Genomic DNA, 288,358 nt, shown 5'->3' with positions numbered 1-288,358 from the left:
TCTAGTGTAAGCACGGTGCTCGGTCAGTGCACTGTAAAATGTAAATGCTACCCCATTCAGTGCACAGTCTAGTGTAAGCCCGGTTCTCGGTCAGTGCACTGTGAGGTGTAAATGCTGCCCCAGTCAGTGCACAGTCTAGTATAAAAGCTGCTTCTGATCAGTACACAGTCTAGTGTAAATACTGCCCCCAACCACTGCACAGTTTAGTCTAAAGCTGCCCACAGCCAGTCCATGCACTGATCTGTGAAAATTATGACATCCATCGCTGATAAATACAATCACCATAATGATGCATCTGCTATTGCTGCCCCACTTCAGCTAGGGATCCAGACATACCAAGGTATGGCCCCAGCTCCTTACACATCCATAGTAGAGTAAATTACCAGCCAAGGCCGGGCCGAGCATATAAAATGCACATATATTACTAGCTCCAATTGAGATCACATGAGCACTTATAAAGATTTTATCAGTGCCTTACAGGACCATTGTAAGACCATTGTTGACCTTCTGTAGGGGCTGATATCACTTCTATAAGGGCTGATAGAACTGATAGGGCTGGCTGCCCTGGAACAGAAAATGATGTACAACCCCAGTAATCCTTTCATAAAAAATCTGAGACTGTACACCCGCTATGTGAATGACATGTTCATTATTTGGGAAGGGAAAGAAACCGATTTCACCAAGTTCCTTAAATATCTCAATGAACAAAACCACATGAATATGTTTTTCACGAGCAAATTTGCCACTAACATTATCGATTTTCTTGATGTGGAAGTCCGCATCATTGATGGCTCCATCACCACCACTGGCTACAGGAAGCAAACGGCAACTAATTCTTACTTGCATTTTAACAGCTACCATCCAGCCCACACTAAAAATTCTCTACCTTTATAGTCAGCTATTGCGACTAAGGAAAATTAACAGTACTGAGGCACAGTTCAAATCCCAAGCAGATGAACTCATCACCCGCTTTACTCAGAGAGGGTACCCCAAAAAATTGCTGCTGTCTGCACTCGAAAAAGTAAGCAGTATCCCTCGCACGGATTTAGTGCACAAAACCTACAAAAAGAAGAAACAGAAAAAACAAAAAGAAAAGCAATTTGTGTTTTCCTTTCAGTTTAACCCTTTATCTGACATCATAAAAAGAACTTTGCATAAAAACTGGCACATCCTGGAACGTGATCCTATCCTTCAAGATGTTGCAAAGAAAAAACCACTGGTCACCTTCAGGTGCAGTACTAGCCTGAAAAATCTCCTGGTGTCATCCACTTTCTCCTCTAAAGCTTCCAATGAGAATTGGTTAGCAAAAAATGACATGAAGGGTAACTACAGATGTGGCTCCTGTATCCACTGTCCTCAGTTCCGAAAAGGAGCCTTTCTCAGACTTGGAGGCACAGAAATTATAATAAAAGAATTCATCAGCTGCCGTTCAGAATGGGTAGTCTATGCCCTTCTGTGCCCCTGTAACTTCTACTACATCGGCTCCACCAAGCGCTGCCTGTTTTCACGCTTTCGGGAACACAAGAGATCTCTGATCCCCGGCATTGGATCTGCAAGGCTCATTGACCACATGCGATCCCAGCATGGAAGTAACCCTGAGCATCTCACCTTCTGTGGCATCAGACGGATCACCACGACCAGAGATATGAAGGAACTGAACCTGAGACAGCGGGAGGCTGTCTGGATAATGTGCACGGACGCACTCGGCATTCTAGGTTTGAATGACCGAAATGAACTAACTGTCTTTCTATAATCCCTCCATGTTTTTTCTGTTGCGATTTTTTCTTTGATTTTTGATACATCCTTGTCAGGATAGTTTTCCATTTGACACATTGTAATTTTGCTATGATTTTCGCATTCATTTTTGTTCTTTCTCATGCTATTATAAACTAGGTGTTTTTCTGTAACTTGCATGTTATCCTCACCGGCGCTCACCCCGAGCGCCCTCCCCCCTGGGTTATGTCACACATCCCAATATGGTAAATACCTACCTGGATGTGAAGACAGGTGAGGCCGGAGGAAGCGGATTCACCCGCGAAACCAGCTGTTTGCCGTTCACCTGCACAGCTTCGGCTGCTGCGCTCCCTGCTCCCGTTCCCACCAGGCCGGCTGTATTTTATGATGATGACACAATAAAGGCTATGTTTTACAGCTGAGTGCCAATGTGCATTTTTTCTTACCATGAAGTTCATGCAGATGTCTTTCTTTCATTAACATCGTGCACCCCTGCCCACCCGGTAATCGCCCTCCCGACTCCGTGACTAATAGATAGTTTTTTCTGCTATTTTCGCTGCTGAGTAGTGCCGTCCCCACTATCCTCTACTGCCTCAGTACTCTTTAAGAATATTTTGCAGACTCTGATGCACAAGGTAGAATTTGTTGTTCTCCTATAGAGAGGTAATTTGTGTTCGCAAAAGGAACATGTAACAGTCTCTTAAACAGAGTTTACATACAAAAGCATTCCATTATTTCTTTAACATCAGAATCTGTGATTCCACAACAGTTTCCCCTTTAACCCCTTAATGACCCGGGGTTTTTCAGTTTTAGCATTTAGTTTTTTTCCTCCTTACCTTTAAAAAATCATAACGCTTTAAATGTTGCACCTAAAAATCCATATGTGGCTTATTTTTTGTGCCACCAATTCTACTTTGTAATTACATCAGTCATTTTACCCAAAAATCTTTGGCGAAACGGAAAAAAGATCATTGTGAGACAAAATTGGGGGGGAAAAAACTCCATTTTGTAATTTTTGGGGGCTTCTGTTTCTACACAGTAAATTTTTCGGTAAAAATTACACCTTCTCTTCATTCTGTAGGTCCATACGATTAAAATGATACCCTATTTATGTAGGTTTGATTTTGTCGTATTTCTGGAAAAAAATCATAACTACATGCAGGAAAATGTATACGTTTAAAATTGTCATCTTCTGACCCCCTATAACTTTTTTATTTTTCTGCATATGGGGCGGTATGAGGGCTAATTGATCTGAAGTTTTTAGCGGTACCATTTTTGTATTGATCAGACTTTTTGATAGCTTTTTATTCATTTTTTCTCGCCAAAGTTTTGCTCTATATGATCAACCCTGTCCCCTAATGCTTGAACCGAGGACTGGATGGGGTTAACCATTTTGTGGAATTCTTGCAGGAATAAGGAGCGTAATAACAGCAACATGTCCCTCAAAGTGGTGTCAGTTAGGGCTTTATCAGTAACAGGAGCAGTGACCAGGGGGTCTCCATATTCAGGGAGAGAAGCGCCCCATGCACTCATCTCATGTTGTAATGAGGGTAGGGAAACAGCCGACATCGCTGTCTCCAGAGAGCAAGAGGGAGAAATGCTTTTAGTCAGAGAGGGCGGAAGAGACGGGGACCTCCGTTCCCCCCCGACCTCCCCCGTCCCCGAACACGCACCTCTCAGTTGCGGGTAGTCTCCCTTCAGTGTCGGCGAGCAGGCAGCCAGAACGGAGGTGAGTAAGGCAGGGTCCGAAGTGGACCTCCTCGGTGGGATCGGAGGGTATGCAGGGCTGTGCTCCAGAGGCTGTGGTAAGCGCACTGTGAGAGAGGCAGCAGGGCAGCCAGTACCATCTTGGCTCGGGGATGAGCGGGGAACAAACTGAAATTTTTCCACAGTGCCTGTCCTCAGCGGCTTTCTTCTCCTTGCCGGCATCTCAGCGGAAGTTTAGGGACCACAGAGTCAATTTGCTGGCGAAAATAAGCGGTGTATTAGTCGCTATGGCGGGTTATTCACAGAGCTCCCTTAAGACTGAACCATGCGCCTCGGCAGCCAGGCCACTCCCCCCTTTATTCATTTTTTCATGATATAAAAAGTGACCAAAAATACACTATTTTGGACTTTGGAATTTTTGGGCGCGTACGCCATTGACCGTGCGGTTTAATTAATGACATATTTTTATAATTCGGACATTTCTGCATGCGGTGATACCACATATGTTTATTTATATTTACACAGTTTTTTTTTATGGGAAAAGGGGGGTGATTCAAACATTTATTAGGGAAGGAGTTAAACGATCTTTATTCACTTATTTTTTTTGCACTTTTTTTTGCAGTGTTATAGCTCCCATAGGGGGCTATAACAATGCACACACTTATCTTTTACATCGTTCAATGGTTTCTCATTGGAAACCATTGATCAATGATTCTGCCGCTTCACTGCTCATGCCTGGATCTCAGGCACTGAGCAGTCATTCGGCGATCGGACAGCAAGGAGGCCGGTAGGGACCCTCCGGCTGTCCTGTAAGCTGTTCTGGATGCCGCAATTTCGCCGCAGCAATCCCGAACAGCTCCCTGAGCTAACCGCAAAGTTTTAGTTTCACTTTAGACGTGGCGATCAACTTTGAATGGCGCGTCTAAAGGTATAATAGCGGCACCGCGATCAGTGCAGCGCACTATTAGCCACGGGTCCTGGCCCGCTATGACGCGGGGCCACCCCATGGCCCTGCATTATAGAACGGGAGTGGACTCATGACGTACTGGTACGTCATGGGTCTTTAACAGGTTAAGCGGGTCCACTTCTAGAATGGAGAATTCTAGATACTTCACCTCCCAGTTCCATACCGTGACTATGCTCAATGTGTAATATTTAACAATGTTCATTTTGCGGTTCTTCCCTTATTAAAACTGTCACTTTATTGCATTGGACAAACTATCAAATCCTGCCTGCAACAGTTCTCAAACTCCTCGATAGAAGAACAATAAGTCCCAACGATGTCCACTACCTCCCTGTGTAACAGTGTGATCTAACTTGAAGATGGCAGTATTCAGGTTTGGGGTGCAAATGGAATGGAACGTTGGATTCTTCTTTAAAACAGACTAGTATTCTGTGGCTAAATCTTTGAATGATCTGCAGAGGTGATGTTGCTTCAGCATTATTTCATGCCTCTCTTTGTGTCTCTCGCCTGAGCCCCACAGTTTAGGACACTCTGCATTCTATAGTGGACACAAAACATTTCTCTTTCCTGACCATGTAGCTTTCCCTTCCCAGGCCCTTGCTTATCAAATCGGTCTTTTTCTATGCAACTCCTAACTCACTTAAAGTGTACCTGTCGCCAACAAAAACTTTTGATATAATGTAGATAATACCATTATATGTATATTTATAATATACATTGATTAAAAAATTTGTATATTTTTTGGGTGAAAAAATGCTGTCCCTGCAGCATTATGTGTGTCTGTGTGTGTCTATGGGGAGTCCAAATACAGGAAGTGAGGGCAGGAGAAGCAGGGCTCTGTGCAGGCTCCTGGGTTGTCAATCATCCTGCTGTGTGAGCCAGGGTGTGTCATAGAGCCTCAGTGTGCAGAGCCCTTCTTGTCCTAAGTGCACAGACCCCTGCTTGTCCACCCATGCTTCCTGTATTTGGACCCCTCATAGAGACACACAAACAATAGCTGTAGGGACAAAAATATACACATTTTTTAACCAATGTATATTACAAATATACATATAATGGTATTATCTACATTATATAAAAAGTTTTTTTTGACGACAGGTACACTTTAAAGGGAATATGTAATCAAAAATCATGTATAAATGAAGTTTTTATGTTAAATATATATATATATATATATATATAGTTTTTTTTCTACTGTTTAATTTTATTATCTATATTTTTAAATGATAATGAAATCTTGCAGTTCTCATTTTGTCCACTAGGGTTAAAACTAAGCTGAGACTTCCTGTCATGTACAAATCATTTCTCAGTACTGTCTTTCTCCTCAGAACAGACAAGAAGTACAGTGAAGGTGACACTAGTAAAGATATAACACTGGATTCACCACCATTCACAGCAAAGTACCATTCCTTGTAGAATGACCTCTTAAAAGTTCACAGAGCATGCTCATTCGCGTCTTCAATTTATCTGGATGGGACAGCTGCAGTCTATTGTTGTCTATGTCTATGGTTCCTACTGTAATTCATATCACTACATGCTGTTAAAAACAGCTTAGGCATGATGGCAGCCCTCAAAATAATGTACACAAAAAAAGGAACTAAAAAATGAGAATAAGAAAATTGAAACTGAATACAAAAAAGAATACGTCAGTATCTGGCCATAATCCGGAAAATAAATATAAATGATACAGTCCCTTTAAGAAAAAGAAGTGTTGATATCAGGCATTTTGAGTCCTTGCTTGACACCAGTTGTGGCAATCACTGCATGTGATGTCTCCCCCTGATGGGGTTACATACCTAACCTTGTCTTCATCCAGAATTTTGGGGGGGAATAAAAATGTAATTCTCTCTTGAGCTGCTGCAGGTCTATGAAATTCCTAAACCAATCAGACTCCCACAATCTTCTGCCCTTAAAATGAAACACTAGTATATCAGCTTGACTCCTTGTAACTCCTGTCTGCTAGTAAAATTTACATCTTGTGCTGTAATAATTTTTCTTATGTTTGCAAGGGAATAGTTAATAAGCTTACCAGAGAAAAAAGAGGTTATGTGAAATTCTGGTGGTTAAATAGAATGTCTTCACGTGAATCATCGCCAATAAATTAGCTTCTCTGTAGCTATCTCCCTTTCTCATACAGATAATGATCAGAACCATCTTTATTAGAAATAACCCACCATTGTCTCCTCCATTAACAGGAGGGGAATGTTCACACATAGTCTAGTTTAAAGTGTGGTTACATACTTTTATTCTGTGCTATTACAAAGTCACTATTATATCAGCTGTCACTTTTATGTGCAGCAGAGACAATTGAGTATCCTAACATCTCTGCCCGCACTCATCAGTTTAGCACAATGTTTTGTCTGTATAAGCAATTGAATGCATTAGTGTCATTAAAAAAGTAACATCTTTGAGATATGTCCAAAGTTCAGATCGCAGAAGTTTAGTCCTAAGAACCTCTGCAAAAGCGAGTTATAAGCTAGTGAAGTGCATGATATTGCTCTCCACACCTCTCCTGGCTGCCCAATCTAACTCTTTTACCCTAAATTAAAAAATTAACACAAAAAACAATCACCTTTTGAATGCTAAAATATGGGCCAGGCTTGTGTTGCTCAGCATTGCTCCAATGAAAGTAGTGGACAGGAGAGCATATAAAATAAAGGGATGAGTTTGGTGAATGTGTACAGTGTGCTGAGTGACCGCATGAAGTGACTGAAGAGCCTGGAGAGCCTGAGTAGTGCTGCATAGGAAGGTGGCACTGTGGCTGCTGAAAGACAAGCAGGTGAGTGTGTAAGAGGTAGAGAGATAGACTTCTTAGGTCAGTATAGGTTGTGGGTGCACTAGCCCTAAGATGAGAGGCCAGTGGATAGTGGGAGCATGGAATGGGGCTGCTTATGCATCCAAATCTAAGCAGAGCACTTCTGTTAAAGATTTGGTAAACTTTCCTGAAAAGGAATTATCCCGGTGTTGTGTCAGCCACCTGCTGGCTTGAATCTCTTGTGTGCAAAGAAAATAATGTGACAGGCATGCTGCAAACTCACAGCCGGGGTCAGGCATCTGCAAAAAGGGGGTGGCAACCAAGAAGACACTTGGATACACAGATTAGCATCTGTACTAAGTGACTAGTGCAACCCACGCAAGTGGCATATAGGTCACAAGGCAGCATATCTGAAACCTAGAGTGAATCAGTAGGACATGCAATAGTGAACAGTCATTTTGATGCAAACCAACTTTGGTAGGTTTAGGGAAAAAGTCAGGTCTCCAGCTTCCATAAAAACTGTAAATGTATTTAATTCCATATGGTTTATTAATAAACCGAAATGTGTCGGCATTTAATTTGGCTTTTATAGGTATTCACCTAACTGGGACCCGGCCCAGCAACCAACCGTGCTTCCACTGAACCGGATCCTGTGCCTCCACGTGAATTATGGAAGGGTGAGCTGACTCTGCAATTCTACCTTTGTTCATGCAACTTTGGTGGGACCTAAGAAGTATATCAAGTTATGGAAATACATAAAGTTGGGCCACTGATTTCAACTGAAAATATGCCTGCTTTATCAAAGAGTCTTACAAACTCTCCAGAATAACTCTTAAAAAACAAAGGATAGCGAAACTGAGCCATAGATAGGCAGTAAGGAATGGGGGCGGGGGGGGGGGGGTCAGAAACTAGGCCCTTATGCCTTCCCTTACCTCTCTAGTCAGGCAGAAGACAACACTTACTCCTTTCTGCTATGACATAGTGGTGGTGAAAGTTCCCTACACTATGTGCTGGGCTATTTATTTACACAGTACAGCACTAAGTTCATATTTGGTGGCAGGAAGGGGGTTATTGATTGTATTGTACTTGGCTTACAAGGTTCTGTGTGAGCAAAAAGGAAAGAAATAGCAGCAATCTGGCAAGGAAAGGCTTACAATAAGCAGTACATTTCAGCTGCTTATGATATGATAATGAATGATGAAAAGCCTGAAGACTAAAAAAGATGGAGAGATTACACTCAGAAGGCAGCACTTTGTACATATTGTAAACCTTACAACGGTATTTACACAAGAGACATCTGCCCAGAACTTTATGACTGGCCAAGGAAGCGTTAATTTACCTTTCGTTCAGAGATTGGGTCCACTGGAGGTGACAGATAGAGTCCCAGATTGTAGTTACACAATCCAAGCTCTCTTCCTTTCTCCTCTACATAGCACTTGCTAAGCCCTGCACCCACTTGCTATGTTCTGTCATAGTTTCTATGTTACTAGGGATGGACTGAGACTAACAACAGGCAGTGAAAAGCAGATTGAAGGGAAGTAAGACACCAAGTGGCCAAGACCTTTTCTAGGACAAGACGTTGTTTTTGATAAATGCAATTATTTTAAAATACTGTATGTTAGGAACCACATTGTCTATTACATGGAGGGAAATTGTTTGAAATGACAGCGACCATATAAAGGTACTTTTGTATGCAGCATAGCAAATTCCCAGATAAACGGGATGTGCAATTATTTTGTGACTGGTAAAAAAGAGAAAATACAGTGACAAAATGAAGAATATGTAAAAATGTAAACACCACCCCCATAATAATGACTGGTTCTGTCTGCACCCGTAGGGTTAATGCTGCATAGCTCTGTTGTTTATGTTGGTTACTGGGACAATGCCCTGAGCTGCTTGGGTGTGGTTGGAGTTTCTTCTCAGCCTATCTGATTTCTTCTTTCAATCAGGATTCTCCTTTCACCTACACTCTCATATATAAGGAAGTCACTTTCTCTTGTGCTTTGCTTGTGGAAGTTACCTGTTGACTGAAACTAGCACTCCTATATCTCTATTGTCTATTTTGATACTCTGATCTTTTGGTTCTTTGGTTCTGCATTGTTACTTCTCTATCTCTTGTTACCGACTTTTGGCTAGACTGACTACTACAAGATTGGAGCTTCACTCACCCTGCCTGTTACAGCTGAGGTGAAGTGGATCCGCTATACCTGTGTGGATGATGACATGGGCCCTACCAGGGAGCTGAGTCTAAGGTGCCGCTGGTTTTCACCAGATTCCGCCGCAAAGCGGGATGCACTTTCTGCGGCAGGCGGCACCCAGGTCACTACCCCTGATAAGACTCGTCCACACAGGCTGCCGAGGTGTAACGTAGCACAGGAAAGATGAGACAACTGGTATTCAGGACAGGCAGGAGGTCAGGGCTGGCGGTGTTAAGGACCGCTGCTGCATATTGCCGGCCAGCATAAGCAAATTCACACCAGACAGAATGTTGGTATAAAAACTCTTTCCTCAGCAGGAAACTCAGGAGTGTTCCCAGAGAGTTCTCAAAGATTTTCTGTTTATTACATGGAAGTACATGGTTTTTACATCTGACAAAAAAATGGAGGTCTATTTATGGCATCAAAATAATCATGTTACATTTTGATTGGTTAGTTGAGCTTTATCTCTGTATATATTAGCATATTTAGCATTTATTTATTTCTTGACCAAAGTTCATTTATGCGGCCCTCTCGCTCTCATACTGGAAAATCCCAGATCCTTGTCCTTCTATACAATCTGTATCTATTTTGTCTTCTAACGTCTCATCTTGGGCCTCCTGGCATCATTCCAAGGTCTCCATCTTAGTCACGAGCAGATAGCAAACTGGTTTATGGGTTAAGGGTAGTATAACAATTATCTTTCTCCAGCATCAGCAATGGCATATTAGTATTAGTATATCTATCAGGCATCAGAAACATAAGGGTCATCCTTATCAATTCCCCCCCCCCCCCCAAACATATTTGTTAAACGTAGATGACATCTTTCCCTATGATATACTCCGCCTAACAGTCTCAGGTTCAGGGGAAAAAAAGAAAAAATGAGTATGGGATGCTTCACTGGTTTGAGACGAGCGGTTCCTTGAACAGAGTCCATGAACATTAAGTGGTTAAGTTTTGCTTTAACAGAATATAAGAAAAAAATAAGAGGATAATTTGACCTCGTAACAGCTAACAATACCATATGTTTATAGCCAACGTCTGACTGGGAAGGGCATTGTAGTTAGGACCTTAAAGGGGTACTCCGCCCCTGGCATCTTATCCCCTATCCAAAGGATAGGGGATAAGATGTTAGATCGTCGTGGTCCCGCTGCTGGGGACCCCGGGGGTCGCTGCTGCGGCACCCCGCCATCATTACTGCACAGAGCGAGTTCGCACTGTGCGTAATGACGGGTGATACAGGGGCCGAAGCAGCGTGACATCATGGCTCTGCCCCTCATGACATCACGTCCCGTCCCCTTAATGCAAGTCTATGGCAGGGGGCGTGACGACCGCCACGCCCCCTTCCCATAGACTTGTATTGACGGGGCGGGCCGTGACATCACGAGGGGCGGAGCCGTGACGTAACGATGCTCCGGCCCCTGTATTGCCCGTCATTACGTGCAGAGCGATCTCGCTCTGCGCAGTAATGATAGCGGGGTGCTGCAGCAGCGATCCCCGGGGTCCCCAGCAGCGGGACCCCGGCGATCTGACATCTTATCCCCTATCCTTTGGAGTACCCCTTTAAGAGATAACTCAAACAAAGCTGATATGGTGCTTGAGAACATTCTGTTGTTTTAAAAAAAATTATAATAATCAAACATTTATCATTTTGAATGCATCTTCTTAAACATGGCTCCTAAGATCAAAATGGAGACTCATGTCTCTCCACTTCATTCTGATCCAATCAAAATACACAACATATTTAAAACAGATGTAATGTACTATATTTCACTTTAGTTACAATTCAGTTATTATTATTATTTAGAATTACATTTGACCTTGATATGGTAATAACTGCTATGTGATACTGATAAGAGCTGAAAAAGAAAATATTTATTTGAAGCTGCAAACATATAGCAGGCAAATTCTCCCTGTGCTATGCCCCCTCCTCCTTTGCTTTTTAGATTATAGAGGGCTGTTTAAGTACACAGCTCTGCCGCTATTGGAGATTTTTCCTTTATCCGGAATTATTTAGAAAGAATATATATATTAAAATATACCTCTATTTTTGCCTCACACTCTCATATCCATTGTATCCACGGTAAAGTACAGTTCAGTACAGTCAGACAAGGACATACTTATAATGGCCCACCTTAGGCAGTTAGATGAAGTCTACTCATATTCTCTGAAACAGGTAAGATGATTATGGAGTGTGTTGGTAGGGTACCTTTATTGTTTACCTAGGTAATAACAGATGCAGATAATGAAGTCTGCACAAACCCTCTTTTTGCATTGTTGAATCCTGAGGCCATCCAATATACGGACATTTTCTACACACATCCCTTCTGTTTAGCATATAAGGCCACGTATGATTAACATGGGGTACAAGAATGCTGGCACACACAGTTTCTTACCAACTTTTAGATGTCGTCTTTGTCTTGTACCATCTCTCTGCTTCTTCTTTCATTGGCCTCTCTCAGCATGCATTGCCGGTTCCCGCAAGAGACCTAACCAGAAAAAATTCACACTCCCCATCCACCTGTACACTTTGTACCATAGTTGTGGGGGAATAGGAACACTGCTGCCTTGGCAGCCTCCTTTACCATTCAGTCCCCTTGGCTTCTGGGGCTGTTCCCTTCATGTTGGTCTTATCTTTATGATGGCCATTTCTCTGGCTGCTCTCAGACTTGAACATTTGAATTACAAACCACAGATTGGTTAGCCCAAGGATTCAAAAAAACCTTTACTCTGATAGGCCCATACTTGTGGGAAGTAATAAAAGTGTACCCATACTAATTGTGTCATACCTTCAAATATATCAACCTATAGATCCCTATAAATAGGAATCCAAAAAATCCCTAATTTCCCATATATATATTATCTTTATGGTGAACCCACAAGCTTTATTAAGGTAATTGTGCATAAACATATAATGAAGACTCACGTAGATTAAAAATTAAGCATGGCAGTAGCTTAGCATTTAAACTAATATCTATATACTGTGCATCAGGCCAGTGTACTCCAGCCTATAGGCTGGAGTACACTGGCCTGATGCACAGTATATAGATATTAGTTTAAATGCTAAGCTACCGCCATGCTTAATTTTTAATCTACGTGAGTCTTCATTATATGTTTATGCACAATTACCTTAATAAAGCTTGTGGGTTCACCATAAAGATAATATATATATGGGAAATTAGGGATTTTTTGGATTTCTATTTATAGGGATCTATAGGTTGATAAATTAATTTAACCCTCCATATATTGGTCCGATAAGTGAAAAATACCTTCAAATATCTTACACATATCAGTGAATACCTTCAACTCTACTTTCTGATCCAACAGCTCACATTGAGTGGTTTAGAACTTCATTCTGCATGTGGTCACCATATATCCTGTCTTATGTATTACATCTTTACATTACTTGGAACAAGCTTACATTTATAACTCAGCATCAACCATGGATTCTTTGATATTTTATCATGGCTCTTGAATTCTTAACCTCATAAGTTCAAAACAATTTTAATAATAATCTGAGAGTAGCAAAGCTACCAAAAAGGGAAGAAGGAGAAAGAGAAAAAAAAATAATTATATGGTTATTCACTCAAAAATTGGTATTATTCAAATAAATGCAACGTAGAATGTATAGGTATATCAAATTGTATACGCAGGTCCTATAAACATACTCAGTTTAAAACAGTAAATATATGTGGTGACCTGGGGTGTTGCAATGGTGATGCAGGGTCTGGTGGTATTCACCCTTGGTTTGTCGTGACACCAGGGTGAGGTTTGCTTAGTATAGAAGGCCCTGCCGCCAACTGGCCCAAAAAAGGCAGGAAATAAACGGAATGTCCACAGCTTGATTTATGAGATAACTGAAACTTTTACTGAACTTCGTATGCAAACAATCTTTATAAACATACAGTATCTCCTGAGGTAACCGGGATGCAGGTTCCTCACAGGCTTTTCTGGGACTAATAGTCTTTAGCTTTAAGGAGGCCACTGTGCTACTTATTGTATGAGTTGAGTTGAATAGTAGTCACAATAATTTAGGAAAGAGAGCTTTAAAACTCACGGTTTTAGTGGCTGCTTGTTCTCTAGGCTTTGGCCTAGTTGAGATGACTTGAGGTATGCTAATTGTGCTTGGCTTAATGTCCAGGTCCTAAGAGAGTGCAGGAACTAGAGCGAATTTGGAGACTACATCCCCTTATATACCAGGGGGGCTGGACTAATCCCATTGGCTGCAAAGCCTGTAAGTCCTGAACCCAGAGAACTCTGGGTACATCACATGACATCATCACATGACCCAGGAAGGTCCTAAACATCTATCTAACCATTATTACATACCACGTGACCAAGGTAGGTCCTATACATTTGTACACTATACAGAAATATATTTATATGAGGCGACCAAGAGACAAACCCTGCAGGAAAGCCCTGCAGAATGGAGGGACTCTAGCTGAGGGGACTTTAGACAGGGACAGGACAAGGTTCTGTACCGGGACACCACATATATTTTCTTCAAGTCTGATTTTTGTATTTCAGAAGAGGAGGCTGTCATTCTCCCTTTATGGCCCCACCTTTCAAGGATGCCCCCCTCCTTTCTCCTCCCAATCCGCTATGTCACCATTCACTGCCCCTTTGAGCCTGGCCCTCTGCTTTCCCTCAAGCTAGGTCAGTCTTCAAGAACCTTTGAACATCCAGTGTCTGACTGGATTACTGTGTTACTTTACATCAAGACACATGTAAAATGAAATAATACCGACATACAATACACAGGGCCCATATAACACACAGGGCCCACATCCTCAAAAAAATGCAAAAGAATAAAAAATATATAGAGCTCTTTCAGGGGGAAAAAATTATCTGATTTTAAATATTTAGGTAATATTTATCAATTAAATAGTGATCACTCTTTTTTTTTTTTTTCTTGGCCAAAAACCTATTTTCCTTGGCCAAACCTCTTCTCTTGTTACTCCTGCAATATAATGAGACAATTAATCGCACTTCCTGATACATTTCATTTTTTGGCATCCATCCTGTGCAACTGTGAAAACAAGGAAATTAATGAAATATCAAAAAGTTCAATTAATACCACGTGGATTTTCTTTTGTTCTTTTCTACACCAAGTTAAAAAGGATCCATTACAACATAAAACATCTTCACAGAGAAAACATTCACTGGTCATATTCATATACATATACATTCCTGATTCATTAACACACATCACACGTTTACAACATACTTTATATCGCAAGAACCATTCTATGAACGTCATCACATGACTACATACACACAGCTTTCCCAGAGATCAAGCATACTATCGGCATTCCACAGCACCAAACATTCCTGAACAAAGGATTAACACTTTTTACAGTTTCAACAAACTTTTTGGACTCTTCTACATTTTTGTACCATAATATCACTTATATGAACACTTTCAGCTCTGCTAATCCAACTCTTTGGGTCTGCGTCTTCTGCAGCATCATCCTCCTAAACAGCATCGGTCACCTTTATTTCCCTTTGCTTTTCAGCTTATAACTGTATATAAATACTGTATATAACACTGCTGTATATGAATACCTCTATCCATTAACCATCAGTATATTTCAAACTTTCAACTGCCTTAATATCCACATGTACGGTGTCCATTTTAGGACAGCATCAGCCGTCAAGCTGTACCTCTCTCATCCTTCAGCCAAAACGGCGTCCCGCCTCCTCCCTCGCTCATCCTTCAGACAAAACGGCGTCCCGTCTCCTCCCTCCTCCGTCAGGCGTCAGGCAAAACCTTTGTCATCCTTTGACGAAAATGAAAGTGCTGAGTCAGGGAGCTTCGGCAGACCTGCTAGCACAGTGTGTGATTGGCTGCTGCCAGCAAAGATGCTGTGATTGGTTGATGGGAGCGTAGGTGTGTGCAGTCCCGCTCCACTGTTTACACACATTTCTTTACAAACTCTAATCCTCTCATGTACCCAGCTTTCCCCTATTCCTGCAAAACAAACCTGAGCTAATCCTCTCATGTACCCAGCTTTCCTGAGCGTAGGTGTGTGCAGTCCCGCTCCACTGTTTACACACATTTCTTTACAAACCCTAATCCTCTCATGTACCCAGCTTTCCCCTATTCCTGCAAAACAAACCTGCGCTAATCCTCTCATGTACCCAGCTTTCCCCTATTCCTGCAAAACAAACCTGCGTTCACTGTGATTGGTTGATGGGAGCGTAGGTGTGTGCAGTCCCGCTCCACTGTTTAGACACATTTCTTTACAAAGCCTAATCCTCTCATGTACCCAGCTTTCCCCTATCCCTGCAAAACAAACCTGCGCTCTTGGCTTTTCCCCTATTCCTGCAAAACCTACAGTTATGTACTCAGATTTTAACAATTCCTGATAAACCTACAGCTGACTACATAACTGTAGGTTTTGCAGGAATAGGGGAAAAGCTGAGAGCGCAGGTTTGTTTTGCAGGAATAGGGGAAAGCTGGGTACATGAGAGGATTTGGGTTTGTAAAGAAATGTTTCTAAACAGTGGAGCGGGACTGCACACACCTATGCTCCCATCAACCAATCACAGTGAGCGCAGGTTTGTTTTGCAGGAATAGGGGAAAGCTGGGTACATGAGAGGATTTGGGTTTGTAAAGAAATGTGTCTAAACAGTGGAGCAGGACTGCACACACCTACGCACCCATCAACCAATCACAGTATGTTTGCGCTCCCATCAACCAATCACAGTATCTTTGCAGCCAGCCAATCACACACTGTCTGTGCTAGCAGGTCTGCCGAAGCTGTGATGACTCAGCACTCTCATTTTCGTCTGAGGCATGAGAGAGTTCAGGTTGACAAAGGTTTTGCCTGAAGGAGGAGGCGGGACACAGTTTCGGAGGAGGGAGGAGGCGGGACGCAGTTTTTGCTGAAGGATGAGAGAGGTACGGCTTAAAGTGAACCAATCATCAGATTTTACCCTATATAGCGCTTGGCAAAGCGTTATATAGGGTAAAATCTTTATTTTCACCATTCCCGGGGGACGCTCCTGCCCCCAGGGATGGTGAAGATATGAAGTTATAAACTAGTCACTGCCGCTGCCGTAAGTAGTCACCTGGGCGGGGAGCTCCTCTCACCTAGTCCCGTTCTTCGGCCGGGAGCTACGCCCCCTCCGCTTGATTGATGGGCTGCGTCATCGCTCTGCTCCATCTGTTAAGTGAGTGGAACAACGACGCGGCCCATCAATCAAGCGGAGGGGGCATCTCTCCTGGCCGAAGAACGGGACTAGGTGAGTGGAGCTCCCGGCCCAGGTGACTTCTTACGGCGGCGACAGTGACTAGTTTATAACTTCATATCTTCACCATCCCTGGGGACAGGAGCGTCCCTGGGGGCAGGAGGACAACAATTTTACCCTATATAACGCTTTGCCAAGCATTATATAGGGTAAAATCTGATGATTGGTTCCCTTTAAAACTGACAGCGATTTGTCTGAGGGAGGAGGCGGGACACCATTTTGGCTGAAGGATGAGGTAGGTACGGCTGAAAACTGACAGCGATTTGTTTGGGGGAGGAGGCGGGACGCCGTTTTGGCTGAACGATGAGCGAGGTGTGGCTGACAGCTGATGCTGTCCTAAAATGGACACCGTACACATGCTTTTCCTTCACTCATCGCATGCTTTCCCATCACTAATCACATGATTTTCCATCAAAACGTTGAGTCTCTCTAATCCTATCAAGCTTCTTACAACAATCCGCTCTGAACTCACCTTTCTCACCTGGAGCACCACTTGTACACACCATCAACTCCTGGACCAAAACCACCAACTACTTCAACACAAAGCACACAGCCATTTGCCCACTCAAACTACCATCCAAAATCACCAAGGAACATTCTTTAGGAGACACTGAGACAATCAATCCTACTCAACAACTTAATTTACAACACAGACACAGTTTTGAAACTTCTTTGCACACTCTGTGCACACTTCTTTCCTTTGCACAACTCAGTCACCCATTTCTTTAGAGATAAAACATTAGGGCTCAATTAACACATAACACATTTAAATACAGTTCTACTTTTTCATCTACTTCTGGCTGTAGACTGTTCACATCTATCAAAGTTTAACCATTTCAAAGTTTTTTAAGGAATTTTTGGGAGTAGTGAGGACAGTATAATTACCCTATTAACAAAAACTCTCAGAGCATATAACGGCCATTCAAAGATTGGGACTCAGTACAAACCAAATGGGTGCGTATAGGTACAACCAAAATGTGTCTCCTGATACTAATCTTCTGGTACAAAAGAGACTGGACTGATACATGATATCAGTAGTACACTAAAAAGTTATCAAGGATACAGTAAAAAGATACTGGACTGGTATCTACCAGCAGTACAATACACACAAGATATCACTTGATACAAAAGATACTGGACTGGTACAATTACTCAGATTACTCTTATACCCCACAAGTTACCAGCAGTACGATTTCAAACAAAAGTTATTCACTGATATAGATACTGAACTCGTACATACAACTGATATCAGACAATTTTTATACACCACGTGACGATACGATACAATTCCCTTGACCTGAGTAGATCAAGGAAACTCAAAAATCTAAATCCAAGCAAAACATTTTCCCGAATTGAAAATGTCTGTTAGATTCCCTAAAGCGCAAAAAAATTTAAAAGATATCTTATTATGTAGTGCATTTTCGATGTTAACATTTTACTGGTTCTCTCACAACTTCTCCCGATTTGGTAAATTGTGGACTTAGATTTAAACAGCAGCAATCAGTCACCTGCGACTAGAACTCCTCTATGAAATTGAGACCACACTGGGGGAAGATTACCCGCCACTAGGGCTAGTCAGAGAGGGTCGACAAAAACCATTTCCTAGACTCCCAGGCCTGTCCAAAAGACACACAGATAAGCTATAGTTTAATAAAGAAATCAGCAAACTTACCATGTTTTTGTGGAGATTTGACTCCAAGTTTGGACAATTCTGGGTTGTCCTGGACGGCTGAGAAGGTGTCGGTCAACCAGACTTGGCTCTTCCCTCGAGTGTGGTCCAGGGAATAGAAAATCCCACTTTTGACACCAACTGCCAAGGATGGCTTGAGGTGAGGCATTAAAATGTGAGTGACTGCTGTTACATATTGCTGAAGGTCGGCACAAGGGATTCACACCAGACAGAATGTTGGTATTAAAACTCTTTCCTCAGCAGGAAACTCAGGAGTGTTCCCAGAGAGTTCTCAAAGAGTTTCTGTTTATTACACGGAAGTACATTGTTTTTACATCTGACAAAAAAGGGAGGTTTAGTTATGACGTCAAAATCATCATGCTTCATTTTGATTGATTAGTTGAGCTTTATTTCTGTATATATTAGCATATTTAGAATTTCTTTATTTCTTGGCCAAAGTTCATTTATGCGACCCTCTCACTCTCATACTGGAAAATCTCAGATCCTTGTCCTTCTATACAATCTGTATCCATTTTGCCTTCTAACGTCTCATCTTGGGCCTCCTGGCATCATTCCAAGGTTTCCATCTTAGTCATGAGCAGATAGCAAGCTGGTTTATGGGTTAAGGCTAGTTTATCAAATATCTTTCTCCAGCATCAGCAATGGCATATTAGTATTAATATATTGATCAGTCATCAGAAACATAAAGGCCATCCCTATCAGTGGCACTGTAGCAAGGTCAGGTCACGTAGCAAGAGGTCAGAAGGAATGCGGTACAGGAGCAAGGTTGAGAAATGTAAGAAAGGTCAGATACATGGCAAGGCAAGACACAAATGAATGCTTTCTCTAAGGCAATGATGGCACAAATATCCAGCAAGCCAATAGAGTAAGTGCTGTCACTTATAACTTTACTAATTAGCAAGAAGAAAATAAGGGTGTACGGGCCCTTTAAATTTCTGAGAGCCGGCGAGCGTGCGCCCTAAGAAGTGGCCACGTGCATGCCAGCAGACAGAGGGAGCAAGGCAGGGTGAGTAACGGGCCGGCAGATGCCTGCGACTGCATCCTGAGGTGTGGATAGCGGTGCCGCCAGCACGTCTGGCTGCAGCCCTAACAGTACCCCCCTTAGGTCTCCCCCTCTTTTTAGACCGCAAAAACCTGAGAAACAGACCCCGATCTAAGATGCTCTCTTCTGGCTCCCAGGATCTTTCCTCAGGCCCAAAACCTTTCCAATCCACCAAGAAAAATTGTCTTCCCTTAACTGTCTTGGTGGCCAGGATTTCCTTCACTTCAAAAATGTCAGAAGCATCGGTTACTGGAGTAGAAATGACATTTTTCGGGGAGAACCGGTTGATGACCATGGCTTAAGGAGGGAGACATGGAAGGTGTTCGGAATGCGAAGGGGAGGAGGCAGATGGAGTTTGTAAGAAACCGGGTTAATATGGCGCAAGACTTTGAAAGGACCCAAGAACCGTGGACCCAGTTTGTAGGGTTGCTTCAGACGAACATATTTTGCCAAATGGCTTGGAAGTCCCGTATCATAACATCAACTGCTGGCACTCCAGAAGAGGCAGGTAGAGGAAGAGGAGGACGAGGAGGAAGACCGTAAACAATAAAGAATGGAAAGCTTCTTTTAGGTGGTTGTAGGAGAACTGCTGCCAAGATAACAGTTTGGACCAATTGTCCTGCTGGGTAAAAACAAAATGGTGAAGATATTCCCCAAGAATTTGGTTCACCCGCTCTACCTGGCCATTGGTTTGTGGGGGATATGCTGATGAAAAGTCCAATCTGACCTTGAGGTGAGAACAGAGGGCCCACCAAAATTTGGAGATGAACTGAACCCCTCTGTCAGAGACAATATGAAGCGGTAGACCATGCAGGCGAAAAATATGTTGGAGGAATTGATCCGCCAACTGAGGAGCTGAGGGAAGTCCAGGCAGTGGAATAAAATGAGCCATCTTAGAGAATCAATCAACAACCACCCAAATGACTGTGCAACTGGAGGAGGACGGCAGATCAGTGATGAAGTCCATGGCTATGTGGGTCCAAGGACACTCTGGAACGGGCAGAGGCTGTAAAAGACCCGCCAGCTTGTTACGAGGTGTTTTTTCATGGGCACAGATAGCGCAGGAATTCACAAAGTCAGCAACATCACGCTCCAGGTTCGGCCACCAGCAATGATGGGAGATGAGCAAAATAGACTTTCGAATTCCTGGAGAGGAGAGTCCCCAGTTCAACACCTTAGCTCTAAGGCGAGTTGGTACAAAAGTCTTTCCTGGGGGAACATGCTGAAAATTGATTGGAGCTGCTGAAATCAGTCGATCAGGAGACAATATGATGAGGCGTAGAATCCTGGCCCACCACATCGAAGGCTCTGGAGAGTGCATCGGCTCTGACGTTCTTGTGCGCCAGTCGAAAATTAATGGGGAAATTAAACCGGGAAAAGAAAAGTGACCATCTGGCCTGCCGGGGGTTCAGACATTGTGCGGACTGTTAATAGAGATTTTATTGTCCGTATAGATATTGACAGGATGAGCTGACCCTTCTAACAGGTGATGCCATTCTTCCAGGGCGAGCTTAATAGCTAAGAACTCACGATCTCCGATGGTATAATTCCTCTCAGCAGGAGAAAATGTTTTCGAGAAGAATCCATAGGTCACCTTTTTGCCCTTGGAGGTTTCTGGTTTAAGACTGCTCCAGCCTCTACAGAAGAGGCATCCACCTCGAGGAAGAAGGGCTTGTCAGGGTCAGGTCTCATTAGGCCGAGTGCGGTGGCAAATGCAGACTTCAACCAAGAGAATGCTTCTTCCGCAGCAGGACTTGGGATTAGCACCCTTCTTGGAAAGTGCTACTATCGGAGCTACCAGGATAGAGAAGTGAGGAACAAACTGCCGATTGTAGTTGGCAAAGCCAAGGAAGCGTTGAATAGACCGCAGGTCCGAAGGTCGAGGCCAGTTTAGGACCAAAGACAGTTTGTCAGGGTCAATCCGGAAACCTTGGTTGGAGACAATATAGCCGAGGAATGGCAGACTGGTCTTCTCGAAGAGGCATTTCTCAAGCTTGGCATACAGGCGGTTGCTCCGAAGGCGTCGTAGAACCTGTCACACATGAGAGCGATGAACCTCTAAGTTGGGCGAGAAGATCAAGATGTTGTCCAAGTACACCACAACGCAAGTGTAAAGGAGGTCCCGAAAGATATCGTTAACAAGCTCCTGAAAAACAGCCGGGGCATTACAGAGGCCACAATGTACTTGTAATGCCCATCACGAGTATTAAAAGCTGTCTTCCACTCATCTCCTTCCCGAATTCTAATAAGATTATACGCCCCTAGCAAGTTAAACTTGGTGAAAATCTTGGCTCCCCGTAGGCGATCAAACAGCTCAGAGATCAGTGGAAGGGGGTACCGGTTCTTGATGGTGATCTTATTAAGTCCCCGGTAATCAATGCAGGGATGGAGAGAACCGAATAAAGCCCTTCAGAAGATTCTCACTGATGTATTCTGACATGGCCTGAGTCTTAGGAGCCGACAAAGGATAGATTCTTCCCCGAGGGGGCGAAGAACCAGGCAGAAAATCAATTGGACAATTGTAGGATCGATGTGGAGGAAGATTCTCTGCTTGCTTCTCGCAAAACGCATCAGTGAAGTCTTGATACGGGGTTGGCAGACCCGGCAAAGAGGGACAAAAAATAGGATGCTTCAGTTGAATAGTCAACAGACAGCTGTTCCGGCAATCTTGAACCCAACGGGAGACTTCCCTGGAGCGCCAATCAAGAACCGGGGCATGGTGTAACAGCCACTGCAGACCAAGGAGAACAGCAGAAGAACAGTTAGGAAGTACATAGAAATTGATCCACTTCTTGTTCATAGCGCCCACTTGCATCTTCAGAGGTTCAGTGATAAACTTCACAGGCACTCTCCATTGATAGTAGAGATGTACAGAGGCCTGGCGAGCTGTGTGACTGGAAGATGATATTTATGGACTAGAGAGGCATCCATGAAGTTCCCTGCTGGACCAGAGTCCACAAAAGCAGAAACAGGGAACGAAGAGAAGACCTGGACTGGCATGTAAAATCGAGGAGAGGGAGTATTCACACCTAGAGACGCCTCTCCCACGTGCCCTAGGTTCGTGCGTTTCCCAGCCGCTGAGGCCTAAGATAGCAGTTATTGCAAAAATTCTCCGGGCTAGCACATTACAGGCACAGATATTCTTCTCAACGGCGTGACCTCTTGTGGAGACAGGTGGACTCGAACCACTTGCATGGCCTCTTCTGAAAAAGACAAAGAAGTAGGCAGAGGTGGCCGCTGAAATACCAGGGCCAGACAGGGAAGACGATGTGGACGGGCAGGTTCACGTTCTTGACGGAGCTCCTCTTGCCTCTCAGCAATGCGGGTAGCCAGCAGTATCAATTCAGACAGAGAAGATGGTGGGTCCCGTGTGGCCAGGGCATCCTTTACTCTACTAGATTGTCCCTTCTTGAAGGTGGAACACAGGGCCGCATCATTCTAGTCCAATTCAGAAGCTAAGGTACGGAATTGGACTGCGTAGTCGCCAACGGATGTATCCCCTTGACAGAGATTCAGGAGCGCGGTTTCTGCCAATGAAGAACAGGCTGGCTCCTCAAAGACACTGCATAATTCCGACAGGAAAGCTTGCAGAATGGACATCACAGGATCTCCTTTGTTCTTGAGAGGGGTCACCCAGGCCAGAGCCTTACCAGAAAGAAGACTCAGCACAAAAGCCACTTTAGCATGCTCAGATGGGAACTGATGAGACAAGAGTTCCACGTGCATAGAGCACTGGGTAATGAAGCCTCTGCACAATTTAGGGTTCCCAGGGTGGGCAGAGACAAACAGAGCTTCGGAACAAGAGATGCCCCAGAAGTTGCCGTCCCCAAAGGAGCCGCAGGAGCGGGTTGTTGCTGTTGTTGCTGCTGTTGATGCTGCTGCTGCATCATGGTGGACAGCTGATCCAGCTGCTGAGCTTGTTGAGACAGCTGTTGCGACTGTTGAGCCAAAATTGAGGAGAGATCCTCGACACTTGGCAGTGGCACCTTGGCGGGATAGATGGCCGGATCTTACTGTTATGGCTGGGGTGAAGTGGATCCGCTGTATCTGTGTGAATGATGACGTGGGCCGTACAAGGGAGACGAGTCTAAGGTACTGCTGCAAAGCGGGATGGACTTGCTGCGGCAGGCGGCACCCAGGTCACTATCTCTGATACAACTCATCCACACAGGCTGCCGAGGTGTAACGTGGCACAGGAAGGTTGAGAGAACTCGTAGACAGGACAGGCGGCAGGTCAGGGCTGGCGGCACAGTAGCAAGGTCAGGTCACGTAGTAAGAGGTCAGAAGGCAGGTGGCACAGGAGCAAGGTCGGAAAACGTAGCAAAGGTCAGATACATGGCAAGGCAAGACACAAATGAATGCTTTCTCTAAGGCAATGATGGCACACAGATCCAGCAAGGCAATTATAACTTCACTAATTAACAAGAACCAATTAAGGGCGTACTGGCCCTTTAACTTTCTGAGAGCCAGCGCACATGTGCCCTAGGAAGCGTCCACGCGCACAAGACATCAGAGGGAGCAGGAGTGAGGCAGGGTGAGTTAAAGGCTGGCGAACGCCTGAGACTACAACCCGAGGTGCGGACAGCGGCGCCACCGGCACCTGGAGATGGAACAGGGGTGCGCTCGTGGCCAACATGTCTGGCTGCAGTCCAAATACAGGAAGTGTGGGTGAACAAGCGGGGCTCTGTGCAGTGAGGACAAGCAGATCTCTATGCAGTAAGGCTCTGTGACATGCTACGGGCTCACACACGAGGATGATTGACAAGCCAGATGTCTGCACAGAGCCCTGCTTGTTCTGTCCTCACTTCCTGTATTTGGACTCCTCACAGACAATAGCTACAGGGACAGCACTTTTTCACCCATAAATACACACATTGTTTTACCAATGCATATTACAAATATACATATAATTGTATTATATACATTATATAAAAAGTTTTTGTAGACGACAGGTACACTTTAAAGCATTTTAGTACTTTAGGCAGATGCGACCAATGGCACCCTGACCCTATGTCCTTTTGTGTTCTTTTTAAGTGTTTTAAAGCGGGTAGTGAGCCCTGGTTGTCAGTGTCCTGGGCTGTGCTAAATGCCTCACAACTGTTCCCGTTCCATCAGGACATCCCGCCATTCCAGGAAAGCCAACACATGTGCTGTGTCACATTTAACTTACAGGTAAAAGTGCCACTTGGTTGTAAGATTGACAGAACAAAGAGTCGTTGGCTCCTCAACTTGTCAATCCCTCTTGTTGCCACCGGAATAATTGTTATTATTTATAAACCTGGCGAGGGGGCAACTATCTACAGAGGGGGGTCCTGCTACCTACCCGGGGAGAGCTACCCACAGGGGAGCACTGCTAGGGGGCTGTTACCTACTGGGGAGGGACTGCTACCTACAAGGGGGGACAGCTAACAACAGGGTGCAACTTTTAACACGGGGGTAACTTTTTACAAGTGATACACCAACAGGAGATCTCCCTTCATGGGGAACCCACCTTCAGGAGGCAACTATCTACGAGGGAAACAACCTGTAAGGAGCAACTGTCTACAGGGGGATGTTTATATGGAGAACAGGTATCTAAAGGGGACACCAACCTACAGGGGGGTGTTCTCCGTACTCAAGGGGAAGTAGGGGGAAGCTACCTTTAGGAACCTGTCTACCTACTGGTACGACAAAACTACCTAATCAGGTACCTACCTACTCTTCCAAAACCCACTTATCTACCCACTCTATTATGTGAGACACCAAGGGGGGAATTATTACTATTTAGGGCACTTTAGGTGCTACAAAAGTGTGGAGCCTAAAATGTTTCATGAGCAGGTTCTGCAGAGACGAGTTATGGCTGGGTGTACCTTTTTAAGGTGTGAGTTGTGAGAAGGTGAAAGGCATTGTGGTGGATGGGCGTTATGTGTCACCAAGGCTCATGGCTTTGGTATAGTAAGAGCCGGTATTTATTCAGTGTCTGTGCTGCAATGCAGTCTGTCACTGTGACCGTAGTATGGCTGGAAGGCCAATCTGGGATGGCTCTTACTGGGAATGAGGTTGAGGGTCATTCCCCACAATCCAGGCCGCCTTTTGTTTGCCTTAAAGGCAACCTGTTTCACCAGCTGAGGGGGATTTGCTAGTTGCCGCTCACATTGCCAGAGAGAGCTCTATGTGGAGTTCTTCCCTGTGTTTGCTCCAAGGTTGGAAGCTGGTGAACAGTCTTGTCTGGAGGCCTGGAAGAGACTTGCTTGATGTGGCATGGCATGGACTCAGATGTGAACAAACACCTTCTGTTTCCTGTACTGTTTCCTTGCCTCTATACTGCAACCGCACCTATTTGCAAGTGAGAGTCATCACATTTGGTGGAGGAGGCGGGCAACGCAGTGAGGTCAGCAATTGTGTTGCAGCCTGCTGTTGCCAAGAATCAAGCCTGGGAGAACCCGTTGGAGTTGCTGCTAGGGGCAATGAACCTGCCGACAAGTGACTGTCAGTACGGCGGGAGTGTTTTCTCCAGTGAGACAAGGCAAAGCAGTGTTCCAGTGACCATAGTGTTGCCAAAATGGAGGCTGTTATAAAAGGACTCATGGAGGCCAACAAGCACCAGCAGGAAATCAACCAGCTGTTACTGCAGAATGCAATGTTGCTATAAGCGGCAGTGATGACCCGGAACGCCCCTGACACCTGGAAAGCTGTATGGTTGGGGAACCCCAAGATGACCCCCTTAGATGACACCGGGACCTATCTGGCGGTCTTCGAGAAAGTGGCCACGAGGGAGAAGTTACCCTGAGAACAGTGGGCCGAGGTCATCACTCGACGACCAAGCTTTTGACTACGAGGTTGTCAAAGGTGAGATCTTGGCAAGATTGGGGGTGGATGTGTTGGTCTGGGCCCAGCGGGTTCATCAGTGGGAATACAAGCCAGCTGAGCCTGCCAGGCCACAGTATTACAACCTGTTGCACCGCCTGGAAAAATGGCTGCAGTCCCTACGCTATGCTGGACTGTCTCCTGGACTATGTATTCTGGAGGGCTTTGCCACATTCCCTCCAAAGCTGGAGTGGCCAGGTAACCCCTAACAATGCCCTTGGGATGGTGGACCTGGTGGAGAAGTTCGAGGCCACCATGAAACTGAGGGAGGGGGCGGTGAAACCCAGGAGGTCCCTACCCTTGCCCAGGCAGCTAGAAAGCCCTAAAAGTCCCTGGGAGGTGTTTCCCAAAGGCCTCGCCCCGTTGCTGTGTTGGAGGTGTCAACAACCGGGACATGTTAGGGCTAATTGTCCCCAGTGGGAAGAACTTATGGACACAAACTACGCACTCTGCCTGTTCTTGTATTCCCAGAGAATGCGTGCCACAGGTGTTCCCTGGGCAGTGGACTCTGATCATCTCTGCCAGGTGAGGGTGGGAAATACTGTTGTGGTGGCCCTGATTGATTCAGGTAGCTTGGTGACTTTAGTGAGGTCTAACCTGGTGCCGCCCACGGAGTACACGGGACGACAGGCTGGAGTATTGCGTATACAAGGAGACTTAAAAGACTATCAAACCGCCTTGATGACTTTGTCAACAGCAATTGGCTGCTGGACTCATGAAGTGGTCGTTGCCACGAAGTTGCCGTATGAACTAATAGTTGGGAGAGACATTCCAGGGTTTGTGTCTCCCCAGACAAGAGTTCCCCAGACCTGCGAGGCAGGGGTGTCCCCAATAGACTGACCCAACTCAGGGGTGACCCCAGAACCCTGGGAACCCGAGTCAGAAGCAACGGCAGTTGGGGTGACTACCACTATGATGGAAGAGGAGGTGGCATCTTCACTGAGGGTAATGGTAGGAGATGTGGAGGATCTGCCGTCAGGGCCAGAGTTGGCGTACTCAAGGTTACAGGAGAAAATTTCGGTACAGCACAGCACCAGGACCCGACTCTATGTCGGGCCTGGGAAAATGTATTAATTGTCGAAGGTGCACCACAACAACAGGGAGCTGAGACTATATACCCCAGTTTTGTGGTCCACCAAGGGATGCTGTACCGGGAAAACAATATTCGGGGTGAGAATGTGGAACAATTGGTGGTGCCTAAAGCATATCGGAGGCTGGTGTTGGAGTTAGCCCATCAGCATGTTTTAGGGGGGCACCTGGGCCAGCAGAAGACGCAGGACCAAATTTTGCAGTGCTTTTACTGGCCCAGTGTGTATATAGGTCGAAAGGTATTGTGAATCTTGCCCAATGTTCCAAATCACTAGCCCCCAGCCACATTACCATAGTCCCCTGGTCCCTCTCCCAATTAGCAAGGTCCTATTTGAACGGAACGCTATGGACCTGGTTGGCCCATTGCCAAAATCCACTAGGGGGCACAAACACATCCTGGTAGTCCTGGACTATGCGACTCTGTATCCCCAGGCACTACCTCTGCGACATACCTACCAAACTTATATCTAAGGAGGTAATGGAGTTGTTTTCCTGAGCGGGCTTACCTAATGAGGTATTGACTGACCAGGGCACCCCGTTTATGTCAAAGGTAATGAAAGAGCTCAGTAAGTTACTGCAGGGAAAACAGCTACGGACCTCCGTGTACAACCAGCAGACGGACGGCCTGGTAGAAAGGTTTAACCAAACATTAAAAAATATGTTAAAGCGGGTGGTGGCTAGAGATGGAAAAAATTGGGATCTTTTGCCTCCCTATCTCATGTTCGCAGTGCGAGAAGTGCCCCAGGCTTCTACTGGGTTCTCTCCCTTTGAACTGCTATACGGCAGACATCCACGTGGTCTGTTAGGCATAGCCCACACCACACAAAAGTGTAGTTGAGTATGTCACTCAGTTGCAGGAACGGATGGAAACAGTGTTGCCCTTAGTTAGGGAACATATGGAGGCAGCCAGGCACAGGTTCAGAATTTTAACCCGGGAGATCGGGTTCTGGTTCTAATACCAATGGTCGACAGTAAATTTCTGACTAGGTGGAAGGGTCCCTACGAAGTGATCGAAAAGGTAGGGAAGGTGACTATAGGGTACACCAGCCTGGGCGAAGGAAGCCAGAGCAAGTGTACCATTTAAACTTGTTGAAACCTTGGAAAGATAGGGAGACTAGTATGGATGACAGCCCCCCGGCCAGGTTTGTTAGGGGTGGAGTTTCCCGTCCCTCAGTCTGGTGCAAGGGAAGCAGTTGCCACAGTGAAAATTACTGACAACCTTTCCTCTGCACAGACTCAGGAGGCCAGGGAGTTTGTCAGTATGAACACCGATGTGTTCTCAGACCTTCCTGAACATACTTCTGTCATCCGCCATGACGTTGTCACTGAACCCCAGGTAAAAGTACGGTTGAAACCATACCGGGTACCTGAGTCGCGGCGACAAGCCATCTCGAATGAAGTACAGCAGATGTTAAAACTGGATGTCATTGAGGAATCAAAGAGTGAGTGGGCCAGTCCGATAGTCTTAATACCCAAGCCAGATGGTACATTGCAGTTCTGTAATGATTTCAAGTGTTGGGCGCGAATATCGCAAATACGCGAATATTGTGAATATATTCGCTATATATTCGAAATTACGAATATTCACTTTTTCCCGCAGATGCGCATATTCGCATATGTGAATATTCGCATATTCCTTCTTTTCACTTGTGGGCCAATTAGAATGATGCAAATACACTTGTCAAAGGTTATCAACAACATCCCTAGCAACCAATAGTAAAGTTGCCCACCCCCTCACTGCTAGGCAACGCCGATGCTCTATCACAAGTCCACTGTTGCACAAGTGTTCACCCCCTCAGGTTTGAACAAAGGGGGGGTATGTGAGAAGGTGAAAGGCATTGTGGCGGATGGGTGTTATATGTGTCACCAAGGCTCCTGGCTTTGGTGAAGTAAGAGCCGGTATTTATTCACAGTGTCTGTGCTACGACGCAGCCTGACACTGTGGCCATAGTAAGGCTGTAAGGCCAATCCGGGATGGTTCTTACTGGGAATGACCAAGTGCAGGGTGGGCATCATTCCCCACAATCCAGGCCCCTTTTGTTGGCCTTAAAGGCAACCTCTTTCACCAGTTGACGGGGATTTGCTAGTTTCAGCTCACACTGCCAGAGAGAGCTGTATGTAGAGCTCTTCCCTGTGTGTGCTCCAAGGTTGGAAGCTGGTGAACAGTCTGCCTGGAGGCCTGGAAAAGACTTGCTTGATGCCGCATGGCATGGACTCAGAGGTATGAACAAACATCTTAGGATTACAGGTAGACTTTTGTTACATTTCTTTGGTTCTGCATTTAAAGATTGGATTGGGTGGCAAAAATTGGATCAGCCATGGGTGCCAAATACCCTAGGTATGCCACTTGCTCACAGTAGGTAGATAGGTGACCTCATCAATTAGATAGGTGCAGCAGTGACTAGAAAATCTCACTAGTAGGTAGGTTGGTGTGCCCAGTAGGAAAATAGATGCCTCCAGTAGGTAGGTGCCTCTTGGTGGATAGGTTTGCCCAGTAGATAGATAGGTACCCTCCAATAGGCGGATAGAGGCCCCCTGGTAGATAGGCACCCCTTGGTACATTGGTGTTACCAGTCAGCAGATAGATGCCCCCTGTATGGTTTTAGGCACCGCTAGTAGATAGGTGCCCCTAGTTGGCAGATAGTTGGCCCTTTGCAATGTAAATGATATATTGCCTTACTTTTACAAGGCAGTAGAGCTAAGAATGTACCATTGTTCTATTTCACATTGTTCTCTGTAAGAGCAGGATTTAAGTTTATCTATTTCTAGCATTAGCTGCAACAGTAAAACATGGTTATGCAACTATATTTATGCCAACGGGTAAAAACAAATTATGCAATGCTAGATACTACATGATGCCAAGTGGCAGGTAACCAAGCTCTACAGCACTACAGTATTGATTTTGATCCCTTTTACAGCCTCATATCACTACAAATATCATTACAACATAATTAAATAATGTCTATCATTTCTGACGTTTCATATGTCACAAGACAAAGTAATTGTGGGACCTGGTGTAAAAACCACACTTAGGGCCCTTTTACACAGGAAATAGGAGGAAGACAATGAATACTGATCTTGTTAGTTGGTGCTTGTTTACTAAAGCTCAATCAATGGTGAGGCCCATTATATTCATCACCGATGGCCGTACATTACTTCACCTGTTTACACTGGGTGATGTAAAGCCGATAATGATAATTTATAAGGCCGCACAAAAGATGCTATCAAGTGACAAACATTCATCAGCTGATTGCTGGCCCTTTTACACGGCCCGTTATCGGAAACGAGTGCCTCTATGAATGCTAATTTTCCAGATAAGCCGCACATGCAAAAGATTCTTACTTATGTCAGATTGTACCTTTCACTACCTTTATGCTAGAAATCATTTGAGGCTTAAAGGGGTATTCCAGGCAAAAACTTTTTTTTATATATCAACTGGCTCCGGAAAGTTAAACAGATTTGTAAATTACTTCTATTAAAAAAATCTTAATCCTTCCAATAGTTAGCTTCTGAAGTTTCTGTCTAACTGCTCAATGATGATGTCACGTCCCGGGAGCTGTGCATGATGGGAAAATATCCCCATAGGAGCTGGACAGCTCCTGGGACGTGAGTCATCAGAAAGCATTTAGACAGAAAACAGCAACTCAACTTCAGAAGCTAATAACTATTGGAAGGATTAAGATTTTTTAATAGAAGTAATTTACAAATCTGTTTAACTTTCCGGAGCCAGTTGATATATAAAAAAATGTTTTTGCCTGGAATACCCCTTTAACTTGCACCTCATAATAAATTTTTTTGACATGCCTCTTATTTACACTTATAGTATATTTAGTATATGTAGTATATTTGATGCGCAGGATTTGAAAGGGCAGATTTTATGCTGCAGAGTTCAATGTCAATTTCAAATCTGCAGCTTCAAATTCTGCACATAAAAAATACGCAGGATACTGTACTTGTTAACTTTGCTGCGCAAAATCTGATTCGTAGCAGGAAATACGCTGTCGCCGGGTAGTCCTGTATGTCTGCTCATAGAAGAAGACGCAGCCTATCTCTACTCTCCTCTCATAGCGTAAAGTGTTATTATAGACAGGGCCGGCTCTGCCTATAGGCAAAATAGGCAGTCTCATAGAGCCCATTCTTGATGGAGGCGCCAGTCTGCCTGCTGCAAGAAAGTTAGATAACCAGCATCCAAACCACTCCCTCACAGTATATCACCCTTGTATAAGGTGGGGCGTGTCAAAGGGCTGGTCAATGGGTGGAGTCAAGGGGTGGCAAAATTAGCTTGCCCCTCTCCCCTGCCAAGTGAATTTAGTGTTACAGACTGTAATATAAAGATAGCCATAGCAGTATATAATATTTTATAAGTTATATTTACCTCATCTTGGCCAGTGAATATTCAGCCAGCCCCCCTTATGCATATTTATTGCAGTGAATGATGTACTTCTAGAAGCTTCTGATAGGCCAGTGTAGCAGCTGCATACTGCAGTTTATGTGGCTGTATATTCACTATGTACGAGAAGAAATGAGCATGTCTGACCAGAAAGGATACTGCCTACAGGACATATCCCATGGGAACAAGCATAAAACAAGAGCGCATCTAGCCTATATTGGTAGGGCCACCTTTCACAAAGGGTTGATTTCTAATAAGTGACTCATATTTGCATATACATTTTACTTCATATAATGCATCATTTTATTTATCTTCATGATAAAACTTCATGGTTTAACTTAGGGATTATGCAAAATGCGTAAAACAGCCCATTCTGCTGTTTTCGGCGTCCTAACCACCTTAGGCCACCACAAGCAGATTTAAAGGGCGCAGGAGTCATTGTTCTCAAGATAGGATTTGGTTGCAGAGTTAGGAACTGCATCTGTCAGACTTTATGGCATATCCTTTAAGTATGCAGCTAATATTCTTTCTTTTGGTGTTAGCATACTTTCATAGCCATAACACTATACATTTTGACTGACGTATCTGAATGAGACCTAGTTTCTTGCATCTCCATGACTTTTGACAAAGTTTTATTACTTTTATTTACTAGAAAATGGCAGACTTGAGAAGCGAATGTATTACATGGGTGGCCATTCCTCTGAATTGTCACCATTTACTGTGGTCTACAATGGAATTGCCTAGCAGAATCAGCTAGGAGGCCTCCCTAGACCGATGAGACAACCTTTATTTGTTTTGTTACAGATTTACAATACAGTGGGGGAAGGGGGGGCATTTAAAACTTCATGTCTGCAACTTTCAGCTGTAATAACTGAATATTTCAGATTTTTAATGCACAATAAAGACATTTTAATATATATTTTTCTGGTAGGTCTCCATTAAATAAGCTCAGTAAACTCTGACTTTGAAAGCCTTCATCTGCACCAATTACTGTAAAGTTTGCCCTAGGCTCACCAATAACACAACATAATGTGGTCATGGTTATAAATATTAGGGTTATCATAAAACATAATTGCTTGCTTCTTGACTATATGTGGTAAACCCTGGTAATAGCAGTTTAATTATACTTTAAGTAATGCCTCCACATAATGTAGTTATATAGGCCTGAAAGGGGAAAAAAGCACTAAGTTTTGTATGTCTGGTTATGGTGTCAGTATTAAAGGGGTATTCCCCTGAAAAATATTCTTTTTTAAACCAACTGGTGCCAGAAAGTTAAACATATTTGTAAATGACTTCTATTAAAAATATTAATCCTTCCAGTATTTATCAGCTGTTATATGCTCCGCAGGAAGTTCTTTTCTTTTTGAATTTCCTTTCTCTCTGACCACAGTGTTCTCTGCTGACACATCTGTCCATTGTAGGAACAGTCCCGAGCAGAATAGGTTTACTATGGGGATTTGCTCCTACTATGGACAGTTCCGAAAATGGGCAGAGGTGTCAGCAGAGAGCACTGTGGTCAGACAGAAAGGAATTTCAAAAAGAAAATAACTTCCTGAGGAGCACATAACAGCTGATAAGTATTGGAAGGATTAAGATTTTTAAATAGAAGCAATTTACAAATCTGTTTAACTTCTGGCACCAGTTGATTTAAAAAAAAATGTTTTCCAGTGGAGTACCCCTTTAACTTTTGACATGTTGCACAGAGCATGCTTCACTCTCTGGCTAAGTTGAATCAAGTGGCCAGATAGAAAAGTGAAGCACACTGAAGTGTACTTCACCTAGCTATAACTATTGATTGGAAGAGGCTGGAGCTTCACTCACCTGCTCCAGGGCCACTCCAGCAATCTACTTCTATGGTCTGCCTTCTGGCAGACCATAAAAGCAGATCACTGATATCACTATGCATGATCAGTCATATCAGTGATCTACTTCTATGGTCTACCTGAAGGCAGACTACACAAGAAGATCGTTGGAGTGGCCCTGGAGCAGATGAGTGAACATCTGCCCAACATCTTGATTCATTGAACCCCACCATTGATCCCCGTAATAATTTAGATGCCACAATCAATATTGATCATGGCATCTGAAGGGTTAATGGCGGGAATCAATGTGATCTCTTATGTCCATCATTGGCAGCGGGTCCCCAGCAGCTGATAGCAGCCAGGACCTGCAGTCTATGAAGCTAGAGTGCAGCTCCTGCACTATATAGTCCAGATAGGACTCAGGACGTATAAGTACCAGGATGCCAGGTATTTCCTGCATCCTCTAGGGGTTAAAGGCAATGTGTCATCAGAAAATGACTTATTGTTTAAATCAGGTTTTTATGTTGTTAACCATATTTTTTTTAGAATTTGTGGTTATTTCTTTTTTTTACTTTTCATTTGTCTATACTTTTTCTATATTTTATTACAATCCTGAAGTTTCTATTTTGCCCACTAGGCCTCAAACTTAGCTAAGACTTCCTGTTCTGTCTATGCTGAGAAATGATCTGTACAGGAGTACAGTGAAAGGTGATACCATAACACACTAAATCCACCACTACTCACAACAGAGATCAACATCCCCCTTCCCTATAGTATGACCTCTTAAATGGATTCACAGAGAATGCCCTATAGTTTCTCAGTCTGAATGGGAAAAGTTCTCTCTACTATTGTCTATAGTCCATGTGTCCTGTTGTAAAGCAAATGCTATTAAAGAGAACCTATGGTCACTCCAAAAAAAGCAAGTGGCAGTAAACTGTACATAGCTAGGAGAGGGTGATCACATGCCTGTTTAGAGCATGGCAATCACCATTTCCCGAGTTATAGGGCTTAGTAGTCCCTTCTGACTATCAAGGTAATCTGTCAAAGGTGCGGGAACCTTGATTATGGTGTGCTGTGTTCCATCCAGAGACTGCAGCTGGGGCCTGGCATGCTTTTAGGAGATCATTATGTCTCAGGGAATCCACACCCCATTCATTAACTCCTTAACGACACAGGACGTAGATGTACTTCCTGGTGTCATGTGCATTTACTTCCTGTACATGACCTCAAGCATCGGAGTGATTTTTGGGTCATGCGCGGCAGTTCCCGGCTGCTATTAGCAGTCAGGGACCTGCCAGGAATGGCCTACATCCGCAATCGTGCGGATGTCTGCTATTAATCCCTCAGATGCCGTGATCAATACAGATCACGGCATCTGCGGGTGTACGGTCAGAAAAATGCATGATCGGATCGCCCGCAGCCATCCGATCATCTGTAATGGCGGACGGAGGTCCCCTTACCTGCCTCCGTCCTTCTCCTGGCGTCTTCTGCTCTGGTCTGAGATCGAGCAGACCAGAGCAAAAGATATCCGATAACGCTGATCAGTGCTATGCCCTATGCAAAGCACTAAACAGAATTAGTAATCAAATGATTGCTATAAATAGTCCCCTTTGGGGACTATTAAAGTGTAAAAATAAAGGTGAAAAAAGTAAAAATAAAAGTAATAAAAAATTGAAAAATCCCCTCCCCCAATAAAAATGTAAATTGTCCCTTTTTCCCCATTTTACCCCCAAAAAGTGTAAAAAAATGTTTTTAATAAACATATTTGGTATCGTCGCATGTGTAAATATCCGAACTTGCTGGTTTTTTTTAATAACATTTCATTCCCCCAAAAAATTGATAAAAAATGATTAAAGGTTTTATATATGCAATTGTGGTATAAAAAAAAGTACAGATCACGGTGCAAAAAATTAGCCCTCATATCACCACTTATACGGAAAAATTAGTTATAAAAATTAGTTATAAAAAAGTTATGTCAGCAAAATAGAGGGATTTTAAAGGCACTAATTTGGTTAAAAAGTTTGCAATTTTTTTTAAACGCTACAATAATAGAAAAGTATGTAATCATTTGTATCATTTTAATCGTATTGACCCACAGAATAAAGAAAACATGTCTATTTTACCGTAAAGTGTACAGCATTAAAATGAAACCTTCCAAAATTAGTTTTCTTATCAATTTCCCCACACAAATAGTATATTTTTTGGTTGCGCCATACATTTTATGGTAAAGTGAGTGATGTCATTACAACGGAAAACTGGTTGCACAAAAAATAAGCCCTCATACTAGTCTGTGGATGAAAATATGAAAGAGTTATGATTTTTAGAAGGCGAGAAGGAAAAATGAAAACGTAAAAATACAATTCCTTAAGGCCCAAATGGGCTGAGTCCTTAAGGGGTTAAATATACACGCCACAAAAAATCTGCATGAACCATGGGCAGCATGAAACACAGGAAGACAGGCTTCCTTATGACAATGCGCCTTCTCAGAAGACATAGGGGTGGTCCACAAGCCCTGACTGATAGATCTTTCCATACTTGCATATAGGAAAAGAGCTATCAACCAAGCCACCAGGGACCACAAGTTACAGGTAACCTTTAAAGAGGTATTCAAGCTCCAACATATACAGATTAGTCACTTATATCTTTTGCATCAATTCCTCATGGTTTTCAAGATCTTTTCTTCCTGTCATTCAATGGCAGCCATTCTTGGTTTATTTCCAAGAAATAAAAGTTCCCTTGCAAATTACATAGTTATTTATGAGGATTCCAAAGTCTACATCATGGAAAAGCAATACGTCATTTGATTGACAAGGAATCTGTGCAGGTTTTGTGTCAATTGTCCAGGAATAAAATATCCCCAGTGAATGGGGCTACTCCACTGCCAAATCTGAACTATTGAAAGTAAAAAATCCCCATATTCTAACATATCTGCCAAATTCCAAAGTGGATTTTGCCATCTGTGCAAATATACCTTTATAGTACAGTTAATACTGTCTTGTAATGAGCCGCACGCCCCTTCCCATAGACATGAATGGAGGGGGCGTGGCGTGACGTCACGTCCCCAGTCCTGGGGGTTTCCGAGACCGGAGATTCAGCACTGGCATAGAATGCAGGTGCTGCAGGAAGATCGCGGGGGGTCCCAGCAGCGGGCCCCCCGCGATCAGACATCTTATCTCCTATCCTTTGGATAGGGGATAAAATGTTTTTGCTCGGAATACCCCTTTAATGAAACTGGAACACCCCTGTTACATAAAGCTAAAAAGTAGATAAAAGGAATAATAGGAGTGACAGGACACGATTCTGCTCTTCTTTGAGCTGCGATCTGATCCCTATTTTGATGATTAAAAAAAAACAACAAGTTTAATCGTATTATTTCCCTTTAGAGATGGCCCTTGAGGCGACATGTTGCTTCTCATCTCCCACTTCTCTATAACATACTCAATTTGCAAATAACTGGTGCTGTCAGAACTGATAGTTAGATAATGGCCATAAAAACCTTATTTTGATAGATTGCCTGTTAATGGATGTTGGCATGCCTGACCCAGATTCCTTAGCCTTCATCCCATCTAGATGCACTTACCACTTGTAGTGGAATTTTTACACTTAATTGGCTCTCCGCAGAAATCAGAGAGAGTCTTTGTGATCACATGTGTATAGTTTCCACAACAGCAACAAAGGCTTATCTCCTGCTGGATATCATACGCAGTACTGGTTGCACTGTAACAGGCAGTACATGGGAGGGGTTCATTTAACTCTGTTCCCTCTTATTGGACAGGGATTTAGGTTGTCAGACACCAGAATGGTAATACATGCAGCAAATCTCTGAACTTCAAGGTGTAGATGAACACCCAAATTCAGGAATGGGTTAATGAATTGTAGAAAATGATGTTTCTCCTCTGAATTCCTATTATTCTTGTAGGATGGTGTGCAGAAAAATTTGCCCTCTATCTCTGTTAATCACATTACTTTACATGTTCCCAGGGGAAAAAAAAACCTAATGATTAAAATGCTATTAATTGTGACTTATGTGAGGTCAACTAGAACTATGCTTATTGTGCATTGCTTACACTTGCTTTGTAATTATCTGGACAGACAATGGATACAGCAAAACCTTATTTCTGACTCATTCATGAATCAGATTTACTTGTATCCTTCCTGGCGTAATGTGGTCAGTGAACAATAATATCTATACCTCAAAGTCATTTCACCCCAAGGTGTAATTGTCTGATAACATCAAAAACCATGTCTAGTATATTGTAAGCAAGGAACTGTGTCTTGTCTTACAAATTACCTTGTAATTTTCTCCAAATTTCTTTGTAAAATAGTATCTAATACAGGATCAGGGAACAAGCAGCAGCAAACTAGTCCTGAAAACATAACTCCAATTATTGTTGTTGTTTTTTGTCCCAATAGTCACCATGTGCCAAGAAACTAATATAAGACAGGAATACCTGGTAAAATGATTCCTCGAAGAAGATGCTCATAGCTGCAGCCATTTTCTTTGAAGCACCTGTCATTTGGGCTCTTGTTGAAATGAAGCTGATGAGACCCTATTATGGCATTGTAGAGTACATATCAGCTGACTGTTTTTGCAGAATTTGTCCATGTTCAAAATATTGAGTAAGAAGAGCATTGGGTATATGTATAGATATATCCAAAGAAATCTGTAATAATATTGCTGCAATGGGGCTTCCTGGAAGACTAAAGTAGACAAATCATGTCAGCTGATCACGACAGATAAAAACTGGCGACAGAGGTAAGCAACTGCATTGCTGTATTCAGTGACTGGTATAAAACATGCAAACTACTGTAGCTATCCACTAAAAGGAAAATAAAAATGCCCCCAGTGCCACCTATAGGCCGTGAAAAGGGAGTAAAGGCAGTGGCATACTTATGCTTTGGCACCTGCTGGGGGGGGGCATAACTTGGGGGGGAGCGCAGACCAACAGGGCAGTTCTGCCCCTGCCAGAGGGCCTGGGGTAAAGAGGGGGCCCACCTGACACAGGAGCTCATTCCGCTTATTGGGAATCCGGGACACTTGTCCCAGAGCCCTAGGCGAGAATGCGCTTGCCACTTTCAGCTGTATGCGCACACACATACAATTGAAAGCTTTTTCTTGGGACCTACAGCTCACAATGAGAGGAGACCATGACCTCTGCTCCAACGTAGTGCAGGCGGGATGGCATTATTCATTGGCATCTGCACCGTGGAGGTAGAAAGATGTGGCAAATCTGCGCTGGGGAGGAACTTTTTTTCCCCCTCTTTCACCCTGGAATCTGGTTTTGAACAAACTTTTTTTTAAGTTTGGTTCAACATATTCACAACATTTTTCCAAAAAGTTTGGTTCAGGGCGAATAAGTCTCAAATGAACCCAGAATTCAGTCTAACCCTGAATTCAGCATAACCCTTAAACTTGTGTATAACATTACCTAAGAGCCCCTAACACCCAGTATAACTTTGCTAAGTCACAAAGGAATGCATCCAAGTAGTTTTCTGGTTTTAAAGGAAAACTCCAGTGACATTTTTTATTTGACTTATATGCCCAAGCTGCTGGAATAAAAAAAACTTTCACTTACCTCCCACTAGGTTCCCTGGTACACTCAAATCAGTCACCCGTCCTTCAGGCCCGGTCTTCTTCCTGTTTTTGGTGCCCAACACTAATCGGCAGCCACAGTGAGGTAATGCCTCAACTGGTGATAGCGTAAGCAGCAGTGTGATATAACGGGCCTGGGCCTGACCTTCTACCTGGTACCAAGACCAGTTACATAACACTGCCACTTAGCCTGTCACCAGTAGAGAGGGCACATCTATGTCCAGCATTTAGCTGAGCATAGTGTGACGTGTCAGGCACTAAAAGCTGAAAGACTGGGGCTGGTGGACAGGAGACCGATTCCAAGGGCACCAGGGAAGCAGGTGAGTTTAGAGTTAATTTTTTTTTTTATTCCAGCAGCCTGGGAATATAGTCTAAAGAAATTCTTTTGTCTAAGTTCTCCTTTAAATTGGCACTGTCATTAAACATTATTTTTGATATTTGATTCCTTATGCCAAATAAATAACTTTGTAATTGGCTTCCATAAAATAAAATAAAATGTTTTATGTTAATTTTTTCTGCTGTATACTTCTGGCCACCAGGGATCTCCCTTCTTGGCCAGAACACATTCCGTCTGGTCAAAATCTCAGAGTTTGGTCTTCTGCTTGTAATGGCAGAAGACCAAATTCAGGAAGTGTTTCTCTGCACTGAGCTTGATTGACAGCTGCAAAGAGCCTCACTGACCGCTGCACAGACTAAGCCGCACAGACTAAATGCTGAACAGAGTCTCACTGAAAGATACACACACTGAAAGCTGCTGCACAGAGCCTGATGTCTTCAATTCCTCACAGCACTGCAACCATGTGAGGGAGGAAGTGGCCCCCCAGCAGGCTTCAGTGATGTCATGCCTGCTGGGAAACACCCACTTTCTTCTGCTGGGAAATTTCACTATGTGAGCTCTGAAATTTATTCTAATGGTGGGAGTGGTGTTAGAAGTAGTTAGGGAACATAGCCTGAGTAAGTTTATAAAAGTTTATTTAGTGACAGGTACTCTTTAAGGCTAAGGTGATGTCAAAGTTACAGCAACATGTAGTAACCCATGCTTTTTAAAATAAAAATAAAGGTACAAGAACATACTTAAAAGTATTTTTGTTGGTAGTGGTCTGCCGCCCTTAAAACGCATTTGGAGGTATCAGAAGAAGCAATGGATTTTTCAAGGTGGTTAAATATGTATCTATTTTTGGGAGTATTAAACAGGTTTTGTACCTGAAATGTGAAGGAGAAATTACTTTTTGAGAAATAAAAAGCCAAAAAAAAAGTATGCCTTTTTTGGATCATGGGTTGTGTATGTGTAATCCTGGTACTGTAGTAGCAGCAGCAAGGGTGGCCACAGAAGTAGCTGCAGCAGCACAGTAATACACAAAGTACAGGACAGGGGAGTGGGATCTGTGTGTACATGGGCCCGGTGGTAGCGGGCTACAGAAGGGGTGGTGGTGGTAATACTATCTAATAATTGGCATCAGGCACTGGAATTTAAAATTTCTCTGTGATCCATGCCTGATACATTTTAACAAAGTCTTAACATTTTGTTTACCGACAATCTCCTGTGCTGATGCTTCACTGGAGAATGGACAAGACAGAACATCCATGGCAAATAGGGTAATTTATTCCAAATGGTCTAATCTGGACAAGTTCTGGTGTGGTAACCACCAGTGTATATGGCAGGACCACAGGTGTTGTGGTGTGAGTGGTGGGATCAGATGTTATTAATTCCCGGGGGTCGGATGGTGTCAACTGCTATGTGTTCGTGACGCCAGTGTGGTTTTCGGGTTCCTGAACACCACACGTCCGGATTCTCCGCTATCCCAGGGGCTAGTAGTGAATAAAGAGTCCACAACCAGTTATGGGAAAGCGGAGGCTTTACTGAGTAGAAGACAGGTGTAATTATCTTCACTGCTAAGGCCATATTTCCCAGAGAGATGGCCAGGACCCAGTGGACCTCGCATCTTGCTGGACCAATACTTGTAATAAACTTGACTTTGACTTGTAATTAGACTTGACTTGACTATGTACAGGACTTGACTATTTGTAGTGACAGCAGACATAGACTTGTAGACTTACTGGAGAGACTTGTAGCTTTGTGGCCTCCAGATGCTGAACACTTGTCCTGAGATCTCTGGTGGTTGCTTCAGCAAAGACTTCTCAGATCAGATGGTAGGGTCTAAGAGAGCTAATTAAAGATGGCCACCACTTGATATAGTCTGGGGCTGGACGAAAGCCCATTGGTCAAGCTGTGGGTCATAGGTTACAGCTGGTGCTCTCTGGCAGTATGTTACAACCAATCATGTAACTGCATAACATAACATGTGACAGGCTTACTCACAGGTCCTTGAGACCTCCACACATCCTGTATACTATCTAGACATAAGGATCCTGTCTATGCTTTTAACCCCTTCCCGACCTATGACATACCTGTACGTCATGGGTGGCAAGGTGTTCCCGACCCATGACATACAGGTACGTCATGAACATTACTGCCGCTACTCGCGGCACCCCGCAGCGCCCGGAAAGATGGTGGCTATCACTGATAGCCAGCCATCTTACCGTGCGACCACGGGGGGTTTCATCCCCCACCCCCCCCCCAGCGATCGCTGCTATCAGCTGGTCAAATCTGACTAGCTGATAGCAGCGTTTCGCTATGAAAATACTTAGCAGCGCGGTGTGTGAGTCCCGATCACGGGGATCGGGGGACACACCGCTCTGCTAATTGTCCCTGACCCGTCCCCCGGCGTCACTTACCTGTCCGAGCGGTGTCCCGAGCGGTAACGGCGGTCCCGGCGTCCTCCATGCGGTCCTGGCTGCGCTGCGTTGCGGAGGTGAGTTTCCGGCAGCAGTGCGGCATCTTCATTGGCAGCAGTGAGATCGCCGTAAAGCGATCTCACTGCTGCCTCTGAGAGTTTCAAAACTGCAACTCCCAGCATGCCCAGACAGCCTTTGGCTTTCTGGGCATGCTGGGAGTTGTAGTTTTGCAACATCTGGAGGTCCACAGTTTGGAGACCACTGTATAATGTTCTCCAATCTGTGCTCTTCCAGATGTTGCACAAATACAAATCTCAGCATGCCCAGTCTGTCCAGGCAGACCTTCAGATATTGCCGAACTACAACTTCCAGCATGCCTGGGCAGTCTGGGCATGCTGGGAGTTGTAGTTTTGTAACAACTGGAGGCACACTAGTTGGGAAACATTGTCCGTTTCCTACCTCAGTGCCTCCAGCTGTTGCAATTGTTGCAAAACTATAACTCCCAGCATGCACTGGCAGACCATGCATGCTGGGAGTTGTAGTTTTGCAACAGCTGGAGGCACACTGGTTTGGAAACACTAAGTTTGGTTGCAAAACACTTGAAAGTTTATTACTTAACTTAGTGTTTCCAAACCAGCGTTCCTCCAGCTGTTGCAAAACTACAACTCCCAGCATGCACGGACAGCCAAAGGGCATGCTCGGAGTTTGCAACAGCTGGATATTTGCCCCCCCCCCCCCCCCCAATGTGAATGTACAGGGTACACTCACATGGGCGGAGGTTTACAGTGAGTGCTGCAAGTTTGAGATGGCGCAAATTTTGCGCTGCAGCTCAAACTTCCAGCGGCAAACTTGCTGTGAACCTCTGCCCATGTGACTGTACCCTAAAAACACTACACTACACTAACACTAACCTAAAATAAAAAGTAAAAAACACTACATATACACATACCCCTACACAGCCCCCCTCCCCCAAAAAATTAAAAATGTCTGGTACGCTACTGTTTCCAAAACGGAGCCTCCAGCTGTAGCAAAATAATAACTCCCAGTATTGCCGGACAGCCATTGACTGTCCAGGCATGCTCGGAGTTTTGCAACAGCTGGAGGCACCCTGTTTGGGAATCATTGGCATAGAATACCCCTATGCAAATCCCTAATTCAGGCCTCAAATGCGCATGGCGCTCTCTCACTTTGGAGCCCTGTCGTATTTCAGGGCAACAGTTTTGGGACACATATGGGGTATCGCCGTACTCGGAAGAAATTGCCTTACAAATTTTGGGGGGCTTTTTCTTCTTTAACCCCTTATGAAAAGGTGAAGTTGGGGTCTACACCAGCATGTTAGTGTAAAAAAATAAATTGTTTACACTGACATGCTGGTGTTGCCCTATACTTTTCATTTTCACAAGAGGTAAAAGGGAAAAAAGACCCACAAAATTTGTAACGCAATTTCTCCCGACTACGGAGATACGTAGTATAGCGTAAAGTGCTCTGGGGGCGCACAACAAGGCCCAGAAGGGAGAGTGCGCCATGTACATTTGAGGCGATTTGCACAGGGGTGGCTGATTGTTACAGCAGTTCTGACAAATGCAAAACAATAAATATCCATATGTGACCCCATTTTGGAAACTACACCCCTCACGGAATTTAATAAGGGGTGCAGTGAGCATTTACACCCCACTGGTGTATGACAGATTTGTGGAACAGTGGTCTGTGAAAATGAAAAAAAAAATTTTTGATTTGCACAGTCCACTGTTTCAAATATCTGTCAAACGCCAGTGGGGTGTAAATGCTCACTGCACCCCTTATTAAATTCCATGAGGGGTATAGTTTCCAAAATGGGGTCACATGTGGGGGGGTCCACTGTTCTGGCATCATAGGGGCTTCCTAAATGGGACATGCCCCCCAAAAACCCTTTCAGAAAAACTCACTCTCCAAAATCCCATTGTCGCTCCTTCCCTTCTGAGCCCTCTACTGCGCCCGCCGAACACTTTACATACACACATGAGGTATTTCCTTACTCGAGAGAAATTGGGTTACAAATTTTAGGGTGATTTCTCTCCTTTTACCCCTTGTAAAAATTCAAAAATTGGGTCTACAAGAAAATGCGAGTGTAAAAAATGAAGATTTAGAATTTTTTCCTTCACTTTGCTGCTATTCCTGTGAAACACCTAAAGGGTTAAAACACTTACTGAATGTCATTTTGAATACTTTGGGGGTGCAGTTTTTATAATGGGGTCATTTATGGGGTATTTCTAATATGAAGACCCTTAAAATCCACTTCCAACCTGAACTGGGCCCTGAAAAATTACGATTTTGAAAATCTTGAGAAAAATTTGAAAATTGCTGCGGAACTTTGAAGCCCTCTGGTGTCTTCCAAAAGTAAAAACTTGTCAATTTTTTTATGCAAACACAAAGTAGACATATTGTATATGTGAATCAATATGTAATTTATTTGGAATATCCATTTTCCTTTCAAGCAGAGACTTTCAAAGTTAGAAAAATGCTAAATTTTCAAAATTTTCATGAAATTTTTAGATTTTTTACCAAGAAAGGATACAAATATCAGTGAAATTTTACCAATAACATAAAGTAGAATATGTCACGAAAAAACAATCTCGGAATCAGAATGATAAGTAAAAGCATTCCAAAGTTATTAATGTTTAAAGTGACAGTGGTCAGATTTTCAAAAAATGCCCAGGTCATGAAGGTGAAAATGGGCTGGGTCATGAAGGGGTTAAAGGCGCATCCACCACATTTACTAAATTAACAAGAGAACAAGGGGAGTCCCTATATGGGAGCCCCCAGGTCACTGAGGGACTTAACCTGACAGGGCCTACAGGTAGTATTGGACCATGTACCTGTACTGGGACATTACACTGGTTAATCTGGTTTTATCTTTTAAGCCAAAGTCCATGGGGTCTGGGCTGATGGTGTCTGACAGAGAAGCACAGCTCAGATATGAATCAACCTGGGTGCTCAAGTGGTTGTGAACATCCATTTGGGGACCATTTATGTCTGGTTGGAATGCGAAATGAACACCCTACTGCTTCTTGAAGGGGTAGCACTGGCAGAGGGAGTGGAGAGTGGCCCCCTGTTCGGTAAGTGCTTACTGTTGGAATGCCGTAGCAAGCTGGCTGCATAGCTTCTCTCTATAAAAATCAAATTTTAGCCTTCTTTTCAAAAAATAACAACTTTCTCTCATTTTGGTTTTATACCAGGGGTCATAGGGGGACATTTATCAGTGTTGGTGTCAGGTAGTATAGCTTTTACGCCTATTTGCTTGGTATATTTTTTACACAATTTCTCAAAATTTATCAAAATGCGCATGATAAATACTGCACAATTATAGAAACCAGTGAGCTGCATAGTAAGTTTGAGGCTTTGTGCTCTGGCACCTGACACATTTGTATGTGTCCCATTAGGTAGTGTAGGTTTGCGCAAAAAAAAAAAATTCCTTCTAAATTTAATTTGCACAAATAATAAATACAGCTCCACTGCAAAAAGTGGTGTACGGTGCACCGCACAGTAGACAACTTTGAAAGACGTTCTATAGAAAATTGCACAAAAAATGCAATTGCACGAAATTTGTAGGGACATATAAAACATTAAAGTGGTGTAAAGCCAATGATAAATGTCCCCCTTAGAGTGCAGGTATCCAGTACTCATCTCTGTGCTTAATGCTCACAATACAGCTGTCAGCACAGAAGCAACAAGGCATACAGATCACCATTCTTGCCAGCTTTTCCGAGGACAGGTGTGGCGACACAGGGTGGTGTTGGTGGAAATACCTGATCACTTTGTGATACCATGGCACTGTTATCCTATACACGTTCTGAGGTTGGAGACCACTTCCCTTGGGCCAGACATGGGGAGTAAATTAACACACCGACGTCAGGTTAAGAATAACTGTCTTTACTGAGCTGGTGCAGATAGTATTACACATACAGCTTGCCTTTGATGTGAGAGTACAGCCTGGCGCTGGCAGCAGCATGAGTAGACACTAGGGCTTCACATTCCCTAAGAATAAAAGATGAACTTTGAAATTTAAATTGAAGATTGAAGCATGAGGAGACCATATAGTGGCTGAAATGCACAGCCTGGAGGTGGCTGAAGCATGAGGAGAGACCATATAGTGGCTGAATGGCACAGCTTGGAGTTTGTGGCAGCATGAGGAGACGATATAATGGCTGAATGGCACAGCCTGGAGTTTGTGACAGCATGAGGAGACCATATAGTGGCTGAATGGCACAGCCTGGAGTTTGTGGCAGAATGAGGAGACCATATAGTGCCTGAATGGCACAGCCTGGAGTTGGCAACAGATGAGGAGACAATAGGGCCTCACAATCTCTAAGAATGAAAGATGTATTTTGAAATTTCCATTGAAGATGTATGGTAACTAGGGCTACCGTAAACATATATAGGTAATGTACTAGGCCCAGCAGCATCACTAAACCATGTAGTTGCTGAATTACACAGACTAGAGCTGGCTGAAGCATGAGTAAACCCTACATTGGATGAATGGCACCGCCTGGAGGTGGCTGAAGCATCAGTAAACCATATATTGGATGAATTGCACAGCTTGGAGGTGGCTGAAGCATCAGTAAATCATATATTGGATGAATGACACACCCTGGGGGTGTTGGCAGCATGAGGAGACTATATAGTGGCTAAATTACACAGCGTGGAGGAGTTGGTGGCATGAGGAAACCATATAGTTGCTGAATGACACAGCCTGGAGCTGGCAGCAGCATGATTAAACACTAGGGCTTCACAATCCCTAAGATTAAAGGATGAATTTAGAAATTTAAATTGAAGATTTATGGTAGCTAGTGCTACCATAATTTTTTTTAGGCCCAGTCCCAGCAGCATCAGAAAACCATATATTACCTAAATGACACAGCCTGGAGGTGGCTGAATCATGAAGAGACCATGTAGTGGCTGAATGCAACAACTTGGAGTTGGCTGTAGCATGAGGAGACCATATAGTGTGTAACGGAGCTGGATGTGGATCCTCTAACCTGTGTGGCTGATGACTTGGACCGTATCGGGGAGCAGAGTCTAAGGTGCTGCTGGTCTTCACCAGAGCCCACCGCAAGGCCGGATGGGCATGGTGCGGCAGGCGACATGCAGGTTGCTACCCCCGATACGGCTCGACCACACAGGTAGCTGGGCAAAGTGAGGTACCGAAGGATAAGGCAGTAGCGTAGTCAAACATAGCAGTAGGTCAGGGCAGGTGGCAAAGGTGCGGAGTCTAATAACGTAGCGGAAGGTCTGGATACATGGGAAAGGCTAACAGGCTAAAGGGTCACTTAATCCCAGGCTATGGGCACTGAAGATCCGGCAGGGAAGTGTGGGAGGTGCAGGGACTTTATAATGTAGTGTCAGGTGCAAACAGTAATTATGTGCGTACTGGCCCTTTAAATTTCAGAGCTCCGGGCTCGTGCCCTAGGAGACGGGGACGCGCACGCACGAGCTGAGACACAGGGGAAGAGGCGGCAGCGAAATATGGTTACATAGTTACATAGTTACATAGTTAGTACGGTCGAAAAAAGACATATGTCCATCAAGTTCAACCAGGGAATTAAGGGGTAGGGGTGTGGCGCGATATTGGGGAAGGGATGGGATTTTATATTTCTTCATAAGCATTAATGTTATTTTGTTCCAGGAATGTATCTAAACCTGTTCTAAAGCTGTTAATTGTTCCTGCTGTGACCAGTTCCTGAGGTAGACCGTTCCATAAATTCACAGTCCTCACGGTAAAGAAGGCGTGTCGCCCCTTGAGACTAAACTTTTTCTTCTCAAGACGGAGGGAGTGCCCCCTCGTCCTTTGGGGGGGTTTAACCTGGAACAGTTTTTCTCCATATTTTTTGTATGGGCCATTAATATACTTATATACGTTTATCATATCCCCCCTTAAACGTCTCTTCTCAAGACTAAACAATTGTCGCTCCTCATAGCTAAGATGATCCATGCCCCATATTAGTTTAGTCGCGCGTCTCTGCACCCTTTCCAACTCTGCAGTGTCCCTTTTATGGACAGGTGCCCAAAACTGAACAGCATATTCCAGGTGAGGCCGTACCAATGCTTTATAAAGGGAGAGTATTATGTCCCTGTCCCTTGAGTCCATGCCTCTTTTGATACATGACAATATCCTGCCGGCTTTGGAAGCAGCAGCCTGACATTGCATGCTATTCTGTAGTCTGTGATCTACAAGTACTCCCAGATCCTTCTCTACCAGTGACTCTGCCAGTTTAATCCCCCCTAAGACATACGATGCATGCAGGTTATTAGTACCCAGATGCATAACTTTACTTTTATCCACATTGAACCTCATTTGCCAAGTGGATGCCCAGACACTTAGTCTATCCAAGTCATCTTGTAACTTATGCACATCCTCTATAGACTGTACTGTGCTACAAAGCTTGGTGTCATCTGCAAAGATAGAAACAGAGCTGTTAATACCATCCTCTATATCATTGATAAATAAATTAAACAACAGCGGGCCCAGTACTGAACCTTAGGGTACACCACTAATAACCGGGGACCAATCAGAGTACGAATCATTGACCACCACTCTCTGGGTACGATCCATGAGCCAGTGTTCAATCCAGTTACAAACTAAAATTTCCAAACCCAAAGACCTTAACTTACCTGTCAGACGTCTATGAGGGACAGTATCAAACGCTTTAGCAAAATCCAGAAACACTATGGGGGGCATTTACTAAGGGGTTTAGTCAGTTTTTTCTGACTATTTTTGGCGCAAAATTGTCGCAATTGCGCCTACCCTATAAATTGTGCGACTTTCCCTAGCAAGAGCTAGAAAGTCAAAAAAAAAATTCCCGCTTAATTTACGCAAGTTTTCAGTTTTTACTTGCAGTGGTCAGGAATTTATTAACTGAGACAGTCGCAGTTGCGCAATAAACTGTCGCAACGGCCATAAAAATTTACTAAATTTACTCCAGCTCCAACATGGAGCAGGAAAAGCTGCTGCCGCCCGGGCTCCGACATACTTTCTCCCCGCTACCCTCACTGCGCTACCGGGACACTACAGTGATTTACATCCCCCCCCTCTCACCTGCCAGCGCCACACAACTCCCATCTGTCTGCTGTTGCAAGACTACAAGTCCCAGCATGGCCTTACAGTGAGGACACGCTGGGAGTTGTAGTCTTGTAGCAGCGGGAGCTGAGCGGCGCGGGCGGGAGACAAGGGGGGGGGGGGTAGCGGGGAGGCCGTATGAGGAGCCCGGGCGGGAGACAAGGGGGGTAGCGGGGAGACCGTATGAGGAGCCCGGGCGGCTGCACTGTAATGTCAGCCCGGGCTCCTGCCCTGAGAGCCATAGGCTTTGGCTGTCAGGGCATGCTGGGTGTTGTAGTTTTGCAACAGCTGGAGGGCCACAGTTTGCAGACCACTGGTGTGTGGTCTGTAAACTGTAGTCCTCCAGCTGTTGCAAAACTAAACAGCTGAAGGGGACCGGCGAAGAAGTTCACTTACCCTTCCGAGGCTCCAGCGACGATCGCTGACGGAGATCGTCGCGCGGCACTGTCGCGCGGCAGTGTCGCGCGGCAGTGTCGTGCAGCGCTGGATCCTACGGAAGCCGGTAAGTTGCGCAAGCTTCCCAACCAGGGTGCCTCCAAATGTTGCAAGACTACAACTCCCAGCATGCCTGGACACCCTTTGGCTGTCCGGGCATGCTGGGAGTTGTAGTTTTGCAACAGCTGGAGGCACCCTTGCTGGGAAACACTGGCCTAAAACAGTGTTTCCCAACCAGGGTGCCTCCAGATGTTGCAAGACTACAACTCCCAGCATGCCTGGACAGCCATTGGCTGTCCGGGCATGCTGGGAGTTGTAGTTTTGCAACAGCTGGAGGCACCCTTGTTGGGAAACACTGGCCTAAAACAGTGTTTCCCAACCAGGGTGCCTCCAGATGTTGCAAGACTACAACTCCCAGCATGCCTTGACAGCCATTGGCTGTCCGGGCATGCTGGGAGTTGTAGTTTTGCAACAGCTGGAGGCACCCTTGTTGGGAAACACTGTCCTAAAACAGTGTTTCCCAACCAGGGTGCCTCCAGATGTTGCAAGACTACAACTCCCAGCATGCCTGGACAGCCATTGGCTGTCCAGGCATGCTGGGAGTTGTAGTTTTGCAACAGCTGGAGGGCCACAGTTTGCAGACCCCTGGTTTGTGGTCTGTAAACTGTAGTCCTCCAGCTGTTGCAAAACTAAACAGCTGAAGGGGACCGGCGAAGAGGTTCACTTACCCTTCCGAGGCTCCAGCGACGATCGCTGTCGGAGATCGTCGCGCGGCACTGTCGCGCGGCAGTGTCGCGCGGCAGTGTCGTGCAGCGCTGGATCCTACGGAAGCCGGTAAGTTGCGCAGGCTTCCCAACCAGGGTGCCTCCAGTTGTTGCAAGACTACAACTCCCAGCATGCCTGGACAGCCTTTGACTGTCCAGGCATGCTGGGGCTTGTAGTTTTGCAACATCTGGAGGCACCCTGGTTGGGAAACACTGTTTTAGGCCAGTGTTTCCCAGCCAGGTTGCCTCCAGATGTTGCAAAACTACAACTCCCAGCATGCCTAGACAGCCTTTGACTGTCCAGGCATGCTGGGACTTGTAGTTTTGCAACATCTGGAGGCACCTTGGTTGGGAAACACTGTTTTATTCCAGTGTTTCCCAGCCAGGTTGCCTCCAGATGTTGCAAAACTACAACTCCCAGCATGCCTAGACAGCCTTTGACTGTCCAGGCATGCTGGGACTTGTAGTTTTGCAACATCTGGAGGCACCCTGGTTGGGAAACACTGTTTTAGGCCAGTGTTTCCCAGCCAGGTTGCCTCCAGATGTTGCAAAACTACAACTCCCAGCATGCCTAGACAGCCTTTGAATGTCCAGGCATGCTGGGACTTGTAGTTTTGCAACATCTGGAGGCACCCTGGTTGGGAAACACTGTTTTAGGCCAGTGTTTCCCAGCCAGGTTGCCTCCAGATGTTGCAAAACTACAACTCCCAGCATGCCTAGACAGCCTTTGAATGTCCAGGCATGCTGGGACTTGTAGTTTTGCAACATCTGGAGGCACCCTGGTTGGGAAACACTGTTTTAGGCCAGTGTTTCCCAGCCAGGTTGCCTCCAGATGTTGCAAAACTACAACTCCCAGCATGCCTAGACAGCCTTTGACTGTCCAGGCATGCTGGGGCTTGTAGTTTTGCAACATCTGGAGGCACCCTGGTTGGGAAACACTGGCCTAAAACAGTGTTTCCCAACCAGGGTGCCTCCAGGTGTTGGGAAACACTGGCCTAAAACAGTCACCCTGGTTGGGAAACACTGTTTTAGGCCAGTGTTTCCCAACCAGGGTGCCTCCAGATGTTGCAAGACTACAACTCCCAGCATGCCTGGACAGCCTTTGACTGTCCAGGCATGCTGGGGCTTGTAGTTTTGCAACATCTGGAGGCACCCTGGTTGGGAAACACTGTTTTAGGCCAGTGTTTCCCAGCCAGGTTGCCTCCAGATGTTGCAAAACTACAACTCCCAGCATGCCTAGACAGCCTTTGACTGTCCAGGCATGCTGGGGCTTGTAGTTTTGCAACATCTGGAGGCACCCTGGTTGGGAAACACTGTTTTAGGCCAGTGTTTCCCAGCCAGGTTGCCTCCAGATGTTGCAAAACTACAACTCCCAGCATGCCTAGACAGCCTTTGACTGTCCAGGCATGCTGGGGCTTATAGTTTTGCAACATCTGGAGGCACCCTGGTTGGGAAACACTGGCCTAAAACAGTGTTTCCCAACCAGGGTGCCTCCAGATGTTGCAAGACTACAACTCCCAGCATGCCTGGACAGCCATTGGCTGTCCAGGCATGCTGGGAGTTGTAGTTTTGCAACAGCTGGAGGGCCACAGTTTGCAGACCCCTGGTTTGTGGTCTGTAAACTGTAGTCCTCCAGCTGTTGCAAAACTAAACAGCTGAAGGGGACCGGCGAAGAGGTTCACTTACCCTTCCGAGGCTCCAGCGACGATCGCTGTCGGAGATTGTCGCGCGGCAGTGTCGCGCGGCAGTGTCGTGCAGCGCTGGATCCTACGGAAGCCGGTAAGTTGCGCAGGCTTCCCAACCAGGGTGCCTCCAGTTGTTGCAAGACTACAACTCCCAGCATGCCTGGACAGCCTTTGACTGTCCAGGCATGCTGGGGCTTGTAGTTTTGCAACATCTGGAGGCACCCTGGTTGGGAAACACTGTTTTAGGCCAGTGTTTCCCAGCCAGGTTGCCTCCAGATGTTGCAAAACTACAACTCCCAGCATGCCTAGACAGCCTTTGACTGTCCAGGCATGCTGGGACTTGTAGTTTTGCAACATCTGGAGGCACCTTGGTTGGGAAACACTGTTTTATTCCAGTGTTTCCCAGCCAGGTTGCCTCCAGATGTTGCAAAACTACAACTCCCAGCATGCCTAGACAGCCTTTGACTGTCCAGGCATGCTGGGACTTGTAGTTTTGCAACATCTGGAGGCACCCTGGTTGGGAAACACTGTTTTAGGCCAGTGTTTCCCAGCCAGGTTGCCTCCAGATGTTGCAAAACTACAACTCCCAGCATGCCTAGACAGCCTTTGAATGTCCAGGCATGCTGGGACTTGTAGTTTTGCAACATCTGGAGGCACCCTGGTTGGGAAACACTGTTTTAGGCCAGTGTTTCCCAGCCAGGTTGCCTCCAGATGTTGCAAAACTACAACTCCCAGCATGCCTAGACAGCCTTTGAATGTCCAGGCATGCTGGGACTTGTAGTTTTGCAACATCTGGAGGCACCCTGGTTGGGAAACACTGTTTTAGGCCAGTGTTTCCCAGCCAGGTTGCCTCCAGATGTTGCAAAACTACAACTCCCAGCATGCCTAGACAGCCTTTGACTGTCCAGGCATGCTGGGGCTTGTAGTTTTGCAACATCTGGAGGCACCCTGGTTGGGAAACACTGGCCTAAAACAGTGTTTCCCAACCAGGGTGCCTCCAGATGTTGGGAAACACTGGCCTAAAACAGTCACCCTGGTTGGGAAACACTGTTTTAGGCCAGTGTTTCCCAACCAGGGTGCCTCCAGATGTTGCAAGACTACAACTCCCAGCATGCCTGGACAGCCTTTGACTGTCCAGGCATGCTGGGGCTTGTAGTTTTGCAACATCTGGAGGCACCCTGGTTGGGAAACACTGTTTTAGGCCAGTGTTTCCCAGCCAGGTTGCCTCCAGATGTTGCAAAACTACAACTCCCAGCATGCCTAGACAGCCTTTGACTGTCCAGGCATGCTGGGGCTTGTAGTTTTGCAACATCTGGAGGCACCCTGGTTGGGAAACACTGGCCTAAAACAGTGTTTCCCAACCAGGGTGCCTCCAGATGTTGCAAAACTACAAGTCCCAGGTTGGGAAACACTGTGCCCGGCCTCCGCCCCACCTTACTGTAAGGGCATGCTGGGAGTTGTAGTCCTGCAGCTGGGGGCAGGGGACAAGCTTGTCACATTTATTATCACCTGCTCACACATCTCCTGCACCACACAACTACAACTCCCAGCATGTCCTTACTGTAAGGGCATGCTGGCAGTTGTAGTCGTGCGGGGCGGGAGATGTGTGAGCAGGTGATAATAAATGTACTAACCCATTTTTTTGTTTTCTTCTCATTTCAGATCCGTTTATCCTGTGGACTCCTTCGGATTCGGTGGACTACTTCGATGACCAGCGTTTTTCTTTGTTTGATTTTAATAAAATGGTTAACGAGGGCTTGTGGGGGAGTGTTTTTGTAATAAAAATTTTTTAAAACCTGTTGTGTTTTTTTCTTACTTTACTAGACAGGCTTAGTAGTGGAAGCTGTCTTATAGACAGAGTCCATTACTAACCTGGGCTTAGCGCTAGCCACAAAAACAGCTAGTGCTAACCCCCTATTATTACCCCGGTACCCAACGCCACAGGGGTGCCGGGAAGAGCCGGTACCAACAGGCCTGGAGCGTCAAAAATGGCGCTCCTGGGCCTAGGCGGTAACAGGCTGGCGTTATTTAGGCTGGGGAGGGCCAGTAACAATGGTCCTCGCCCACCCTGGGAACGTCAGGCTGTTACTGTTTGGTTGGTATTTGGCTGAGAATGAAAATAGGGGGGACCCTATGCGTTTTTTTTTTTTTAAATAAATAATTAATTATATTAAAAAAACGCATAGGGTCCCCCTATTTTTATTCTCAACCAAATACCAACCAAACAGTAACAGCCTGACGTTACCAGGGTGGGCAAGGACCATTGTTACTGGCCCTCCCCAACCTAAATAACGCCAGCCTGTTACCGCCTAGGCCCAGGAGCGCCATTTTTGACGCTCCGGGCCTGTTGGTACCGGCTCTTCCCAGCACCCCTGTGGTGTTGGGTACCGGGGTAATAATTGGGGGTTAGCGCTAGCTGTTTTTGTGGCTAACGCTAAGCCCGGCTTAGTAATGGACTCAGTCTATAAGACAGCTTCCACTACTAAGCCTGTCTAGTAAAGTAAAATAAAAATAAAACACAACAGGTTTTAAAAAAAAATTATTACAAAAAACACTCCCCCACAAGCCCTCGTTAACCATTTTATTAACATCAAGCAAAGAAAAACGCTGGTCATCAAAGTAGTCCACCGAATCCGAAGGAGTCCACAGGATACACAGATCTGTAGAAGAAGTAACCAAAAAAAAAAAAAAGTGTAAGTACATTTAGGGAGAAAAAAACTGTGTTAAAAAAATGTAATAAACACACACACACACTAAACGCCGTTTACCACTTCTGAGCCATGACTACAATTTACAGTGATCCCTCAACTTACAATGGCCTCAACATACAATAGTTTCAACAAACAATGGTCTTTTCTGGACCATCGTAAGTTGAAACCAGACTCAACATACAATGCTACAGACAGTCCAGATCTGTAAAACGTGTCAATGGCTGGAAGAACCAACCAATCAAAATGGGCATTCACTGGTAAAACCCCTGTATTACTGAAGTGTATGCACTGACTGGTATTACATGTTCTGTACACTTTACCTGTATCAGGGTTAGCTGCTCTTTTGGACACCAGGTGAGGGCAACTCCATTACTTGTTTTGGACATTGCCTGTACTGTACAGGACCCCTGAAGAAGCTCCTGTCCTCTACATAGACCAGTGTTTGCCAAGCAGGGTGGCCCCATTTTTTGCAAAACTACAACTCCCAGCATGCCCGGACAGCCTTTGGCTGTCCAGGCATGCTGGGAGTTATAGTTTTGCAACAGCTGGAGGCTTCCTGCTTGGGAAACACTGACATAGACAGTGATTTACAGCTCCCAGCAGATCTTTATTACTTTTATATGTAAGGATTTGCTTTATCTATATCAGTTATCTACTTATTTTTCTTTGTCACTTTTTCCTATTTTTGGATGACATTTTGGTGCCTTTAGAACCAATTACCCTGTTTCCATAGAGTTATGGTCTCAACATACAATGGTTTCAACTTACAATGGTTTTCCTGGAACCAATTAATATTGTAACTTGAGGGACCACTGTAGTTATTGAATTATTTAGATGTGGTGAAAAAGCTAAAAAAAAAAACTCAAAAACAAAAGATCCAGAAGGAAACCAGCAGCCAAACCTATTCAGACAGCAGGAAAAAGGAACAGACTATTTTTTCTACTACATGAAGTAAATTTCCCACTTTTGCCTATGTGTGCCAAATTTATTAATGCCGTGCAACAATTTAGTAAATTTGTTGCACATAGTCAAAAATGAAGTAGAAAAAAACAGGGTAAAAACCAGACTACATAGTAAAAGATTAGTAAATGCCCCCCTATATCCACAGCCATTCCTCTGTCAAGGCTTCTACTCACCTCTTCATAAAAGCAAATTAGATTGGTTTGACAACTTCTATCCTTAGTAAACCCATGCTGGTTATCACTTATAATACTATTATCCCCTATGTATTCCTGTATGTAATCCCTTATAAGTCCTTCAAACAATTTACCCACAATGCACGTTAAACTTACCGGTCTATAGTTTCCTTGTTACGCCGATCGCTCCGGGTCCCCGCTCCTCCCCGGAGCGCTCGCTACACTCTCGCTACTGCAGCGCTCCGGTCAGATCCACTGACCCGGTGCGCTGCGATACCGCCTCCAGCCGGGATGCGATTCGCGATGCGGGTGGCGCCCGCTCGCGATGCGCACCCCGGCTCCCGTACCTGACTCGTTCTCCGTCGGTCCTGTCCCGGCGCGCGCGGCCCCGCTCCCTAGGGCGCGCGCGCGCCGGGTCTCTGCGATTTAAAGGGCCACTGCGCCGCTGATTGGCGCAGTGGTTCTAATTAGTGTGTTCACCTGTGCACTCCCTATTTATACCTCACTTCCCCTGCACTCCTTCGCCGGATCTTGTTGCCATTGTGCCAGTGAAAGCGTTTCCTTGTGTGTTCCTAGCCTGTGTTCCAGATCTCCTGCCGTTGCCCCTGACTACGATCCTTGCTGCCTGCCCCGACCTTCTGCTACGTCCGACCTTGCTTCTGTCTACTCCCTTGTACCGCGCCTATCTTCAGCAGTCAGAGAGGTTGAGCCGTTGCTAGTGGATACGACCTGGTCACTACCGCCGCAGCAAGACCATCCCGCTTTGCGGCGGGCTCTGGTGAAAACCAGTAGTGACTTAGAACCGGTCCACTAGCACGGTCCACGCCAATCCCTCTCTGGCACAGAGGATCCACCTCCTGCCAGCCGGCATCGTGACAGTAGATCCGGCCATGGATCCCGCTGAAGTTCCTCTGCCAGTTGTCGCCGACCTCACCACGGTGGTCGCCCAGCAGTCACAACAGATAGCGCAACAAGGCCACCAGCTGTCTCAACTGACCGTGATGCTACAGCAGCTACTACCACAGCTTCAGCAATCATCTCCTCCGCCAGCTCCTGCACCTCCTCCGCAGCGAGTGGCCGCTTCAGGCCTACGACTATCCTTGTTTGATGGGGACTCTAAATTTTGCCGTGGCTTTCTTTCCCAATGTTCCCTGCACTTGGAGATGATGTCGGACCAGTTTCCTACTGAAAGGTCTAAGGTGGCTTTCGTAGTCAGCCTTCTGTCTGGAAAAGCTCTGTCATGGGCCACACCGCTCTGGGACCGCAATGACCCCGTCACTGCCTCTGTACACTACTTCTTCTCGGAAATTCGAAGTGTCTTTGAGGAACCTGCCCGAGCCTCTTCTGCTGAGACTGCCCTGTTGAACCTGGTCCAGGGTAATTCTTCCGTTGGCGAGTACGCCGTACAATTCCGTACTCTTGCTTCAGAACTATCCTGGAATAATGAGGCCCTCTGCGCGACCTTTAAAAAAGGCCTATCCAGCAACATTAAAGATGTTCTGGCCGCACGAGAAATCCCTGCTAACCTACATGAACTCATTCATCTAGCCACTCGCATTGACATGCGTTTTTCCGAAAGGCGTCAGGAGCTCCGCCAGGATATGGACTTTGTTCGCACGAGGCGTTTTCTCTCCCCGGCTCCTCTCTCCTCTGGTCCCCTGCAATCCGTTCCTGTGCCTCCCGCCGTGGAGGCTATGCAGGTCGACCGGTCTCGCCTGACACCTCAAGAGAGGACACGACGCCGCATGGAGAATCTCTGCCTGTACTGTGCCGGTACCGAACACTTCCTGAAGGATTGTCCTATCCGTCCTCCCCGCCTGGAAAGACGTACGCTGACTCCGCACAAAGGTGAGACAGTCCTTGACGTCAACTCTGCTTCTCCACGTCTTACTGTGCCTGTGCGGAGATCTGCCTCTACCTTCTCCTTCTCTACTATGGCCTTCTTGGATTCCGGATCTGCAGGAAATTTTATTTTGGCCTCTCTCATCAACAGGTTCAACATCCCAGTGACCAGTCTCGCCAGACCCCTCTACATCAATTGTGTTAACAATGAAAGATTGGACTGTACCATACGTTTCCGCACGGAGCCCCTCCTAATGTGCATCGGACCTCATCACGAGAAAATTTAGTTTTTGGTCCTCCCCAATTGCACTTCCGAAATTCTCCTTGGACTACCCTGGCTTCAACACCATTCCCCAACCCTGGATTGGTCCACTGGGGAGATCAAGAGTTGGGGCCCCTCTTGTTTCAAGGACTGCCTTAAACCGGTTCCCAGTACTCCTTGCCGTGACTCTGTGGTTCCCCCTGTAACCGGTCTCCCTAAGGCCTATATGGACTTTGCGGATGTTTTTTGCAAAAAACAAGCTGAGACTCTACCTCCTCACAGGCCTTATGACTGTCCCATTGACCTCCTCCCGGGCACTACTCCACCCCGGGGCAGAATTTATCCTCTCTCTGCCCCAGAGACTCTTGCTATGTCTGAGTACATCCAGGAAAATTTAAAAAAGGGCTTTATCCGCAAATCCTCCTCTCCTGCCGGAGCCGGATTTTTCTTTGTGTCCAAAAAAGATGGCTCCCTACGTCCTTGCATTGACTACCGCGGTCTTAATAAAATCACGGTAAAGAACCGCTACCCCCTACCTCTCATCTCTGAACTCTTTGATCGCCTCCAAGGTGCCCACATCTTTACCAAACTGGACTTAAGAGGTGCTTATAATCTCATCCGCATCAGAGAGGGGGATGAATGGAAAACGGCATTTAACACTAGAGATGGACACTTTGAGTATCTGGTCATGCCCTTTGGCCTGTGCAACGCCCCTGCCGTCTTCCAAGACTTTGTTAATGAAATTTTTCGTGATCTCTTATACTCCTGTGTTGTTGTATATCTGGACGATATCCTGATTTTTTCTGCCAATCTAGAAGAACACCGCCAGCATGTCCGTATGGTTCTTCAGAGACTTCGTGACAATCAACTTTATGCCAAAATGGAGAAATGTCTGTTTGAATGCCAATCTCTTCCTTTCCTAGGATACTTGGTCTCTGGCCAGGGACTACAAATGGATCCAGACAAACTCTCTGCCGTCTTAGATTGGCCACGCCCCTCCAGACTCCGTGCTATCCAACGTTTTTTGGGGTTCGCCAATTATTACAGACAATTTATTCCACATTTTTCCACCATTGTGGCTCCTATCGTGGCTTTAACCAAAAAGAATGCCAATCCTAAGTCATGGCCTCCTCAAGCGGAAGACGCCTTTAAACAGCTCAAGTCTGCCTTTTCTTCGGCTCCCGTGCTCTCCAGACCTGACCCATCTAAACCCTTCCTATTGGAGGTTGATGCCTCCTCAGTAGGAGCTGGAGCGGTCCTTCTACATAAGAATTCTTCCGGGCATGCTGTTACTTGTGGTTTTTTTTCTAGGACCTTCTCTCCGGCGGAGAGGAACTACTCCATCGGGGATCGAGAGCTTCTAGCCATTAAATTAGCACTTGAGGAATGGAGGCATCTGCTGGAGGGATCAAGATTTCCAGTTATTATTTACACCGATCACAAGAACCTCTCCTATCTCCAGTCTGCCCAACGGCTGAATCCTCGCCAGGCCAGGTGGTCTCTGTTCTTTGCCCGATTTAATTTTGAAATTCACTTTCGGCCTGCCGATAAGAACATTAGGGCCGATGCTCTCTCTCGTTCCTCGGATGCCTCGGAAGTAGAGCTCTCTCCGCAACACATCATTCCTCCTGACTGCCTGATCTCCACTTCTCCAGCCTCCATCAGGCAAACTCCTCCAGGGAAGACCTTCGTCTCTCCACGCCAACGCCTCGGAATCCTCAAATGGGGTCACTCCTCCCATCTCGCAGGTCATGCAGGCATCAAGAAATCCGTGCAACTCATCTCTCGTTTCTATTGGTGGCCGACTCTGGAGACGGATGTCGTGGATTTTGTGCGAGCCTGCACTGTCTGTGCCCGGGATAAGACTCCTCGCCAGAAGCCCGCTGGTCTTCTTCATCCTCTGCCTGTCCCCGAACAGCCTTGGTCTCTGATTGGTATGGACTTTATTACAGACTTACCCCCATCCCGTGGCAACACTGTTGTTTGGGTGGTCGTTGATCGATTCTCCAAAATGGCACATTTCATCCCTCTTCCTGGTCTTCCTTCAGCGCCTCAGTTGGCAAAACAATTTTTTGTACACATTTTTCGTCTTCACGGGTTGCCCACGCAGATCGTCTCGGATAGAGGCGTCCAATTCGTGTCAAAATTCTGGAGGGCTCTCTGTAAACAACTCAAGATTAAATTAAACTTTTCTTCTGCATATCATCCTCAATCCAATGGGCAAGTAGAAAGAATTAACCAGGTCTTGGGTGATTATTTACGGCATTTTGTTTCCTCCCGCCAGGATGACTGGGCAGATCTTCTACCATGGGCCGAATTCTCGTATAACTTCAGAGTCTCTGAATCTTCCTCCAAATCCCCATTTTTCGTGGTGTACGGCCGTCACCCTCTTCCCCCCCTCCCTACTCCCTTGCCCTCTGGTTTGCCCGCTGTGGATGAAATATCTCGTGATCTTTCTACCATATGGAAAGAGACCCAAAATTCTCTCTTACAGGCTTCATCACGCATGAAGAAGTTTGCTGATAAAAAAAGAAGAGCTCCCCCCATTTTTTCTCCTGGAGACAAGGTATGGCTCTCCGCTAAATATGTCCGCTTCCGTGTCCCTAGCTACAAATTGGGACCACGCTATCTTGGTCCTTTCAAAATTTTGTGCCAGATTAATCCTGTCTCTTACAAACTTCTTCTTCCTCCTTCTCTTCGTATTCCTAATGCCTTTCACGTTTCTCTTCTTAAACCACTCATCATCAACCGTTTCTCTCCCAAACTTGTTTCTCCCACTCCTGTTTCCGGCTCCTCGGACATCTTCTCCGTAAAGGAGATACTGGCCTCCAAGAAGGTCAGAGGGAAAACTTTTTTTTTAGTCGATTGGGAGGGTTGTGGTCCTGAAGAGAGATCCTGGGAACCTGAGGACAATATCCTAGACAAAAGTCTGCTCCTCAGGTTCTCAGGCTCTAAGAAGAGGGGGAGACCCAAGGGGGGGGGTACTGTTACGCCGAGCGCTCCGGGTCCCCGCTCCTCCCCGGAGCGCTCGCTACACTCTCGCTACTGCAGCGCTCTGGTCAGATCCACTGACCCGGTGCGCTGCGATACCGCCTCCAGCCGGGATGCGATTCGCGATGCGGGTGGCGCCCGCTCGCGATGCGCACCCCGGCTCCCGTACCTGACTCGCTCTCCATCGGTCCTGTCCCGGCGCGCGCGGCCCCGCTCCCTAGGGCGCGCGCGCGCCGGGTCTCTGCGATTTAAAGGGCCACTGCGCCGCTGATTGGCGCAGTGGTTCTAATTAGTGTGTTCACCTGTGCACTCCCTATTTATACCTCACTTCCCCTGCACTCCCTCGCCGGATCTTGTTGCCATTGTGCCAGTGAAAGCGTTTCCTTGTGTGTTCCTAGCCTGTGTTCCAGATCTCCTGCCGTTGCCCCTGACTACGATCCTTGCTGCCTGCCCCGACCTTCTGCTACGTCCGACCTTGCTTCTGTCTACTCCCTTGTACCGCGCCTATCTTCAGCAGTCAGAGAGGTTGAGCCGTTGCTAGTGGATACGACCTGGTCACTACCGCCGCAGCAAGACCATCCCGCTTTGCGGCGGGCTCTGGTGAAAACCAGTAGTGACTTAGAACCGGTCCACTAGCACGGTCCACGCCAATCCCTCTCTGGCACAGAGGATCCACCTCCTGCCAGCCGGCATCGTGACATTCCTGGGGAAGACCTAGAGCCCTTTTTGAAGATTGGCACCACATTCGCCTTGCGCCAGTCCCTTGGCACAATACCAGACACCAGAGAATCTCTAAATATCATGAACTGGGGTACAGATATTACTGAACTTACCTCTCTAAGAACTCTTGGGTGCAATCCATCTGGCCCTGGAGATTTGCTTACATTTATATCACTTAACTTACCTTGTACCATCTCTACATTAAGCCAGTTCAGTACATTACATGATGTGTTACCAGCACTGACCTGGCCAATGTCAGCTCCTTCTTCCATAGTGTATATAGAACTAAAGAACCCATTCAGTAGCTCCGCTTTCTCTTGATCGCCTGTGACAACCTCCCCATTATCATTATTAAGGGGTCCTACATGCTCTGTCCTTGGTTTTTTTGCATTTATATATCTAAAAAAATATTTAGGATTAGTTTTGCTTTCTTTGGCCACCTGCCTCTCGTTTAGAATTTTTGCTGTTTTTATTACATTTTTACAGATTTTATTAAGCTCTTTGTACTGTTTAAATGTTATCGCTGACCCATCAGATTTGTATTTTTTGAAGGCTATTTTTTTGTTGTTTATTGCTCTTTTAACATCATTTGTCAGCCATATAGGATTTAGTTTTAATTGTTTATATGTGTTCCCCTTTGGTATATATTTAGCTGTATAGTTATTTAGAGTTGATTTAAAGATGTCCCATTTACCTTCTGTATCAGTATTTGACAACACCTGCCCCCAGTCTATGTCCTGTAGTGCAGCCCTCAGCCCAGGGAAGTTTGCCTTTTTAAAGTTATATGTTTTTGCCTTCCCCGCCTGTCTTTGTTTTCTACATTTTAAGTCAAAAGTAACTATATTGTGGTCGCTATTACCAAGGTTTTCCCGCACAGTTACGGTGAGTGTTGGGTCGGGATTCGCATGGCCACAATGCGAATCCCGGCCCCGCCGGCAGATGGGGACACAGGGACTCTGTCCTCATGGCCGGTGCTTGTGGCCGGAGCGCAGAGTGTAACAGTGCTGCCCCCCCCTTTGGTCTCCCCCTCTTTTTGGAGCACAAGAACTTCTGGATGAGGTCACAGTCTAGAATATTATCTTGTGGCTCCCAAGACCTTTCCACTGGTCCAAATCCTTCTCAATCTACAAGGAAGAAGCGTTTTCCTCTGATAAGTTTGGAATTTCCTTGACAGTAAAAACATCAGGGGGAACCTGAGATGGGAGTAGGAGAAAAGTCCTTTTTTGAGAAGCGGTTATGGATGACAGGTTTCAAGAGGGAGACGTGAAAAGAATTCGGGATCCGTAGAGAGGAAGGCAGATGAAGAGAATAAGCCACTGGATTTAGACGTTTCTTGACCCAAATAGCGAGGGCCCAGTTTATAGCAAGGTACTTTGAAGCGAATATATTTAGATGACAATGACACTCTGTCTCCAGGGGAGAATTCTTGTCCGCTTGAAATTTAATTCGGGTCGTGGCATATAAGAGGGAGAGCCGAGTCTTCTTCCAGATGGAGGTGAAATTCTATACAGAGGGAGAGGACAAGGGAAGGGGTGGACGTGGATGAAGTCCATAGACTACATGAAAAAGTGAAGTCCCAGTGGATTTGGAATCCCTATGGTCGGCCCAGGGGAGTAAATCGGTCCAGTCATCCTGATGAGCCGAAACAAAATGCCGAAGGTAGTCTCCCAAGATTTGGTTCACCATTTCGACTTGTCCATTAGATTGAGGGTGATAAGCCGAAGGAAAATTTAATTTGACTTCAAGATGTGAGCAGAGGGCCTTCCAGAATTTTTAGAGAAATTGAACTCCCCGGTCAGATACAATATGGTTAGGCAATCCATGTAAGCGGAAGATGTGGTGGAGAAAAAGTTTAGCCAGCTACGGTGCCAATGGTAATCCTGGCAGGGGCACAAAATGAGCCATTTTAGAGAATGGGTCTACTACAACCCAAATTACTGTATTGCCGCAAGAGGATGGAAGGTCGGTAATAAAGTCCATAGCAATATCGGTCCAAGGTCATTCAGGAACTGATATCTTGTACATCGGAGGATCTAGACAGAGCATCCACCCAAAGATTCTTCTCTGCTGGACGAAAGTGAATAAAAAAGTAAAATCTGGAGAAGAACAGAGACCAGCAAGCTTGACGAGGGTTGAGTCGATGAGCAGTCTGTAGATAAAGTTCTTGTGATCTGTATAAATAGTAATTGGGTGTACAGAGACCTCCAAGAGATGACGCCATTCTTCCAAGGCCAACTTTATAGCCAAGAGCTCGCAATATCCTATGGTATAATTTCTCTCCTCAGAAGTGATGGTCTTAGAGAAAAAAACACAAGTTACAGTCAGGGCTGCCATCAGAAATTTTGGGGCCCCTTACACAGCTCAAGGCCTGACCCCGACCCCCCCCCCCCCCGACTCCTCCCCACCTATGCTAACAACCCCACCCCCCCCCCCAGCGCCTGCTTGCTATCTTCCCAATCATCAATTAAAAAACCACAGGACCAAAAAAACAGACCCCTTTAGTTTAGTTAGGGGGAAGGAAGGAGGAATATTATTGTATTATTATATATTATCACCATCATACTGTTACTAACCAAATTCTGTATACTGACACTAATACCACAAATAATACCAGTATACAAGGAGGAATATTATCACCATACATATTACCATCACACGGTTACCAACCAAATCCTGTATACTGAGACCAATATTTCCAGTATACAAGGAGGAAATATTCCCCCATACAATGACGATATAATGATACATATCAGCTCTACACAGGCTCTGCAGACAATATAAGGGATTACGTACAGTTACATCAGGTGATGTCGTTCACTTTCCTTTTTCTTCTCCTTCCGGCCCAGACAGTCATGACGGCTTCTTTCTTTCACAACTCGTCTCCACAGAACCTGCCAGACAAACATTTTAGGCTCCGCACTTTTCCTTCACCTATAATGTTCCATACAGTAATAATAGAGTGGCTATATGTGTGGGTTGGGGAAGAGTAAGTAGGTCCGTCCCCCACCCATTAGGTAATTAGGTCGCTCCAGAAAGTAGACAGGTCCCTTCACATAGTTTCCCTCATTACACAGGTGCCAAGAATAGGGAGGTACTACCTGTAGGTAGGTCCCTGTGTAGATAGCTGTCCCTTGTAGATAGTTACTCGCTGTATGCAATAGCAGCCCCCTATAAGTAGGGGTTACTCCCTGTAGGTAGGTCCCCCTGTATATAGTTACGCTGTCCATGGCCTCTTCTCTTCTGTCTTCTTCTCCGGTTTGTGCTCCGGCACATGATGATGACGTCATTCATGTGCCGGAGCATAGAGGACAGAAGCCCGAGCCTTTTGTCGGCACCTGCATAATGTGGGCGGGCCACGAGAGTGATTGACAGGGGGAGGAGCCAATGGATTTTCGCTCTGTCAATCAGCCAAGCCCGAGTGCCGCATTGAACTATAGGCGCGTCTGTAAGAAGCGCTTATAATTTAATGCATCCTGGACCGGCCATGGAAGCAGGAGACCATTGTGTAGACAGCAGCCCCTTGCTTCTGTGCTGCTGCAGCTGCAGAAGGGTGCAGAGGGGCCCGGGGCCCTTACTGGATTACTGGCTGTACCCCTCCTGATGGCGGCCCTGTTACAGTTCTACCTGTGGAGGAGTGTGTCAAAACTGCACCTGCACCTACTGAAGATGCATCCACTTCCAGTAAAAATGGCTTGCCTGGATTGGGTCTTGAAAACACCCGAGGCGGACTTTAATTTCTTGAAAGCCAGGCATTTGGATTGAAATAAAAAAAAGCACAAACTGATGCGCTCCGTAGTGTAACACCAAAGGTGAATTGGTAACGCTAAGTGTGAATTGCGCTTACCACATGAAGTTGTACTCCAACCAAGTACAACAATGGAACAGGGCGTATCATCAAAGGGTCTCTGCAGCTTCGTCCCACTGAAATAGAATCACGATAAAAACAAGCAATCTCCAGGTAGCAGAGCGGGATCAATGGAAGCGCTGAGACCAGATAAGAAGTTAAAAGGATTTATTTCCCATAATGCAACGTGTTTCACGGTCACCCGCTTCCTCAGGCATGCCTGAGGAAGCGGGTAACCGTGAAACACGTTGCATTATGGGAAATAAATCCTTTTAACTTCTTATATGGTCTCAGTGCTTACAGTGATCCCGCTCTGCTACCTGGAGATTGCTTGTTTTTATCGTGAGGCATTTGGATTAGCAGTCTTCTTGGTAAGCGAAACTATGGGAGCTACCAGAGTGGAGTAGTGAGGAATAAATTTCTGATAATAATTGGTAAAGCCAAGGAAGCGCTGAATCGCTTTCAGACCAGTAGGTTGTGGTCAGTCCAGTACTGCAACAACCTAAAAAAGTCCTATGTACTGTGGTCTGAATAAAATTGGGGAAAACCCAAAACAACCACTAAAAAAACCTATAAATACGCCACTGCAGCGTATAGGGTAAACCCACCAAGAGTAAAAGATGTATATAATAAAATAAATAAAAAGTATATTAATCTGAAAAATCAATTACCATAGAATTTAATAAATATAATTTTATTTTACAAAAAATACATATATCATACACAAGCAAGAAAAATTAGTAATAATATATAGCTATATAACATACATAAAAATAGTAATCATTAGCGCAATTTGATAATGTGTATAATTATTTAAAAAAATATTTTATATGTATATATATATGTAAATAAATAAGCTTAAAAAATGCAAAGGATTGCAGGGACGGGAAAAAGGATGTAAAAAAGTTGTAATGAGGGAAGACGTAAATGTTGGGGTCAACTGATCACCAATGGATCATAAAAACACCTTTTGCTAAAAAAATTAATATATATATACGTGCAATGTGACACTCAATTTAAAGCATAACAAAATGTATGTAACCTTAAAGATAAAAATATATAAGGTGCAATGTGCAACACAGAAATGTACGTGTATACAATAAATATAAAAAAGGGGAAAACAGTGCAAAAAACAAAAATTAAGGTGCTGGGAGTAAAGGTGTCAGAATGTAAATACTTGACCCCACATGTAAAAAGAGGATGGGTTCCACGTCCCTGCGATCACCTCCAACGCGTTTCACCGTGACCGGCTTTGTCAAGGAGTATGCATATACTGAATGGCAGCAAGGATATATAGGGTATTCAATAAAGAACTATTAACACACCTGTGGTGTCAGGAAGCGCCTCAGCTAACTACCGGAAATGACCTACAACGCCAAAGATCTCTAGTGTCTAAAGGAACGTCCGGGCTACACCAAAATGGCACCCGACATCGTTCCTGCGCATGCGCGTCTGCATGGAAAAGATTTATATATATATATAGTAGGAGAAACAGAGGCTCTGAGAAAATGGCGTCCATGGTCTATACTGCGCATCATGAGTAACGGCTACAAAAAAATGGCGCCCGACGCCATTCCTATGGATGTATATCTACACAGGGAATAATAAAAGGAACAGAGGCTCTGAAAAGATGGCGTCCGTAATCTACACTGCGCATTAAGAGCAGCGGAATTAGATGGTTAATTCAATATAATATATCATTCTAAACAGAATAGATAATAGAAAGCTGAAACTAGACCATAATTCATAGAAAAAAATTTTTAAAATTAAAAACTGGGTTTACCCTATACGCTGCAGTGGCGTATTTATAGGTTTTTTCAGTCCAGTACTGCAGATAACTTGTTAGGATCTATTTGTAGACCTTAACTGGTAACAATGTAGCCCAGAAAAGGGAGGCAAAAGTACAGTTCTCTTGTTTAGCATAGAGATGATTTTCACGGAGACACTGTAACATGTGGCGGAGGTGAAAGCGATGAGACTGGACATTGGGAGAGTAGATGAGTATGTCATCCAAATAGACAACGACACAGGAGTAATGGAGGTCACGAAAAATATAATTGACGAACTCCTGGAAAACTGCTGGAGCATTACAGTGTATGGTGTATGGCAAGATATTCTAAATGTCCGTCACGAGTATTAAATGCAGTCTTCCATTCGTCCCCTTCATGTATCCGAATCAAATTATAGTAGGCTCCACAAATGTCTAGTTTAGAGAAAATCCTAGGACCTCGCAGATGATCAAATAACTCTGAGATTAAAGGAAGTGGGTAGGGGTTCTTTACTGTAATTTTATTCAAGCCTCGGTAGTCAATGCAAGGTCGCAAGGAGACGTTTTTTTTTTTTTTTTTTTTCAAAGAAGAACCCGGCTCCGTCAGGGGAACACGACTTCCTGATAAACCCCTTCTGAAGGTTCTCCAGGATGTAATTAGACATGGCCAGATTTTCCAGGACTGACAAAGAGTAAATTCTGCCCCTGGGAGTAGTGGTGCCGGACAGTAAGTCAATAGGACAATCGTAGGGACTATGCGGTGGTAACACTTCGGCTTGCTTTTCACTGAAGACATCCGCATAGTCCTGAAGAAAAGAAGGCAAACCGGAGATAGGATGAGATGATGGTTCCAATTTTTAGATACACATGTGGATACAGTGGTTGTTGCAATGCGGTCCCCAGCGAAGAACTTCTCCAGTTTTCCAATACAGCTGCGGAGCATGGAGTTGGAACCACGGTAGGCCAAGCAAGAGAGGAGAAGTACAATGTGGGAGAACATAGAAGGACAAGTTCTTCCTATGCGAGACTCCGACCTGCATAAACAATGGTTCTGTGCGATATAGCACAGTACAGTCTTTCACCATTGACCATATAGATGTACAAAGGCTTTAATAGGCGGGACACCGACAGATGATGCCTAAGTACTATGGAAGCATCAATAAAATTTCCTGCGGAGCCAGAGTCCAAAAAGGTAAGAACGGAGATGATCTCTTTGGAGGGTAGGAAGAGCTGGACCGTCATATTTAGGCGTGGAGAGGTGATATTCACGCCTAGGGAGGCCTCTCCCACAAACCCTAGGTGCGAGCGTTTCCCTGTGACTGAGGACGCAGAGGACAATCTTTTAGGTAGTGATCCGCACTGGTGCAGTATAGACATAGATTCTCAGTTCGTCGGCGAGTTCTTTCCTGCGGGGTCAGGCGACACTGATCCACCTGCATAACCTCCACTGTGGGAGGCAACGTAGAAGGTTGCGGTGGCTGCTGGAAGACAGGCGCCAGACGAGGAAAGCACCGAGATTGTGCAGACTCCCTTTCTTGGCATAGTTCCTCACGTCGCTCTGAGAAACGGATATAAATCCGATATGCTAACTGTATAAGCTCATTCAGATTAGAGGGCAATTCCCGGGCTGCGAGGACATCCTTGATTTGACTTGATAATCCTCTCCTGAAGGTGGTACAAAAAGCTTCATCATTCCATGCTAACTCCGATGCCAGGGTACGAAACCAAATGACATACTCACCCACAGAGGAGTTGCCCTAAGACTCAGCAATTTGCTGAAATTTTATTAAATCCATTTTTCCTTCTACTCGTGAGATGTTCCTTGTGCCACTGGCTGCAATACAACCCCAAAGCATGATTGTTCCACCCCCATGCTTCACAGTTGGATGGAGGGTCTTTTCATTAAATTCTGTTCCCCTTCTGCTCCAAACGTACCTTTGCTCATTCCGGCCAGAAAGTTCAATTTTATCCTCATCGGTCCACAGAACTTGTTTCCAAAATGCATCAGGCTTGTCTGTATGTTAATTTGCAAAGTTTAAATGCTGATTTTTGTGGCGAGGACGTAGAAGAGGTTTTCTTCTGATGACTATTCCATGAAGACCATATTTGTACAAGTATCTCTTTATAGTGGAATAGTGCACCACAACTCCAGTGTCTGCCAGATCTTTCTGGAGGGATTGTGCAGTCAAACGTGGGTTTTGAATTGTTTTTCTCACAATCCTGCAAGCTGTTCTGTCTAATATTTTTCTTGGTCTTCCAGATCTTGCTTTAATTTCCACTGTTCCTGATGACTGCCATTTCTTAATTACATTCCGAACAGAGGATATTGACATCTGAAAACATTTTGCCATCTTCTTATAGCCTTCTCCAACTTTGTGAGCGTCAACTATTTTCAGTTTTAGATTTCTAGACAACTGCTTAGGCTCCTTTCACACTATGAATTTCTCCGTTTACAAACTTCCGACACATGTTCCGTCACTACAGCTGCAAAACCCGGCAGTTACAAAACCCTTGACGGCCTTGACTAAATTGCATTGCAGCCTATGGGGTTTTGTAACTGCCCGTTTGCACCCGTATATGCCCGTAATTCATTACGGGCGTTATACAGTGACGGGACATCGTGGCGGAAAAATTACTGCATGCAGTAATTTTTCTGCCACGATGTCCCGTCACTGTATAACGCCCGTAATGAATTACGGGCATATACGGGTGCAAACCGGCAGTTACAAAACCTCATAGGCTGCAATGCCATTTAGTTCTGGCCGTCAGGGGTTTTGTAATGGACGGGTTTTGCAGCTGTAGTGACGGAACATGTGACGGAAGTTTGTAAACAGAGAAATTCATAGTGTGAAATGAGCCTTAGAAGAACCCATGGTGCTTATTGTTGAACCCATGATGCAAGGTCAGATGAGTCTGGGCATTTAAAACCTTTGTGATTGACATCACCTGGTCTTCCCAGATGATAATTGAGAACAATGCATGAAACTGGCAGGTCTCAGCTTTGCAAAGGGGGGCAGTTAATGCTATAGATTCTGCAGGGTGCCCAAACTTTTGCAGATGCCTTTTTCTTTTTGTTTTCTGTTATTTTGAAAGTGTAAATGATGGAAATAAAATCAAACTTTTGTTGACATATTATAAGAATGTCTAATCTGTAATTTGATGCCTTTTGGAGATCTTTCCATCTTTCCTTGGCTTCTTTATGCACATTAATACAGATTTTTACCTGGGGTGCCCAAACTTTTGATCCCCACTGTAACAGACTAAAGGGTCACTTAATCTCAGGCTAGGGGCACTGAAAATCCGGTAGGGAAGTGTAGGAGGTGCAAACAGTAATAATGGGCGTAGTGATCCTTCAAATTTAAGAGCTCTGGCACGTGCTGAGACACAGGGGAGAAGGCGGCAGCGGAACATGGTGAGTGACAGGCCAGAATTCGCATACGGGAGGATCCCGCCTTGCGAATCCCGGCCACGCTGGCAGACAGGTACACAGGACTCTGCACTCACCGCCGGTGCTTGAGGCCGGAGAGCAAAGTGTAACATAGTGTCTGCATGGCACAGCCTGGAGGTGGCTGATATATGAGGATACCATATAGTGCCCGAATGAAACAGTCTGGAGGTGGCAGCAGCAGCATCAGGAGTCCTGAAAATGACCCTAATGCAGAAGAATTTCTTAATCTTGGGACCAGCACCTTAATTATGTTTTGCAGTATCCATGGCACCACCAGAGCCTGGAGGTGGTAGCATCAACATGAGGAGACCATAGAGCAGCACAATGACAGAGCCTTGAGGTGGCAGCAGCAGCATGAGGAGACCATAGAGCAGCACAATGACAGAGCCTTGAGGTGGCAGCAGCAGCATGAGGGCCATACCAAGTGAGGGTTGAGTCTGAGGAACCCACCGACTGTTGACTGGGGGTGTCGGATGTAAATTGGGATGAAGTGGATGACAGAGTGAACTGATCAATCATGGCTGCTGGGTTGTTGGTCCAGACACAACTGCTAGCTGACACCGGGAGCTCAGACCTCTCGCTGCGACTCCGGCTGCCACACGCCCTACTCTGCTGTGACTTCTGCCTGCGCTTGATGAATTTAGGTCTCTGCCACTCCACTGTGCATGTCCTGGCACTACTCTGTCTGACATAGTTATTGCGTATATGAGTGGAGTACAATACGCTTCACTATGTTTAAAACACTAGAACAACAGCAGGTGTGTACTATTATTTGTCCTTTCACAGTTTCTAGGCCCTTGACAGATTAAAAGGTACCAAATAGTACACTACTTAGATGTAGGTATGTGGTATACAATAATGAGTGCAGAAAAATGCGCTTCAGTACACTTAAAAAAGTACCTGAGTACAATACCAGACGGTGAGTACTTTTGCCTGGACTATCACAGTATGTAGGCCCACAACAGATTAACAGGTACAAAATTGTATACTACTTAGATGTACATATGTGGTATGCACTTATGAGGGCAGAAAAATGCGCTACAGTACGCAACACCAGCAGTACACAACAGTGCTGCAGCACAAAAAAGTGGTGTACTAAACACAACATTGCACTCTGTCAAAGACTATTAGGAATAGACTGCTGGGTATTATACCATCCACAGACTAGTATATCCAGAAGATGATTTGTTATGGAACAAAGACAGAGTTGTGCTGAAAAATTATTCCTGTCTCCTCTGCTAAGGTTTATGATGTTGAGGCAGCTTGTTGAAATGTATGAGGCAACACACAGCTATCTGCCCCTCTCTAATACAATGCTGAAGAAAGTAACTGGGAGGTTAATGGCTGCAGTAAAAATCCTTTTCAGTGGAAAAAAAAACACTGCTGGAATTAGCTTTTCTGTCTAACTCACACACAGTGATGTCCGTCCTATCTCTATGCAGTGTAATGAATGATATGACAGCAAATTGGCTGCCGAATATATAGGGCTGTGACATCACAGGGGTGACTGGCTGCTGATAGGCTGAATCCTGCATGTGATTCAGGATCATCTTGCCTACTTCCCTTCCCACCTTGCCAGCGTTCCTTGCCCCATGTACTGACATGTGGATCCTCCATTTTAGATGCCCTGGAGCCTGGACCGCAGTAACTGGAGTTTAATGAAGCGATTCGGCGATATTCACATTCGTTGCAAATCGAATATTTCATGAAATTCGTAACGTATTCGGGTTCGTCAGCTTCAATTCGCTCATCTCTACCAGCTACTGAGAAGGCTTGATTTAATAACCTACAACAATCCAGACAGCCAACAACTGCATAAGGCCTGTTGTTAGTCCTTTATGACTGTAAGAACCAACATGTAATCTCAGAGCTGAAGAAATAAGGGACATGGGCCCCTTAACATGAATCCCAGTAATATTACACTAAGGCCAGTTTAAAACATTGCATTTTAACTTTTTTTTTTTTTTATGTTTTTTTTTTTCTTGGAAATAGCTGGAATGGATCCCAGAGAGGGAAGAAATATAAAGCTTCCCAAAGGAAAATAATCTGTCTTCCCTGTCTTGGATACATTTCAGCTATTTCTTTAAAAAAATGCACTGTTAAAATGTGATGTGTGAATTTATACGTAGCTACTAGATTTCTGCTGGCTGCTTGTGCCCGGTGGAAAATCTTAAACTGGGCCATCTACCTGATGAAGAGTTCTCCCTTCACTGGTTTTCATTGGCAAGGATGGGTAGCATATCAATGTCTACTGGATGCTCCAAACTGGATGGTAGAAGATAAATATCAGGTATTCAAGTGAGAGTTAATACCTGGTGATCTAGTGAGTGATTATTGTGAGCCTGTCCTGATAACTTTTAAAAAATCCCACGGGAGTACCCCTTTAAAGGGGTACTCCTGTGGAAAACTTTTTCTTTTTAAATCAACTGGTGCCAGAAAGTTAAACAGATTTGTAAATTACTTCTATTAAAAAATCTTAATCCTTCCAGTACTTATCAGCTGCTGAATACTGAAGAAGAAATTATTTTCTTTTTGAAACACAGAGTTCTCAGCTCAATCACGGTCACAGTGCTCTCTGCTGACATCTCTGTCCATTTTAAGAACTGTCCAGAGTAGGAGAAAATCCCCATAGCAAACATATGCTGCTCTGGACAGTTCCTAAAATGGACAGAAATGTCAGCAGAGAGCACTATGCTCGTGACATCAGCAGAGAGCTCTGTGTTCCAAAAATAAAAGAATTTCCTCTGTAGTATTCAGCAGCTGATAAGTACTGAAAGGATTAAGATGTTTTAATAGAAGTAATTTACTGTTCTGTTTAATTTTCTGGCACCGGTTGATTTAAAAAAAAAAGTTTTCCACCGGAGTTCCCCTTTAACTTAGATCCTCCACATACTGCATCTTCAGGTTTGCAGACATTTGGTAATGCAGCATTTAGTTGTTTTTTTAAGATATTTGTGGGAACTTCGGACCATCACAACTGGAGCTCTTCCCAGAGGTGACACAGCTGATTTTATCTGCCTTTACTTTAAATCAGTTCTGTCAGCCAGTCCATACATTTCACAGTTCTGTCACCAAGTACTTATTGCCTAGATTACAAGTATACTTTAAACTGGTGCTAAATTTGCACCAATGTAGTTGTAATATTTCTATCCCATTAGGCCTCACATGTTCACTTCCACTTTACTAGCATTAGTAACACATTTTCCTGTATTATATTGGTAACTCTACCATGTTTGGCAGGCATAACGAACTCATCCAGCTTCCCTTCATGTTCTCTGCTTAGCATGTATGTTCTGCTCTTTCATCCAAGCAGCTTAAACCTGCATCTCATCCTGAGAACAATGATCAATACTAATGTATGAGGGAAAGGAAATCTTGTTTTTGACTTAGGCCAGGCAGCAAGTCCATGGATCTAATGACACAAATTAAAATTTTATCTTGTGGATATGCCAAAATGTCTCAGATAAGTATATCCCATTATAGTATTCTTCTCTGGCATTTAAAAAAATATGTTTAGTTGTATCTTAAAGGGATTGTCTTATTGGAACTTGCCCCCAAGACCCTTGCAATTGGCTAATCTTGCCAGAAAATGATGAAGCCAGTCCTACATTCCCTTTTACATTCCATTGGCCATGAAAAGAGAAATGTAGTATTATATGGCAAATAACAAAAAGACCAGAAGACATTACACTTGCAAGCCAACAGCAGACATTTTTAACATAAAATAAAATAGTTATGAAAAGGCTGTGGAAAGTGCCAGCATGCAGAACTGATCTTACTGCTGGCCTTCATAGATTGGCCTGACAGGTCTTCATAAATGTAAGCTATTGCTGCTGCTCTTCTGGAATTTCATCTATCTATCTATGTAACTTATATCTCATATCTATCTCATCTGTCTATACGCCAATATGCCACCCCATAGGCAAACAGACGGGACCTGTTCTGAAGATTGTGGGAGTTATAACCCCCCCTCAGAAATGTATGCCCTGACCTGTGGATAGCAGATTAGTTTTAAAGTAGAGCAGTACCGATTAAAGTTATGGGCACTCTCCCCGCATACATTTCTGCAGATGCCCATGTATATGTTCCAGTGGTAAACATTAGAGATGAGTGAACTTTTGAAAAATTCGATTCGATCAATTCGGCAAATTTTTTGAAAAAATTTGGTTCGGGTCGCATATTGCCTCGGCGAATCGCTATTAAAAATGGATATTTCTGGCGTACTGAGAGCCTCAATAAGGGTGCAGAGCACTTTCCCTTGTCCTAACATGCATAGGGAGTGTGCTGTGTTAGTGAAATAATAGTATTGCAGATTACAGGCATTGCTATTAGAATCACTCTTGCTGAGCGTCGATGTGGCAGCAGGGAGACCATATGGTGTCAAAATTGAAGAGAATAAAGAGATTTTTTATGTAATTTTTATTTAATTTAAAAAAAAAATTGTGTACCCATTCTGGTGAGCATCGACCTGGTGGTCCTCTGCCAAGCGAAATACCACCTGTTCCAGCCCCTGCCTCTCAGCGCCCCCCGACTATGAAAGTGTGAATGTTTCATTTAATCAGCTCCAAGCTGTTTCATTGGATTCTTGTGATAATTCCACAGGTAATAGGACGTTGACGACCATAGGGCCTCAATCTTGAAACGATTACATAGATTTTTTTAAATTTCAATTTAAAGGAGATCTGTAGAGCAATATAACTTATCCCCTATCTGAAGGATAGGGGATACGTTATAGAACACGGGGGATCCGAGCGCTGGTGTCCGAGCATTGGGGGCTGTAGCAGTATGCTGAAAAGGGGAAGTTCCGTCCCCGCATGACGAGGCGGCCGACACGCCTCCTAGATGTACCTCATAGAGATACATGGAGGGGGCGTGTCTGCCTCTGCTTTCTGCTGGGGATGAAACTTCACTTCCTGCAGACTGCAGCGCTGGAATACTCCTTTAAGATTTATATTAGATTCCCAAGTTTAATGTCCCGGTGTTTACTTTGAATTAATACTGTATGGTCACAAAACCCAATCTAACAAGGAGTCACATGGCGGCACAATGACAGAGCCTAGAGGTTTCAGCAGTACTAGGAGACCATAATCTGGCAGAATGACACAGACTGAAGGTGGCAACAGCCTGACAAGACCATAGGGCCTCATAATAGAGAAGATTAAAGATATTTTTGAAAATTGAAATGGAAGATTTATGATAGCTAGTGCAACCATAACATATTTTTAGGTAATGTCCCAGGCCCAGCAGCATCAGTAAACCATATCGTGGCTGAATGGCACAGCCTGGAGCTGGCGGCAGAATGAGTAGACAATAGGGCTTCACAATCCCTAAGATTAAAAGATGAATTTTAAAATTTCAATTGAAGATTTTTCGTAGCTACTGCTACCATAAAATATTTTTAGGTAATGGCTCAAGCCTGGAGGTGACTGAAGCATGAGGAGACCATATATTGGCTGAATGAAACAGCCTGGAATTGGCTGAAGCATGAGGAGACCATATAGTGGCTGAATGCCACAGCCTGGAGGTGGCGGCAGAATGAGTAGACAATAGGGCTTCACAATCCCTAAGATTAAAAGATGAATTTTAAGATTTAAATTGAAGATTATTCGTAGCTAGTGCTACCATAACATATTTTAAGGTAATGTACCAGGCCCTGCTGCATCAGTAAACCATATAGTGGCTGAATGGCACAGCCTGGAGATGGCGACAGCATGAGTAGACAATTGGGCTTCACAATTCCTAAGATTAAAAGATGAATTTTAAAATTTCAATTGAAGATTTTTTGTAGCTACTGCTACCATAAAATATTTTTAGGTAAAGGCTCAGGCCTGGAGGTGACTGAAGCATGAGGAGACCATATAGTGGCTGAATGGCACAGCCTGGAGTTGGCTGAAGCATGAGGCGAATACATAGTGGCTGCATGGCACAGCGTGGAAATGGCTGTAGCATGAGGAGACCCTATAGTGGCTGAATGCCACTGCCTGGAGGTAGCTGAAGCATGAGGAGACCATATAGTGGCTGAATGGCACAGCCTGGAATTGGCTGAAGCATGAGGAGACCACATAGTGGCTGAATTGCACAGCCTGGAGGTGGCTGAAGCATGAGGAGACCATATAGTGGCTGAATGGCACAGCCTGGAGGTGGCTGAAGCATGAGGAGAGCATATAGTGGCTGAATGGCACAGCCTGGAGGTGGCAGCAGCAGTATCAGAAGTCCTGAAAGTGACCCGGCAACAGAGTGGTGCGGTGGGTGGCAATACCAATACCTGGTGATGAAGGTGGGTGAAAAAAGGTATTAAGTTATGCGATCCGGCCGCACACGCTGGTCTCTTTACCTGCTTCTGCCGGTGGGGCTGGGACTCGCATTGTAGGATGAGCACGCATGCAAGCCCTGTTACGTCACTCACCTGGTGCTTCTCCTGCCCCAGCCTTTGCCTCTCTGCTCTGTCACGCATGTCCCGTACCCTAGGGCACGCGCACACCGAAGCTTTAAGATTTAAAGGGCCAGTGTGCTCATTAGTGTAATTCCCTTGTGGCTCGTTGATAAATTCCTCCACCCTCCTCACTTCCCAGACAGATCTTTGTTGCCTTGAGCCTGAGAGAAAGCATTCCTGTTATTGCCCTGCCGTGTATTTGATCCTTTTGCTCTTTGACTTGACCTTGCTCCTCTGCTGCAGGCATACTGACCTCCTGCTATGTCCTGACCACGCTACTGTGCCACCTGCCCTGACCTTCTGCTATCCGGACTAAGAGCTGCCTTATCCCTCCTGTGCCTCCCATCTCCTCAGCCGCCTGTGTGGTCGAGCCGTGCCAGGGGTAGCGATCTGGGTGCCGCCTGCCGCAGCAAGTCCATCCCGCTTTGCGGCAGGCTCTGGTGAAAACCAGCGGCACCGCTCCCTGGTACAGTCCGAGTCATCTACCACACAGGTCCAGCAGATCCACTACCATTAGTGTTCCAGTCTTCTGAAACGTGTTACAAAAGGTCTGATGCGGAGGAATGTTTGTAACCAGGGAGTAGCGCCTTAAATCTGTTTGGCACTATGGTCAATCTACTCTGATGCATCAGGCATTGGTGGGTGGAAATCCTGGCTGATCCATGCCAGATTCATCTTCACAAAGGTCAGTCTCTCCACATTTTTTGTGGACAGACAAGTTCTCCTTGGGGTGACTATGGCCCCGGCAGCACTAAACACCCGCTCTGATGGCACACTACTGGCCGGGCAGGACAGCTTTTCCAGGGCAAACTCTGCTATTTATGGCCACAAATCAAGTTTGGCTTCCCAGAAGTCCAGCGGATCTTCAGATCTTCAGGGTGTGTTGGCATGGTCATGTCAAGGTATGCCACCACCTGCTGGTTCAGGTCCTTTCCAGGTCTACCTGCTGCTGATGAGTTGCTTCAGAAAGGTACTAATCTGCGACTGTGGACTCAGGCTGCTGCTGATGGAGCTGGTACTGCTCCTGCCACCCCACCCTTCCCCAGCAGCCATGGCAGTGGAAGGTGAGTGCAGAGCCCCCCCCCGAGTTAGACCTGCGAGAGGATGGACGATGGCGCCGATAGGCATTGGCCAACTGAATACGTAGGATCTCTCTGTAGTAGGTTAGTTTGTCCTCCCTCTCAGTGGGTGTAAAAAAAGACCCCCATTTTGTGGCAGTAGCAAGGGTCCAATAAGGTGGAGAGCCAGAAGTCATCCCACTGCTGAATGGTGACAATTCCGCGGTCACTACGCAAGCCAGTGAGCATGCATCGTGCCATTTGTGCAAGTGACTCCTGCTCCAGTTCTGCCCCACAGTGCTCATGTGGTCCTGAGATGTAGGCACGTCTCCATTGCCCTGACCAGCCATTGTTTCCAACACGTGTTGTAGGAAATGAAGCAGTGGAATGACGTAGTTAATCCCGTAATCCTGGCGACTTACTAATAATTTGGCTTTCTCAAAGGGCCTGAGCAAACGGCAGGTGTCACGTATGAGCTGCCACTGGTTCACATTAAAGCTACACAGGGGAGTACCCCTATCTGCTTGGATCATCAAGAAATCAGTGATGGCTTTTCTCTGTTCATATAGTCGGTCCAAGATATGGAGGGTGGATTTCCAATGTGTGGCAACATCACAAATCAGACTATGTTGGGGGATACAGTTCTGACACTGCAGCTCAAGGAGGGAGTGCTTTACGGTTTACAAGTGGCTGAAGTGTATGCAAAGTTTCCTTCCCATTGTTAGGATGTCTTGCAAATGGGGGGAACACTTCAGGAACCGCTTGACAACCAGATTAAACATGTGTGCCATGCAGGGCGCATGGCTCAGCCTTCCCTGTCGCAGCGCAGACATGATGTTCTTCCCGTTCTCAGTCACCATGGTTCCCATTTCCAGTTTTCATGGAGTAAGCCATGCTCTAATTTCTTTATAAATTACTTTTAGCAGTTCCTCCCCTGTGTGACTCCGTTCGCCAAGGCAAACCATCTGAAGAACAGCATGACACCACCATGCCCTGCACATATGGTATGCTGAAGGGGCACTGAGACTTGTCTGGGCAGTGAAGCATGAAGAGGCGGAGTCGCACACTGTCACAGGACCAACAGCCTGAGAGCATGGAGGGGGAAGCGGCGTAACCTGTCCAAGATGGTATTGTTGCTCTGCAGGACCCACATTCACCCAGTGAGCCGTAAAGGACATTTATTGTCCCTGACCATTGTTACAGCTCCAGATGTCGGCGCTGCCATGCACTATGATACACACCAACAGGCTCAAGGACTTGCCCACCTTCTCCTCCACAAAATTGTGCAGGGCTGGTACTGCCTTCTTCACAAAGAAATGACGGCTTGGCACTCTTCACCTTGGCTCGGCACAAGCCATCAGTTCTCTGAAAGGTGCAGAGTCCACCACTTGAAAAGGGAGGGACTGCAGCACGAGCAACTTAGACAGGAGCACATTCAGCTTCTGCGCCGTTGGATCAGTGGGCGCATACTGTTGTCTCTTTGGCATGGCTTCGCTGATGGATTGTTGGCGGAATGACTGACTCAAAGTAGGAGGAGCATCTGGAGCGACAGAAGGAGGGTATGACACACAGCTCCCTTCAGCTGAAGTAGTGGAGCCTTGGCTGTCTGAAAGAGGGAGCGGCGTGCCACTGGGTGATGCCGCAGGCTGGACCACTACATCGTAAACAAGGTTCTCCGAGGCAGCTTTCTGGTGGTGCCAACATTGAGACCCTGCACACGCTTCACCTTCTGCTGACATATCCTGCATGTGGCTATGTTAACCTTCTCCACAACCATGCTACCACCTTGCTGGCTCAGCTGCTGCCTCACAGGCAACTTGCAACCCTCTTCTCCTGATGATGATGAAGCCCCTTCTGCACCCAGCTCCCAATTGCGATCGGCTTCATCATTATCAACAAGTGTCTGCACGTCACTGATGTCCTCCCCAGGTTCCTCAACAGTGTATGCTTCAGGACCCTGAACACTGGCAACACCGCCTCCCAGGTCACTCTCCTCTTCACTACTTGCCCACCTAGTGGAGAAAGCGGCAGATGTCTCCTCCACTTCTTGTCTGGGCAGTAGCTGCTGACTGTCCTCTATTAGATTGTCCACACTGAAAAGTGGAGCTGAACCCACAGCATAAGATACTTCTTTAGTGGAGGGGACAGCATAGAACAGAGGCTGTGGGAGGACAGGGACTGCTCCCGGGCCATGCCGCTTATGGGTTGTGTCTGAGGAACCCACCGACTGTTGACTTGGGTTATCAGATGTCCCTTGTGATGAAGTGGATGGCCGTCTTAACCAATCGATGATGGCAGCTGGGTTACTGGTCAAGACACGACCGCTAGGCGATACCAGGAGCTCAGGCCTCTTGCTGCGACTCCTGCTGCCACTCGACCCTAGTCTGCTACGACCTCTGCCTGTGCCAGATGAATTTAGGCCTCTGCCACTCTGTGCATATCCTGGAACTTCTCTGCCTGACATACTTAGTGCATATATGAGGGGAGTACAATACGCTTCAGTACGCTTAAAACAGTATTTGTCTACAGCAGCAGCAGGTGAGTAAATTTGCCTGGACTTTCACAGTATGTTGGCCCTTGACAGATTAACAGGTACAAAATAGTACATTACTTAGATGTAGGTATGTGGTATGTACTTATGAGGACAGAAAAATGTCCTACAGTACGCTTTAAAAATAATGTATTGGAGTAAAACACCGGACGGGGATTACTTTTGCCTGCACTTTCACAGTATGTTGGCCCTTGACAGATTAACAGGTACAAAATTGTACACTATTTAGATGTAGGTATGTGGTATGCACTTATGGGGGCAAAAAAATGCACTACAGTACGCTTAAAAAAACAAAACATATTGGAGTAAAACACCAGCCGGTGATTACTTTTGCCTGGACATTTACAGTATGTGGGCCCTTGACAGATTAACAGGTACAAAATTGTACTGTACGTATGTGGTATGCACTTATGTGGGCAGAAAAACTGCGCTACAGTACGCTTTAAAAAAAAAATACATATTGAAGTAAAACACCAGCCGGAGATTACTTTTGCCTGGACATTCACAGTATGCAGGCCCTTGACAGATTAACAGGTACAAAATTGTACATTACTTAGATGTACGTGTGTGGTGTGCACTTATGAGGGCAGAAAAATGCGCTACAGTATGCTTAAAAAAAAACGCATTGGAGTAAAACACTTAGATGTAGGTATGTGGTATGCACTTGCGTAACAGTACCCTTACAAAAAATGTATTGGAGTAAAACACCAGTCAGTGATTACTTTTGCCTGGACATTCACAGTATGTAGGCCCTTGAGAGATTAACAGGTACTAAATTGTACTGTACATATGTGGTATGCACTTATGAGGGCAGAAAAATGTGCTACAGTACGCTTAAAAAAAAGTATTTTTACACAACACCAGCAGTACACAGTCACTGTGTGCTAAACCCAAAATTGCATTCTCTCAAAGACTATTAGGAATGGACTGCTGGGTATTATACTGTCTATAGACTAGTATAACCAGCTGACCATTTGTTGTTGAAAAAAAAGACAAGAATTCCGCTGAAAAATTATTCCTCCATCCCCCTAAGGTTCATCAAGATGAGCCAGCTTGTTGAAATGTATAAGGCAACACATAGCTCTCTGCCCCTCTCTGTAATACAATGCTGTAGAAAGCGACTGGGAGGTTAATGGTTGCAGTAAAAAATGTTTTCTGTGCAAAAACGCACTGCTCTCTGTCCACCAGAACACTGATGTGACTTGGAGGTGAAATGCTGCTGGAAAAAGCTTTTCTGTGTGACACACACAGGTCGTCCATCCTTTCTCTCTGCAGTGAAAGGATGAAGTGACTAGCTGGAATATGGCTGCCGATTATATAGGGCTGTGACATCACAGGGGTGACTGGCTGCTGATAGGCTGCATCCTGCTTGTGATTCAGGGTCATCCCGCTTACCAGCCTTCCTTGCCCATGTCCTCACATAATTGATCCGCCATTTGAGATGCCCTGGAGCCTGGACCACACTAAATGGAGTTTAATGAAGCGAGTTGCGCAATAGAATCACGGCGATATTCACATTCATTGTGAATCAAATTTTTCATGAAATTCATAACAAATTCAGATTTGTCAGCTTTGATTCGCTCATCTCTTGTAAACATACACAAGTACAGTGTCACGATTCGGCTGGCTGGAGGTGGATCCTCTGTGCCAGAGAGGGATTGGCGTGGACCGTGTTGGTGGACTGGTTCTAAGTTGCTACTGGTATTCACCAGAGCCCGCCGCAAAGCGGGATGGTCTTGCAGCGGCGGTAGCAACCAGGTCGTATCCACCAGCAACGGCTCAACCTCTCTGACTGCTGAAGATAAGCGCGGTACAAGGGAGTAGACAAGAGCAAGGTCGGACGTAGCAGAAGGTCAGGGCAGGCAGCAAGGATCGTAGTCAGGGGCAACGGCAGGAGGTCTGGAACACAGGCTAGGAACACACAAGGGAACGCTTTCACTGGCACAATGGCAACAAGATCCGGCCAGGGAGTGCAGGGGAAGTGAGGTATAAGTAGGGAGTGCACAGGTGATAACACTGATTAGGCCTGCTGCGCCAATCAGTGGCGCAGTGGCCCTTTAAATTGCAGAGACCCGGCGCGCGCCCTAAGGAGCGAGGCCGCGCGCCCCGGGACAAGACAGATGGGGAACGGGTCAGGTACGGGAGCCGGGATGCGCATCGCAAGCGGGCGCCTCCTGCGTCGCGAATCGCATCCCGGCTGGGAGTGATATTGCAGCGCACCCGGTCAGCAGGTCTGACCGGGGCGCTGCGAATGAGAGGATGCTGCGAGCGCTCCGGGGAGGAGCGGGGACCCAGAGCGCTCGGCGTAACAGTACCCCCCCCCCCCCCCCTTGGGTCTACCCCTCTTCTTGGAGCCTGAGAACCTGAGGACAAGACTTTTGTCTAGGATGTTGTCCTCAGGTTCCCAAGATCTCTCCAAAGTTCTCCAAATCCACCAAAAAAAATCTTTTACCTCTGACAATCTTGGAGGCCAGAATCTCCTTCACAGAGAAGACGTCAGACGAACCGGAAACAGGAGTGGGAGAAACAACTTTGGGAGTGAAGCGGTTAAGGATGAGTGGTTTAAGGAGAGAGACATGGAAGGTATTGGGAATACGGAGAGAAGGAGGAAGAAGGAGTTCGTAAGAGACAGGGTTAATCTGGCACAAGATTTTGAAAGGACCAAGATAGCGTGGTCCCAGTTTGTAACTGGGGACACGAAAGCGGACATACTTAGCGGAGAGCCATACCTTGTCTCCGGGAGCAAAAATGGGGGGAGTTCTTCTTTTTTTATCAGCAAATTTTTTCATCCGGGATGAAGCCTGTAAAAGAGAATTTTGGGTCTCTTTCCATATGGTGGAAAGATCACGAGTCACTTCATCCACAGCGGGCAAACCAGAGGGCAAGGGAGTAGGGAGGGGAGGAAGAGGGTGACGGCCGTACACCACGAAAAATGGGGATTTAGCAGAAGATTCGGAGACTCTGAAGTTGTATGAGAATTCGGCCCATGGTAGAAGATCTGCCCAGTCATCCTGGCGGGAGGAAACAAAATGCCGTAAATAGTCACCCAGGACCTGATTAATTCTTTCTACTTGCCCATTGGATTGGGGATGATAAGAAGAAGAGAAGTTTAATTTGATCTTGAGCTGTTTACAGAGGGCCCTCCAGAATTTAGACACGAATTGGCCGCCTCTATCCGAGACGATATGCGTGTGCAAACCGTGAAGGCGAAAAATGTGTATAAAAAATTGCTTTGCCAACTGAGGCGCTGAAGGAAGACCAGGAAGAGGAATAAAATGTGCCATCTTGGAAAATCGATCAACGACCACCCAAACAACTGTGTTGCCACGGGATGAGGGCAAGTCCGTAATAAAGTCCATACAAATCTGTGACCAAGGCTGTTCAGGAACAGGCAGAGGATGAAGGAGACCAGCAGGCTTCTGGCGAGGAGTCTTATCCCGGGCACAGACAGTACAGGCCCGCACGAAATCAACAACATCAGTCTCCAGAGTCGGCCACCAATAAAATCGAGAGATGAGTTGAAAGGATTTTTTGATGCCCGCATGGCCTGCGAGGTGGGAGGAGTGACCCCACTTGAGAATCCCGAGACGCTGGCGTGGAGAAACGAAGGTCTTCCCTGGAGGAGTTTGCCTGATGGAAGCTGGAGAAGTGGAGATCAGACAGTCCGGAGGAATGATGTGTTGCGGAGAGGCCTCTACTTCAGAGGCATCAGAAGAACGAGAGAGGGCATCGGCCCTAATGTTTTTGTCAGCAGGGTGAAAATGGATTTCAAAGTTAAAACGGGCAAAGAACAACGACCACCTAGCCTGGTGAGGGTTCAGTCGTTGGGCAGACTGGAGATAGGAGAGATTCTTGTGATCAGTGTATATAATAACTGAATATTTTGATCCCTCCAGCAGGTGCCTCCATTCCTCAAGCGCCAATTTAATGGCCAGTAGTTCTCGATCACCAATGGAGTAGTTTTTCTCCGCCGGAGAGAAGGTCCTAGAAAAAAACCCCACAAGTAACAGCATGCCCGGAAGAATTTTTTTGTAGAAGAACTGCTCCTGCTCCCACTGAGGAGGCATCTACCTCCAATAGAAAGGGTTTAGATGGGTCAGGTCTGGAGAGCACGGGAGCAGAAGAAAAGGCAGACTTGAGATGTTTAAATGTGTCTTCCGCTTGGGGAGACCAGGACTTAGGATTGGCATTTTTCTTGGTTAAAGCCACGATAGGGGCCACAATATTGGAGAAGTGTGGAATGAATTGTCTGTAATAATTGGCGAACCCCAAAAAACGTTGGATAGCACGGAGTCCGGAGGGGCGTGGCCAATCTAACACGGCAGATAGTTTATCTGGGTCCATTTGTAGTCCCTGGCCAGAGAGCAAGTATCCTAGGAAAGGAAGAGATTGACATTCAAAGAGACATTTTTCCATTTTGGCATAAAGTTGATTGTCCCAAAGTCTCTGAAGAACCATGCGGACATGCTGGCGGTGTTCTTCTAAGTTGGCAGAAAAAATCAGAATATCGTCCAGGTAAACCACAACACAGGTATATAGGAGATCACGAAAAATTTCATTAACAAAGTCTTGGAAGACGGCAGGGGCGTTGCACAGGCCAAAGGGCATGACCAGATACTCAAAGTGTCCATCTCTGGTGTTAAATGCAGTCTTCCATTCATCCCCCTCCCTGATGCGGATGAGATTATAAGCACCTCTTAACCCCTTAAGGACCAAGGACGTACCGGTACGTCCTTGGTCCTGCTCTTCTGATATAACGCGGGGTTACACAGTAACCCCGCGTCATATCATGGCGGGCCCGCCTCTAATAGCGTGCAGCGCCGCGCGCGGCGCCGCGCGCTATTAACCCATTAGCCGCGCGCTCAAAGCTGAGCCGCGCGGCTAAAAGTGAAAGTGAAAGTTCCCAGCTAGCTCAGTCGGGCTGTTCGGGATAGCCGCGGCTAATCGCGGCATCCCGAACAGCTGACAGGACAGCGGGAGGGCCCCTACCTGCCTCCTCGCTGTCCGATCGCCGAATGACTGCTCAGTGCCTGAGATCCAGGCCTGAGCAGTCATGCGGCAGAATCGTTGATCACTGGTTTCTTATGAGAAACCAGTGATCAACATAGAAGATCAGTGTGTGCAGTGTTATAGGTCCCTATGGGACCTATAACACTGCACAAAAAAAGTGAAAAAAATAAAGTGAATAAAGATCATTTAACTCCTCCCCTATTAAAAGTTTGAATCACCCCCCTTTTCCAATAAAAAAAAAACACAGTGTAAATAAAAATTAAAATAAACATATGTGGTATCACCGCGTGCGGAAATGTCCGAATTATAAAAATATATCATTAATTAAACCGCTCGGTCAATGGCGTGCGCGCAAAAAAATTCCAAAGTCCAAAATAGTGCATTTTTGGTCACTTTTTATATCATTTAATGATCAATAAGTCCTATCAATGCAAAAATGGTACCGTTAAAAACATACCGCCCCATACACGGAAAAATAAAAAAGTTATAGGGGTCAGAAGATGACAATTTTAAACGTATTAATTTTCCTGCATGTAGTTATGATTTTTTCCAGAAGTCCGACAAAATCAAACCTATATAAGTAGGGTATCATTTTAATCGTATGGACCTACAGAATACATATCAGGTGTCATTTTTACCGAAAAATGTACTACGTAGAAACGGAAGCCCCCAAAAGTTACAAAACAGCGTTTTTTTTTCAATTTTGTCGCACAATGATTTTTTTTCCCGCTTCACCATAGATTTTTGGGCAAAATGACTGACGTCATTACAAAGTAGAATTGGTGGCGCAAAAAATAAGCCATCATATGGATTTTTAGGTGTAAATTTGAAAGAGTTATGATTTTTTAAAGGCAAGGAGCAAAAAACGAAAATGCAAAAACGGAAAAACCTCCGGTCCTTAAGGGGTTAAGTCCAGTTTGGCAAAGATGTGGGCGCCTTGTAGGCGATCAAAGAGTTCCGAGATAAGAGGTAAGGGGTAGCGTTTTTTTACCGTGATTTTATTAAGTCCGCGCTAATCAATGCAAGGGCGTAAGGGAGCCATCTTTTTTGGACACAAAAAAAAATCCAGCTCCGGCAGGAGAGGAGGACTTGCGGATAAACCCCTTTTTTAAATTCTCCTGGATGTACTCCGACATGGCTTGGGTTTCTGGAGCAGACAGAGGATAGATTCTGCCCCGGGGTGGAGTAGTACCCGGGAGAAGGTCAATAGGACAGTCATAAGGCCTGTGAGGAGGCAAAGTCTCTGCTTGCTTTTTGCAAAAAACATCAGCATAGTCCAGATAGGCCTTAGGAAGACCAGATACCGGGGGAACCACAGGGTCACGACTGTGAGTACTGGGAAACGGTTTAAGACAGTCCTTGTGACAAGAAGTACCCCAGTTCTTGATTTCTCCTGTGGACCAATCAAGGGTTGGGGAATGGCGTTGAAGCCACGGTAATCCAAGAAGAATTTCTGAAGTGCAGTTAGAGAGGACCAAAAATTCAATTTTTTCGTGATGGGGTCCGATGCACATTAGGAGAGGTTCCGTGCGGTAACGCACGGTACAGTCCAATCTTTCATTGTTAACAGAATTGATGTAGAGGGGTCTGGCGAGACTGGTCACCGGGATGTTGAACCTGTTGATGAGCGAGGCCAAAATAAAATTTCCTGCAGATCCGGAATCCAAGAAGGCCATAGCAGAGAAGGAGAAGGTAGAAGAAGATATCCGCACAGGCACAGTAAGGCGTGGAGAAGCAGAGTTCACATCAAGAGCTGTCTCACCTTTGTGCGGAGTCAGCGTACGTCTTTCCAGGCGGGGAGGACGGATAGGACAATCCTTCAAGAAATGTTCGCTACCGGCACAGTACAGGCAAAGATTCTCCATGCGGCGTCGTGTCCTCTCTTGAGGTGTCAAGCGAGACCGGTCAACTTGCATAGCCTCCACGGCGGGAGGCACAGGAACGGATTGCAGAGGACCAGAGGAGAGAGGAGCCGGGGAGAGAAACCGCCTCGTGCGAACAAAGTCCATATCCTGGCGGAGCTCCTGACGCCTTTCGGAAAAACGCATGTCAATGCGGGTGGCAAGATGAATAAGTTCATGCAGGTTAGCAGGAATTTCTCGTGCGGCCAGCACATCTTTAATGTTACTGGATAGGCCTTTTTTAAAGGTCGCGCAGAGGGCCTCGTTATTCCAGGATAATTCGGAGGCAAGAGTACGGAATTGGATGGCGTACTCGCCAACAGAAGAATTACCCTGGATCAGGTTCAGCAGGGCAGTCTCAGCAGAAGAGGCTCGGGCAGGTTCCTCAAAGACACTTCGAATCTTCGTGAAGAAGGAGTGTACAGAGACAGTGACAGGGTCATTGCGGTCCCAGAGCGGTGTGGCCCATGACAGAGCTTTCCCAGACAGAAGGCTGACTACGAAAGCCACCTTAGACCTTTCAGTAGGAAACTGGTCCGACATCATCTCCAAGTGCAGGGAACATTGCGAAAGAAAGCCACGGCAAAACTTAGAGTCCCCATCAAATTTATCCGGCAAGGATAATCGAAGGCTGGAAGCGGCCACTCGCTGCGGAGGAGGTGCAGGAGCTGGCGGAGGAGAAGATTGCTGGAGCTGTGGTAATAGCTGCTGTAGCATCACGGTCAGTTGAGACAGCTGGTGGCCTTGTTGCGCTATCTGTTGCGACTGCTGGGCGACCACCGTGGTGAGGTCGGCGACAACTGGCAGCGGGACTTCAGCGGGATCCATGGCCGGATCTACTGTCACGATTCGGCTGGCTGGAGGTGGATCCTCTGTGCCAGAGAGGGATTGGCGTGGACCGTGTTGGTGGACCGGTTCTAAGTTGCTACTGGTATTCACCAGAGCCCGCCGCAAAGCGGGATGGTCTTGCAGCGGCAGTAGCAACCAGGTCGTATCCACCAGCAACGGCTTAACCTCTCTGACTGCTGAAGATAAGCGCTGTACAAGGGAGTAGACAAGAGCAAGGTCGGACGTAGCAGAAGGTCAGGGCAGGCAGCAAGGATCGTAGTCAGGGGCAACGGCAGGAGGTCTGGAACACAGGCTAGGAACACACAAGGGAACGCTTTCACTGGCACAATGGCAACAAGATCCGGCGAGGGAGTGCAGGGGAAGTGAGGTATAAGTAGGGAGTGCACAGGTGATAACACTGATTAGGCCTGCTGCGCCAATCAGTGGCGCAGTAGCCCTTTAAATTGCAGAGACCCGGCGCGCGCGCGCCCTAAGGAGCGGGGCCGCGCGCGCCGGGACAAGACAGACGGGGAACGGGTCAGGTACGGGAGCCGGGATGCGCATCGCGAGCGGGCGCCTCCTGCGTCGCGAATCGCATCCCGGCTGGGAGTGATATTGCAGCGCACCCGGTCAGCAGGTCTGACCGGGGCGCTGCGAATGAGAAGATGCTGCGAGCGCTCCGGGGAGGAGCGGGGACCCGGAGCGCTCGGCGTAACATACAGTTTCTGTAATTAAATTCCAAAGTTCATATTTTAATAATCGAAGAGTACACGCTGTGAATTTGCATGTATTATAGGGCAGGCCTGTTCTTCTGGTACACACGTATTAGAGGAATGGAGCACAGTCATGTGTCTGTATTTCACACATTCAGTTATTTTGTTTATCCGCATGCACAGAGACTTTCCTTCAGAAGAACATTCATAAGATGCTTAGGAAATACTGTATGTTTGTTCTGTCATTTCTAAATTGCCTTGTTGACATTAAAGACCTTCTGAATATGTTAAGTGAGAGATAGCTGCAGATAGGGGAGAGTGAACTGGAAGCTGAACACAGAGCATCGACTGTGCTGGCATGTCAGCAAGGGATTAACCACTGATCTAGCACTTTCCGCATTTTCAATTAGGTTGAAAGATAACAAAGGGAAGACACAGAGTTTGATAATCAGAAAAAAAAAAAAGCATTAATAGGACTACATGTAATTAAATAATGGTGCGGAGCGGCGATGCAAGTAGAACGGCATGGGTTATGATGATGTTGATGATGATAACAAGCCTACAAGCTAAGGGAAGGGAAGATTTTATTCAATGGCAGCACTGTGTACATAGCAGGAGCACTGGTATTTTATACAAGGGACAGCTTTCCAGAACTTTATAGGTGGTGAGAAATGAAAGGGATGCAGACAGGCTAAGCTAGCATTAGCACAGACATAGCACACTCTAAACCAACATTCTCACTTCCTGTGGTCCATTTTGGTCTCTTTTACTGGAGACAGACTGAGCCTAACAACAGAAAGTGAACAGCAGATTTCAGGAAAGTGAGGATAATGACCAAGACTTTAGAGGTGTTTTTCTGGGTTAAAGAGTAACTTTTGGCAAATGATTTACAAATATGTTAGAATTCACATACACTTAAAGGGGTTCTCTGGTGCTTAAACATCTTATCCCCTATCCAAAGGATAGGGGATAAGATGCCTGATCGCGGGAGTCCCTCAGCTGGGGACCCCCAGGATCATGCATGCGTCACCCCGTTTGTAATCAGTGCCCGGAGCGTGGGCCGGCGGCGTGTGACGTCACGCCTCCGCCCCTCAATGCAAGCTGACGGGAGGGGGCGTGATAGCTATCACGCCTCCTCCCGTAGGCTTGCATTGAGGGGCAGAGGCGTGACGTCAGACGGGGGCGCGAAGCGTGACGTCACACGCCGCCCGCCCTGCGGTCGACCATAATCAGAGCCGGAGCGAACATGCTCCGAGCACTGATTACAAGCGGGGTGCCGTGTGCATGATCCTGGGGGTTCCCAGCTGCGGGACTCCCACGATCAGGCATCTTATCCCCTATCCTTTGGATAGGGGATAGATGCTTAAGCACCGGAGTAACCCTTTAAGGACCAAGCTCATTTTGACCTTAAGGACCAGGCCAATTTTATTCTTGCTTTTTCGTTTTTTTTCTCCTCGCCCTCTAAAATCCATAACTCTTTTATATTTCCATCTACAGACCCATATAAGGGATTGTTTTTTGTGTGACCAATTGTACTTTGTAATGAAACCTCTCATTTTACCCAAAAAATTATGACAAACCGAAATAATTCTTTTTTTAGGGAGGAAATGCAAAGGGTATCACATGTTCACTTTGGCCAATCAGGGACTAGACAGGGAAGAGATAGTTAGTGGGTCCAATTAGAGGAGAATGAGAATAATCTCTGTAGTATACATGCCCCATACCTCTAATGGGGACAGTTTCCCTGTCTATCCATAAGTCTACTTTTCCAGAGTGGCTGTCCAACTCCCCACACGGATCCTGCCAACGTTCAAGTCAGCTTTGGGGACAAGTGCCAAAGAGCTGTTGAGTCCCCTAGCAACAGAAGGATAAAGTGAATGAAGATCATCTGGCCACTCCTGTCGTTACAAATCCACCCTGCGGGTTAGCACGAAACCAGGAACCCGATGTGTGAAAGACTGCGTTGGTGGCAGCCATTCCCTTCCTCTAAAGTCAGTGTTTCCTACTGTGTTCCAAGTCAAGTCTGTAACAGTCAAGTCTAAGTCCAGTCTTGTCAAGGCTAGCTAATTCAAGTCTGTCCAAGCCAAGCTCAGACAAGACTAAGTCACATTTTAATCGAAAAATGACTACAAATCCCAGTGTGCCATTAAAGCAACTGTGGTTCCATTCTGCATCCTACAGCCTAATTGCTCTACAATTAAACTCTACTATCTGTACCATCTTGCTGCTATTCCTGAAGTAAATTTACAAGGGGTTTCCTAACCTTGAATTTGAGGTATTCTTTACCAGGTACTTCTTACTCCTTACGCCTGGTATCACAAACATTCACCTCAGTCACATCACCCCACAGTACACCATAGCGCCATGAACCCCAGCTCTCGAAACACTATTTACAAAAGTTTCATATTTTTTTATTTTTACTTTAGATGCATTGGAGCAAGACATCATTGGTATCCAAGGTGGATGTATTCTCACCCTGGGTAGGTAGGAGATGGAGCTAGAGTTGTGCTGTAGTGTAAATGCAGAGACCATTATTGAATTGGCACTGGGTAATGTAAAATGTGGACTCTAAGATATCTTCTCATTCTTTATCCTTCATCCTTGTGGGACTTCACCGGTTGTGGGACGTTGCAGGTAGCAAACTAGGTCAGAATAGATAAGGGTTGGCAACAGGTAGTAGGAATCCATTACATAAGATGGTCAGGAGGTCAGGGCAGTAACAGTGCACAGGTAGATCAAAGCCGTCAGGCAAACCAGATCCAACACAGGTAATCCACAGAAATGCCAGGAAACTCACTAGCAGGGCTAATAATCAAACAAGAAAATTCTGGAACATCTCTCCTTGTAAAGATTTACAGAAATTGATATCACCTGACACAGCCAAGTTGATTCTTCAGCTGGAGCCACACACGAGGTGTAGCATTGCATCAGTATTTACTGCCACAGTTCTAGATGGGCCTTCATAGTGCCCACCTAGATGATAAAGTTCTATAGCTGCTGACATATTCCTTTAGAGTGTATTCACACGTACAGCATTCTATGCCGACTTGATACACAGGATTTGCTGCTGCAGATTTCAATGTAAACTAATTGACGAAACACTGCTTCAAATCCTGCACATCAAATCTGCACAGAATACTGTATGTGTGAATAGACCCTAAAGAGGTTTTCTGTTCATAGGTAATTTAACTAGACATGGAAGGACTGAATATTGAGCAGAAGTATTATTGCTTTGAAGTATGTGGGAGCTAAATAATTGAAATTACATTTCCCATTGCTTTTCACAGAGACTAACATGTTCAATCACCAATATGCCTGCACTTTCTTTTGTTAAAACATAAAATGAACAAAGAATAATTTAACTTCCACTATGGCTTTACTTCTAATTTATTAGTATATGGCAAATTCTACATTGGGTGGCAATCTTCTGCAATATTTTAAATCTCAAGCTGGATACAGGCTTTTATTTAAAGAGTACCTGTCACCAAACTAAACTTTTAATATATTGTTCCTTATGTTATTACGAGAAACTTTGCTATTTACTTGCTGTTTAAAAACATATAAGGGTTGAGAATTTTATTTGATTGAAAAACGGCCACTAGGTGGCTCTGTTCCCTGATGCAAGTCAAACTGTTAGTTTGGTCCCCACCCGGGCTTGTAGAAGTCCAAACTCAGGAATTGCCTGTGGGGCATGGCGGGGCACAGCTCTCACAGGCTTCAGTGACACCACACCTGCCGAGAGTTCAGACAATCTGAGCAAGGGGAAAGGTATGATACACAGCTTTTTAAAACTCAGAAACATTTTTAAGGGCAGGAAGGTTGTTAGGGAATATAATCTGAGTTAGTTTAGAAAATATGGTTTGATGACAGGTACTCTTTAATTCTGTGCTAGTTTTATGTAACATGTAATTTATGTAATCTGTTTCAGTAAGAATTATTAAATGGTCTATCCAGCGCGAGAGTGTTTTTATTTATTTATTTTTTAACAACCTTGCCAAATAAGTGAAAATGCACTGCAGCTCTTACACTCCTAACTGCTACACCTGGCCATGTGGTTCAATGTAGAAGAAAAATGGTAGTCCAGGGTCTTTAAGGTGCAAAACAGAAACTCTTTATTCGGATCAATAAAACAGCATCACAAGTAGAGGACAAACTCCGACGCGTTTCAGGTCATCCAAGATCCTTAGTCATGGCCACTAAGGATGTGTCGGCGTTTGTCCTCTGCTTGTGATGCTGTTTTATTGATCTGACAATATATAAAAAACTAACTTTTACTTACCTCCAGCCGTACTTCCAGTGTCCTGCTCTGGTCCCCAGCTGTGCTTCTCTTCTGTTCAGAAATTGAGACATCCAGGCCCATGACACCCAATGTCCCGCCTCAGCAAGTTCGGCTAAGGGCTGAAAAGCGTCCTGTGGAAACTGAGGATATGAAATTAAACTACTTTTGCTTGAAGTATTGGTGAGTGCTGGGACTATTCTTCTACTAGTAATTGGCTGAGGGGAAGTTTGACACTCTGGGCCCTGATGTTACGATTTCTGAGCAGAAGAGAAGTGCTGGAGGGGACCGGGACACCTGAGGCACGGCTGGAGGTAAGTAAAAGTTTTTTTTTTTTTTTTTTTTTTTTTTTTATACACTGTTGACTGGGCAAAGTTGTAAGAAAAGTTTATGGCGGAAATAAAGTTATAGCTGACTATCAGCCAAAAATTTCCCCAAAAATGTCAATAAATTATCTGTCTGTTATCAGTGATTTGCGTGTAAAATATATTATTTGTCCAGTGTACCAATATTACTAGTAATATTTTTCTAATTTGAAATGATGAAATTAGTGAAGATTAGAACGAGCAAGACAGTGATAAATGATTTTAAACATCTCATTCATGATAAAGCAGACATACTTTCTGATCATAATTTACTTATGGTTTCAGATTATATTCATTGTTATGAATAGAACACCAACTGTAGTTTATTATTAATTATGGCACTGAACATTATCTCTATGGCATCAAGGTTTCTAGCAGCTGTAACACTCACGTGTCTCAAGACAGGAACACCGGTGGATATGGATCCGCTGGACCTGTGTGGCAGATGACTCGGACCGTACCAGGGAGTGGAGTCTAAGGTTTTGCTGGTTTTCACCAGAGCCTGCGGCAAAGCATCCCGCATGGGATGGTCTTGCTGCGTCAGGCAACACCCAGGTCGCTACCCCTGGCACGGCAAGGCCCAGGAGGGATAAGGCAGCTCGTAGTCTGGATAGCAGAAGGGGAGGCAGGACAGTAGCGTAGTCTAGACGTAGCGGGAGGTCAGTAGGCAGGTGGCAGAGGAGCAAGGTCGAGTCACAAAGCAAGAGATCAGATACACGGCAAGGCAATAACAGGAATGCTTTTGCTCAGGCTCAAGGCAACAAAGATCCGGCAGGAAACTGAGGAGGGTGGAGGAATTTATAAATGAGCCACAGGTGGATTACACTAATGAGCATACTGGCCCTTTAAATCTAGAGTCTTGCGTATTCCAGGATGTCCTGCTGTCAAGGAAGAATGACCCCATTTCACGATTTTGCATCTCAATCTGCCGGGCACAAAGGATTTTCCTAGAGGAACTTGCTGAATCTCGGCAAGAATCAAATGGTCAGGAGGAATAATATGCCTAGGTGTGGAGTCCAAACCAATGATGTCAGAGGACCTGGAGAGAGCATTAGCCCTGATGTTCTTGTCTGCTGGACGGAAGTGAATGAAGAAGTTGAACCTAGAAAAGACCAGTGACCATCTTGCCTGGCGGGGGTTCAAACGCTGAGCAGACTGAAGGTATAGAAGATTCTTATGGTCGGACTAGATGTTGACCGGATGAGAAGAACCTTTCAATAAATGTCACCATTCCTCCAAAGCTAACTTGATAGCGAGGAGTTCACGATCTCCAATGGAGTAATTCCTCTCTGCAGGAGAGAATGTCTTGGAGAAGAACCCACAAGTTACACTCATGCCCTTGGCGTTTTTCTGAGTGAGAACGGCACCAGCTCCAATAGATGAGGCATCAACCTCCAAAGCAAAGGGCCTCTCTGGATCAGGTCTTGTAAGCATGGCAGCAGAGGCAAATGCAGACTTTAAACGAGAGAAGGCCTCTTCAGCCTCTTGAGGCCAAGATTAAGGATTGGATGCCTTCTTAGTGAGAGCCACAATAGGAGCAACCAAGGATGAAAAATGTGGGATAAACTGACGATAATAGTTAGCGAATCCCATAAAGTGTTGAATAGCACGTAGGCCCGAAAGACGAGGCCAATCCAATACTGCAGACAACTTATATGGATCCATCTGCAGGCCCTGATGAGAGACAATGTAGCCAAGAAATGGAAGACTAGCTTTCTCGAATAGGCATTTCAGTTTGGCGTAGAGAGGATTCTTCCGTAGTTGCTGAAGAACCAGACGAACATTGAGTACGATGCTCCTCTAGGTTGGGAGAGAAGATCAGGATGTCATCTAGGTATATGACAACACAGGTGTAGAGAAGATCACGGAAGGTGTCATTGACAAACTCTTGAAAAACGGCTGTAGCACTGCAGAGACCGAAAGGCATTACAAGATACTCAAAATGTCCGTCATGAGTATTGAAGGCCGTTTTCCATTCATCTCCCTTGCGGATACGGTTATAATGAGGTTATACACACCACATATGTCCAACTTGGAGAATACCCTGGCACCACGTACACGGTCAAAAAGTTCTGAGATAAGAGGTAGAGGGTAACGGTCCTTGGCCGTGATTCTGTGTGTAAGCAGAATGAGGAAGTTCTCCCCTGTATGGCTTCAGATGATGTCACGCCTGCTGGTGAACGCCCCTTCCCAGTCTGAATCTGATTGAGACTGAGCAGAAAATACAGAGCAATATCAATTTAGAAAACTAAAAAATAATAAAAATAAAAGGCAGGGGGTGGTTTATCATGATGGGGGGAAGTGAACTGGGAGGATTAAAAAATATAACAAGATCATGACAGGTACTCTGTATGGTACAGGGATACACAAATACATATTACCATTCAATAATGGAGAAACCGATCTGTCTTGTTTTTGAGTCCTTTTGGTTGGGAGCGCTCAAGTTGGTAAATCCATAATAGGATCTCTTGGTTCCTGAGTACTCACAACCAATCACTGTCTCTAGTAGGTTTTAAAACATTTTTCCAAGCCTGCACTGTCTCCCATGTGAACATCCCTAAAGTGTTTAGATACATTTGATACACAGACATTTTGTATGTTAGAAATACCTCTGATGTTCTCTTGTATGCATTTTTTTCAGAACCCTTTTGGTACTTCCGACACATGATAGCTTGGAAATACTGCAGGTTAAATTATACACTGCATAACTGGACTCACAGTTAATAAACTGTTTAATGGGGGGGGGGTCAGCTGGGGGTAGAAAATTTAGCAACCGCATATGGACTACAAAGTCTACAAAATTTCCATGGTACCGAGTGGTGTATGTACAGTGGTTTAAATGAGTATTAAACATGTCACCATTTTTCTCACTAAATATATTTCCACAGATGCTTCAACCCAAGTAATCCATACATACAGAGAAACCAAAACAAAAGCACTCAGAAATTAGGTTCTGTGTAATAATGTGAATAACACAGAAAAAAGGATTGAACACTTTAAGTGATATTTTTTTTACTACTTTGTACAAAAGCCTTTGTTGGTAATGACCGCTTCAAGATGCCTCCTATATGGAGAAACTAGTCACATCCATTGCTCTGGTGTGATTTTGGCCCATTCTTTCACACAATCTTCACATTCTTCAAATCTCGAAGGTTCTGTGGGCCTCTGCTATGAATCTTGATCTTCAGTTCTTTACATAGATTTTCAATAGGGTTTAAGTCAGGTGATTGGCAGAACCATTTTAGCAGCTTTATTTTCTTTCTTTGAAACCATTTGAGAGTTTCCTTAGCTGTGTGCCATTTTATCTTCATCATCCTGGTAGATGGCTGCAGATTTTTGTCATGAATGGGTAAATTTGCCCATTCATGCTTCCTTTAATTATGTGAAATTTGCCAGCACCATTTGATGAAAAGGCACTCACTTCCAAACTTCACTGTGGGTATTGTGTTTTTAGGGTTGTGTGCAGTGCCATTTCTCCTCCAAATATGATGTGTATTATGGCATCCAAACAGCTTAATTTTTCCTACTGTTACACAGCAAACTTTATACACGTTTCAACAGGCTATTTATTAAGAAAAGAAGTCTTGTGTGGTAAGCATGCATACAGACTATGATAGCAGAGTCCATTACTTACTGTTTTCTTTGAGACAAGAGCACCTGCTAATTCCAGGTCTCTTGAAGCTCACCACAAGTGTCCTTGGCTCTTAAACGACTCTCCTGAATATTTTTTCTCTCCTAGGAGCACCTGGTCAAGACAAATTTATGGTGAAGTTATTGGGGAAGATTTATCAAAAACAGTGGGGAAATTGCCCAGTTGCCCACAGCAACCAATCAGATGACTTCTTTCATTATGCAGGGGCCATGTAAAAAAAAAAAAAAAGTTAAGAAGCAAGCTGATTGGTTGTTATGGGCAACTTTTCCTCTAGACAGGTTTTGATTAATCTCCCCCACTGTCTTTTTACCATTTCACCAGCGCTCACTGGAACATTCAGATGCTAAGAAGTGCACCTGTTAGCAATGCCTTTGTTATGTTTTGCAGAAATCAGGTTGCAAAAGGTCTTGAGACTGCTCTTTTGCTTTTACCATCATAAGATGTGTCTTGTTACACCTTGGCAATTGAGACTTGTTGAAGGCCATCAGCTGGGACCGAATTAGCTGATATTAATTTGCACTGGACTGTACTTTAAATAACTAATAGATTTCAGTTATTGCCTTGCCTTTTCACCACCCTTTCTTCATGTGTTTAATACTTTTTACCTGTGTCATTTCACATTATTATGCTAAGCTTATTTATTTTAGTTTCTTTGTATGTATGGATTTACTTGGGTTGATTCACCCACTGTATTCTTTCCCGTAGCTTAAGGTCTAAATAAATGGGCAGCAGACATCTATGAGCATACATTTACTGATGAACAAAAATAACAAAAAATAGAACAAAAAAGAAAAACACAGAACAAAAACTCTGCACTGTTCAGTGTAACTGTGCATAGTGAAAGTAAGCATGTGAATATTATAAGACATATTTATTAAATATATGAGCAAACATGTAAAAAATTTTAAGATAGCATAAAAGATTAAACGTTCTGCTTGGAATGGTATTAACTTCCTGGCCAGTTGCAGTTGCAGGCCAAGTATGTTGAGCACATGGATTTGGATCTAGAGCTTAAACTTTTGTAGAAAAGAAATGCTTCCCAGTATGCAGTACACGTGATTGGTCACATAACATATTGCTGTTAATATATCAAGTAAAACTGTGTTAGCACCATCAGAAAGCTTTGAAGATGTAAATTTACCGCTGCCCCTACTGGGAACTCAAAGATTTGAAAATTAAGAGGGTTGTTGAAAGTCTACAACACATTAAAGAAGCAAAATATTCTTACAGCCTTTTGCTCCTGGCTTTTGCATTACTAAAATATACTTTTCTCATAGGACATTATCAAACACACTTTCACTGCAAAAATAACTGGCTGAAACATGGGAACAAGCTGAGAAATGTTTTAATAAATCAGAATGAATTATTGAGAATTTGGAAGCAGAGCAATGTACTAATTCTACAAGTACTACAGTATGTAGGCGTCTTTACAAAATGTAAGTTCAACCGATGTGCTCATCTCAACTGTACATATGTACCCAATAAACAGTCCTAGCCAAGGAGCATTAATCACACCATTCTTTAGAGAACTTTAAAGGGGTATTCCAGGATTTTTTTTATTTGACTATGCTACAGGGGCTGTAAAGTTAGTGTAGTTCATAATATAGTGTCTTTACCTGTGTGTGACGGTTTTCTCACAATTCTTATGTGATTTTCACCCCAATATTTACTTTTAACAGCATACAAAATGACTGCTGTCTCTGATTTTTTCCAGCTTGCAATGCGGTCGAGACCTGACTCACTAGTCAGCTGATGACAGGGAGCCTGTCTGCTTCAATGGATGGAGAGAGCAATCTGCAAGTAATGCAACAGCTGTAGGCATCCTGATTGAAGACCACAGGTCTGCAGCTGATTTATGTTTCAATGGGTGGGGCAGCTGATGTGTTGGAAGGAGGAAAATGGTATCATGGGATTTGTAGGCAAACAAGAAAACTGAAAACAGGAAATACCAGTTCACAGAAAGCTAGCCACAGTGTTATGGTAATCTCACAGCATAGCCATTTAGCCCAAGACAAGCGCAGATCCTTCCTAAGCATGTCCATTACTGTCTGCCAAGTATGTACTAAAATCACCTTATGCTGGATAACCCCTTTAAGCTGGGAGAGTCATAAGTTGATTAGTTACTGTTCACAGTGGTACCTATGACCAGTAAGGGGAAATCGACATAATTATGGTAGGGCTCAGCACTTCGAGAAAATAGGTTAGCCGTAGCTAAACCTATCAATTTCAGCTGCACCAGTTGACCATTTAATGTGTAATGTCATCTTTATTCTTTCCCCTGGCATCTACTGCTAGCGGTTTTTAGCTTCCCAACCACCTCTGGCAGCCAAAAGCAGGTAGAGGAGATTGGGGAGTTTTCTTAGAGAGATGAGAATACTGTTTTAACTATTTCTCTCACCCTCTTGTTGCACCAATAATGTCTCTTTCACACCAGATGTAAGCCTGATGCCTTCATCACTTAATGGTCTTCCCTCTTGCAGCACACACCTGACAGTCTCTGCTGTTACCTCTGTACTGTCACTAGCTCCCACATAAGCAGCAGCAGCGCTGCCCATGCTACACCTGTTCCTACATTTACACAAGCTCAATCACCTCCAATGCCACCTCCTAGAAGAATCATTAAACATTGTACCTTCCCAGGCATCTAAGCATCCACTGGTTCCAGGCAACCACTGCAACTGGTAGTGAACCCCTGGTACCATGACTATGAACCCCTGAGAGCATATTCAGACAGCAGTAAAACAATAAAATGGGATGAACCCCACCAATACCACATCCAATACACTGTATACAATAAATATAAACACAATAAATACAGATGAAAAGAGTAAAATCTTTAACAGTTATCAACATACATTGTCAAAGATACATTTAGTCATCATGGGAAGCTAAATACCATACACAAGTACCCCCATATTATAGAGCAAAAGACCAACCAAATAACAGAAAGTACAATGATGAAGATAAAGAACACTACGTCTGGTTTAACATTACTATACCCAGTAGCTAAAAACAACTTTCAGTAGATACGCTTTAAAAACACAATTATGGACATTTATCAAGGGGTTTAGTCAGGTTTTCTTTACTATAATTGTCGCAAAATTGTCGCAACTGCGACTACACGCTTTTTCGTGCGACATTTTGACTGGAAAGCGAGAAAAGCAAGTTTTCCTAAAATTTACTATGTAGTAATAATTTTAAAATGGACTACGGGTAGTCAGGTATTTATTAACTGCGACAGTCGCAACTGCGCAAAAAAAAGTCGCAACAGCGTTAAAAATTGACTAAATTTACTCCAGCTCAAACATGGAGCAGAAAAAGCTACTACCAAAGTAAAAAAGGAAAAATTGCTTACGTGAAAGAAAATTATCAACAGGCTGAAAGCAGTTGATAAATACGTCGCACATAAGCAAAAAAAAAGTAAGGAAAAAATTACTAAAAAAAAGAATACATAAGCAAACATTGATAAATGTCCCTCAATATGAATAAACATTCACATAAGGTCACACCAGTATTCACAAAGTGTTTAATATCAAATACTATGCAACTGACCACTTAGAGAGGGAATATTGATTATAATAATGACAAGGGATGGTTCACTATGATAATATTTAAATCCAGTCGGTACCATTAATACCTAGCAAACAGACATATCACCAAGATAATTTATTGTCCATAATTTATTCCCAATGTGTTTCCCCTGGAGGTCCATCAGGTGACCTAAACTGGTATCCAAAAAGAAACGCAAAGGGTATGCCGCACTAATAAATCAGCACAGCCATAGAAGATATCAATGAACAAAGATGACCATTTCAATTGAGCCACTTACTATGACACCATGCCAGAGATATAGGGGGGAGGTGGTATGAGACGTGTAAGTGAAATAACATTCAATTACCTGCCCAGATGTCGTAGAACAACAAACCAGAGCAAAACCCAGTGTTCTGACTTGGGAACATAATGAGAAAAAATACAATACACTATAACTATTACTATATAACATCTGAAATAGAGTGTGGATAGTGCAATCCCACAAGCAAAGGTAGGCAAACCCAGTTTGTAATGTGGTTACAGTGTCTATTTATGCCATGGGCACGTGACTGCATTGATTTATAGCTGGTGACCTACCTCACATTATATTATACACTATATATATATGTATATATATATATATATATATATATATATATATATACATACATACACACAGGGTGGGCCATTTATATGGATACACCTTAATAAAATGGGAATGGTTGGTGATATTAACTTCCTGTTTGTGGCACATTAGTATATGTGAGGGGGGAAACTTTTCAAGATGGGTGGTGACCATGGTGGCCATTTTGAAGTTGGCCATTTTGAATCCAACTTTTGTTTTTTCAATAGTAAAAGGGTCATGTGACACATCAAACTTATTGGGAATTTCCCAAGAAAAACAATGTGCTTGGTTTTAACGTAACTTTATTCTTTCATGATTTATTTACAAGTTTCTGACCACTTATAAAATGTGCTCAATGTGCTGTCCATTGTGTTGGATTGTCAATGCAACCCTCTTCTCCCACTCTTCACACACGGATAGCAACACCGCAGGAGAAATGCTAGCACAGGCTTCCAGTATCCGTAGTTTCAGGTGCTGCAGAATGGGCAAAACTAAAATTGGAACAGGACCCTCAGTTTACGCAGAAGATTTTGTTCAGTGATGAGGCAAACGTTTATGTGAATGGTGAAGTTAAACAAAACCACCGCTATTGGTCTGACACTAACCTACATTGGATAGATCCCTCCAAGACTGTTGGAACACAAAAATTGATGGTATGGTGTGGTATATGGGGTACAAAGATAGTGGGGCCATTCTTCATCAATGGAAACCTCAAGGCCACTGGCTATGCGAAATTGCTACAAGATGATGTGTTTCCCTGTTTATGCACTGAAGCTGGCACGTTCCCTGAGTTTTTCCAGCAAAATGGTGCATTACCACATTATGGGTGTCAGGTCCGAGCATTCCTAAATGAACAGTTTTCTGGAAAGTGGATTGGTTGTCGTGGGCCAGTTGAATCTCCTGATCTGACCCCCTTAGACTTTTATCTTTGGGGTCATCTGAAGGCAATTGTCCATGCTGTGAAGATACGAGATGTGCAGCACCTGAAACTACAGATACTGGAAGCCTGTGCTAGCATTTCTCCTGCGGTGTTGCTATCCATGTGTGAAGAGTGGGAGAAGAGGGTTGCATTGACAATCCAACACAATGGGCAGCACATTGAACATATTTTATAAGTGGTCAGAAACTTTCAAATAACTCATGACAGAATAAAGTTACGTTAAAACCAAGCACATCATTTTTCTTGTGAAATTCCCAATAAGTTTGATGTATCACATGACCCTCTTCCTATTGAAAAAACAAAAGTTGGATTCAAAATGGCAGACTTCAAAATGGCCGCCATGGTCACCACCCATCTTGAAAAGTTTCCCCCCCACATATACTAATGTGCCACAAACAGGAAGTTAATATCACCAACCATTCCCATTTAATTAAGGTGTATCCATATAAATGGCCCACCCTGTGTGTGTGTGTGTGTGTGTGTGTGCGTGTGTATATATATATATATATATATATATATATATATACACACATATATATACATTCATACATACAAACACATATATACACACACACACAATCAGTGGGGCAAAAAAGTATTTAGTCAGCCACCTATTGTGCAAGTTCTCCCACTTAAAAAGATGAGAGGCCTGTCATTTTCATCATAGGTATACCTCAACTATGAGAGACATAATGAGAAAAAAAATCCATAAAATCACATTGTCTGATTTTTTAAGAATTTATTTGCAAATTATGGTGGAAAATAAGTATTTGGCCAAAAAGAAGAGTTAATCTCAATACTTGTTATATACCCTCTGTTGGCAATAACAGAGGCCAAACGTTTTCTGTAGGTCTTCACAAGGTTTCCACACACTTGTTGGTATTTTGGCCCATTCCTCCATGCAGATCTCCTCTAGAGCAGTGTTTCCCAACCCAGTCCTCAAGGCACACCAACATTCCAGGTTTTTTCAGTTATTCCATTGGAATAGAACAGGGAAAAATTAAAATCCTGGACTGTTGGTGTGCCTTGAGGACTGGGTTGGGAAACACTGCTCTAGAGCAGTGATGTTTTAGGACTGTCGCTGGGCAACACGGACTTTCAACTCCCTTCTATGGGTTTGAGATCTGGAGACTGGTAAGCCAGTCCAGGACCTTGAAATGCTTCTTACGAAGCCATTCCTTCATTGCCCGGGCGGTGTGTTTGGGATTATGGTCATGCTGAAAGACCCAGCCATGTTTCATCTTCAATGCCCTTGCTGATGGAAGGAGGTTTTCAATCAAAATTTCACGATACATGGCCCCATTCTTTCCTTTACACTGATCTGTTTGGGGAGTTTTAGCAGAAAAACCTCCCCAAAGAATGTTTCCACCCCTATGCTTCACAGTAGGTATGGTGTTCTTTGGATGCAACTCAGCATTCTTTCTCCTCCAAACACGACGAGTTGTGTTTTTACCATAAAGTTTTACTTTGGTTTCATCTGACCATATGACATTCTCCCAATACTCTTCTGAATCATCCAAATGCTCTCTAGCAAACTTCAGACGGGCCCAGACCTGTACTGGCTTAAGCAGGGGAACACATCTGGCACTGCATGATAGGAGTCCCTGGCAACATAGTGTGTTTCTGATGGTAGCCTTTGTTACTTTGGTCCCAGCTCTCTGCAGGTCATTCACTAGGTCCCCTTATGTGGTTCTGGGATTTTTGCTCACCATTTTTGAGATCATTATGACACCAAGGGGTAAGATCTTGTGAGGAGCCCCAGATCGAGGGAGATTATCAGTGGTCTTGTAGGTCTTCCATTTTCTAATAATTGCTCCCAAAGTTCATTTCTTCACACCAAGCTGCTTGCCTATTGCAGATTCAGTCTTCCCAGCCATGTGCCTACAATTTTGTTTCTGGTGTCCTTCGACAGCTCTTTGGTCTTGGCCATAGTAGAGTTTGGAGTGTGACTGTTTGAACTTATCAGTATAAAAGACAAGTCTCCACAACCTCAACCAGGTGCCATTAATACATGTAACGAGTGGAGGATAGAGGAGACTGTTAACCTGTTAAGGACGCCGGGCGTATGCATACGCCCTGCATCCCGAGTCCTTAAGGACGTGGGGCGTATGCAAACGCCTGTGGGAATCCCGGTCCCCAATGCTAGCTGGTGGGGGACCGGATCGGGATGCCTGCTGAAATCATTCAGCAGGCACCCCGGCACATCGCCCAGGGGGGTCCTGAGACCCCCCCCCCCCATGTCAGCGATCGCAGAAAATCGCAAGTCAATTCAGACATGCAATTTTCTGCTATTCCGGGCAGATCGAGTCTCTGTGGCCCGATCACCCAGAAAATAGCGATGATCGGAGCTGTCAGGGACAGCCCCGATCATCTTGAGAGCTAGGAGGGAGGTCGCAGAACTGCGATCTCCTCCTATCCCCTGCCATTGGTCAGAACTGATTCTGACCAATGGCAGAGCAGGACAGTGGGTTGCCATGCTAACCCCCCTGTTCTGCCCTCCCCTGGATGTTGAGGGGATCGTGGGAAGAAGATGGAGGCCGGTACCTGCAGGAGAAGATGCCTGGAGATCCCCGATCGTCGCTGGAGACTGCTGGATCCTGGGTCAGGTAGGGAAACTACAGTTGGAGGAGGGGGGGGGGAATTGAAAGTGAAAGTAAAGTGATCTTTACTGTGGCAACCACTAGGAAGTTTTCGCGTTATTAATTCGTAAAGTGGTCAGAATTGCGAAAAAGGGCTCAGTCCTTAAAGGAGTAGTCCAGTGGTGAACCCAGTGGTGAACACCTTATCCCCTATCCTAAGGATAGGGGATAAGTTTGAGATTGCGGGGCATCCGACCGCTGGGGCCCCCTGCGATTTCCTGTACGGAGCCCCGACAGCCCGCGGGAAGGGGACGTGTCGACCTCCGCACGAAGCGGCGGCCGACACGCCCCCTCAATACAACTCTATGGCAGAGCCGAAGTGCTGCCTTCGGCAATCTTCGGCTCTGCCATAGAGATGTATTGAGGGGGCGTGTCGGCCGCCGCTTCGTGCGGAGGTCGACACCCGCTATCTGGCCGGAGAGCCTGGCCCCCGTACGGAGAGATCGCAGGGGGCCCCAGCTGTCAGACCCCCCGCGATCTCAAACTTATCCCCTATCCTTAGGATAGGGGATAAGTTTTTCACCACTGGACTACCCCTTTAAGGTGAAAAAGGGCTGTGTCCTTAAGGGGTTAAAGAAGTTACAGGTCTGTGAGTGTCAAAAATCTTGCTTGTTTGTAGGTGACCAAATACTTATTCCCCACCTTAATTTGCAAATAAATTCTTTAAAAATCAGACAAAGATTTTTATGGATTTTTTTCTCATTATATCTCTCATAGTTGAGGTATACCTATGATGAAAATTACAGGCTTCTCATCTTTTTAACCCCTTGGGGACAGAGCCCATTATGACCCTCAGGTCGGGAGCATTTTTTGCAAATCTGACCACTGTCACTTTAAGCATTAATAACTCTGGGATGCTTATACTTATAAATTTGATTCAGAGATTGTTTTTTCGGGACATTCTACTTTATAGTAGTGGTAAATTTTCGTCGATACTTGCATCATTTCTTGGTGAAAAATTTGATGAAAAATGTTAAAATTTTGCATTTTTCTAACTTTGAAGCTCTCTGCTTGTAAGGAAAATAGACATTCCAAATAAATTATATATTGATTCGCATATACAATAAGTCTATTTTATATTTGCATCATAAAGTTGACATGTTTTTACTTTTGGAAGACATCAGAGGGCTTCAAAGTTCAGCAGCAATTTTCCAATCTTTCACAAAATTTTCAAAATCGGAATTTTTCAGGGACCAGTTCAGTTTTGAAGTGGATTTGAAGGGCCTTCATATTAGAAATACCCCACAAATGACCCAATTATAAAAACTGCACCCCTCAAAGTATCCAAAATGACATTCAGTAAAACAAAAGAAGAACAGGCGCTCCCATGTGGAGAATCAGCGGGATCACAGGTGCGTGAGAAGGGAGGGTAAAAATGAAGGCTCACCCCGCCAAGTTGTGCAAATTCCCACACAACAAGGATCTGCGTTTGTGGTATAGTGAACTAGGTCTGCAGCCTTCCTGGAATCGACAGAGATGCAAGGGCGAAAGCTTCAGGGGTGCAGGAATACAGGCGCTGACCAAGAAGGGGACCAGTGAAGCCAGGTAGGTAACAAACAGCTTTAATCCAATGCGACGCGTTTCACCGCGCTTGCGCGGTCTCATCAGGCAGCGGTGAAACGCGTCGCATTGGATTAAAGCTGTTTGTTACCTACCTGGCTTCACTGGTCCCCTTCTTGGTCAGCGCTTGTATTCCTGCACCCCTGAAGCTTTCGCCCTTGCAAAATGACATTCAGTAAGTGTGTTAACCCTTTAGGTGTTTCACAGGAATAGCAGCAAAGTGAAGGAGAAAATTAAAAATCTTAATTTTTTCCACTCGCATGTTCTTGTAGACTCAGTTTTTGAATTTTTACAAGTGGTAATAGGAGAAAAAGCCCCCCAAAATTTGTAACCCAATTTCTCTCGAGTAAGGAAATACCTCATATGTGTATGTCACGTGTTCGGCGGGCGCAGTAGAGGGCTCAGAAGGGAAGGAGCGACAATGGGATTTTGGAAAGTGAATTTTGCTGAAATGGTTTTTGGGGGGCATGTCACACTTAGAAAGCCCCTATGGTGCCAGAACAGCAGAAAACCCCACATGGCATACCATTTTGGAAACTACACCCCTCAAGGCACGTAACATAGGGTCTAGTTAGCCTTAACACCCCACAGGTGTTTGACGACTTTTTGTTAAAATCGAATGTGTAAATAATTATTTTTTTTTTCACTAAAGTGCAGTTTTTTCCCCCAAATTTACCATTTTTACAAAGGGCAATGGGAGAAAATGCCCCCCCCAAATTTCTAACCCCATCTCTTCTATGGAAATACCCCATGTTAGGACGTAAAATGCTCTGAGGGCGAACTACAATGCTCAGAAGAGAAGGAGCGCCATTGAGCTTTTGGAAAGAGAATTTGCTTGGAAAGGTAGTCAGGGGCCATGTGCGTTTACAAAGCCCCCCATGGTACAGAACAGTGGACCCCCATATGTGACCACATTTTGAAAACTACACCCCTCACAGAATTTAATAAGGGGTGCAGTGAGTATTTACACTGGCGTTTGACAGATCTTTGGAACAGTGGGCTGTACAAATGAAAAATTAAATTTTTCATTTTCACGGACCACTGTTCCAAAAATCAGACACCTGTGGGCATAAATGCTCACTACACCCCTTAATACATTATGTGAGGGGTGTAGTTTCCAAAATGGGGTCATTGTTCTGGCACTATGGGGGCTTTGTAAACAGACGTGGCCTTCAATTCCGGACAAATTTTCTCTTCAAATTCCCAATGGCGCTCCTTCTCTTCTGAGCATTGTAGTTTGCCCGCAGGAGCACTTTACATCCACATATGGGGTATTTTCTTACTCAGAAGAAATGGGGTTACAATTTTTGGGGGGATTTTTTCCTATTTTTCCCTTGTGAACATGAAAAATTTAGGGCAACACCAGCATTTTAGTGAATAATTTTTTTTTTCCCATCCAATTTTAATGAAAATTCGTCAAACACCTGTGGGGTGTTAAGGCTCACTATACCCCTTGTCACATTCGGTGAGGGGTGTAGTTTGCAAAATGGGGTCACATGTGGGTATTTATTTTTCTGTGTTTATGTCAGAACCGCTGTAAAATCAGCCACCCCTGTGCAAATCACCAATTTAGGCCTCAAATGTACATGGTGCGCTCTCACTCCTGAGCCTTGTTGTGCGTCCGCAGGGCATTTTACACCCACATATGGGGTATTTCCATACTCGGGAGAAATTGCGTTACACATTTTTTTTTTTTTTTTTCCTTTTACTGCTTGTGAAAATAAAAAGTATGGGGCAACACCAGCATGTTAGTGTAATTTTTTTTTACACTAACAGGCTGGTGTAACCCCCAACATTTCCTTTTCATAAGGGGTAAAAGGAGAAAAAGCCCCCCAAAATTTGTAGTGCAATTTCTCCCGAGTATGGAAATACCCCATATGTGGCCCTAAACTGTTTCCTTGAAATACGACAGGGCTCCAAAATGAGAGCATGCCATGCGCATTTGAGGACTAAATTAGGGATTGCATAGGGCTGGAATTAGGGGTATTCTACGGCAGTGATTCCCAAACAGGGTGCCTCCAGCTATTGCTAAACTCCCAGCATGCCTGGACAGTCAGTGGCTGTCCAGAAATGCTGGGAGTTGTTGTTTTGCAACAGCTGGAGGCTCTGTTTTGGAAACACTGCCGTACAATACATTTTCATTTTTATTGGGGGGGGAACAGTGTAAGGGTGTATATGTAGTGTTTTACCCTTTATTATGTGTTAGTGTAGTGTTTTTAGGGTACATTCGCACTGGCGTGTTACAGTGAGTTTCCCGCTAGGAGTTTGCACTGCGGCGAAAAATTTGCCGCAGCCCAAACTTGAAGCAGGAAACTTACTGTAAACCTGCCCGTGTGAATGTACCCTGTACGTTCACATGGGGGGGGGGGGGGGGCAAACCTCCAGCTGTTTCCAAACTACAATTCCCAGCATGTACTGACAAACCGTGCATGCTGGGAGTTGTACTTTTGCAACAGCTGGAGGCACACTGGTTGGAAAACCTTCAGTTAGGTTCTGTTACCTAACTCAGTATTTTCCAACCAGTGTGCCTCCAGCTGTTGCAAAACTACAACTCCCAACATGTACTGATCACCGAAGGGCATGCTGGGAGATGTAGTTATGCAACAGCTGGAGGTACGCAACTACAACTCCCAGCATGCTGAGACAGCTGTTTGCTGTTTGGGCATGCTGGAATTTGCAGTTTTACAACATCTGGAAAGCTACAGTTTATAGACCATTGCACAGTGATCTCCAAACTGTGACCCTCCAGATGTTGCAAAACTACAAATCCCAGCATGCCCAGACAGCAAACAGCTGTTTGGGCATGCTAGGAGTTGTAGTTTTGCAAAATCTGGAGGGCTACAGTTTAGAGACCACTGTATAATGGTCTCAGACTGTAGCCCTCCAGATGTTGCTAGGCAACTTATCGGCTTCTGTAGGATCCTGGGAGCCATCCTCTTCTGCCGCATGACATGCCGCCCACCGAACACCGTCGCCTGTAGCCTCCGGATCGGTAAGCGGATCTTCGGCGCTAGTCCCCACCTGTTTCCCCGTCCTGCCCCGCCTATTGTGGGTGGGCAGGACGGAGAAAATAAATGGGGGGGGGGGGTTTAATGACCCACCTGGGCATTTGCACGGGGTGCCTGCTGATTGATATCAGCAGTCACCCCTGCCCCTCATCCTTAAGTACCAGGACGCCCTTCGTCCCCAACAGGATAAGTGGGAGAACTTGCACAATTGGTGGCTGACTAAATACTTTTTTTATATACACACACACACACACACACACACACACACACATACTGTATATATAGCGATAGGATTGGATCTAGAGTAGATTCTCCCCCCCCACATTGCAGATATACTACAATGTTTACCATGTGGTGTCCCATTTTGGTCAGTTTGTATATTACAGTGCTAGTGCGTACATATTGCATAATATATTTGGTGATCTTCCAAGTTTGTTAATTCACCAGAAGGGATTCGCACAGTGAAAGGTCTGCATGAGCAATGTTCAGATATTTCTGATAAGTATATCAGACAAGCATGTTTTTACTCAAAAACTGTCACTAGCTTCAACATGGTGGAAGTTCCTAAAATGGAAGAAAATAGGAAAAAAAAAGCTCAATATATTTGTTCAGGACAGGGCAGGTCTGAAATGCAGCAAGTACCTCCAGATGTTGCAAAACTACAACTCCCAGCATGCCCGGACAGCCAACGGCTGTCCGGGCATGCTGGGAATTGTAGTTTTGCAACATCTGGAGGTCCGCAGGTTGAAGACCACTGCACTAAAGTAACAAAAAAAAAAAAAACTACTGAAGTTGAAAATAAAATCCATTTCACATGGTAGCTATAAACCCCACAAAATAAAATAACTCATGTCGCTTGCTGATATACTGCAGGAGGGACTCCGAAATGGCTGCTCTACAGGGTAAAATACATTGTCCTCTGTGGTGGTAAGTTATGTGTAAAAGGCGCTGTGAACAGCTGATTTCAACATTTGAGCCAAAATTACTAACCACTTGCACCAAATGATAAATTTGGTGCATGTCCACGAAAACCAAAGTGAAAAGAAAAGGGTTAAAAGAAACGGTCAACAGATTGATAAATACCCCCCCTATGTTCTTGCCATTTCCCACACATACACAAGTTTTTACTCTTACTTAAAAGTGTGGTTTTCTGCTTTTTGATTTAGAGCAAAAACAAATGTCCTAAAGGCAGTCACTAGAAAGAGAAAAGAGACCATGGGCAGAAAACTGCAATGCATAAAAAAAAAAGAAAATAAAACTCCTGCTGCTGTTGCCTCTTAATAAATCTGCCTCTTTATCTGCTGCCCAGAGCTTAGAGCTAGTGCAAATTTCTGCTTTAGTCGTGAAGACACTGCCCTCTTTACATGTAGCCCCATCAACTTTTTTCACGCTGACAATGTGCAGAAAAATTGCAACTTCTGCGCACCAAAACCAGGCATATATTTTGTGCTGCGCGGCTTTAAACTTCTCAGCAATTTGTGCTTCAGTAGCTTTCTTTGGGATAAGACCAGACATGCTAGCCTTCACTCTTCACATGCATCAATGGGCCTTGGGCACCAATGATCCTGTTGCCAGTTTACCAGTAGTCCTTCCCAGGACCCCTTTTAGTAGCTAGTACTTACTGTAAACCAGGTATATCCCACATGCTGTGCATTCTATCCTTCCCCTTGAGAGGTACCATTGGCATAATACATTTCATTCTGTTTATCTGTCATTGAAGTTGGTTTAATGTAATGGATGATCTGTATGTACAATCTGTCATAAACTATGGTTTGTACCAATAAAGTTTTATGATTTCCAAGTGGTTAAAAAAAAAAAAAGTACAGACTGGCATGTCATAGTCAACTCCTAATTCATCAAGATGACTGTAGGAAGTCATGTAAATCTCAAATTTTAACACAAAAGCTGATACATCCTGCGCCCTCTGTCTGACTTAAACATTTGTGTTTGTGGGTCTTGCTTTGAATGCATGTGTGTGAATTGAAGCAAACCACATGAAAACTAATGTATACCATCATGAAATAGCAGATTCGGTCAGTAAGCCAAGAATTAATTACTTCAGTCAAGATGACTAAGGGACATTAAAAGCTGTCTGACAGGCCTTCATGCTGATAAAAAGGTTCCTTTATGATGTCACTGTAGCAGATACCACAAACTTGTAATGCAGTTGATAAGGTCAGCACTTCCTGCCCTTTTCATGATGTCATTGACTATAATTAATCACCACAATCTAAAATAAAAACGCTTTGGTTCTCTTTTGAGAATAAGACAATGAGCTTATTGAAAAATGATGCATACATATATTCATAGTTAGTGGATATAGCTAATATTGTTCCATGGAGCAATATAAAAGAAATCTTAGAATGTTTTGAATTATGGATCAAAAACCATGTGAAATAGTAAGGATACTCTACTATACAACCTTAAGAAGGTCAAAATTCAGGGAAAAGGAATTAAAAATTTGAGGCACATATTGTCTATAGGTTTCCCTGTACTCATCCATAGAATAAACTCTCCTTACATCTAATGCTTTTTAAAAACACAACCTCAAAAGAAGTCTTGCAAAGTACTTAGTTTTTAGATATTTTTTCATCTATCGTATATACAATGATTTAAAAGTAACAGGAACGCCAACTCAACACTACTTTCTCAATGGTATAGAATGAGTTAAAGGAAACACATGAATCACTGTTTATCTGGTAGAAATTCACCCCATTACTTGAAAGGCCGCCAACCACCCACTACTAATCCAGCATCCAGGAATGATTAGTATTGCCTCCATAAATGATAGCCTCTTCAGAGTGGTCAAGGGGAATGTACATGTGGCACCCTGAACCTCAGTTGTTTCATATGAGTCAGCCATTAATGTCAATGAGTCAAGACAACTAGACATCACGCAATGCTGTCTGGTGGCTTCTTGCCGAAAACACTAAAGGAATTAATACAGATATACCATGGTTTGAAATACAATAAACCTAAAATTAAATTGGCAGCTTTCATGTGTTTTCTAACAGATGTGCTTTCAGGGAGCATTTATAGGCTACTCGATGCTTGAATATAAAGACCACTGATGGACACTACTGTGCATGCAGGCACAATGTTGCACAGTACAGTCTCAACCACCTGAGCCTAGCTAACAGTAATTTCCTATTTCCAATGAATTAACCTACACTACTGGCAACATCTAAGACAGTCCACTCCACTTTTGGTTATGTGACAACCTGCAGAACAACCCATTTTATGCTCTTGTATTGCAAAATTACATTGTAACTTCAATAAGAGTTTAAAAAGGGTCTTGGATGCTTTTCTGGAGAGTAATATTACAGGTTATAGTCACTAGATTCTGGAGAAGGGTTGTTGATCCAGAGTTTTATTGTCATTGCCAGATTCAGAGTTAGAAAGGAATTTATCCCCTCAGAATGAAGAAAATTGAATTGTTTCATGGTTTTTCCTTCCTCTGGATCAACACTATAGGGTAATAGGCTGCACTGAATGGAATGTTTTTTTTTAACCTTACAAACTATAATGTGACTATATGTAACTACTCCCTATCAATTCTGTTTACTTTGTTTCATTGTTTTATTTTAAAGATCTGGCTCAAATTCCAAAATGCAATGGAAATTTATAAACTTCCATAAAAAAAAATAAAAAAAAAAAAGGCAACACAAAAATAGTTACTACAAAAGTTACTTTAATTTTACATTAAGGAAATAAACCAGGCACTTTTATTCCCATGGTACAAAAAGTTAAATAGCTCTGAAATAAATAGACTATTGCAGATCTATACAGCTGGTTTCATTTGCATGTTTTTATTATATAGATTTTTCCCAAAATTCATATTTTCTTTTACAAAATATTATACAAACCAAAACTGAATTTAGTTTCCACATACACATTTATCTTCTAGAAGTTAGTACCTCACATGTTCTCCAAAAAAGGTGTAAACTAAATTTATTTAAAAAAAAAAAACAAAAAAAAACACATACAACAAAAATCACATTCCGAAAGAAATATTTTTCAAAGAATTGGGAAAACCACTGCGGAAAGGAAAAACAAACGTGTAGAGGTATCAGACTGCATACAAGGTTATCCACCCACTTTTATTTCTACAAAAATCTGACTAGGATTCACGTAAAATGGTCTATCTATAAGTCATTCAGAAGATTTAAGCAAATTCAGACTTGGGATTACGGGCAGAGAATGCTCATAGCAACCAGTCAGTGACTCGTCTTATGACTCAGGTCCTCCGTGCATTTTGGTCACAGTAGATTATTACAAAAGTGTTAAAGCATCAATTCTCCATCTCAGGCAATATTTTTAATCAAATTTTTTCTAAAAATAAACTTAGGTTTTAAACCTAACAGTGAGGCTTAACACATGGCATAGGTATGAATTATACATACACAATAATTAAGAGTGATTACAATAAATATATATTAACGATGGAAAATACAGTCCATGTGCACAACCCTTGTGATATCTGGAGACACAAAACGCTACAGGTACAACAACAATAAAAAAAAAAAGAAAAGAAAAGAAAAAAAAAAAAAAAAAAGAAAACCCTTACATTCACATGACACAAAACACATCACAGCAATGTTACAGTAAAAACATGTTTGAAAGGAGGAGATTAATAATGTATAACATATATACTTCTATAGAGTGTCTGGATTTCTTGCTATAAAACTCCAGATGAAAGGTCCCTTTGGAGATTATGTGACAAAGGCCACAGTATACCTATTACAAAGTTTCCATCAATGAAGCCTTAAATTCTGTAATCTACTTTAAGATATAAAATTTACAGCCATAGCCTTAGGATTTATGTAGAAGTTCAATGAAAAGTCTGGGCATGACAAGTAAAACAGAATTGTTAAGCCACATTTATTTTACAGGCCAACACCATTGTGCTTCTCAGTTGTACAAAAATAGGAGAAAGGCTTATATAGTCACAAGGTGGTAATTCAGTATGACCTGCATACACATCCAAATTATGTCCAAATGAGAAGTAAAATATATGGCTTTCAAAGCTTGTATCGCAGAAGAGTGACCGATGTGTCTACCAAGTGTGCACCAGCTCAAATTCTTCAGAGACACTGTTGCTGCATTCTGGCAAAATGAGAGAGAGAAAACAGTCATGAATTCATGCAGTAGAGATTGCTGTAAAAGCCTAAAGGGCTAAATGGGAGAAAAAGTGAAGTGGATACGACTTAGGCCGGTTTCACATGGCAGAATTTCTGCACTGAATTACGCATGAAAATTCTACATGAATGTATCGCCAATTCACTTCAATGGTATTTCTGCAGCAGAAATTCTGCTGTGTGAATGTGAAAGCCGATTCCCATTGAAGTGTATTGGCTATAAATTCATGCAGAATTTTGTACAGAATTCCATGTAGAATTCAGTGCAGAAATTCTGCCATGTGAATGCGGCTTCACAGTGCTCCAAAATGCACAGGCAATATCATATGTGATTGGCTGGGGTCTGACCACTAGGACCCCCATGGATCCATGGAAGATAGGTAAAATCTCAAATTTCAAACAGTTTTCTTTATACTAAAGAACTTTTTAATGTTATATTAGGGGGGTCAAAACACTCCTTCGCCAATAGTGAAGAGGGTTAAAGGGGTACTCCTGTGGAAAACATTTTTTTTTCCAACTGGTTCGAGAAAGTTAACCCTTTAAGGACCAAGCCCATTTTCACCTCAAGGACCAGAGCGTTATTTGCACATCTGACCACTGTCACTTTAAGCATTAATAACTCTGGGATGCTTTTACCTTTCATTCTGATTCCAAGATTGTTTTTTTGTGACATATTCTACTTTATGTTCGTGGTAAATTTTGTCGATACTTGCATCATTTCTTGGTGAAAAATTCCAAAATGTTATGAAAAAATAGCAAATTTTGAATTTTTCGAACTTTGAAGCTCTCTGCTTGTAAGAAAAATGAATATTCCAAATAAATGATACATTGATTCACATATACAATATGTCTATGTTCATGTTTGCATCATAAAGTTGGGCTTCAAAGTATAGCAGCAATTTTCCACAAAATTTTCAAAATCAGAATTTTTCAGAAACCAGTTCAGTTTTGAAGTGGATTTGAAGGGCTTACTTATTAGAAGTACCCCACAAATGACCCCATTATAAAAACTGCACCCCTCAAAGTATTCAAAATGACATTCAGTAAGTGTGTTATCTCGTTAGGTGTTTCACAGGAATAGCAGCAAAGTGAAGGAAAAAATTTAAAATCTTAATTTTTTACACTAACATGTTCTTGTAGACCCAGTTTTTGAATTTTTACAAGGGGTAATAAGAAAAAAAAGCCCCCCCCCCCCCATAATTTGTAACCCAATTTCTCTCGAGTAAGGAAATACCTCATATGCATATGTCAAGTGTTCGGCGGGCGCAGTAGAGGGCTCAGAAGGGAAGGAGCGATAATGGGATTTTGGAGAGTGAATTTTGCTGAAATGGTTTTTGGGGGGCATGTCACATTTAGGAAGCCCCTGTGGTGCCAGAACCGCAAAAACAAAACAAAAAAAACCACATAGCATACTATTTTGGAAACTACACCCCTCAAGGCACGTAACAAGAGGTCCAGTGAGCCTTAACACCCCACAGGTGTTTGAAGACTTAAGATTCTCACTAAAATGCTGGTTTCCCCCATATTTCACATTTTTACAAGGGGTAATAAATAGGAGAAAATACCCCCAAAATTTGTAACCCCATGTGTGGACATCAAGCGCTCTGCTGGCGAACTACAATGCTCAGAAGAGGAGGAGCGCTATTGAGCTTTTGGAGAGAGAATTTGTTTTGAATGGAATTCGGGAGCTATGTGCGTTTACAAAGGCCCCCCCCCCCCCCCCCCCGTTGTGCCAGAACAGTGGACCCCCCTCCCCCACATGTGACCCTATTTTGGAAAATACACCCCTCACAGAATTTAATAAGGGGTGCAGTGAGCATTTACACCCCACTGGTGTTTGACAGATCTTTGGAACAGTGGGCTGTACAAATGGAAAGATACATTTTTCATTTTCACGGACCACTGTTCCAAATATCTGTCAGACACCTGTGGGTTTTAAATGCTCACTGCAACCCTTATTACATTACATGAGAGATGTAGTTTCCAAAATGGGGTCACATGTGGGGGGGGGGGGGTGTCCATTGTTCTGGCACTATAGGGGCTTCGTAAACACACAAGGCATTCAATTCCAGACATATTTTCTCTCCAAAAGCCAAATGGCGCTCCTTCTCTTCTGAGCATTGTAGTTCGCCCACAGAGCACTTTACATCCACATACAGGGTATGTTCTTACTCAGAAGAAATTTTTTTTTCCTCATTTTCCCATCCAACTTTAAACAAAGTGTTAAGGCTCACTATACCCCTTATGTTCCGTGAGGGGTGTAGTTTACAAAATGGGGTCATACGTGGGTATTTATTTTTTTGTGTTTATGTCAGAACCGCTGTAAAATCAGCCACCCCTGTGCAAATCCCCAATTTATGCCTCAAATGTAAATGGTGTGCTCTCACTCCTGAGCCCTGTTGTGTGTCCACAGAGCATTTTACGCCCACATATGGGGTATTTCCGTATTCAGGAGAAATTGCGTTACAAATTTTGTGTTTTTTTTCCCTTTTACCGCTTGTGAAAATAAAAAGTATGAGGCAACACCAGCAGGTTAGTGTAAAATGTTTTACACTAACAGGCTGGTGTAGACTAGGGATCGACCGATATCATTTTTTTAGGGCCGATACCGATAATCAGTGCAGGTTAGGGCCGATAGCCGATAACTTATACCGATATTCCGGTATAAGTTATCGGCTATTTAACCCCCTGCGATACCGCTGCAGATCATTGATTTAAAGCGGCGCTTTAAATCAATGATCTGCAGTGGCTTTTGCGGGGCCATAGGCCGCCGCCGCCACCACCCGCTTCTCTCCCCCTACCCGTCAGGGTGGTCCGGGCCATCCATCCATCGTTCCTGTAGCATCCGGGGGCGTTCCGGGTGGAGGGTGAACCGGTCCGGGCTGTCCTTCTCCGGCGGTCATCTTCTCCACTCCGGGCAGGCTCCGACCTAGTACGCTGCATAGACGTCGCTGCGCAGTGACGCCCGTGCGTAGCGACGCACCTGACGTCACGGCGTAGCGGCGTCTATGCAGCGTACTAGGCCGGAGCCTGCCCGGAGTGGAGAAGAAGACCGTGGGAGAAGAAGGACAGCCCGGACCGGACCACCCTCCACCCGGAACGCCCCCGGACGCTACAGGAACGATGGATGGCCCGGACCACCCCCATTACGGGTAAGTTTAATTTTTTTATTGACTGGGAGGGTGGGGGAGGGGCCCGACCGGTGTAGCGGTATGGGAAAAAATCCATACCGGTATACCGCCTAGCATCACGGTGGGGGGTGCGGTTGGTCGGCGATGCGGTGGGTCGAGGGGGTTGCGGTCGCGGTGCGGGGGGCGGGGCATTATCGGCAAGATAATTGACGATACTGATAATGCCCAAAATCGTGATTATCGGCCGATAATATCGGCCATACCGATAATCGGTCGATCCCTAGTGTAGACCCCAACTTTTTCTTTTCATAAGGGGTAAAAGGAGAAAAAGACCCCCAAAAATTTGTAACACAATGTCTCCAGAGTATGGAAATACCCCATAGGTGGCCCTAAAATGTTTCCTTGAAATGCGACAGGGCTCCGAAGTGAGAGAGCGCCATGCGCATTTGAGGACTAAATAACGGATTGCATAGGGTGGACATAGGGGTATTCTAAGCCAGTGATTACCAAACAGGGTGGTAAACTCCCAGAATGCCTGGACAGTCAGTGGCTGTCCAGAAATGCTGGGAGTTGTTGTTTTGTAACAGCTGGAGGCTCCGTTTTGGAAACACTGGCGTACAATAAGTTTTTCATTTTTATCGGTTTGGGGGGGGGGGGGGGGAGAGGAGACAGTGTAAGGGGGTGTATATGTAGTGTTTTACCCTTCATTATGTGTTTTTAGGGTACATTCACACAGGTGGGTTTATGGTGAGTCTCCCGCTAGGAGTTTGTACTGAGGCGGAAAATTTGCTGCAGCTCAAACCTGAAGCAGGAAACTCACTGTAAACCCGCCCGGGGGGGGGGGGGGGGGGGGGGGGCAAACCTCTAGCTGTTGCAAAACTATAACTCCCAGCATGCACTGACAGACCGTGCATGCTGGCAGTTGTACTGGCAGTTGTACTTTTGCAACAGCTGGAGGCACACTGGTTGGAAAACCTTTAGTTAGGTTCTGTTACCTATCTCCGTATTTTCCATCCATTGTGCCTCCAGCTGTTGCAAAACTCCCAGCATGTACCGATTGCCGAAGGGCATGCTGGGAGATGTAGTTATGCAACAGCTGGAGGTACGCAACTACAACTCAAAGCATGCCGAGACAGCTGTTTAGGCATGCTGAGATTTGCAGTTTTGCAACATCTGGAGGGCTACAGTTTAGAGACCACTGCAGTGTGATCTCCAAACTGTGGCCCTCCAGATGTTGCAAAACTACAAATCCCAGCATGCCCAGACAGCAAACTGCTGTGTGGGCATGCTGGGAGTTGTAGTTTTGCAACATCTGGAGGACTACTGTTTAGAGACCACTGTATAGTGGTCAAAAAACTGTAGCCCTCCAGATGTTGCTAGGCAACTACTTACCGGCTTCCGTAGAATCCATGGAGCCTGCTGCAAGTCATTGCCACTGCCGAAGATCGCCGCCGAGGGTAAGTGACCTCCGGCATCGGTCACAGTCGGTTTCCCTGCTCTGCCAGGACTACAGTGGGTGGGCAGAGCAGGGGAACCGAACGGTAACATTCCCCAATCCCCGATCTGCTATTGGTCGATCGCTTCTGATCGACCAATAGCAGGGATAGGAGGGGTGGCACCCCTGCCACCTCACTCCTATCCGTTCAGGGGAATCGTGGGTGTCTTGGACAACCCCGATCCCCCTTATTTTCCGGGTCACCGGAGACCCGTATGACCTGGAATCGGCGGTGTGAATTAACCGGCAATTTGTGGAGATTGCAGACATGGGGGGGGATATCAGCAGGCATCCCAGTCAGGTCCCCCGCCGTGCATAGGGCGTACCAGGGAGCAAGGGTGTACCCTGTACACCCTTCATCCCCAAGAGGTTAAACAGATTTGTAAATGACAAAAGACAAAAATTCTTAATCTTTCCAGTACTTATTAGCGGCTGTATGGAAATTCTTTTCTTTCTGGATTTCTTTACTGTCACGACCACAATGCTCTCTGCTGACACCTCTGTCCATTTTAGGAAATGACCAGAGCAGCATGTGTGCTATGAGGATTTTTTTCCTGCTCTAGACAGTTCCTGACATGGACAGAGGTGTCAGCAGAGAGCACTGTGGTCGTGACAGAAAATAAATCCAAAAAGAAATTGCCTCTGTAGCATACAGCTGCTAATGAGTACTGGAAGGATTAAGAACTTTTAATAGAAGTAATTTACAAATCTGTTTGTTTGTTTTTTTACTGATGCCAGAAAGTTAAAGTTTTCCACCAGAGTACCCCTTTACTCTGAATTCTATCACCATTGGTATCAATAGGGGGCTTACACATAGCTCCTATTTGTTCAGCAGGTTTCACAGAATTTCCTCCCTGAATTACTACTTCTACAAGCAAAAACCATGGCACACAAGTAATTTAAGACAGAGCCGAGCAGAATTTATACGTGTAAATTCTGCTAGGATCCCTTGTGGCATTAAGGCCTCATCGATATCAATAGCAGTTCCTGATAAGGATTATTTTCGGTGAGGAAATTCTGCAAGAAAATTATGTAATGTGACTCCACCCTTAGTGTCTGCTTTTACTTTAATATTCTTATAAATACCAAATGATGCAACCCCAAAAAGATATAAAGGACAGATTTAGTTTTTTTTATTTGGGTTTTTACTTAACCTCTGTCCTAAACATAGGTTAAAAATAAATAAATAACTAAATAAATACCTGAATGAATGAATGAATAAATATACAACTAAATAAAAATACATTCAATCTGTGAGCCAAAATAGGATAGGAATCAACTAGAAGGAAAATCTATCATTGAACAATGTCATACCTGCTTGATCTGGGTCTGTTTTCTGACGCTTCCTACTATTTGCTGCATCTGAAGCTGAGGGACTGGATGCATCTCCCTGGCCTTCTCCTGGACTGGCAGCAACCAATTCTTCTTCAACAGAATTTATAGATCTCTTGGTTGAATGTGATTGATCAAGACTGAAAACATGTAGAGAGAAATAATAGAAAGGAATAATGGAAAGGAGTTATCAAGATAAAGTTTGTGAACAACAAAATCAGGTAGAATCTACACGTGTATGCCAAATTTTACCCTACTGTTCTTGCCCGACAGTTCTCCGCTTGAGTCTGTGCATAAGCATGTGTATTAGGGGTGCATGTGTATTTAAAAGAGGAGAGGTTCAATAGAGACTTAAGTCAACATTTTATAATCTTCAAATCAACTAGACTTGCTGTCATGAACAAAAACGGGAGTCATAGTCCTTTGGGTTACCTGTTTGTTTATTTAATTTTTTCACAAAACCTATTTGGTAGAAGGAAATGAATTCAGCTGCAGTCTAGAGGATTATGGTCGGAATTGATCAACTGCTCCACAGGTTGACCACAGGGAAAATGGCACATTACATAGTTCCTATAGGAGTCAATGGGTCTTTCATATAAAGCACAAACATGCTGGATCCTACAAAATGAGACACCTTATAACTGCTCTCTGTTCTGTCTAGCTGATGGAATTTCTGAATCAGTCACCCATTTTATTAACTTAAAATCAACTACCCTAAAAGGGTATTTAAAAAGTTTTTTTCTAAGCTTTCTATACTTTGTTATTGTATATGTGCAGCATTGATCATCAGAACTACAGTATGCAGTCAGATTTAAGACTCAATATTCTCCCTTTGTTTAGTTATCTACATAATACAAATTTATCTTTACTGTTGTGCATCTGCCAGCCAGATGTTTTATTTAAAGATATGATGTTCTGTTACATAGGATGAATGCTATTCCCAGTATGGCCTGTAAGTAGTGCAAGGGATAGATTAAAAAGGGAGCAACATGATTAATGATTTCTCTAAATGTCCGAAACACTTGGCTTGTCCTGCAGAAGTATTAATTTTAACTTTTATCGGTTTAATCTGAGCAATCTCTTATTTACATTTTCGGGAGGATATAAAAACATGTTGCAAAAAATTAAAAATTAAATAAATAAATTTCCTCCCTGGCTAAAAACTTAAGTGTTCTTTGAAACAAATGGTGCATGGACACACCGGGGCCTCTAGGGTAACATGCTCTTTGCTCCAGCTATGTGGTAGAGGTACCATTCCTATCAACTCTGAGACCTCAATTGGTTAATGCGGGCAACTACTCCAGTGTTCCTCTGCACAAGTTTTAATAAATCTCCCCCTATGTACCTTTTGCACATACAATGCATTTGGAAAGACTTAACTTTTTACATTCTGTAGTGAAATATAACTCAGTTCCTATCCAAAGGATAGGGGATAATTTATAGATTGCAGGGTGTCCGACTGCTGGGACCCCCCCACGATCTCCTGATGGGGGCACTGGCAGTCTGCTGAAAGAAGGTGTGCTGACCCCGCATGGAGCGGCAGCAGACACACCCCCTCCATTTATCCCATAGGGAAACATGGGGGAGGCATGTCTGCTGCAGCTTCCTGCAAAGGTCAGCACACCCCCCTTCCAGCAGACTGCTGGAGCCCTGTTAAGGAGATCGTGGGGGGTCTTTGCCTACAGTTTCACACAGCCGAGACTACTACTCCCATCATGGAACAGACTTTTTACATAATGGGAGTAGTGGTTCCACGGCTGCGGGAGTCTGGCGGTGGCTGGGGAGGCTACATGATTGTTTGTACTACAACCCCCTTCATGGAACATACTCTGTTCCATGATGGGGGTTGTAGTACAGGGGCTGAGGGATTGATCGCACCGGGTCTCACTTCTGAGACCCGATGCGATTAGAAGTTAAACAGGGGAGCAGCATGCTCCACTCCCCTGCGATGTACGATGTACTTTACTTTCATTTTTAAACTCCCTGCCAGGAGCCCTGAATGGTCGGTACTGAGGAACCCGCTTCTATAATCATATGCCATCGCAGCGCTATGAATGAAAAGTATTCTTTCAGCAGCACATCGCACTGGCCAGATGTGGTGCTGTTCAAATACTTTTCATTCATAGCGCTGCCGGGGGCTTATGATAGCGCTGCGGGGGGGGGGGGGGGGAACATATATGTGCTGTGGGGGGGTGGGGGGGAGAACATATATAAAGCGCTGCTGGGGGGGAACATATATATAAGCGCTGTGAGGGCCAGACATATACCCCTCCCCCCCAGAGATTCTATATATATATCTTTCCCCAATGCAACGCTTTGAAAACCCCGCCGGGAGCCCTGAATGGCTCCTCAGTACCGGCCATTCAGGGCTCCCGGCGGGGAATTTTAAAACTAAAGTAAAGTACATCGCAGGGGAGTGGAGCATGCAGCCTGCTCCCCTGTTTAATAACTTCTAATCGCATCGGGTCTCAGAAGTGAGAATCGGCACCATCAATCCCTCAGCCCCTGTACTACAACCCCCATCATGGAACAGAGTCTGTTCCATGTTGGGGGTTGTAGTACAAACACTAATGTTGCCTCCCCAGCAGACTCCCGCAGCCTGGGAATTACTACTCTGATCATGGAAACAAGTCTGTTCCATGATGGGAGTAGTAGCAGTCCCTCAGCACTGCAGGAGTCTGCTGATGTCACCTCTTCTGAGCATGCTTAGAAGTAATAATGGATATTATAAACCAGGTGCAAATGGATGACAAAGGCTCATCTGTTTGCCATGGACTTCAATGTTAAAAATAACGGCCGTTAACTTACCCATTTCTTGTGATGGAGGAAAAATCATGATAAGCTATAACGTATAATCAAAAAATCCCATAGACTTGAATGGGACTTGTAACGGACGTTTAACATCCGTTTTTAAAGCTTTTCTAACGGATGTTTATAACGGATCTTTTAACGGATGAATTTTATATTGTGAAATGGGCCTAACATGTACTAAGTTTCATGTTAATATCTTTAGCCGTTTCTGTGTGCGCGCACGTTCCAGCATCACTTCCAAACACATAGGCCCTGATTTACTATTTTAAACCAGACATGTTTTGTCAGGATGTGCACCAGAATTTGCGCCAGAATTGAAAAAACTCGACTAACTCTCCATTTTACAGAGAAAACCCGAAAAAGGGGTGTGGCCGCCGGGGAAAGTGGGCATGGTCGCTGAAAAGGGAAGTGTCCAACATTTTCGAGAAAAAAACATTTACTAAGGTTTCCACAGAAAATGTAATGTATTTGAGCTGAGAAAACCCTACAGATCAGAGCATGTGTAAAAGAAGCAAAATGCAGGGAAACATTAGTAAATACCGTGGAAAAAAAATGGAGGGAATTAAAGGGGTATTCCAGGCCAAAACTTTTTTTTATATATCAACTGGTTCCGGAAAGTTAAACAAATTTGTAAATTACTTCTATTAAAAAATCTTAATCCTTCCAATAGTTATTAGCTTCTGAAGTTGAGTTGTTTTCTAACTGCTCTCTGATGACTCACGTCCCAGGAGCTGTGCAGTTCCTATGGGGATATTCTCCCATCATGCACAGCTCCCGGGACGTGACATCCTCATTGAGCATTTAGGCAGAAAACTTCAGAAGCTAATAACTATTGGAAGGATTCAAATTTTTTAATTGATTTTAGTTGATATATATAAAAAAAGGTTTTGCCTGGAATACCCCTTTAAAACCCACAATGAAAACTACACAACACTTAGTAAATCAGGGCCAGTGTCTTCTGTGAAGACTACAAAAAGATCCTGTGGATCGAAAGTTACTGACACTATGGCCTGATTTATGATTGTTAACCCGACATATTTTGTTGGGTTGTGCACCAGATTCTGTCTCATTGCGCCAGAAATGAAAAAAACCCGACTAACTCTACATTTTACTGAGAAAACCCGAAAAGGGGGCTTGTCCCCAATGTTCTCACAAAAAAAAAACAAAAAAACATTTACTAAGGTTTCCACAGAAAGTGTAGTGGATTTCAGCATACAGATCAGAGCTTGGGGGGGGGAAGCAAAATGTAGCAAAAAGTGGAAAGTGTAGGGAAACCTTAGTAAATACCATGGAAAAAAAATTGTTGGGGGGATTAAAACCCACAAAGAAACCTACACAACACTCTTAGTAAATGAGGGCCATTGAGTTTTATATCTATAGACTGAATGGACATATTTAAATGTGCACAAACAGGGAACTAGATATTCACCAGCTTGAATAATGATATCTTGAGTTCTGGGGAACATACGTGTACTGTGTTTTCGGCCTCTTCCTTTCAAAATCCATCCATCCATCGTCAGTTCGTTTTCTTTTTGTTAGGCTTTGCCTCTCTTTTTTTGCAACATACTCGGCATATGTTTGGACACAATAGCTCTCAGCAAATCTGCTGATGTTTACTGCTGCAAGGGAAAAAGGAAGGATTATGAGGAAACAATTACAAGAAGCAAACAAAAAAAATTCTTAGAAAGGTTTATAACCTAATCCAGTCACATATGCAAGTATATAGGAGAGGCTTTTCTGACATGAAGAAAAATGTGTTTGGAAAGTTAACAGTTCCCAGCCTATTTCTAGTTCTTGTGGACTGTATACAAACTATCTAGGGAATAAATGAACAAAAGATACATGGAGATATTTTAGTATAACAGAGGCTAAAAGGACACTTTTTTGCCTCCTTTACCTGAATTAGAACCCATGAATAACTATACGTTTCAAGAAATTCCCAGCACACAAACCAATTGTACACTGCAAAAATTGTGCATGTACCCTTCAAATGAACATTTTAATTATGAACACCTTAAAAGAATGAAGATTTCAATAGAAATACAACATAAAATTGCAATGTGTCGTGTTGAAAACAACAACACACAAACAGTTAAACTATTCATGTCTTACATTGCGCACAGGTAGAAAAAGTAACTCTTGAAAATAATAACCTTTTTATCCCCTTCAGTAGCAATCACCTCCCATTTCATATAAGATTTGGTCAAAAACCAAAAGAGGAGAGAATGGCTGGGGACAGAGCATTAATAGAGGGTAATACTGATCATTGCTATGGCATAGCATTGATCAGTGTCTGCCATCAATGTAATACATTTTATAGTCCCCTAATGGGGGCTATAACATTGCAAAAAAAAAAAAAAAAAAAGTTAGATGATTTAACCCCTTCCCCAATAAAAGTTTGAATCGCCCCTTTTCCCATTTAAAAAAAAACAAAAAAACCTGTGTCAATAAATATAAAATATAAACATATGTGGCATTGCCGCGTGCTTAAGTGTCTTAACTATAAAAATATATTGTTAATTAAACCGTATGGTCAATGTCGTACATGTGAAAAAAAATTCCAAAGTACAAAATAGCGTATTTTTGGTCACTTTTTATACAAAAAAAAAAAAAAATGAATAAAAAGCGATCAAAAAGTCTGAACAAAACAAAAATGGTAGCGATAAAAACTTCAGATCATGGCGCAAAAAATTAGCCAAAAGGACATTTTGAAATGTATTTATTTTCCTGCATGTAGTTATGATTTTTTCCAGAAGACAAAATCAAATGTAAGTAGGGTATCATTTTAATTGTTTGAACCTACAGAATAAAGAGAAAAAATGCACTGCATAGAAACGAAAGCCCCCAGAATTTACAAAATGGTGTTTTTTTTATTTTTTTTATAAAAATTTGTTGCACAATGAATTTTTTGGGGGTTTTGCCATAGATTTTTGGGTAAAATTACTGATGTCATTACAAAGTAGAATTAATGGCGCGAAAAAATAAATATGAGTCTGCAGGAGCAAAATTGAAAGGGTTATGATTTTTAACCAGTTCAGGACGCAGGGCGTATGCATACGTCCTTAAGGACTCGGGATGCAGGGCGTAGGGCTTATGGATACGCCCGTGGGAATTCCGGCCCCCACTGCTAGCTGGTTGGGGACCGGACCGGGATGCCTGCTGAAATCATTCAGCAGGCATCCCGGCACATCACCGAGGGGGGTCCTGAGACCACCTATGTCGGCGATCGCAGGAAACCGCATGTCAAATCAGAAATGCGATTTTCTGCTACTCTGCGCTGATCGGGTCTCTGGTGACTCGATCGCCCGGAAAATAGGGATGATCGGAGCTGTCAGTGACAGCCCCGATCATCCTGAGGGATAGGAGCGAGGTTGCAGTGCTGCAGCCTCCTCCTATCCCCTGCCATTAGTCAGAACTGAGTTGAAGACAAGGGGGGGATGCCTGGATGTTGGGCAGAACCGGGGGAGAAGATGGCGGCTAGTACCTGCAAAGAAGATGCCGTGGGGACCGCCGATTGTCGGTGACATCAGCGGAGATCAGCAGCGCAGGTAGGGAGGAGACGACGTAGAGCATCAAGGAAGGTGGCAGCAAAGCGATCTTTACTGCTGCATTCCTAGTGGTTGCGAAACTGCAACTCCCAGCATGCCCAGACAGCCAAAGGCTGTCTAGGCATGCTGGGAGTTGTAGTTTTGCAACATCTGGAGGGTCACAGTTTGGAGACCACTATTACAGTGGTGCCCAAACGGTAGCCCTCAAGATGTTGCAAAACTACAATTCTGAGCATGCCTAGACTGCCCAGGCATGCTGGGAGTTGTAGTTCTGTAACATCTATCCCTTCAGATTTTGCAATTTTCATGAAAATTTTGAAAATTGCTGCTATACTTTGAAGCCCTCTAATGTTTTCAAAAAGTTAAAATATGTCCATTTTATGATGCCAACATAAAGTGGACATATTTGTGGACGTGGACGTATTTGTGAATCAATATAAAATGTATTTGGAATATCCATTTTCCAAGTTTCAAAGTTAGAAAAAAGCTAAATTTTGGATGCAAGTAACGACGAAAATTTACCACTAAAATAAAGTAGAATGTGTCACGAAAATATGTCTCAGAATCAGAATAATCTGTAAAAGCATCTTAGAGTTAATGCTTAAAGTGGCAGTGGTCAGAAATGCAAAAAATGGCTCCGTCCTTAAGGTGAAAAGGAGTTGCGTCCTTAAGGGGTTAAAAGGTGAGGGAAAAAACTAAAGTGCAAAAACAGAAAAACCCTGAGTCCTTAAAGGGGTACTCCGGCACTAACATCTTATCCCATATCCAAAGGATAGGGGATAAGATGCCTGACTGCGGGGGTCCCACCGCACCCAGTTAGAATCAGCCCCCAGAGAGTGCTCGCTCCGGGTGTAATTACTAGCGATCACAGGGACGGAGCATAGTGACGCCCCGGCTCCGCCCCCTCAATGCAAGCCTATGGTGGGGGCGTGACAGCTGTCACGCCCCCTCCATAGGCTTGCATTGAGGGGGCGGAGCATGACTTCACACGGGGGCGGAGCGGTGACGTCACTATGCTCAGTCTCTGTGATCGCCAGTAATCAGACCCGGAGCGAGCACGCTCTGGGGGCTGATTCTAACGGGGTGTGGCGTGGAAGATCGCTGGGGGTCCCCAGTGGCGGGACCCCCGCAGTCAGGCATCTTATCCCCTATCCTTTGGATAGGGGATAAGATGTCTTCGCGCCGGAGTACCCCTTTAAGGGGTTAAACATAAATAGGCACTCGATACAAACCGTGCATACAACCAAAGTGCAGTTAACCTGACTTCTATTTAATGATTAGTCTTTATGTTTAACTCAAAAGTACATGAAAGACTAAATCTTGACAAAATGTAAAAGGCAGCTGCTTTAAAGGGCATCTGTCAGCTACAACCTATCTCATTACATAATTTATACTCTTGGCCAATCTCATTCACAGGTGCTCAGCAATATATAATGTCACATGGACTTGCAAGTTAGCTGCCAACATGTAGAGGAAGTTGCTAAATTGTGTATTCCAAAAGGGACACTGGATGTCCTGATCAACATTTTCTCCTTGCCTCGTGTTCGGTTCGATTCCTGTTCTTGATTAAGAATGACGGACACCAATTTTGTGAATATCAATGTGAATTTATGTGCTGAACAGTATTTAAGTGCCTCTAAGTGGTTGTGTTGCATTTTATCAATAGCCCTAACAAAGCGATTTAATTGGTTAACTAAATGGCTAAAAATTTCCACCAAGAAAAAGCTGGTCAGAAAATTTTCCCAACTTGTAAATCTGTGACTACCCATAGTAAATAGAGTGGAATCCTGAAAGTCGGAAACAACATTTCACACTAGTAAATGAGGGCAGATATGTTTGGTTCATCTTGAAATTTGGGGGTTTTCTAGACTGGAGCTGAGAAATCCTTTCAATAAAACTTCTAATTGTCATAGTGACATGTCAAAATTTGTGATCAGTGGAGTTCTAGATGCCAAGCTAGTAATTTGCAGCTCTTTCTAGCAATCTATTCCTACTCAGATACTGAAAGCCTTCTCTAAACATAAACCTATACACAGATAGCTGTAAATCAGTGAGTAGGACCAGCTACAAGACGTCTTAGTCCTGAAGGAGCAGAGGAGTACAAGAATACATTACTATTTGTTCTAGAACCTTTTCATAAAAATGTAAATCTGCTCAGCTCCTCCTGTTCTAGAATATGATGCCTTATCAGATTGACTTTTTGATGTGTGTTCTTTCCCTTTAAGAAAACACTTCAGCTGAAGAGGAGATCACTTTCGATTGCATATTAAAGCAGTTTACAGATGTCCAAAGTTTCCTATTCAATCAGATGATCGAGCCAATATTCTCGATAGACCTCACATTCTGCATCATTGGTGGTCTAGAAAGATCTCACAGATACCAATTTTAAACGCAGCCTTTGCTTCTTTAGAACACATTGCAAGCAGAAACTCAAGCCACTAGGCCCTTATTGCAACTTAGCTAAATGGTTGACAAAGTAAGGAAACACAGTTTCTTGGCAAGTCCGCGTCATCTCTCAAACGCATGTCAAACAACGTTTTCTTTTAATGAGCAACCATCAATTCATCACATACCTTCCACATTGCTCACTGGTATAAATAGACTAGCAGACTATATTTTGTAAAGTCTTTACATAAACCAGCAGGTTTACTTTGCAATTGCGCCAGCAAACAATGTGGGTGAGTCAAGCCTATGTTAAGCAGAATTTCAGCATATAGGAGACTGTGGATTAGGTGATATTTGCACATTAAACATACTGGTTTAGACTACCTGATAATCATACCATAACGTAAACAAGAATGGAGGAAAGGTTTTTTGGGCACTTCCCTAAACTGGTTATTGTTTCAGGGAATAAAGTTATGGTGAGATTTCAATGAAAATTATACCGTGTTTCTCCAAAATAAGCCAGGGTCTTATATTAATTTTAGTCCCAAAAAACACACCAGGGCTTATTTTCAGGGTAGGGCTTATTTATGGGGGGCTGCAGGAGTGTGGAGGATGGGGGGCTGTAACAGTGTGGAGGATGGGGGGCTGTAACAGTGTGGAGGATGCCGCACCCCCCCCCCCCATCTTCCACACTGCTACAGCCCCCCATCCTCCACACTGCTACAGCCCCCCCCTCCCATCCTCCACACTGCTACAGCCCCCCATCCACCCCTTCCCCCGTCATCCTCCACACTCCTACAGTGCCCCCCACCCCTCTGCAATAATAAGGGGGTCTGCGGGCATTACTGGTGGCCACGGTCTGGATCGTGGTCCGCCAGTTGATTACCCCTGGCCTAGGTCTTATTTTGGGGGTAGGGCTTATATTGCAGCCCACCCTGAAAATACTGCTAGGGCTTACTTTCAGGGTAGGGTTTATTTTCGGGAAAACATGTAGATCTGCATGTAGAAATGCCAAAATAGAGGCACCCTGGGGGTTTATTCACACAACACAATTTCTCCGGACAGAAATTCCATCTGTAGAGGGCACCGGCAGAACATTTGGCATTATAGACTGCAATGCATTTCTGAGCTGATTCTGACAGAAAAACGAACATGTTTATTCTTTCAGCAGTGTGTGCAGTCTGGAATTTCCAAGGTGGAACGTCCACCGTGGAAATTTCATAGTGTGAATGCTGCAGCAGAATCCCACTGAAAACAATGGAAGGCTGCTGCATTGTAATTTCCGCAGCAGAACATGGAGCAGATTTCAGATCCGAAAATATGTAGTGGGAAAGGGCCCTAAAAATAAGCAAACAAACGATCATGTCATAGGGCAACTTTGTCATACTGCCTTCATAACTACACTGATATAGTGATTACTAATATTGATCCAGCTACCACAAAAGCAAAAATAAGGGGTTGTCCAGGAGTTTAAAAAGCATAGGTACCAGGAAAAATAGAAAGTGTATTTAGCAAGTTGACAAAACAGATCAGAACTTAAAGGAGTAGTCCAGTCTAAAAAATATATATATAAAAAGCCCCTTCTAAAGCATTAGTGTACTCCTGGCTCTCCTATAGGGATGCATGGAGGGGGCGTGGACAACACCGCTTTATTCATGTAGAGAGGCAGGCAGGAGTAAGCACCCAGTTTTTCTAAAATTATCTCCATTTATGACCTCTATGGAGACAGCATGTACTTGCTGAAGTTTGTGCACACCCACCATTAAGGAAGTTATTCAAACACAAGGCTAAGTGCCTGGATTTTGAACATATCCCCAAATATCTAAGTCATCGCAAGACAAAAAGATCAATATGTGAGAAACTAGGTGGCTTTCAGGCTGCGACCAACTCAGAATAATACTTTAGAGGAAAAGTTCTTTTTATTGCCTGCCTTCATACAGCAACAATTTACCAACATTCCTTCAAGTCCCAGCAGCTTTGCAGCTTTCAGACTTTAATCTGCAAGCCAAGCTCTGGCATGTAGCCATCTGGAGAATGGATGAATCAGCAAAATGAATTGGCTGTCAACTAGTGTCCTCTGCAGTTTCCAACTTAACAGTCTGGAATAAAAAAAATAAAAAAGAAAGAAAAGAGCGTATTGTCGTCGGACGTTCTCTTATTTAATAAAGCTTCAACATGAAATCATGCAAAATAATGCCAGTAGTGGAGGCTGAAAAAAAAAGAATTAAAATATAAGATAAGCACCAGGGTCCCACCAGTGAATGCTAAAACCACAATAAGGATTGACTGGATTACTGGAAATAAAGTATACGGCTGGAACAAGACCAACTTAAAGCAAATCTGTCACCAGTGTCACCGGCACTAACCTGTTGGTACCGACAGGTAGTGCAGGTGACACTGATGACAAAGGTGCTCACCTTGTCACAGTCCATGGCGGGGATCTCCTGTAATCTTCTCCGGTATCTTCGATCCGGGCACCGGCTTGGGGCATGGGCAGTGTTCATGACGTAACAGCTGCTGTTCCCAGGACCTGGGAACAAGCAGGGAGCAGCAGCGGTGAAGTCACTAAGCTTCGCCCATGCCCGAAGCCGGTGCCCGGAGCAAAAGACAATTACAGGAGATCCCCGCCATGGACCAGGACAAGGCGAGTAGTGTTGTCATCAGTGTCACCTGCACTACCCGTCGGTACTGACAGGTTAGTGCAGGTGACACTGGTGACAGATTTCCTTTAAGCTGGGACAGTCATGAGTTTAAAACTAAGTTCTGTTTGTTTTAAAAGGGGGGCAGATGGACATTCGTATGTATTAGGTCTCCAAAGTAACTGCATGGGTAACCCATTTTGAGACCAATATTAAACTTACTAAGTGTACCTGTTCAATCTGAAGGATTTTAAAAACCTGTGAGTGACAAGGTGATTTTTGGACTCTCACAGTTGTTATTGAGCCCGAGAGCCCCTCCATTGCCCACGACTAATTCTCATTCTCTTCATTTAAGTTGGTGGGACTAGAGCTGGGCTGTTTGCCCTACTCCTCTCTGCTATGCCTTATGACAGTTAATGCTATAGAAAGTTTACTTGGCAGAACATGCTGCCACTGTGCTGACTTTGCAAGGTAATATGAGCAGAAAGGATCACACCAGGTTCACAAAAGCAGCCCTTGTCTAAGCAACAAACTGCTGATAATGATGAATAATAGGGCTGGCGGTGGGGAGTGTTTACTATTTACACAACATAACTTCTCCCTGAGCACAGTTAGGTAGAAAAATATTTCTCAAGAATACCCCTCTAACAGGATACAGGTATGCCATTACGCACTCTCTTGTCAAAGCCCAATTCTCTAATAAGTCTAACTGAATATCTCAAAAGGATACTAGCCACTAGACTTTTAGTTGTGGTGTGAAAACTTAGTATTGCATCTTGTATGTACTAGGTAAAGACACAACTATCTTAAACACTTAAAAGGTAGGGATGTCCCGATACCATTTTATTTTTTTTAAGACCGAGTACCGATACTTTAATTCTAGTACTCGCTGATACCAAGTACAAGTACTTTTATTTTAAAGGGAATCTGACACCAGGGTGACCCGGTTTCTGGTGCTGCTTACCGTATGATATGTGGGTTCCTTGTTGTGTACAATAGAGGCGGCTGCTGTAGTACGAGACAAAATTTCTCTCTTCTCCATTGGACAGAACAGGGGAATTTGCATTGGACAGAACAGGGGAATTTGCATTGGCAGCGAGAACGATGGTTCCGGAGCGATTGCGCTGACGTTCACATGGTGAGCAGTGGTAGAAGCCGGGTCACCTGCACTATCTACATATAAATTCAAGTTAGTGCAGGTGACTCTGCTGTAAGATTGCCTTTAATACTAGGTAGTATCCCCTTTTAGGTAGTATAGATAGTTGCAGACATTAGTAGCAGCCCCCTGTAGACCACAGCCCCCCTTGTAGACAGCGCCCCCGTGTCCCACTTGTAGACAACGGGCCTCTCCTTGTAGACAGGGAGCAGGGTCCCCCTTGTAGACAGCAGGACCCCCCCACCTTATAGACAGCAGCCACCCCTTTATAGTCAGCAGCCCCCCCCCCCCCTTTATAGACAGCTCACCTGCAGCTGTCCACAGGTGTTGACGCTCCGCTGTCCCGTTCTCCCGATCGAATCATTGCGTACTATGGAGGAGCAGGTGACATACACGTCACTCTGCTTCCTCCATAGCGTTACACTGGGCACAGGGGAGAAGGAGTGACATGTATGTCACATGCTTCTTCATGGAACGTCATGATGCGATCAGGAGAACGGGACAGTGGAGATCGGGACAGCGGAGATCGGGACAGCAGCAGGTATCGGACATGGTATCGGGGACATTAAACGAGTCCCCGATACCATGCAAATGCAGAGTATCGGCCCCGATACCGATACTAGTATCGGGACACCCCTACTTAAAGGGGTTATCCACCATATGGTGATTTTAGACCTGCCAGACAGTAATTGACATGCTTAGGAAGGCTCTGTACTGGTCTTTGGGCTAAATGGCTATGTTGTGAGATTACCATAACGCTAAGGCTATCTTTTTGTGAACAGGGTACTTCCTGTGGGATTTCATTCTCAAACTACACATCCCATAGTTCCATGCTAGTAACTTTGAGGTAAATTTCCTTCCTCTCACACATCAGCCACCCCACCCACTTAAACACAAATGAGTTGCATTCCATTCAAAAGACCAGTGTTTTCTAACTAGGGTGCCTTAAGCTGTTGCAAAATGATCTCTCTCCCACCCAGCGGTCGCTCCACCCATTGAAGCAGACAGGCTCCCTATCATCACCTGACTAGTGGTCACATCTCAACGCACTGCAACCTGGGAAAACCAGTGACCTGAGTAATTTTGTATGCAGTTAAAAATAAATATTGGGGTAAAAATCACAGAAGAATTGCGAGACCACCATCACACAGGTAAATACACTATATTATGAACTTCACTAACTTTACAGCCCCTGTAGCATAGTAAAATATAAAAAAATCCTGGAATACCCCTTTAACAGCAAACCCACATTCCTCTAAGGCATGATTCTCACGCTGTGGCAGATGCATGTGCCTGAGCGCATTCACACTTAGCCACAAGCAGTTCCCAAGTAAATAATGGCAATCTACACAGCCTCTGGTCACTGCACGTGGTGCCACCCCTTCCGGATGATGCAGCTGCAGTGTGAGAACCCTGCCTAAGGGTACATTGACACAGGCCGGTTTGGAGCATGTTTCCACCACTGAGGGTGATCCGAGCAGGTTACATTGACCTCAATGGTGTCTGCTGTGGATTTTTCACAGCGAAAAATCTGCGGCGAAACAACCTGGAGTGGGTAACATACTCGTAACCCGCCATGTCAGAAAGGCAGGCAGAACAGTGCTGTAAACCTTAGCAGCTATTTTCCAGGTGAAAGCACAATTTTGAAAACTTTTAGCACACAAAATTGCAGCATTTCATCAACTGTCAACATATGACTACCCCACACCTCCAATTTTAAGCATGCCTGCATATGTCTACAAAAGGATATTATAGTTTTTCCACACCATGTGTAAAGTGCAAAATGGTGTTCACAAAACTACTATATTCAGCACAAAAAAACATGACATCAATGCAACATATCTATATAATTGGTTCACTAGTAATGTTAAGTCACATTAAGCTAAAAAATTCATGCACACACAATTGCATGCAACTATATATCCCTTCAGCATGTATAAACCTGAAATAAAAAAAGGTAATCAGCTGCGCGCTGTAAGCAGAGAAAAGCAGTTTGACCCAAAGAAGAGCGGACAACAGGCTCCACCTCTCCAACTGTTGCCTCACTGCTAGACCAAATTATAAAACTGTTTTAAGTATAAATATATATATATATATATATATATATATATATATATATATATATATATATTGATAAAGGTATGCCAAGAAAATGCTTGTGAAGCCCTAGTACACTGTGTGCAGCTTCACAAGAATATACATGGTGACGCTTTAAATGGACACTGTCAGATTCAAAAACTTTTCATATGTTGTAAAGCATGTATAACCAATAGGTTTTGAAATTTCTTTCATTAGAAAATTTTCTGTATTTCATACTAAAAAAGCCAGTCAAACTGCCCCCCCCCCCCCCCCCCGCCTGCTAGGACACATACTAGTCCTGCTGTGTCCATGTGTCATCACCTACGTCATGGATATCATGATTGACAGCTGGGCTCATAGCTGGAGGAAAAACCCTCCCACTGTTAGCTTGTGTCCCGCTACTGTCAGTGACAACATGCTGGGAGTTGTAGTTTACCTAATGCTAGGGGAGATGTGAGCAGACATCATACTGAGGGAGGGGGCGGAGACCTGCACAGTGAGGCCACATCCCTCCCTTTAATAGGAATTCAGACTAGTGAGCTAAATTAAAAGTGTAATAAAAAATAAAATAAAGGTGCTAGACACAAGAATTAGATGTACATGGTCAGGATTAGGTACTGAGTGATCGATCCAACAAATTTTTTTTTTTTCTTTTTTAATATGACTGGTACGCTTTAAGCAAAAAGCTACAGACAGTCTTACTAAAGTCAATTTCATTTTTCAGCTTGCAGTGATAACGTATTATAAAGTGCAAAATTCGCAATAAGGACAAAATGTACACCATCCCAGACCTTATGTACAAAATTGGCTGTGGAAAGCATTTTTAAAATGTTGCCACAGGGTAAAAAGTTGCAAAAAAAAAGTAAGGGGTGCGGGGGATTGATTGGCTTGGGTTTTGGGATGAGTCAAACTAGAGCTCTGACGGGATTTATTTTATACACATTTATTGGCAAATTTATCAAACCCCATGCAATATTATGAGAAACATGTCACATGTAAGCAAAACGAAAGCAAAAAAATAAATTACTTAAACACAGTAAGGGTGCATTCCCACCTGGCGTATTTTGCTGCTGCGCATTTTCCTACCTATTGATTTCAATGGGAAAATAAAATACGCAGCAGCAAATACACCAGGTGGGAACGTACCCTAATGATAAATCTTCCCCATTCTGCCTGCAATAAAATTTATGGGCCAAGTTCTTACTCTAGCTCTGGTAATTTAATTCAAAATGTAACAGTGCCCCCGCCTATGAAACATCATTTATAGTATTTGCCATCTCATTCCTGCACAGCAGCTAAAACAAAAAACTGAACTTACCTCCACTGTTCCCCGAATTTGAGGTTCCCAGGCATTGCAAACAAGTAGTATCTGGACTTGTCTCACTTACAGAAAGCAAGTTATACATGCAAACCGAATTTCTTAATCTATCAGCAATGTTACTGTTCCATCAGGTTTTCGCAGAAGGATTAAACGTTACTGAAAGTGCACAAGTGACCCAAGGATGACCAGATATCCCATGGCTAGTGAGTTTTCATTGATTATTCATTGGAACCCTATACTCATTACAATGAAGACAATCGAGAAAATGCTACAATAAACATACTTTTATCCTACTTCAATCTCATTAGAACATGACTAGTTAAACCACAAATTGCTTAGAAACGGCTTTTTACTTTGTCAGTAGTGGCAGTAATTTTTATAGATGGCAGCTACTTAGTTGTACAATGACCAACATTAAGCTGTAGGCATTAATTATCATGACGCTACAAAGAATACAGCAATTTAATCGAGGAACTCCTGATGTTGTTTATGTTGAAATAAACTATCTAAAACTATATATTGTGGCAGTTTGGTCCATGGCCAAGACATGGCTGGAGGGAGACGGGAAGCAAGCCAAATTTTTCACTCATATTGCTCTTGTACTATCACACCTGTGCACCTAACAAAGTGACTCATCCGTTCCTATGAGCCGAGGAGTGGTAACGCCGCTCCCTCCCAGTCTATTAACTCATTATAATGGAAATACTATCCTTGGGGATGGGTTATATACCAATATGTATTATAATAAAGAACCAAGTTAATAGATGAACAAGTAGACTTTATCTTCCCATAATAGATTATTAAACCTAGACTAAAATGCTAGCCTCATGCACACAGCTGTTAAAGCTTAGGTAAGCTGTAATAAGGCCATCTTCCTATTGATTTGGGCTTCTCACACACCCCTTTAAATCTTTCCATTTTAATAGTGAGGCATACAACGTTTTTAGTTTGTCAGATTGTGGAACACAATCAGATACTGAATGTACGGAGTTTATCTTCATATGAAGAATAGCCATAGATATCTATGGCACCTGACACACTCTTTAGAGCCTTCATGCACCAAGCTCAGTAGTGTACATGGATGCTAAGGCTACAATGATAGGGCTCCATATTATCACTACTAGCCATGGTAAAAATACAAGGATTTGCAATTTTTCATAAAGGAATATTTGGAAGTCACACTTAGGTGGGATGGGGTTGGGGTGACCAATTTCAAATTTAAGTTTTTATGTTAACCATATCTGAAACCTAGGAAAAAACATCCCCTAAAAGTCTTATTTTACTATCTAGATTTTAACATAATCCTGAAATTTTCCAGTTTCCATTCTGGCCACTAGGCCTAAAACTAAAGTTGAGACTTCCTGTTCTGTAAAGATATTTTCCAGCAATGCCCTTCTTAGTAACACCAATACACCATTCACAACAGTACTCAGCCTCCCCCTCCCTGTGGATTGACCACTGAAAAAGTCACAGAAAAAGCCCAGCAACAACATTTCCAATTCATGTTAATGTGATATTGTCTATTGTTGACTATGGTCCGTGTGGCTTATCTTTCATTCTTGTGCAGCTATTGGCATGAAATAGTTCGGGGCGAATGACTTTTTTTGTACCAATTTTATATTTTTTTTTTCCCCTCAATGCAAAGTGAAACAACGTTCTAAACAGTTGTCATTAGAAATGTCCTACTATTCATCTGCTTCTCAGATAAAGACTGCTCTGTCAGTTTTAGAAATAGCACCAGGAAGGAGGGGTAAGCTACACATCAGCTCATTGAGGTAGATTTCTCAAAACCTGTGCAAATGAAATGTTGTCCACTTGCCCATAGCAACCAGATTGCTTCTTACATTTTTCACAGGCATTCCTAAAAATGAAAGAAGTGATCTGATTGATTGCTATGGGCAACTCAGCAACTTTTCCTCTGGACAGGTTTTGATAAATCTCCCCCAAAGAGTGGGCAGCAATTGAGAAATCATGGAGGACAGCTTACACTGGCTAAAGAAACAGAAGAGAGCACATAAAAGGTAGTTTCCATGGTAGAAACATAAAAGCTGTTGACAATAATGAGAAAATACAGCTCAAACAGCAAGGTGCAGAGGCAAATTATGCCATAATAAACACCAAGCAAGAATAAAGAAAATTGCTTTCAATGTGTCAATAGCCTTTAATACTTTCCAACTGAAATACACATTGATAGTGCTAGGTTTTACTATTCAGAGTGGTGCAATACAAACCTAATATAAAGCATAATCAATCAAAAAATAAAAAATAAACTCCCAGGAAGGTCATAAGACGAAATGTACAACTCATTTGTTGTCTACCCAATTGAAATGAAAGCAACATCCAATGAATCATGTATAGGATGACAATATACTTCCATGTGCAAAGGTACCCAGTGTCATGCTTTCTAAACTATTTCAAAGAAATATTCTATACACGATGCACAGACATTCAAAATCTTCAAAGACACTTTGTAAAAGGACATTTTCCCCATGACTTCACATCTGTATATTTAAGACAAAAGGTAGAAATGCATCAGAAAAAATTAGAATGTAATAATTAGTTATTAATCTTAGGGTGCACATTTATACACACACAGGATCTGCTGCAGATTTGAAATAGTAAAAATATGCAAATCTTACAAGGTGATTTTTATTTATTATTGAATGCCTTGGTAAATTAGCAACTATAGCAGCTATAGCTACTGAAGAAAAGGCCCGCGGCCTTGAAACGCATCTAGCCCATTATCTGCACCTTATCCATAAGTGTATATCACTTCAAATAGACTGTATCTGCCATATTCCAATTGCAACAGCTGGATGCCCGCGATTCTGGGACCACTGCTGCACGCGCGCTGTTAGCACCTTATTCATACGTGCAATCCGCACCACCTGTTACCTGCATCCTCTCACAGCCCCGGTCGGCAGAGTTACTCCTGGACATCATCCTCCCCAAGGCCGGACGCCTCCTGTGCCAGCCCAGGACACTCGGACCCCCGGAGATTCAGCCATTCACCCAGCATACCACCCAGACGGGCATTGATATCCAGAGTGCCGGACTCAGCCGTGCCAGCCCGGACCTGAGGACTCCAAAGGAGGGTGAGTGGTGCTGTGCACCGAGACTTGACATCTTCATCGCTGACAGTGTTTGCCACATTGTCTGCATTACCTGTCCATGAATTTCCTATTGTAGCTATTGTCGCTACACTCACTACCATATACCGTTACTCCGGACACACCCAAACTAATTGTGACTTTTCATTCTGGACATTTCTTGTGGATTTTTCATTGAAACATCCCTATGAATTATATGGACTGAGAACGTTTTCTCCTGATATATGCAGCAGATATTTAATTAATGAATTTTCTTTGGTGCTACTTACCCATCATATTTATTTCATTTTAATCCTACTATATTCTGTATTTTTTATTATATCTATTTTTTACCCAGTATATTCCATTCGCCTTTAGCAAGGGCCCTGCTAGGCGATTGGTCATATATATCCTTTTTATATAATAAAGACCATTTCTTGGATCCCATCTTCACTAGTCTTTTCCTTTTTCTCTCCCCTGTGCTTTTGAGGACTGGTTCACAAATATTTTATATTTATAATTTCTACATATGACAGAAAGGTGTCAGAACACACCAGAACATCGCACCTTGTTGCATATAGGGCTAGGTAGCGTGGACATGCTGACCCCTGTCTACCACTATAAGCCCCTACAATAGACACAGCACCAGAACTTGAACATGGAGCAATGGAAGAAAGTGGCCTAGTCTGATGATTCACATTCTCTAGGGAAAAGAGAATAATGCAAGTCAGCAAAGAGTGTGCAATGGAGGCAGGAGCTGGCTTGCCAAGCTTCTTTGCCTCTGTCCTGTATGCTGCGTTATGCTCACCCATCTTAAAGGGAACCAATCAGATGTTACCCTATAACACGCTTGGCAAAGCGTTATATAGGGTCAAATCTTTATCCTCCCCATCCCCGGGGGACGCTCCTGCCCCCAGGGATGGTGAGGATATGAACTTATAAACTAATCTCCGCCGCGGCCGTAAGTAGTTCCCTGGGTGGGGAGCTCCTCTCACCTACTCCCGTTCTTCGGCTGGCAGCGACACCCCCTCCGCTTGATTGACTGGCTGCATCATCGCTCTGCTCACTGAACAGACGGAGCATAGGGATGATGCAGCACTTCAATCAAACAGAGGGGGCGGCACTGCCCTATATACCCTAGATTTGTATAGTTTCCGTCATATTTTACTAAAAAAAAATTTGAAAAAGTTCAGAATGGTTTTTTTTAATTGCCATTTTCTGACCCCTGTAGCCCCCTCATTACAAGGCTGTATGAGGGCTCTAACTCTTTAATCTCAACTTATCTGGGATATCATAAAAATTGCAATTCTGTGGTTTGGTATATTTCTTTTTTTTACATTTACGTAATTCATGGGATACATAATGTTATATTTTAATAGTTCGTACAATTATGCAAGCAACGATACCAAATGTTTATTTTTATTACGTTTACATGTCTTTATATAGGAACGGCATGTCCCGGGCATCGGGCGATAGGAATTCCACATCCCTGAGACTGCCAGATTCCCGTAAATGTTGTCACCCCTGTAGTTTTTCTAGAAAATGAAGTATTTCTCACAGCAAAAGGATTGCAGTAACACATGTTTTGCTATACACATGTTTATTCCCTTTGTGTGCATTGGAACTAAACAAAAAAAGGATGACAAAGCAAATTGGACATAATGTCACACCAAACTATAAAAATGGTCTGGACAAAATTATTGGCACCCTTTCAAAATTGTGGAAAAATAAGATTGTTTCAAGCATGTGATGCTCCTTTAAACTCACCTGGAGCAAGTAACAGGTGTGGGCAATATAAAAAACACACCTGAAAACAGATAAAAAGAGAAGTTCACTTAGTCTTTGCATTGTGTGTCTGTCACTAAGCATGGACAACAGAAAGTGGAGAAGAGAACTGTCTGAAGACTTGAGAATCCAAATTGTGGAAAAATATCAACAATCTCAAGGTTGCAAGTTCCATCTCCAGAGATCTGGATTTGCCTTTCTCCACATTGCACAACATTAATCAAGAAGTTTGCAACCCATGGCACTGTAGCTAATCTCCCTGAGTGAGGACGGAAGAGAAAAAGTGATGAAAGGTGTCAACGCAGCATAGTCCAGATGGTGGATAAGCAGCCCCAAACAAGTTCCAAAGATATTCAAGCTGTCCTGCAGGCTCAGGGAGCATCAGTGTCAGCGAGAACTATCCGTCAACATTTAAATGAAACGGTATGGCAGGAGACCTAGGACCACCCCACTGCTGACACAGACAAAGCATTTTGCCAAAATGAACTTGAGTAAGTCAAAATCCTTTGGGAAAACATCTTGTGGACAGATTAGACCAAGAGTGAGCTTTTTGGTAAAGCACTTCATTCTATGGTTTACCGAAAACAGTACCAACAGTACAAATAAAATAACAGTACCTACAGCGAAATATGGTGGAGGTTCAATTATGTTTTGGGGTTGTTTTGCTGCCTCTAGCACTGGGTGCCTTGAATGTGTGCAAGGCATCATGAAATCTGAGGATTACCAACGGATTTTGGGTCACACTGTACAGCCCGGTGTCAGAAAGCTGGGTTTGCGTCCGAGATTTTGGGTCTTGCAGAAGGGCAATGACCCCAAACAAACATCAAAAAGAACGCAGAAATGAATGGCAACAAAACGCTGGAGAGTTCTGAAGTGGCCAGCAATGAGTCCAGATCTAAATCCCATTGAACACCTGTGGAGAGATCTTGAAATTGTTGTTGGGAAAAGGCACCCTTCCAATAAGAGAGACCTGGAGCAGTTTGCAAACAAAGAGTGGTCCAACATTCCGAGAGGTGTAAGAAGCTTATTGATGTTTATAAGAAGATAGATTTCAGGTATTTTTTCCAAAGGGTGTGCAACCATATACAAAAAGTTAAGGGTGCCAGAAATTTTGTCCAGCCCAGAGTTTGGTGCGACATTATGTAAAATTTGCTTTTTTTTTCCTCCTTTTTTGGTTTAGTTCCAATATACACAAAGGGAATAAAATAGCACCATTATTGCTGAATTTTTACCAAAATTTTGGCAGAAGTGCAGCATGTAAACGTCAACTAAGAAGGGTCGAGTGATCAGCCGACCAAAAAAAAAAAAATAAAAAAATAATATTCAGGTGTTAAAATCACAGCCGCACACTCAGTTTACACAGGAAATGTGCGTGACGATACTAGAGGGCCACACGAATAATCCAGTCATTGTTCATGTGACCCATCCTGCAGTTGGCTGAGCTGTGTAAAGCTGCATTAAATATTCCCTTATCAGCTAAATTGGTGCTTGTTTTCGGGATGTGTCAGTCCAAGTAAAAGGGCAATTTGGAATGAACCTACATGGACACACATACCAAGAAAAGATCCAAATTACAGTGTCTTTGAGTAATAACTCCTCACACATGGTGCCCTTTAGAAGAACAAATGCAGCGTAATATCATCCAAACAGACAAGACATTTTTGGATGCAAAACATTCAACTTAACCAACAAAAACTTATCACCTATTGGCCCTCATTTACTATTCTAAACCAGACTTCTTTTGTCGGGTTTTTTTGGCAAATCTTTGTTTGCGCCATGTCGCAGACATCGTGCGCCAGTCTGCGACACGATGCAACATTTTTTCCCGTCGGACCCGATGTGGATTCTCCCAAACCCGAAAAAGGGGCGTAACCCGACATTTCTGAGCTTTCCCACGTATTTATAAAGGTTTCCAACCCGAATTTGTTGAATTGTTGTGGATTTTTTCCCGACAACTCAGAGGAGTTGGAAACCAAAACCTACAAAACCCAGTGCGACAAACAGGATGCGACATAATAATAAATACCAGGGGGAAAATGCAGTCGGGTAAGAAAGCAAGATAGACTTACAACCCGATTTCCTAAGTAAATGAGGGCCATTGTGACTAACCTTTAAAATGATCAAAAAAATTAAAACAGCACGTAACATTCAAATTAGTCTGTGGTTCCCGTTTTCTGCACAGAAGCACCAAACCTGGCATATTAAACATAGGGCCAAACCAGTTTTGCAATTTCTGCGTAAGCAGAGATGTAGTTTTTCCGCCAAACCATAAGCCAGTAGGCTGCCACACTCTATTGGTGCCACTAGATGGCCTGTCTCCAGTTCTTAGGCAAAGTCTTGCTTATACAGACCCCACATTATCACCCCTTCTAATGATTTAACGTCACAGACTTCACTGGTTAGGAGTAGATGGAGTTTCTGGCATTAACAATTCACACAAGGTGCATCGCAACTAATAAATGCTAATGTGGTCATGTTATAACCAGCAACTTAATTAAACATTAATTTGCCTTGGTCGCAATGCAACCATAAAACCCTAGCCCAACACATTTCTATTTCTGTATATCATCAGGGGTGGGAGAATCTAAGATTCCCTATGGCTGCCTTACTGAAGCCCTGAGTAGAATGGAGGCAGCTGTTTATTGAGGCCTGTATTCTCTTAATGTAATGCTGCAGGAGGAAGAGGAGAGCAGCTGGATTACCAGGTGTTCTCCACCAGTAGAATTTGCCAGGTCTTTCATGATCTTTACCAGTCTTTGGACTAAAGAACTTGTTTCACCACATGAAGCTAGTTAGGCGCTGTGGTTGCCCCAGTGATACAAAGAAAATGCTATTACTTATGACAGTGAAAACCCCTTTAACTTAGCCAGTGCATCAACAGATAAGACAGCATTCAGCTGATGGCTGTGCAGCACAGTGTTGAACATGACTCCTGTTGTGAAAGCAAGCAATTAAGATAATGACAATAATGGCTAGGTATACCACTCTCTAATACGCTGCTCAAAAAAAAAAAAAAAAAAAAAAGGGAACATTAAAATAACATCCTAGATCTGAATGAACTAATCGTATTAAATACTTTAGTCTTTACATATTTGAATGTGCGGACAAAAAAAAAAATCACTCAAAAATTATCAATTGAAATCAAATTCATCAACCCATGGAGGTCTGGATATGGAGTCACACTCTAAATCTAAGTGGAACACCACACTACAGGCTAATCCAACTTTGTTCTAATGTACTTAAAACAAGTCAAAATGAAGCTCAGTAGTGTGTGTGGCCTCCACGTGCCCATATGACCTCCCTACAATGCCTGGGCATGCTCCTGATAAGGTGATGAATGGTCTCCTGAGGATGTCCTCCCAGACCTGGACTAAAGCATCTGCCAACTCCTGGACAGTCTGTGGTGCAACATGGCGTTTGTGGATGGAGCGAGACATGATGTCCCAGATGTGCTCAATCGGATTCAAGTCTGGGGAACGGGTGGGCCAGTCCATAGCATCAATGCCTTCCTCTTGCAGGAAATGCTGACACACTCCAGCCACATAATGTCTAGCATTAGGAGGAACCCAGGGCCAACCGCACCAGCATATGGTCTCAAAAGGGGTCTGAGGATCTCATCTTGGTACCTTATGGCAGTCAGGCTACCTCTCACAAGCATATGGAGGGCTGTGCGGCCCCCCCACCCCAAAGAAATGCCAACCCACACCATTATTGACCCACTGCCAAACCGGTCATGCTGGAGGATGTTGCAGGCAGCAGAACATTCTCCACGTCGTTTCCAGACTCTGTCACATCTATCACATGTGCTCAGTGTGAACCTGCTTTCATCTGTGAAGAGCAAAGGGCGCCAGTGGAGAATTTGCCAATCTTGGTGTTCTCTGGCAAATGCCAAATGTCCTGCACGGTGTTGGGCTGTAAGCACAACCCCCACCTGTGTCTGTCGGGCCCTCATACCACTCTCATGCAATTTGTTTCTGACCGTTTGAGTGGACACATGCACATTTGTGGCCTGTTGGAGGTCATTTAGCAGGGCTCTGGCAGTGCTCCTCCTGCTCCTCCTTGCACAAAGGCAGAGGTAGTGGTCCTGCTGCTGGGTTGTTGCCCTCCTCCACGTCTCCTGGTAGCGCCCCCATGCTCTGGACAGTACGCTGACAGACAAAGCAAACCTTGCCACAGATCGCATTGATGTGCCATCGTGAATGACCTGCACTACCTGAGCCACTTGTGTGGGTTGTAGACGCCATCTCATGCTACCACTAGAGTGAAAGCACCGCCAGCATTCAAGTGACCAAAACATCAGCGAGTAAGCATAGGAGTGGTATATGGTCACCAACTGCAGAACCACTCCTTTATTGGGGGTGTCTTGCTAATTGTCTATAATTTCCACCTGTTGTCTGTTCCATTTGCACAACAGCATGTGAAATAGATTGTCAATCAGTGTTGCTTCCTGAGTGGACAGTGTGATTTCATAGAAGTGTGATTGACTTGGAGTTACATTGTGTTGTTTAAGTGTTCCCTTTATTTTTTTGAGCAGTGTATACCATGTATGCAATCTTGAAGAAGTGGAAGGAAAAGAAAGACTGACACAAATGTCACTGGAGCCTACGCCCTTATTCCTTGCACACCCATATACAAATTGTTATCTATACATTAAACTTTTCATAGTTCCCCCAATAAAGTTAAATATAGAAAGTTATAAATTAATTTAATTTGCTGCACACAGGCGGCTCTGTCATGTAGAACACCGACTGTACTCCCTAGAAATTACTTTCTACCAACATAGTATTTTTTTTATGTCAGGCATAAGCTTTTAGAACAGACTTCGGCAATTCCAAAAAATAAAGAGGATATTCAGACAGCTGCAAAATACAACATATAAGCCACATAGCAACAAAAAAATTATACAAAACACAACCGCACATTAATAACCTTGTTCATTAGTTTGGTCCGGCCCGTCTTCAGCCATTACAAAGCCATGGATGTTTTAGAGCCCTAAATAGTGGGAGGCTGTGTTCACACCACGTTTTTGCAATAGAGTTCCTGTATCAGGTTATTGATGAAAAACGGATTCCTCAAAATTGGACTAAACTGTATCAAAAAGGTGTGTACACATTTTTACCCATATACGGTTTATATCCAGTTGCATCAGTTTTTAAACTTTTTACTCCATTAACTTTTTACTCCATTATGAATAAAGTTTCACTTGTTTGATTGAAAAGCCCCCAAAAATTGCATGCATGCAGTGTAAAAAACCGGATGGTGCAAACCGGATGCAACCGTACACACATACGGTTCTGTGCGGTTGCCATCAACTCCCATGTTAAAAAAATAAAGAAAAAGACGTATACGGTTTCAATACGGTTTTCCACCTGGACAAAAAAACAGTGGTAGGCTACGGGGGAAAAAAAAAAAAAAAAGACAAAACCGTACAAGATGCAAAACGGACACAACCGGATGCATAGTTTGGCATACAGTTTTCAATGGAAAGTCAATTCATACAGTTTTCAAATTGAAAACGTATACGGGAACTGTATTGCAAAAATGTGGCGCGAACCCAGCCTGACCTAGTGTACTACCGAAGTTAAATTAAAGAACAGGCCTGCTAACACAAACAAAATATTACATATTCTTCCCACAGGGGTTGGGGTGTGGCCACCAAGAAAGGAGGTTGGCTGACGAAAAAGAGGCATGTCCTCGACCATTTAAAAAAAAAAAAAAAAAAAACACATTAATTACTACTTATCTCATAAAATCTGACGGATTTGACAAAATGTTGGAAAAGTGCAAAACGTAGGGAGAAATTAGTAAATGCAGTGGAAAAATACCCATCGGGGTACACCTCACAGAACACCATGCATGTGCATACAATTTGCTATGAACTCTTTTTTTTTTATTTTTTTTATTTTATTTTTTTTCCCCCCTGGCAATATAGCCGGTGTACTATAACCTAAATGACAACTATCATGGTAAAAAAAAAAAAACTATGATAAATTTTAGATCGTAGGGGGATCCCAGCATTCCTGTTTGGAGCCACGTGGATTTGGGGGGGGGGGGGTGGGTGTCAGAAGCGCTGCCCCCCCCCCCCCCCCCCCACCGCAATCTAAAATTTATTCCCTAGGGGATAAGCTTTTTTAACATGATACTTGTCCTTTAAGCATTTTCAATATTAATACCGTAAATGACTAAATATACACCAAGAAACACCCATGGGAATGCCTTTCAGACTGTAATCCTAGTATACAATTAAAAATAAACATTAAAACCATTCAGACGCACAATCGGAACAGCATTTTAAGCATGGTAGAGAAAGCTTTATTAGTAAGACAAAACACAAACAGGTTAACAAGCCATAATATTAAAGCAGGGACATAAACCCTTTGAGTAGCATTTGCCAAGAAAGGATGGAACATATTTCTTTCATTGGAATCAAACTTCGTTCTTAAATAAAAGGTCATCGAGCTTAAGTTGCACTTAATGAATTCACTGCATTCTCGGTGGGAGTCTGCTGTTGCCACAAGCACATTCATTATTTGATTATTGAACCAAAAAGACTAACTTTGCTATGGGAATAAAGATGTGTTTAGAGACCTGCCCTCATAAAAGAAGAATATGAATCATGAAGCTATTTGCTACAAATGCCTTTTAAAGAAAGTCTTACAAGTATTATTTGATGAACAGCAGAAGCCATTTGACATATTAAGTAGTCCTGGAATACGTTCCCATCTAAGGCATGTAAATAGAACTATGCACACTACCTACTATTGTGCTCTAACCAGATAAAATACTTTAAAACCCACTGGGCCATTTAGGGTTTAACTTTAAATAAAATGGATAAGGTATAAAATCCAAGAAATGGGACACTGGTCACAGGGGAATGATGAACAAATCTGTGGTAGACCAGGATAATGTAAATGGAACATGTCACAACCTACCCCCCTTCTAAATTTAAAACAAATTTCCCCAAAAATCTTGTACTATATATGTTTCCATATAAAAAGACTATAGAAAACAGAGGTACTATATGATCTTCTAGCATTTCTTTGTCATATTATGCTCTTAGCCTAGTATATCAGTGGAATCCATAAACTCAGGCCTCCAAAGAGTTCCAAATATAAAAACATTCCCTTAATGACCACTAAGATTTACATTGCTAGAAATGTAAAAACCCCAGACACAAAAATCAACAGAAGGCGCCAATTAAATGGTAGGGAATTACTTAGATTTAACGTAACACGAGTCTATGGAGATTCCCACAGCCAACCGGTAACTGCTTAGAGCTCCACGAGCCCTTACAACAATTTAGAATATCATAAAAGTTGGATTTCTTGTACATTTACAAGTTTTAAAAGGTAGCCTGGATCAGTTTTTTTTTCCGTAATTGCCTATCATTAAGAAGTTCTGGTTGAATAATGCCATCCTTCTAGAAGCTGCTAAAGGGCAAAGACTTTTCCATTTACTTGTGGTGCCCAGAGAGGGATCATTTCATTGCCATGGCTGCTACATTTTAAAAACATTAAAAGCATGGTTACAACCAACATGGCTGCCATTACAGTCACTACAAGGGCGGTTACCCAGCTTTCATGACGTCCTAAATAACTATTCCACCAAATTTTCCACTTAAAAGTACTTCCAAGTACCTCCTAGGCACAATTTTGAACAAGCACCTGTCACACCAGTCTCTCCCTGGAGTAAATTTCCTTTTCCGACTCCCAACAGCAGTGCTACATGGCCTACACAGGCTTCAGCTGGGACCTAGTAAATGGAACCATTCAGGTAAAAGCAGGCCATAGCCCGCGACTCGGACCTAAAGTTGGATTTGCAGCGAGTGCTTGGAGTGACAGCAAGTGTGAACATGCTATAGAACACCAGAGCTGCTGCATCTGCTATTAAGTTGAGTCTTACAATAATGTAAGTGTACTAGGCGCTCAGGTTCCTGTAGAAAGCATCCGATGTGCAGTTAAGTCTCTCCAGTTTTATATATCCGGGTGCTGACACATGGAACCGTTCAACAATATTCCCTGCCAATAAAAGGAGGACAGTTGCTGTCCATCTGGTGTATCTAAATCAGAGGCATAGCAGGAAGTCAAGTGGCAGCAAATTCAGCTTTCTGTCCAAGATAAATATGACGGAACTGACCACTTGACTTACACTTGCGAAACGATATCACAGGAAGTGACTGGAAGCATATTAGGTACATTAACCCCGATGCATCTGTCTCAGATACCTGAGCCAGACATGATGGAGTGAACCTCTTGACCAATTGCAGGTTGGAGAGCGACAGTGCCATTTTTGGTAGCTGCTATTCATTTTAAAATTTACAAACACCTTCATGTCTAGTTATTGAAAGTTGCTGGTCAGAAAAGATTTCAACAATTTTTGATTGTTTATTCTAGTACAGCTATTAAAAAGCTACTACTAATTTAGGTTACTTTACAAAACAATTCAACAGCACAGGTGCTATAATACTATATATACACACTTTAAAAAAATAAAACAGCAGGTCAATGCTGGAGGATATGCATGTTCATTTTGCCTTGTAGGCTTGTGAAAATAAATGGCTTAAGAGGGGTATTCTACAGGAAAAAAATATATTTTCAAAATAAACAGGTGCCAGTTATATATGTGTGTAAACTACTACAGTGGTCCCTCAAGTTACAATATTAATTGGTTCCAGGACGACCATTGTATGTTGAAACCATTGTATGTTGAGACCAGAACTCTATGGAAACCTGGTAATTGGTTCTGAAGCCACCAAAATGTCATTCAAAAATAGGAAAAAAGTGAGGATTAAACAAAAATAAGTAGATAAATAATATAGATAAAGCAAATCCTTACATATACAAGTAAGAAAGATCTGCTGGGAGCTGTAATCTCTGTTTAATTCAGTGTTTTCCAACCAGGGTGCCTCCAGCTGTTGTAAAACTACAACTCCCAGCATGCCCGGACAGCCTTTGGCTGTCCGGGCATGCTGGGAGTTGTAGTTTTGCAACAGCTGGAGGCACCCTTGTTGGGAAACACTAGTCTATGTAGAGGACAAGATCCTGTACAGTACACGAAATGTCCTTAAAAAAAAAAATAAAAAAAAAAAAAGTTAAATGGAGCCGCCCTCACCTGGTGTCCAAAGGAGCAGCTAACCGTGGCATAGGTTAAAAGTAGTACAGAACATCTCCCAGTACTGTAGGGGGCGCTACCAGACAGCCAGTCAGTGCGTGCACTTTAGGAATACAAGGGTTTTACCAGTGAATGCCCATTCTGATTGGTCAGTTCTTCCAGCCATTGACACATTTCACAGATCTGGACTGTCTGTACATTGTATGTTGAGTCTGGTTTCAAGTTACAATGGTCCAGAAAAGACCATTGTATGTTGAAACTATTGTTTGTTGAGGCCATTGTAAGTTGATGGATAACCGTATTTAAATCCCTCACACCTTTCCAGTGCATTCCCTTTCCAGCAAATCCTCATAGCACACCTCTCCTGCTCTAGACAGTTCCTATCACAGACAGAGGTGGCAGCAAGGGGGGAACATATGAGATTTAAAAGAACCACACAACCTCTTAAGGGGCATACAGCAGCTGATATGGATTGGAAAGATTGCATTTTTATTTTTCCAATTTAAGTAATTTAGAAATGTACAATAATTTTCTGGGGGATCAGGGAAGGAGACTGCATCATTATAGAGAATGTGAAGGGTCCCATTATCAGTAAGTGACTTATTACTATAGTCTGGCAGTAAATTATTAAAAGGTGGCCGATCCTTCTAATATGCCACAAGAACAAAATAGTTTCTTTTAAACTCATGTATCAAGTGATAATGCAAATGTATACCTATTACGAGTCCCTTCTACCGCACTCAGGACTGATTCAGGTAATAGAGCAGAGGCAGGAAAAACTAATTCCTTTGTGCTTTTATGCAGGTGATGTCAGCAGAATACAAATGTCATTTATGTCACATTTGGAATGCTGTGGGCAGAAAAATGTTGTAATGTGCCAGTGGGCCGTAAACTGCGTTTATATTTTCCTGCCTGAACTGGAAAGGCAGCTGCAGTTAAAGGGGTACTATCCACAGGATAGGGGATAGGTGTCTGATCGCTGGGGGTCCTACTGCTGGGACCCCACATAATCTCCCGTTCGGGGACCCGGAACTGCAGCAGCTCTGCACGGCCCAAGTGTCATTGACCTCACTAAGAGGTCAACAGACATCCCCCCCCCCCCCCTCCCTCCCATCAGCTCTATCGAAGAGACATGGATAAGTTGCCTTTGGCTGTAGTACTCCTTTAATGTATTGTTTTCTAAAGTCCAATGCATTCTTGTAAATAATAAGTATAATTTTGCACATCTATGAATCAGAGGTGATGGGTGGTCAATCAGTGATAAAGCTGCTACACAACAACACTCCCTTTAGAGGCCATCCCCTTAGAGGTGGGCATTACTGACTTGCCTGGAAGGCAATTGTCTATTAGGCTATGTTCACATGTTGCAACGTCCGCACGGAAAAATTCTGTGTGGACATTCCGCAAACTGCGGGTGCTAGGACCGCACAGGAATGAGCCATCTCATAGACTGCTATGCATTCTGTGCTGTGTCCATAGAAAAAAAAAAAAAACATATGGCACGGAAATTCCGCTGTGTGCACAGTGCAGCAGAATCCAGTTGAATACAACAAGACTCTGCTGCAGTGGAATTTCCTTGCAGATATTCCAAGCGGAATTCCGCAGTTCTAAAGCTTTATATTGTGATATTTAGCTTTTGTCATATTGGATATCCACTGTGAGTTACAATCATGCAAACATATCCTAAGGGTAGAGTTACCCAGGCTGTATTTTGCTACCTATTAACTTCAATAGATAGGAGAATACGCAGCAGCTAATACACAGCAAAATGCTGCACGTGTGACCCTATACTACAGGTACGTTCACAGGAGAAGATTCACTTGCAGATTTTCCGCAGTTGATTTGCTCTTTTTATTTTTGCTATTTTTGCTACCTATTAAAGATGCCAAAATCAGCTGCACAAAATATGCAGCAAAAATATGCAGCAGACCCTGGGTGAGCAGAAAATCTGCAATAGAAACAGATTTGCAGATTTTCTTTCTAACCCATTAAAGTCAATGGTATCAAAATCCGCTGCAGATTTTCCGCAGGTAATCTGCCCATCTGAATGTACCCTAGAAGAGTGCAAAGAAGAAAGAAGAAGGACATCACGATCATTACCGGTCCAAAGGTAACGGAATTCTTTATTACAAAAGTGCAGAAATAGCGTCTGACGAAGAGTGTGGATACATGTGCTTTTGTAATAAAGAATCCGTTACCTTTGGACCTGTGAGCGACGCCCATCTTCTTTCTTGCATTGTGGAACTGTATTTCTGGGGCTTTGGAACCTCGGTCTACGGATTATGTCTGGCAGTCAGGAGCTGAAAGTTTTGTATCACGATACACTGTGGGGAGTCTGCTGAATGTGAGAAGATGCTGGGATAGTAGAGCCGACTGCTGCTATCTATCTTTCTGGATTGTTTGAGAGCCCCTCTACTAAAATAAAATGTGTACTTACTAAAGAACTCCTTTCATAACCTCTCCTTATCCCAGAGGCACCTGTGAGGAGGCTTCACTTCAGTCTGGTCACATTCCTTTACTGACAGCACCAGCATTATGCTTTAGGGAATGCCTTCAATACTGTAAGCAGTACACACTAAGCCAATAGAAAGCATATCACAACTGTTCACTGTTACCATATATATTTAAAGAAAGAAAACCGGCAAAAAAAAAAAAAAAAAGGCAATATCAAATCTGAACAGCTTTAATGCATTGGCAGGAGTCATCACCAGCCTTCTATGTCTCTGCAAATGATATATCTATTGATGCAGAAATAAGAACCTTCTACAGACTACTACACAGCAAAGCAGACATGAGATTCTGGGTCAGCTGTGATGGTGGCTGTACTAACGAAAATTGGCAATAAATCTGCATAATACCATGAAAAAAATACTTTAGCAGAAAAAACAGCATTTGAAAAAGGGGTACTCCACTGGCCAGCTTCAGAACATTTAGTTCCGAATGCTATGTGCACGCTGTGGGGGTCAGCCACGCCCCTTGTGATGTCACGCCATGCCCCCTCAATGCAAGTCTATGGGAGGGGGCGTGACCGACCCCCAGCAGTGTGCACACAGCGTTCGGAACCCTGTCTGTCTATATACACACACACAGACTGACATATATATATTTTTTTTTTTATTAACATTTTTACATTTTATATTTTTAACAAGCATTTTAGATTACTAAAGCTATGCACAGAAATTGGAGAACCCACACCACCCCTATACATTTATATTCCTCTCCAATCTCACTTATTTTCTACATCAATACAGTCAAGTTGCTCCGCACATAGGCCAAGGTCACAAACACACTGACAATGGTGTGAAACCAGGCCAATTTTATGCAGATTTCCCGGTATAGAAACAATAGCTACGGGTTTCCTGTAAGATCATTCCTATAGATAAAACTAAGATTAATACATTAAACAAGAGGTTCAATATGTTAAGATCTACACAACAGGATCAGTCACATCATGGATTACTGGAAACACCAGCCCGCTGTTATCATGGGAAATGTGGGGTACTAGGAAAGGGGAAAAAAAGCAGCGTTCAGTATGGATTGCTGCAGGGCTTCACACCAGTCTTTGAGCTCGCATGTACTTCAGCACTGAAAGAAAAATCTGTTTCTCCTGTGTAGATTGTAAAGGGCTGAGGCTTGTGTTCTTTGGCAAAATGACAACTCAAATTTCAAAAGCATGATGTTTCTAATTCATCAAGCGCGCCCCCCCCCCCCCCCTCCAGAAAATAAAAAAATATAAGAAATAAAAGAAAGCAGACAGCAGTGGCACAGCATTTTCACACACTACTGCTTGGCTTTACATGAGCATTACCTTTGATTTTCCATTTAGAAGAGGAAAGTGTGGAGAATGCAACGGACTCATATATACAACAACCAAGAACACTACATCACTAGATGTAAAAGCTTAACTTTTTTTTTTTTTAACACGCACAAAGAAAAAATTTAAATAAATAATCAGCACTACCTATTACACGTGCAATAAATTTGCGTTACAATTATTAAATTGTATCCATAAAACAGGGTTTTCCAATCAAGGTGCCTCCAGCTAGTTGCAAAAATACAACTCCCAGCATGCCCGGACAGCCAATGGCATGCTGGGAGTTTTCGTTTTGCAACCGCTGGAGGCCCCCTGGATGGGAAACCCTGCAATATACTGCCAGGCCCAGAGTAAGGTTATGTTCACACAGGGTAATATTAGGCTCAAAAACTTGCAAGTATATTTTGTTGCTTTATGAAGCATTTTATGCATTGTTCGTTTTATGGAGTGACTTTTCATGTGTATTACAGAGTTTTATGCAAATCAGGTCTTTGCTCGCAACTTTGAAAGTGTTTTAAAGCAGCATTGCATACACTCTTGGCATAGAAATGGTCCAAAAACATAAAATAAAGAAAAACAAACCTTTCATTGCAAGACTGGCATCATATATCTAAAAAATTCAACTATACGGTTACTGAAAGGCAATTCATTTGGGGGAGGGGGGGGGGGGGGGGTTTGATGCAAAATTTATTATTTTTTATTTGCCATTATTAACCTGTTATAGGCCTTTAAAATACACTCCGATATTCAGTAAAAACAAAGCCTATAACATGTGAGAAAAATCACCTGTAAAACTCCACTCCTACATCACTTTTACTTTAAAGGGGTACTACTCCGGTGAAAACCTTTTTTCTTTTAAATCAACTGGTGGCAGAAAGTTAAACATATTTGTAAATGACTTCTATTAAAAAATCTTAATCCTTCCTGTACTTATTAGCTGCTGAATACTACAAAGGAAATTCTTTTCTTTTTGGAATGCTCTCTGATGACATCACGAGCACAGTTCTCTCTGCTGATGTTATTATAATAATAATAATAACGCTTTATTTATTGATTGTTGTCCTTAGTGGGATTTGAACCCAAGTCCCCAACACTGCAAGGCAGCAGTGCTAACCACTGAGCCACCATGCTGCCCTTAGCATACATCTGCTATGCATGGTTGCTAAAGTGGACAGAGATGTCAGCAGAGACACTGTGCTCGTGATGTCATCAGTGTTCCAAAAAAGAAAGGAATTTCCTCTGTAGCATTCAGCAGCTAATAAGTACTGTAAGGATTAAGATTTTTTAATAGAAGTAATTTACAAATATGTTTAACTTTCTGCCACCAGTTGATTTAAAAGAAAAAAAGGTTTTCACCGGAGTACCCCTTTAAATATATACACTGCTCAAAACAATAAAGGGAACACTTAAACAACACAATGTAACGCCAAGTACATCACACTTCTGTGCGAGCTGTGGCAAGAAGGTTCGCTGTTTTTGTCAGTGTAGTGTCCAGAGCATGGAGGCGCTACCAGAGACATGCTAGTACATCAGGAGATGTGGAGGAGGCCATAGGAGGGCAACAACCCAGCAGCAGAACTGCTATCTCAGCCTTTGTGCAAGGAGGAGCAGGAGGAGAACTGCCAGAGCCCTGCAAAATGACTCCAGCAGACCACAAATGTGCATGTGTCCACTCAAACAGTCAGAAACAGACTATGAGGGTGGATGAGGGCCCGACGTCCACAGGTGGGGGTTGTGCTTACAGCCCAACACCATGCAGGACGTTTGGCATTTGCCAGAGAACACAAAGATTGGCAAATTCGCCACAGAGCCCTTTGCTCTTCATAGATGAAAGCAGGTTCACACTGAGCACATGTGACAGACGTGACAGAGTCTGGAGACGCCGTGGAGAACGTTCTGCTGCCTGCAACATCCTCCAGCATGACCGGTTTGGCGGTGGGTCAGTAATGGCGTGGGGTGGCATTTCTTTGGGGGGCTGCATAGCCCTCCATGTGCTTGTCAGAGGTAGCCTGACTGCCATTAGGTACAGAGAAGAGATCCTCAGACCCCTTGTGAGACCATATGCTGGTGCGGTTGGCCCTGGGTTCCTCCTAATGCAAGACAATGCTAGACCTCATGTGGCTGGAGTGTGCCAGCAGTTCCTGCAAGAGGAAGGCATTGATGCTATGGACTGGCCCGCCCTTTCCCCACACCTGAATCCGATTGAGTACATTTGGGACCTCATGTCTCGCTCCATCCATCAATGCCACATTGCACCACAGACTGTGTAGTCTGGGAGGACATCCCTCAGGAGACCATCCCTCAGGAGACCATCCGCCACCTCATTCAGGAGCATGTCCAGGTGTTGTAGGGAGGCCATACAAGCACGTGGAGGCCACACACACTACTGAGCCTCATTTTGACTTGTTTTAAGGACATTACATCTAAGTTGAATCAGCCTGTAGTGGGGTTTTCCACTTTGATTTTGAGTGTGACTCCATATCCAGACCTCCATAGATTGACACATTTATTTTCCATCGATAATTTTTGTGTAATTTTGTTGTCAGCACATTCAACTATGTAAAGCTGAAAGTATTTCATATGATCAGTTCATTCATTCAGATCTAGGATGTGTTATTTTAGTGTTCCCTTTATTTTTTTTGAGCAGTGTACATTTGGTTGGGAACAACATTCTGAGTATAATTTTTCAGCGCAAAATGGTTTGCAGTGTTGAAAAGTGCACATGCTTTGTGCCACTACAGTATAATTCAGTTAAGAATAACAGCCTGATATAAACTTCAGATGCAAAAAGTTAAAATGATAAAAGTAAGGAAAAAAAAAGTAATAGCTAAAAAGGTATTGGAGGTTTGTCTTGAGAATTTTTTTTTATTTATTTTTTTATTTCAATGAGATAATATAAACCCAGCATGTTTTCCCCTACGGTGGGAAGATCAAACAAACCAAAATAAAATTAAAATAATAAAAAATTCTAATAAAATACTGTAACAAACATACCTATCAAACAAAGCCTGCAGAACTCCAACATTCACACACATTGTAGCTACAAAAAGCGCTAAATTATACTGAATCTACAAAAAACTTAATCCACAGCTTCTTACATATTTGATATTAAAAAGGATATATAATATTGTGCGCAAGAAAAGATACTAAAAAAAAATTACAAATAAAAAAAATATACTAATATATTAATAATTTGCCACTCAAATGTGATGAACATTGTTTCATATATTTAAAATGCAAGACTTGAATAGACAAATATAATGTTTCGGTCAATTCCACCTTCATCAGATATTCAGAATGCTTGGCAGAGAGAATATGGTATATGGAAATTGGAGAACAGTAAAATTGTGACCTAAAGGTTACATTTGGACCATTCTTCAGATTCTATATACCCTTTTCTCTGTGCCTCCTAGCAATCTGAATATCTGATTATGGTCTAATTTGCCGAACAATCCTATCAGTTACTGACAAATTGCAATTTAATAAACGCAAACCATAAGCATTGCATCTGGGTGCCAAGTTGTTGTTCGTATATCGAATGAAGGAGTGGGATTCTACTGTGGCAACAACCAGCAATCTATGGCATATTGTATAATACTATAATCAAAAATGGAAAGAAAAACAAAAAAACACTACAAAAACTTAACAGTATAATATCCAATTTGCGTAATACAGAAAGATTTATTTTACCGCCGTTCTTTTTTGTATCATTATTTTCAGCTTAAACAGGTATGAACCCAAGCTAAAATAATCGCACGCTCTCCGTGCATACAGTGATTAATAGCACTGCCAAAAATGGCAGAGAATATTAAACCTGGTCCCCCACTGAGATGTTCATCTGAAGATCTAGTGACAGAGACCAAGCAAGTTCCTGAATCTATACCGCCCCCATGTGGTGCACATGTGTATTTACAAGCAGCCTCACATTTTTTTTTAAATAGCACAGCATAACACCAATAGTCTCTATCCTGCTGTGCTCCAGCTATCCAAAAACTACAATTCTTATCTATTTACATGATCAAGGCAATTCTAAGAAAACATGACCCTACAACTGCACACAATTGCAGTGCAAGAAATGTGAAATGCTCAAAAAACGCCTTTATATAAATTCCAAAAACCAGGCATATAGTGAGAAAAAAAAGGAGTTAGATACAGGCAGTCTGCTGATAACTTAGTGCAGTATTTTTCTTCATGACTTGTGTCCTGTGTTTATTAATGGCAATCACAAGAACCACGAGCTGATGAGAGAGCTGTGACCATCACATGCCTCCTGCTGCCCGGGCCATCACATGCTTAGCAGCATCAATAATGAGGTTTTATGTCAAATGTTGTTGTTAGGCAAGTTTATTTTTTTTCCCCCAAGTAAATCTTTGGCTAAGTTCACACCGTGTGAAATTTTCCAACGTATTTCATATAATTTGCAAAGGATGGAATCAAATAAAATACACACAAGCGGATATTTAGTTTTTTGCCCAATACATGCAAAAATAAAGCATGAGGAAATGTTACAATGTGTGTCCTCAGCTTCAAAGTGATTTGTAACTAAAACAAAAATAAATAAAACAAATAAAATATGGACTTAACCCCTTAAGGACACAGACCATTTTGGCCTTAAGGACAAAGGAAATTTTATTTTTGCATTAACAATTTTTCCACCTCGCATTCTAAAAATTAGAACATTTTTACACCCACAGACCCATGAGGGCTTATTTTTTGCATGACTAATTGTACTTTTTCATTTTATTTTACAATAAAATATAAAGCAAAAGAAAAAATAAATATTTGTGTGAGGAAATTGAAAAGAAAACCACAATTTAAAAAATTTTGGAAGGTTTAATTTTCACGCTGTATATTTAGTGGTACAAATTACATGTTTTAATTATTCTGTGGGTTAATACGATTAAGATGATACCCATGGTACTTTTCTATTATTGTACTACTTTTACAAAATAAAAAGGTTTAAAATGCCCTATTTTGACCACCTATATCTTTCTCATTTTTTGTATAGGGCAAATTTTTTGCACTGTGATCAGTAGTTTTTAATGGGGCCACTTTTGGGTATAGGTGACTTACCACCGTTTTTTTTTTTTTAAACAAATTTGTAATACATCGGCAATTTTGGCCTTTTATTTTTTAAGTTTACACCGTTCACCGTATGGGCTCATCTCTCTATATATATATTTTGCATATGCATAGCACTGATCAGTGTTATCGGCAGAGTCCTGTTTAGGACGTAAATATACGTCCTGGTGCATTAAGTACCCGGGCACTAGAACGTACATTTACGTCCTGTGTCATTAAGGGGTTGAAACCCCCCCATCAGTCCCAGGTTTCTGTAGCGCAAAAGTGTGAGACAAACACATCAGTAGCCAATCAAAGGGTTGGAGTGAGTACGTTTAACACACAACCACTGCAGACAGTGATTGGAAGCCGATAGAGAACTGTAGCTTAGGAAAACTTCAAATCTGAGTGCTGTAATAGGAAATCACGTGGCATGATTTCCCCGCTAAACACAGACTATGAATGGACATTGTCAAAAATAACCATTACTCCTTACCTATCTGCACTTGATCTGGCTGTGTCAGTGTCACAAATGCTGACGTGTCATCAATCCAAGACACCTGAATTTTACCTAGGAAGCAAAAAGGAGAGTAAGAATATGTGAAGAAAGAGACCTAAAGAGCAGACTTCAGAAGTGTTGTAGCAATATTATAACAAAGTATCTGTAGGGTGCTTTCCCTCACATTTAGGCAATTCATATTAAGAGATGACACTTCAGAAGTGCAGTAAGGCTGGGGGGGGTCACACCTGAACTGTATTGTCTGCTGCTCTCGGTCACTGAAGAACACAAAAAGAAAAATTCTGCTATTCAGTCTGTTACATTCTGAAAACAAACAGAGCTCAACAGACTGTCTGGTATATTTGGTGGACCTGTGACAAAGTTCTCAGTGGACCCAGTCTAAGACAATAACAGTTCAGATACCATGTTTTAGAGTTTCTTTTGGAAATGGGGGGGGGGGGGGCAACAAACAAATGATTGGCTAAAGTAAACAACTTCTTTGCGCCAGTCTTGACAAATCTCCCCAATAATATTAAACCACACCTTGCCTCCATTTATCAACACGGCTTAACCACCAATCTGATTGGTTACTATGGGCAACTGCACCACTTTTCCTGTACACAGGTTTCGATAAACCTCACTGTGTTGATATTCTGTGCAAATTTGTGGATGGAATAATAATAATGACTTTACTGCTACAATAATACACTGCAGAGAAAACATTGCAGAAAACTTGTCCTAAAGAGCAGATTTATCTTTTGAGATTCCACGGGAAAATGAACAGCAGCAAAGTGTCTTACTGCAGACTTATACAAATGTGTTACGTGTGAGCATACCCTTAGGGTCTATTCACATAGCAGAATCCCACATGAAATTAAAGCCCCCTTCTATGGGATTCCATGCTCCCATACACACTTCTGAATTTCCACTTGCAGTTTTCCTGCATTTTTCATTTTTAGATATTTTTGCAGTGTAGTATAACTTTGAAGCCTTCACGGAAATATCAAATGCAAAGCATTTATTGTTCTTTGGCATTTTTGTGGTATTTGTGAAATGCATGGCTATTTTTTTTAATTTTTTTTAATCTTTAGCAAGTGTTTAAAAAAACACTGCAAAAATGGTGTGGAGTTTTTTAGTGATTAAAATCCTGCCACAAATCAGCATCAAGCATGAAACAAAAAGGCCAGCATCAGCAGAACGAATGACAAAAAGTGTGCTTAGCTAAAACAAACATTCCGTCTGTCTGGCTCTGCTCCGGGAGAAGCTACAAAATGATTTCCTAGTAAGAGTTCCGAGACATTATGAAACCTAAACCTTGCAGTCCATATCCGAGCATCACATCTTATTAGGGGTCATTAATGGAGGCAATTCAGGCCTATGACATCCCATTAGGAAAGCAGCAGGTACAGATCATCACAGGGCATGGCAGCCCCTAAAAAAAAGATAGCATTGTTTTCTAAGAGCAAATTGGGGAACTGTAGTCTCAGCTGTTGCATATTTGGAAGTCACATGAGAAAGCATAGAAATTGAGCAATTAAAGTCTGCAACACTTTTCTTTATTATTGGAAGTACGAGGAGAATATAGCATTACATAAGAACTTGGTCAGATTGTCTGGCCTTTCATCACCGTCTTTGGGTGAAGCAGACTAAGTCCTTTTATCCTCTACAGCAGTCTCCCTCCGTACTGGTGGAAGGAGATGGATTACAGATTTGTCTGCTTCAGCCCAGGTGGCTAAGTCATAATATCTGAACCTCCGATTAGCTCATTTGTGATTAAATGAAGCCAGAAAAGTGTAGTCACGTGTTGTGGTTTGCCGCCATTTACTACTATTTAAAAAAAAAAAAACACAACAGTTTTTTGGTAAACTGCAGCAAACTTGGAACTAAAAATTGTGTTTTGAGAATAAGACTGAGGATAAAAATAAAATAAAGAAAATGTAATATACAGTCTTCAGTAATGAGGATAAGAATGTGATATTTACTGACGTGTGTGTTAGGCATGACACACTTTTCATGGTTTCTTTTAAACCTATATCATTTCTAAGAATAAATAAAATAAAATGATAATGTTGCAATGGTTGGATATATGTTAAAAGTTGATATAAAAGTAAAAAGAATAGAGATCCCCTCAAACCTGGAGATACTGTAAGAAAAAGTATAGCATATAAGTAGCTCTCGTGTGTTACTGTACAAAATATGCATACAGAATACTTTTTACTTTTAACAAACAGATAGCAATTTTTGTTTCTATATGTAATATTTGCAATAAATACGGGGGCCTACGGGGCTGTAGGTGGGCTCATATTTTGCATTGTAATCTGTGTTTTTAATTGTTACTATTTTTGTTTTGATGGGACTTTTTGATCGCATGATTTTGCTGCAGATGTCCAGATCAGCTCCACTGAGTTGCTGGCAAGAGATTTTTCGTGTTTTAGACACCGCAGTCAACTTTGATTGCAACGTCTAAGGGGTTAATGACGGACAATGACACAGTGCTGTGCTGGAAATTTAGCATTTTTATTTTTTTCCTACTCACATACTAAGTCATAATTCTTTTATATGTCCATCCATAGACCCATAATAGGGGTTGTTCGTTCATGACAAATTATATTTGTAATGACATAATGCATTTTACCATTAACTGTATACAAAAACAAAAACATTATTTGTGTGGGAAATTGAAAAGAAAACCACAATTTTGCTAATTTTGGTGGGTTTTGTTATTACTCAGTTCACTTTATTGCTAATTTTTTGCACCATGATCTGTAGTTTTTATTGGTTTGCGTACATGTGACTTTCTAATGGCTTTTTCAAACAAGCAGCAGTTTTAGACATTCAAGTGTAGGCCATTCATTGTACAAGATCACTAACATAATATTTTGTTAGTAAAGGACATTTACACACGCACTGATCCCAAATATGCTTTTAGGGTTAAAATGGTTTTTGCTAGGGGAGTTCCCCCCCCCCCCCCCCCCTCGCATAAAAAGAAATCAAGCATTCGATTGCCGATAATATTGACCAGTGCTATGCCTATGCATAACACTAAACAGTATTAGCAGTTTACTTCTCTGGTCTACTAGAAGCAATAAAAAAGTTACAGACTAGGGATCGATCGATATCGTTTTTTTAGGGCCGATACCAATCATCTGTGGCCTTTCAGGCCGAAAGCCGATAACTTATACCGATATTCCGGTATAAGTTATCGGCTATTTCTCAACCCCCCAAGAAGCCACTGCAGATCATTGATTTAAAGTGGGCGCTTTAAATCAATGAACTGCAGCGGCTTTGGCTGAATCAGAGACGACCGCCGCCACCCGCTTCTCTCCCCCTGCCTGTCCGGGGGTCCTCCCAACCACCGCCGCTGACCCCCAGCCATCCCCCCCTACCCCCGCACACTGCCCCTGGCCCCATTGCCTCCCCTATCCCCGGTTTTATAATTACCTGTTCCCGGGGTCCGAGGTCCGCGTTACTTCTGGCTCCCGTCCTGCGCTGTCATTGTGCGCACTGACGGTGACGTCACGTTGAGGACGTCACCGCGCTGCGCAGCGCACAACATAACTAAGGACGCAGCAGGAGCCAGAAGTAGCGCGGGTCCCAGACCCAGGGAAAAGGTAATTATAAAACTGGGGATAGGGGAGGCAATGGGGGGCGTCGTGCGGTGTGGTGGGGGGGGCATCGTGCGGTGTGGTGGGGGGCGGCGTGAGGTGCGTTAGGGGGGGGAGGGGCGGTACATTATCGGATTATCGGCAAGGTAATTGCCAATACTGATAACGTCAAAAATCCTGAATATCGACCAAACCGATAATCGGTCGATCCCTAGTACAGACCGAAGAAAAAGGCCTGTTGCAAAGGGTGCTTAACCACCATATAAAGTTTTAAAAAGAATGTAGTTGAAAATATTAACAAAACATTTATTTAGCCAAACAGGCGCGTTTCGATACTGGCATGTATCTTTCTCAATGTGATTGATGACATAAGTGTCAGTATCGAAACGTGCCCGTGTTTGGCTAAATGTTTTGTTATATTTTCAACTACACACTCGAAACTTTATACGGTGGGTAGCGCCCTTAACAATTGGCCTTTTTCCAGTCTTGGGTCTGTACCTTTATTGCATCTTTAGTCAGTCAGAAAGCCTCTGCGGTGCCGACCCGGGGAAGGCAGCACCACCATTGGATTCTTACAATGCGATCATAAGCCGTTATGTCTTTTACACAAACGCCAAACAAAGCAATGGACCTTCTGAATACCACCAGTACTATGCCAGAACGTTATTAGCCAATGGGAAGCTCTAGTGTGATTTTACTGTTTTAGTACTATATACTGGCCTGCTAGAAGGCAGACTAGAGAACACCACCCAGTGGTGATGGCAGGTGAGGGGACCTCAGTCCGCCATCTTGGCTGATCGGATCCCAGCAGGCGATCCAATTAGCCATTACAAGCTCGGCACAACCTGCCATTACCCGCCGTGCATGATGCAAGCACAGCTTCTGTGCTTGCTTCATGTATAGGACGTAAATGTGCGTCATGGTGTGCTAAGTACCAGCACATTAGGAAGAACATTTACATCCAAAGTCCCTAAGGGGTTAAGGTGTCAAGAGGAAGTCACTCCTGGTCAGCTGCCTTCCTGTGAACTACATCATTACCTATGAAATTTTAATTGCTAGCTCACAGAGCCCTGTGTTCCCCTCCCATATTTAATTGTATGCTGCTGCTGCTATCTCTAAAAGGATCAGGATATATAGTAGTTATTCACCTTCACTGCACCACATTTGCTTAAAATGTGGTGCACTTTATTAACACCACATATTCAGATATCTTACACATGTTTTTACTTTATTAGAACCTTGCTCAAGATTTTTTTCTTTTTAAAAGGGATGTGGGCTTTTTTTGTGCATTTTGCCCTAGATATACAAAGGTTTATCACTTTCTGTTGAACAAAAGGGTTAATAACAGATTTTTACTGGTGTAAATTGTGCCATCCTGCAACTGTGCCTTGCGATTGTAAATGGAATTGTGTTACATTTTTTTTTATTCATTCATACTTTGTTTTCCATGCTTTTATAGTTTTTTTGGTTAAATGTAAATTCATGATCCTGCTTTTTTATCCTATTGTGCCCGGACTACAAAAAAACAAAACAAAAAATTAACACCTTCCGTCGTTCCCCCCCCCCCCCATTGCGCCACTGTCTTCGAAAGTCTTCGTACTCTTCTTGCTTCCTGTACTCAGCCCATCACTGGCCGAGGTGGGACATCGCTGCAGCCGGCGATACGCTGACTGCAATGTGATGATCTGTGCAAACGGAAGCAGGAAGAAGACCGAAGCGGATGACCGAAGACAGATCGCAGCACAACGGGGAAATGAAGGAAGGGGGGGGGGGGTTAAAGGGGTACTCCGGTGGAAAACTTTTTTTAATCAACTGGTGCCAGAAAGTTAAACAGATTTGTAAATTACTTCTAATAAAAAATCTGAATCCTTCCAGTACTTATTAGCTGCTGAATACTACAGAGGAAATAATTTTTTTACCAAAAAAAAAAAAAAAACGCCAATAAAACGCACATTCTGCCGCATGACATATCAAAAAAGTGGAAACCTCGGAAAAAAAAAAATCGGAATTTTTCAGGAACCAGTTCAGTTTTGAAGTGGATTTGAAGGGACTTCATATTAGAAATACCCCATTATAAAAACTGCAACCCCCAAAGTATACAAAATGACATTCAGAAAGTGTGTTAACCCTTTAGGTGTTTCATAGGAATAGCAGCAAAATCTTCATTTTTTACACTCATGTTCTTAAAGACGTAGTTTTTGAAATTTTACAAGGGGTAAAAGGAGAAAAAGCCCCTCAAAATTTGTAACAATTTCTCTTGAGTAAGGAAATACCTCATAGGTGGATGTCAAGTGCTCTGTGGGTGCACTACAAGGCTCAGAAGGGAAGGAGCGACAATGGGATTTTGGAGAGCAAGTTTTTCTGAAATGGTTTTTGGGGGTCACATTTAGGAAGCCCCTATGGGGCCAGAAAAGCAAAAAAAAAAACAAAAAAAAAACCTGGTTTACTATTTTGGAAACTACACCCTACAAGGAACGTAACAAGGGGTCCAGTAAGCCTTAACACCCCACAGGTGTTTGACGACTTTTCGTTAAAGACGGATGTGTAAATGAATTTTTTTCACTAAAATGCTGGTTTTTCCCAAAATTTAACATTTTTGCAAGGAGTTATAGGAGAAAATGCCACCCAAAATTTGTAACCCCATCTCTTCTGAGTATGGAAATACCCCATGTGTGGACGTCAAGTGCACTGCTGGTGCACTACAATGCTCAGAAGAGAAGAAGTCACATTTGGCTTTTGGAAAACAAATTTAGCTAAAATTGCTTTTGGGGGGCATGTCACATTTAGGAAGCCCCTATGGGGCCAAAAAAGCAAAAAAAATGAAATAAAAAAAATAAAAACACATGACAAACTATTTGGGAAACTACACCCCTCAAGGAACGTAACAAGGGGTACAGTGAGCCTTAACACCCCACAGGTGTTTGACAAATTTCCGCTAAAGTTGGATAGGAAAATGAAAAATTTGATTTTTTTTCACTAAAATGCTGATGTTACCCCAAATTTTTCCTTTTCACAAGGGGCCCAAAATGTGTAACTCCATTTCTTCTGAGTATGGAAATACCCCATATGTGGATGTAAAGTGCTCTGCAGGCGTACTACAATGCTCAGAAGAGGAGGAGCGCCATTGAGCGTTTGGTGAGAGAATTTGGTTGGAATAGAATAGTGCCAGAACAGTGGACCCCCCCCCCAGGTGAACCCATTTTGGAAACTACACCCCACACAGAATTTAATAAGGGGTGCAGTGACCATTTATACCCCCCTGGCGTTTGACAGATCTTTGGAAAAAAAAAATATGTTTTTCTACATTTTCACATCCAACTTTTTCGAAAATTTGTCAAACACCTGTGAGGTGTTAAGGCTCACTAAAGCCCTTGTTTTTATGTCAGAACCGCTGTGCAAATCACCAATTTAGACCTCAAATGTACATAGTGCGCTCTCACTCCTGAGCCTTGTTGTGTGTCCGCAGAACATTTTACGACCACATATGGGGTATTTCCGTATTCAGGAGAAATTGCGTTACAAATTTTGGGGGTCTTTTTTTCCTTTTACAGCTTGTGAAAATTAAAAGTATGGGGCAACACCAGCACGTTAGTGTAAAAAATATTTTTTTTTTTTACACTAACATGCTGGTGTAGACGCCAACTTTACTCGAAAAGTCGCCCAAAATTTGTAACACAATTTCTCCCGAGTACGGCGATACCCCATATGTGGCCCTAAACGGTTTCCTTGAAATAAGACAGGGCTCCAACGCGAGAGAGCGCCATGCGCATTTGAGGCCTAAATTGGGGATTTGAATCCGCCACAAAAATACCCCACGGCAGTTTTTCCTAAATAGGGTGTCTCCAGCTGCTGCAAAACTCCCAGCATGCCTGGGCAGTCAGTGGCTGTCCGGCAATACTGGGAGTTGTTTTTCAACAGCTGGAGGCTCCGTTTTGGAAACAGTGCTGTACAAGACGTTTAGTTTTTTTTTATTGGGGGGGGGGGGGGGGGGGACTGTGTAGGGGTATGTGTATATGTAGGGTTTAAACTTTTATTTTGGGGAGGCGTAGTGTAGTGTAGTGTTTTTAGGGTACACGGTTGGGTTGACAGTGAGTTTGAGCTGGGAGTTTGAGCTGTGGCGGAAAATTTGCAGCATCTCAAACTTGCAGCAGAAAACTTGCTGTAAACCCCCTCACATGTAAATGTACCCTGTACATTCACATTGGGGGGGGGGGGGGGGGCAAACCTCCAACTGTTGTAAAACTACAACTCCCAGCATGCACTGATAGACCATACATGCTGGGAGTTGTAGTTAGGCAACCGCTGGAGGCACAATGGTTGCGAAACACTGAGCGCATGCTGGGAGTTGTAGTTGGAACTCCAGCTGTTGCAAAACTACAACTCCCAGCATGCCCTTTGGCAGTACATGCTGCGAGTTGTTGCAAAGCAATAGTAGGAGGTGAACAAGCCTCACCTCCTGTTGTATCCTGCCGCCGCTGTATCCTGCCGCCGGGACCGATCCTGCTGCGCCTGTCGCTGCCACTGCACAGGAGGGGACCCCCACTGGACGAGGGACAGGTAAGAGACCCTTGCCGGCGCTGATCTCCGCTCCGCTCACCGTCCAGCAGGGTCGTGATTGGTCGGTCGTTCCGACCGATCAATCACATGATCATGAGGCGGCACCCGTGCTACCTCACTCCTGCTGTCTAAATCCTCTCTGATGACGCCTGTCTCGGGAAACGCCCAGTTTAGAAGAGGTTTGCTATGGGGATTTGCTTCTAAACTGGGCGTTTCCCGAGACAGGTGTCATCAGAGAGGATTTAGACAGAAAAGAACAACCTAAACTTTAGAAGCTCATAAGTACTGAAAGGATTAAGATTTTTTAATAGAAGTCCTTTACAAATCTGTTTAACTTTCTGGAGCCAGTTGATATATATATAAAAAAACAAGTTTTTTTCCTGGATAACCCCTTTAACCCCTTAAGGACGCAGGACGTAAATGTACGCCCTGGTGCGGTGGTACTTAACGCACCAGGACGTACATTTACGTCCTGTACATAACCGCGGGCATCGGAGTGATGCCCGTGTCATGCGCTGCTGATCGCAGCCAGGAACCCGCCGGCAATGGCCATTAACCCCTCAGATGCCAGGATCAATACAGATCCCGGCATCTGCGGCAGTACGCTATTTCAATGAATGATCTTATCGCCCGCAGCGCTGCTGCAGGGATCCGATCATTCAGAACGCTGCACGGAGGTCCCCTCATCTGCCTCTGTCGGCTCCCGGCGTCTTCTGCTCTGGTCTGAGATCGAGCAGAAGATAACCGATAACACTGATCTGTTCTATGTCCTATAAATAGAACAGATCAGTATTAGCAATCATGGTATTGCTATGAATAGTCCCATATGGGGACTATTAAAGTGTAAAAAAAAAAAAAAATTAATAAAAAAAAATAATAAAAAACAAATGTAAAATGAAAAGTAAAAAAAAAAGTGAAAAATCCCCTCCCCCAATAAAAAAGTAAAACGTCAGTTTTTTCCTATTTTACCCCCAAAAAGTGAGAAAAAAAATGTAATAGACATATTTGGTATCGCCGCGTGCGTAAATGTCCGAACTATTAAAATAAAATGTTAATGATCCCGTACGGTGAACGGCGTGAATATAAAAAAAAAAAAATGTCCAAATTGCTACTTTTTAAATACATTTTATTTAAAAAAATTGTAAAAAATGTATTAAAAGTTTTTTATATGCAAATGTGGTATAAAAAAAAAGTACAGATCACGGCGCAAAAAATTAGCCCTCATACCACCGCTTAGACGGAAAAATGAAAAAGTTATAGGTCATCAAAATAAAGGGATTATAAACGTACTAATTTGGTTAAAAAGTTTGTGATTTTTTTTTAAGCACAACAATAATATAAAAGTATGTAATAATGGGTATCATTTTAATCGTATTGACCCTCAGAATAAAGAACACGTCATTTTTACCGTAAATTGTACGGCGTGAAAACGAAACCTTCCAAAATTAGCAAAATTGCGTTTTTCTTTTTAATTTCCCCACAAAGTGTTTTTTGGTTGCGCCATACATTTTGATATAATGAGTGATGTCATTACAAAGGACAACTGGTCATGCAAAAACAAGCCCTCATACTAGTCTGGCGATGAAAATATAAGAGTGTTATGATTTTTAGAAGGCGAGGAGGAAAAAACGAAAACGTAAAAATGTAATTGCCTGAGTCCTTAAGGCCAAAATGGGCTGAGTCCTTAAGGGGTTAAGGACCAAGAGTGTACTGTATGCCTTCGTCCCATTACAGAGGTTTGAAGCTTCCTCACGAGCTGAGCAAGCTTTATACCCGGTGGGTCTCGGTTGTTATCAGCAGCCAGGACCCACTGTTAATGCCAGGCAGTGCCGATCAGGCTCATGCCTAGCATTAACCCTTAAGATGCGGGAGTTAATAGTGCCGTTAGGTCACCGAAGCTGATCAAATCCGTGGCAAAATTCGGGTCCCGGTAAGCTGAGTGGACAGCAGGAAGGCCCTTACCTGCCCCTTTGCCATCCGATTGGTGGTCAGCCATGGCAGACTGGAGCAGCAGAGCACCAACAACACGGATCAATACTGAGCCAAAGCTCAGCATTCAACAGTGTATGCAATCGCTAGATTGCCTGTTACAGCCCCCTATGGGGCATAAATGTCCGAACTGTTTAAAATATAAGGCTAGTTAAACCACAACACCGATGGCATACACGTAATATGTCAAAGTCCAAAATGTCACATTTGTGGTCACTTCATATACCCTAAATTTTTTTTTTTTTTTATAAAAAGCAACTGAAATGTCCTATCAAAACAAAAATGGTACCAATAAGAACAACAGATCACGGTGCAAAAAATTAGCTCTTATATAGCCCTGTATGCGGAAAAATAAAAATAAAATAAAGTTATAGGGGTAAGAGGAGGACATTTTTAAGCCTACAAATTTTGGTGCATGTAGTTATTTTTTTAAAACAGTAAAATAAAACCTTCATTAATTGGGTATCCTTGTAACCGTATGGATCTACAGAGAAAATATCAGGTATAATTTTAACCCCAAAATGCACTGGGTAGAAACGAAAGCCCCCAACCCATTTTCAATTTCATCCCACAAATATTGCTTTTTGTTTCGCCATTTGTTATGAAAGGATTGATTGGCCTGGTCCTTAATCCGAAACTGTCAGATTTGAAAACTTTTTATATGTTTTACATCTTGGCAAAACATTAACCTTTCTAATATACTTCATTAAAAAAACTATTTCCTTTTTATAGAAATCATGGCTTATAAAAATCATGGCTTTGTCAAAGCTAAAGCACAGGCATGGACAAAGTCCAGTAAGTGAGGGTGGGCTAGCACTCTTCTGCCCTCTCTCCTGTCTGATAGGACTCCTCTGTGTTCTCTCCTGTCTGATAGGACAGGAGAGAGAACAAAGGAGTGCTAGCCCACCCTTACTTACTGGACTTTGTACATGACTGTGCTTTGGTTGATGCCCCCCCCCCCCTGCTCTACAGGGGGGGCGATCCATCCCACTACACAGCTAGAAATGGTTGAAAGGTCCCTTTGGATGCCGCTGTCAAAGTTGATCTAAAGGGTAAATAGCCGCCCGCGGTGATCTCCGTACGCCAATGTATTGCCATTTTGTGTTTTGCCGGGGAATGTGTTACATGACTCAGCTATTTCCAGTGCCGGACTAAGACAGCTCCATTGGCTGACACATGCCCACCTACCCCCTTCCTTTGGTTCCTGGGGGGATGTGGGTGGTGTGCGCGTGTATGTGTCACGTGACAACAAATATGCTGTCTCAAACACCGTTCCCTTCAGTGTGAGTTCGGCTGCCACAGCAAGAGGATGTCTCCTGCTGTGATAGCCGAAGCGCTGCGGCTGCAATGTTATTCGTGCTGCGGCTGTGATTTATTTGATTCCCCGTTATGGGGACCATGCACCCGTCAGGTGATCTGTATGAGATGCCAGCCGCTGTTGCTCAGCTTATGACACCAGCGGGCACACGGTCCCCATAGCGGGGTATCAATTACATTACATCCGCAACGTGAATAACATTGCAGCCACAGAGGAGACATCCTCTTGCTGTGGTAGCCGAACTCACACTGAAGGGAACGGTGTTTAAGACAGCATATTTGTGGTCAAGTCAGGTGTGTTTGTGTGTGTGTGTGTGTGTGTGTGTCAGCCAGTGGAGCTGTCTTAGTCCAGCACTGAAAAGTGCTGAGTCATGTAACACATTCCACGGCAAAACATAAAATATGGCAGAACACCGGCTATTAGCAGCTGAACCCCAGCTACTAAAATCAGTTGGGGGCCACCAGGTATGGAGCGGGCACAAGTCAGGGGCTCGCTTCATACACCCTGAGCGCCAGCATTTTAAATAAATTCAGAGCGGGAAGTCAGTCCAGCCCAGCTGGCCCAATGCAGGACTTAATGTATAAAAAAAATAAAAAAATGCACCTGCCCGGAACTACATGTCCCAGGCAATAGGATTTCCACATCGCACATGTACCAAAGCAGTCCCTGGGGTGGGAAACAACTACCACCAGAGGAAGGGGGTCAGTTTGGAGACTGAACCCCAGGCTACCGTAAGGATCGCAGGTGGGACCCTGGGCCAAAAGGCAACCGAGGCCTGGAGCTAAGGGTCCAGCAGTGCCCACCGTCCATAGAGATGGACAAGGACACCAGGATGAGACCATGCTAGGAAAGACTCTAAACCAATAGGCCACAGAGAGACAAGAAAGGACGTTACGGAGAACCGATGGGCCGTAACCAATGCGGAAGGAGGAAGCAAACCAACTCCAAGAAGCGCAGAACCAGACAGAAGGAGAGCCTGGCTGGCAAACAAAAAAGGAAAAGGGAAAGACAGGAGTACCCCATACGGAGCACCAACTGAAACAAGAGACCAAGGCAAGAAAACACCAGGAAGAGCTGCGGACGCCTGAGTCGAAGGCGAGCACAGTGAAGGTGAAGACCAGAAACAGTTGGAAAAGAAGAAGAAGAGACGTGAAAACCGTCTCCAGAGAGGTACGGTGCAGACTAAGACCTGGAAAAAAAAAAAACTGTAGGCTCCAAAAACCACTATCCCAGAGAACAGTGCAAACTCCCGGGGGGAAAAGCAGACAGAGGATGACCGAGCCTGAACAGCGGGAAGGAAAACACACCCACCGCCGACTGGCGAAAACTGGTAGACCAGATTGCCAGCCATCCCCCGGAGTACACGGACCCCGAAGAAGGAGACAAAGTAAAATGTAGTCAGGAAGTTCTACAACTGTAGGGAGAGCATCACCAACATCTGCGAAATGCTCCAGGAGACATAAGGCTATGTCGAGACAAGAAAGGGGGCACAGAAAGACCGCCTGCAAAGGGGATTGCGGAGAAGTCGAGGCACAGAGACCGCAACCATCACTAAGGCTCAAAGAAGCAGGAGGGCCTAACCTGTCTCTGTCCCCAGAGTGCTCCGAAGTAAGGAGGGGAAAGCAAAAAGAAAACCAGCCATGGCTCCCAGATTTCGGGCACAGGAAGGTCACTCCAAAAGACTGTTGTGCCAGTGTAGCACAACTGACACTGTCAAAGGGAAGGAGGAACACACACTTCCAGAGAGAGTGCACCAAGGAAGGAGAGCAGCAATGGAAGGACCCAAACAACAGACAGTGGCTAGTTGGGCTGTCGCTGGTCCAAACATAAATGCATAAACCCCTCCCACAGAGGAGTGTGCCTTGGCAGCATGAGCAGCAGAGACAACCAAGAAAACAGAAGGGGAGCCAGGCTGCAATCGTGGGCAAACCACAGGGGCCCAGGCAGGTACCCCACCAATGTAGGGGAAAGACGGAAAGAAAAAAAAAGAAAGAAAGAGAAAGAAAGAGAGAAAGAAAGAGAAAGAAAGAGAGAAAGAAAGAGAAAGAAAGAGAGAGAAAGAAAGAGAAAGAAAGAGAGAGAGAGAGAGAAAGAAAGAGAGAGAGAGAGAAAGAAAGAGAGAGAGAGAGAGACAGAGAGAGAGACAGAGAGAGAGACAGAGAGAGAGACAGAGAGAGAGACAGAGAGAGAGACAGAGAGAGAGACAGAGAGAGAGACAGAGAGAGAGACAGAGAGAGAGACAGAGAGAGAGACAGAGAGAGAGACAGAGAGAGAGACAGAGAGAGACAGAGAGAGACAGAGAGAGACAGAGAGAGACAGAGAGAGTGTGTGTGTGTGTGTGTGTGTGTGTGTGTGTGTGTGTGTGTGTGTGTATATATATATCTCGGCAGAAGAAAGCGCTTAGTGAAAAAGTTCCCCTTGGTGGAGGAAAAAACAAGGGATGCTGGGGATGTCACTCCCTGATCCCCAAGGGGAAATGCCAAAGTGCACCAGGTACTGTAGGGGCGGGGAAATGCCACCCTATGGGAACGGTCAAGGTACTGGGTGGTCATAGCTCCCAGGAACCCTGCAAAAGCAAATCAAGGCATGGAGGAGCCATTAGCGTCCCCAAAGAGAACTGAAACCTGGACACTGGAGCTGGGCAAAGGGTACAAGATGGGACTACAAATGCAATGAAGAAGCCCACACAGAAGCGTTGGGAGGAACACCCCCGTCAACTAAGCCATCCTGGTCATTGTCTAAGGCTGGGGTCCTCAAACTACGGCCCGCAGGCCACATGAGGCTTTCGGAATGCTTTCGGAACACAAGGATGCCTCTGTGAAGTCCCTGCGGCCAGCGTTTACTTTAAAAACGCGGGGACCGCCGGGAGCAGGTGCACGCAGCGAAGTCACTGACGTCCCATGCGTGCGCCCATGGCAACCGAGCGCGGAGCAGGAGAGAAGAAGCGAAGACGCAAGGACGCGCGTGCTGGTAGTAGGTAAGTGTTTACCAGCGGCGCGTCCCTTTGGTGTTCTGACCACCGATCCTCTGGTCCTGCTGTCGCCAGAGCGGTGGTCGGAACACTGAAATGGGGCAGTACACAGGCATACAGCCATACTGTATCGCTGGAGGCTGTATGCCTGTGGGGGAACATACTGCCAACCTAATGTGGGGGACTATACTGCCAGCCTAATGTGGGGGAACATACTGCCAGCCTAATGTGGGGGACCTATACTGCCAGCCTAATGTGGGGGACCTATACTGCCAGCCTAATGTGGGGGACCTATACTGCCAGCCTAATGTGGGGGACCTATACTGCCAGCCTAATGTGGGGGACCTATACTGCCAGCCTAATGTGGGGGACTATACTGCCAGCCTAATGTGGGGGACTATACTGCCAGCCTAATGTGGGGGACTATACTGCCAGCCTAATGTGGGGGACTATACTGCCAGCCTAATGTGGGGGACTATACTGCCAGCCTAATGTGGGGGACTATACTGCCAGCCTAATGTGGGGGACTATACTGCCAGCCTAATGTGGGGGACTATACTGCCAGCCTAATGTGGGGGAACTATACTGCCAGCCTAATGTGGGGGAACTATTCTGCCAGCCTAATGTGGGGGACTATATTGCACCTAATGTGGGGGACTATATTGCACCTAATGTGGGGGAATATACTGCACCTAATGTGGGGGAACTATACTGCACCTAATGTGGGGGAACTATACTGCACCTAATGTGGGGGAACTATACTGCACCTAATGTGTGTGGGGGGGGGAACTACAACCTAATGTGGGGGAACTATGCTGGCAACCTAATATGGGGGAAGTATATTGCACCTAATGTGGGGAAATTGTACTGCACCTAATGTGGGGAAATTGTACTGCACCTAATGTGGGGGAACATACTGCACCTAATGTGGGGGAACATACTGCTAACGTAATTTGGGGGACTATACTGCCAGCCTAATGTGGGGGGGGAACTACACTGCACCTAATGTGGGGGAACTGTACTGCCAACCCTAATGTGGGGGAACTGTACTGCCAACCCTAATGTGGGGGAACTGTACTGCCAACCCTAATGTGGGGGAACTGTACTGCCAACCCTAATGTGGGGGAACTACAACCTAATGTGGGGGATCTATACTGCCAACCTAATGTGGGGGGAACTGTGCTGTGTACTTAAAGTGGTAGCCCACTAATAAGATATATAAGTGTGCATAGGAATTTATTCATGTTTTGTTATCTATAGTCCGGCCCTCCAACGGTCTGAGGGACCGTGAACTGGCCCCCGTATAAAAAGTTTGAGGACCCCTGGTCTAAGGCAACAGAACAGGCGCCTGAGCCACTACTGAAAAGGAGGGGAGGAGGGCTCTACCGTGAAGTGTCCAAAGCATATGAAGGGACACCGACAAGGATAGTAGTGGGGTACCAAGAATGCAGCCACTAAAGGAATCGTCGACATCCAAATATCCGGCAGTATGGAAAACTGGCTCAGCACCCAATGGTATGTCTCAATGATGCCCTTAGCAGACCAACGCTATACCTCCAGAAAGGGGAACTGAGAGTGCAGTTGTTGCTGCGGAGGACCATAGAACCCGCAGAAAATGCTGCACCCCATCTCTCAATGGTGCAACACACCAGCACTGAGGTCACAGACTAAAGAAATAAATGACGCATGGGGAAAAGGAAACATGCAGATAGTGACCTGATTACAGGTATAAAAGGACCAATGCACCCAGAAGGTCATTCGTCTGGAACTGCACATGAAAGTGAGCCATCAGACTTCAGCCAAGGGAGCGTCAGGAACGGAGGAGGTGACCTATATGATTAGAAAACCAGACATACAGTCTAGCTAAATGGCACAGGGACCGTGGACGCAGTCAAGTCCCCCATTCAGAACCCCACACTGAAAGGGGGTTACCAGCCCTCAGCAGTGAGAGCAGCAGGCATGTAGAGAGGGACCTGGGAAAGTAGGGGACCCTGCGAACCACTATGTGGTGCATTGTATGAGGCCCATGGAGAAACAAGGGGTCACTCACTTGGAACCACAGTATTGTACTGAACTTCCGCCAAGGTGTGGGCAATGTACAGTAGGTGATCCGATGTAGTAGTAATCCATGCCGACAACTGCCTCATTGACTGGAATAGGCTACTTGAACGTAAAGGGTCATTCCTTTGAAGTCTAGGAGACCATGCAGACGAATGTCTGGCATCAGACCTGTGTACCGGCAGGGACCCATGGTCAGCTTGCTCCCACCAGCAAAGACATACGGGAAACACGAGCCACACTAGCAGTAGGGTACCGGAACTCCAGACGCAGATACATCAGCCATGAGAGAAATGACAGGCGGCGGAGGAAACCCCGCAGACCATTGTCTGGCTTACTGGTATGGGTCCATAGTATATAAAATGAGTCGTTCCTCCAGACACCTCGCCCTAGCAGTGGGGTACCGGAATGCCAGCCGCGGATGCAGCCGCTATGAGACTGGTGAACTGTGGAGGAGGGAATCAAAGTGTATGCACACACCAAAAAAATCCTTCCCCGATGGATGACCGGCAGAGGGGGAACCACTGCTCCAGATGCCCAGTACCCTTCCGGAAGAAAAACCGCATGATGGGCTCCTTAGGCACAGAGGTGTGGTATCCTCAGGGTTTACCAAGGGAGCATACCGCCATGGAAATGACCCACCACCAAGGGGCGCATGAGGTCTACCTGTGGACACGGGCTCAATGAGAAAGGTAAAAAGGGCCGACATGGAGCTGACTGTAGGAATGCAGTACCCAACGTTTGCACCAGAGGGAGCTCATTGGTGAGAATAAAACGTTATAACAATATATATTTATTTATTTTCACTTCTCTCTCCCTCTCTCCTGCCTGCAGGAGAGGGCAAGGGGGCAGTGGTATGTTGACTCCCCCAGCTCCATAATGGTGACTGAATGTGGAGGAGAAGGAAAACCCCACCATTCCGCTCTGCAGGAGAGGGGCAGGGGACTGGGATATGGACAGAGTCCCCATCCAGCAAGCATTGCCGCCAGCCCCTCTCCCCCATCCAGCAAGCCATCTCTCTCCCCCCCCCCCCAGCCACAATAGGGGAGAAAACAAGACCACCGATCCCCTTCTGAAGGAGAAGGGGGGAGTCCTCAGAGTCTTCGGCCAGCCAGCGGTGGAATAGAGCAGCCAATCCCAGCTGCTTATGGCTTGGAGGACTCGCTCCGGGGAGGCGGAGAAGAGCCGAAAGGCGCTGAGCCTTCCCTGTCGGGAGCTCTGGAGGCAGCGCAGACAGCAGGGAGAGAGTCCTCCCTCAGTTGATCCCCCCCAGATTCCCACGCTGAGCTCGGGAAGAAGAGGGGTAGAGCTACCTGCCCCATAGGGGGCTATAACATGCATTACACTGATTGCCAACACTGCTCAATTCTATGCCATCTCAGGCTTGGAGCAATCAAACGCCGATCAGACAGCATGGAGCCAGGTAGGGAGCCTCCCACTGTTCTCTGTTCAGGATGCCGCAATCTCACTGCGGCGGTCCCGAACTGCTCTGCTGAGCTTACCGGCAGCATATTCCCCCGTTTTAGATGCCGCAATCAACTTTGATCATGGTGTCTAAACGGTTAATAGGACATCAGCCCGATCTGCGATTTTTGGTATTAGCCGCGGGTCCCCGCAGATACGAAGCACGCTAAGCTTCTAAGCGCGCTTCACAGATCAGGAACCGGCCACTGACGTAAATATACGTCCGTGGTCATTAAGGAGTTAAACTTTTTCCAGGAGGTCACTGCTAGCCTAAAACTAATCAATATAAATTGGAAATGTAAAGCCGATGCCTATTTAAATAAAAATGTTCTTCATACTGCTACAGATCCTCGGTACAAGCCCCAAAACTTTCCTTTACATTGCTGTGGAATATAAAAGTAAATTGAGAATGTCAGACAGCTAATGTAATCAGAACATAATATGTCTAAGGCATAAAGATTCGGTTGCACAGGTTTATGTGTGAGCCAAATTTCTTAAAGAAATCCTATATTCCAGATGAAAAGATGAAATAAGAAATGCAATAGCAAACTATAATATGGACTCCAGCTGGGCCCTGCTAATGTTTATTTAATTGCACATTTTTATCGATTTGATTCTTAAAGTTTCCACAGGAAGACTCTGAATACATGCAAGCACACATCCCTAAGATGTTCCCAGCAGATAAGACCCATTCATTTTGGTTTAAGTACCAAAGTAGTGCAACAAATACAGTACATCATTGTAGCTGCGTTCTCTCCACTCCTATTACATACAATTTAAAGACGTTTTCTTGTCTGCAAATTGAGTCCGTTCAGAGACTACAGAGTTAACAATTCATAAAAGTATAATAAAAGAGTCTCGGAGGTTGGGCACAAGTGTCAGAAATTTGTTTCTATAAACATCCATAGAAGTCAGTGGAAAGAGGTGCAAACTTACATGCCCAAGGCTCATTCTCTGCTTGCAAGTGGAAAGTACCTTACCAGGTAGGACAGGGGTCAGGGATCTTCATTTAAAGGGGTACTCCAGTGGAAAAACATTTTTTTAATCAGTTGGTACCAGTAAGTCAATCTGATTAGTAAATTACTTCTGTTAAGAAATCTTGATCCTTCCAGTACTTATCAGCTGCTGTATACTACAGAGAAAGTTCTTTTCTTTTTGAATTTATTTTCTTTCTGTCCATAGTGCTCTCTGCTGACACCTCTGTCCATGTCAGGAATTGTCCAGAGCAGGAGCAAATCCCTATAGCAAACCTTTCATCCTCTGGACAGTTCCTGACATGGACAGACAGAAAAGAAATTCAAAGAGAAAAGAACTTCCTCTGTATTATACAGCAGCTGAAAAGTACTGGAAGGATTAAGATTTTTTTTATAGAAGTAATTTACAAATCCGATTTAAGATTTTTTTAAATAATAATAATAATAATAATAATGTTTTCCACCGGAGTACCCCTTTAACAATAGCATGAATCCCAGAGGTGGGGCCTACATCTACTTAAATTTGGTAGATGCCACTAATACCCAGAGGACAGGAGATCTTTGGGTCAGACCCCTGGGACTTCCAGTAATATTAAGAACAGTAGTCTCCAAGTGTCACCTAGTGAGTGAAGCGGCAATGCTCTTGCATGACTATTTCTTCAATCACTCCTATGGGATTGACAAAAATAGCCCAATGCTATCTACATCAGTCCCAAAGCAATGAACAGAGCAGCAATCACAGAAATGCACTGCCCTACCATACATAAAGAGACCTTTGTTCCAGAAATGAATGGCATTGTCAGAAACCCACTAAGACTACATATATCACCTGCTTCATGTATGGGTGCTAAATGATATTAAAGAGACATCTTCTTTTAAGGGGTATTCCAGGTTTTCTGTACCTTTAAGCCATGTGCCCCTGATGCCAAGTATTGTTCATTGTAAATTTACTTATATTACCAGTCCGGGGTTTATAGTCTCTTTCTGCATCAGGGGAACATAACTTAAAAATGCAAAAAAAAATGCAATAGCCTCCTAGGGCTGCATTTAACATGAAGTTACCATATTTTAGTGCCAAAACAGGGCAACACTGTTATGTGCAAAAATAGAACAAAAAAATCTCACATAGAGCCACAATACGACTTTGTAAATGATGGTCAACATTAAGAAATTGTAGTAGCTTCACTGTTTGTCTCCTACTCTATCATTAAAGAACTAAACTGAACTATTTTAACAGCTAACAGGAGGAATCTCATTTAAGCAATTTCTTAAAGAGAGGTAGTCATTTTTCAGCACATGGAGCCTATGTTTTCCAAAGAACATTCTGTATCAATTCCTTGTGCTGTTATTCAATAGGAAGCTTCAGTGCTTCCTTCTAAGTGATCTGTCCATAGTTATGTGACGAGAATTGTTACGAGACACAGCTCTGATAACTGTACAGTAGCTCTACAGCGGCATACATCTGTGTGATCACAGGAACAAGGACAGACTAATCCACTGGAAGTAAATAGGTTTTTACTGAATGACTGCAAGAAACGATCAAAAGAATGGAAAAAAGTATAACTTTTTTTTTTTATTAATTAGGTTAACCCTTCTATGATGAAAATGTAAGGGGAAATGTATTAACAGTCTTGCACATTTGTTTTTGATGTATGATGCACATCTAGGCTTGGCTCGCCATCCGTGTGTCAAAGTTTTTTTTATGGTTTTTTTTTTATCAAGAGTCTGTGTGTTGCTTGTAACTTTGAACTTATGGTGGAGTAGTTGATGCTTTCCATGCTCGTACACTAGATGCATTGCAAGTTCTACAGTGTTTTTGTGCAACAATACTCTGTATAATTATAGGGTCAACAGAATCTGTGAGGAAAAAGCCAATACTATAACATCCTTTCAATGCTTAGTGGTTGGGATAGAAAGATAAATCTGAAAAAGTGTATTGTAGCTCATTTTGTGTAGCTTAGGCTCCTTTCACAATGCCGTTATGACACGGCAGTGTAACGCGTGTCGGGGAGAAAAAAAAAAGGGAGACTTTAATGGCCATTCTTGACGAGGCGCAACGGCAGTGTGAAAGGGGCCTAAGCTGAGTGTGTGCAGTAAAGCTGTGTTTGTAGAGACACTTGCTCCTTTATTATTGCCATCAAGACCTTGTCAGGCACAATGGGGGAGATCAAAACCAGTGTACAGGTAAAGTTGACATGTTGCCCATAGCTACCAAATTTTTTTTTCACGTTTAAATAAAAAAATTAAATAAAAGAAGCGATCTGATTGGTTGCTATGGTCAACTTTTCCTCTACACAGGTTGATAAATTTCCTACAATGTGACTAGATAACATGTGCAACTAGGGCAGGCAGGTGTTCCTTACCCTCTTCCCCATGTTTATCATGTGCCTGTATCTCCAACCTCTGACTGAACTGTAACTCGCCTTATATTTCTGTGTTATGCAAGAGCAACATTAGGCAGGCACAAAGTTTTCTACAAATAAGTCTACCCTGTATAATTCTGGGTGCTGAAAAGCAGAGAACTTCAGTTGGAGATATCTGCAAATCTATACCCCACAGTGATTATAAAATAAAAATACGGCAATGTAGATATTGTAGGAGGGGATAAGGAGCTAAAGGTCGGGTAAAGAAGAAAACGAGCTAAGCTGTAAATAAAATGACATGCAAAAATGTCAAATCTATAAAACTTGTGTATATGCAGAAACAGGTATTACCAAAGGCATTGAACAGCTGATACAGGTCACTAGCTTTCCACTCTTTAGGAAATGTCACGTGGAGAACATTATCACGTTTCGGGAGCACTGGAATACAAAAATACAAATATCAAAGATCACACTTTAGTTACATTGTTTGTCTTTATAGACAGTACAATCTCCATAATTGTAGGGCTAACATGCTACTACTGTTTGACATCTTTAAACAGACATTGCATTACTTACCTTGTACCTATCTTTAGAAATAGATTGTACTAATATTCAGAGCGACAATCAATTCTGCTGGTTCCCACTGGCACAGCTTGGTCTGAACAAGCAAGGAGCAAAGTTTTTTTTCCCTCATACTACTTTCTGATGAAAAAGACTACTTCCTTCAAAAGGAAAGCATGGGTGCTGAGACACTGCAGCTGCCTGCTGAACTGTGAATGTAGCTTTGCATCTTTATACATGCAGTAACTTAGGATAAGACTGAAGTAATGCAATGTATATGCAAATGTTTCTTATTTAGATAAATTCCATATGTAGACTGCAATATAGTGTTCAGAGGTTGACATAACTGCTCACATATTTTTTGTATTTGGTTGACATTAATTCTCACATATTTTTAGTATTTGTTATCCTGCCTCCAGGCATTTTTTTTTTTTTTTTAACCATTGCAAGACCTTGTTTGTCTGTATATTGTCAGAAATGTTAGAGGCATTTTGCTCATTTATACTACACCTAATGAAAAACCCATATCTGGAAATTTAGCCACTTTTCAGATGAGAAAAAAATTTTGAGCATATTTTTGTGTGTTCCTTTATCAGGACCTATTGTACAATTGTGCAGTTCGCAAAAACTAGTCAGAACCTCCCTTTACTGGCAAAGTGTACAATAGTGTGTTTGTGAGTGAAGGAAAGATCAAGAATATACAGTGCAAAAGGATCTCCAACACATGAAGTTTACACCAGCATCAGAACAGTTACTAAAACCTGGTTTATCCTTCTCCAAGTATAGAATAAGACATTATATTTTTGGCTTCAGTTGTGTCGGAGGAATTACTTGAACTTCTAAAATTATAGCTGTGATTATTGTGCACAATGAGGGATGATGGAATGGAATGTATGATGCAATTTCTGGGTTGTTACAAGTGCCAGAAAAGATCTTTATGGAAAGAAACATGGGCCTGACATGGAATGGATGGACTATTGACCTTGAGAACAGCAATATATTAGTGCAACTAAAGATTTATATTGATTGCTGAACAACGGGATTAGTCAACCATCAAGAAAGGATTAATAGAGCCATTTTCCATAGTTTGTAGACCATAGAAGCCTGGCGCACTTTGAAGGGGCCTGCTTACCATCTTACACATTTATGCCCAATAGGTGAGCGTCTATCAAATTAATGTAAATCCCATGACTATGATTTGCCAATTCAAATTACACTTTTCAAATTGAAAATCAGTGCAGAAATGGGAAAAACTCTTTAAAGTGATTTCCCCACTAACAACATGTATTACCTATGCAATGGATAGGTGATACATTTGGGGTCTGACTGCCCAGACAAGACCGGAAGCCCACTAGTTCCCTGTATGGATGGAATGGAGCTGTGAATATAACATCACTACTTCATTTCCAAATTACAAAACTTTTCTGATTTTTCTACAAGAGTTAATGGAAGAGAGAGTATACCATACTTCAATATGGTGTTCCTTAGGCTTTTTATATCCTCCCTCCGTCAGCACACAGAGGGTTAACCCATTTTTCCTTTTCCTACTGGATAGCTTCATTTATAATTTGCAGTTCTCCAAGAGCTGGTGGGTGGAGCCTAATGTTGATGGTGTCTCCCATACACCGTACACACAAAAGTAAGTATCCTTCTTTGTCTCTATAAACAGCCTAAACAGCAGCCACAGTAGGCATAGTGTAAAAACTGTGAACAAAGCCCTGATGTGAGAGACTTGCCTCTGCTGTCTGTCTGCAGCCTGTGTATGATCACAGGCACTTCCCCTTCCTTTGTCCTCCCCCCCCCTCCATACATTTAAAATACTTGTCTTAGGCTTCACACTATCGTCGTTTTCGCCCGGCATGTGGCATCCATTAGATAGTGGGAGAAAAATTTGTGCATGACACCTCTTTTTCTCCCACTATCTTCAGCTGCAATAACGGGAGTTATAACGGACGTTGGAGAAATCCCATTCAAGTGAATGGGATCCTCTTTGCCCATTATAACTCCCGTTAGGCTCCGTTACAGTAACCAACATTAATGGCAGAAAAGACAAAAAAAAAAGCCATTAATGTCTGTTTGTAACGGAGACTCTTCACTAGTGTGAAAGAAGCCAGACAAAGGACAAAGCTGAGCAGATTCCCAGAGTGGATAAGTTTAGCAGCAGAAGTGAGGGAGTTTGAAAATAGGAGAATTAATCAAATATTTGTACTGTTGATCTATGAAAAGTTTGTTAAAATAACAGATGCAAGTCAAAAAATGTTGCAGTATCTTGTAATACCTTTTTTATTGGACTAACAGAATTTTGTAGAGACAAGCTTTCGGGATTCCTCCCTTTATCAAGTTCAAAGCAAATCTAAGCTCACAAGCAGAATACACAGGTTACATCTCACAAATAAGCAGGGGTTAAGGCAATAGATGTGGAGAATTCACACTTAGGCTGGGTTCACACCACGTTTTTCAAATACGGTTACCGTATACAGTTTTCCGCTAAAAAACGTATGGCAAAACCGTATGCAACCTTATACAACCGTATGACTCCAAATTAAAACGTATATGGTTTTTCCCCGTACGGTTCTATCCGTTTGCATCAGTTTTTGCCAACGGTTTTGCTATTTTGTTGGAATTAGTTTTCCAGCAATCTAATAAAGTTACTATTGTTCTATTGAAATTCCAATCTGCGCATGTGTCAACTCCAAAAACGGATTAGAAAACAGTGTGCAACCGTATTATGAAATTCTGTGTACGGTTCTCATAGACAACAATGTTAAAAGAACCGCATACGGTTCGCATACGGTTTTCCAACCGGAGGCAAAAACGTGGTCGACAGCGTTTTTGCCTACGGTTGAAAAATCGGCAAAACCGTATCCGAGGCAAAACGGATGCAACCGTACACAACATTTGGAATACGGTTTACAATGCATGCTCTATGCATACGGTTTCGGATACGGTCGTATACGTTTTTTTGCAGAAAACCGTATACGGTTACTGTATTTGAAAAACGTGGTGTGAACCCAGCCTTAGATGGGCCATAAATTGTCCGGCTATAGGAACATAGACTAAATAGATAAGGATGAGAAAAGGGGGGAGGGAGGGGGGTAGCAGGGAAGAGACTGTAATTAAGCAGGACATAGTGAGATGCAAAAGAGAGTCCAGTATAGCACAGGTTATATGAAATTGTGATAATGAGATAAAAAGCTCAAATCCACACTGAGTGCCCTGTTTTTGGAATTATAAAAAAAATAAAAATAAAAAATAAAAAAAAACAAAAAAAAAAAACATCATTTTAGCTTCAAATGTCTCTCTCTTGTCCAAATGGTGTCCATTTAGATTTGCTTTGGACTTGATAAAAAAAAGGAATCCCGAAAGCTTGTCTCTACAAAATTCTGTTAGTCCAATAAAAAAGGTATTACAAGATACTTTTGATTTGATATTTTGATTTGCATCTGCATCACTGGACTAATACGGCTACTCAAATTTATTAAAACCGTAAACTTAAATGGGCACTGTCAGTTAAGGAGATTTTTTTACTTAACATAAAATCTCTTTCTCAAAGGATCCATTGGGGGTGGGGGGTTGACACTATGGAAACAAGAAAAAAGTCAGCCCCTCCCAGCAGCATATACCCGCCCACAGGCACCTGAGCTAATCAATTTTAGTCTCAGAGCAGTAGGGGAGGACCGACAGGTCAGAAACAAAACCCATGAACAGTCCGAGGAAACCACGGAATAAAAAGGTAACTGGACACACCCTCGGAGAGGTAACAACCAGGAACACCAGAGAAAATAAGGGCGGGTGCTGTGTCCCCCAATGGATCCTTCAAGAAAGATTTTACGGCAAGTACACAAATCTCCTCGGCTCCATTGGGGGACACAGACCATGGGATGTACGAAAGATGTACCTAGGGTGGGCAAAGTAAAAAACAGTCAGGCGGAAGGGCTGGACCACAGCCGCCTGCAACACTTTGCGTCCCAGAATAGCATCAGCAGATTCACAAAGGTATTGTGAAGGTGTGCAAAGACTACCAAGTGGCTGCTCTAAAACCTGTGAGGCCGAAGCCTTGTTGCGGAGAGCCCAGGATGCTCCGACCGAATGAGTGGAATGAGCCAAAACCCTGAAAGATGGGGTCTTCCCCTTGAAGCGGTAGGCTTCTGAAATGGCAGATCAGATCCACCGAGAAATGGTGGCCTTAGAAGCAGGTTGTCCTTTACGGCGACCTTCCGTAAGAACAAAAAAGGAGTTACTCTGCCGAAAGGAAGAAGTGACAAAGATAGGTCCAAACAGCCCTCACCAAATCCAGAATATGGAGCTAGCGTTCCTTGGGATGGGATGGAGACGGACAAAAGGACGGAAGGATGATGTCCTCATTAAGATGAAAAGCAGAAACAACCTTTGGTAAGAAGGACGGAACAGGACAGAAAACAACTTCGTCCTGGTGTACAATCAGAAAGGGAGAATAGCAGGAGACAGCTGCCAGCTCTGAAACTCTCCTAATAGAGGTAATCGCAATCAGAAATGCCACCTTCTAAGAAAGGAGGCGAAGAGGAATGTCCCTGAGAAGTTCAAAGGGAGCACCCTGCAGGGTGCCAAAAACTAAGTTCAGATCTCAAGATGGTGTAGGGGACCTATAAGGAGGGGCAGCATGGGCCCCTCCCTGAAGAAAAGTCCAGATATGGGGATCGGACACTAGAGGACATTGAAAAAGAATGGAAAGGGCCAAAACCTGACCCTTAAGGGAACTGAGAGCCAACTGTTGTTCTAGCCCCGACTGTAAAAGGGAAGAAGTCAAGGGAGAAAGAATGTAAAAGGAGAAAAGGAGATTCACACCAACGAAAATAAGACCGCCAAGTAGGGTGGTAAATCTTCGCAGAAGAGGGATTACGCGCCTTGAGCATAGTGCGAATCACCTGGGGGGGGAGAAACCTAGAGCCCTCAAAACCGCGGTCTCAACCGTCATGCTGTCAAATGCCACGACTGTAAATTGGGGTGGCAAAGAGGACCTTGAGAGAGAAGGTCCCGACGAAGAGAAAGGCGCAGCGGAATGTCATCCAGGAGTCGGACCATGTCTGCGTACCACGCTCTCCTGGGCCACGATAATGGTGAGAACGCCCTCTGCTTTGAGTTTCCTCAGGACCCTGGGAAGGAGGGGGAAGAGGAGGGAAAAGATAAGGAAGCGCAAAATCCGACCAAGGAATCACCAGGGCATCCACGGCCAGAGCCAAGAGATCGCGGGACTTCGCCACAAAGTGAGGAACCTTCTGGTTGTGGCGTGATGCGAATAGGTCCACGTCTGGGATTGACCCAGAGCTTGCAGATCCCTGCAAACACCTCCGGATGAAAAGACCACTCGCCTGGGTCGGCGGAGGATCGGCTGAGAAAGTCCGCTTCCCAATTGCTTACTCCCGGAATGTGTATCATAGAGATGGCCGGTACTCTTAGTTCCACCCAGAGAAGAATCCTGGACATGTCGGCCATCGCTGCTAAGCTGCGGGTGCCACCCTGGTGATTAATATATGCCACAGCAGTGGAGACTGGACACGAACGGGTCGGTTACGAAGAAGGATCTCCCAATGGCACAGACAAAGGTAGATTGCCCTCAGTTCTAATATGTTGATGGGGAGCAGGGCTTCTTGGGGGGACCAAAGGCCTTGGACTGTCCGGTCCCTGAAGACGCCTCCCCAACCAGAAAGACTGGCATCAGTCATGACGACTTGCCAACAGAGGGGCAGAAGAGTGCCCCTGTAGAATCAGAGGGGAGCGAAGCCACCACAGAAGGGACTGGATAGACCTCCGTGGCAGAATGATTCTGCGATCGAGGGACAATGGAGCAAGTGAGCCTGGCCAGCAGGGGAGAGTAATATGCTCGGTTAGGTGTGCGCTATCAGAGAGACGCCGCCGGCAGCACGCAGCTGCCGCCGGCTGAGGAGAACTATGCCCCAATGTCTCTGCAGATATGGCCAGATGCATTAGCCGGCACTTGTAGAGAGGGGCAATGTAGCAGCGTGCGGCTGCTGAAATGAAAGTAAAATGTCCCACAGACAAACCGTCCTACACCACTGACACAGCCCCCCCAGGGAAACTCCCCAGCTGCAAAAGAAAGATGGGGGGGGGGGGGGAAGAGCAATAAGTTTAGCCCAATATACTCCCCAGTTTTAAATGAAGAGGAGTGGACTCAAAATAGGGGGTCTCTAGAGGCTGAGAATACCTAAACACCTGAAAGAAAAGGGGGGAAAGTACTCACCTTAGACAGGAGAACTTGCCTAAAGACGTCTTCAGTCAGCTTTAATCACCTGCATCATGCCAGGCTGTAACAGCGAGACAAGCAGGGAGGTAGGGGGACCCAGACCCATGAGGTACAAATCCAGTCGCTGACTGTTGGCGAGAGGGGGTTGACAGTACATCCACGATGCCTGTGCCCCCTCAATCGCAAATGGGAAAACAGTGAACGCTATGTTCCTGAGTCCCCCACCTAAAAACAGGAAAAGAAAAGGGAAATAAGAATCTAAAATGTCCCTAATCTTAAAAAAAATAAAAATGTTTGACCAGCGTCTGCCTCCTTAGACACTAAGCTAAAACTGAATAGCTCAGTTGCCTGGAGGCGGGTATATCCTGCTGGGAGTGACCGACTTTTCTTGTTGCCATAGTGTCAGGCCTCCTAGTGATAGCATCATATACCCATTGTCTGTGCGCCCCCCCCCTAATGGAGCCGATAGAGAAATAAAAACTTTTTATATGTTGTATGTCTTGGCAAAACAATTTTTTTTTATAATACAAAAAAAAAAAAAAAGGGCCCAGCCACTTAATATTACAAGAGTTTTCAAAATATGACAGATTTGTATAAATGCTCTAACACTGCTTTATGGGAAAATCTTATCAGTAAGATTTCACTATTCATGCACAGACTTCTCAAATATTTCGCTTTGCAGCAGTTACTGATCCCCCCATCTGTTTCTGCAGGTTTAGATGTTAACTGGGCAAATCTAACAAGTGGCAGCTGTTCATGAGCCATTCTACAGATGAATAATACATAGCTAATAATTATTGTGTGCTGAGAATACAGACAGAAGATGTCTTTACAAAACTACTTACAGTCTGGACCGTCAAGATTGAGGTATGGGATGTCCATAATTCTCATTAAAAACAGCCTAAAAGAGTAACAATGGGAAAAAAAATTAAGTCTCCAAAAATTAAATCAGTGTTAGAAATCACTGATGTAACAAGATTTAAAAAAAAAAAAAAGTGTTACTGTTCACTAGATATAGCCTAGAGAAGAGCATGTCTAAGCGCTGGACTCCCTGGATGGCTAGCTCATTGGAGGAGACGGGCTCAACTGAGTTGGACTGAGAGCAAGCCAGGATGTGAAGCACACAGTCACACACTTCTCTGTTAAATCAAGTGATCAGCGAGGGTCTCGGCACTAAAACCCTCACCAATCATATGTGATATGGCAACATTTACATTCTAGATGGTGACAAAAAAGGTACACAACACAAACAGCAACAGTGTATTTGGAGTATTTATAAACTTATTTTCATATGAAATTCTGTCCTATTTAATGTTTTACACTGTAGCTCTGCTTACCCGCCACCCACCCCCAGACTACTGCTGAATATAAGCAAAACCCAATGGTTCCAACATAGCCCAATATTTGTCACATGCCTACCACTATCTTAGGGTAAACAAAACCAATACTGAAATATATTATATATACACACACATAATTTATATATTTTATATATAATATGTGTGTGTGTGTGTAATATTATATATATTATACACACACACATATACATACATATACACACAAAAGCAAAAGAGGAGAGACAGCACCGGTCCAATCAGCGTGTGCAAGTAATCATCCGAGAATGCCAACCCGGAGAAGCATACAAAAGTCCAAAGTAGATACAGCACCAAACAGCTGAGGAGTCACGCTTGTAGATGGAGTGAGAATTTATTTGCTATCCATGTGCAATGTTTCAGCAACAAACTGCCTTTTTCAAGCATATCAAACAAAGTGACAATGTGTGTGTGTATATATTATATATATATATATATATAAAACCAAATAATAAATTGGCCAGCACTATTGATCCAAACTATTGTAAAAACCTGGCTTGCAGGTGCAGGCTGCTGGGCTAAATATACAGCAACAGGAGAATACAGCAGCACACTGCTAGCACAAATATATAGATGAAACATGAGTATATAGATAGAACATGAAAAGCTATACAGCTGTAATGCAATAAATGAAGATATGAAACTATGAAATTATGACCTCCATGTTGGCTCCTGCACCCCACCCACCTCTATTAGGTGTATATAAGGTGCCTTGGATGTTTCAGACCTTGCATGCCTGCTGTACTGTTCACACAGAGGCATATTCACAGTGTAGGGTCCGTCCCAGAATGAGGTCACCTTACCGTGGTGGGACGGTCCACGCTATTTGGCGCCAAATTTGCAAGCTAAGTACGTCATAATTTCATAGTTTCATATCTTCATGTATTGCATTACAGCTGTATAGCTTTTCATGTTCTATCTATATACTCATGTTTCATCTATATATTTGTGCTAGCAGTGTGCTGCTGTATTATCCTGTTGCTGTGTGTGTGTGTGTGTGTGTGTGTGTGTGTGTGTGTGTGTGTGTGTGTGTGTGCGTTATTATTTATTTATTTATATATATATATATATATTATATATATATATATTATATATATATATATATATATATATATATATATATATATATATATATATATATATATATATATATATATATATATATATATATATATATATATATGAATCACAACATACTGTGATTGGTTACAAAACAGGTGTACCACATATATCATTACAATCAATCGCCACATCCTATTGGCTAAACTGTGTTGTCATGGTGAATCAGGTATATAAACAATAGAAAAATAGAAAAACTAAGAAAACCGCTATCTGTGACATATATAAACTTCGGATGCGTTCACTGGGACTTCACTTACACTGATACATGTCACTGATCGCATCTTCATCTAGTAGATCGCATAAAAATCCTACGTCTGTGTGTTACAGCATCGCTTGTAAATAAACAGACTGCAGCTGCGTGGCTCCACATCGTGCAGTTCCGATCAGCTGACCGCTATAGGTCAGCTTATGTGGGAGAGTCATAGATGCCCAGGACCAAAACAATATGGTCCGCGCAAGCACCAACTACTTGCGCATGCGTAGTGCGGCTGAATGTGTCACTGCACATCAGTGAATCAGCGCTTGCTGATGTCGCAGGCGCACCTGACAAAAGCGCACCGCACTATCGACAATACATATGAGTCTGAACAGACTTCTATACATGTACTTGTAAAGGAAATTTTTTTTTATTAAACCCAGGCATCTATGTAAATTACAATAAATAAATATCACAAGAAGGTGCCATATTAAAACAAGGATCAGTGTAGCACAGAATATAATCAGATTGTTAAATGTTCATTTATAAAAAATTGTTTTCAATCTGAATATATTCTGTGCTACACTGATCCTTGTTTTAATATGGCACCTTCTTGTGATATTTATTGTAATTTACATAGATGCCTGGGTTTAATAAAAATGTTTTTCTTTACAAGTACATGTATAGAAGTCTGTTCAGACTCATATGTATTGTCGATAGTGCGGTGCGCTTTTGTCAGGTGCGCCTGCGACATCAGCAAGCGCCGATTCCCTGATGTGCAGTGACACATTCAGCCGCACTACGCATGCGCAAGTAGTTGGCGCTTGCGCGGACCATATTGTTTTGGTCCTGGGCATCTATGACTCTCCCACATAAGCTGACCTATAGCGGTCAGCTGATTGGAACTGCACGATGTGGAGCCACGCAGACGCAGTCTGTTTACAAGCGATGCTGTAACACACAGCTGTAGGATTTTTGCGATCTACTAGATGAAGATGCGATCAGTGACATGGATCACACTGTAAGTGAAGTCCCATTGAACACATCCAAAGTTTTTAGTTTTTATATTGTTTATATTCCTGATTCAGCATGACAACACAGTTTAGCCAATAGGATGTGGCTATTGATTGTAATGATATATGTGGTACACCTGTTTTGTAACCACAGTATGTTGTGATTCCTATATATATGCACATATATTGTCACTTTGTGTGATATGCTTGAAAAAGGCAGTTTGTTGCCGAAACATTGCACATGGATAGCAAATAAAGTCTCACTCCATCTACAAGCTTGACTCCTCAGCTGTTTGGTGCTGTATCTACTTTGGACTTTTACATATACACACACACATACACCGTATATACAGTCATGGCCATAAATGTTGGCACCACAGAAATCTTTCAAGAAAATGAAGTATTTCTCACAGAAAAGGATTGCAGTATCACATGTTTTGCTATACACATGTTTATTCCCTATGTGTGTTTTGGAACTAAACCAAAAAAGGGAGGCAAAAAAGCAAATTGGACATAATGTCACACCAAACTCCAAAAATGGGCTGGAAAAAATTATTTGCACCCTTAACTTAATATTTGGTTGCACACCCTTTGGAGGTGTTCAATGGGATTTAGATCTGGACTCCTTGCTGGCCACTTCAGAACTCCCCAGCGCTTTGTAGCCATCCATTTTTTGGGTGTTTTATGTATGTTTGGGGTCATTGTCCTGCTGGAAGACCCAAGATCTCGGAGGCAAACCAGCTTTCTGACACTGGGCTGTACAGTGCAACCCAAGATCCACTGGTAATCTTCAGATTTCATAATGCCTTTCACACATGCAAAGCACTCAGTGCCAGAGGCAGCAAAACAACTCTAAAACATCATTGAACCTCCACCATATCTCACTGTAGGTACTGTGTTCTTTTCTTTGTAGGCCTAATTCCGTTTTCAGTCAACAGTAGAAAGAAGTGCTTTACCAAAAAGCTCTATCTTGGTCTAATCTGTACACAAGATGTTTTTCCAGAAGGATTTTGGCTTCCTCAAGTTCATTTTGGCAAAATGTAGTCTTGCTTTTTATGTCTCTGTGTCAGCAGTGGGGTCCTCCTGGGTTTCCTGCATTTCATTAAAATAGTGACAGATATTAAAGCTGTCCTGCAGGCTCAGGGAGCACCAGTGTCAGCGCAAACTATCTTTGGAACTTGTTTGGGGCTGATTATCCACCATTTGGACTATCCTGCGTTGACACCTTTCATCAATTTTTCTCTTCCGTCCACGCCCAGGGAGATTAGCTATAGTGCCATGGGTTGCAAACTTCTTGATATTGTTGCGCACTGTGGCCAAAAGCAAATTTAGATTTCTAGAGGTGGACTTGAAACCTTGAGATTGTTGATATGGCCCATAAACATCCCCCCCCCCCCCAGTTTGGAGACCACCACCATAACCTGTTTCTGTAATACTGTATTATGCAAAATGCTGAGAGTTGTAGTTTTGGGTCAGCTGCAGAGCCATAGGCTGTATTCAGGGCATGCAGTGTGTTGCAGTTAGTAACTACAATGGCCAGCATGCCCTGATTCAGCCTATGCAGCGGACCCAAACCGTTTGGGTCAACTGTATCAGGGCATGCTGAGCATTGTGGTTAGTAACTGAAACGCCCAGCATGACCTGATACAGCCTATGGCTGCATTTCCCACCCTAGGCTTATACTCGAGTGAATACATTTTCCCAGTTTTATGTGGTAAAATTAGGTGCCTCGGCTCATACTCGGGTCAGCATATACTCTAGTATATACTGTGGGGGTGTGTGTGTGTGTGTGTGTGTGTGTGTGTGTAGACACACACAAAATTTGGCTGGAGATTCCAAGCAGCTAGCACTGGGTGGATCAGTCTGCTCAGTCTGTCTTCTGCACAGATTCAATCTAAAAAATTTTACGCTGCCAAAATTCTGTATTATACACTGTGCAGGGGAGTTCCATTGTCAGTGATATGTCTCTGCTGCACTAGGATTTCTGACTAATTCCTAAGCGGAATTCTGGTAGGAAATTCTGTAGTGTGAACCTAGCATAGCCTTTTCGTGCTGACATTCCACTGACAGCGGAGTGCTGGTAGAACATGCCGGCACTAGGACTGCTTGGAAATGCGGAATCTGAAGAAAGAATAGACAAGTCTATTTCCGTGGACACCAGAAGCAAAATTTTCATGTCTAAAACATCTGGCGTGTGAACAGTGCAGCAGAACCCCATTGAAGTCAATGGGACTTTGCTGCTGCAGAATATTCACGCAGAATTCCGCATGTACATTCTGCCGTGTGAATATGGCCTTAAATATCCAGGCAGTTACCACACTGGCTTGAGCCCTAAACTTCAGTCCACAGCAGAAATCCAAGGGTATGACTGAGACTAAGATTTCTGCAGCAAATTCCACCAGTAGTTTTGTTTTAAAATATCTTTGTGTTTTTTGAAAAACAGTGCAATTTGACATAGCATTTGTCAATCGTATAAGAGAAAAATTACAATATCAAAATAATGTTAGGATCTCCAGAATAGGGCTTTAGACTTTTGTCTCACTCAACCTTATAAACTATATAAATTATGTAACAACGGATTTTTCCTACAGAAAAATATGATGCATAACCTAAAAAAGGTTATACAGCTACACTTTTACTTCAATTGGTTTATGTCAGTTTATTGTCTCCTGGTTATGTCAATTTAAAATCTAGTCACACGTACAGTATTTGTTGATCTGTGTTCAGTCATTTACTTTAAACACATTAAACATGCGCAGAATACTGTACGTGCGACTAGTTCTTTACATGTTTATTCAGGAAATAAGCAAAGGACTCTAAAAGTGTGCCCATTACTGGAGTCCTAGTCATTGAAATGGAAAAGTAGGAGAAATGTTAGAACAAGTCCACTAATGTGACAGGTAAAAGGAGTACATGTAACTGAAAAGTCACAAAAAAGAAAAAATGTACAGAGTCACCTAAAACAAAATCTTAAGCTATAATCTCTAAGAACATTTGCACTGTGGTTTAAGAAAAAAAATAAATAAAAATAAGTCTTATGAGAACAACATTTGCACAGTTTCCTACTTAAAATAAATCAATACATTGGTATTTAACCAAAAATCTTTACAAATGTCCAAGTTTGTTATCTCTGCCTGCCCAGTGTTATTTCAAGTGGACGGAATCAAAGTCACGCTGTCTTTATGGGCTGGGCAGTTATCTAATAAACACTGACCGGCTCCAAGAGCAACAAGCCTGACACTAACCCTTTGTATGGTGCTTGCGTGGATCTCCTATGCCGGCTCGCTCAGGTTGGCTGCACTAATTTACGAGGAAGCAGTTAAATCAACTTGTTCAAGCCAAAAGACATGCAATGAACTCCAAAACATTTATTTCAGGCATAACTCAAATAGTGGCCTCCATAATCATTTCAGCACTCAGCTGCGCAGCAGGAGGGGAAATTTATAACCACACAAATGCACCTCTCAGCTTCTGCATGCTTCCCTTCCACCAACAGCAAATAAACTTGCAGCTATGGGACTTCCGACAGCTGAAAATTATATACCCAAGGCACCTCCTGGTCAGATCAGCCTCTAAATCTGCACACGAATCCACAGGAAACAAGCTCTATTTATTGAGAATTATTTTTCGGTGTAAATGAATGCTATAAATTAACCCCTGCAAGTGTTAACATCACCAAGAGAGACCTGTACCTAAAGGATAAAAATCAAACTTTACAAATAGAGAGACAACTTCAGCTTAGAGAATACCAAACAAATTCTATTCCACTGGTAAGACGCCATTTCTTATTTGATTTGGAGCATTTCCCTCTAAAAACAACAGATACAGCCAATACAGCAAAACCAATACAGATGTGCTATACAGGATAGCTAGGTTAAAAAAACAAATATATATATACGGTATATATATAAAAAAATATATATTATATATATATATATATATATATATATATATATATATATATATATATATATATATATATATATATATATATATCAGAGTTCCAGGCATATTAAATAAAGGCTTACTCTGGAAAAAAATTACTACTTCTTGCAAATGAAGTTATATTAGTTGTCAAATTACTCTTATTACTGATTGAGGATGGAGGGAGGGTCAGCTGCATAGAGCAGAGTGGAATGATGGGACTTAAAGGAATAAGCAGCGCACACCATGCAGCTAATCCAGGAAGTTACCGGCTATTTCACCAGTGGTAATGCAGCATATGTGATTGCACAGAGCAAATTTATTGGTAAAAATGCCCCTAGATGTGTTATGTGTTGTCCACCACCCATTTATTTTTTACCTTTTTGAGCCTTTGGTTGGATATTCCTCTTAAGGGTGCATTAACACCACATTTTTGCAATACGCATATCCACACGCCGCATGCAAATCATGTGACCAAAGTGAGAAAGTGGCTACGGTCGGCTCCTTTTTGAATCATATCAGTTTTATTGCCGCACTATAAACCAAGGAAGACCACGATTTTCAGTCCGGCAACAAAACCGGATGCAGTCCAAAAATGAGCTTACCCAAGTCACTATCAGCAAAAATGTGGTGTGAATGCACCATAAAAAGGGGGTAACAGTTGATAAGGGAATATAATTTAACCCTATAAGGGTTATTCAAAGAAAGACAAATAAAAAATAATTATATATTATATATTATATATATATATATATATATATATATGTGTGTGTGTATAATGATGCCAAATGCTCCATACCCAAGGAAAAATTCCTTCTTAATTCCACACATGGCAATCAGAATGAATCACTAGCTCAACATCCTACCTCAAGAAAATTTTGTACCCATAAAACTTTTACATGGGTTGTCCAGTAGGAAAAAAATTTCACCTATGGGCAGAGACTTGCTATTTAACCCCTTAAGGACCGAGCCCTTTTTTTTGCAATTCTGACCACTGTCACTTTATGCATTAACGCCTTAAGGACCAGGCCCATTTTGGTCTAAAGGACCAGAGTGTTTTCTGCACATCTGACCATTGTCACTTTTATGTCACCGATCTCGGACCACGCCAATTTACATGGTCAGAGTACCATCATGATGAACATCATGAGGATTATAGAAAAATAATCACCGAGAGAATTCCTCCTGATCGACTAGATAAGGGTACAAATATAAAACATAGCTTTTAATAATAATTGATTAAAACATATATGTAGAAAAAAATACGCATCAGCATAGTGACTAGAAAAACGTGTGCAGTGGTGTCACGGCACTCAAAAAAAGGTGTCAAAATGCACCTATATGCGACTCCTGTATTCCTCTTTTCCTACAGTGTGTGTATATATCTACCATCCTGGTAGGGGTCTTTAAGTGTCCTAGAAACCCCACAATTCAGTCTAACCCTAAAGGGTAAAAAGATTTATATCTGCATGAAATCATTCTTATTGTTCCCTCTTTATGGGTATCATTGTGGTTCCGGATTAATTGCAGGTGGTAGCATTTTCCCTATGAGGCTGAATACATTGTGTGGCTGTTGTGATTTTTACAGTCCACACACCATTACTCCTATCTAACCTCATGGCTAATACACTCATCCCACGCAAATTATGTTATTGTTATATCTATTCAATATTTTTGCTGCTGATCTTATTGCTGATAAGTTGTGACTCTATAAACAATGGTGTTACTGATGTACGGTATCTTGTTTTAAAAAAAAAAAATTTCGGTGCCAAGTGTTGTTCCCTGATGATCCTGCAACATCAGGCAGGTGAAACGCGTAGGAATTGTTATCTGGGATAATACTGCTTGTTTCTTGGCTACTTGCTTCCTATTTTTATCTGGCACATAATTTCTAGCACATTTTTTCTTTTGGTCATACATTGAGCCCCGGGGTATACACCCATACAGTACTAGTCCACGGCCTACTGCCTTCTTTCCTATGTTTATTATTTTCTCCCTCACTTAGACAGGGTAGGGCCCGTCACCGTGGTTGAGGCCCCCCTATTAAGGAGGTGGGTCCCTCAAAAGGCAGGGACAGAGGAGTGGGCTTTTTAGCCGTTAGTGGGCACATTTTCCTGTTATCAGCATCTATCAAATCATATCTGTAGGGATTGGTTGTTCACCCATCATATATAGATATTAGAGCTGCACATCTAACGCCCCTCCTATCTATACACTAGTTGAGTAACATTCTGTCCCTCTTATAGCAAATGCGGGATGGTATACCTCTGGGCAAATTTTTTGACCTTTTTTAGTTCGTTTTTTTGACACATTTTTTTGAGTGCCGTGACACCACTGCACACGTATTTCTATTCACTATGCTGATGCGTATTTTTTTCTACATATATGTTTTAATCAATTATTATTAAAGGCTATGTTTTATATTGTACCCTAACCTAGTCGATCAGGATGAATTTTCTCGGTGATTACATTGTCACTTTAAGCATTAATAACTCTGGGATGCTTTTACCTTTCATTCTGATTCAGAGATTGTTTTTTTGTGAAATATTCTACTTTATGTTAGTGGTAAAATTTCATCGATGCTTGCATCTTTTCTTGGTGAAAAATTCCAAAACTTGATGAAAAATTTTGCACTTTTTTTTACTTTGAAGCTCTCTGCTTATCAGGAAAATAGACATTTCAAATAAATTATATATTGATTCACATATACAATACGTATACTTTAAGTAGGCATCATAAAGTTGACATGTTTTTACTTTTGGAAGACATCAGAGGGCTTCAAAGTATAGCAGCAATTTTCCAATTTTACACAAAATTTTCAAAATCGGAATTTTTCATGGACCAGTTCAGTTTTGAAGTGGATTTGAAAGGCCTTCATATTAGAAATACCCAATAAATTACCCCATTATAAAAACAGCACCCCTCAAAGTATTCAAAATGACATTCAGTAAGTGTGTTAACCCTTTAGGTGTTTCACAGGAATAGCAGCAAAGTGAAGGGGAAAATTCTAATTCTTCATTTTTTACACTCGTATGTTCTTGTAAACCCAATTTTTTAATTTTACAAGGGGTAAAAGGAGAGAAATCTTGTTACCCAATTTCTCTCGAGTAAGGAAATACCTCATATATGTATGTAAAGTGTTCGGCGGGCGCAATAGAGGGCTCAGAAGGGAAGGAGCGACACTGGGATTTTGGAGAGTGAGTTTTTCTGAAATGGTTTTTGGGGGTCATGTCACATTTAGGAAGCCCCTATGGTGCCAGGACACCAAAAAAAAAAAAAAAAACATGGCATACTATTTTGGAAATTACATCCCTCAAGGAACGTAACAAGGCGTACAGTGAGCCTTAAAACCCCACAGGTGTTTGACGACTTTTTGCTAAAGTTGGATGCGTAAATTAAATTTTATTTTTATTTTTTTTATTTTTTTTTATTTTTTTTTTACACACTAAAATGCTGCTTTTCCCAAATTTTACATTTTTACAAGGGGTAATAGTGGAAAATGTCCCCCAAAATTTGTAACCCCCATCTCTTCTGAGTATGGAAATACCCCATGTGTGGACGTCACTGAGCTGAGCTGAGAGTGAATTTGTTTGGAATGGGAGTCAGGAGCCATGTGTGTTTAAAAAGCCCCCCGTAGTGCCAGAACAGTGAACCCCCCACATGTGACCCCATTTTGGAAACTACACCCCTCACAGAATTTAATAAGGGGTGCAGCGAGTATTTACACCCCACTGGCGTTTGACAGATAGTTGGAATTAAATTTTTCATTTTCACGGACGACCTGTCAGACACCTGTAAGGCGTAAATGCTCATTGTACCCCTTATTACATTATGTGAGGGGTGTAGTTTCCAAAATGGGGTCACATGTGGCCCCCCCCACATGTGACCCCATTTTGGAAACTACACCCCTCACATTGTTCTGGCACTATGGGGGCTTTGTAAACACACATGGCCTTCAGTTTCAGACACATTCTCTCTCCAAAATCCCAATGGCGCTCCTTCTCTTCTGAGCATTGTAGTTCGCCTGCAGAGCACTACATCCACATATGGGGTATTTTCTTACTCAAGAAATGGGGTTACATATTTTGGGGAGCCTTTTTCCTATTTTCCCTTGTGAAAATGAAAACTTTAGGGCAACACCAGCATTTTTTTTTTCATTTTTCCATCCAACTTTAATGAAAATTCTTCAAACACCTGTGGGATGTTCAGGCTCACTATACCAATCGTTACGTTCCATGAGGGGTGTAGTTTCCAAAATGGGGTCACATGTGGGTATTTATTGTTTTGCGTTTATGTCAGAACCGCTGTAAAATCAGCCACCCCTGTGCAAATCACCAATTTAGGCCTCAAACGTACATAGTGCGCTCTCACTCCTGAGCCTTGTTGTGCGTCCGCAGAGCATTTTACACCCACATATGGGGTATTTACGTACTCAGGAGAAATTGAGTTACAAATTTTGGGGGTCTTTTTATTTTCACAAGCGGTAAAAGGAAAAAAAAAATAAGTATGGGGCAACACCAGCATGCTAGTGTAAAAATTATTTTTTACATTAACATGATGGTGTAGACCCCAACTTTACCTTTTCATAAGGGGTAAAAGGAGAAAGCTCCCCAAAATTTGTAACACAATTTCTCCCGAGTACATAAATACCCCATATGTGGCCCTAAACTGTTTAATTGAAATACGACAGGGCTCCAAAGCGAGAGAGCACCATGCTCATTTGAGGCCTAAATTGGGGATTTGAATCCGCCACAAAAATACCCTACAGCAGTGTTTCCCAAATGGGGTGTCTCCAGCTGTTGCAAAACTCCCAGCATGACTGGACAGTCAGTGGCTGTACGGCAATACTGGGAGTTGTTTTTCAACAGCTGGAGGCTCCATTTTGGAAACACTGCCGTACAAGACGTTTTTATTTTGGGGGGGAGGGTGCAACGACTGTGTAGGGCAGTGATTACCAACCGCGGTGCAACGGCACACGTGTGTGCCGTTCGGCACTGCCTGTGGTGCCGCAGGATTTTGCAGTGATATATATATATTTTAAATGTCCCGCCCCAGCCTGCGCGCTTATGACTGACGGCGCAGGAGGGGGGGGGGGAAGGGAAGCCTGCGTGCACACTGTGCACACAGAGTCCCCCTCTCCCTTGTGGCACAGTGAGCCGAAAATGGTAGCCGGACTCCCATGCCTGCCGCGGAACTGCAAGCTGCGCGGGCCGGCTTGCTTAAGGTACCATAACCTTTCTACCCCTTCTCAACCCTGTCCAAACCCCCCCTTACCGTCACCCAGGTCCACCCTTACCCCCACTCACTCATGCCCACCCCCCCCCCTCTCACCCATGTCCACCCTCCTGTTATCTATGTCCGCCTTGTCCACTCCCCTGTCACTCATGTTTACCCCCCCCCAGTCTACCCCGTCACCCATGTCCACCCTCCTGTTCACCTATCTGTCCCTTTGTCACCCCAGTCCACTCCTCTGTCACTCCTGTCCCTCTTTTACCCCCTTGTCCACCCTCTGACCCCGTCTCCCATGTCCACCCTCCTGTCATCCATGTCCACCACCCCATCCAACCATCTGTCACCCATGTTCACCCCTATGACCACATCCTTGTCAACCATGTCCACACCCTATTCACCCCTGTCAACCCTCTGTCACCCTTGTACATCTCCCTACACCCCTCTGTACACTCCTCTACACCTCTCTGTCACCCATGTAAGCCCATCTGTCACCCATGTACACCCATCTGTCACCCATGTGCGGGCCTATTAGGTTTGTTTTGAAGGTTTAACGGTGAAGAATTGTGTGTGGAAGAAATCGTGATGATGGCCCGGACCAGATGGAGAAGACAAGGCAAAGATGCAAATTACAGAAGATGTGATTTTTGAGTTGCTGTATAAAGCAGCACTTTAAACTACAACTACATACCCACTGATAAATAGATCTAGTGCATTGCGTTGTTGACTTTTTTTTTTGCTCGACAACCTCGTTAGGGAAAATTTGCCGGATCTCAAACTTGCAGCAGAAAACTAGCTGTAAGCCCACCCGTGTGAATGTACCCTGTACATTCACATGGGGGGAGAGGGGGGCGAACCTTCAGCTGTTGCAAAACTACAACTCCCAGCATGCACTGACAGACCAAACATGCTGGGAGTTGTAGCTATGCAACAGATGATGGCACATTGGTTGCGAAACACAGAGTTTGTGACTTAACTCAGTGTTTTGCAACCAGTGTGCCTCCAGCTGTTGCAAAACTAGAACTCCTAGCATGTACAGTCTCTCAGAGTTAGGTAACAAACTGTTTCACAACCAATGTGTCTCCAGCTTGCAACAATCAGCATGCCCTTCGGCTGTCAATGCATGCTGAGTGTTGTAGTTTTGCAACAGCTGGAGACAAACTGCTACAACTCCCAGCATGCCCTTTGGTAGTCTGGGCATGTTGGCAGTTGTAGTTCTGCAACAGCTGGATGCACACTTTTTCATAGAAAAAAATGTGCCTCCAGCTGTTGCAAAACTACAACTCTCAGCATGCCCTTTGGCTTATCATGCTGAGAGTTGTTGCTAAGAAACAGCAGGTGGTGAACAGGCCTCACCTCCTGCTGTACCCTGCCGCCGGGACCGCCTCCGCTGCTGCCACCGATCCTGCTGCCCCTGTCACCGCCACCGCTCCTGAGGGGACCCCGCCGGACCAGGGAAAGGTCGTGATTGGTCGGTCGCTCCAACCAATCAATCACATGATCATGAGTCGGCACCCATGCCACCTCACTCCTGCTGGGTAAGGGTGAATTGGGCTGTCTCGGACAGCCCCATTCACCCTTTTTTTCTGGGTTAGAGACCTGATTGACCAGGAATCGCCACAAATCGACAGTCTGAATTGACTGGGGGGACTTTAGGACCCCCCCCCGGGCGATATGCCGGGATGCCTGCTGAACGATATCAGTCCCTGCCCGGCGAGTGGCAGGGGCCGGAAGAACGCAGGGCGTACTCATACGCCCCGAGTCCTTAACTCGGAAACGGGGGCGTATGGATACGCCCTGCGTCCTTTCGGGGTTAAACAGCTTATGCATGCCTTCCTGGTTTCCCACATGTGTCCGGTGTCAGGGCGTTCTGTCCGCAGGCTGGTGTCTCTTTTCTGGAGCTGCAGTGATGTGGCTCTCAGTGACACTCTCCCTATCACTGACTGAGGTGAGACTTTGCTGCTGCCAGTGATTGGCAAAGCAGGGCTGTGAACTCACATCTGAAGCGCTAGGAAGAATAGTGTCTGCTGAGATTCAGCAGACACCAGCCTGCGGACGGAGTGCACTGACACAGACGACCTAAGAGGAGCCAGGAAGGTACATATAATCTGTTCTTATTTTAATAACCAGCATCTGCCAATAGGTGAAATATTATTCTCAATGGACAATTCATTAATATAATGCTTTTCTTAAAGTATCTAGACTGCTCTTGAACTTGCTCCATAATCAACCATCACATAACGTAGTAGAGTTTCATAGTCTTACTGGTCTTACAGTAAATAATCCCCATCTGTTGATATGGAAACCTTTTCTCTAGATGTTACGTATGTCCCTTTGTCATAGGTCACTAGAAACATCTACTGTACTGTTCATTTATATATTTGTACATCGTGATCAGACTGGCCCAAAGACATCTATAATCAAAACTAAATGACCCCAAGAAGACTTTTTCCTTGTATTTCCTTGCAGTACCGACAGGTAGTGCAGGTGACACTGATGACAATGGTACTTATCTTGTCCCGTTCCGTGCAGTTTTTCTTCGGTAATCTTCTCCAGTTTCTTCAGCTCCGGGCCCGGCTTGAGGCATGGGTGGAGCTTAGTGACATCACCGCTGCTGACCTCTGCTGGGTCACGCTGCTAGACAATAGCAGTGGTATAGTCACTAAGCTCCGCCCGTACCCCAAGCCGGGTCCGGCGCTGAAGAAACCGGAGAAGATTACATAAGAACGACTGCATGGACAGGGATAAGGTAGGTATCGTTGTCATCAGTGTCACCTGCACTACCTGTCAGTACCGACATGTTAGTGCAGGTGACACTGGTGACAGATTTCCTTTATGATTTTACAGAAATTGAAATACATTATGCATTTAGAGCACTCAGTAGTTTATACTTTAAATTTAGAACTCTCAACTTTTATTACTTCTGTCTACTGAAGAAAAACACTTTTGCACAGTGTTAAACCGAACGTGATAAGTGACTTACTTGTTAAAGAATGGGGTGATTACATCAGACTGAACCGTAACATAAGTTTGTGGTGGACTCAAAAAGGAACCTATTGGCAGAAAACACAGATTTAGGATACATCACTATACAGAGTATCTGGGGGCCAATAAAAATTTAGAAAATTACCTAGATAGTTTGCCATTGAAAGGAAGCACAGTCCTGTGATGTAGGCATCATATCCAGCTTCATGAAGTTGTCCTGCACTAGTGTCATAACTTGGAAAACCTTCAGCACTCTCTGAGAGGGAGACAGTTATTAAAACTATATTGATTTGGTTAATGGAGCAAGAGAGAAGTGTATGTTAAAGTGTAGGTTTAGGAATGCCAGAAGAAAATGGGGGCCTTGGAACTGGAGGAACACATTGATTTAGTTGGAGACATGGCTAGACTCCACACATGACTGGGCTGTCAATCTGCAGGGATGACAATGGATAGGGTGAGGAGGAAAAGAAAAGGAGTTTGTATGTTAGACAGGTTACAAAAGCATGAAAGATCAATAGTGGGGTGATTGTGAGGGTGCAAAATCTTTGTGGGTAGAAATACAAAAACATTTTTCCTTTTTAAAGGGGTTCTCTACTGCCCTGTCTTCCTGAGCTCCGCTCGCAGTGTCTAGAAAGTTTATTACTCCAGACGCTGTGTGCGTGCTTCCGTGTTCGAGGCCGCCCTCTCGTGATGTCACGCCCGTCCCCTCAATGAAAGTCTAAGGGAAGGGGGCGTGACAGCGGTCGCGCCCCCTTCCCATAGACTTTCGTTGAGGGGGCGGGCGTGTCACGAGGGGGCGGGCGTGACGTCACGAGGGGCCAGTGGACAACCCCTTTAATAAATTTGCAAACATTTCTTAAATTCTGTTCTCATATTCTCATTATGGGGTACTAAGTGCAGATTGATAGCGGAAAACTTTATTTTAATAAAGCACAAGGCCGCAACATAAAATGTGAAAAAAAGTTAAAGGGTCTGAAGATTTTTTAAATGTACTGTATGTATTCTCTAGTTTTCCATACTGATCATCATTTGCTTTATTAAACAGAATACACCTTTCAGTTAAAGGCCGAGACTATATAAATCCTACAAACAGCTGACTGTGTAGGCTCTCACTGCTCTTCCAACTCTAAGAACCCAATCTAAAAAATACAGTGCGGATTTCTTGGCAGAAATCACAGTAATATCCGTGGATTTCGTTCACAAATTTTCCACTAGAGATGCTGCTGATTAGATTTTCACTTTATACACATCTAGTCTTCCCGCATCAAACTAGTGACATGATTTCAAAACGTGGGAAAATAAATGTGTGATATTCAACACAAATATTCAGTCAAAAAAAAAAAAAAAAAAAAAAAGCAGACTCTTTTTAAACAGATGACGATGTGAAATCCATATAAGGGCCCATTCTGGGCAGACATTTTGTTGGCAACAGGCACAGCAGAACAAGCCAACATTAGTAACGCTTAGTAATGCACCGTCTCCATAGATGACAATGCATTTCCGTGCAGATTCTGGAACGAATAAACATGTTCGTTCTTTCTGTGGAGTCCGGAATTTAAATTTACATGGAGGCTACTGCACTTGAATTTCCAAGCTGAGTTTTTCCCGCTGTATTTCGATGTGTAAATGGGCTGTAAATTTTTTTTTTTTTCTTTTTAAATGGAGAGAAAAAAAAAAAAAAAAGACAATCCTTTCCTTGTTCACACTAGTTACTTAGGTACCAGGATGTCAACATTTTTGTGTTTAAAGTTATTTTCCAAAACTATTTTTTAAATTGTACCCCTAGTCTTAAAATGAGATATAAACACCCTGGGCATATTGCCTCAGCACTGCTTCATTCAGTACTTACAGCGGAGACATGCTGTGATGACTACTAATAACCCTGCTCTAGATCTGATAGTAAAGGACAGTCGAAACCCGGGATTTATAGCAAAACTATATTAAAATGTTACATACTAAATTCCTTGAGCTTACAAAACAGTGACAGCTTTTCTGAAGCCTTAGGGGATTGATATGTATACAGAGCTTACCAAACTCCTGCCTTTCTACATAAAACAGGAATCAAAACAGGACTCAGCGTGTCCACATTGTTTACAGTTAGACACAGATCTTGTCCATATATTATGGGATTGTCTTTGTATAAGGGAATACTGGTACTTTATATTAAGGTATCCATTACAGTGGTCCCTCAACATACTATGGTAATCCGTTCCAAATGGACCATCGTTTGTTGAAACCATCGTATGTTGAGGGATCCGTGCAATGTAAAGTATAGGACAGTGGTCTACAACCTGCGGACTTCCAGATGTTGCAAAACTACAACACCCAGCATGCCCGGAAAGCCAACGGCTGTTCCCTGCTTCCCTGGCATCCTCGCTCTCCGTCGCCTCCATCACGTCGATATGCACACCGCTCTTATTGGATGACGGGACGGTGTGCGCGGCGATGTGATGACGACGATTGCGAGCGCCGACGATGCAGGTGATCCCGAAGAGGATGCGCCGGTGCCCCAAGGACAGGTAAGTGATCGTCAGCGGACCACACGGGGCACCGTAAACGGCTATCCGGTGGCAGCTGAAGCAGTCTGCGCTGCCGGATAGCCGTTTATGCGATGGTCCCGACATACAAAAGCATCGTATGTTGATGCTGCCTTCAACATGCGATGGCCTCTGAGAGGCCATCGTATGTTGAAATGATCGTATGTCGGGGCCATCGTAGCTCGGGGGGGGGGGGTCACTGTATACTAATAACCTTTCCATGGAGGTAAATCGTAAAACCGCAGTGGGGGACTTGTTATCTATTGCTAGTAAATTGCTCACTCAACTCTGGAAGGATTGAAGGAGGAAGCTGCCAACAAAGAGGCAATTTATCCAAAAGAGCAAGATGCTTTTGGCATAGGAAAGGACTAGCTACCTGAAGCAGAATAATGCAAATAAATATAAACAGATTTGGTCACCAGGGTTGAATAGGTCTTGAGTAAATATCCCCCCCCTTTTTTTTTTTTTTGCAGCTGAAGATATAAACACCTTATTACTTGAGTTAAAGGGGTACTCCGGTGAAAACCTTTTTTTCTTTTAAATCAACTGGAGGCAGAAAGTTAAACATATTTGTAAAGTACTTCTATTAGAAAATCTTAATCCCTACAGTACTTATTAGCTGCTGAATGCTACAGAGGAAATTCCTCTCTTTTTGGAACACTGATGACATCACGAGCACAGTGCTTTTTGCTGACATCTCTGTCCATTTTAGCAACCATGCATAGCAGCATGGTGGCTCAGTGGTTACCACTGCTGCCTTGCAGAGCTGGGGACTTGCGTTCAAATCCCACTAAGGACAACAATAAATAAAGCGTTACTATTATTATAATAACGTCAGCAGAGAGCACTGTGCTCGTGATGTCATCAGAGAGCATTCCAAAAAGAAAAGAATTTCCTCTGTAGTATTCAGCAGCTAATAAGTACAGGAAGGATTAAGATTTTTTAATAAAAGTAATTTACAAATGTGTTTAACTTTCTGCCACCAGTTGATTTAAAAGAAAAAAGGTTTTCACCGGAGTACCCCTTTAAGCAGTAATATATTATTTTTTTTTAAAAAGTTGAGAACATTCCATCCTATAAGAAAATGGCACTGATATCCTATAAACATCCTTAATGATTTTTTTTTTCTTTAAAGCCTTTCTTAGTGTGATTATTGAAAGAGCTGTTTATTTTACAGAAGCCAATTAGAGATATTAATAGATAGCTGACAAAAACCAACTGGTTCTTGAATTCTTACCAACTTTAGGAGGTTTAAAAGGGGCCGTTTGTAATCGCTTTTCCAGTTCTGCAAGGACAGTATGTGATATAATTGCCTAGGAGAGGACAATGGAGACAGAACAATTAATGCCAGATGTACAGCACAACTTAAACCCACAATGCTGCCACCAAGTGGAAGGAAAATCTATAGAATAGGACATAATACAAGGAAAGCATGTTCTGAAAATGATGCTTCATATTATAAAGAGCCTATGAATAGAAAGGCATAGGCTCTTTATAATAGGCTGTGTTCACATCACGATTTGTCCGTACGCAGAACGTATAGGTTTTTCAAATTCTTAAAAATAAAGAAATCGGACAGTTAGACCTGTCTCAATTCATTAAAACTAGAGACTTATTAACTACGTTTGTCTTTTTATGGCCTTTGAATCAAGATATACAATATTTACATTCATGGCCGGAAATGTTGGCACTCATGAAATTTTTTCTAGAAAATGAAGTATTTCTCACAGAAAAGGATTGCAGTAACACATGTTTTGATATACACATGTTTATTCCCTTTGTGTGTATTAGAACTAAACCAAAAAAGGGAGGGGAAAAAAAAAGCAAATTGGACATAATGTCACCAAACTCCAAAAATGGGGTGGACAAAATTATTGGCACCCTTAACTTAATATTTGGTTGCACACCCTTTGGAAAAAATAACTGAAATCAGTCGCTTCCTATAACCATCAATAAGCTTCTAACACCTCTCAGCCGGAATGTTGGACCACTCTTCCTTTGCAAACTGCTCCAGGTCAATCTTATTGGAAGGGCGCCTTTTCCCAAAAACTATTTTAAGATCTTTCCACAGGTGTTCAATGGGATTTAGATCTGGACTCATTGCTGGCCACTTCAGAACTCTCCAGCGCTTTGTTGCCATCCATTTCTGGGTGCTTTTTGACATATGCTTGCGGTCATTTTCCGGCTGGTAGACCCAACATCTCAGACGCAAAACCAGTTTTCTGACACTGGGCTGTACAATGCGACCCAAAATCCATTGGTAATCCTCAGATTTCATGATGCCTTGTACACATTCAATGCATCATGTGCCAGAGCCAGCAAAATAACCCCAAAACATCATTGAACCTCCACCATATTTCACTGAAGGTTCTGTGTTCTTTTCTTTGAAGGCCTCATTCCATTTTCAGGAACAGTAGAATGAAGTGCTTTACCAAAAAGCTCACTCTTGGTCTCATCTGTCCACAAGATGTTTTCCCAGAAGGATTTTGGCTTACTCAAGTTCATTTTGGCAAAATGTAGTCTTGCTTTTTTATGTCTGTGTCGGCAGTGGGGTCCTCCTGGGTCTCCTTCCATAGCGTTTAATTTCATTTAAATGTTTACGGATAGTTTGCGCTGACACAGATGCTTCCTTCCTGCTTATCCACCATCTGGACTATCCTGCGTTGACACCTTTCATAAATTTTTCTCTTCCGTCCACATCCAGGGAGATTAGCTACAGTGCCATGGGTTGCAAACTTCTTGATAATGTTGCACACTGTGGACAAAGACAAATCTAGATCTCTGGAGAGGAACTTGCAACCTTGAGATTGAGGACTTGAGAACCACAATTGTGGAAAAATATCAACAGAGTTCTCTTCTCCTCTTTCTGTTGTCCATGCTTAGTGTGGCACACACAGACCACACAATGCAAATACTAAGAAGACTTATCTCCTTTTTATCTGCTTTCAGGTGTAATTTTCATATTGCCCACACCTGTTGCTTGCCCCAGGTGAGTTTAGAGGAGCATCACATGCTTGAAACAATCTTTTTCCACAATTTTAAAAGGGTGCCAATAATTTTTTCCAGTCCATTTATGGAGTTTGGTGTGACATTATGTCCAATTTGCTTTTTTCCCCTCCTTTTTTGGTTTAGTTCCAATACACACAAAGGGAATAAACATGTGTATAGCAAAACATGTGTTACTGCAATCCCTTTCTGTGAGAAATACTTCATTTTCCAGAAATATTTCAGGGGTGCCAACATTTACGGCCATTACACTATGTGGTACAGATAATCTGAGAGTTTACAATGATTTTTTGTCCTTTTTAAGTAACCTACTTGTGACAGATTTGTGAAATATCACATTTACTTGTATCATATACTTTCTTTGCGTGTGTACCTACATAAAACGTATACGTCATATCTTCTACACATGCACAATAGGGGTTTCAGAAGGCGCAAAATGCCCGGAAATCATATTTTTATGTATACGTTAATTACATTAAAAAAAAGTAAACAACGTATTGAGTACGTTTTACGTAAATATACACGTTTCTGACATACACGTCAAGCGTATTAGAAATTGTGATGTGAACACACCGTAACTATGTATTTCTGAAAACAAAACATTTAAGTCAGAAAAGTCAATGGAACTTTTTCGTGATCTACAAAAAAAGGGAGGAAAAAGAAAAAACCTATAATCAGGAAAAGGTTTTATTTTTTTATTGAGAATTGGGCTCATGTGCAGGTCTATGACACCAATGTCAGAATAAAATAAAAAGTGCTTTCTGTGATTATTTACATTTTAAAGAGATAGAAAGAGGGACTTTAAAACTGTTGTGCACTGTGTAAAAAAGGGTTTAAACGAATTTACCACACGGTGTTGTGCAAATATTTTTTGGGTGTGTGTATGTGTGTGTCTGTATGTAAGCATAGCCTGAATGTGGGTCTAATAATACAAACCATCAGTATAGGGAACCATCAGAGGATTTGTAGCCATAATATGGGCAATAAGTATGCTTACTGTAAAATCTCTCTGAGGATCCATTGGAGGACACAGAGACCGTGGTATATCATGCTACCACTAGGAGGCTGAAACTAGGCAATACAAAAAAGAAGTTGGCCCCTCCTGGTTGGATATACTGCGCCTACAGACTGAGCAAATCAGTTTAGTCCCAAAAGCAGTAGAAGACGACATGGGAAGAAAAAACTGTTAACTGTCCGAGGGAACCACATACAAAAATTAACCTAACCAACCTCAGAACAAACAACCGAACCAAAAACACCAGAACAAATGGGTGGGTGCTATGTCCCCCAATGGATCCTCCGAGAAAGATTTTACGGTAAGCATAAAAATATTTTTTTTTAAATGTACTTCTCTCGGTCAGCTCCATTGGGGGACACAGAGACTGTGGGATGTACCAAAGCAGTCCGCGGGGTGGGAGAGAACCCAAGCAACTCAGGTGGAAGGCTGGGCAACAGTCGCCTGCAACACCTTGCGACCCAAGCTGGCAGCAGACGCAAAAGTGCACACCTGGTAAAATGTAGTAAAAATGTGCAAGGACGACCAGGTGGCCGCTTTACAGACTTGCAAGGCCAAAACCCAATTGTGAAGAGCCCAGGAGGCCCCAAAAGGATCGAGTGGAATGAGTCGAGTCTTCCCTTTGCAGCGGTAGGCTTCCGAGATGGCGGAACGGATCCCCGCGAAATGGTCCCACTGATGGAAAGATGAAGTGACTAAAAAGTAGATCCAAACAGCCTGAACCACGTCAAAACAATGAAGCAAATCGCTCCCTGGGATGGGACGGAGCTGGGCAGGATGGGAGGACTATATCCTCATTCAGGTGAAAAGAGGAGACCACCTTAGGTAAAAAGGTGGGGGGGGGATCGGTCAGAAAACGACTTTGTCCTGGGTGCAGGACCAGGTAGGGGGAACAGCAGGAGAGAGCCGCCAACTCAAACTCTCTGGATCGAAGTGACCGCAATGAGGAAGGCCACCTTCCAGGAAAGGACGCAAAGAGAAACGTCCCGGAGAGGTTCAAAGAGAGCACCTTGTAATGCACCGAGAACCAGATTCAGATCCCACAAGAGGAGTGGGGGGATCTGTATGGCGGAGCCGCATGAGCTATGCCCTGCAGAAAAGTGCAGATGTGAGGATCAGACGCCAGGGGGCGCTGAAAGAGAATAGAGAGAGCCAACAACTGAGGGCCAAGCGTTGCTCCAGTCCAGACTGTAAAAAGGAAACAAGGCACGGAAGGGAGAAGACCACTGGTGAGAGAGATTGAGACTCACACCAATCGAAAATAAGACCGCCAAGTACGGTGATAAATCTTTGCAGAGGAAGGCTTACGAGCCCTGATCATTGTGGTATGACCCAAGGCGAACAACCTCGGCGCCAAGGCGCGTATGGGCCAGTCCGGAGCCAGGAGAATGGTGGAAAAGCCATCTGCTTTGAGCTTCCTCAGGATCCTGGGAAGGAGAGGAAGGAGGGAAGAGATACGGGAAGACGAAGTGCGACCAGCCAGGGGATTACTAGGGTATCAACGGCCAGAGCCAGAGGGTCACGGGACTTTGCGACAAAGCGGGGAACTTTTCGGTTTGGCGTGATGTGAAGAGGAAGTCTGCCTTCCAATTGTCCACCCCCAGGATGTGAATCGCCGAGACGGAGGGAACTCGAAGAGCAGAATCCTAGAGAGCTCGGCCATCGTCACAGGACTACGAGTGCTGCCCTGGCAATTGACATACACCACCGCCATGGAGTTGTCCAACTGGACACGAACAGGAAGGTCTTGGAGAAGCCGCTCCCAATGGAGGAGACAAAGATAAATTGCCCGGAGTTCCAGGATGTTTATGGGGAGAAGAGCTTTCTGAGAGGACCAACGGCCCTGGACCGTCCGATCCCAAAAAGACTCCCTCCCAACCGCTTAAACTGGTGTCTGTCGAGATGACCCGCCAGTGAAGAGGCAGGAAGGACCGTCCTTGTCGAAGAAGGGGAGACTGCACCACCATAGGAGGGACTGATGCATCCTGGGTGGGAAGAAAGATCCTGCGATCAAGGGAAAGCAGAGACTTGTCCCACAAGGACAGAAGGGCCAGTTGCAGAGGGCAACAATGAAACTGGACGAAGGGGACGGCTTCCATGGATGCCACCATTCGAACCAAGACTTCCATGCAGAACCAAATGGAAACTGGAACAGGACGACGGAGAAGACGAATGCCTGCTAACAGAGAGTGACGCTTGTCCAGCGGGAGCGGAACCCGGGCGACCGCTGTGTCAAACTGGAGTCCCAAGAAGATCAGGGAGTGGGTGGGAGCCAGGTTGGACTTTTCCTGGTTAATCACCCAGCCGAAACGAGACAAGGCTTTGATCAGGAGGTCGTCTAGGTAAGGGATCACGGAAGAAAAAGAAAGAGACAGAGAGACCACCCACACTTATTTTGTGCCACTGCAGAGACCCAGAAGAGAGCAGGGCGTTTGACTCCCCCCGCAGGCTCTCATGTCCTAGGGATGTGAGAGTGACGAACTTGAATAATCAAGAATAAAACTATTAACATACATAGGTCTGTGATTCCATATTTAATAGCTATTCACCCGCAATATAACCCAGTGCGGGTTATTGGGTTTAGTGCGGGTGAACCAGTTGTCGCATTCTCTTTAAGCAGCTCTGCCCTGCCTCCTTGACACTTGGCAGAGAAATATGTTTTGCACCAAACATTAGCTCCAGAAAAGGTACAGCTTGTTGTTATACTAGGATGGCTATTCAACATTGCCTGCAACTCTTAGCAGCAAACAGACTTGACAGATTCACTTTCCAGAAAAATAAGTAAAAGAATACAGATAAAGCCAGTCATAAATGTAAGTCAAAAAGAGCTGCTGGAAGCTGAATGTAGATGACAGAAGCTTCTTCGGGGTCCTGTAAGTACATATAAAATCTTACAAAAATGAAATGGAGCCGCCTTCTCCTGATAGACAAAGAAGCAGTTCATCCTGGCACAAATAAAGACAATTACAGGATGTGTGATACTGCATTGTGTGTTGTAGAGAGGTGATACCAGACAACCAATCATTGCATACATCACCACCTGAGGCCATTGTAACCCGAGAGACCATAGTAAATGCTATGGATAAGCTGTGTACCTGGTAACTGTGGATAGGAAGTGTAGCTGTGTGTGATTTCAACGCATAGAGCCTTCTCTGTGGACAAGGCACACATGAGAGGCACAGAGAGCTATGCAGGCTGGTCATCTATAAAGTTAGTGTTAAGGACAAGAGCAGGTTTAAAAAGATTTAAACAACATACAATAAAATTACTCTTATAAGCAGCAAAGAGACACAGTAAATTAAGGGATATCACTACTACCTTAAAGGGCTGCGTAGAAGCCATAAGCTTAGTGTCCAGCACTCTGAAAAGGAAAGAGGACATTATAAAAAATAAAAAAAATAGCTAAAACATTTATAAGTCAGAGGACATAAAAAATAAAACTTATGATGCAAGATGCATGATACAGTGCGCCTACTTTACTGACTTATTTGTGGCAAGAAGGTTACAAAGCAGAAGGATCTGAATAGATTTTACAACATCAACATGACAGGCTAATTTTAGCAAATATAACGTAGCTGCATACATCTTAAAGTACCTGTCATTTGCAAAAACGTTTTACATAATGTAAATAAGCATATATTATACACACATTATACAATGGTTTAAAAATGTTTATATTTTTGGGTGAAAAATTCTGTCCATGCAGCTATTTCCTGTGTGCATCTGTATAATGACAAAATACAGGAAGTGTTGGCGGAACAAGTAGGTCTCTGTGCAGGCTCCTGGCTAGTCAATCATCCTGCTGTGTAAGCAGAGAACCTAAGTGCATAGAGCCCTGCTTGTCCTCAGTGTACAGAGCTCTGCTTGTCCTGCTTATTGTATTTTGTGCTTATTGTAATTTTTTGCAAATGACAGTTACACTTTAACCTCCCTGGCGGTATGATTATGTGTGGAAAAATGTACCAAAAACGGCAAAATTTTTTGCATTGAAATTTCACATCTCCTCCCCCCCCCCCCCCCCCATTGTCACATTCTTTCGGGATTACCGCTCCTGGCAGGGAAAATTAACCCTGAGTCACGCTCGGGATAACCGCTAAGGAGGTTAAAGGGAACAGGTCAGCTGTAATTGCAGCTAAGAATTGCAGACACAGATGGATAGCTGTAAAGGGTATAAAATCAAACTGTACCCTTCCTGGAGCTGAAGGTGTTTAACAAACTAGTAAAGTTGCCTTTTTATTTCTCAGCCAAGTGTAAAGGAAGCGGAGACAAGTGCCAGAGCCTTTCACACCTGGTACTCCTACTTGAGTCATGTACAGGCCCTGTATATAATAAAGGAATGGCTGGGTGGTGAGTGCAAGAGGATTTTATAAGTATGGCAACTATCAGCTATTTGTTTACTGTTATGCCCAAACATCTATCCAACGGTGTCTGCAGCTCTCAGCAGTAAATACAGTTGGCAGATTCCCTTTTAGAACTGGTAATATACTGTATGTACACACTGAACTCAATAGCACGATGTAGTAAGTTTCTAGTAAAATGTTACCTTGGGAAAACACAGTTTGTCAATCTTTTAAACTCTTCCATGTCCTATATAAAAAGACAAAATAAAATATTTAATATCCGTGATAAAAAATAGACTTTACCCAGAAAAGGGGCTTGCGTGTTGTAAACCAGACAGCAGAAAATTGCAACAAGGAGAGGGGAGCAGTCTTGCTGTTAGGCTAGTTTTACATTTGTGTTGGAGGTTTTGTTCAGGGTCTCAGTCAAAGATTCCATTCAGAAGCTGTGCCCGCCAGAAGATTCCATTGCCTTTAATGGGGTCCATCATGCTACTGAATGAAGCCTCTGACGCAGATTTAAACAAAGCCATAGGAATTCCTACAACTGTTAAAAGGGATTCAACACAACAAAGATACCTATTCTTAGTCTAACACCTGGGACACCTCTGTAATGAGAGGTGTCCACAGAGCACTGTGATCAGACAGAAAAGAAATTCAAAAAGAAAAGAACTTCCTGTGGAGCATACAGCAGCTGATAAATACTGGAAGGATTAAGATTTTAAAAATAAGTAATTTACAAATCTGTGTAACTTTCTGGCACCAGCTGAAAGAAAAGTGAAAGGGTCTGAAAACTTTCCATATGCTTTGCACGCACAAAGTGTCTGATCGCTGTTCATCACACCCTTTATATCCTCCTAAAATGATCACAAATTTGGAGGTCTTTTGTCCGTTTGACTACAGTGCTGTACTTGGCCATCTTCAAAGGAGTAGCAGAATACAGGGGGAAGGGGGTCATAGTGGTAGAGATCGGTGATACATCAATCATGGAACAACAGTTAAAACAAGAAATATGGCTCATTAACGTTGGAGGACAGATATACAAGAGACAAAAGCCTTACATCTGGTAACTGGCAATAGAACTGATTTATGGTGTGCATGACATCCAACATCATGTTGTGTCCAACTACGAGTTTACCCTGCAAAAAACAAACACCACACACATTAGGTATGCAAATTTTTTTACCAGGCAGTTTGTGCCAACGCAATCTGTCTGGTTGATATTTTATAAATATGTTTTAGGATTCCTCACTCATCACAACAGTATACTAAGCAAAACAAACACAAATGAGTGATTACACAAGGAATGCTTGAAAATACTGTAGATTCAGATACACATCAGAGGATAATATAGATGAAGTCCAATATTGTCATCAATTCAAAGGTCTCTTAAACGGCACTTAAAAGGAGTATGAGGGCAGCATAAACTAGTGACAGATGCTGAACGCATTGATCTATTACAGTACCACACCTCTCCCTCCGACCACCAATCACTGACTGTATTGGCAGACCGATGCCAATCGTGGCTGGTTGGGTGGAGGGAGCAGAATCTCATCAATACCGAGGACTACCAATAAGATTTTTCATCCAAAGAAAATTAAAGTGGTTATCCAGGAAAAAACTTTTTTTTTTTTTTATCAACTGGCTCCAGAAAGTTAAACAGATTTGTAAATTACTTCTATTCAAAAATCTTAATCCTTTTCAGTACGTATGAGCAGCTGAAGTGGAGTTGTTCTTTTCTGTCTAAATGCTCTCTGATGACACGTGTCTCGGGAACCGCCCAGTTTAGAAGCAAATCCCCATAGCAAACCTCTTCTACTCGTTCCCGTGCAGTTTGCGTGACACAGATGTCAGCAGAGAGCACTGTTGCCAGACAGAAAAAAACAACTCAACTTCAGCAGCTGATAATTATAGAAAGGATTAAGATTTTTTAATAGAAGTAATTTACAAATCTGTTTAACTTTCTGGAGCCAGTTGATCTATAAAAAAAAAAGTTATTCCTGGAATACCCCTTTAACATCAAAAGGGCTCAGGAAAATCGTGTATTTCCTCAAAACTTGGCATGGGCTAATTTGTTAATCCAACATAAAATATACAGATAAGTAAATTTTGGTTGCCAGACCATTATCAAAACAGTATAATCTGAAAAAATACAATGAGGAAGAAAATACATTCAATATAATCCCAATGGCCTATTTAAGGCTCACCAGATGAGTATTTGTCCTTTTTCATTCAGTGGCAGGAAAGGACCTTCCCAGCCTTTAATGAGCACTGGGTCAGCCATTTGAGTCTCTTTAAACCCCTTTGGCCCTGATAACAGATTTCTGTAACTGAAAGCCTTACATACAACTCTCAGCAAGTGCTAGATTATAAGTGCAGTTTTAGGCTAGGTTCACACTGTGGAATTTCTGGGCAGAATTTCTGTCGGAGAGTGAGCTGGCGGCACTAGGACCGCACGGTCTACATTGCCATCCCCATAGATGGCAATGCAGTTCTGAGCAGATCTCCCAAAAGATCCACCTAGAAATTAATTGCAGTCTATGGGGGCAGCAATGCAGTCTGCTTGGTCCTAGGGCTGCCAGCTCAATCTCCGGCAGAAATTCTGCCCAGAAATTCTGCAGTGTGAACCCAGCCTTAGGGTCTATTCACACGGGCGGAATTTCTGCTTACGGAATTCCGCCTCAAATGAAAGCCCAATCTACTTCTATGGGATTCCACACTTCTGAATTTCCGTACGAATTCCTCACCAATTCCACACAAAAACTGCACAAGCCAGAAACCACCCAAGGAAGCGGAATTAGTCTGCTTCCTTGGGTGGGAAGCAGCAACAAGCGGTGAGCGGATAATACATATGCACTAAGGAAGCAGAATTGGTGCTGAATTTCCGCCTGTGTGAAGAGACCCTTATGCTGCCTGCTTAGGACATCTATGAGATCTGGTTTACTTGACATTGCATTTAATAGCTATATGGTTCTAATACTTACAGAGGATGAAATTGCATGAATAACTCTAGAAAAGCCAACAGCATCATTGAGGTCTTCCTGAAGCAAGACAAAAGCAAATACACAGCAATGTCATCATCAAGCACAGCTTATTATTATCATTATAATGCTGCATGGGACATTTCAGCTGTACCTCCTCTTTGGCCTTTTTCTGGAGCTCTTTTGTTTTCCGCTCGTCTTCGTCAACTTTAGTGATAACCATGTGCCTTTCATTCTGGAACACAGCAGGAATAAGAATCAAAGAATCATTGGACAACATGCTAATTTTTTTTTTGTTTAAAATAAATTCAATAACTCTGGTAGAGATAAAAATCAAAAACCCATGTATACTGCCATAGACACTACATCCCTAACATCTGTTGCTAGATTTTTATGTAGTTGTGCTCCTTGTAAGGAATCTCATGAAAACATACTCCAAAATTTAAGGAAGCTGTTACTGTGCATACAGTGGGACAAAAAATTATTTAGTCACCAATAGTGCAAGTTCTCCCACTTAAAAAGATGACAGATGCCTGTAATTGTCATCATAGGTATACCTCAACTATAAGACATAATGAGAAAAAAGAAAATAAGATAAATAATCCATAAAATCACATTGTCTGATTTTGAAAGAATTTATTAGCAAATTATGGTGGAAAATAAGTATTTCGTCACCTACAAACAAGCAAGATTTCTGTCTCTCATAGACCTGTAACTTCTTTAACCCCTTAAGGACCAAGGGCGTACAGGTACGCCTTTGCTCCCTAGTACTTAAGCCCTTAACCCCCTCCCGACCCATGACGTACATGTACTTTTTATTTTTACATTTTTCAACTTAAATTTTTTATTTTATTTTTATTTATTTTTTTACACTTTTTATGTCCCCAATCATTTGATTGCTAATACTGTTCAGTGCTATGCATAGGTCATAGCACTGATCAGTATTATCGGCTATCTCCTGCTCTGGTCTGCTCGATCTCAGACCAGAGCAGCAGACGCCGGGAGATGGACGGAGGTCCCCTCACCTGCCTTTACAGATTATCGAATCGCCGTGGCAGCACTGCGGGTGATCTGGTCATCTATTTTAACGTGCGCATTGCTGCAGATGCCAAGATCTGTACTGATCACGGCATCTGAGGGGTTAATGGCGGACATCTGCGCGATCGCGGATGTCGGCCATTACCGGCGGGTCCCCGGCTGCTGATAGCAGCTGGAACCTGCCGTGTATGACACGAGCACCGCTCTGATGCTCGCGGTCATACACAGGACGTAAATGTACGTCCTGGTGCACAAAGCACCGCCAAACCAGGACGTACATTTACGTCCACGGTCGTTAAGGGGTTAAGGAAAAAGGGAATTTTCGTGGGAATTTCGGTCCCCGCGGCGCAGGGACCAGACCGAGGTGACTGCTGATATCTATCAGCAGGCTCCCCGTGCAAACCCCAGGGGTGGTACTGACAACCCCCCACCCCCACATGTCGGCGATCGCCGCAAATCGACGGTCAATTCAGACCGGCAATTATCGGCGATTCAGGGTCAATCGGGTCTCTGGTGAACCAGAAAAAAAAATGAAGGGTGAATGGGGATGTCCAAGACAGCCCCATTCACCCTTACCCAGCAGAAGTGAGGTGGCACGGGTGCCGCCTCACGATCACATGATTTATGGGTCTGAATGCCGGCCAATCACGACCCTGCTGGGCGGTGGTGATCGTGGCGGCAATCATGCTGGTGATCGGGGCAGCGGGGTCTCTTACCTCTCCCTGGTCCAGCGGAGGTCCCCTCTGGTGCGGTGACAGGAGCAGCAGGATCGGTGGCAACGGTAGGATACAACAGGAGGTGAGGCCTGTTCACCTGTTGCTTAGCAACAACTCAGCATGCAAAGCCAAAGGGCATGCTGAGAGTTGTAGTTTTGCAACAGCTGGAGTTCCAACTACAAAAAATATTCCAGTCCTCTAGGTTATATATTTAAAATGTATTAAAGATCATATATTATAACATAAGTAGCATTTTAGCTTGTGTGGAATTGCAGGGCCCTTGCGTCCCACAACAGCCTGTGTATTACATAAAAGTCATTAGAGTTGAGCGAAGTTACAGTGATGCGATTCGTCACGAACCTCGCGGCTCGGCAGTTGCTGACTTTAGCCTGCATAAATAAGTTCAGCTTTCAGGTGCTCCCATGGCCTGGAAAAAGGTGGACACAGTCCTAGGAGACTCTCTCCTAGGACTATATCCACCTTTTCCAGCCCACCGCAGCAACTAAAAGCTGAACTAATTTGTGCAGACTAAAGTCAGCAACTGCCGAGCCGCGAGGTTTGTGACAAATCAAATTACTGTAACTTTGCTCATCTCTAGAATTCATCTAATATACTGTAAGATAAAACATAGTTATACTAAACCATTACATTTTATTATACTATCACTTTATGTATAGCCAGTAGATACACATAATGCAACAATTTATATGCTTCTTGATCTGCTGTGACCTATAGTCCACCAAACATAGTAACATAGTTCATAAGGTTGAAAAAAGACCAGAGTCCATCAAGTTCAACCTATAACCCTATTGAGTCCCTACTGAGTTGATCCAGAGGAAGGCAAAAAAAACCTCATACTAGGAGATAAAAATTCCTTCCAGACTCCAAATATGGCAGTCAGAATAAATCCCTGGATCAACACGTTGTCCCTATAAATCTAGTATCCATAAACAGCAAGTTTATTATTCTCCAAAAATGCATCCAGACCCTTTTTGAACTCTTTTACAGAGTTCACTGTGACCACCTCCTCTGGCAGAGAATTCCACAGTCTCACTGCTCTTACAGTAAAGAACCACCGTCTGTGCTGGTGTAGAAACCTTATGTAAATCAATTAGACCAAAATGAGGGGTGGACTAATGGGGTGGACTTTTGCAAAGCAACTGTAAAAAAAAGGACAGAGTGAAATGTCCACTTTTGTCCCACACTGAAATGTAAAACTTATTTTTATTTTATTGGCTACATTTTTACAAACGGTGAGTATAACTCTGTAAAGTGGTAAACACAATAGAGGACAGTGCACTGTTACAAATGGATCTGGATAGGTTGGAGAATTGGGCTGGGAAGTGGCAGATGAGGTTTAACATTGATAAATGTAAGGTTATGCACATGGGGAAGAAAAATCTGGGCTTGGATTATGTATTAAATGGGTGCACTTGGGATGACTGACGTGGAAATGGACTTGGGAGTCTTAGTTAATAGTAAACTTAGCTGTAGTGACCAGTGTCGGGCAACTGCTGCCAAGGCTAATAAAATCATGGGATGCATCAATAGGGGCATAGATGCTCACGACAAGGAAATAATTCTACCACTGTACAAATCACTAGTCAGAGCACACATAGAATACTGTGTAGAGTACTGGGCATCAGTGTACAAGATAGATATATTAGAGCTGGAGAGGGTTCAAAGACGGGCAACCAGGGTAATACGGGGAATGGGAGGACTACAGTACCCAGAAAGATTATCAGAATTAGGGTTATTTAGTTTAGAAAAAAGAAGGCTTAGGGGAGACCTAATAACTATATATAAATATATCAGGGGACCGAACAGAGATCTCTACCATGATCTATTCATACCCAGGACTTTATAACAAGGGGGCATCCTCAACATCTAGGAGGAAAGGTTTCTACACCTGCAAATCAACTCTGTCAAAAAAAAGGACAGAGTGAAATGTCTACTTTTATCCCTCACTGAAATTTACAACTTTATTTTTTATTGGCTAAATTTTTACAAACGGTGAGTATAAAGAGTTAAAAAGACCAGCACATCTAACACCGCTCTGTTTACAATGTTAGTTGCTCATAAGGCGTACTCTTATTACCCTTATCTCAGCATATCTGCAGTATATGCCGTGCTAGGTGTTCGTGCTGTTTTTAAAACACTTCTACAGTGCCCCCCTAACATGTTTTGTCACTATGTGTGACGTCCTCAGAGGTTATGCCCCTATAACCTCTGAGGACGTTACACATAGTGACGAAACATGTTAGGGGGGGCACTGTAGAAGTGTTTTTATAACAGCACTAACACCTAGCACGGCATATACTGCAGATATGCTGAGATAAGGGTAATAAGAGTGACTTCTGAGCGACTAACATTGTAAACAGAGTGGTGTTAGATGTGCTGGTCTTTTTAACTCTTTATACTCACCATTTGTAAAAAATGTAGCCAATAAAATAAAAAATAAAGTTGTACATTTCAGTGAGGGATAAAAGTGGACATTTCCTTTTTTTTTTGACAGAGTTGCTTTGCAGGTGTAGAAACCTTTCCTCTAGATGTAGAGGATGCCCCCTTGTTATAGATACAGTCCTGAGTATGAATAGATCATGGTAGAGATCCCTGTACGGTCCCCTGATATATTTATATATAGTTATTAGGTCTCCCCTAAGCCTTCTTTTTTCTAAACTAAATAACCCTAATTCTGATAATTTTTCTGGGTACTGTAGTCCTCCCATTCCCCGTATTACCCTGGTTGCCCGTCTTTGAACCCTCTCCAGCTCCAATATATCTTTCTTGTACACTGGTGCCCAGTACTGTACACAGTATTCTATGTGTGGTCTGACTAGTGATTTGTACAGTGGTAGAATTATTTCCTTGTCGTGGGCATCTATGCCCCTATTGATGCACCCAATGATTTTATTAGCCTTGGCAGCAGTTGCCCAACACTGGTCACTACAGCTAAGTTTACTATTAACTAAGACTCCCAAGTACTTTTCCACGTCAGTTGTCCCAAGTGCTCCCATTTAATACATAATCCAAGCCCAGATTTTTCTTCCCCATGTGCATAATCTTTCATTTATCAATGTTAAACCTCATCTGCCACTTCCCAGCCCAATTCTCCAACCTATCCAGATACATTTGTAACAGTGCACTGTCCTCTATTGTGTTTACCGCTTTACAGAGTTTAGTATCATCTGCAAAAATTGCTACTTTACTATTCAACCCCTCTGCAAGGTCATTAATGAATATATTAAAATAGGACAGGACCCAAGACTGATCCCTGTGGTACCTCACTAGTAACAGTCACCAAATCATAATAAGTACCATTAATAAAATGTGCTGCTGCTGAGGAAAGGTTTCAGGATATGAAACCTTTCCTCAGCAGCTTCAAATGGATTTAAAAGTAATAAACTACTTTTAAATCCATTTGAAGCTGCTGAGGAAAGCATTCTTTATCCTGAAACGCGTACAACAATGGGATAACATCGCACTGATATCACTCAGTCAGAAATTACAAACCAGGATTCCCACTGTGGAACCACGAGGAGGTAACCCTCCCACACCTGCACAGCAGGGATTACCAGAGAATAGGACGGGAAAACCACTTGCCACTAAATAGACCTCGTACCATACTGGAGACCACAAGCCCTACAGACATCATTGTCTAGGCTCACATCGCAAGCAGGAATTCACCCCTGCACTGCGCATCGGCAGAACTTATAAAATAGACCTGCGCTGCCTACGTGCACGGGAGCTACACGGGATGCACAGAGCACATAAAGCTCATTACTGCTAATATCTGCTCGGTCCGAGTGGATCCAACTATACAACATTGGCTAAAACAGCCCAGACTACAAAAGGGTAAGAGGTGTCCTACACCTAACATCTTTTTATGAACAATATCCTGTTGAAAGACTAATACATTTTATTTGGTACCAAAGTTTGGCGGACTATAGGTCAAAGCAGACCAAGAAGCATATCAATTTTTGCATTAAGTATATCTACTGGCTATACATTGAAAGTGATATAGTTATACTAAACCATTTATATATTTTATTTCATGTTTTATCTTACAGTATATTAGATGAATACTTTTATCTAATACACAGGCTGTTGTGGGACGCAAGGGCCCTGCGATTCTACACAAGCTAAAACGCTACTTATGTTATATTATTTCTTTAATAACATTTTAAATATATAACCTAGAGGACTGGAATGTTCTTTTTATTTTCACTTCTAGAAAATGTTTGACCTCTGTCATTGCCAAAGGGTATATAACAAGTATTGAGATGAACTTTTGTTATTGACCAAATACTTATTTGCCACCATAATTTGCAAATAAATTCTTTAAAAATCCGACTGTGATTTTTTTTCTCATTATATCTTTCATAGTTGAGGTATACCTATGATGAAAATTACAGGCCTCATCATTTTAAGTGGGAGAACTTGCACAATTGGTGGCTGACTAAATACTTTTTTGCCTCACTGTATACTGTGCAGCAACACAGATTACATGCTTGACAAAGTAGGAAAAAAAAAGAGACCCAAGGGCACAGAAATGGTGCATTCTGATTCATACGCAATCATAAGCTGCATCCCATGATGCACTAGATGAGGATAATTCAGAATCCTTACCGCAGCAAACAAAGGGCCTACGGCTTCAGAACATGGAACTCATGTGTACTGCATACAAGCTTCTTGCGCAAGAGCTAAAATTTTAAAGTCTGCAGAATGTCAATTTGTGTAAGGAAAATTTCCACAACAGGTGGGTAAAATTTGTCAAATCTCATCTACTTGCCTTAAAAGTTTAAGGTAGCTTAACATACAAAATTCACTAGTAGTAGGCAACAATTTACTCCTAGAAGTAAACAGGTTCTCTAGTTAAGCAGCTGTGGCTAGAGATTTTCTAAAAATAAAGATAAAAGGTCTAAACAGCAAACATCACAAGTTATGTTGTTGTTGTTATTGTTGTTGTTGTTGTTATTGTTGTTGTTATCTAACTATATACTTTCAGAAGTGGAAATAACTTACATTTGGAGACTCCACAGTTTCTACATGGGTGCCTCGTGGAAACCTACGAGAAAAAAGGAGTTTAAAAAAAAACTACACAGCACAGACACAAGAACAACAAAGTACAAGAGTGACCAAGTAAAACAACTCTGTACACTTCACTGACTAGATGCACTTAGCCCCACAGTCACCTGACAGGTCAGCAGTGCAAAAATCAAGTATACAGTAACTCAGACCAAACTGACATTGTTTTACTTCTTTAACCCCTTAAGGACCAAGCCCATTTTGACCTTAAAAGACAAAGCCATTTTTTGGCCTTCTGACCTGTGTCACTTTATCCTGTTAAGGACGGCGGGTGTATCCATACGCCCCCGTTTTAAAGTCCTTAAGGACTGAGGGCATATGGATATGCCCGTGAGAATTCCAGTCCCCGCCGCTAGCCGGTTGGGGACCGGATCGGGATGCCTGCTGAAATCATTCAGCAGGCATCCCGACACATCACCGAGGGGGGTCCCGAGACCCCCCATGTCGGCGAGCGGAGAAAATCGCATGTCAATGCAGACATGCGATTTTCTCCAATTTCGGGCTGATCGGGTTTCTGGTGACCCGATCGCCCGGAAAATAGGGATGATCGGAGTTGTCAGTGACAGCCCCGATCATCCTAAGGGATAGGAGTGAGGTCGCAGTGCTGCGATCTCCTCCTATCCCCTGCCATTAGTCAGAACTGAGTTCTGACCAATGGCAGCGCAGGACTGGGGGTTGCCATGGAAACCCCCCGTTCTGCCAAAGGCTGTCTGGGCATGCTGGGAGTTATAGTTTTGCAACATCTGGAGGGTCACAGTTTGGTGACCACTGTTACAGTGGTGCCCAAACGGTAGCCCTCCAGATGTTGCCAAACTACAACTCTCAGCATGCCTAGACCGCCCAAGCATGCTGGGAGTTGTAGTTCTGTAACATCTGTCCCTTCAGATTTTGCAATTTTTTATGACATTTTTGAAAATTGCTGCTCTACTTTGAAGCCCTCTAATTTTTTCAAAAAGTAAACAGATGTTCATTTTATGATGCCAACATAAAGTGGACATATTGTATTTGTGAATAAAAATAAAATTTATTTGGAAAATCCATTTTCCTTACAAGCAGAGAGCTTCAAAGTTAGAAAAATGCTAAATTTTCAAAATTTTCATGAAATTTTGTTTTTTTTCACCAAGAAAGGATGCAAGTAACGCCAAAAATTTACCACCAAAATAGAGTAGAATATGTCACGAAAAAACTATCGCAGAATTAGAATATTCGGTAAAAGCGTTTTAGAGTTATTAACGCTTAAAGTGACGGTGGTCAGAATTGCGAAAAAGGGCTCAGTCCTTAAGGGGTTATGCATTAATAACTGATGCTTTTACTTATCAGTTTAATTCCGAGAATGTTTTTTTGTGGCACATTCTAATTTAATATAGTGGTAAATTTTCGTCAATACTTACATCATAAATGACATTCTTTCACATTATACAATATGTCTACTTTATATGTTGGCAACATAAAATTAACATGTTTTTACTTTTTGAAGACATTAGAGAGCTTCAAAGTTTAGCAGCAATTTTTCAGGGACCAGTTCAGTTTGAAGTAGATTTGAGGGCGCTTTTTGTTAGAAATTTACCATAAATAACCCCATTATAAAAACTGCACCCCTCCAAGTATTTAAAATTACCTTCAGTTAGTTTTTGTTAACCCTTTAGGTGTTTCACAGAAATAGCAGAAAAGCTATAGGAGAAAAGTCAAAATCTCAATTTTTTTACACTTGCATGTTGTTGCCCCAAAATTTTTACAAGGGGTTAAATGAGAAAAAACAAAAAAATTTGTGAACCAATTTCTCCTGATTCTGGAACTATCCCATATATGGACGTAAAATTTTGTGCGGGCGAACAACAGGAATCAGGAGAGAAGGAGGAACTTTGGAATTTTGGAAAGAGAATTTGGCTGGAATTTAAGTTGGGGGCCATGTTGCCTATACAAAGCCTCCATGGTGCCAGAACAGCAGAAACCCCCTACAAGTGACCCCATTTTTGGAAACTACAACACTCAAGTAATGTAACAAGCGGTGCAGTGAGCATTTACACCTCACTGGTGTTTTTTCAAACAGTGTGCATATGGAAAAAAAAAAATTCTCATTTTCATGGACCACTGTTCCAAGAATCTTTCAGACACCTGTGGGGGTCTAAATGCTCACTGCACCCCTTATTACATTCCTAAAAGCGGTGTCATTTCCAAAAATAAGGTCATGTGTTTTTTTTTTTGCGTTTATGTCAGAACCGCTGCAACTATCAACCATTCTAATGAAAATCACCAATTTTGGCCACAAACGTACATGGTACGCTCTCACTCCTGAGCCCTGTTGTGTGCCCGCAGAGCACATTACGTTCACAATGAGGTATTTCCATACTCATGCAAATTTGTGTTACAAATAACGAGGGTCTTTTTCTCTTTTTACCTCTTGTGAAAATGAAAAATATGGGTCAACACCAGCATATCAGTGCAAAAAGTAAATTTTTTTACACTAATATGCGGGTTTAGCCCCCAACTTATTTTTTCTTCATTAGGTGTAAAAGGAGCAAAAAAAAATAAAAAATGTTCTAAACAAAATATCTCCCTAGTAGGGAAATGCCCCATATGTGGCACTAAACTGTTGCCTTGAAATACGACCGGGCTCCAGAGTGAGAGTGCCATGCGCATTTAGAGGCCTAAACTAGTGATTTGAATAGGGGCGGTCTCAGATGTAAGAGTTACAATTGCCTCCACCACCAAAAATACCCCGTGGCAGCGTTTCCCAAACAGGATGCCTCCAGCTGGTGCAAAACTGCAACTCCAGCATGTCTAGACAGTCAAGAGCAGTTTAGCCATGCTAGGAGGAACAGGTGCAGTCAGACACCTCCCGAAAGGAGCCTTGATTGCTCGGCCGGTCTCAGCTGACCTATCAAGGCGATCATGAGGTGGCACCAGTGCCACCTCACTCCTGCTGGCCAAGGGTGATTGGTGCCGTCACCAGAGACCCAATTGGCCGGAAAAGCAGTGATCGCCGACAAGAGGGGGTCTCAGGACTGCCCCGGGGCGATGTGCTGGGATGCGGCTGATACATATCAGCAGTTATCCCATTCCAATCACTGCCTGGTGCACAAGAGAACGGGAAATTGGAGGGCGTACAGGTACGCCCTTTGTCCTTAAGTACCAGGACGCAAGGGCATACCTGTACACCCTTCGTCCTTAAGGGGTTAAAACATAAAAGTTTTTACTTTTTAAATGCACATAGAACAAAATGATTTTATAATTCATTTCATTGGCATCAGAGGACCAAGGATATGTAGAAACAAATAGTACTCACTTCCAGTTCATAATCTGGTATATAAGCTTCCTCTGATACCTAGAATGAAGGGAAAAATATTTTATGCTATCATAAAGAGTCAGTAAGACATTAATGATACACAGAGCAGACACAGATAAAATAAGGAGCACCGCAGCCATGAAAAACACATCAATGCTGATAAATAGGACAATATACAATGAGATAAATGCGCCAGATCTCTACTTTATTTCCAGACAAAGTTACAATCTGCATATGACAGTTTAAACACAACTGACATATCTACAGCCTACGTAAAAAGTTGAGTCACTTCCACAACTTAACTCCTGAAACCATAACTCACATGAATCAGATAGCAAGTGTTTACAGACTCTAAAACAGCTAGGACAGATTTCAGCTGTGAAGTTGCCGAAATTCGAATGCTCCAGACTACAGTGTCTTCCGACAGCCGATGGTTTATGGATGTTTAAGCAACTATTGTGTTTGAATTGTACAAATTATACTCCATTATGGAACAACTCAGGACTACTGTAGCTGACCTCACAGAGATATACAATTCTGGGAGGGAAAAGAAGTGACTCGCTTAGAGCAATTGTATCATGGAACTGTGTTTAAACGTTTTTCTAAACTACAGGAGGAATTCAGCAATTTCAAACAAAAAATTTCAGACTTTTGGGGGACCTCCAAACTAAATGAAGGAAATCTCATTGCATTTGGAGAAATTAGCATTATCCCAATATTTAACCCCGTAAATGTACGTCCTGGTGCGGCGGTACTCAGCGCACCAGGACATACATTCACGCCCTGTGTATTACCGCAAGCTATCAGCAGTCGGGGACCCGTCTGTAATGGCCGACATCAGCGATGTCCGCCATTAACCCCCGCATATGCCATGATCAATACAGATCATGACATCTGCGGCAATGCGCATGTTTAAATAGATGATTGGATTGCCCGCAGCGCTGCCGCAGGTATCACCTGTAATGGTGGCCGGAGGTCCCCTCACCTGCCTCCGGCCGACCAGAGCAGAAGATAGCTGATAATACTGATAAGTGCTATGCCTATGCATAGCACTGAACTGTATTAGCAATCAACTGATTGCTATTGATAATCCCCTATGAGGACATAAAAAGTAAAACAAAAAAAGAAAAAAAGTGAAAAATCCCCTACCCCAATAAAAAAACTAAAATTGTCCCTTTCCCCCCCCCCCCCATTTAACCCCCAAAAAGCGTAAAAAGATTTTTTTAAATTTTTATAAAGATATTTGGTATCACCACGTGCATAAATGTCCAAACAATCAAAATATAATGTTAATGATCCCGTACGGTGAACGGCATAAACGTAAAAAATAAAAAGTCCAAAAATGATGCTTTTTTTTATCACGTTCTATTCCAAAAAAATATATAATAAAAAGTGATCTAAAAGTTTTATATATACAAAAAAGGAGCCCTCATACCACCCCATATACGGAAAAGTGAAAAAGTTATAGGTGGTCAAAATTAGGGATCGACCGATATCGTTTTTTTAGGGCAGATACCGATAATCGGTGCAGGTTAGGGCCGATAGCCGATAACTTATACCGATATTCTGGTATAAGTTATCGGCTATTTAACCCCCTGCGACACCGCTGCAGATCATTAATTTAAAGCGGGCGCTTTAAATCAATGATCTGCAGTGGCTTTTGCGGGGCCATAGACCGCCGCCACCACCCGCTTCTCTCCCCTACCTGCCAGGGTGCTCCGGGCCATCCATCCATCGTTCATGTAGTGTCCGGGGGCGTTCCGGGTGGAGGGTGGTCCGGTCCGGGCTGTCCTTCTCCGGTGATCATCTTCTCCACTCCGGGCAGGCTCCGGCCTAGTACACTGCATAGACGCCGCTGCGCAGTGACGCCAGTGCGCAGCGACGCACCTGACATCACGGTGTAGCGGCGTCTATGCAGCGTACTAGGCCGGAGCCTGCCCGGAGTGGAGAAGAAGACCGTGGGAGAAGAAGGACAGCCCGGACCGGACCACCCTCCACCCGGAACGCCCCCGGACACTACATGAAGGAAGGATGGCCTGGACCACCCCCATTATGGGTAAGTTTAATTTTTTTATTGACTCGGAGGGTGGGGGAGGGGCCCGACCAGTATAGCGGTATGGGAAAAAATCCATACCGGTATACCGCCTAGCATCACGGTGGGTCGGGGGTGCGGTGCGGCGGGTCAAGGGGGTGGCGGTCGCGGTGCGGTGGGGGCGGTGCATTATCGGCAAGATAATTGCCGATACCGATAATGCCCAAAATCGTGATTATTGGCCGATAATATCGGCCATAACGATAATCGGTCGATCCCTAGTCAAAATAGGGATTTTATACAAAAAGTTTGAGTTTTTTTTTTTAAGTGGTACAAAAATAGAAAAGTATCTAGCCATGGGTATCATTTTAATGGTATTGACTCACAGAATAAAGAACTCATTTCATTTTTACCGTAAAGTGTACAGTGTGAAAACGAAACCCTCCAAAATGTGCCAAATTGTGGTTCATTTAAATTTCCTCCCTAAAAAAGTAATTCTTTGGGTTCGCCATACATTTTTTGGTAATATGAGAGGTTTCATTACAGAGTACATGTTCTTTATTCTCTGAGCAACATGTCACATTTTCAAATACCCGCTTCCATGTGCAGGCATTCAATGCTCCAATTTGTGTAGCCCACTTTCCCTTAATCTATTCTTGATACTTTTTAGGCCAGAGAGTGAGCATTAATTTGAAAAAAAATAACCTAGCCTCAATCTAACTCGTGACTTTTCTTTTATACTATCCAATACACAGTGATGCTCTACCATAAAGATTTTTTTTCTCCATGTTAGTATAAGCCTCCAATAACTTTATGTACCATAAATTGTTATAAAATTTGTGTATAAAACTGTATGTACCATAGTGTTTCTTGAAGATCTATGAAGGGCAAAATTTGCCTTGATTAAAAATTTGATTAACCCATTCCTTTTTTTTCCCAATATTTTATATCAAACCCTTTAGTGAATTCCATTAGTCTATCATTATGCCACAATGGCGTGCATGAAAAGCTTTAATACAACACAATCTTTTCACCTCCTACCATATTTTCCCATTAAAGGAGTAGTCCAGTGGTGATTCAGTGGTGAGCAACTTATCCCCTATCCTAAGGATAGGGGATAAGTTGCAGATCACGGGGGGTCCGACCGTTGGGGCCCCCCGAGATCTCCTGTATGGAGCCCAGACAGCCGGCGGGAAGGGGGCGTGTCGACCTCCGCACGAGGCGGCAGCCGACACGCCCCCTCAATACAACTCTATGGCAGAGCCGAAGCGCTGCCTTCGGCAATCTCCGGCTCTGCCATTGAGATGTATTGAGGGGGCGTGTCGGCCGCCGCTTCGTGCGGGGGTCGACACCCGCTATCTCGGCGGAGAGCCGGGGCCCCGTACAGAGAGATCGCAGGGGGCCCCAGCGGTCGGACCCCCCGCGATCTCAAACTTATCCCCTATCCTTAGGATAGGGGATAAGTTTTTCACCACTGGACTACCCCTTTAAGCTTCCAATAAGAAAATTAACCTACATCAATCTCACCAGTGAATCTTTACCCACCCTCTAATAATTAAAACATCCCCCAAACCCCTATTGCCCTTAAACATATAAGGCAGTACTGGACATTACCACCCATCACTGTAATTTTTTCAACTTCACTGCCATATAATACTTAACCCCTTAAGGACCCAGCCATTTTACACCTTAGGACCCGGCCATTTTTTGCACATCTGACCACTGTCACTTTAAACATTAATAACTCTGGAATGCTTTCAGTTATCATTCTGATTTTGAGACTGTTTTTTCGTGACATATTCTACTTTAACATAGTGGTAAAATTTTGTTATATCTTGCATCCTTTCTTGGTGAAAAATCCCCAAATTTCATGAAAAATTTGAAAATTTTGCATTTTTCTAACTTTGAAGCTCTCTGCTTGTAAGGAAAATGGATATTCCAAATTTTTTTTTTATTCACATATACAATATGTCCAATTTATGTTTGCATCATAAAATTGACGTGTTTTTACTTTTGGAAGACACCAGAGGGCTTCAAAGTTCAGCAGCAATTTGCCAATTTTTCACAACATTTCTAAAATTCCAATTTTTCAGGGACCAGTTCAGGTTTGAAGTGAATTTGAAAGGTCTTCATCTTATAAATACCCCACAAATGACCCCATTATAAAAACTGCTCTGTAGACCCAATTTTTGAATTTTTTGTACTTGTAGACTCAATTTTTTAATTTTTACAAGGGGTAAAAAGGAGAAAATGTATACTTATATTTGTAGCCCAATTTCTCTCAAGTAAGCACATACCTCATATGTCTATGTAAAGTGTTCGGCGGGCGCAGTAGAGGGCTCAGAAGCGAAGGAGCAACAAGGGGATTTTGGAGAGAACGTTTTTCTGAAACAATTTTTGGGGGGCATGTTGCATTTAGGAAGCTCCTATAGTGCCAGAACAGCAAAAAAAAAAAAAAAAAAAAAAAAAAAACACATGGCATACCATTTTGGAAACTAGACCCCTTGAGGAACTTAACAAGCAATAAAGTGAGCCTTAATATCCCACAGGAGTTCCACAACTTTTGCATATGTAAAAAAATGTAAAAAAAATTTCACTAAAATGTGTTTCCCCCTCAAATTTCTAATTTTTTTGCAAGGGTTAATAGCAGAAAAAAAAACCCAAAATTTGTAACCCCATCTCTTCTGAGTATGGAGGTACCACATAAGTTGACCTGAAGTGCACTACGGGCGAACTACAATGCTCAGAAGAGAAGGCGTCATATTTGGCTTTATGAGAGCAAATGTTGCTCGGGGGCATGTCGCATTTAGGAAGCCCCTATGGTGCCAGGACAGCAAAAAATACCCACATGGCCTACCATTTTGGAAACTAGACCCCTTGAGGAACGTAACAAGGGGTACAGTGAGCATTTACCCCCCCCCCCCACTGGTGTCTGTCAGATCTTTGGAACAGTGGGCTGTACAACATTTTTAATTTGCACAGCCCACTGTTCCAAAGATCTGTCAGACACCTGTGGGGTGTAAATTCTCACTGCACCCCTCATTACATTCCGTGAGGGGTGTAGTTTCCGAAATGGGGTCACATGTGGGGTTTTGTTTTTTTTGCTTTTGTCAAAACCGCTGTAACAATCAGCCACCCCTTTGCAAATCACCTCAATGCACTCTCCCTTCTGGGCCTTGTTGCGCACCCCCAGAGCACTTTGCGCCCACATATGGGGTATCTCCGTAGTTGGGAGAAATTGCATTACAAATTTTGGGGGGCTTTTTTTCCCCTATTACCTCTTGTCAAAATGAAAAGTATAGGGCAACACCAGCATGTTAGCTGTTGCAAAACTCCCAGCATGCTTGGACAGTCAACGGCTGTCCAGCAATACTGGGAGTTGCTGCTTTGCAACAGCTGGAGGCTCCATTTTGGAAACAGTGGCGTACCAGACGTTTTTCATTTTTATTGGGGAGGGGAGATGGGCTGTGTAGGGGTATGTGTATATGTAGGGTTTTTTACTTTTTATTTAACTTTGTGGTAGTGTAGTGTTTTTAGGGTACAGTCACACGGACGGGGGATTACAGCGAGTTTCCCGCTGCGAGTTTGAGCTTCCGCGCAAAATTTGCTGCATCGCAAACTTGCAGCCTGATACTCACTGTAAGCCCCTGCCCATGTGAATGTACCCTGTACATTCACAGGGGGGGGGGGGGGGGACTCTCCAGCTGTTGCAAAACTACAATTCCCAGCATGCACAGTCTATCAGTGCATGCTGGTAGTTGTAGTTTTGCAACAGCTGGAGGCACACGGGTTGGGAAACACTGAGTTAGGAAAAAGAAAAATGTTTCCCAACCAGTGTGCCTCCAGTTGTTGCAAATCCACTATTCCCAAACATTCTCAGGCATGCTGGAAGTAGTAGTTTGGCAACATCTTTAGAGCCAGATGTTGCCGAACTACAACTCCCAGCATGCTGGGAGTTGTAGTTTTGAAACATCTGGAGGACTGCAGTTTGCAGACCACTAATACAGTGGTTCTCAATCTGTGCCCTTCCAAATGTTGCAAAACTACAACTCCCAGTATGCCAAAACTGTCCAGGCATGCTGGGAGTTGTAGTTCTGCAACATCTGAAGGGCCAGATGTTACAGAACTACAACTCCCAGCATGCCTGGACAGTAAGGGCATGCTGAGGATGTGTAGTTTTGCAATATCTGGAAGGGCCCATTGGTCCCAAAACTGCGGACCTCCAGATGTTGCAAAACTGCAACTCCCAGCATACCCGGACGCCAAGGGCTGTCTGGGCATGCTAGGAGTTGTAGTATACAGGGTCCCAATACAGCAATGCATGTCGCTTTACGGCGACGTGCATTGCTGTAAAGGGCCCGACCGCAGCTGAAGAGGAACTCACCTGTCGCCGCCGTCTTCATCGCTGGGATCCGGGTCTTCAGGGACGAGGTAAGTAACGGGGCCGGGCCCCAGCACTCCCCCGTCGCATCCTCCGATCCGATCAGCCCGGTATCGCCGCAGATCGCAGGGGCGATTTGCGTCGATCGCCGACATGGGGAGCCTACATGGATTTCAGCAGGCATCCGATCTCTGCCCGGCAGGGACCGGAATATGCCATGACGTACACATACGTCATGGGTCCTTAAAGCCCAGGGTTCGGAGACGTATGCATACGTCATGGGTCCTTAACCTCTTAAGGACACATGACGTTCTCATACGTCTCCATGTCCGAGTCCTTAAGGACACATGACATATGAGAACGTCATGTGCTTTACCGGCCCCCCACAGCCATCTGGAGCGGAGCCCGATGCCTGCTGAAATCGATCAGCGGGCATCGCAGCGACCCACCATGTCGGCGATCGCAGGGCACTGCTCGTCAATTCAGACGAGCGATGCGCTGCGATTCCGTTCCCCGCCGCTCGGGGATCGGAGCCGGATGTCTGCTGATTTCAATCCGGAGGACCTCCTATACCGGCGATCGCTGCAGGACGCCGGTAACTACTTACCGGCGTTCTGCAGCGGTTCCAGGTCATCAGGGTCACGTGTGACCCTGTGACCCGGATATAGATGGTGACTGGTGGTGTAGTATACACCACCAATCACCATCCATGCTGTACTGGGGGCTGGCATTGCGGCCACCCCCCTCAGTACAGTTGTGATTGGGTGGCCAAAGTGGCCACACCAATCACAATGTAATGGGAGGGGATGGTGGGGGCTAGGAGCACATTGCTCCGTTCTGCCCGCCATTCCACAGATCTGGCGAGCAGGACGGAGCCCTGTGCTGCCACCATCACCTCACTGTAAAAAAAAAAGTGCCCCTTGCCCCCTTTCTGTGGCCCCTTGCCACAGAAATCCCCAGGGATAGCTTTAGATTAGGTAGGGACAGGTTAGGGTTAAAAAAAAAAATTTGAAATTTTTTTTTTTCGGCGTACCTCAGTGGGTGTCCGTGGGTCCGTAGCACCTTTAGCTGCATGACCCCGGCCCTGCTGGGTCGCTGCGGTCTGCCGCAAGCCTTTTTTTGGCACAGATCTTTTTTTTTTCCTAAGCATGTGTGCGGACCCTCTTAGTTATAAAAGAGCGGTCCGCCACCGTTTGTTAAGGCCCACCCGCCGCTGATCAGTCCCATAGTACTGATCAGCGTTTTTTTTTGTGGTGCTGGTGCTTTTTTCGGGTTTTCTAGCGCTTTTTTGCACCCATAAGCGGTCCGTGCCACCAGTAGCAGGCATGTACTGTGTGGCCGGACCTTATCTGTGTGTGTGCGGCGTGTCTCACCGCTGTCAGTGATTTATCACTGATCAGCGTTTTTTGGTGGTAAAGGCACCTTTTTCGGTTAACGCGTATTTTTTTTGCACCCATAGGCGGTCCGTGCTACCAGTAGCAGGTGTGTACTGTGTGGACGGACCTTACCTGTGTGCAGCCTGTCCCACCGCTGTCAGTGATTTTTCACTGATCAGCGTTTTTTTTTTTTGGTTCTGGCGGGTGCATTTTTTCGGGGTAAAGCGTTTTTTTAATTTAATTTTTCGGTTTTTTTTGTGTGGGGGTCTGTGTACAAGCCACCAGCCACTGTTCTGGGCTGAGTGCCCGGACCCCCCAGTGACTTCTGCGCCCCCTGCCGCCACAATCGCTAATCTGTGCGCACACCACTGATTAGATAAACGCTTTTTTTTTGGCGCAGGGTTTTTTTTGCGCTAGAAGTGCCCCTTTTTTTTTTTTTAAAGTCCCCTTTTTATTTTATATTTTTTTCTGTTAGGGCGGGTTAGTTTAGTTCGGTTAGGGCGGGTTAGGGAGATAGTCTCGCACCACACCACACGCAGCACACACACCAATAAAGTTTTCCCCCCCACACACACACACATACCCGTATCCCCATTAGAGTAGGGAAATGGCCCGCAGAGTGTTTTCGGCAGAGGAGGCATATGACATAATTGCATAATTGCCTCCGACTCTGAAAGCATCTCAGAGGACGATGAAGACCCCACCTTCCTTATTTCATCGTCCTCCTTTTCATCTAGTTCAGATGATGAGCCACCAAGGCGGCGAACTCGCCGCCATGCGGTGCCGCAAACCTCCTCTGCCCTTGACCCTGTGCCCCATGCTAGTATGAGTTCCCATGGCACTCATACTAGTGAAGCCCCCTGCCAAGGTCACTGGTACCTCGTACCGGAGAACTTGACTGGGCTGAGCCAGCGGACCACGAGCCAGTGATTCCTGAGTTTGTCGGCGACTCAGGAATCAAAATTAACATCGCCGGGTTCACTGAAAAGGACTTTTTCGGTCATTTTTTCAGTGACTACTTTGTTAATCTACTGGTTACACAGACGAATCTGTATGCCCAACAGTTCGTCGCCGCTAACCCGGGCTCACTTTTAGCTAGACCCGGCAGCTGGACTCCAGTCGATGCAGCCGAAATGAGGACCTTTTGGGGCCTACCACTGCATATGGGTATAGTTAAAAAACCCAGTGTCAGGCAATATTGGAGTGGGGACGTCTTTTACCAGACACCCCTCTACAGTATGGCCATGACACGTTCCCGGTTCGAGGCCATTCGGAGAGGTTTGCATTAAGCTGATAATGCGGCATGTCCCCCCCCCCCCCCCCGACCCCCCCCCCCCCCCCCCCCCCGAACTGATCCTGCGTATGACCGCCTGTATAAAATCAGGCCGGTCATCAATCACTTCGGGGCCAGATTTTGGGAGGCCTATGTCCCAGGGCGGGAGGTCTCTATTGATGAGTCGCTCATCAGCTTCAAGGGGAGACTCAGCTTCCGGCAATACATCCCGACCAAGCGAGCGCGGTATGGTGTGAAGATGTATAAACTTTGCGAGAGTACCTCCGGGTACACTTGCAAGTTTATAGTGTATGAGGGACGAGATTCCCGTTTTGAACCCCCAGAATGTCCCCCCACTCTGGGTGTTAGCGGGAAAATAATTTGGGGCCTTTTGCACCCATTGCTAGATAAAGGTTACCACCTTTACGTGGATAACTTTTATCCCTCGCCGCCAGATCCACGGTCGCTTGTGGGACAGTCCGGAAGAATAAGAGAGGCCTTCCGCCCCATCCCCTACATGCTCCTATCCCCGGGGTGAGTCCCGTGCCTTTTCCCATGAGAACCTGTTGTTGGTCCGGTATAAGGACAAGAGGGATGTCCTTATGCTCACCACAATTCATGGGAATGGCAGCACCCCTGTCCCTGTGCGAGGTACGGCGGGACCGGTCCTCAAGCCCGATTGTATTCTGGACTACAATCGGTATATGGGGGGGGAGTTGATCTTTCTGATCAAGTCCTCAAACCATATAACGCCATGCGGAAAACACGCGTATGGTATAAAAAGGATGCGGTCTACAGGGTACAGGTTGCCATGTACAACTCTTTTATACTGTACCAGAACGCTAGCAACACGGGGACATACCTGGAGTTCCAAGAGGTAGTTCTAAAGGCCCTCATCTTTGGTGACCGCCAAAGAGCGGGTCAGAGCACCTCTGGAACTTTAGGTCCCCGGCCAACACTTTCCAGGTGTGATCCCCAACACTGGAAGGTCGGGACGAACCCAGAAAAGATGCAGAGTGTGTCACAGGAAGGGGAGACGGAGGGACACCACCATTCAGTGTGACATTTGCCCCAATCATCCGGGCCTCTGCATAGGCTGCTTCAGGGAGTATCACACTTCCATGGAGTACTACATTTTCCATCCTTTGCCCTAAATTTCATTCCCCAGAATTCGGCTCCAATGTACCAGTCCAGGGTACATTGTCTTCCAAATTTTATACCAAAATACCCTACCCCCAAAAAATCAAATCCAAAACCTCTTTCCCAATGCCCCTCATAATATCTTTGTCCCCAAAAAAATGGGTCATGGGACACAGAGTCAACAGCATTGGATGTTTGCAGTTGCCTCAAATGCGCAACTCTCTCTCCCCACCTGAGCGGGTTGCGCATTTGAGGTAACAGAATAGGGACAGCCCCACACATCTCCTTCCCAGAATGATGATTCAGAGTACAGAATAGGGTTTGGGGCGGGCATCCTTTTTACTTTTGGCTGTACTCTGGGTCATCATTCTGGGAAAATAATTGGCATATCAGTACTAAAATTGCAATTTTCTTCCCCCCATAGTACACTTCATCCATTCCTGGAAAATAAATGAAGGGAACACCTGTCTGTTCCAAATCTCCACTTCACCCTATACACCTTCCCTAGGGGGTGTACTGTTTGTAATAATCTCACATATGGGTGTTCCTTTCTTGTATTTTCCTCTGAATGTATGTAACTGTTAGGTTCGTGACAAACATTGGCCTCAAATGCGAAGAGTTCTCGCTGAGCTCTGTCGTATTTCCAGGCGACAATTCGGAGTCACATGTTAAATGTTCCCAGAAAAATGAAGCAGAGAATAGGTTGAAAATTGCAATTTTCAAAAGCTACCCTTCATCCATTCCTGGAAAATAAATTTAGGAAACACCTGTGCATTAAAAATGTCCTCTTTACCCCTATACCCATTCCCCAGGGTGGGTACTTTCTGTAATGGTGTCACATGTGCGTGTTTCATTTTTGCATTTTCCTCGGAATGTATGTAACCGTCAGCTACTGATATGCCAAAGGCCACAAATACAAACAGACCTCTATGACTTCTGAGCCTTGTTGTGCGCCCGCCCAGCACGTTACCCCATATGTGGATGTATTTTTGTTACGTTCATTGAGAGGTGTAGTTTCTAAAATGGTGTCACATGTGGGTTTTTTTTTTGGCTGTTATTGCACAATGGGGGCTTTATAAATGCACATGACCCCCGACTTCAATTACAACAAAATTTTCACTCCTTCTATTCTGAGCATTGTAGATCATCCACAGAGCAATTTACATCCACTTATGGGGTATTTTTTTCTCAGACAAAATTGTTCTACAAATTTTGGGGGCCTTTTGCCCTATTCCCCAATGTGAAAATAAAACATTTGGGGTAACTATCTATATAGAGCAAAAAAAAAAAAAAAAAAAATTTTTCGCTTTTACGGCCCACTGTTCAAAAAACCTGTGAGGTGTAAGTACTCACTGTAACACTTACGTTCCCAGAGGGGCCTAGTTTCCAAAATGTAATGCCATGTGTTTTTTTTTCTTTTACTATCCAGGCACCATAGGGTCTTCCTAAATGCGGCATGCCCCCAGAGCAAAATTTGCTTCAAAAAAGCCAAATGTGACTTCTTCTCTTCTGAGACCTGTAGTGCGCCAGCAGAGCACTTTTCACCCCCATATGTGATGTTTTCTGAATCGGGAGAAATTGGGCTTCAAATTTTGGGGGGTGTTTTCTGCTATTACCCTTTTTAAAAATGTAACATTTTTGGGAAAACAAGGATTTTAGATAATTTTTTTATTTTTTTTTACATTTGCAAAAGTCGTGAAACCCCTGTGGGGTATTAAGGCTCACTTAATTCCTTGTTACGTTCCTCAAGGGGTCTAGTTTCCAAAATGGTATGGCATGTGGGGGGTAGCTGTTCTGGCACCATAGGGGCTTCCTAAATGCAACATGCCCCCCAAAAACCATTTCAGAAAAACGTACTCTCCAAAATCCCCTTGTCGCTCCTTCGCTTCTGAGCCCTCTACTGCGCCCGCCGAACACTTTACATAGACATATGAGGTATGTGCTTACTCAAGAGAAATTGGGCTACAAACACAAGTAAAAATTTTCTCCTTTTACCCCTTGCAAAAACTCAAAAATTGGGTCTACAAGAACATGCGAGTGTAAAAGATGCAGGAATGCTTTGCTGCTATTCCTGTGAAACACCTAAAGGGTTAACACACTTACTGAATGTCATTTTGAATACTTTGGGGGGTGTAGTTTTTATAATAGGGTCATTTATGGGGTATTTCTAATATGAAGACCCTTCAAATCCACTTCAAAACTGAACTGGTCCCTGAAAAATATTGAGTTTGAAAATTTTGTGAAAATTTGGAAAATTGCTGCTGAACTTTGAAGCCCTCTGGTGTCTTCCAAAAGTAAAAAAACGTCAATTTTATGATGCAATCATAAAGTAGACATATTGTATATGTGAATCAAAAACATTTTTTATTTAGAATATCCATTTTCCTTACAAGCAGAGAGCTTCAAAGTTAGAAAAATGCAAAATTTTCAATTTTTTCATAAAATTTTGGGATTTTTCACCAAGAAAGGATGCAAGTTACCATAAAATTTTACCACTATGTTTTTTTGTGACATATTCTACTATAACAATCTCGGAATCAGAATGATCAGTAAAAGCATTCCAGAGTTATTAATGTTTAAAGTGACAGTGGTCAGATTTGCAAAAAACGCTCTGGTCCTTAAGGTGTAAAATGGCCTGGTCCTGAAAGGGTTAAATTTAGGTAACCTCAAGCCTCCTTCCTTTTTTGACTAAATTAGCATATTTTAGCCAGACCAGTTTTCTTCCCAAGAACAACTTTTCTAAAACTGCCTCTAACCCATTGAACCAATTATCGGGTTTATCTGCAGGAGTAGCATAAAGGAAACAAAATGTTATTAGGTATTTTTATTAATCCACTATTGACAATTGTAACTTTAACAATGAGACATTTTCATGAAAGCTTTCCCTTTTCGATTAAGAGTCAATAGGAGGGATCTTTGACAGAGAAGCAATAGGGCAGAGCTCTGGTGACCCCCAATTGGTGGTACCAGAAGCACACCGACAAACCTGGGGGTTTTACACTCTGTGGGGGAGATTTATCAAAACCTGTCCAGAGGAAAAGTTGCTGAGTTGCTCATAGCAACCAATCAGATTGCTTCTTTCATTTTTGAGAAGGCCTCTGAGAAATGAAAGAAGTGATCTGATTGGTTGCTATGGCCAACTCAGCACATTTTCCTCTGGACAAGTTTTGATAAATCTCCCCCTATGGGTCTAATGCAGATTGTCGTGTACAGGACAAAGTTTACCTATTACAATAGTCCAAACAGTAACAGCAGTGCACTGCATGCTAGTCAGACCACACATAAAATACTGCATACAGTACTGGGCACCAGTGTACAAGAAAGATACAGTGGAGCTGGAGAGGGTTCAAAGACGAGCAACCGGAGTAATACGGGGAATGGGAGGACTACAGTACCAAGAAAGATTATCAGAATTGGGGTTATTTAGTTTAGGAAAAAGAAGGCTTAGAGGAGACCTAATAACTATGTATAAATATATCAGGGGGCAGTAAAAAATTCTAAAAGTGTCTATGAAATGAAAAAAGATTATTAAAACATACAAACCCAGTACAAGGTTCTAGCTGTAGAACTTTCTTTTCTTCATCTTTTAAAAATTCATCAATAGATACCCTGGAAGAAAATAAAAGTGATGGTTCATATGTAAATAATCATCAATAACCATACAGGTAAACTAAAAGTCCATAGGCTTCCACTCTGCAATAACTGGTAAGTAGTAAAAAAGAACATGGGGCTGCTCTTCTTTATAACAGGAAATGTCAACAATGTAGGTTCTGCATGTGCAACTTCGAGGGGGGTCCAACCCCTTGAAACGCGTAGTCCTAGCGCTGTATCCAATAAATTATATTTGATTTTACACATCCTGTGATCCGAATCCCTTCCATTGATCCGGTATCTACCATTCACATTACAGTGAAGCGCCGACTGGAGCAACTTTCTTCGGTCCACTCCGTGGACTTATTCCTGCATGAACAACCGTCCTGAGACTACTCCCGGAAGGGTTAGCTCCTGGCTGCATTCCGGCTACCTGCCCACGGATTGGGCAATATGCATCAATAGGTGTTATGCTCTAAGCATAACACTACCAGGTGAGCAGAACCCATCACCTGTCTTTTTCCATTTGTATACCGGTATAACAGCACATTGTTGCGCTTTTGCAGTCTTTTTGTTTTACTTTTACCATTTAGAAGACAACCATAGCGGAGAAGAGAGTCCAAGAAGCAAGCAATACAGAGAGCTCTAGGCACCTAAGGCCATGTTCACACATCAGACTAATCGGTCACAAATTTAAAAGGAACCTGCAAACAGTTTAAGCCACAATTCCGTCTTTGTCATGCAACTTGCATGGTCAACAAGAATAGTAAGTGTGCAGCAAGCAAACTTTTCCAATTAGGTTGTGTTCACACCTCGGAACGCACAGAAAATCTCCAGGCGGACATTCCACAGACTGCTGGCGGCCGACATAACGTGTCGGCATGGGAATGCACCAGCTCATAGACAGCTATGCATTCCGTGCAGAGTCCGAAGAATGAACATATTCATTCTTTCTTTTTGTGGACATGGAAATCGGATTTTCCGTGCCAGAAATATCTGGTGCGGAAATTCTGCCGTTTGCACAGTGCAGCAGAATCCTGTTGAATTCAACAGGAATCTGCTGCAGCGGATTCTGCTGTGCACACAGCGGAATTTTCGCACCAGATCTTGCACAGAAATTCTAATTTCCGTGTCTGCAGAAAGAATTAACGAAGTAGCAAAATGCTCTAGCTTAAAACTAAGGTAGTTGTCCACAAAAGATGTCAGACTGAAACATATGCAGCAACTGCCCACTGAATGCTCAGCAACATTAGAGTGCACCACAAATACTGGTTTGACAGTATTTGTAAAATAAAGCTATGATTCATAATATATGTAGAAGTTTTATAAAACACTTACACAATGTTATCAATAAAATCTTTCTGATCATCAGGAATTACAGGAACGACTGGAGCCCTGGGTGCATCAGGTAAAACATACATGTAACACGTTGTGCTTGCACCATTTGTGTGGTAACGCTTATCTTCCTGTTGATCTCTGAGCTGTTTCTCCTCCTCTTGGTTCAAGTACGGAATACCTACAGGGAGAAAAAAAAGAAAATCAATGTCAGCCTATACAGAGTAGTAGTGCAGCCTGTGTAAAAGGAAAGACTACAAAGAAAACTCACCGTCACGAAAAACTTTGTTAAAATCAAAACCCTGGTTGGCTAGAAAGTCTATACTCGAGCTCTGTAGGGGGGGGGGGGGGAAAAAAAAAAAAAAAACACACATTTGAAATTGTTCATGATATCAGATTACCTTAAAAAGGGTAACATAGTTCATAAGGTTGAGGAAAAAAAAAAAAACACAAGAGTCCACCAAGTTCAACCTATATCCCTAATGAGTTGATCCAGAGAAAGGCAAAAAGTAGATTTTTATGCTTACCGTAAAATCTCTCTCAGAGGATCCACACAGAGACCATGGTTATCCGCTGCTACCACAAGGAGGATTGACACTAGGCAACAAAAGAAAGTCGGCCCCTCCCAGTAGGAAATGCAGCAGGAGAGGAATAACAGGTAAAAAGGAAATAAAAAAAAAAATAAAAATAAAAAAAAAAACAGTAAATGTCCGAATAAGCCACAGACAAAAATTTGACGAACCAACCCTCGGACAGGTAACAACCAAGGACACCAGAACAAATGGATGGAGGCTGTGTCCCCCAATGGATCCTCTGAGAAAGAGATTTTAAAGGTAGGCATAAAAAACACTTTTCTCGTTCGGCTCCATTGTGGACAAAGACTGTGGGACGTACCAAAGCAGTCCCCGGGTGGGAAAAAACTCAAGTAACTCAGGTGGAAGGGTGGGCCACAGCCGCCTGCAACATCTTGCGACCCAAACTAGCATCAGCGGATGCAGAGGTATGCACCTGGTAAAATTTTGTACAGATTTGGAAGGCCGAAGCCCTGTTGCGGAGAGCACAGGAATCCCCGACAGAACTAGTGAAATGAGCTGAGACCCGGAAGGGAGGATTTTTCCCCTTGCAGCGCTAAGCTTCCGAGATGGCAGAACGGATCCACTGCGAAATGGTTGCTTTCGAAGCAGGAAGTCCCTTACGACGACCCTCTGCAAGCACAAAAAGAGTCACACTGGCGAAAGGAAGAGGTGACCAAAAGGTAATTCTGAACGGCCCGTACCACATCAACACCATGAAGAAAACGTTCCCTGGGACGGGACGGAGCTGGACAAAAAGGACGGAAGGGCGATATCCTTGTTGAGGTGAAAGGCGGAGACCACCTTAGGCAAAAAGGACGGGACCGGACGGGAAAACAACCTTGTCCTGGTGTAAAACCAAGTAGGGAGAACGGCAGGAGAGAGCCGTCAGCTCTGAAACTCTCCTAATGGAAGTGGCCGCAATAAGGAAGGCCACCTTCCAGGAAAGGATACGAAGAGGAACGTCCCGGAGAGGTTTGAAGGGAGTACCCTGCAAGGCACTGAGAACCAGATTCAGATCCCAAGGGGGAGTAGGGGATCTCTAAGGCGGAGCCGCATGAGCAACACCCTGCAGAACAGTCTGGATGTGAGGATCAGACACCAGGGGACACTGAAAGAGAATGGAGAGAGCAAAACACCTGACCCTTAAGGGAACAGAGCCAAGCGTTCTTCCAGCCCAAACTGAAAAAAAGGAAAGAAGTTGTGGGAGGGAGAACACAACTGGGGAGAAGGAGTGAGAGTCACACCTTTGAAAGTAGGACCGCCAAGTACGGTGATAAATCTTCGCAGAGGAACGCTTGCGCGCCTTGATCATTGTGTGGATCTCTTGGGGAGAGAACCCCCTAGCCCTCAGAACCGTGGTGTCAACTGCCACGCCGGCAACTGTAGTGGCAGTTAATTGGGATAATAAAAGGGGACCCCGAGAGAGCAGGTCGTGACGAACTAGGGAGGCACAGCAGTATGTCATCCACCAGTCGAACAACGTCGGCGTACCACACTTGCCTGGGTCAGTCCAAAGCCACGAGAATGGAGGGGACGCCCTCCACTTTGAGCTTCCTCAGGAGCCTTGAAAGGAGTGGAAGAGGAGGGAAGAGATAGGGAAGGACGGACGAAGTGTTACCAGAGATCACTAGGGCAAGAGGATCTCGGGACTACGCAACAAAGCGAGGAGCTTTCTGGTTGTGGCGGGACGCAAAGAGGTCCACGCCCAGAGTGCCCCAGAGGTTGCAGATCTCCACAAAGACCTCTGGATGAAGAGACCACTCACCGGGGTCGGCCAAGGAGCGACTGAGGAAGTTCGCCTCCCAATATTCCACTCCTGGAATGTGAATCGTCGAGATTGAGAGAACCCCGAGTTCTGCCCAGAGAAGGATCCTGGTTACCTCGGCTATCGCTGCAGGACTACGAGCGCCGGCCCTGGTGATTGATCTATGCCACAGCTGTGGTGTTGTCAGACTGGACATGAACAGGACGGTCCAGGAGAAGGCACTCCCAATGAAGGAGGCAAAGATAAATTGCCCGAAGTTCCAGGATGTTGATGGGGAAGAGAGCTTCCTGGGAGGACCAACAGCCTTGGACTGTCCAGGCAGAACCTGACGCCTCATCTTCCAGGTCCCCTGGAGAGTGGGAGCGCGTGGAGGAAGCCTTAGACGAAGGCAAAACGGACCTGGTACGCAGACCTGGAGACTCAGGACTGTGACCAGGAGAGCGGCCCTTAGAGCAGGGGCAGTTCCGGGTGGCAAGTGAGGAGGAACAAGACCACTGAGGAGAGCACCTGTTCAGAGCTCCGGATTCTGGACATGAGCCAGAGGAGAACACCCTAGGGAGCCATTCCAGGGGGGGCAGAGCCCACAGATTCTGGTGGAACGTCCTGGGAAGAAACACCAGCAGGCCGGGGCGTGCAGTGGTGCAGGCAGGACAGGTGGGTTCAGCAGAACCACAAGGCATTTTTATTGTGCAGCCCACACAAGTGCAATAAGTGACCAAGGCCGCAGAGACCTGTCTGGTGTGGTGTGTGGAGGGGGGAGGGTCTTTTGTGGGTTCGGACATTGTGTAAGCAAAAAAAAAAAAATTGAGCAGTCTGAAAAGAAGCAGGTTGTGCAGAGAATGAGGGAGGGGAGGGCTAACCTAATGAGAAGGGGGGGGGCAGGGCCAGCACCAGCCTGGTCCTCAATGGTCAGAATTGACGACCGCAACACGCGCACACCGCACTAATAGGAAGGAAATAATCCCCCGGATTTTAGGGCCGGAATCCCCGCCAAAATGCTGGCCGGCAGGGAGAGGGCAAAGCTAAGTGCCGCTAATAGACCGCGGTCGCGGCCATCATGAAACCCAGTGTTCCGAACAATAATGGAAGTGCGGCCAGGAAGAGAGAAAGCTGCCGGCCATGCGCGAGCTGCGCAGCCGACAGCAAACAGAACCCCCGGCGCTCTGGTTACCTCACGCGTGGAGAAGGCCCAATAGAAAGTAATATGCCATTCACATGCTCATAGTGCAGGCGCCGGAGAAGTAGGGCTGTTAAAAAGCACCTATATGTGAATAAAAAAATAAAATAAAATTGACCTGCACCACTGGTTTGTCCCCTAGATTCAGAATGGCCGAGCAGGAAACTGAGGTTAAAGGAGTAGTCCAGTGGTGATTCAGTGGTTTACAACTTATCCCCTATCTTAAGGATAGGGGATAAGTTGCAGATCGCGGGGGGTCCGACCCCTGGGGCCCCCCGCGATCTCCTGTACGGAGCCCCGATAGCCCGCGGGAAGGGGGCGTGTCGACCTCCGCACGAAGCGGCAGCCGACACGCCCCCTCAATACAACTCTATGGCAGAGCCGAAGCGCTGCCTTCGGCAATCTCCGGCTCTGCCATTGAGATGTATTGAGGGGGCGTGTCTGCCGCCGCTTCGTGCGGGGGTCGACACCTGCTATCTCGGCGGAGAGCCGGGGCCCCGTACAGAGAGATCGCAGGGGGCCCTAGCGGTCGGACCCCCCGCGATCTCAAACTTATCCCCTATCCTTAGGATAGGGGATGTTTTTCACCACTGGACTACCCCTTTAAGAACCCTGAAAAGACAGATTCCTGGAAAAAAAGAGGGAAGGGGGGGGGGGGGGGGGCGAGAGAGAGAGAAGGAATACTCACATTCCCCTGAGAAAATGTACCTAATTAAGTCTTCAGCCAGCTATTATACACCTGCATCATGCCGGGCTGAAACAGCGAGACGAGCAGGGGAAGTAGGGAGACCCGGAGACAAAAGTACAACCCCAAGTGCTGACGTGCATAACTCTATGCCTGTGCCCCTTCTTCACAAATGGAGAAACAGTGAGCGCTATGCTCCTGAGACCCCACCTAAAAAGAGAGAAATAAAAAAAAAAAAGGGAGAAAAAAAATCTAAATTCACGTCCCTAAACTAAAAAAAATAAACGACCAGGTCTGGAGAACTCCAGACCTGTGTCTGCCTCCTACGAACACTAAGCTAAAACTGACAGGTCTGTGTCGGTAGGCGGGGAATATCCAGCTGGGAGGGGCCGACTTTCTTTTGTTGCCTAGTGTAAAGCCTCCTAGTGGCAGCAGCATATACCCACGGTCTGTATCCCCCAATGGAGTCGAATGAGAAAAACCCTCATACTAGAGGTAAAAATTCCTTCCCAACTCAGTCAGATTAAATCCCTGGATCAACGTTCTGTCCCTATAAACCTAGTATACATAACCTGTAATGTTATTACTCTCCAAAAATGCATCCAGACCCCTTTTGAACTCTTTTACAGAGTTCACCATGACCACCTCCTCTGGCAGAGTGTTCCATAGTCTCATTGATCTTACAGTAAAGATCCCCCGTCTGTGCTGGTGTAGAAACCTTCTTTCCTCTAAATGTAGAGGATACTCCCTTATCTGTGTATGGCCCCCCGATATATTTATACATAGTTATTAAGTCGTCCCTAAGCCTTTTTTCTAAACTAAATAACCCTAATTCTGATCATCTTTCTGGGTACTGTAGTCCTCCCATTCCCCGTATTACTCAGGTTGCCCGTCTTTGAATCCTCTCCAGCTCCCCTATATCTTTCTTGTACACTGGTGCTCAGTACTGTACACAGTATTCCATGTGTGGTCTGACTAGTTATTTGTACAGAGGTAGATTTATTTCCTTGTCGTGGGCATCTATGCCCCTATTGATGCACCCCATGATTTCATTTGCCTTGGCAGCAGCTGCCCGACACTGGTCACTACAGCTAAATTTACTATTAACTAAGACTCCTAAGTCCTTCTCCTATTTAACACATAATCCCAGCCTGGATTTTTCTTCCCCATGTGCATAACCTTACATTTATCAGTGTTGAACCTCATCTGCCACTTCTCAGCCCAAACCTTCAACCTATCCAGATCTATTTATAACAGTGTACTGTCCGCTATAGTGTTTACCGCTTTACAGAGTTTAGTATCATCTGCAAAGATTGCTACTTTACTCTTCAAACCCTCTACAAGGTCATTAATAAATATAGTAAATAGAACAGGACAAGACTGACCCCTGTGGTACCCCACTAGTAACAGTCACCCAATCAGAATAAGTACCATTAATAACCACCCTGTTTCCTATCACTGAGCCAGTTACTTACCCACTTACACACATTCTCCCCCAGCCCAGTCCTTCTCCTTTTATGTACCAATCTTTTCCGTGGCACCCTATCAAATGCTTTGGAAAAAATCTAGATAGATATATGACATCCAGCAATTCCCCCTGGTCAAGTCTGGAGCTCACCTCCTCATAAAAGCTGATCAGGTTACTTTGACAGGACAGATACCTCATAAAGCCATGCTGTACTGTGTCCATTTTAGGACATCAGTCAGCAATAACTCCGTCCTCCGTCAGGTGAAACGGCGTCCCGCCTCCTCCCTCGGACCATTCGCCATCAGTCAGCCGCAACTCTGTCCGGTGAAACGGCTTCCCGCCTCCTCCCTCACACCAATCACCGTCATCCTTCAGCCACAACTCCCTCCTCCCTCATCCGAAACTCCCTTGTCCAAAACGCTGTCATGCCTCAAACGATTCTCCCTCAGACGCAACTTCCTGCCGCATAGCAGAGCTGATGCTGCACAGCATGTATAGTAGAGTCGAAACTGTGAAACTTGCACGTGTATACTACAGACACTACATGTGCTACAGAGTCTGTATAGCAGAGCAGACATTGAATAGCGTGTACAGCAGAACCCGTATAGCAGAGGGCCGACACTGATTCGGCTCTGCTACACGGCAGGAACGTTTTTCGTCTGAGGGATGACAGAGTTTCAGACGAGAGACTTTAGGATGACAAAGGAGGGAGGAGGGAGTTGCGGCTGATGCCTGACTGAGATTGGCCCGAGGGAGGAGGCAGGACGCAGTTTCACCTGACGGGGGACGGAGTTACAGCTGACGACGGATGATGTCCTAAAATGGACACCGTAATGCTGCTATGGAGTCATACATTCATTTTTATCAAGATACTCCAAAATAGCATCCCTTAGAAAACAAACACTCAAACAATTTACATACAACCAAGGTTAAAAGCGAACAGGTCTATAATTCCCGGGGTCACCTTTTGACCCCTTTTTAAATATTGGCACCCCATTTGCCATGCACCAGTCTGGGGGGGGGGGGGACAGTCCGTGTCACTATAGAGTACCTGAATATAAAAATAGGGGGTCTATTACATTACTTAATTCCTTTAGAACACGGGGGTGAATGCCATCTGGACTTGGTGATTTGTCTATTTTTATTTTTTGTAGGCGGCACTGTACTTCTTCCTGGGTTAGACATGTGACCTGTACCGGGGAGTTTACCTTATCTCGCTGTATTTCACCTGGCATTTCATTTACCTCGTGGAATAAAGTGGAGAAGACTTTGTTTAATATGTTTGCTTTTTCCTGATCCCAGTCTATAATTTCTTCCTCACCTTTTTTTTTTAAAGGGCCTACGCTTTCATTGTTAAACTCTCGCTATTTATAAAAAGAACATTTTGGGGTTAGTTTTACTCTCTTTGGCAATGAGTGTATTTTTGTGGCTTTTATTTGTTTTGTTTTTTTTTACATAATTTGCATTTTTCTCTATAGCTTTTTTAATACTTCTTCACTGCCGTCCTGTTTTAGTAGTATAAATGCTTTATTTTTGTCATTTAGTGCCCCCTTAACATTTTTATTCATTCACATTGGTTTTCTTTTATTTCTTACCCTTTTATTCCCATAAGGTATATACCTCTTAAAGTGAGAATTTAAAATATTCTTAAAAGACTCCAATTTAGTGTCAGTATTTTTGTTTTTTAGGACATTATCCCATTTTATATTGTTAAGGGCTTCTCTGAGTTGATCGAACTTTGCCTTCCTAAAGTTCATTGTTTTTGAGGCCCCTTGCGAGATTCCCTTATTGCAGAACAAGTTATAATGTATTATATTATGATCACTATTTCCTAGGTGTCCAACTTGCACATTAGTTACTCTCTCAGGTCTGTTGGTTAATATTAAGTCCAGTAGGGCGCCCCCTCTGGTCGGGCCCTGCACCATTTGGGACAGATAATAGTCTTTAGCCATAGTCAGAAACCTGTTTCCTTTATGAGATTCACAGGAATCAGTCTCCCAGTTTATATCAGGATAGTTAGAGTCCCCCATTATCATCACCTCATTTTGATTTGCTGCCTTGTTTATTTGCCTCAATAATTCATCTTCTGGCTCTTCCATTAGGTTTGGTGGCTTATAGCAAACCCCTATCAGAATTTATTTTTATCTCCATATATTTTGACCCATAATGACTCCACATTATCGTTTCCCTCCCGCAGTGCGGCCTTCAGACTGGACTTTACATAAAAACAAACTTCTCCCTCTTTTAGTTTTGTACGATCCTTCCTGAATAGACTATAACCCTGTATGTTGACCGCCCAGCCAGCTATCATCCAACCAAGTCTCTGTTATACCCACTTTGTCATTATTTTCCTCAGACATGAACCACTCCAGTTCGTCAGTCAGACTTCTGGCATTAGTCAACATGCAATTCAATGGTGTATGTTTTTTTTCCCCCTATGAAGCCTATCCCTATTAACTATTCTAACCCCTCCCTCCACTCCAACCCCAGGTACATTAATGAGTCCCCCCTCTCTGTGTTGTAGGTTCCCTCCCCTCAGTGCCTAGTTTTAACACTCCTCCACTGTAGAAATTTTTTTTTAATCAACTGGTGCCAGAAAGATAAACAGATTTGTAAATTACTTCTATTTAAAAATCTTAATCCTTCCAGTACTTATCAGCTGCTGTATTCTACAGAGGAAGTACTTTTCTTTTTGAATTTCTTTTCTGTCTGACCACACTGCTCTCTGCTGACACCTCTGTCCATGTCAGCAACTGTCCAGAGTAGGAGCAAATCCCCATAGCAAACCTATACTGCCCCTGACAGTTCCTAAAATAGACAGAGGTGTCAGCAGAGAGCATTGTGGTCAGAGAGAAAGGAAATTCAAAAAGAAAAGCACTTACTGTGGAGCATATAGCAGCTGATCAGTAGTGGAAGGATTAGGATTTTTAAGTAGAAGTAATTTACAAATCGGTTAAAAAAAAAAATAGATTTTTTGTACTCACCGTAAAATCTCTCTCTCGTAGCCTTCATTGGGGGGACACCTAACTAATGGGTATATGCTCGTCACTAGGAGGCACTGACACTAGGACAAAAAGTCTGCTCCTCCCTGGCAGTAGGAGAAGCCAACAAAGATAGACATCCGAAGGACCCTAGAAAGGAATCCCGGATAAACAACCCAAGAACCGGAATAAAAAAAAATAAATAAATTGTACGGAAAAAAGATGAGGAAATGGGTGGGTGCAGTGTCCCCCAAAGAAGGCTACGAGACAGAGATTTTACGGCGAGTACAAAAAAATAAATTAAAAAAAAACTCTCCTTTTCTCGGTCGCACTTTATTGGGGGACACTTAACTGATGGGATGTACCAAAGCAGTCCCCTAGGGTGGAAAAAACAACCACCAGAGAAAAAGGGAATCAGTCCAGAGGCTGAACTTGTGTCCACAAGGCCTGCGGACGAGCCCCCCAAGGGAAGACACACCAGGCCGAGAAAGTTTACTCCTGGCAGATCTCCCGTCCAAGGAGATGGACTAGGATGCCAAGGGAAGGGGCCTTCCTCTGTAGAGACCAAAGACACCCAGGTCATATAGAGAGACATCCACAATGTAAAGAAGGTAGTCGCACTCACCAGAGAAGATATACTTCAACAGCAGCTTTTATTCCAACGGTGAACAAGTGTTAGAAACACAGGTAGATAGTCCGGGATATTCCAAGCGGGGAGCGCGAGCGGCAGCTCAGACGCGGGGCATACCAATGAGGAGGCGACTAGTTTCGCGTCATTAGACGCTTCTTCCGGCCAACAGGTATCATATAGAGAGACAAGAAACCACAGGGAAAAAGAAAGATGGAAATCTGCCCTGGAGAGGTCCGGTGCATGAGAGCAAAGACCTGAACATCAGCAAACCCAAAGACCCCTGTCCCAGGGTCCCACCATGAGCACCCAGAAGGCATAAATAGCCGTATGGGTGTAAGAGGATAACCTGAACGCCCTCCAACTTGGGAGGACATGGACTCCGAAGGAAGAAATGAGTGGCAAACACCCTGAAAAGGGAAGCATCTCGGATACCGGAGAGACCAACAAGTAAACTGGAGACGTAGAGTCACCTGGAAGACGAACCCCTGAAGAAAAGGAACACAGACGTGCGTGAAAACTCTCCGGGCGACAAACTTCCAGAACTTGCAGAACAGAGAGACCACCCCGACTAATGGGATCACAGAGAAGTCTTGGCCGGATCACTAGACATGTCCAAGACCTGAACCATCACCAAGGCCCAAGGAACCGGAAGAGCCGCCTGAAAAGAAGGTATGTCACAGCTTCCTAGGACAGAGTCCAAGCCAAGGAGACCAACCAGTCATAGACCCCAGTGGTCCGAGCGAACCAGAGCACATTGAAGAAACATCCCGCAAGAATAGGAATGGAGGGAGAAAGGCACAGGAAAGATGACTCCAGAAGACTGTCAGTGCAGTACAACTGACACGGATAAAAGGGAAGGAAGAACACACCCTTTCCAGGGAGATTTTACAAACTCCTCCAACAGAAGAGAGCGCTAAGGCTGCGTGAGCAGCAGTAGGTAACAGAAAAAAATCAGAAAGAGAGCCCAAGGCCATATTAGTGGACAGTAAGCACACAAGCCTAGACAGGAAAAAGCACTGTTGAATGTGCTCAGCAAAAAAAATAAATAAATAAATAAATAAATAAACACAGGGGCCCCGGCAGATACACAACCTACATCATTAGGGGTGTGAATCGCCAATAATTTGGCGATTCGATTCGAATCGCGATACCAGGGTGGCGATTCGATATATCGCAATATATTGCGATACTGTCATGTTGGCGATATCACGATATATTGCGATATTCCCTATTAAAAGCTTGGGAAAACTTATTCTAGCTGAGAAAGAACAAGATCCCGCAAGAGTTGTCCTGTGAGTGCGTACGTTCTCCTTCCTGTTTGTTCTGAGTCTGTAGTCTCGCGGTAGCAGCCTGCGAGTGGAACAGAGCTGATAACAGGTACACTGCCAACTAGTGGTCAGGAGTTTAAGTGTTATAAAAAAAAATAAGACAGACAAATAGGAGTGAAATACAGTAAATGTTAATTATAATAATTTATAAAAAAAATAGATTCTCAGAATTTTAAAATCGATTCAGTATCGCGGAACAAGAAATCGCGATAATCTATTTTTTCTTACATCCCTATACATCATAGTGGGAAAAGCAAGATGGCATCATCTTGGCGGCAGAAATTTTTTTTTTCCCAGGGGAGGGAAAACAAGGGTGGTCGAGATGAAAGCTCAAGGACAGACCCATGCCAAGCACTCTGATCCCCATACCCCCTGTGGAAAGGATTGGCAAAATGCGCCAGGGGCAGTAGGAGCAGGGAAATGCTGCCCCATAGACACGGAAAAAGTACTGGGCGGGCAGGCGGAGCCCCCAGGCCCCAGCGGCAACCATCGCTGTCTGGAGGAGCCACCTCATGTCCCAAGAGGTATCGGAATCCTGTACACTGGAGCTGGGCAAAAAAAATGCAAGACGTGTTGAGAGCCATTCCAGACAGTAATGAGAAGATGCCCGAGCCACCACGGAAAAAAATAAAAAAAAATACCTGGAGGCATATGGAGGGGCTGAACTGATGGCCCCAGCAGGCCCCATGTCAGAACAGAAGTGCTTAACCGGCGCAGAACTGCGGAAACAATGTCACCGGAAGCCCCGAGACTCACTCCACCGAACAAAAGGAAAGGTGGACTCTACACCTACAGAGCGGTCTTAGCATATGTAGGAACACAGACCTGGGTACCCCACAATAGCAGTGGGGGTACCAGACTGCAGACACGAAAGAAACCACAGACATCCAAGGGACCAGCAGGGAGGGAGGGATGCCTCTAGCAGACCAACAGTGCAACCTAAGAAAGGAGAACAGTGATGCTGCTGTTGCGGAGGAAGTCCCTGGGACCTGCAGAAAAAGCGCACACACCCCATCTCCTAATGGTACCAGACACCAAGGCTGCAGACTTAGGAGATGAAGAATAAAATGTGGAGCAGGAAAAATACAGACAGTGTGATTTACAGATAGAAATGGTCCCAAGAAACCACAGGTACACATTCTGCGGAACTTCACCTGGAAGAGACACACCCAACTGCTGCTGCGGCAGAAACGGGGAAGGTGACCAGGTGGATTAGAACACCATGCAGACACAGTCTGGCTATGTGGCAAAGGGACCGTGGCCAATCCGGGTCACGCATACGGAAACACACACTCTAGTGAGATACCAGCCTGTAGACAGTACCATGCATGCAGAGAGGGACCTGGCCAAGTAGGTAACCCTGTAAACCAGCATGTGGTGCATTGTATAAGGCCCATGGGCCACTATTATGGCAGTGGGTAACCTGAACTATCGCCCACGGGGTCAAAGCGTATGGAAGGTGACCCGAAGTAGTAGTAAGCCATGCAGAAAACCGTCTGGCCAGCAGTTAAAGGATATTTGAGCACCCAGGGTCACTTCATTCAACCTCCCACAGAACGCGGGGTACTAGAGTGCGGCCTATCCAACGGGTGACCTGGTGGTGCAGAAAAACCACACAAAGGATTATCCAACTGGTATCAATCCCGTATATCTATAGGGACCCTACTTCAGATCCCTCACCCAGCCGTGAGGTATGGAAAACCTGGCTATGTCCGCGGCAGCCCTGAGGTCAGAGACCGATGGCGGCAGAAACAGTGTAGACAACAGTCTGGCTGAACCAGAACACCCCCAGGTGTTTGGCGAAAAGGAAAGTGTCAGACAGGCGATAACTGTGCCCCTTTGTCATAGGTGGGAGGCCTAGAAACCCAGCCCCCTGGGAGATAGAGGGAGGCAGAAGGGCCATGGAATGCATCCCTAACATCCCTTATAGAGTCCGTGGGACACGCTGGGTCAGTGGGGTACCGGAACTCCATCCGCAAAAACATCAGCCGTGTGACAGACAGCAGAAGAAAACATGCAGACAACTGTCTGGCATACTGGTATGGATCCATAGTGGACAGCAAGTCATTCCGAAGGGAACCTCGCACAGTAATGAGGTACCGGAAGTCCAGTCACAGATACACAAGCCATGTAATGTGTGACAGGAGGTGTAGGAAACCATGCAGACCACTGTCTGGCTTACTGGTATGGGTCCATAGAAGACAACGAGTCATTTTGTCGGTACCTCGCCCCGCAGTGAGGTACCGCAACTCCAGCCGCTGATACCTCAGCCGTTTGATGTAGGACAGGTGGTGTAGGCAACCATGCAGACCACTGTCTGGCTTACTGGTATGGGTCCACAGTAGACAACGATTCATACCGTCGGCACCTCGCACAGTAGTGAGGTACCGGAACTCCAGTCAAAGATACATCAGCCATGTGATGTGTGACAGGCGGTGTAGGAAACCATGCAGATCACTGTCTGGCTTACTGGTATGGGTCCATGTAGACAACGAGTCATAGGGTCCGTAGGACACACTAGGTTAGCTATTCGTATACCGCACACAGCAGTGGGGTATCGGAACTCCGGCCACAGATACATCAGCCATGTGACTTGTGACAGGCGGCAGAGGAAACCATGCAGACCACTGACTAACTGGTATGGGTCCCTAGTAGACAACGGGGCATTCCTTCGGACACCTCGCACCAGCAGTGGGCTACCGGAGTGCCAGCCGCTGACAGCAGCTGTGAGATGAGTGACAGGAAAGGTCACTGTTTGGCATAGTGATATCAGGTCCAAACCATGCCCACACAGGGATATTCCCATGGAGACCTAGGGCTGGATGTGAGGATCCAGAGCACTAGATGCTGTAGCCTGTGGAGAAGGGATCATATAGTATGACATGCCAAGAACACCCCAGGATGGATGGCGGGCAGACATGACAAATGAGGAACCTCAAAAGAGACTTGAGTGTCTCAGGAACGCCAAAGAGCTTGCTCAAGGTACGGCACTCAGTGGTAGGAGAGAACAGATTGTTTGAATATATCCCCGATAGTTTCCAAGGGACTGTGCATCCCTGGCAACAACCTGCCATGGCATTTCGCATATGCTCCATGACAGTGAGCAACGATGCAGAATTAGGGACGCCAGAGGGATACATTAAGCATCTTATGTATAGTGTATAGCAGGTCACCGTCTAGGGTGACAAATAAAGCAACCCCCAATGCAGACTCTAGGAAAGGACTGCAGATATTAAACTGAGAAGAAGAGATATGGCCGGCCAAGGCTGTAAAAGAATTAGAGTGCCATACAAGAATTGGCCACAAGAGGGCGCCAAACTACACCAAATGGTCAGAGTGACCAGGAAATGTGTGTGTGGATTTTTATTCTTATTTATTTTTTTTAAACCACTGCTCCGGGGCTGCATTTTAAAATGTAATAGAGGCAAAATTACTTTTTGGTCCACTGGGGACTTGAACTCTGCACCTCATGGTATTAACAAGATTCAAAGGAGTGTGCCTATCTTATACAACACAAGCAGTTCTCTTATAGAAGAAGAAATAAAAAAAAAATTAAAAAAAACAAAAATAAAACACAGCGAGCAGCCTCAGGAGCGGCAACTGCATGGAGCAGCACACTTAGAAGCGCCTGCTAAGCCGCCGCATAGCTCTGAGGTTAGGGCAACAGAACAGGCCCAGATAGGAGGAGCTCCCGCCAAGTACAAAGCAGCGCCGCCCTCCAAAAAGGGCGAGGGCGGAGCTAAACTCTGCTGGAGGCACACAGAGATAAGGCCGCAGGTAAGCACCAGTGGGCCGATAAAGAGCCCTATAGCGTGCAAACCTGGAGGGGTGGTGCTCCCTGACCGTGCACTGGCTCAGGGGGGAGAAAGATGGCCATGAGCAGCCATAACCCCCGGAATGCACGCTGGCACACGAGAGAAGGGCAGAGCCATGTGCCCCCATGACCTCCTCACCCAGCGCGCAGCCGACCCCCAGTGACACCTGCAGAGATGAGCAGGGAAGCCATAATCCCCTCAACATCTGCCGGAGGGAGCCGCTGCAAAGGGCCGTAGGCTGTCCCTGTATACAGAATGTCCCTTTCTAGGTGGTGGTGGTTTCTTATACTCACCTCAGGCGTCTTCAACCAGCTTATGGCTACGCTGCATCATACCAGGCTAAGATAGCGGTGCGAGCAGGGGCAGTGGGGCACCGGACCCAGGGTACAACCTCCAGGCGCTGGCCGTCTCCTGCTGACACTGATTACCTTACTTCCAGTGGTTGGGTATATCCTGCCAGGGAGGAGCTGACTTTTTCTCCTAGTGTCAGCGCCTCCTAGTGGCAAGAGCATATACACATCAATTAGTTGTCCCCCCAATGAAGAGCGACAGAGAAATTATTTCCAGTGAAGTACCCCTTTAACCCCACCAGAACCAAGGGCGTACAGGTACGCCTTCGCGTCCTGGGACTTAAGGACCAAAGGCTTACCTGTAAGCCCTGGTCCTGTTAACAGGGTATAAACCGTTCTCACATGCGGAGAACGGGTTAAATCCAGTAGGTCCCGGTTGCTACAGGCAGTCAGGACCCGTGGCTAATGCCCGGCATTAACCCTTTAGACGCCACGATCAACGTTGATTGCGGCATCTAAAATGCGGGGTTAACAGTGGCGGTAGCTCAGTGGAGCTGATTGGGACATCCACAGCGACATCACAGGTCCCGATCAGCTGAGTGAAGACCGGGAGGGTGCTCACCTGCCTCCGCACCATCCGATCTGTCTTCTGCTGCTCCTAGCCTGCTATGCAGGTTAGAGCCGCAGAGTGCCAAGAACATTGATTAAATAGCATTGATCAGTATATGGAATCAAAAGATGGGAAAATAAAATAAAATAAAAAAAGGAATAAAAGTGAATTAACCCCTTCCATATTAAGAGTTTGAATCACCCCCCTTTTCCCATTTTTTTTTTTATACAATGCAATAAAAAATAATCATATGTGGTACCGCCGAATGCGTAAATGTCCCAACTATTAAAATATAAGGTTAGCTAAAACGCACGGTCGATGGCGTACATGTAAAAAAAATACTAAAGTCCAAAATTGTACATTTTTAGTCACTTCATATGCCATAAACAAAAAATAAAAAGTGATCAAAGAGTCCCATCAAAAAAAAAAAAAAAAACGGTACCGATAAAAACTACACAGACCACGGCACAAAAATGTGAGTCCTCATATAGCCCCTTACGCAGAAAAAAAAATGATAGGGGTCAGAAGATGGCAATTTTAAACAGGCTCTTTTTGGTGCATGTAGTTATAATTTTTTTTTTAAGTAGTCAAATAAAATAAATCCTACATAAATTGGGTATCCTTGTGACCGTATGGACTTACAAAATAAAGATAAGGTGTCATTTTTTACCGAAAATTCCACTGTGTAGAAGCAGAAGCCCCCAAAAGTTACAAAATGCAGCTACCTTTCCACTCATACTGGATGCTGTTGCCAACTCGCCAATCCATAGTTTTGGTTTTTTGTTTTCTTTATTCATCGATATAGCAAAATGTTGGCATGTTTTTGCAAGCATTGTTGTACTCTTTAATGGTGTAATTTTTGGCTTCATATTAGATCAGATTTGCAGATTGCAGATCTGCTGAAGAAATTCCTTGCTGAATTTACTTAGTGTACATATTCTTTTACAGATTTAGACCTGATTGGGGTTTTGGGGCAAGTGAGGTGTGGAGTGCACTGTGTGAGCAACATATATATGGATGGTTGTATGACGTTGTGGTCTTCTAAGTTTAAACTTGCATTACTGCTGAATTATGAATATTTCTTTAGTTAAAGAGGTTATCCAAGATTAGAATGAAAGCTGGTTTCTTCAAAAAACAGTTTGTCCTCAAGCTGTGTGAGATATTGCAACATTAAGCTGCAATACCACATAAAACCTGAGGACAGATGTAATCCTGTTATTAGAAGAAATCAATTTTGTTTTTCTATTCCTGTGTAACTCCTTTAACAAGCCTTTGAAAAACACTCTACTGTGTCCATTAGCTTTATACTGATTGCCTCATTTGGTGATGCTTTTTTTCTTTGTTGTATTACATAAAAAAAAAACAAAAAAAAAAAAAAAAAATAAAGCCTTAAATGAGCACCGCCATTTTGAAAACCTTTAACATATTGTAAAGACATGCGTGTTTAGTCAACAACCGATAGCTCAAAATGGATTAGTCTACCAGATATCCAATGGACCCCTTTCAAGTCAGTGGAGTCGGTATTGCTCTGTCCCGTTTTGGGGCCAGAGCAGGATGGAGCACAACATTGCCCAAGCAAGAAACTTACAGTGTAAGTCTATGGGATTGTTTAGTCAGCCACTTTTCTACTGGTTCGACCTAACAATTGGCTTGAGTGTAACCGATCACAACTTTAGACATGTGAAAAGTGAACATTTTTTTGTGATAGTGCATTTTAGGCTCAAGATTAGAACATACCTGACAAACAAACTTCTTGTCTGGTGAATGTCTATTGAACGGCCTTGGGAAAATATAAAAATTAAAGGATTTTATGATGTACCTGCAAGTAAGAGGACAAAATACACTATCAGCACAAGAAGATCAAGGGGAAAAAAAAACTGACAATGGAAATAAAATAAAAATGGACATACTTTGCTTCCTCACTGTCATACGTAAATGTGCACAGACCAAATTGAAAGAGAAGAAATTCCATAGAGTGCTAGAAGATGAAAAGAGGGGGGGGGGGAAAATATTTGCAAAGTTATAAGCAGGATCATACACATAGATGGTAATATGCTTTGTATAAAACTTAACCTTATCATACAATGCCTCGAGGATCCCCCAAGTAAAACTAAGACCCTGTTTACAGCTCTGTGTTATAAACAGCAAAAACAGGGCACCTATAATAAAAGGCATACTACTCACACACACTTTCAGGTAAAACTGGCATTTAAAATGCCAGTCTTTAATAATATATTCCTCCATTTGTATTTCAATGCCACCCAATTTTCTATTTCTCTACTTGCAGTGAATATAACATTATTGTGTATATCAAGAGGTAAATGGCTTATTAATAAACTTTTGGATATGCTTAAAATGGTTAAAGGAAATCTGTCATCAGTGTAACCTGCATTAACCTGTCAGTACAGACAGGTAGTGCAGGCGACACTGATGACAACGGTACTTTCCTTGTTCCTTGTTGTCGTTCTCAGGTAATCTTCAGCGCCGGGCCCATTTTGGAGAATGGGTGGAGCTTAATGATGTCACCGCTGCTGTTCTCTAGCTGTGGGATCCAGCAGAGAACAGTGGCGGTGAGGTCACTAAGCTCCACCAATGCTCCAAGCTGGGCCCGGAGCTGAAGATACTGTAGAATGACTGCACGGAATGGGACCAGGTAAGTACCATTATCATCAGTGTCACCTGCACTACCTGTCTGTACCAACAGATTTCCTTTAAAACAGATTAGAAAACATGGCTGCTGCCCCCACCTCCCATTAAAGTGATTTGGACTGAGCTGCAGCATAACACAATTGAATGAATGGTGTGGGCCACTTTTAGAAGTAATAAGTTGTGTTTTTGTACACCTTAACAAGTCAATTAACAAGCCCTTCACCTACCCTGTGTCACTTGCATGTGACCAGCAGAACTTTTTAGCCTATGGATGTGAAAATTAATACTGGCATTTCCCTTATGTAAACAGAAACTGTTTCAATAATAGGCTGCAAAAATGAGTGAATTCTGATTCATGTTAATCTATTCACGAAGAGACGTGAGCAATAATGTGCGAGATGTAATACTGACCTCCTTGAGCTTCTCATATCTTTCTTCTGGTGTGTCCAAACTATTTGTTAAAGTGGTAAAAGATGGCCCATCACTAATCCCTAATAAACAAAGGACAAAAAGCAGCAAGTTATACAGGCTCGCTGGTCCAAACTCACAAATATATGGTAGGAAAATAACCATAAGAACATACAGTCAATGCTTTTGGTTTCCTGAAGCTTTACAAAGCTGACCAAGTAACTTTAACTGAACTACTTACAGTTATATCCACAATGGTCAGTAAAGGCCAGACACGTTATTAAACAATCAGCTTTTATTTTTTAATAAATCTTTAAACATTAATAACTCTGGGATGCTTTTACCTTTCATTCTGATTCTGAGTTTTTTCGTGACATATTCTACTTTATGTTAGTGGTAAAATGTCATCAATACTTGCATCATTTCTCGGTGAAAAAGTCCCAAATTTGATTTAAAAAAAATGTATGCATTTTTTTTACTTTGAAGCTCTCTGCTTATAAGGAAAATGGATATTCCAAATAAATTATATATTTATTCACATATACAACATGTCTACTTTATGATTGCATCATAATGTTGACATGTTTTTACTTTTGGAAAAGATCAGAGGGCTTCAAAGTTCAGCAGCAATTTTCCAATTTAAAAAATTAATAAATAAAAAATAAATAAAAAAAAAATCAAAATTGAAATTTTTCAGGGACCAGTTCCAGTTCAGTTTAGAAGTGGATTTGAAGGGCCTTCATATTAGAGATACCCCATAAATGACCCCAGTATTCAAAATGACATTCAAAAAGTTTGTTAACCCTTTAGGTGTTTCACAGGAATAGAAGAAAATTGAAGGAGAAAATTCAAAATCTTCATTTTTTTTTTTTAAAAAGGGGTAAAAGGAAGAAATATTCCTAAAATGTGTAACCCAATTTCTCTCGAGTAAGGAAATACCTCATATGTGTGTGTCAAGTGCTCTAAGGGATTTTGGAAAGTATGTTTTTCTGTTTTTGGGGGCATTTCCCATTTTTTTCACTAAAATACTAGTTTTCCCCCAAATTTAATTTTTTTTACAAGTGGTAATAGAAGAATGTGCCCCCCAAAAGTTGTAACCCCATCTCTTCTGGGTAGGGATGTACCGATACCATTTATTTAATTTTTTTTGTTTTTAAGACCGAGTACAAGTACCGATACTTTATTTCTAGTACTCGCTGATACCAAGTATGAGTACTTATATTTTAAAGGGAATCTGACACCAGGGTGACCCGGTTTCTGGCGCTGCTTACCGTATGATATGTGGGTCCTTGTTGTGTACAATGGAGGCGGCTGCTGTAGTATGAGCCAAGATTCCTCTCTTCTCCATTGGACAGAACAGGGAATTTGCTTTGGCGGTGAGGCCAATTTCTCCGGAGAGATTGCGCTGACGTTCACATGGTGAGCAGTGGTAGAAATCGGGTCACCTGCACCATCTACATATAAATTCAAGTTAGTGCAGCTGACTCTGCAGTAAGATTCCCTTTAATAGTAGGTAGTATCCCCTTGTAGGTAGTATGGATAGTTGCAGACATTAGTAGCAGCCCCTTGTAGACAGCCCGCCCTCATGACCCCCTTGTAGACAATGCTCCCTCTTGTCCCCCTTTCAGACAGCAGCCCCCCCTCCTTGTAGACAGCAGCCCCCCCCCCCCTTGTAGACAGCAGCCCCCCCCCTTGTAGACAGCAGCCCCCCCCCCCTTGTAGACAGCAGTCCCTCCTCTTGTAGACAGCTCACCTGCGGCTGTCCTCGGGTGTTGCCGCTCCACTGTCCCGTTCTCCCAATCGCATCATGGCGTCCTATGGAGGAGCATGTGACACCCAAGTCACTCTGCTTCCTCCGTAGCGTTACACTGGGCGCAGGGGAGGAGGTGGAGTGACGTGTGTGTCACATGCTCCTCCATAGGACGCCATGATGCGATCGGGAGAACTGGACAGCAGAGCCGGGCCGCACAGCAGCAGGTATCGGACATGGTATAGGGGACATTAAACGAGTCCCTGATACCATGCAAATGCCGAGTATCGGCCCCAATACCGATACTAGCATCGGTATCGGGACATCCCTACTTCTGAGCATGGAAATACCCCATGTGTGGATGTCAAGTGCTCTGCTGGTACATTACAATGCACAGAAGAGAATGAGTCACATTTGGCTTTTGGAAAGCAAATTTAGCTGAAATGGTTTTTGGGGGTCATGTCGCATTTAGGAAGCCCCTATGGTGCCAGAACAGCAAAAAAAGAAAACACGTCATACTATTTTGTAAACTACACCCCTCAAGGAACATAACAAGGGGTACAGTGAGCCTTAACACCCCACAGGTGTTTGACAAATTTCTGCTAAAGTTGGATGTGAAAATGAAAAATGATTTTTTTTTCTCACTAAAATGCTGGCGTTACCACAAATTTTTAATTTACACAAGGGATCATAGGTAAAAAGACTAGGGACCGCCCGATTCTCGGTTTGGCCGATGTTATCGGCCGAAAATCACGATTTTGGACATTATCTGTATCGGCAATAACCTTGCCGATATGCCGATAATGCCCCGCCCCCCCGGCCAGAGACCACCGCCACTGCCCCATTGCCTCCCCCATCCCCGGTTCTATAATTACCTGCGGCGGGGTGTAATAGCCGATAACTTATACCGGAATATCAATATGAGTTATCGGCTATCTGCCTGAAAGGTTGCAGATTATCGGTATCGGCCCTTAAAAAAATAAATAAATAAAATAAAAAATATTGAACTTTTGGAGAGAGAATTTGATTGGAATAGAAGTCGGGGGCCATGTGCGTTTACAAAGCCCCCCGTGGTGCCAGCATAAGAGATCAGTGTGTGCTGTGTTATAGGTCCCTATGGGACCTACAACATGCAAAAAAAAAAAAAAAAGTGGAAAAAAATAAGTTAACAAAAGGTAATTTAACCCCTTCCCTAATAAAAGTTTGAATCACCCCTTTTCCCATAAAACAATTTAAAAAAATAAACATAAGTGGTATCTCCGCGTGCAGAAATGTCCGAACTATAAAAATATATCATTAATTAAATCGCACGGTCAAAGGCGTACGCGCAAAAAAAATTCAAAAGTCCAAAATAGCGTCTTTTTGGTTACTTTCTATATCATGAAAAAAAGAATAAAAAGCGATCAGAAAGTCCGATCAATACAAAAATGGTACCGATAAAAACTTCAGAACACTGGTAAAAAATTTGGAAAAATGCGGAAAAATTAAAAAGTTATAGGGGTTAGAAGAGGAGAATTTTTAACATAGAAATTTTCCTGCATGTAGTTATGATTTTTTCCCAATATGACAATATGCAACCTATATACGGTAAGTCGGGTATCATTTTAACCGTATGGACCTACAGAATAAAGATAAGGTGTTATTTTTACCGAAAAATGCACTGCGTAGAAAAGGAAGCCCTCAAAATTTACAAAATGAAAATTTTTCTTCAATTTTGTCGCACAATTATTTTTTTTTCCGTTTCGCTGCGGATTTTTGGGTAAAATGACAAATTTCACTGCAAAGTAGAATTGGTGGCGCAAAAAAATAAGCCATCATATGGAATTTTATGAGAAAATTGAAAGCGTTATGATTTTTAGAAGGTGATGAGGAAAAATTTAAAATGCAAAAACGGAAAAACGCTGAGTCCTTAAAGTGAAAATAGGCTGAGACCCTAAGGGGTCAAAAGCTATAGAGAAAAAATGTAAAATACGTTAAAAAAAAACTGATAAAAGGCGCAAAAATAGAGACTGAAAGACTCATTGCCAAAGAGAGTAAAACTAACCCCAAATTGTTCTTTAACTATATAAGTAGCAAAAAGGTAAAAAATGAAAGTGTAGGCCCTTTAAAAAAATTACGAGGATCAGGAAAAAGCAAATATATTAAACAAATTCTTCTCCACTGTGTTCACTGAGGAAAATAAAATGCCAGGTGAAATATAGAGAGATAAGGTAAACTCCCCAGTACAGGTCACCTGTCTAACCCAGGAAGAAGTACAGTGTCACCTACAAAAAAAAAATCAAAATAGACAAATCACCAGGTCCAGATGGCATTCCCCCCCCCCCCCCCCGCCCCCGTGTTTTAAAGGAATTAAGTAATGTAATAGACAGACCCCTATTTTTTATATTCAGGGACTCTATAGTGACAGGGATTGCTCCCCAGGACTGGCGCATGGCAAATGTGGTGCCAATATTTAAGAAGGGGTCAAAAGGTGACCCCGGGAATTACAGACCTGTTAGTTTAACCTCCCTTGTATGTAAATTGTTTGAAGGTTTATTAAGAGATGTTATTTTGGAATATCTTGATAAAAATAAATGTATGACCCCATATCAGCATGGATTTATGAGGGATCAGTCCTGTCAAACTAACCTGATCAGCTTTTATGAGGAGGTGAGCTCCAGACTGGACCAGGGGCAATCGCTGGATGTCATATATCTGGATTTTTCCAAAGCATTTGATACGGTGCCACATAAAAGGTTGGTGCATAAAATGAGAAGGATCCGGCTGGGGGAGAATGTGTGTAAGTGAGTTAAGTAACTGGCTCAGTGATAGGAAACAGAGGGTAGTTATTAATGGGGCTTATTCTGATTGGGTGACTGTTACTAGTGGGGTACCACAGGGGACCGTCTTGGGTCCTGTCCTATTTAATATATTCATTAATGACCTTGTAGAGGGGTTGAATAGTAAAGTAGCAATCTTTGCAGAGGACACTAAACTCTGTAAAGCGGTAAACACATTAGAGGACAGTGAACTGTTACAAATGGATCTGGATAGGTTGCAGGTTTGGGCTGGGAAGTGGCAGATGAGGTTCAACACTGATAAATGTAAGGTAATGCACATAGGGAAGAAAAATCCGGGCTGGGATTATGTATTAAATGGGAGAACACTTGGGACGACTGACATGGAAAAGGACTTTGAGTCTTAGTTAACAGTAAATTTAGCTGTAGTGACCAGTGTCAGGCAGCTGCTGCCAAGGCTAATAAAATCATGGGGTGCATCAATAGGGGCATAGAGGCCCACGACAAGGAAATAATTCTACCGCTGTACAAATTACTAGTCAGACCACACATAGAATACTGTGTACAGTACTGGGCACCAGTGTACAAGAAAGATATAGTGGAGCTGGAGAGGGTTCAAAGACGGGCAACCAGAGTAATACGGGGAATGGGAGGACTACAGTACCCAGAAAGATTATGAGAATTAGGGTTATTTAGTTTAGAAATAAGAAGGCTTAGGGGAGACCTAATAACTATGTATAAATATATCAGGGGACAGTACAGAGATCTCTCACATGATCTATTTATACCCAAGACTATCTATAAAAAGGGGGCATCCTCTACGTCTAGAGGAAAGAAGGTTTCTACACCAGCACAGACGGGGGTTCTTTACTGTAAGAGCAGTGAAACTGTGGAATTCTCTCCCAGAGGAGGTGGTCATGGTGAACTCTGTAATAGAGTTCAAAAAGGTGCTGGATGCATTTTTGGAGAATAACAACATCGTTGGTTATGTATACTAGATTTATAGGGACAGAAGGTTGATCCACGGATTTATTCTGACTGCCATATTTGGAGTCGGGAAGGAATTTTTACCTCTAGTATGAGGGTGTTTTGCCTTCCTCTGGATCAACTCAACTCAATAGGGACTTATTAGGGTTATAGGTTGAACTTGATGGACTATTGGTCTTTTTTCAACCTTATGCACTATGTTACTATGTTATGAACTATGTTACATGGTCTTAAATTTCGGACACATTCTCTCTCCAAAATCCCAATGGCACGCCTTCTCTTTGAGCATTGTAGTGCGCCCGCAGAGAACTTTACATCCACATATGGGGTATGTGCTTACTCAGAAGAAATGGGGTTACAAATCTTGGGGGGCTTTTTCCTATTCTCCCTTATGAAAATGAAAAATTTAGGGTTACACCAGCATTTTGGTGAAAAAATTTTTCTTCTTCATTTTCACATCCAACTTTAATGAAAATTCGTCAAACACCTGTGGGGTGTTAAAGCTCACTATATCACTTGTTACATTCCCGTGAGGGGTGTAGTTTCCAAAATGGGGTCACATATGGGTATTTATTGTTTTGCGTTTATGTCAGAACTGCTGTAAAATCAGCCACCCCTGTGCAAATCACCAATTTACGCCTCAAATGTACATAGTGCACTCTCACTTCTGGGCCATGTTGTGCACCCGCAGAGCATTTTACGCCCACATATTTCTGTACTAAGGAGAAATTTAGGGGGTCTTTTTTTTTCCTTTTACCACTTGTGAAAATTAAAAGTATGGGGCAACACCAGCATGTTAGTGTAAACAATTTTTACACTAACATGCTGGTGTAGACCCCAAGTTTACCTTTTCATTAGTGGTAAAAGGAGAAAAAGACCCCAAAAATTTGTAACGCAATTTCTCCCAAGTACGGAAATACCCCATATGTGGCCCTAAACTATTTCCTTGAAATACGACAAGGCTCCAAAGCAAGAGAGCACCATGCGCATTTGTGGCCTATTTTGGGGATTTGCATGCGCCACCTACGGCAGTGTTTCCCAAACAGGGTGTCTCCAGCTGTTGCAAAACTCCCAGCATGCCTTGATAGTCAGTGGCTGTCCAGCAATACTGGGAGTTGTTTTTCAACAGCTGGAGACTCTGTTTTGGCAACAGTGCTGTACAATACTTTTTTTATTGGGGGAGGGGACTGTGTAGGGGTATATGTAGTGTTTTACTTTTTATTATGTGTTAGTGTAATGTAGTGATTTTAGGGTACATTCAAATAGGCGAGGTTTACAGTGAGTTTCTCGCTGGGAAAATTTGCGCATCTCAAACTTGCAGCAGAAAACTCTCTGTAAACCCGCCCATGTGAATGTACCCTGTACTACTAAAACTCCCAGGATGCAATGACAGACCATGCATGCTGGGAGTTGTAGTTAAGCAACAGCTGGAGGCACATTGGTTGCGCAACATTGGTTGCTCTTTCTGAGTGTTGCTGTGTAAGAGGGGGCGTGAAAGAGGAGTTTCAAAAACTGGAGTTTGAAAGCAGGAGGTTGAGATCGCTGTGAGTTTTAATTTTTGAACCCACAAGGTCTACAAAAAAATTTTAAGTGTAATTTTGACTGTCTGTTTTTTCCTATACATTTGTGAAATCCCCATAACTAGATGGCCTCCATGTTGGAAAATGCAGTCCAATGTACATCCTGTTCAATGTATGCAATCCTTGAACAACAGTTTGAGGGTGCATATTGTTGTGCGAGATGTGTGCTAGTTGTCCGTTTGGAAGCCCAGATCCTGCATCTAGAGGGGCGACTGGCAACAATGAGAAGCATTAACAACATGGAGAGGAGTCTCCTGCTCACTGAGCAGGCACTCTCGGGAGTAGAGGTGGGGGAGGACAGTGGGACGGAGTTGCAGGACAGTCAGGCAGTTAGCTGGGTTACAGTTAGAAAGAGGGGTAGGGGAAAAAGTGTCAGGGAGGCTAGTCCTGAACTGGCACACCCCAACAAGTTTGCCCGCTTGGCAGATGAGGGGGATGCCATTACAGAGCTAGCAGAACTGCAGCAGGATACCGCCTCTGACCGCCAGGGGGGTGTCTGCTCCAGTAAGGAGGGAGGGAGGAGTACAGGGCAGGCCAGACAGGTACTAGTGGTGGGGGACTCAATTATTAGGGGGACAGACAGGGCAATCTGTCACAAAGACCGGGATCGCCGAACAGTGTGTTGTCTGCCTGGCGCACGAGTTCGGCACATCGCGGATCGGGTTGACAGGTTGCTGGGTGGGGCTGGAGAGGACCCAGCAGTCATGGTACATATTGGCACCAATGACAAAGTAAGAGGTAGGTGGAGTGTCCTTAAAAATGATTTCAGGGACTTAGGCCGCAAGCTTAAGGCAAGGACCTCCAAGGTAGTCTTTTCTGAAATACTACCAGTACCACGAGCCGCACCAGAGAGGCAGCGGGAGATCAGGGAGGTAAACAAGTGGCTCAGAAGCTGGTGTAGGAAGGAAGGGTTTGGGTTCATGGAGAACTGGGCTGACTTCGCTGTCGGTTACCGGCTCTACCGTAGGGACGGGCTGCACCTCAATGGGGAGGGTGCAGCTTTGCTTGGGGAGAAGATGGCTAGAAGGGTGGAGGAGTGTTTAAACTAGGGACTTGGGGGGAGGGAACCTACAGCAAAGAGGGGGAAGATAGTGTAGATAGAGAGGTGGGAATTATAAATGTACCTGGGGGTGGAGCGGAGGGAGGGGTTAGAATAGTTAATAGGAATAAGCTTCATAGGAAAATAAAACTTACACCCTTGAATCCCATTAACCCCAATAACATAAAGGATGGAAATGTAAAGTGTATGTTCACAAATGCCAGAAGCCTAGCAAATAAAATGGGGGAGCTTGAAGCCTTGATACTGGAGGAACATATTGATATAGTTGGGGTCACTGAGACATGGCTGGACTCCTCGCATGACTGGGCTGTCAATCTGCAGGGGTTTACATTGTTTTGCAAGGATAGAATGAACAGAAAAGGTGGTGGAGTCTGTCTGTATGTAAGAAGTGGTATGAAAGTCAGTGTGAACGATGACATAGTGTGTGATGATTCTGAGGATGTGGAATCATTGTGGGTAGAATTACAAAAGGAGGGAAATACTGAAAAAATTGTATTTGGTGTAATCTACAGACCCCCTAATATCACTGAAGAGATAGAAGTTCGGCTTCATAAACAAATAGAGAGGGCCGCCCGGGCAGGTACAGTGGTAATAATGGGAGATTTTAACTATCCAGATATAGATTGGGGTCCGGGGTTGGCTAAAACTACAAAGGGGCGACAATTCCTAAATTTATTGCAGGATAATTTTATGGGCCAGTTTGTGGAGGACCCAACAAGAAGTGATGCCTTGTTGGATCTGATCATTTCCAACAACGCAGAGCTGGTTGGTAATGTAACTGTGCGGGAAAACCTTGGTAATAGCGACCACAATATAGTTACTTTTGACTTAAAATGTAGAAAACAAAGACAGGCGGGGAAGGCAAAAACATATAACTTTAAAAAGGCAAATTTCCCTGGGCTGAGGGCTGCACTACAGGACATAGACTGGGGGGAGGTGTTGTCAAATACTGATACAGAAGGTAAATGGGACATCTTTAAATCAACTCTAAATAACTATACAGCTAAATATATACCAAAGGGGAACAAATATAAACGATTAAAACTAAATCCTACATGGCTGACACATGATGTTAAAAGAGCAATAAACAACAAAAAAATAGCCTTCAAAAAATACAAATCTGATGGGTCAGCTATAACATTTAAACAATACAAGGAGCTTAATAAAATCTGTAAAAATGTAATAAAAACAGCAAAAATTCAAAATGAGAGACAGGTGGCCAAAGAAAGCAAAACTAATCCTAAATATTTTTTTAGATATATAAATGCAAAAAAACCAAGGACAGAGCATGTAGGACCCCTTAATAATGATAATGGGGAGGTTGTCACAGGCGATCAAGAGAAGGCGGAGCTACTGAATGGGTTCTTTAGTTCTGTATACACTATGGAAGAAGGAGCTGACATTGGCCAGGTCAGTGCTGGTAACACATCATGTAATCTACTGAACTGGCTTAATGTAGAGATGGTACAAGGTAAGTTAAGTGATATAAATGTAAGCAAATCCCCAGGACCGGATGGACTACACCCAAGAGTTCTTAGAGAGGCAAGTTCAGTAATATCTGTACCCCTGTTCATGATATTTAGAGATTCTCTGGTGTCTGGTATTGTGCCAAGGGACTGGCGCAAGGCGAATGTGGTGCCAATCTTCAAAAAGGGCTCTAGGTCTTCCCCAGGAAACTATAGACCGGTAAGTTTAACGTGCATTGTGGGTAAATTGTTTGAAGGACTTATAAGGGATTACATACAGGAATACATAGGGGATAATTGTATTATAAGTGATAGCCAGCATGGGTTTACTAAGGATAGAAGTTGTCAAACCAATCTAATTTGCTTTTATGAAGAGGTGAGTAGAAGCCTTGACAGAGGAATGGCTGTGGATATAGTGTTTCTGGATTTTGCTAAAGCGTTTGATACTGTCCCTCATAGACGTCTGACAGGTAAGTTAAGGTCTTTGGGTTTGGAAATTTTAGTTTGTAACTGGATTGAACACTGGCTCATGGATCGTACCCAGAGAGTGGTGGTCAATGATTCGTACTCTGATTGGTCCCCGGTTATTAGTGGTGTACCCCAAGGTTCAGTACTGGGCCCGCTGTTTAATTTATTTATCAATGATATAGAGGATGGTATTAACAGCTCTGTTTCTATCTTTGCAGATGACACCAAGCTTTGTAGCACAGTACAGTCTATAGAGGATGTGCATAAGTTACAAGATGACTTGGATAGACTAAGTGTCTGGGCATCCACTTGGCAAATGAGGTTCAATGTGGATAAATGTAAAGTTATGCATCTGGGTACTAATAACATGCATGCATCGTATGTCTTAGGGGGGATTAAACTGGCAGAGTCACTGGTAGAGAAGGATCTGGGTGTACTTGTAGATCACAGACTACAGAATAGCATGCAATGTCAGGCTGCTGCTTCCAAAGCCGGCAGGATATTGTCATGTATCAAAAGAGGCATGGACTCAAGGGACAGGGACATAATACTCCCCCTTTATAAAGCATTGGTACGGCCTTACCTGGAATATGCTGTTCAGTTTTGGGCACCTGTCCATAAAAGGGACACTGCGGAGTTGGAAAGGGTGCAGAGACGCGCGACTAAACTAATATGGGGCATGGAACATCTTAGCTATGAGGAGCGATTAAAGGAGTTACAATTGTTTAGTCTTGAGAAGAGACGTTTAAGGGGGGATATGATAAACGTATATAAGTATATTAATGGCCCATACAAAAAATATGGAGAAAAACTGTTCCAGGTTAAACCCCCCCAAAGGACGAGGGGGCACTCCCTCCGTCTGGAGAAGAAAAAGTTTAGTCTCAAGGGGCGACACGCCTTCTTTACCGTGAGGACTGTGAATTTATGGAACGGTCTACCTCAGGAACTGGTCACAGCAGGAACAATTAACAGCTTTAAAACAGGATTAGATACATTCCTGGAACAAAATAAGATTAATGCTTATGAAGAAATATAAAATCTCATCCCTTCCCCAATATCGCGCCACACCCCTACCCCTTAATTCCCTGGTTGAACTTGATGGACATATGTCTTTTTTCGACCGTACTAACTATGTAACTATGTAACTATGTAACAGAGTGTTTTGCAACCAATGTACCTCCAGCTGTTGCAAAACTAGAACTCTCAGCATGTACAGTCTCTCAGTGCATGCTGGGAGTTGTATTTTTGACACAGCTGGAGGGACACTGGTTACGACACACTGAGTTAGGACACAAACTGTTTCACAACCAATGTGTCCCCAGCTGTTGCAAAACTGCAAAATCAGCATGCATTGACAGCCGAAGGGCATGCTGAGAGTTGCAGTTTTGCAACAGCTGGAGGCATACTGCTACAACTCCCAGAATGCCCTTTGGTAGTCTGTGCATGCTGGGAGTTGTAGTTATGCAACAGCTGGATGCACACTTTTTCAGAGATAAAATGTGCCTCCAGCTGTTGCAAAACTACAACTCCCAGCATGCCCTTTGGCTGTGCATGCTGAGAGTTGTTGCTAAGCAACAGCAGGAGGTGAACAGGCCTCACCTCCTGCTGTATCCTGCCACCTGCACCGCCGGGACCATCGCCGCTGCAGCCACCGGGACCACCGCCGTCGTTCCTGAGGGGACCCCCGCAGTAGTGTGATGCATTGACCGCCAGCACTGGTCTTCTTTCTGGTACCGGAGCTTAATGCACTTAATGCCACTGAGCCTAGCTGAGCCACAGTGTGATGCGTTCAACACCAGCAACCAGGAAGAAGACAGTACCGGAGGAACAAAGCGGTGATACAGGAGTCCAGTTTGTTCTTTTATAGGTAAGCAGCCCAGGGATGACGACAAAAACTTGTTGAATGGAACTACTCCTTTGAAGTCTTTTTGAAAAGAGGTGAAAGAAAGTTGTCTCTAGTGACACATACCTGAAAATTCTCCATCAATAGCCAAGAAGTCTGCCTCTGCAACAGCTTGACAAACTGTTGGTAACTTTTCCTTAAAATCTGTCAAAAACAAATAAATAGAAATATACGTTAAATCAGTCATTTTTATTTGGGAACTCTTGCCCCTTACTTACCTCACCTATATGAGGTTCCATTAACACAGTGCTGTCATACTGTGCTTCTTAGCGCTATATTCACCAGTAATTACCCTTTAAGCCCATGTTACGTGTGTGTATATATAATCAATGGAGTGGTCATAGTCCCTCTATGTACTTATACGGTTTTGGACAAAGTAATAAATTAGCATTAGCTTCCAGTGACAGATCCAGTGTTTTCAATACTATTTTTAAGTCAAATTCTGGGACCATCTGTCATTTTCACAATAGTGTGCTATGTTTATTGTATAATGAAAAGTTATGCAAGTTTCTATGATTATATATTAGATAAGATAATACTTTGTGTCAACACATCAACATTCTTTCTGTAGAAGAAGTCTGCAGATTACTAACCATTGTAGTTCCCCATTATGACACAAAAAAAAATAAAAAAAAATAATGGGATTTTGCTCAGCCAATCACTGGCCTCTGTGGGGACCATCCCTGACCAGTCATCAGCCCAGCGGTCATTTCCTAATGTCAACATAGGGACCGGGCAGATGTAAAAAAAAAAAAAGTGCAGCGGAGGGATTATGCAGGCAAGTCTCAATATTTTTATTCCAGGAAAGTGTATACAGGGAAAAAGTTTTCAGCAACCAAAGAAAGGTAAAATTCTCTAACATCAGAGATCTTAGCATGATAAGGATTCAGAATTAGTCCAGTGGATTAGAATGTTCCAGAACTTTTCATTATACAACTATTTCAGTCGTATTTACATGAAAACTCCTTAAAGGGGTTCTCCAGCATCTGATAACTAATCCCGTGCCTGATCGCATAGGGGTCCGACCACTGGAAACCAACAGAGTTGTGCACAGAGTGAACATGCCCTCCTCAGTGCATTCTGTAGAGTGACAGAAATTAATGAGTACATTGCTCACATATCTCCGGTGTTCCCATAGAGAAACCATGGAGTGGCTTGTGGACCTCGCACTGAATGCACAAAGATTTTTGGGCCCTTCTGGAATTCCAAGGGGGTCCCAACGGTCAGACCCCACACAATGAGGCGCACACACTATCCAGTGGATAAGGGATAAGTTATTAAACGCTGGAGTACCCGTTTATAAGTATGGTCACACGTAACGGACATGCGCAGTGCACTCGTGGACATTGTGGCTGCTCCGTGATGTCAGAGTGGACTCGGCGACTTGCAGGCCCCCTGTGTGGCTGCTCAAAGCGGCGGATTGCCCCTGCAAGCAGGCCAGGGCTGGGCGAGGTGGCAGAAGAGGGGTGGCAACAGCTGGAGGCACAAAATGGGTCAAGTCATTGGCAGATCCGCAGCGAGAATTACAATGCGGATCCATTACGTCTGACCCTATCCAAATAGTGGATTCACATATAACGTACACTTACTGCTGCTTACTCACTCACTCCGGTATTCAACTATTTATAATTTATTTCATTAGGGACCAACCATACATGTTTGTATGGTAGTCACTAAGGGACTTTTGGCCAGGCTACTGCCTTCTTACAGCAGCAGCTTAGCTGCTGGCCATGGGTCTCCCGTGCTGGGATAGTGGGAGCTCAGCTGTCAGTATGAAAGCTAGGGCCTGCGTTCACTGCCAGACGTAGAGAAACAATTGTTGCTGAAGAAGTTTATTACTAGATGTCCTTTAGAGAGGACGATTTTCTTATGATAATGTAGGCACCTAAAAACAAAGTTGTTTTTCTGTAGTGGTCATGAATTGTTCATGTGCAACTTTTGGTAAATTGCACGCTTTGGCACAAAACATTTAAACTAGATTGCATTACCATTAAATAGCTTAGAATGCCCTGATCAAACCTTTTTACAGTCTGTAGCTATGTTCTTCATTTCCTAAGATGAGGACTTAGTTTGACAATTTGGGGAATTGTCAGATGGCTTAAACTTACCTCTTAAGGACTCAGGGCGTACCTGTACGCCCTGAGCCCGGTCCCGGTGTTTAAAACGGGGTCACGCCGTGACCTCGCATCACACCGGGTCGGTCCCGGCTGCTATTCATAGCCAGGACCCTGGGCTAACAGCGCGAGGCACCGATCGTCTGAAAGTGAAAGTAAACGCTTCCCGGCAGCTCAGTCGGGCTGATCGGGACATCGCGATAAAATCACAATGTTCCGATCAGGTAGGACGCAGGCGGAGGTCTCCTTACCTGTCTCCACGGCGTCCGATCGGGGTTTGATTGCTCCAAGCCTGAACTACAGGTTTGAGCAATCGAGCCCCTAGCTCGCTGATCCATGCAAAGCTATGGCTTTGCAGGGATAAGCATAGGAGATCAGTGTGTGCAGTGTTATAGCTCCCTATGGGAGCTATAGCACTGCAAAAAAAAAAGTGAAAAAAAAAAAGTGAAAAGGTCATTTAACCCCTTCCCTAATAAAAGTTTGTATCACTCCACTTTTACCATAAAAAACACTGTGTAAATAAAAATAAAAACATACGTGGTATCACCACGTGCGTAAATGTCCGAACTATAAAAATATATTGTTAATTAAATCGCACAGTCAATGGCGTACGCGCCAAAAAATTCCAAAGTCTAAATTGGCGTATTTTGTCACTTTTTATATCATGAAAAAAAAATGAATAAAAAGCGATCAAAAAGTCTGATCAACACAAAAATGGTACCGATAAAAACTTCAGAACACAGCGCGAAAAGTGAGTCCAAATAGCGGCCCGAATGCCGAAAAATAAGAAAGTTATAGGGGTTAGAAGATGAGAATTTTTAACATATACATTTTCCTGCATATAGTTATGATTTTTTTCCAAAGTACAACAAAATCACACCTATATAAGTAGGGCATCATTTTAACCGTATGGACTTACAGAAGATAAGGTTATTTTTACCGAAAAATGCACTGCGTAGAAACAGAAGCCCCCAAAAGTTACAAAATGAAATTTTCTCTTCAATTTTGTCACACAATGAATTTTTTTCCCATTTCACCATGGATTTTTGGGTAAAATGACTAAGAACCCCCGCGATCTCCCTAATGGGGCGCCGCCATTAACGCTCATGGTGAGCACAAAGGCGCGTAGCATCGACCTAGAGGTCGACGGTGACGCCCCAGTCTCTTCCCCATACAGTTCTATGGGGGAGACGGGGAGGCACGAACCTGCCTCTCCCATAGAGATGTTTGGAGGAGGCGTGCTGGCCGCGGCCCCGTACAGGAGATCACAGGGGGTCCCAGCGGTCAGAACCCCCGCGATAAAACACTTATCCCCTATCCTGTGGATAGGGGATAAGTGTTAATCACGCTGCAGATGTCCTTTAATAGACTGGAAAAAAAATGGATGAAAAAAACTTGTAGGGGCATAAGGGAAAATTTATCAGAACCTGTGCTGAGGAAGAATTGACCAGCTGTCCATAGCAACCAACTAAAATCCTCCGATATTTAAAAAGGTCTCTAAAACAGTGAAAGAAGCAATCTGATTAGTTGCTATGGACAACTTTTCCTCTGCACCAGTTTTGATAAATCTACCCCATAGCCTTACATTGTTTTGGCAGCAAACATTACTCAGATGTGTAGGACAGACAGTGATTTCACCTACAAATCTGCTGCATGTACATACTCTTTCAGGGCAGTGCACTCTCTGGAGCAGGAGAGGTTTGCTTCTACTCTGGACAGTTCCTGGCATGGACAGAGGTGTCAGCAGAGAGCACTGTGGTCAGACAGAAAAGAACAACTCTACTTCCTCTGTAATATACAACAGCTGATAAGTACTGGAAGGATTAAGATTTTTCAATAGAAGTTATTTTCAAATCAGTTTCTGGCACCAGTTGATAAAAAAAAAAAAATTTAAATAAAAAGTTGTTTTTCACGTTAGTACCACTTTAAACTTCTAACCACAAGGTACAAGGCCATATACAAACTCCCTCCCCCATTCATCTCTGACCTGATCTCCCAATACTACACCTCACATGATCTGTTTATTACCACCATCTACCCTCATCCGCACCGCGCACACAACCGTCTCCAAGATTTCTGCCATACTTACCCCATACGCTGGAACCAGCCACCCTGACCCATCCAGCTGTCACCCACCATCAACACCAACAAAACCCATCTCTTCAGGATAGCCCACCCTTAGAATGTAAGCTGTCACGGGCAGTGCCCGCTCTCCCTTTATATCCGTCTGTCATTTACTGTACAACATTCATTGTAGTCCTTATAATATGTACAGTGCTTTGGAATCAAGGGCGCTATAAAAATAACCTCTAAAAGAAGGCTGAGGTGTGACGTGAACAGGGGCTACTTAGAAGTAAGCAAAGATGACATTTCCATTTAATGGGCTGTCCAAGTCAACAATATTGGGGTACATTGCGCTTGGGATAGAAAAAACATGACATGTGCCCCAAACCCCTGCGGCCTCAGTCCACACATCACACCTGACAGGAAAGGTGCCCCCCAGATCAGCTGGTCCATATAATGATGGCTGCCATCACCCCATTATTCTGTATCTCAGTGTTCCCCAAACTGAGGTATCACAGCTGCTACAAAACTACAACTCCCATCCTTGGGATGCTGGGAGTTTTACTACTAACAGCTGGCGAGCCATAGGTTGTGGGACACCTCTATCTCATGTATAACAACCTGTCAAGCCATGATGAGTGTAGTAGTTTCACAACAGTAGCAGAGACACATATATAGGACGCCGGGCTGAAGGGTCCCTGCAACCATAGACACATACAAGAGCAGCTGCACCATACACAGGCACAAAACGCACGACGTGCCCGCCAGTGTGAACCGGGCGACAGAGCTACGTGACGCAAACACGTGGTTTACTCACTGCGCCAGGTGATTTCCATGCTTGAAAACCGCACCAGCACAGCCGCACTGGGTAGCCTAGGAAGCCATAAAGCTCCGCCCCCAGGGGTAACACTTCCGGATGTCACGCGGCCCAGTCCTGTGCAGATCACTGACCGTCTCGCAATGCTGTGAAGGCCCCGCCTACTTGGGGCGTCTTCTCAAAAACATCCAATCACAGGAGGGCGACAGATTGTGTTGTCGTAAACTGCCTGATGTACAGCGCATTGGTCTCCAACCTTTGCGTCTTCAGATTTACACTGTTTTACACTGCAGCGCTCTGTACAATTTAGCAGACACTGTAAAGAATGACTGTCCTCAGTATCATGGCGACAACTAAGTGACTGATGTAGCAGGATAAGTTCCCCTTAAAACACCACTTAGTCTCTACCTTTCATTTTATATTGTGTATCTTTTTTTAAGTATCCTCTGGGAAGTCTGGATGACAAGCCATAGGAGTGTTCCCCAACCTGTGACTCTCCAGCTGTTGGAAAACTACTACTCCCAGCATGCTTGGATTGGGGTTGGCTGTCTGCACATGCTGGAGGTTATAGTTTACCTGCAATTGGAGCAAGTGAAATAAGTATTGAACATGTCACCATTTTTCTCACTAAATATATTTCCAATGGTGCTATGAGGGAGCGTTCACACTGAGGAATTCACGAGGAATAATTTTGGTCAGGAAATTGTCGCCTTCTGTCATGTTATCCATCAAGCGGAATTCAAGTAGGGCTGGGCGGTATACTGGTTCATACCGAATACCGAAATTTTTGTGCTGCACGATATGAATTTTAACCCATACCGCAATACCGGTTTGGCCCCTCCCCCTCGGGAATGAATGAATGAATTGCCAGCGCTGCGCTGTCCCCACACCAGGGAACTAATCATATGTGACCCGCGAGCGCTGTTCTGCCCCCCAAATTAATTATTAGCCCAGCGCTGCGTTATCCCCATCGGGGTACTACTCACATATGTCACCCGCAAACGCTGCCCTCCTTGTCCTCCTGTTTGTTGCGACCGCTCGCACTGACACTCTATACCAGTGGTCTTCAACCTCCAGATGTTGCAAAATTACAACTCACAGCATGCCCGGACAGCCGTTGGCTGTCCGGGCATGCTGGGAGTTGTAGTTTTGCAACATCTGGAGGTCCGCAGGTTGAAGACCACTGCTCTATACTGTATCCCTATGCCCGGGCAGCAAAAGGTAAACAAAATAAACTTTAACTCACCTTCCTCATTGGTCACCCCCCTTTTCCCATTTTTCCAGCTTCCTAGGGAATGGAACGTCGGAGAGCCGCCAGCCTATCACTAGCCGCAGTGATGTTCCTCCTCGGCCGGTGATAGGTTGAGCCCACTGTCATGTAAGAAGCCGGCTTCTTACATGACAGTGGGCTCAGCCTATTACAGGCCGATGCAGAACATCGCTGGGGCCAGTGATAGGCTGGCGGCTTTCCGACGTTCCCGTCCCCAGGAAGAGCGTAAGGCCGACGTAGGAACATGCGTTTAAGTATATTTTGTTCACCTTTTGCAGCCCGGGCATAGGGATACAGCTATAGAGTGGCAGGGCCAGCGGGCGCAACAAACAGGAGGATGAGGAGGGCAGTGCTTGCGGGTGACATGAGTAGTACCCCGATGGGGACAGTGCAGAGCTGGGATAATTTTTATTTATTTTTGGGGGGGGGGGGGATACCGTTATATACCGTGGAATTGTCATAAGTTACAAAAATACCGCGATACACATATTTGGCCATACCGCCCAGCACTAAATTCAAGTGGAATTTCCAAGTGGAAATGAAGAAGAATGAAGTAGGAGGCTGTTAAATCTACTTTTCTGAATTCCACTTGAATTCCACTCAAATTCCTGCATGAATTCTGCTCGAATTCTGCTTGAATTCCGCTTGAAAACGATGTCGGGCAGAATTTTTTTTTTTACCATTGACTTCGAGTGGACTCTGCTCGCAGATTCCGCTTGAAGAATGAACATGTTCTTCAAGCGGAAAGGGATTCTGCGTCATTTCCGCAGTGTGAACAGGACAGCAGAAAAAAACATTAAAGTCAATGGGCAGAGGAGATGTGAATTAATTTGGAGAGGAGAATTCAAGAGGAATTACTCGAGTAAATTCCTCTTGAATTACTCTGTGAACGTTATCATGAAATTTTTACCAAATGTTGGTAACAACCCAAGTAATCGATGGAGAGGGCATGTCTTCACTCTGCATGACGACTGTTCCTCCCTGGGTCTCTTCAATTACTGCAGGCTTCTCTGTAACCCCTTCCTCTCTGTTTTCATGCATGCTGCAGTCTGATTGGACAGGAGTGAGCACTAATGAGTGCTAGTCCCATCCTCACTGAACTTTGTCCCAGCCTGTGCATCCGCTGGGACAAAGGTGATTCTGCAGCCAGATGGGATAATGGTTTGAATGGTTTGAGACCCCTAGTGGTGTTTTTTCAGAAGCCATGATTTTTCTATAAAAAGGAAATAAAATGTTCTTATTAAGTATATTGGAAAGCTTAACCTGTTGAGGACAAAGGGCGTACAGGTACACCTTTGTGTCCTGGTACTTTAGGACCAAGGGTGTACGAAGATTGAAGCGCGCTCACAAGCTGAGAGCGCTTCATACCCAGTGGGTCCCAACTGCTTCATCAGCCAGGACCCACCTAAAAAAAAAAAAAAATGGTAATAAAATAAAGTAACCCCTTCTCTAATAAAAGTTTGAATCACCCCCCTTTTCCTATTTTTTCAATAAAATAATGTAATAAAAAATAATCAAACATATGTGGTACCGCCACATGCGTAAATGTCCAAACTATTAAAATAAGGTTATTTTTGGTCACTTCATGCAGTATACCATCATTTTTTTAATCTTTTTTTAAAGCAATTAAAAAGTCCCATCAAAACAAAAATGGTACAGATGAAAACTACAGATCATGGCGCAAAAAAATGAGCCCTCATACCTAAAATAAAGGGTTTTTTTTAACAAAAAGTTTTTACATTTTTAAAAGTAATGAAACAGAACAAAATTATATGAACTGGATATTAATGAACCAACAAATAAAGATAACGGGGGAGATTAGTATAAACCTGTGCAGAGGAAAAGTGATGCAGTTGCCCAAATCAACCAATCAGATGGCTTTAATTTTTCAGATACCTTATTAAAAATAAAGTCTGGATTCTGATTGGTTGCCATCGGCAACTGCTTTTCTACATTTCCTCTGCACAGGTTTTAATAAATCTCCACCAACACGTCAGTTTTGAACAGTGAACATTGTAAAATCCACATTTTTGTTTCTCTACCATAGCTGGATCCCTTGACTCATTGTTCAGTGGGGGACCTGAAAGGGGTAGTCCAGTGGTGAAAAACGTATCCCCTATACTAAGGATAGGGGATAAGTTCTAGATTGCAAGGGATCCGACCGCTGGGGCCCCCTGCGATCTCTCTGTATGGGGCCCCGGCTCGCTGGCCGGCAGCTGACACGCCCCCTCAATACATCGCTATGGCAGAGCCGAAGATTGCCGAAGGCAGCGCTCCGGCTCAGCCACTGCTTTTTATGCGGTGGTCAACTCGCCCCCTTCCCACGGGCTGTCGGGGCCCCATACAGGAGATCGCGGGGGGCCCCAGCGGTCGAACCCCCCGCGATCTGAAACATCCCCTATCCACTGGAATACTCTTTTAATCAAATGAAAAAAATAAATACCGGTAAATAAAAATGAAGGGTATCATTGGTTAAGAAAAAAAAAACCTTATTTGGCTTTGAAGCTTAGCAATCTTCAGCAGTCACCCATAGAGAAAATGAACAGAGCACCGGCAATGCATGTGCAGTATACTCCATTTATTAGTGGGGGTCCCAGAAGTCAGAAAAGCTAGATACAGTGGGGCAGACATACTATTGCAAACATGCTCCTTTTCTGTGCAGTTTGAGCAAAAAATCCTGGTGTAAATACACAGCTCAAAAAAAATAAAGATAATACATCCTAGATCTGAACGAATGAACTAATCGTATGAAACACTTTCGTCTTTACATAGTTGAATGTGTTGACAACAAAATCACACAAAAATTATCAATGGAAATCAAATTTATTAACCTCTTAAGGACGCAGGGTTTTTCCGTTTTTGCATTTTCACTTTTTCCTCATCACCTTCTAAAAATCATAACGCTTTCAATTTTGCACATAAAATTCCATATGATGGCTTATTTTTGCGCCACCAATTCTACTTTGCAGTGACATTAGTCATTTTACCCAAAAATCCACGGCGAAACGGGAAAAAAAATTTATTGTGCGACAAAATTGAAGAAAAAAATGTCATTTTGTAACTTTTGGGGGCTTCCGTTTCTACGCAGTGCATTTTTCGGTAAAAATAACACCTTATGTTTATTCTGTAGGTCCATACGGTTAAAATATATATACATATATAGGTTGGATATTGTCGTACTTCGGAAAAAAACTCATAACTACATGCAGGAAAATTTATATGTTAAAAATTCTCATCTTCCAACCCCTATAACTTTTTTATTTTTCCGCGTACAGGCCGGCATGAGGACTCATTTTTTGTGCCGTGTTCTGAAGATTTTATAGGTATTGATCGGACTTTTTGATCGCTTTTTATTAATTTTTTCATGACTTTTCATGATTTTTTTTAAAAAGTGACCAAAAATACACTATTTTGGACCTGAGAATTTTTTTGCGCGCACGCCATTGACTATGCAATTTAATTAACAATATATTTTTATAGTTCGGACATTTTCGCACGCGGCAATACAACATATGTTAATTTTTTTTTTTATTTACACAGTTTTTTTTTTTACGGGAAAAGGGGTGTGATTCAAACTTTTATTAGGGAAGGGGTTAAATGACCTCCTCCATAGGGAGCTATAGCACTGCACACACTGATCTCCTATGCTGATCCCTGCAAAGCCATAGCTTTGCACGGATCAGTCAGATAGGGGCTCGATTGCTCAAGCCTGTAGCTCAGGCTTGGAGCAATCAATCGACGATCGGACGCCGCAGAGACAGGTAAGGAGACCTCCGCCTGCGTCCCAGCTGATCGGAACATCGCGATTTTATCGCGATGTCCCGATCAGCCCGACTGAGCTGCCGGGAAGCATTTACTTTCGTTTTCAGATGCGGCGGTCAACTTTGATTGCCGCCTCTGAAGGGTTAACAGCGCGCAGCACAACGATCGATGCCACGCGCTGTTAGCCCAGGGTCCCGGCTATGATTAGCAGCCGGGACCGACCCAGCGTGACCCCGCTTTAAACACCGGGCGTAGGGCGTACAGGTATGCCCTACGTCCTTAAGGAGCTAATGGAGGTCTGGATATGGAGTCACACTCAAAATCTAAGTGGAAAACCACACTACGGCTGTTTCCACTTGTTTTGTTTCTGGCAGTTTTTGGAATACTGCCACTGCAGTTTTTGAGCCAAAGCCAGAAATGTATTCAAAATGAATAGGACATATAAAGAAAGGACTTATACTTCTCCTCCCTTATGGATCCACTTCTGACTTTGGCTCAAAAACTGCAGTGGCAGTTTTCCAAAAACTGCCAAAAAAAACAACAAGTGGAAACGTAGCCTACAGGCTGATCCAACTTTTATGTAATGTCCTTAAAACAAGTCAAAATGAGGCTCAGTATTGTGTGTGGCCTCCACATGACCGTATGACCTCACTACAATGCCTGGGCATGCTCCTGATGAGGTGGCGGATGGTCTCCTGGGGATGCTCTCCCAGACCTGGACTAAAGCAGCCGCCAACTCCTAGACAGTCTGTGGTGGCGTTGGTGGATGAAGCGAGACATGATGTCCCAGATGTGCTCAATCGGATTCAGGTATGGGGAACGGGCGGGCAAGTCCATAGCATCAATGCCTTCCTCTTGCAGGAACTGCTGACACACTCCAGCCACATGAGGTCTAGCATTGTCTTGCATTAGGAGGAACCAAGGGCCAACCGCACTTGCATATGGTCTCAAAAGGGGTCTGAGGATCTCATCTTGGTAGCTAATGGCAGTCAGGCTACCTCTGGCAAGCACATGGAGAGTTGTGCGGGCCACCCCTCCCCCCCCAAAGAAATGCCACCCCACACCATTACTGACCTACCGCCAAACCGGTCATACTGGAGGATATTACAGGCAGCAGAATGTTCTCCACGGCGTCTCCAGACTCTGTCACTGTTATGTTATGTGCTCCGGCCACACACGCTGGCCGTGAGCGCATGGTCCCCTTACCTTCTGCTGCCGATGGGGCTGGGACCTGCATCGCGCTATGCGCCCGCATGCAAGCCCCAGTCCATCACTCTCCGTGTGCATCTCCTGCCTCTGCCTTTCTGCTCCGGCCAGAGCTTTAAGATTTAAAGGGTCAGTACGCTCATTAGTGTAATCCACCTGTGGCTCATTTATAAATTCCTCCACCCTCCTCAGTTTCCTGACGGATCTTTGTTGCCTTGTGCCTTTGAGAAAGCGTTCCTCTGTATTGCCTTGCTGTGTATCAGATCTCTTGTTCTTGTGACTTGACCTTGCTCCTCTGCCGCCTGCCTACGGAACTCCTGCTTCGCTTTGACTACGCTACTGTGCCGCCTGCCCTGACCTTTTGCTATCCAGACTACAAGTTGCCTTATCCCTCCTGTGCCTCGCATCTCCTTAGCCGCCTGTGAGGTCGAGCCGTGCCAGGGGTAGAGACCTGGGTGCCGCCTGCAGAAGCAAGTCCATCCCACTTTGCGGTGGTTCTGGTGAAAACCAGCGGCACCTTAGACTCCGCTCCCGAGTCATCTTCCACAGAGGTCCAGCGGATCCACATCCACCAGGGTTCCTGTCTTCAGAAACGCCAGTGTTACAGTCACATGTGCTCAGTATGAACCTGTTTTCATCTGTGAAGAGCACAGTGCACCAGCGGCGAATTTGCCAACCTTAGTGTTCTCTGGCAAATGCCAAACATCCTGCACGGTGTTGGGCTGTAAGCACAACCCCCACCTGTGGACATAGGGCCCTCATACCACCCTCATGGAGTCTGTTTCTGACCATTTGAATAAACACATGCACATTTGTGGCCTGCTGGAGGTCATTTTGCAGGGCTCTGGCAGTGCTCCTCCTGCTTCTCCTTGCACAAAGGCAGATGTAGGGGTCCTGCTGCTGGTTTGTTGCCCTCCTATGGCCTCCTCCACGTCTCCTGGTGTACTAGCCTGTCTCCTAGTAGTGCCTCCATGCTCTGGCCACTATGCTGATAGACACAGCAAACCTTTTTGCCACAGCTTGCATTGATATGCCATCCTGAATGATCTGCACTACCTGAGCCACTTGTGTGGGTTGTAGACTCCGTCTCATGCTACCACTAGAGTGAAAGCACCGCCAGCATTCAAAAGTGACCAAAACATCAGCCAGGAAGCATAAAAACTGAGAAATGGTCTGTGGTCACAACCTGCAGAACCACTCCTTTATTGGGGGTGTCTTGCTAATTGCCTATAATTTCCACCGGTTGTCTGTTCCATTTGCACAACAGTATGTGAAATTGATTGTCAATCAGTGTTGCTTCCTGAGTGGACAGTGTGATTTCACAGAAGTGTTTTCTTTATTTTTTTGAGCAGTGTACATTGTACCACATTTACTATGTGTTTTAGACACCTTTGTGCTCTTGAAAAGGGGGCATGGCCTAGTTATAAAGGGAAGTCAAAAAAGGAACGTTGCTTTGTGAATTTGTTCAAAATTTTTTGTTGCACTTTTTGGTGTAAATTAAGCCAACTAATAGGTAGTCTAAACTTAGACAGTTTAAGGCCTCGTCCACACTACAGATATTCAGCAGGTGGAATTCTGCCGAAAGCAGGTGCCAACAAAACTATAAGGCTAAGTTCACACTGCAGAATCTGCAGAAAATTTTCGCCCGGAGATTCCAAGTGCGGCCAGAGCTAACTGAATCAGGACCGCGCGGACACTGCAGTCTCCAATAGACTGCAATGTGTTCCGTGAGTATTTCCACCTGAAGAATGAGCAACGCCATTCTTCAGGCGGAAATTTTAAAGCAGACTTTCTGTTCACAAATTCCGAAGTGTGAAATTGTGAATGGAAACCCATTCACTACACTATACATTTTAGCAAGCTGAATTTCTGCCTTCAATTTCAAAGCGGAATTGCAGGCGGAAACTCTGTAGTGTGAACCTAACCTAAAAGGCAGGACTGTGAGTACATTCACCGTCTCTGTAGGCGGCAGTGCGGTCAGACAGAATTTCACCAAAGAATGAACATGTTCAATCTTTTAGCAGACATCCATTCCGCCAACTGAATGCACATAGTATAGATGAGGCATAAACTTTGTCCAACAGCATGAGCCATAGTGATAAATTTAGCACAATTGTGGATTGTCTAGTCTGAGTTATACCTGTCTAGAGGAAAGTTGCTGCGTTGCCCATAGCAACCAATCAGATCGCTTCTTTCATTTCTGAAAAATGAAAGACACAATCTAATTGGTTACTATGGGCAACTCAGCAACCTTTCCTCTGGACACCATTAGCAAATCTGCCACACTGTGTTTGATGAGGGGTGGAAAGCATGAAATACTGGGTCAAAGACTATCCCCTGCTCTAGTTAAAAACTTTGTCCAGAATTTATTAATCTACCAAAACTGGTCTGATGTGCCTGATTACAACCAATCACTGCTCATGATTCACATCTTGGCAACCACAATCACATCTCAGCTTTAATTTCACCAAGCTTGTTATTAAAGGAAATCTGTCACCCAAGTCACCTGCACTAACCTGACCATACCTGATCCTGGGACGATTAGGCAGAACACACCATAGGGAAAGATAAAGTTCTTAGGGGGGAATTGTTGGGTCTATAATATTCTGATATATTGATCGCTATAGCTATACTCATATGCCTATGCTATATACTATTGCTAAAATATTGCAGAAGAACTTTATTTTCCTTAATTCAAAACATTTCAGCATGCTCTTTGCCTGTAATTAAGATGAGAACCTTGGATGGAGCCAAGATACAAGAAGCTAGATGTTGAAGTCTAAACATTGGGCTTTGTGCAAGGAAGGAAAAGGAAGATGCAACATAAGTTACCTATGCACTGGAGTACCCCTTTAATGGACCACTCTGCAAAATTGATACCCTGGCCCAGATTTGTCTGCCTGAAACCCAAATTGTCTGGTTTTGTTAAAGGAAATCTGTCACCAGTGTCACCTGCACTAACCTGTCAGTACAGAAAGGTAGTGCAGGTGACACTGATGACAACGGTAGTTACCTTGTCCCATTCCGTGCAGGGGATCTCCAGTAATCTTCTCCGGTAAGCTTCAGCTCTGGGCCCGGCTTGGGGCATGGGCGGAGCTGTTCTCTAGCAGTGGGACCCAGGAGTGAGCAGCAGCGGCTTGGGGCATGGGCAGAGCTCAGTGACATCACTGCTGGGTCCCACTGCTAGAGAACAGCAGCGGTGGTGTCACTAAGCTCTGCCCAAGCCGGGCCCGGAGCTGAAGCTTACCGGAGAAGATTATCGGAGATCCCCAGCACGGAACGGGACAAGTTAAATACCATTGTCATCAGTGTCACCTGCACTACCTTTCTGTACCGACAGGTTAGTGCAGAGGTGACACTGGTGACAGATTTCCTTTAACAAAACCAGACATTTTGGGTTTCAGGCAGATAAATCTGGGCCAGGGTATCAGTTTTGCAGAGTGGTCCATTAAAGGGGTACTCCAGTGAAAAGCAATTTTATTAAAATGAACTGGTGCCAGAAAGTTTCCATTTTTGCAATTTTGTTTTTTTCTTCAGTGTAATGACATTGTCAAGGATGCCTTGCAGTGAGGCCTTAAACTGTGAGTGACTACCGCTGTGCTATTTTGCTGAGTGTTGACATAAGCAAATTAACACCAGACAATGTTGGTATAAATCCCCTTCTCAGCACTGACTCCCAAGGAGCTCTGCCCTTTAT

General features: G+C 43.8%; 1 protein-coding gene across 6 annotated transcripts; it reads right to left on the bottom strand.

The window, feature by feature from the left end:
* Positions 1-113,266: 113,266 nt before the first annotated feature.
* PARN (poly(A)-specific ribonuclease) lies at positions 113,267-278,575 on the bottom strand. 6 transcript variants are annotated; one of them, XM_056534484.1, is made up of 25 exons: positions 278,228-278,332; positions 277,181-277,295; positions 273,495-273,572; positions 261,441-261,520; positions 260,291-260,358; positions 260,118-260,199; positions 243,327-243,387; positions 243,059-243,236; positions 241,673-241,738; positions 227,928-227,966; positions 224,579-224,621; positions 217,954-218,034; positions 217,803-217,859; positions 215,880-215,957; positions 215,025-215,068; positions 213,800-213,842; positions 207,698-207,773; positions 204,069-204,179; positions 203,922-203,991; positions 188,927-188,982; positions 181,631-181,717; positions 159,978-160,052; positions 124,962-125,112; positions 120,665-120,822; positions 113,267-114,692 (listed from the first exon to the last, which is right to left on the bottom strand). In XM_056534484.1, exons 2-25 carry the CDS (start codon positions 277,269-277,271, stop codon positions 114,643-114,645), a joined length of 1,923 nt encoding a protein of 640 aa, XP_056390459.1. In that variant the 5' UTR covers positions 277,272-277,295; positions 278,228-278,332; the 3' UTR covers positions 113,267-114,642. The 6 variants fall into 6 exon arrangements, with proteins under 6 accessions (XP_056390459.1, XP_056390460.1, XP_056390463.1 ...); XM_056534485.1 differs by lacking the exons at positions 277,181-277,295; positions 278,228-278,332 and adding an exon at positions 278,424-278,575 and having other exon boundaries at positions 124,923-125,112; XM_056534488.1 differs by lacking the exon at positions 277,181-277,295 and having other exon boundaries at positions 124,923-125,112; positions 278,325-278,386.
* Between the last annotated feature and the right edge of the window lie 9,783 nt (positions 278,576-288,358).

This window comes from Hyla sarda, chromosome 8 (assembly GCF_029499605.1).
Source record: "Hyla sarda isolate aHylSar1 chromosome 8, aHylSar1.hap1, whole genome shotgun sequence".
In the NCBI taxonomy this organism is placed as follows: domain Eukaryota; kingdom Metazoa; phylum Chordata; class Amphibia; order Anura; family Hylidae; genus Hyla; species Hyla sarda.
The sequence above is the reverse complement of the archived record's forward strand: the minus strand, read 5'-3'. Positions and strand labels throughout refer to the sequence as shown.

What these genes read in the sequence shown, in the direction of transcription:
- PARN (XM_056534484.1), bottom strand. Translation starts at nt 277,271, where the DNA reads ATGCCAGGAACTGTCCAGAGTAGAAGCAAACCTCTCCTGCTCCAGAGA. An exon ending in CAGCTAGAACCTTGTACTGG is followed by an intron (nt 227,967 to 241,672) that starts GTTTGTATGTTT and finishes CCTTCATTCTAG; the next exon opens with GTATCAGAGGAAGCTTATAT. An exon ending in AAACTGTGGAGTCTCCAAAT is followed by an intron (nt 218,035 to 224,578) that starts GTAAGTTATTTC and finishes GCTGTGTTCCAG; the next exon opens with AATGAAAGGCACATGGTTAT.